This window comes from Myiozetetes cayanensis, unplaced genomic scaffold (assembly GCF_022539395.1).
Source record: "Myiozetetes cayanensis isolate MyiCay16 unplaced genomic scaffold, myiCay2020 scf2-11, whole genome shotgun sequence".
NCBI classification, from domain to species: Eukaryota; Metazoa; Chordata; class Aves; order Passeriformes; family Tyrannidae; genus Myiozetetes; species Myiozetetes cayanensis.
In genome coordinates this window covers 54,231,017-54,453,680 of record NW_026087411.1, presented here as the reverse complement: position 1 = coordinate 54,453,680, position 222,664 = coordinate 54,231,017, and the positions used below count along the sequence as shown (strand labels likewise).

Below are 222,664 nucleotides of genomic sequence, written 5' to 3'. Positions count from 1 at the left end.
AATTTAGATCCTCCCAAAATGTCATTGACTTAATGATTTATTTTATGTCTGGTTTCTGCTGTGCTCACCAAGAGAGCATTGCTTAGTCCAGCTGGTCTGAGGTTTTGATATCCATGTGACTCAGAGGCAGGGATTCAAACCACAGTGGCCAGTACAGAGACGTCAAAAGTTTCCATGGTGCGAAGGACACAGAAGTGAAAAGCATTTACTGGTTTGGAGGGATTAACACACAGAGGTCAATTAGCAGTTTGCAGCCACCCAGACCTAGGATTCTTAAATTATGCTCTTTCTTTTCCATCTGAGCTCATTTTTTTTCCGAAGATTTGAAGGATGAACTTGAGAAGCCAGCCCTGCTGCAGGTACTTTCCGTGCTTCTGAGCGAGCAGGCCAAGAAAAACAGCAAAGATAATTTTCCTACAGTGTTCTGCACCAACTAGAGAAGGATGATGAACTGCAGGAGAAGATTTGCTGACAGCGCAGCTCACCCTGCTGAAGGGGGGCCAGCATATGCTGCTTTCTTAGAGGCATTATCGCCATGTCCCCAGGTCACAATGTTGTGCATCCTGCAGCTTACCCAGAGCAGGTGTGGATGTTGTGTCTGGAAGACTGAAAAGTTTAGATTTCCCTGGTCAAAGAGCAGCTTTTACCTTGTGCTGCCAGAAGTTGTCCATGATCGTGATGCATCATCTGGGGTGTGACCATGAGAGCCATTCCTGAGCCGTGCTGTTTGCAGGCTGCCTGCCTCTAGGGACCACAGCATGATCTCTTTGCTTTCCCTACTGAAGCCGAGAATCACTTGCCCATCGCTGGAAGATCTCCTCAGCATTCACAGCCATAAGAAACCACAAGAGCTGGAGCAAAATGAGGTTAATTCAGAAAGAGGGTGTGAATCCAATTAGAGCAAAATAAATAGTCTGCGTGACACATTCCTTTTTCACCTCTGCAGTAGCTAATCTAACTAATCCCTTTGTGTTGTAACAGGAAAATAACCAATACCTTACAACTCCACAGCAAGTATTGGAGGACCCAGGCAGCAAACACCAGCTGTCTGGGCTTGCAGCCCATCCAGCTCTGCATTTGCTCCTGTCAGCCAGCAGCTGCCTCTGGTGTATCCTCAAGCTTTCTTCCACGATGCCTACAGGCAGGCACTGACTTGGGGCCATATCTAATTTTCTTATTCCCAAATAGGCATCCTGCTTTGCTGCTGTGATGCAAGTTTCCTAAATAAGATGCTCTGGGAAAGAGGTCTTCCTGTGTGCTCTTGAGAGGAGACAGTAATTTCTTTCTGCAGGCTTGGTGTTCTCACAGGCTGCACTGACATCCTGTGGCATGACTTCCCCGCCTGAAAAGAGTATGAAGGGGCAGTTTGGCCCCTGTCACCAGTCTGATCCATGTCCCCTCTCTGCTCACTGCGGGTCACTCATTCCTCATCTAAACCCTCTGGGAGGTGAAGGGGCACTGCCCCATTGCTGGATCCAGCACTGTCTCCTGCCCGCTGTGCAAGGCTGGCAGACACAAGGACCTGATGTCACCGCAGCCGCCACTTGTCCAGACACCACCAGACTGGGGAGTGAGTGACTATCCCTCCACCCCTTTTGGCATCTTCTGAATCACTGCCCACGGCATCAGGGCTGTGTGAAGATGAACTGTAGTGACCCATCAAGGGGTGAGGTGTTGCTGGATGGGTGGAGGCATTTTAAGGGAAAATTTATGAACATCCCTCACACACACACACACACCGGGCACCAAGCCCTGCCATGGTGTGCCCAGGACCTGCAGCAAGTTGCATCCTTCAGCCTGGACTCAGGCACTGTGCAAAATAGCACCCAGCCCCATAGGAAATCGAGTTTAATTTTACTCCCCCATGGGGAATAGCATTAAATCTGTAACTTTTTAGGCATCACTCGATCAGCTGAATTACAGCTATTAGCTTTGGACTCTAGGCATTTTTATGAGATATTAGTTCCAGGGCTTGTGGTTTGGCATAGAAAGCATATTATTCACACACAAAACAACTGCATTAAAATAACATTAGGAATCTGGCTGAAACTGACAAAACCTAGGAAACTCAGAATTAAGGCCTAAAGTATGTCCTTAACTCACCCACCGCGTGCCCGGTATGGCTGCTCGGACAGTATGTTGGTCCCTGCTGTCTCCAGCTGAGCCACACTCCCCTCCCTGCACCTCAACTGCAGTCCCACCACCCCCAGGGAACAACTACTCATCTTTGTGCCTTGGAGTCCTTGTCTGGTCAGACAAGGTTTAGAACTTAGGTGTAATACAGCTTTTTTTCTGTGCATCTCTACCTAGAGAGACAGGTTTTTTCCCCGTCACCAACATCACTGTGATCAGGGCAAAAAGTGCACTCAGCTGTGGAGGCTGGATGAAGGCAATGCCATCCCAAAGAGAAGCAGAATCCTTGGCCCAGAAAACACCTTCTAATATTCATTTTGTGGATCACCTTACTGCAAGGGAACTGAAGCCAAGAAGTAGTGTGGGGACACAGGTTGCTGTCACTGGAGCTGAGGGGGAGTGCAGAGAACTTTTGCAGAAGTTGTTCCAAAGGGTTTTTGGTCAGGGGAAGCCACACTGCACATCCAGAAATTTGTGTCATAGCATCCAGTGGATGAAAAATGAAGGAGGGTCCCCAAAATGGTAATGCAGCGGGTCAAAAAGCAGCAGTGATGGTTGGATTCCTGGTCCAAACATCTACTGTGCTCCAGTTTTTCTTCCAAAGCCCTACCCTTGGTCACAAGACACAAATATCAAAATGCTCATCTGGCCCCTGACTTTCCAGAAGGTGCATCTGAGCTTTGGAAAACGTGATCTCAGCTGCAGCATGTTTACTGCAAAAGGAAACAAACAAAAGCAGCAGCCTCAGCAGTTCACATCTTCCAAGAAAAGAATTACTGCAGGCCCCTAGAAAGGAATCAAAGGCAGGGAGGCCTCAACAGCTTGGAGGACTAGGCAATCACCAACCATATGAAGTTCAAGATAGGGAAGTGCCAGATTCTGCACCTGGGATGGGGTAACCCAGGATGTACATACAGACTGGGGAATGAGATGCTGGAAAGCAGTGCCATGGAAAGGGACTTGTGCGATCTGGTTGATGGCAAGTTGAATATGAGTCAGCAGTGCCCTGGCAGCCAGGAGGGCCAAACGTGTCCGGGGGGCATCAGGAAAAGCATCTCCAGCTGGCTGAGGGAGGGGATTGTCCTGCTCTGCTCTGCACTGGTGTGGCCTCACCTTGAATATTGGGTGCAGTTTTGGGCACCTCAGTATAAGAAAGATATAAAGCTATTATAGAGTGTCCAAAGGAGGGCAACAGGGGTGGTGAAGGGCCTTGAGGGGAAGTCATGTGAGGAGCAGCTGAGGTCACCTGGTCTGTTCATCCTGGAGAAGAGGAGACTGAGGGGAGCCCTCATTGCAGTCTACAACTTCCTCGTGAGGGAAAGAGGAGAGTTAGGCACTGATCTCTTCTCTGTGATGACCAGTGACAGGACCCAAGGGAATGCCCTGAAGTTGTGTCAGGGGAGGTTTAGTTTGGTTACCAGGAAAAAGTTCTTCACCCAAAGGGTGGTTGGGCACTGGAACAGGCTCCCCAGGGAAGTGGTCACAGCACCAAGCCTGACAGAGTTCAAGAAGCATTCGGACAACACTCATGGGCACGACTGTTGGTGTGACTGTTGGGAATGGTCCTGTGCAGGGCCAGGAGCTGGACTCAATGATCCTCGTGGGTCCCTTCCAGCTCTGCATATTCTGTGATTCTGTGACCAATTTGCCCACTCTGGAGCATGGCTCATTTTAAGATGTTTTTCCTTCATGGTCAAATACTTGCCTCCAGACTGCAGTAAAATCAGAGCCTCTAAAGGCATGTTTGAATCGAGCTTCACTTCTGCTCTACCCATTTCTTTTGTTTAGGAGCTGTGCTATTTTGTAGGAAACAACCCAAGATGTTCATGCATGAGGCATCTCTCGAGGATAAACCACAATACAGAGAAAAAAACCAGAAGGCAGCAGCTAAAAAAAAAAAAAAAAAAAATAATTGTGTTCAAGTTGCAAGGTTGTCATGTTGCTCAGTAAAAGGGGGTGCACCTTGACCATATTGGGTGTGATTTTTTCCTCTCAGTGAGGTGAGAAATACATTTGCTATTGCCATCTTGGAAGCAAAACAAATAGAATAATTATTTCCTTTCCCAGCAAAGGCAAATGCAGCTGAACTTAGCTTTGTGCCTTTTTACTTGTGTGCCTTAAATGAACATTCCCTTGTGGACTAGTTTTTGCAACAGACCACAAACACACTACACCTGGCACCAAATTTGTGTTTCAGGTCAGAATGGAGACATTCTGGTGATAAAGGAGGGATGCTTGTTCTGTGGACATCTTGTCCCAGAAACGCTGTAGCTAAATTTAGCATAGAACACTTACAGTTTAATTCTTCCTTAGGAGGTCTTTTAATGAAAAATAAATGCTTTGCTTGTTCTAGAACCATTCTCTAAACACAGTTTGGGACCTGAGTATCAGGCCTCCTTGGACTTCTTTTAAAGTTGCTGAGTTTCTCTGTGTCTCTCAGTACAGACAATGCCTCAGATACTCACTGTTTCTACATATATAGGGTCTGTGTCCCAATATGCAAGTGGCTGACCACGTATGAATAAACCCTAATCTGCTGCTGTGTTTCCTAAAGAAAAAAGTTGAGCCTGGAAATAGCAAAGAGCATAATCTCCTCCTTATTAGGCCCACTGTGTGCCATAGAGACGAAGTGACCTGTTACGGAGCAAACACGGGTGCCTCCAGCTTCTCACAGTTGCAAGGTGCTGTACGACATGGTGCCTTCCTAGCACGTGAGCACACTCTTGTCCTTTGGCTTTCATGAGACAGACACTCAGAGCTGTGCCAGTAGGTGTCTGCAGGATGCACAGTACACATATATGCAGTGCATTTACAGAAAATGGTAGAATATAGGCCAGGATGGGTTTTCAGGTGCCACTTGGAAGGATCTCTTATCTTGCCTGTGCACATATGCGATCCCCACAAATAATTTTTTACTAAAAAATGAATAAAGGTTGAGACTGCAGGTGTGTGCATCTTACTAAGCACACTGTGTCCCTTGCAAAAAGTGGTTGAAATGGCAGATGATTGTTTCCATATTAAGGAAGGCTCAAGAATGACTGACAAGATCTGCTTTTGCAGTTCTTACTTCTGCCAATCAAATTACTGAGGACAACAGTGAATAGTGCATATTTAGAAAATGTATTTTTAAAGTTGGGCTTTGACTGAACACTTACTTCATGAGAGAGTGAAACCTTCCCTTCCTAACTATCTGTGACTGAAATACAACAAGCAAAAGAGAGGCAAAAAAAGGGAGGAAAAAGGTATAATAAAGAAGCAAAACTATAGAACTAAAAGGGAGTCTTGCTAAATGGGCACCTGCACCCTATGCCCTTTTCTCAGTCTTGGAATCAAAGCTGGGTTCTCATGTCTGAGGGCACTGGTCAGAAGGAATAGGCAAGGAAGAAGAGGCAGTGGGGTACCAGTATATCTTAGGGAGTGTTTTGATTGTCTGAAGCTTAATGATGGTGACAATAGATTGAATGTTTATGGGTAAGAATCAGGGGAAAGACCAACAAAGCACTGGACTTTTGGAAGGCAGACTTTGTCCTTTCTAGGAGAGTGGTTGACAGAATCCCTTGGGAGTCAGTCCTGAAGGGCAAAGGAGTCCATGAAGGCTGGACATTCTTCAAGAAGCAAATCCTAAAGGCAGAGGAGTAGGCTGTCCCAGTGTGCTGAAAGATGAAAGGGGAGGGAAAGACCAGCCTGTCTGAACAGAGAGTTTTGGCTTGAAGTCAGAGATAAAAAGAGAGTTTATGACCTTTGGAAGAAGGGACAGAGGATTACAAGGGTGCTGTGAGATTATGCAGGGAGAAAATTAGAAGGACTAAAGCCCAAATAGGACTTACTCTGGGTACTGCCATAAAAGACAATAAAAAAATGTTTCTATAAATACACATCATCAACAACAGGAGGGGTAAGCAGAATCTCCATTCTTTATTGGTTGTTGGGGGAACATAGTGACAAAGGATGAAGAAAGGACTGAAGTACTTAATACCTCTTTTGCCTCAGCCTTTAATAGTAAGACCAGTTGTTCTTGAGATACCCAGTGCCCTGAACTGGAAGACAGGGATGGGGAGCAGAATGAAGCCCCATAATCCAAGGGGAAGTGGTCGGAGACCTGCAACACCACTTAGACACACACAGGTTTATGGGGCTGCATGGGGTGCACCAAGGGTGCTGAGGGAGCTGGTAAAACGACCCACCAAGCTACTGTCCATCATTTACAAGCAGTCCTGGCTCACTGAGGCAGTCCCAGTTGACTGAAGGTTACCAAATGTGACGCTCTGAAGGGAAGGGAAGAAAGGAGGATGTGGGGAACTAGAGGCCGGTAAGCCTGACCTTGGTACCGGAGAAGGTTATGGAGCAGATTATCTTGAGTGCCATCACATGGCACATACAGGACAACCGGGAAATCAGGCTGAGGCAGGGGCAGGTTTATGAAAGGCAGGTCCTACTTGGCCAACCTGATCTCCATCTATGATAAAGTGGCCTACTTAATGGATGAGGGAAAAGATGTGCATGTAGTCGACCTGGACATTGGAGAAGCCTTTGACACCATTTCCTACAGAATTGTCCTGGAGAAACTGGCTGCTCATGGCTTGGGCGGGTACCCTGTTCACTGGGTAAAAAAACTGGCTGGGTGGCTGGGCCCAGAGTGTGGCGGTGAATGGAATTACATCTAGCTGGCAGCTGTTCATGAGGGGTGTTCCTCAGGGATCAGTACTGTCACCAGTTTAATCAATAATCTGGATGAGGGGATTGAGACACCGAGCTGGGCAGGAGTATTGATCCGCTGAAGGGCAGTAAGGCTCTACAAAGGGATCTGGACAGGCTGGATGGATAAGCTGAGGCCAATTGTATAATGTTCAACAAGAACACATGCTGGGTCCTGCCCTTGGGTCACAACAACCCCATGCAGTGCTACAGGGGTTGGGAAAGAATGGCTGGAAAGCTGCTCAGTGGAAAAGGACCTGGGGGTGCTGGTCAACAGGGGCTGAACATGAGCCAGCAGTGTGCCCAGGTGGCCAAGAAGGCCAATGGCATCCTGGCCTATATCAACAGTAGTGTGGCCAGCAGGACCAGGGAAGTGACTGTCCCTCTGTGCACGGCACTGATGAGGCTGCACCTTGAATCCAGTGTTCAATTTTGGGCCCCTCACTACAAGAAAGACATTGAGGTACTGGAGTATGTCCAGAGAAGGGCAATGAATGGTCTGGAGCACAAGTCTTGTGAGGAGAGGCAGAGGGAGCTGGGGGTGTTCAGCCTGGAGAGAAGGAGGCTCAGAGGTGACCTCATCACTCTCCACAGCTACCTGAAAGGAAGTTGTAGCAAGGTGAGAGTTGTTTTCTTCTTTCAGGTAACAAGGGACAGGACAAGAGGACATAGCCTCAAGTTGTACCTGGAGAGGTTTAGGTTGGATATTAGGAAAAAATTCTTCACTAAAAGGGTTGTCAAGCATTGGAACAGGCTGCCCAGGGAAGTGATTGAATCTCCATCCCTGGGGGCATTTAAAAGACCTGTAGATGTGGCACTTGGGAACACGGTTCAGTGGTGGACTTGGCAGTGCTGTGTTAACCTGATGATCTCAGAGGTCTTTTCTAACATAAAGAATTCTATGATTCTAATTCTCTCCTCAAACCTGGCTGCCACCCACATCTCAACTCTTCATCAGTCCCCTCCCTCTTCATCTGCTTTTGCTGCCAGGTGGTCTGGCATTCTCTTATCACAGCCTCAAAGGACTCTGCAGTGTGGGGGATTGGAAAGACAAACCAAATTCTTCTCCTGAGACAGACAGGTAGGTCCCCAGGTGTTTGTCCTCATTACAGATATTGCTTTGGGAGCTGGATCCAGCTGGCAAAAGTTTCTCATTAAGATGGCAAGACTGAAAATGTGAACCTGGAGGGAAACTATGTAGTTGTGGAATAAAGGTGGCCTTGAGGTTAGGGTTAAAGAGGTGATAAGACAGTTTTTTATTCTATTTTTAGTTTAGCTTAGCATTGTGAAATTCTGTTAGTTATGGAACTGGCAGCATGTTTTGGGTGTGTTCAGGTTTATTTGGATTTCCCACCCCTACCTCCTCTGCTCTAAAGATGTTATGATCCTGCAAGTGTTAAATTTTGACTAGTTCTAGCATAGACTTGAGATGGGAAAAAGCCTGTTTTAGGATTGCTTGAGTCTGGATCTTGTGCAGTGTGTGGGAGTTGTGCTCCAGCTATTTTTCTGGTAAGTATTTCAGGAAAGGCAGTGAGAGTAGGCAGAGCTAACACTCTGCTTATTTTTGTGCTAGCAAACAGCATAGTTCTGGCAGAGGAAAAAAGATTTAAAGTGTTGATCTGACATGCTAAAGCCATGGGCAGCTCCTGACAGCATCTTCTGACATATGAGGCGATCAAGAACATGGGCTGCTACTGCAGCTTTTGACTGAAAAAGAGTAGATACCAACAGAATACAGATAGGAGAAAGAAATTAGAAGCAGGACAATTGTGGAAGCTTTAAGAGTCTCAAGTCCTTCTGTTTGAGATCTGCCAACCCTGCAGAAGCCCTGTCTCTTTTGATGTGCCTAGCCAGTCCCCTACCTGACAGCCCACCTGTGTGGCTGCTAAGAAGCTTTTACAAAACACATTTTGTGTGTCTGGTTATAAAATCTGCAGTGCTCCTACAGCAGTGCAGCACTTGCTTGTTGGATTTGTTGGGCCAGCCGAACCATTATGGATACAGCCACATGCCTTCCCAGAGGTGGGTAAGGCACGTGTTTGCATGTCCAAGGAAGCTTTGCTTGGACTGCAGCTCTACTGTGCTTGTTTCAGTGGCCTTTCTCCCCCTTGACTGTGCGTACAGAAGGAAAGGTGTTCCGAGTAACTCAGCCAAAATTCTCCAAACTCTGCTCTACATAAGTTTTGAAGGATCAGTGGTTCTAACAGCTGCACTTACTTAGTGATAAATGGTGATAAACACTAACTGAGGTAGATACTGTCTGTTAAGACAACTTCCCTGTATCTGTTGACTCCTGTTGGCTCTTATTCTGCTCTGCGCACTTATGGCATCTGCCACATCCAGTGTTGTCTGTGTGCCAGCTGACTGCATGACCCAGCCATCCAATTGCTTTTTAGTGATAAATTGCTACAGCTGCTGCTGGCTGCATATGGTGGTTCAGTAGCATTGCCTGGTTACATGCGGTGAATCTGCATTGTAGTTACTGTTTGCTAAGGAGTATACCTGAAAAGAGGAGATTTAAGAAAAAAGAGAGGGAGGATCCACAGACAAATGAAATAATATTAGGAGAAAACTAGAGGAGTCTTTCAGTCCTTAGCTCTGTAGCCTAGTTCAGCTAAGGGCATAGGAAAGCTGGACAAACACAAATGAACAGCCTAACTTAGAAATTAGCCCACCTCATCCATCCCTATTTCCTCCCATTGCAGGGAGGTTGAAAATCTCCATGAAGAAAAATTAAAACCATTGAGTCACTCCAATAGCAGTGATCTGGCTGTCTGCCCCTGCCAGCCTGCTACACAACTTGTGTGCTAATGTTTGGATTTTAGTGGTGGGAAACTAATGTCAGGCTGTACTCTCTTCGTGCACCATTGGGCTGTGCTTATGGTCGCTCTTGGCAGCACCAAATGATTAAACAGATAAAACCATCAGTCTTGTTATTTCCAAACATTAACCTAACTGCTAATAAAGCACAACCCGTGTCATCCTTATGGACTCTGCAGAGCTGAGTCACATTAAAAACAGGATCTGAATGCTGGAAAAAGCTTCATACTTCTTTCCTGTGCCGAGAGGCAATACCTCTCTGTGAGCAGAGCTTGCCTTGGAGAGCTTTGCTGAGGGGAAATTAGCTGAGCTGGACTGGGCTATGAGTGCCAAGGAAAGCAAGGAGGCTCTGACCTGTACACCTCAGTGTGGGGACAGTGGGCTACTGTGCTGGTGGGATGGATGGATGGATGGATGGATGGATGGATGGATGGATGGATAGCGGTGTCCCTGCCTCTTCTCCTCTCCCTTCCAGAGCTCTACAAGGATGTCCTCTCAGCCTCCAGGATGGATGTTGGTCAGGCCGTGAGGCAGAGGAAATGAAGTGATTCTCCCTCTCAGTAGACTTTGCCCTTAGTGTCTGAAGATATTTTTTCCCAAACATCCCCAGTAACATTGGAGGGCTTTTGTAAATTCATTATGTCACTGAGGAATCTGTTTAATCAGCTGCCTTTCCCTGGAGGCACTTTACACTTAATGAGAGACATGATGGAAGGAATCAAAATTGGTTTACGAGAGTTTAGCCTCAAACCCCTCAGTTGATGTATTACTGAGCATGTTGTAATTTAGAGGAGCAAATGAAGACACTGAGTAGCTCTCACCCTGTCCAAGAGGGTCTGTGGCAGAGGCAAAACATGGAGCCTTAAGCTCTGTATTGCATCATTCTTTTCCTAGGTGTTATCACAATGAATATCAAAAGCCTCCCTATTACCAGGAGCCTGATCCATGCTCCTGGTACACTCTTATTCCCCACTGTGTTTTCCCAGTTATACAGTAAGACATAGCCTAATTTAGCTTATTTATGTAAGAAAATACTAATTAAAAAAGCAGCCAAATGCATATATGTGAACTAGATAAATAGATAAATAGTGAGACTGTAGACATGGAATATGGAGTAGTTTCAACTTTAGTTTCAGAAACCATTTTGCAAATACACTTAACATGGAAAGGAAGGGCACTTACTCGTTTTCTCTGCTTCCTTGTTTTCCCCATTTGCCCATGCTGGGCCTAGTCTTTCAATTAACTTTTACCCTGCCTTCTTAGTGTGACGGGACAGGCTGATGGAGCAGCATCTTTCCCACTGTGAAGTTATGTGAACAGGTGCAAGGTCCTCAGGAAGTCTTGCTCTAGAAGATTCTCTGTGGACCTGTGTATAATGTTGCGCCCTTAGAAACATGGAAAATATTTTATTACTGTAAAATAATTCCCATGCCAGTATCTCATTAGCCTTCACCTTTTAGCTTTTATTTTTTTTTTGTTTTCTTCTGAGTAAATAATGACTAAATTATTTGGAATGAGATTTTCCTGCAGCATAATTGTTGTGCTAGCAACAGCCAAACCTTTTCCACAGAGGATGGGAGAAATATGCTTTACCAGGAGGGGAGGGTGGTTTCACAGAACCATAGAATGGTTTGGGTTGCAAGGGACCTTTCAAGATCATCTATTTCCAACTCCCCTGCCATGGGCAGGGGCACCTTCCACTACACCAGATTGCTCAGAGCTCCATCCAGCCTAGCCTTGAACAATTCCAGGGATGGGGCACCCAAAGCTTCTCTGGACAACTCGTTCCAGTGCCTCACCACCCTCACAGTAAAGAATTTCTTCCTAGTATTTGATCTATACCTACCCTAAGCCACTACTCATTGTCCAATAACTACATGATCTTTTAAAAAGTCCCTCTCCAGCAGTCTTATAAGCTCTCTTTAGGTACTGGAAGGCTGCTGTAAGGTCTCCCCAGAGCCTTCTCTTTCTTCTCCAGGCTGAACAACCCAAATTCTCTCACCCTGTTTTGATAGGAGAGGTGCCCAGCTCTCTGATGACCCCTCTCTTCGTGACCCTCTTCTGGAGTCACTCCAACAGGTCCATGTCCTTCTTATGTTGGGGATCCCTGGTGGGGTCTCGCAAGAGCACATCAGAGGTGGGGAATCACCTTCCTCAACATGCTGGCCATGCTCCTTTTGATGCAGCCCAGGACACGACTGACTTTCTGAGATGAGAGCGCACATTGCTGGCTCATGTTGAGCTTCTCATCCAGCAACACCTCCAAGTCCGTCTCCTCAGGGCTGCTCTCAATCCATTACCTGCTCAGCCTGTACTTGTGCTTGGGATTGCCCTGACCCAGGTGCAATACCTTGCACTTGGTTTTGTTGAACTTAATGAGGTTGGCACAAACCTACCTCTCAAGCTTGTTCAGGTCCCTCTGGATGGCATCCCTTCCCTCCAGCATGTTGACTGCACTGCTCAGCTTGGTGTCATCGGCAAACTTGCTGAGGGTGCACTTGATCCCATTCTCCGTGTTGCTGACAAATATTTTACACAGGTGTTTATTTGGTTCTCTCAAGCAATGGCTGCCAGAGCCAGCAGTTGCTCCAGAAGTGGGTTCTTTGTGATACCACCCCAGGAGCTGGAAGGGGCTGGCACCTTTTGCCCCTCAAGCAGTTATTGAAAAGATAGCCAAAAGTGAAAACCTTTGAACTGTCTGACTGGTTTTGTACCCACCCTGGGTCCCAGTGTTCTTAATGTTGAGCTGTCCTAGGTTATAAAACACACTGTCCAAAATCACACCCCAGAGACTCACCTCTATTGAAAGAAGTGCAATTTTGTGAGGATGAATCTACCACTTACCTGCCAAAGTACGATAAATAGAATTCCACTGAGAAAAGGCCTAAAACTAGTGGGTTTTACTCATTTATGTATAGGTTATAATACACTTATGTGTAATTGTGCGTGTTTTGGATGTAGGTATTTAGATTTTGATATGGCTAAAGCATTTAGTTTGTGTTAACTTTATAAGGTATATAGCTTGGAATAAGAAAGATGAAATGTAATGGATAGTAAAGTAGATGTACATTCATTACTTTTTTTGTACTTTCAGTTATTGTAATTGATAGTCTATACAATGTACACATATGAGAATTTGTAATATAAATAAGGGTTTATGAGAGCGCCACTTACCATCAGTCTGTAACACATTATTTAGAGATTATTTATGGGCTGTTGATATCCTTCCCACTTTTTTTTTGGTTGTTTGTTTTAAGAGAACTGAAGGGGAAAACAAAATTTGGCATGGAATTGATTTTACATCAGCTGGTTTTACATGAAATAATATTACAGTATTAAAGAATTGCATTATCATCTCTTGCTGTCAAGTTGCATTATGTTCTGTAGCCTTGGCTCACTTATTAATCCTTCAGTAGCACACACTTAATTGTTCAGCAAATGACACAACATGTGAAGAAATAATACCAACAATGTGATTTATATCTCTTCAGGCAAAGACGTTGCAAACCGGATCATCTGCCTTTGCTTATTATACTGCAACACAGGAACAGCCTGATCTGAAAACTGTGGCCAGGTAGGACACACTGAAAATATCTACCGTGGAAACAAAAGGTACTTCTGCTCTGTCAGTCAGGCACAAGTCTGAATTGCTCTTAAAACTAACCACATGCGTGGTGGTTAGAATCTTTGAGGCTCTCAGCTTGTTTATGCGGGGCAGAACAAGCCTAGCTTGAATGCTATGCAGTCACTAGAGGGAGCTGGGGGGTGCAACCAAATAAATACGTCTGACCCCAGTGGGATATAAATACATTGAGCCAGCAGGACTTCTTGGGGGAGAGAAAAGGGGAGGGTGGGCAGAAAGAAGTGATTTTTATAGCTAGTGGGGGTTCCTATTATGAGTCCACCTGGACTAGTGAAGCGACTTGCTGGCACAAACGTCAGTTCACCCTTTTCTAGGCAGTGGCTAGAGGTGGTGGAGAGCAGAGTCTACTTGAAATTGGTTTTTTAAAGCTAGCTCTCCCACAGCAAAAAATCACATCTAGTCCAATCCCAGGCTTTGGCATGCCAGACTTTGAGTCTCCCAAATAGAGTATGTTTTGAAGATCAAGTAAAAAGCCTGGCATATTTAGATTGTGTGGCTCACTGTGTTTGCATCTCCTTGTGTCTTGCTCTGTACCTTGAAGGACAAAGGGTGCAGATCTTCTGGTGCAACCAGCTATGAAGGGAAGAACTAGTTCAGTCCATTTGTTCTCCTTCAGCCTGCAGAACAGCTGAAGAGCAGAAACCCAGACTCCACCATGTTCTGTGGGTGCCTGGTTCATTTTTATTTTTTAGTATTTATTTTTCCTCCAATTCCACTGCACGTATTTCTCTTTCCTTTTCCCAAAGTAATTAATTTAAAAACAAACATGTTTTTAGTGAAAGGAAGTTAGAAAATAAATATATTGGAAATAGGACTGTTTTCTTTCCTTGTAAGTAAAACAAGCTCCCATGTGTGTCCTACACATTCCACAGGATCAAAGCTTCAGTGATGTTGTATATTAGCAGTTTGCATTTGTGGCACTCTGACTTGCTATAGCTTTTGTGTTTATTTGAATTTTTCCATTCAGTCTTTTTTTTTTTTTTTCTCTTATTCCTTCTATTTCTGATCTTTTTATTTTGTCAGGCAGAAGATAAACACACTCTACAGACCAAAAAGAAATATCACCTAGATTTTATGAAATCCCTGGAGGGCACTAATTGAAAAGAGTTAAGGCAGTGGTAGTCTAGTTCAGCCAAGCTGCTAAGAGGCAGAGTCCTCACACACAGTTCAGATCAGCTGTCTATCAGAGGGGTCTTGAGTGCATTAATGTTCAAATTTTGTGTGCCATCTGCACAGCTTATGGCACCTGCACTGCACCAAGGTCTCTCTGTTCTGGAGATCTCCAAAAGGAAATTCAGGCACACTTGCCACCATAGTGTGTGTTCAAGACTGTCTGGGTGAGTCAGGCACAGTCAGAGTATATTTCAACCCACTAGTAGGTGGAGCAAGTCCTGCTTTTCCTCTGAAGATGGATGGCCCAAAGTACCCAGAAGATACACAGTGAAGCTGGAAGATGGTGGTATAAATGGAAGGTTGGAGAGGTGGATCACAGAACTTTCACATCATGGTGCTTTCGAACTTAACAGTGCTTAAAAACCTTTCCAGGCTTCTTGCTTCAGTTTGGGAGAGTGTCTGAACCCCACTGAGAATCCTTTATGTTGCTGATTTTGTTGATTAATCTGCTCAGGTTCTAAAAGTTTCTGTTCTAAATTTTCAAACTGTGTGGTTATGAAGAAGCAATAGAATGAGGGTCTCTTGTGTATTGGGACTTATATCATTACTTACATTTCTATGGAAATCAAAAATGGAGAATCTTTTGCTTAGAAAACAGTGGAAAAACAGAAAATAAGAGCCATGAGGAAAGGTCTGTGAACTGCTGGCAGTACAGTTCATAAAGGAAAGCAAGCACAGTGTGTTATGTTATTCCTGTGATGGTCATCTGTCATACAAGCTACAACCACTGTGGGCTTTCAGGACATCTCTTTTGAGTTCTAAAATCCTTAACTAATCTGAGTCATTTGCACAGCTGAGCAAACTGAAGGTCTCTGAAGTAAACTGGAAATACCTATAATTCTGGAGGAAATTAGGGACCAGTTAGGTAGTCCCAAAGCAGAGGAAGAAATAAAAAGGAGTCATAAAACCTCTGTTCTCTGGGAAAACTCTGGGTGAAGATGACTTTCTAATAGAATTTTCTAAACTCTTTCAGTCTCACTTGGCTCCTGTCATATGGAAAATTTTTTGAAAGGCCAAAGTAAAAGGGTTCCACTGCAGCATTAATTTCAGTGTTGAGGTTTTTTAACTCTCTTTCCTGGGAAATAAGTCAGTGATGCACCATTTGCAATAATTAAATTACAGGCCCATTCTTTTGACTAATGTGACTCAGAAGACACACGTTAAATAGCATCTAGAAAATGTCTGAACAGCATACCTTATGGACAAGAACTTAGCATACAACTTGAGGCTCACATTAATCAGAAAGCTGCTACAGAGTCTTGTAGGCCTGTTATTATAATTTGCTATTTTTAAAATTCTCTGAAGTAATCAGAAAATCAACCAGCTCAACATCCCCAAAGAGAGCTGCTTCCCACCCACCAGTGGCTGACTTCACTGTTGACATAAAAACCATGAAGATCTCAGCCTAGTATTCTGCCATGTAATTGTATCCTTAATTTTGGCCTTGTTGAAAGTCTGCTGGAAAACTGAGCTTGTGTGTCCTCATTAGAAGCAATTCATATGTAAATCACTTAAGATTTTTTTTTTTTTTTAACTTAAAGAAAGAAAATGTTCCTGCGACTCAAAAATTCTGCAGGCTCTTGCTCCTCTTGTGGCTCCCGTGGGACTGTGCCTCCTGACAAATCTGTGCCTCCTGGCAAATCACAGTGAGAGGGTTGCTAGCCATACTTTCACCTTCTCTTACCTTAGCTGCTGGAGACAGCATCTGTCAAGAGACTTTACCATTTTCCAATGTCGGTTCAGTCACTGAAGGAACATGAGATGAAGCTATGCTATATTCTACGCTCTTGTTCCTGGCATACACCCATGGAAGGTGCTTCACCCTCTTCAGTCAAGTAGTAGCCATCTAGTTACCAGATTTTCTGCATATTGGAAGGCTTAATTCTTGCTCTTTTATGTGCAAAAATAAGTTGAAGTGGTAGTAGTGGAATGACATTCTAGTCTTAAAGTGGACTGATTTTGAAAACACATTAAATAGACCAGTCAGATGACTTCCCTGGGCCTTTATCAATAAAACTGATGAAGCAGCATATGAGGTAACAGCCAAGTACTTGTCTAAAAGTCCAACTTTGGTAAAGTTTAGGCACCTATTTCTTCTGATTATTTCTGGAGCTGGAAATGGAAGTTATCATGAAAGTGTTGACAGCAATTTGAAGGTGTAAAGGAATATTGCATCTTTACCATGATTTCTATGCTTTTGAGTTGGATGAGCTGAGTCCCTTCACACTCTTAACTGTTCCTAAAATATAATGTCTGAGGTATTTGTCTCCAAGAAAGATGAGTTTTTGTTGCTTATGAATAAATTTTGAACCATTGCTGAAGGTGTTTGGAACTTTCCTTTGGCACCTTGTTATTGTAGATAAATAAAAATGTAGATGAGTAGGACTAAGCAGCAGATGATGAAATTTCAGTTGATTAAAAACTGTTTGTCAAAACCCTGGTTTTTTTCTGAGCATAAGGAATTCCACATGAAAAAGTAGCAGGGGAAAAATAAAGGTAGTGTTCAAGGTGATCTGGGGAGCAGGTAATTCCTTGTTGTTCATGAATTGTCCAGTTCATTGCAAAAAAAATCTTATAGCTGCTAGGAATCTGACCTTGTGCCCAGAAATGTGTAAAAGCACAGCTGGCCCTGTCTGGGCTGCAAATCAGCTTTAACACTAATGGCAAAGACTTTATTTCAAGAGAGTATTTAGCTTCAAAAAATGAATAGGGGCTGCATGTTCCAAATGTCATCTGTCAATTTAACAAATGGCAACTATATACACATTTTATGCCAGATTGCTGTTTCATTAGTCTCCTTGTTGGTTATTCCTTCTTGGTAGCTGGCATTATTCTAGCTGGAGCAGCAGAAAGGCAGGAGAGCAGAGGTTTCTCACTGCTGCTGCTTCTCAGCTATGCAGTGCAGCTGCTGCTGCTTTTGGGGGCAGCAGGAGAGAAAAGAGGGTGCAAAATGAAAATGTGCTGGGTGAGATCAATAGGGAGGCACATTCCTCCGTACAGATGGGTTAATCTTGTCACAGGACTAGACTTGGAGTTGGGTCTATAACTACAGCCTCGGCACACAGGCAAGTGCTGATGGCTGCTGAGTAGCACTGCCTCAGGGTGGTCCGAAATCTGAAATGAACAGGCAGGTGGTTCCAAATCTGTCACAGAGCATGAAGGAAGATCAGAGGCTCACAGGAATGAACAGAATAAACTTTCAGTACAATATATTAAAGTGAGTGAGAGCTGAGGAAGCATCCATGGCAGAGTGTCAAGAGGGGCAAGAGTCTGAGCCATTCCACTTTGCCCAGCGCCAACCCACTGTAATGCCATTCCCTAACTGCCCTCTGTGGCACAGCAGCATTGCAAGGACTCTGTACATCTATAGGTAAATCCATAGGTTGAATCTTCCTGAGCTGCAGTTGCCCACACTGAAGTTGTCAGATTTTCCCTGTGGTGGAAATGCTTCTGAAGTGTCCTATGTCGTAAGTAATCAAGGTTTTGTGGCTACCATGGCTGAGAGCTTTCAGCCCTCCCCCTTGTCCCTAGCAGCTCGAGTATCCTGATGGAGCACCCTGACGGGATAAACACAGTCAGATATTTAAAAGTGCACTAAAGAGGTATAGTTTTGAATTATTAATTCGGGCTGCTGCCGGTACAAGTGCTGCACAGCATGACTGCAAAGAAGTTGCAGAGGGCAAGAAAATTAATTTCTTTAAAAAAGAAATATTTGCTTTCTCCAGGGACATATTTAGTAATATACAAGTGAGGCTGTAGCACAGCAGGGTAGCCAGGTAACTTTGTTCGCAGGATAAACTGACTCCATTTGCTTGTAGCATAGCACTCAGGATGGCTCCTCCTGGGATTCCTAAACCACAGGTAGCATGAACCACTCTCCCCATCCCATAGTACTCCCCATTAGGAACCTGCTTCTCCTTAGCAGAGTATCCCTGCTGGAGGGTTCGGGGGTCAGTAAATGAGCTGCTGCATTCAGCACCTTGCTGAGAAACTTTCGAGAAGGGAAAATTGTGTTGAGTCCTCACAAAGTTCTGGCATATGTGCTGGCACATCTGTGCAGAGGCAGTGGAGGGTTCAGCCAGGGAGTAAGAAGCAGAGTTTACCATGAGTCCAGTCTCCTAACAAACCTCTTTTCCTGCTCAAACCAGCTGATATTCATATCTGTCCTTTTTTTTCCTCCAAGAAAAGCAGGTTTTGCATGGAGATGGTACATAGTTACTCATCTTCCTTTTACTTTCATTAAGTGTGTGGAAAAAGCTGGTAAGCTTCTGAACTCGGTGTCCCTACAGCTGGTTGCTGAAAAGCTTGCCTGTGTTTTTCCAACTGTCATTTGGCTTAATTAGATATTGCCTCTCCCTACAAATCTTGTTTCTCTTGCGCAGTGTGGCTGCCCAGATAATGGCTGTTGTTTATATCCTCACAAATTAATATGACTGTGATGGCTACCTCTAAGACTTGAAAGGAGAAAGCAGGAATCAAAGTCACAGGAAGCAATAATTTTTATTGCACTGCCTCTTGCATGTAGAGGAAGCTCTGAAGGTTAGTGAAGTGCCACAGCAAACCTTCCTCCACAGGTCAATGTGAAATCCTGGCACCACAAAAATCAGTGCTTAAACAATTGCCCCTCCTAGAGCACTACATTGTGAGCTATATCTTAATTTCAGAAGCTGTCCCTGCTTTATCCAGCAAGACAAGCACCACAGCAACTGAGGCGGATGTGTGCGACTGTAGCTGAGGACAGTGCATCACTCTTCAGGTAGAAATCGGAGATGAGCCCAAGTCTCTGCCCCTGGCAGAGCCCTTCATTTTATTTTACCACCACCCACCTCCCCCCACACCCCCCTTTTCTTTTTTTAAATCACTTAAATTTTTAACAGACAAAAGGAAGGCACCATGTGAAAACATCACTATGGAAACATCACAGGCTCACTTGTACTTGCCTGCCAAGCAACTACCTAACTGAAGTTCTACATCCTATTGGATCACTCTTGGCCATCTGCTCTCCTTCAAACTTCTGTGAATTCCATATTTCCCTGAAAAGTTCATTTTTAGAAAGGAGGGAGGAGGAGGCAAAGGGAGAATCCAGTATTCTTGGCTAGTGCAACAGCTATTGTGAAAAAGGAAGACAAACTCACTTTGGGGGCAGCCCCTTAAAAAGACAAAGATCCATGTTTTGCAAAGTAATTTCATAGAAAATATCTTGTCTCTAGATGCACTTTAGTGATAAGAGTATATATTGGCAGTCACAGGGCAAAACAAACAAACAAACAGCTGCTTCAAGTACTCTTGCCACTAATTGTCTTCCTCTCCCCTTCTCTCATTTAGCCTCAAATGTATTTTCTTCTAAAATGTAACAGTCACTGCCTACACTGGAGTTGTTGGCTGCAGGCTCCCGAGCCTTGCTCCAAATAAAACACAGAAATAGATTTCCTGCCAAGCACCGAGGAAGTTTGAAGACTTTAGTTTTTAAAAATATAATCTTTTTATCAGTGCCCTGAGCCTGCCAAAGGTAATTATGGGCCATGGCGCATTTACATTAATGCATAGGACCTACAGACATTTCAAAAGCTTAATGGAGAAACTCCATAAATGTACATATCGAAAAACAAATTAATTAAATTAAACTGTCATGTAAAGAGATCACTTAATTTTGCAGAGCGGAAGGCGCTCTTAATGGGAATGGAATGGATCAGTGAGCATTTCAAAACCCAAAGCTATAATTTAAATTCAGGCTCTCCTCTAGTGTGCAAGTCACAAGACATATTTATTATAGCCTTGGATTGTCAATTGTAATTGGTTTAGCAGAGACAAAGCCGTGTTGTTTTGCTTCCTGCCCTCCTAGCTGGTTCAATATATTTTGATGTCAAGACTATTGACGAGCAAACTGAAGGCTGAAATAAAATCATGTTTACCTGTGATGAACTGGCAAAAATGCAGTCCAAGGTAAATGTAACCCTGAAGCCTAAGCATTTATTTATCAAGCAGCAAGGGAAAAACGGTGAAGCATTTGAACTTCTTTAAATAAACCAGTTGAATATATTTACTGCTGCTCTTGAGGCCTGCTATGTGGCAAGCTAGAAACAAATAGATAAAAATAGGTAAAAGCACTGTGAAATGAATAGCGCCATTTATAAGCTGCTGCCCTGACTTTTCCAGGTGTCAGGAACAATTAAAGTTGTTGCTCTTGACACTCTCCTAGAGCTAGAGCCAAAGCCTGACACTAGGTCCCCAGCAAACAGACAGCAACACTTCTTCCAGGCTGTGTAGCCCAGTTTGCTGCAGGATTTTACTTGGTAGCAGCAATTAAAAACCAAGCCTATGTTTCCACAGCCATGAGCAAGCATCTCCTCACTGAATAAGCTTCCAAGAATGGTTCAGTGCTTTTTCTGACATTCTTATTTCTATAGTCTCTAATTCTCCCCCATTTTTAAGTTCATTTTCTGACCTGGAGCACTGAAACCAGTCAGCCCATTAGGTTATAATTGTTGTGGCCGCCTCCTGTCTTCTTCCAGCCCATGCGTTGAGCTTAGCCATGGAGAGGTTTCTGTGAGACTGAATTTAGAATGTTGTACCCAGAATCCCTGTAATTTCTTGTGGAACACTCAGGTTTTTCAGTCTGACTCTTAAAAGAACACTGACAAACTCAAAACTCATGGTTAGGAAGAGCTGTGGCACATCAGACTGGGACACCTGCTTGAGGCACATGTCTGAGGGCAGTGGCACAAGACCAGCCTCCGTGGGCTCCTGCTGCCAGAGCTCCTGCTGCTACTGTGGTGGGAGGGCCATTTGCAGGCAGGGAGGAGAAGGGAGGAGAGCATGACTGGGGGGAGTGAGGAGGAGACAGCTGCACCCCTGATGTTGTCAGGACATCATACCATGGCTCTGATGAGCAGCTTGTGTTCACAAGAGTCCATTTGTTTCTGTTATAAAAATACCTGCATTTGTTCTTACTCACACACGTAATAGGGTTTTCAGGTGAATGGGTTACATTTTTGTTTTCAGGGTAATCTTTCAGCAGTTTGTTCCCTAAGCTAATTATTATACTCAAATAAACACCCCCACAAAACCTAAAAAACCCCAAATAAACAACCCTCCCAAAAACCCACCAAAACAACAAAAAACAAAAATAACCAACCAAACAACCAAAAAAAAACCCCAATCCCATACATCCAAATTTGCCTCTTAATATTAGACCATTGTGGTTTTTTGCTTACACACTACAGTAAACAGAAGTATCTTTTATAACCTTTCTGTAAAACAACAGCTTTTATCTTACTATGCTATTCATCTGTCATGTCTCTGTTCCAAGATGCACATTATTATCCTTGATCGCTCTTAGGAGAAATTTTTATTTTTGTCACCCTCTTCAGTCTCTTTTGGCTTTGTGCAAGACTTGAACTGGTTTTTTAAGTCACAGGTTACCACTGACTGCTATTACAAAAAAAAAAAATCTGTCCCAATTTAAGGGTTGAAAAATTGGACACAGCTTTTAAAGTGTGTTTTGTCGTACTACCAGCAATCTACTTATTCACATGGCTCCTATCCTGTCAACACTATCCAAATGCTAACAACATCCTTCTTTGAAAGAAGGCAGTGGGAAAAGAAAGTGTTCTTAGCCCCTCCGCAGAAGTGTTGAGATTTAGGTCCTAGTCTAAAACAGTATGAAGGCTCCAATTCCTACTGTCACTGATTGTCAGTAACAAGCCACAAGTCTAATGCCTTCCTTTAATTTGGACTTCAGTAACTTGAAGGTATAAGCAAATTAGGGTCCAGTTCAGAACTGAATGTATGTATCTGTATAGATAAACTGCTGTCTTCTATCACAGCCAAATACTGCAACCACAGGCGTGCCCACTTCTTTCCAACTATGCCATCACAGTCATTAAAAATGGTCTTTTCCTAAATAGTTTTTCCAGCTTAGCTGTCTGGTTCATGAGGCCTCGGAGTTCTGAAGCAGATGAAATCTACAAACGCACTCATAACTTATTTTGTTTATGGAAAGGGAAAGACTCAAAGAGAGCTGTAAGTAGTAGTCAGGAGAATAGGATAGGCCACCGAGGTCTGTTAAAGGGCTTAAGTTAAAGGAATATTATTTCTAAACTCTGGAAATAGCTACTATGGTAAAAACATTTCTTTCACCATGTCACTTTGTAAACAATAAGTAAATACACAAAATACAAATTTTAAGTTATTAGGAATAATAGTGACAAAGTAATGCTTTTGATACTTTTTTAAAAAAGCTTTTGAAAGTATTTATTTGAAATATTTAAAAGGTTTAATTGTATTCACTTTTTATAATAATAAAATTTTAGCCAGTCTTTTGCAAAAATAAACGCTAGGGCATTTCTCAAATTTCTGAATAACAGTCAAATAAACTACAAACAGTTTCATGCTTAATTATCCACTAAGAGGTATAAAATCAAGATTGATCTGTACTTGTATTCTTAATTCATTAGTGGAACTTGAAGGCCCTCTTCTGGATTATAAATTACTGCATTGCTAAGGAACGTACACGGAAATGACAAAGCCAACCAACACTACGAAAAGATAAACATCTTAAATATTTTTTATTCATGCTATTACCAGTTTCCTGGTTTTCATTGGTATCTGCCTGTCTCAGTTACTATAATTTAGTAGCTGACAACAGCTTCAACTTCTTAGTGGATAGTTAAAAATAAAGCATTTCTTCAACTAATATTCACAAGCAGAGTGGATAGTCTAAAGAGAGTTGTAGAGAGTTTCTCCACAACTTGGTATGAAGATGCTGTGCAGCCAAATGATGTTTGCTTACCCTTATTAAGCAGCAGCACACACAGAGACATGTGATCATCCATATATACCTGTCTACACAGGTATGTATGTGACTTACAGAAATTATGTCTGAAAATCTGGCTTGTGCTAGAGTGGGGGTAAAAAACAATGAAGAAACATTTACAATGGTCTTATCTCAAGTCTTTAAGGACTGTATAATTCCTTTATATGCCTTTTGATTCAATACACACACATGGACTGTAAAGGACTTACAAATATAACCTTCCAAGAGATTTACTTACTTGTCTAAACAAACGTTCTGTACAAAATGCCATCATTTTAATGGATCCATCTGTCTGTAAACAAGTCAACGTGAACCACAAATTTTCCTCTTTCTAAAAAACAGCCATTTATTCTTTTTCTCGATCATTATGATAACAAGAAATCACATACATAGAGACACAGGAACAAGTAGTAAGTATCCTATCAGTAAAAACTCTGTACAGAAAATCAGACATAGTTTGATTGAACTGTACATTTTAAACAAGGACGCTGAAGAAACCTTCATGTGTAATTTCTTGGTAAGTTTCTTTCTTCCTCCTGTGTATGGCTACTTACGACGATCCTTTTTCCGTACTTTTGATTTTGGTGCTGCCAAGAGGAAACAGAAAGGGAGAAAAATCATCAGAAGTGAATTACATTAATACCAGTGCCATCATCCTTTTTAAATTAGGTTGGGATCAAAATGGACACAAAATTAATGTAAAACCTACCATTGGGATTTTCCTGTCTGTAGAAAGCTCTTAACAACTCCACCGCTTCTTCGGCACGATAGCCAGAGGTGCACTGTTCAAATTAGAATGATGTTAGTGAGCGTATCTGAGAATAACATATTCCATACTTCACAATAATGCCTTAAGTACACAGTAATTTTAAGCAACTGTACTGTCAACTGATCCCAACAAAGGAGATCAAAAACCTCCTTTTCAGGTTAAATACCTAATATGTTTGAAAAATACTACGTTGAGGCTTAGTAAATAATTTCCCTAAAACAAACTTTCTTAGTAACTTATGTAAAATGGTTATGCAACCTACAATTTCTTTCTTATTAATGTATTTCAAACATACTTCCTATACTCCTCAAGCACTTGGAAATAAGAGACATACAGCTAGGTATTTGTAGATGAGATTCCTGCCAGAAAACATTTATCCACACACCTATTTTTCATTCCAAATAGTCATGTCTCAGTCCTTTTTGGTCCCTCCAAAATACTTTTCCAGGACATGAAGACTAATGACAACGCATTTAAATGTCATTCACACTAAACGAATCTTCACCCGCACAGAAAATAATTAGCTACTCCCGTACATTCCACTGCAGTTGCCTACAGAAACAAAGGAAGGATTCATAGCAGCAAGAACCTTCTCCTTTCTTTCTTCTGAACATATAAAAAAATTAAATACCACATGCCAATGAACACTCTTCCAGTACTGACTATACAAATTAACTCAGATGCTGGTCTCACTAACACCCTGACGTAAAGACGCCTAATATGTGTACACTGGAGTGCCAAACAGTATTGTCTGTCTGAATGAAATTCTTTTGAGTCCTGAGTCTTCAGTGCTTACTTAAAATGCTGAAATATGTTACTTGTTTTTGCATTTATTAAATTATAAATATGAAGTGTGGAAAAGAACTCCAAGAACCCTGGTCGGTATCATTGTATAAGGCAGGATCATCAACAACTGTAATAAAGATAATGCTATAAATACTCTCTATATGTATGTGTGGGTATGAAGGTATAGTACTACAATGCTGTAAAGCATCTAGACTTATGTATACTATATGTCCACTGAATGCGTGTCCAGCCTTTCTTACATGACAAAGATGCCTCCTTCTTCCCAGACTGTTCCAGTTCTCCAGTATACTTACTGTTCAGAAAGTTTCCTGATACCTAAACTAAATCTACTTCGCTTCTTATGCAGTCCAGATTTATTCTGGCATTTGAACTATATGAAGTAAGTCTAAGCTAATGCATTTTACCTCATATATAGACAAACTGTAAGCAAAAATACAATCACTTCCAGTGGCTCAGCTAAAAAACAGTAACTCGATAAGTTGCTGTTACTTGATCTTTATTGATTATGTGTTTATACATTCTGCACTTTAAAACAATTTTCCCTCATCTCTTCCTGCAGCCTACACTTACTGTTCTAAGTATTACACGTATTTTAGATTATTTAATTCTTACCTTGTTCCATGAATATAATTCCCTTTCCCTTTGATACATTCTTTTTAATGATTTAAGACTGTCATCAGGCTTTTCCTTGATTTTGTTTTACTTAGGGTCCTAATGTTTTTTACGTTATTTTCTTATTAAGTCAAGTTTACTTGACTCCGATCATCTTCCGTCTGAGTCCTCTTAAAGTGATGCATAACGTTCTCAAAGCCTGGTAACAAAGCCAGACACAGCAACCTAGTTGAAAAACAAAGGGAAACATTTCACAGCTTACTTCAAATGGCTCTCCTGTGTTCACCATATCGTCAGACGAGATGCTCAAAACTGAGCCACAGCCTCCAAATCGCTCATTTCGACAGCCATATACGACCCGTGGAATTTATGGGAATGAGTCAAGGTATTAAGTTAAAGTGAAAAGCAAGTAGGAAGTACAGTAGCCTGATTTAAGTAGTCATTAAATTTCACTAAGATGTGCTTGTACTTTTCAAACTAAATTAGTTTGAGTTGCAATTCCTCCCTCATAAAATCAGAACTTACTTCTGAGTAATGTAAGATGTATTGCTGAAGATGCACATCCAGCCTTCCCCAGAAAGGGGGAGAAGCATGAATCGCAAAGCAGAAGCATAAAAAGACATGGTTTACCGATCATTACATTAAAAACTGAACACTGAACTGACCTTAGCTCATTTTACCTACTAATAGATATCTCTAAAACGTATTTTTAATCTCCAAGAGAAGTAGTTGTTTGTCATAATTGCACCATTTTTCTTTCATTCCTGAGTCTCTCGCTACTCACCACGCAGTAAATGGAGGTGGGTGCAGACTCTCAGACCAGCCCTTTTGGCTTTCCCTGGCAGTGTCAAGCCCTTCTCTGTGGGCTCACTGCCAAAAGAGTAATGCCTTACATACGGTTTCCCAGCGTGAATAAGCATGAAAGGATACTCATCAAGCGCACAGCAGCTGCACACATGATACAGGGCTCCACAGTTACATACAGTACCAACTGTGGAAACACTTCCGTGTAATCTCTGTTGTGTTGCTTGCACCAGTCAAGGACCTGATCGATCGCTACCATTTCTGCATGTCGAGTAGCCTAGGAGATAAAAATAAAAATTTTCTTAAAGTTTGCATTTATTCACTTTTGTTATAGAAGCAATGAAATGCTCTTCGCTGATTCAAGTTGCACAAGACATTTCATGCTGCCCAAGCTGCAGAAGAAATACTCAGCTCAAGAAAGAACATATCCAACCTCAACCTCAATCTCTAGCGTCCAATAAGATCCACAAGTGCTAACCGGTTTTTTCTTCTACCTGTTCCTAGGCAGAGTAAGCTGCTCAGAAGTTCTCCTCTCCCAGTCATGTCAGCATAGTAAGGCAAGACGTGAAAGCTCTACTTGAAGCTTAAGGGACGCACAAAGCCCACTAGAACAACTGATCTAGCCCATAGCCACTGTGTTTCCAAGAGCAAAAATGCAGACTGGATTCCTTTCTCTGGAAATGTTAGAAAAGTGCTCCTAGCTGGTACCTTTTCCTCCCTCTGACAGTGTTACTGTGCCCTCATGGAATGAATGCACTGTGAACATGCAGTAACTTCAGCATGTTTCTGGAACTGCTTGGCATGCTGTGTAGACACAGCATTTTCAGTTTGCATCAGGTTTATTGCTGCCTGGGAATACATACCTGTGCAGGAAGTCCCTCAAGTAATAGAGAGGGATCGCAGCATATGCCTGATTGCAAAAGTGCAGAATAATATTAATTTCTCTTTTTTAATCCAAGATAACTGATTGATTAGTATCTCAGTACCTGTGGCACAAAAAAATAAACAGAAGTGTCGACTTTAATTGCAGAGAGACAAAAACAATTAGTAATGTCCCAGTATTGCTCTGGAATGTCTGCAGCACTGTGTTATGCCAATCAAATGTCACAGCAAAAATACCAAAAAGTAATAGTTATAAAGGGACTCTCCAGTTACAGAGTCTGATGCTTATTTGAATTAAGACTGATAGTATTTTCCTTATTTTTTTCTATCCTGAAAAAAAGGATGTTTTTGACACACGCAGTAGACTAATATTTAATCAATCCCAATTATACTTGTATCTCTGCTTCACCTTAGATAACTTCCCCTCAATACGTGAACTTGGGTTAATGTTTTAGCACTGTGAAGATCTGTGGTGATAACAGTGAGATGCTCTACAATAAATGGCAAAATACTTGTGACTTACTGCTAAGTTTAATACCATTTAAAAATGTCTTAAAACTCCTACAGAGATCTATGCTGCCTATGCCTATATTAGCAAATAGTGCAGTGCAAGAGGAGTGTATCTCTGCAGCAAAAGAGTGCTGAGGATTCAGCACCAATTCAGGGAAGTTCACCCTGGCCTAGATCCAGTTTAGTCCCACGGACAGTGTATTTGTGGCAACAGCTGGAGTGTATTAGGGATGCTCCCCCAGTGCATCTTTTCAGCATAATTTCATCTGCCAGGAAGGCAGCTTGCCATCTCGGAGACACAAACCAAAGCAGGAAGCACAAACAGTAAGCAGACACAAGAAATTTATTCTGGGAGTGCACTTGTAATTTGAACTAACATAGTAATGAACCCACTCAGAGTAAGAACACGGATCTGAATCAATACGCAGACATGATCCTTCCAGACCTACTAGTGAAATGTTGCCATGAAGGTTCCCTAGTTGAATAAATGAGATCACATCAGCTGAAATCTCGGTGTACACACTTTATGGAGACACAGAGCACAATGCCCTCCAGAAGATGCCTCAGAACTACCGCTGCTACTGTAACTCAAATGTGTAAGTGGTGGCTTATCTATTTTTGTGCCCGTCAGATCAAAAGAGACATGAACACCACATTGGCTTTTTGCCTCCTAAGCACCAGCTGAAAGTCTGTAAGCAATAAGCCTTCTTTACCAGAGGGAAACATGCCTCTGTCCTCATAGACTCTGTTTTATACTGCATACACCTAGCAGCTTTCAGGCCTCTGCTGATCTTGGGAGTACAAGTTAAGAAAAGCCATGCTGCAGGGCGTATCAGCTTCAGCAGAAATACAAGACAGCTCCACAAAAGAGATTACCCTAAGATAGAACATTATTACATCCCAGTGCACCCAGATTTTAAGTAATACACCCTGGTTTCGTCATCTCACATCACAAAGACATGGGAACACCAGGACAAATTTAACTCACAGTGCGAAAGGATTATCCAAGTTACAGAACAATCTCTGTTTAGAGACTAATTAGACTGTGGCTCTTAACTCACCAGATACAGTAATTAGTTTTGACAGTTAAGAGGATCACAATAGAGGTTTTTTTAAAAAAAAAAAAAAAATCAAGAAAAATGTGGAAAATCACAGTTATAATTGTGATGTATTACTTCTCATAACAAGCGGGCACCCAATGAAATTATCAGGCAGCAGATATAAAACAAACAAAAGGAAGTACTCTTTCACAAAGCACCTAATTAAATTGTGAAACTCGCTGCCACAGGAAGCTAGGGAAGCCAAAAACATAAATGAGTTCAAGAAAGGTTTAGACAAATTCATGGAGGATATGTGCACAGACAGCTATCAGAAACAATGATCCAGATACAGTCTTGGGCTCTGGAAGTCCCAAAGCTATTCACTTTCAGAAGGGGAAAGGATATGCAAGGGGAAGGTTTACACTACTCTCTTCTTGTTTCTTGAGCTCCTTCCTCACACATCTGTTGAAGATCCCCCTTAAAGACAAAATATGGGAAAAAAACACCTTCTAGATCTGTCTTAGGATTTTATTTTGTACTAAGCTATGACTAGATAGCCTTTTTTATTGGCTAAGGACCTAAAACAGAGAGCATTTTACTGGGAAGTGTTTGACTGCGTCACACATGGGAATAAAGATGCTAAAAAAACGTTTCTAGCTGGGAAGGGTCACATATGCTATGAGGAAGAAAATTTTCAGATTGGTCTGAGGCAAGACTGTGAACAAGCAAGTGTGGGAGCTGCCAGAGGGAACACAGTACTGGCACAAGCTTGTGAATGAATCGTCAGGCTGTTGAAAACCAACGTCTTACACAGGCATTTGTTGCACTATTGCCCAAGGAAGACAAGTAATGGCATGCCTAACTATTTTGAAATAGGCAAGGGCAGAATTGTAGGGAAGGACTGCAGAGCTAACTGGATAAATGATCATTTTTTAAAATCGGGAAGAAAGTTTTCAATAAGTTACAAAAAGTCAATACAAAAGCTACATTTTGGAGGTCAGAAAGAAAAGGCTAAAGGAAAAATCACTTGAGAGGAATAAAAATACCTCGACAGAAAACATGTCAAAAAGGAGTTAGCACTACTACACAGTGACCTTGAGATGAGACTCGAATACAATTATAGTAGTACTACAAAACAAAATGAATAATTTGCTTTTTCAATAAAAATGATGCAGAGAATGTGGTCAGAAGGCAAAATAAGAGTATGAAAGCACAAATTACAGTGTATGAGATACAGAATTAGGTGTTTAAAATTAAGCAATGGCCTAGGGCATGGAAGAAGGATGAGGAGCAAACCCCCAAGTTGATAAAGCACTGCCATCAAAAAATGCTCAGGAACTTGTGCATGAGGCTGCCAGTATCATAGCAATGCTTTAATACATCAAGGGAGAGTATTGCATGGCTGAAACCTGTCAAAGCAAACAGAGTCACTGTATTGAAAAATAAGAAGGATGCACAGTCCTGACACCTGGATATCCAGGAGAGACTCAACAGTAAAACAGGCAAGATAACAAACTTTTAACAAACTAATCCTTATAAAAGGCAAATGAAACAAACAAAAAAAAACCAGTAAGATAGCCTGACACTAAATTGATCTAGTTGGCAAGAGAAACACCAGTCTCCTCTCTCTGCACTTCTACAATGCATCTGGTACAACCTGTGAAATTACTGCGAGTTTGGAGAAAACAGCCTAGTGCAAGAAAGGTAAGGTGAGCAAGAAGAGATGTTGCATTGACAGGGAAAATATTTGTCCAGAGGGAACTAATTAGCAAAGACACTCAAAGATAGTTTTGCTTAAATGTTTTCAGCTGTGACATTGGCATTAACCGGAAAAACACCTACAGCTGACTATGTGACGTCTTTCAAATGATGAGAGACTTCACGAGAAGTGACAGGGTCAGATGTCACTCAAGAGCTGAATAGTCTTCTGGATAGGAGTAAAGAAAGATTCAAAGTAACAAATGAAGAATAACAAAACAGCAACATAACAGATCAAAGAAGCTCTGGAAAAGATGGGTGGACTTTCTTCCAGGGAGAATGGGAGGTATTATTCTCATCAAACAAAGCACAAGAGAAACTCCATCTGGAATAAAGTATAGAGTTCTGGTTAAGTGAATTCAAGAAAGATGAATCAAAGCTGGAATGGCTATATAAAAGAATTATTAGAATGAACACAGAAAGAAAGCCTGTCTTCTGAAAGGAAATTAAACAGTTGGCTTGGGAAAAACAAAAGCCAAAAGAGAATAAGACTTTAAATACATCCAAGCTATGTAAAATAATGGATGATGCTGGCACAAGAACAGAGAGCTATAAACAGAACATAAAAAGTTTAAAACTGGAAATCAGATGTTTTTTACCCATCTGAGGAATGATGTTCTGGAGAAGTCCTTCAATAAAAGGTGGGACAAGAAATTAGTTTTAAAACAAACCTTGACATTTATGATGTCTGCTGGAACTGCCTCAATGGTTCAAGAGGGTTGTTTTTTTCCCAAGGATTGTCCCTAAATAATGCCAGAAACCGTTAGGAGAAAACTGAAAACAATTTTCTGCATTCACATTTCCTAGCAAGTATTACTTTCAAGCTTACATTTTCTTTTAGACTATATGGAGCAATTAAGTATCTGATAAAAAATTTAGAAGCACTAAGTACCCAGCATTTCCAGTCACTATAATATAAGCATTTATGAAAATAAAGCCACAAAAGAACTGAAACTTGAGCTAAACAGCAGTTCAATAAAGGCTTGGCTTTCAAAGATATTAACAGACAACTGTTTCCAAAATGCAGCTGAGTCTTTTAAAATCAGGCTACTTGCATTTTAGTATGTATTCAATATGTATTCAGTATGTATTTAGTATGTATTCAGACCATCCTGATACCAAAAAAGCCTGAAAGTTTCCTGATGTTTTTAAGTTGATTATGATTTTGTTATCAGTCTTGTCAGTTACGTTCTGTCTATTAACATATGATTTTTAAACAGTATTAATATCTCAGGTATGATTTTTCCCACCAAGTGTCTGCTTCCCACAGCGTTTACAACGATGCAACACGAGAACCTACCTTCTCTGTCATCTGGCTTTCTTAAGAAGTATTAGAATCATCTTAATACAATTGGCCTGTATCACAAATTAGTATAATGATTCATCCTTACTGCTACTTTTTTGAGCTTCAAAGACTAATTTTCACTTTATATTTTCATATTTGAGACATCTAATATAAATTACAGCCAGATCCTGCAATCAGATTCATTTATACAAAACTTCCAGTTGTACAAAATCCCTGTTGGCTTTAATGGGTCTATCAGCATGGATGGGATCTAATTTGATGGTTACAGTTGCAACACATCTAAAATTTACAGGCAATATATTTTAGAAAGCAGAATTTTTTCAAAAGAAACAATTTTTGTAAACTGAATGTGACATTTGGCTACTCTACGTATTCTGTAAGTCTACACAACTTCCCAACTGCTTGTCTTCCTCTGCATCTTCATTACTTACTGCTTTATTTGTACGGAATTTTTCCTAGAAAAGCAAGAAAGGTGGATTTCCAATTTAGAGTTCGGTACTTTTCAAACAGCCGTACCACATCACATGAAAACACTAGTCCACTAACAAAATGAACTGCTTCTGGAGCGTCTACGGAAAGAAGTTCAGCAGAAAAGGCTGCACGGGTCACTCTTTTCTCACTCTTAACCCCCAGGTGACTTTAAAGGCCTCCGGAGAGCACGTCTGAGACTCAGTAACGGGACAAGGGAAGGGCAGGGCAGGGCAGGGCAGGGCAGGGCAGCACAGTGCCCAAGACGCGGCGTCCCCGGGGGGACCCCAACTCACGTTCTTCGTCTCGTTGACCTCGTTCCTACCCCTGCCTATGACCTCGCCGTCGTACACCAGCAGGCAGCCCACGGGAACCTCCCCTTTCTCCAGCGCCTCTTTAGCCTGCGGGACAGACAGACAGACAGACAGACATGCAGACAGACACACGGGGGGCACAGGACCGCGTTACCGCGGCGGGAGGCACGGACGGGCTTTCGCCGGACCCCCCTCTCCCGCCCCCTCCCCGCTGCCCGGACAGAGCGAGCCCCCCGCCGCACTGACCACGTCGAGAGCCTGGTCCATCCAGGCCAGCGTGGCCGCCTCTCCTGCCTCTCCTTGCCCCGTTCCCTGCTCCGCCATGCCGGGCCCGGGCGGTCTTTCCGGGGCACCGCGGGCGGTGCCGCCGCCGCCACCGCCCCTTCCGCCAGCGCCGCGGGAGCCGACGGGCGGCCGGGCCGGGCCGGGCGCGCAGGATGCTCCGGTCCCTCTGGAGTTTCCTGAAGCGGCACAAGAAGAAATGCCTCGTCCTCGGCACCTTCCTGGGCGGTGAGTGCCCGGCAGCCGGGCCGAGGGGCGGCGGCGATCGTGCGTGCGGGGGGGAGGCGGGCGCGGCGCTGGCCTTGGGGACGGGGGGGCCTCCCCGCTGAGCGCTCCCGGATCCCGCCGGGGAGGCCCGCTCGGAGCCAGCGCTGAGCCCGGCGAGCACCCCGTGGCCGGGCGGGTCCCCCGCTGGCTGGAAAGGCTCTGTGCCCCTGGGCCACGGGAGCAGGGAGCTCCGGGGGGCGCGGAGCGGCCCCTGAGCCCGGCTGTGACACGGAGACGCTCCCACCGAGCGCCACCGGGAAAGCCCGGCGGGCAGCAGGACTTTCCCCCCAGGCAGAGAGGGGAGTCTGCACGGCGTTCCTTAAGCCCTAAAAGACAGGGGTTCGGGCTGCCGGGGCGTTCTCACGGCGATCGCGTTGCTTTGAAACAGCGATTAACCACGCAAGCCTCAACTTTCATATGTGACTTGTGCGTTGAGGTGAATTGTTAAAATGTCACAGAGTCGCAGAATCGATTAGGTTGGAAAAGACCTCTTGACGCCACCGTGTCAACTAGACCATGACACTCAGTGCCACGTCCGGTTTTTTCTTAAACACCTCCAGTGACAGTGACTCCACCGCCTCCCTGGGCAGCCCATTCCAGTGTCAATTACTCTATCTGTGAAGAAATTCCTCCTAATGTCTAACCTAGACCTCCCGTGGCACAGCTTATGACCATGTCCTCTTGTCGTATCGCTGGTTGCCTGGGAGAAGAGGCCCATCTCCACCTGGCTACAACCTCCTTTCAGGTGGTTGTAGAGAGTGATAAGGTCTCCCATGAGCCTTCTCTTCTTAGGCTAAACAACCCCAACTCCCTCAACTGCTCCTTGTAGAACATACACTCTAAACCCTTCATCAGCTTTGTTGCCCCTCTCTGGACAAATGTAGACTGGTTGCAGACACAAAATTTTCATGGAGAGAATTTGTGTTAATTTTTCAAGCAGTTTTTTTCTCCTTTAAGGCTTTTGTCTAAACCACAGTGTGGTCATGGTCTAGTAAGGTCCACCTTTCCTTGGAGTTATTATGGGATTGGTTTTAGTTGGATTTAAAAGAGCACATTGGATCTTTCTGTTTAATGATAAAGTGCGTAGCTGTGCAGCTGGAGATTAGGTGCTTCTCAAAAGGTACAACCGTGTCTTTGCATACTCAGTCATCAGATGTACTTATATCTGATGTAAATGACAAAGAATTACATTTTACAGACATACTAAGGAAAGTTTTGTTTGTTTATACGCACTAGAACTTACCTGAACAGTTGAATATTCTGAGGGCTATGGCGTTTTTGTAATATATTCTGTCACATATTCAGGTGATGTCCCCTGTGAAGGTGAGTTGTATTTACTTCTGGTTTACCTTGGTTTTTGTGTCCTCCACATCCTTTCATCATTGATTCCTTCTGCGTTTTTCCAAAGAGTGCCAATTAATGCGTGATAATAGGTTAGATGATGGTTACTGCAGTACTGGTCAGACTGCTTCTCCAGTTCACCCCATCACCTGCAGGTTTTGTGACTCCACAACTGCAGCACAGTGTCGTGTTTACCACCACACTAACAGCCCGCCATGTTAATAAACAGATTTACTTTAATACGCCCAGCTGTCTTTTACTGTCTGTGTGAGAGTGGTGGGTGGACAAATGGGAATAGTAAAAACAGCAGTTGTCCCAGCTTCAATTAGTAAACATGGATCAGTGTCCAAGGGGGAAAGCAGGTACTGGGGACCTTGTGGCTCTTAGTAATCCTGAAAATAGTAGCCTGAAATTCTAAATTCCTCATGTATAAACAGCCTTCTGCCAGGCTGCAAAACAGCCTAAAATCCCTGAATTTGCAGCTTTTTCCTAATGTTGGGTGTTGTTTATGTACAATTCAGTGTCACTTTCACTAAAGTGCTGCTGATTGGATGAAGTGAGCTTAAAAAATAATAATCATGGACTAAATTAGAGTCATTTAAAGAATGACTAATCGCTAAACCCCCAAGATGCTCCTCCTCTAACAAGCGTTTCAACTTCTAGCTGAAAATATTGAACTATGCTGTCATTTTCTGCAGCACGGATCAAGTACAAGTTTTCTCAGGTCATGTAGTATTTGAGGACTCTGCAGAGAATTGCTTTTTTTGTATTTGAGACTGAAGTAAATCAGGGCTTCTGCAAGTGGGTGAACGTCATTAGCTGCCAGCAGCTGCAACTCGCACCACGGTATTTTAAGGCATCCTGGGAGATGGAGTGATGTCCTGCAGAGCCCTGCATTACAGTTGCTCAGCAGCTGAATCTGGAGTGCTTTGGCCATCTACCTATTAGTTATGGATCAGACCTTAAAATAACTCCAGGATCTATGGTAATGCCACCACCAATAATCAGAACTCTGAGATCTGCAGTGGACTCTCCTCCAGAAAATACTGCCAAATCTTGAAAGGTAGAATGCAACTTTACATGCTGCTTTGATTTGAGGACAGAATATTTGGAAGTGGCTCAATGGTTTAAGAAAAGCTTCCAGATCTGCTGATTTAATACCAGAGCCTGGAATCTACTGCTGTCTAGTGTTTGGGTTTTTTTAAGAGCTGCAGGTGCATCATCTGGGAAGGAGGATGTAACAAGGAAAATGGGACATCACAAGATTTAATGATCTTAAGTCTTTAGCTGGCACATGGTCTGAGATCAGTGTGAATATTTAATGATTCATTAGACACTACAGCAGAGTCTCTGTGTTATTACTGATATAGGGTTGTATCAGTGTTGTGTTGCTGAAGCATCAATACACCAAAGTTGAGTTGGTTTGAAGTTTTCCTCTTTTTTATCAAGGTGGATTCCTTATGTGTTATCAGTGGCTGTCATTCTTAGTGTAATTTCTATCAATCCCAAACACTACAACATACTTTTCTGCTTATGAAGGTGCAAACCTCACAAAATAAGAGCTCAAATTGAGGGGGAAAAGCAACTGAAAAATAGGTGTCACTTTCCCCTAATCATAGAGTGGGGTTGAAAAGATCTTCAACTTAGCAAAGACTCTGTGCAAACTCCTTTCTTCAGAAGTTGTTCTTTTAACAGTACAAAATAGATTGCACACTAAAAAGACATATCTCTTCAATCGAGCGAAATCTAGTGGTGTGGGATCAAACCCACTAGAAATAGGTGAAGTAGAGAGAGTGAGCTGGCATGATGGAGCCGCAAGGACACATTCGTTACATTAGTTCTTGCTGGATAGGTAGGTTAAAGTAGTTTTTATCTTAGTGCTCAGTGTTCAAGGTAGATTTCAGTGGATATAACAAAATGATTCACCACTGAAATTCTGTTGCTGCAGTAGAAGAACAAGTTCAGGGTGTGTCTGCAATGTATGGTTCAGATTTCAGTGGTGAATTAATTATTGCTGAATTTCATGTGTTGCAACCTTTGGCTTGCAGAAAGAGCATTTCAGTTCAGAAGTTTGTCTGCTTAGCAGAGAAAGTTGGCTTGGTTTGTGAGTGAGCACAGGGGCATCAAATATATTGGGACTCAGTGCTGTCAGGAGAATAGGGCTTTAGTGCCTATGGATTTTAAAGATGGTTTTCAACCATAAGAGGACAGTTGTATATCAGCTGATGCACAGCTTCCTTGGACATAAGGATGAACCACAACTTATAGAGCTGTCTGTGTCCTGGAAGGATGCAGGTTTATGTGTGTCAGCACAATTTCTACATAATAAAACTCTTAAAACTGAAAATTTCCCCTTTTTTTCTGAGGTAAGTATGGCGGTGAGGGCAAAGGTTACATAGGGTTGTAAATAGGTTTCCTTAACACTTGATACCTCCTAGTTACCTTCCCACCCTTCTGCTCACCCCTCCATTCCACCTGTGAAGAAAGGAAAGGGCTGAGGGAGAGGGAAGCCATAACTTAGGTGATGTGAGAAATATCCTACCTCTTTGAGGCTACTAGCAGAAACATGTAAGAGCCTGCAGATTTTGTAAACTACTTGTGTTACTTACATTTAGATGGGAAGAGACTATACAGTGCTACAGCCAAAGAGGGCTACAGAGTCAAATTAGCACACATTTATCTGAAATCAAAGTGTTGCTTCCACAGGATATGGGTACTGTAGACCCCAGGGTACTCCCTCTGTTGTAGGATTAACCCTAGCCAGCAGCTAAAGCATCACAGAGCCACTTGCTGACCGCCCTCACCCCCTCCACAACCTCTCCAGTGGGATGAGAGAGAGAATCAGAACTGAGTGATGCCCAACAGTCCCTGGGCAGTGCCTTCCCCCTTAGCCTTCATCCTTGTTTTATTGCTGAACAGGACATCCTGTGATGAAGGTATCCCTTTGCTCTGCTGGGGTCAGTTGTGTCCCCTCCCAACTCCTTGTGCCCGTGCAGCCTGCACCCTGGTGGGGCAGTGTGAGAGGCAGAAAAGGCCTGGACACTGTGCAAGCACTGCTCATCAGTAACAAAAACATCTCTCTATTACCAACACTGTTCCCAGCACCAACCCAAAACACAGCCCCGTACCAGCTACTATGAAGAAAATAACTCCATCCTAATCAAATCCAGCACAGGCAGCCAGTACAAATATAAATACATTTCATTTTGTAGATCAGTTTTAAAGCAGTATAAATTGTAGTTTGAGTTCCTTACTGAGGTTTCTGTACTTAACATCAGGTGATGTACTCCTAGTTTGTACCACTCATCTGTTTCTGAACTCTCCTAATCGGAAGCATTTGGACTATAGTCTTTTGTATAGTTCCCGTTTTGATGAAGGTAGAAAACAGTTTATGGAGGAATTATCTTTTGGGCAGTCTCGTGATTTCTGAATTTTCTTAATTCCTAGTTTTGTATGAAACATATGGGAAAGATTTAGTATGACGTTCCATGTATACAACAATTTAACTAATTATAAATCTTGTTGCTGCCTCTTTTTGCAGACCTCCTATCCCATACCAAGAGGTAAAACTGAGTTATTTTAGCTGTCATAAAAAGTTGGTGTTTGCTTTGCTTGTTTATAGCAAGAGAGACTTTCAAAATATCTGTTTAGTTTCTGACAGGTTTGTTAGCTGATTTGACATTATGGCAGTTCTTGGGATGTGGCTTTCTTTGGTCCTGCTTCCAACTCCAAGTGACAATGTTTTTCTGTGATGCATTCATTCTGGACTTCTTAGAAGTATGTGTTATTTTCAAGTCTTCTAAATTAATGCTACATGTATTAACATAGATACACATGGTTGTTTTAAAATAAATTGTGAACACACATGAGACCAACTCGCAGCTTGGCAGCTTCTTGAAATATCCCGTAAGTCAAATCTGCAGAGACTCCACTGCAGTCTTCAGGCACAAGTGACTAGTGAGCAGAAGTTCACTGTCATAACTGAGACTTGAATTTCCCAAGTGAGGTGCTGTGTCCTCCAGGCAACTTAGAGGCACCTACAAGCCATGCAGGTAACAGAGACTGTCACTCTGCTGCTGACAACCAAACTCCAAACTTATTACTGTTCATTGGTTTTGCTTCAGCTGTGTGGATGATGCAACTTTTACCTTGGTTAAACTCTAATGCATTGCATTCCCAAAGATGAGGACGATACCAGATAAGCAACATCTGTTAGCAGTAGGTTAAAGTTATGGCTTAGCTCAGGGAAGGAGAAATAAGATGATTAGTAGCTGGTGTTGCATTGGTTTAGACAAGTTGTTTTTATCTGGAAACTCCTTTAAACCTGGATGACTGCTACTGCAACTTTGGACCCTCACGAGGCGCAGCAGTTCTTAGTACAGAGAAGTCAATCAGCTTTAACAATGAAGTATTAAGAAATTAGCTGTCTCAATCTTAAGCTGCTGCTCCAGCATATCACTCAAGGGTATGCACATGAGTCTTCTTGACCTGTTTACATGTCTGCCTATGTCCTGTCTACATTCAGGAAGGGTCTTTTTTTATACTTCTGACTTTTCTGCCACAAAACCTGGAGTTAAAAGGATTTATTTTGGTGTGGGAGAAAGTAAACAAAAGTAGTCATTTAGACAAATGACTCTGTGTTAATGTAATGTGAAAAATGTGGGGGGTAAAATGATTGGAAAAAACCTTGTGTTAAAAAATCGTTTGCTAACGCTAAAACATTGTTTCTGTTTCATTATGTTAGCTGAAAAAAAAATCAGTACCCTGGCAGTTGTGTTCTAAATAGATATTCTTGGCAGGAATTGGTAATTTTTTAGAGAAAAATAATCTAATTGTTATTTATGAAGTCTCATTTTGGTTAACAATTTAGTGGTCAAATCACATTTTTTGTATATGGACCCATAATATTAAAGTTTGCATCTGATGGAGTGAATATTCCACATGGCAAATGGTCAGTCTGCCTAAACACTGAAGCAAGAGAGAGACTTATCAATTTCTATTTTATGAGGCTTTGGGGAAATAAATGGAAATGACTGTGGTTGTTCCAAACTGGTCTGTCTTGTAGTTGGCTATTAGGAAACGTAATGCTAGGTATGAATAGCTGGACTTTTTTGCAACCATGAACATGGGAGCACAAAGTTGAAAAACCTTTCGAAATACTGATGATAGTTTTGGAGAACATTTTGAAAGGTTTTAATTACCTAAAAAATGTAGCTGAATTCAAAAGCTTGGGGAGTTTGGGCTTGGGGTTTTCTGAATTATTTTTTAGTTTTTGTACATTTGGTTTATAAAATTAATTTTGAAACTTTTAGCATTCAACTGTTTGAACGTTCAAATATTAACTTCTAAATGTGAAAATTGAAGAAAAGTTTGGGACTGTGTGTTTAGAAAGTACTTTGTGGGAAAAAAATAAGTAAAGACTTGATTTGTTATTCAGGTTTCTTCTGTGTATCGTTATTGACCTAACAGATTTGGAGCTGACTCTGTGTAGAGGAGTTTCAGTAGTTAAGAGTATTGCTCCACAGCAGACAGAAGATGATAAACTTGTACAATAGTCTTTTCTCCTTGTGTTGGTTCCTCCCTTGTCTCTTGTCCCACCTCCAGTTCTCTCATGAGAGACCATGGGAGGCACTTTCTACACCTAAATAGGTCACTGCTGCTGCCAGTGCATACAGGAGGCAGCAGGTGAGCTGGACACACAGAAGGTGTTGTAAGAAGCCCCAGGTGGAGGGTGAGAAATCAATGCAAAGCAGCTTACAGTGGGCAAAGGTGCTGAGGATAAGCCTAGAAGATGTAGTGGTATCTGGAGAAATGGCTTGGAAAGTGGGGCAAAGATGAGGAAGGATGAGAAGAGGGCTGCAGGCAGCCTGGAGAGATCTCTGAACCTCTGGTGGTGTGGGACATGTAGTTGGAGGAAACTTCAAGGGGATGTATCGTTGGGAGAGGAGAAAATGCAGAGTGAAAAGTTTTGGTTGGTCTTTGCGGAAATGGAGATTTATAGTGAGAGGGATGAGGGATGGTCAGATCCTCAAGAGTGGAGCTGGAAACTAGGAACTTGGTGAAAAAGAAGAGCCACAGTCAAGCCCCACTGGAGCTAAGGTGCTTCCTATGGAAATTTCAGGACCGAATGAAGGAAGTGTTACTCTGTAGCATTTTTCTGCTACGTGATTCTTAAGACTTGAGTTTTATCTCTCCCTCGTGCTAATTTTTAATCTCCAGACCTGCATTCCTGTTTTTTTCTCTATTCTTTTTTTGTTACCCTACATTTCCTTTCTTTTTTGTTTCAGTCTCTTCAGTACTAGTTGTTCATGTTGCAGCAGTACCAAAAATGTCTTCTGTGAATGGCAAGATACCTCCTCTCGGCAAAGTTTCTTATACTGCTTCAAGTCATTACCCCTGAAATTTTAATTAATTTTGAAAACATTATTTCTGATATTACTTTGTCAATCGTTATTAAAATACCCAAGACCCACATATCCAAAAAAAACCCGCACTATGTACCCTTATGGCATAAAATCAAAATAAAAGGGTTGAAGGGACCTTTCTCACTTTTTTAAAGCAGCTTTTAATATGTGTATTTCTCTGTAGGAGTCTATTTACTGGGAAAATATGGGCAGAAGAAAATCCGAGAAATCCAAGAACGAGAGGCAGCTGAATACATTGCCCAAGCACGAAGGCAGTATCATTTTGAAAGTAATCAGAGGACGTGCAATATGACAGGTAAGAAAAGGAAATAGCTACTCTTCTTGATAGGTGGGATTAATTGGGGGTACATACTACATATTGTCAGGATGGAAGAAAAACAGAAACGTAGGTAAATTCAAAATCTGCAGTATTGGTGCAAAAATAGAGTTGTTTTGCATAATAAAAAGACTAAGAACAGAGGATTGAAGGGGTTTTAGGGAACATCTGAACCCTTTATCCATCTTTAATCATACAAGTATACATGCAGGTTACAATTTTTGGTCACTTTGAGACCCTTTTTCCTTAAACTGCATGTCATACTGAGGCATGAAGCAGCATCCAGATCCAAACAATACTGAATTTACAGCAGGATTATTGTATTCATTTTAGCACGTTGTAATAGCTCATGTATAGCTGCATGGAGAACTTGTGTGTAAATGGTATTTACAAATAAGAATCACATCAGTCCTACACAGTTAAAAGATACCTGACTAGGTGGGGAGCAAAAAGTGAAAGTATTTTTCTTACAGTACTGGGCTTAGGATTTTTGGAGACGAGGTGGCAGAGTAGAGTTTAACAAATTCCTTGTCGTTCTCGTAAATGCAGGCCATTTTTAGAAAACAAATTGGGCATCATTTTCTTTTTCTGTTGAAATTTTTAATGGCTTCTTGGGTGGCTGTAAGTGCTTTCTGTGCACTTTGTTTACCCTGACCAGTTGGTATTTCATTTTCATCTTTTCTATTTTGTACTGCTGAGATTGATTTTGCTGCAAGGACTAAGTTTTTCTATGCCCTTCTTTGTACAAAGTATCTTCTCTCTGGCAGCATGCATTCCTGACAAGATTTTTCATACTTTGTTCTTAGTATCTATTATGTTTTCTGTTTCCTGTTCCCATCATATAGCAGCAGATGGGACATCATTCTGAAAGTAAAGGATTTTTTCCACACCAGGTTTCTTTCATTTGAAACATACCTTTCCCTGGTTCTCTTGTTGGAAAAAAACAAACCTCAGATACTTTTCTTCTCACTTGGAGAAATGCAGCAGCGTAGGTGTTCACCAGATTTTCTTCTGGGGAGTTGAAGGCAGGATGATGTACGTGTAGGATTTGAGTGGACATTTGCAGCTAGGGACAATAAAAACATGTAGTGACAGTAAGGGCAGTATTGTCCCCAAGCTCGTAAGAGGCACACAGATTGTTATTGCACCTCTGAGTGCTCCCAGGTTTCCTCTTTTACTTGTCCTCCCAGCTTTGCCTGTTGAGCAATGGGACGTACATTGTGTAGCATCTATTGAGTGCGAGATGAGGATAGGTTTATGATGTTTGGAGGTGTTTTTATGTTGATGGATTTTGTTGTTTGTTTGCTTTTTTTTCTTTTAATAACAGTTCTGTCAATGCTTCCAACATTGAGGGATGCCTTAATGCATCAATTAAACTCTGAGAGTCTCACATCTCTTCTTAAAAATAGGTAAGACTATTTTAATTGTGTTAAACTGCACTTGTTTTGATCAAGAGTTTTTGTCAAATTATGTAGAGAGCATGCAGGATTTTGGTTCTCTGTCCCATGAAGTCCCTAGTCTTAAAGTATTTCAAAATCACTGTGTAAATATTGTGTCATGTTAGATGTGTTTTGATAGGCACGGCTGGAGTTTTCTAAACATTACAAGAAATTATTCTTCCTTTAAGGTGTTGCAGAGGGAGACATGTTTTTTGTTGGAATGCTTTTAAGATACATGGATAAAAGTACTTAGAGGATCTAGTCCTCTCTCAAACATGAGAGAGTATCTTGAGTGAGTTGTTGATGTTGTGTTTGTAAAGATGTTTATGTAATCTTAAGTTCAGACGTGAGTAGAAGTGGGAAGTATCCAAGATGAGATTGGAAATGGATGTAAGCAATGAGAAGTAATTTTCTTTCCCCCCCCCCCTTTTTTTTTTTTTTAAGTAGAACAAATGGGGGCATGTCATACATTAAGAGAAATGCTGCCCTATCAGAAAAAAACCCTGGATTTCCTTATTACTGCAGGAACACATTACCTATTTTTAAATACACGAAGTGCATAATAGTGTACGTTAAACGTAAACTGCTTGTCATCTGGCACAGAGTAAAAGTGTTATGTGGGCAGTTAACACAGGGCTTCTGACTCACTTGAGACTGTCTTTCTAGTTTACCTCCCACTAGTTTATTTATGTAGCTATAACTTCAGCTGTCCAGCATTTAATAGGTTACCAATTCAGTCACTTTTTGTCAGTCAAAGAACTCCCACAACAGAATGAGATATTTAAAGGGGGAGTTGCAGCATGAACAATGTTTTTATAATAAATTATCTGAGAATTTGGAACTGTAATTGAATATTATTTACTCCAAACAACAAGAAATTAGGAAAAGTTAATTTTAATGGAATAAATGTGTTTATCATAATAAGAGTCTTACTCAAGATAAAAATTAGAATGAACAAAAGAGCTTGTGGATCACCAGATATGTCATCTGGACTGTGTAGCAAAATAGTCAACAACAATTTGTAATCCTTTATTCAGTGGTGAAGAAATATAATGCCTTAGTTTGTTCTCTGTAGCAAGCATTCTTTTATCAAAATATACCTAACTTGTTTGACTAGCTGAAACAGTTTATGGGTACATTGACATATCTCTTAATTCCAACAATCACAGTGAAAATAGAGATTAGACTTTTTTGTTATTATGCATTTTTGAAAACAAATATTTTTTTTAAATGCTGGTTACATGAAATATTCTATAAGCATGAATGTTCATTTAGAGTGTATCTTAGAGTGGAGTTTGTGTCTCAGTGCTTCCAATTTTGACTCACACTTCTAGTTTTAACTAGATGCTTGAACTCCCCTGTGAAAACATAGGGAAGGGGTTGGGAAGGCACAGATGATAGAGTCAGCCATCAAGGCTCACTCTGCTCCAAAGCTTTTTGTTTCTGTAGCAAGCAATGGCTTTCCAAATCAATAAATGTGAAACGAAAGTTGAGTTTTGAGTAGCAGCTGAGTCTTAGCAAATTGCAGGAGATAAAGCCCGAAAAATTCATTTCCATTCTTAGGCTTGCAGACTTAAACTGTTACCAGGCTGCTGCCTTATGTTGCGAGGAGAAACTTTGTGAGCAAGAGCTCTGAAAAATGTTTTGATGTAATAGGTGCAAATGTAGTTGGCTGACATTGATGTATTGGCTTCTCTTTATCTCTTCAGTTGGCATGAAAAACTTACCCCTCATAAGAAACAGATATGTCTTTAAGTCCTGTTATGTGTTTTATCTATAGAAATATTATTATATTTTTTTAACAGTCCTTCCTTTGTTTTGCTTTAGGATAACTTTAAAAAAATTGCATATAATGGCTTGCAAAAAGAGAACCGTATAAGTTGTTTCTGTATGTGCTGTGGATCATTGTATCTCTTGCAGCTATCGTTTATATAACCCCTCTGGTTTTTTGAGTTGTAGACTCAACAGTTTATTATACCAGTTCATTTGCATTATTTGATAGCAGTGAACTTAAAAATACATTGTTTATGTAAGTGATATAGGGGTCAAACTGATACCAAAGTGCCTGTAAAGAGAAATTATTTCTGGTGAAAAGTGTATTTTTCTTTTTATAAACTATGTTACTGTAAAGTCTAGGTTAATTTGAACTCTCAGTCCTAAATATTTAAATGTTAATTCTGATCCTAAGAAATTACCAAATGTTTCCCTAAGTGACTTTTACAGTATATATCTTCCAGGATAGATACACAGTAGCCATTCTTTACTGACAGTGCTTAATAGGTGAGAATGGCTGATGAAAGTTTTGGATGGTTAGCTGGCTCTTATCCCTGCAACTGCTGCCTTGCTAAGATTACCTCTGGATAGTAGTTACAAATATGCCATGTACCTTAGGCAGTTCAGGTGTGTCTATGCAATCTACACTCTTGCTTTTTTGACCGCAGAATATATAAAATTTTAGGTATTGGTCAGGTCAAAAAAGTAAACCTCAACCAAAGATAAGAGATTAACATACATTTGTGTGGGTGGCACAAGATTTCTTTTCCACAGATGGTCGTAATCTCTTTGTTTTTTGATGATCAAATATAAACTTTAAACCCACGTCAGGCAACGGTAAATCTTACGAGGAAGTAGTGTGATCCTGCACTTACCACACACAGGCAGATAGGAAAAGTCCTGCTGAACTGAGTCTGCATTAAACATATAGAGAATCAAAGCCCCAGAAAAGACAACTTGGTGCCATCAGTGGGCTTTTTCTGACTGCTTAGTCTAGTAATTAAAAATTGATCATGTAAGTGTGTAATTGACATGACTAAGTGCTTCATTTATATGTTACGTTTTGGATATCTTTTTCTGTGTGTTGTTTATGTACTGTCTTCTTGAATGAGCCAAATGGATATAGACCTGAATCTGATCTGAATAATTATGATAGCTGAAATGAGCTCGCCTTAGAGCACTGTTATTTCATTTAACATATTTATTAATTTCCCAGGAAAATATACTTCTAAGTGTTTAATATTTCCATCTATTTTTCCCACAGGCCAGCAAACAAGTTAGAAATATGGGAGGATTTAAAGATAATAAGTAAGTGGAAATGAGAGATTACATCTGCATAATTATTTAGCTTAAATTTAAAATGTCTTTCACACCGTTTAAAAGGCACACTTTAAACTGGGTTGTTGTTTCAGTAGGTATGAAAACAGTGTAACACACTACATGGCAAACCTCCTCCATGCCCTTCCTCCCAAAGGCTTCTCATGAAGGAACTTTTCTTAGCCCCAAGGGAAGTTAGAAGCTTGGACACCAAGGTGAAGAATGTTATTGCCCTTCATGTTACTCTGCTCAAGAAAACTTTGTGAGACCTTTCTGTGTCATCACAGAAAAACCAAACTAGTTTTTCAGAAATTCTCCTCTGAACCTAATGGAAAATGTTAATCAGAAATGTAGGCCAGCCCTTACATGGTCAGCAGTTTCCTCCTTTTGAGCCTGTTGGAGAGAACCACCATAGCAGTGGTCATGAACCTCTTTGGGTCATCTTCTATTTTATTGTCTGATGGAAGCAGTGGAAGGGAAGAAAAATAGTGGAGTCAGATAATTATCTTGTGAAATATCACAGGTTTTCCTTCCTTTTGGTTTTGTTTCTCCTTTTCACAAGGCCTTTACAGATCCTACACATCCTACTTTTGATCTGACTCCTTTCTGTCTGCGGTTTTGCACTCATCCATATTTATTCATGTCACTTCTGCACATCCTCCTGGCCTCCTGGCTGGTGGCTGATGTTTATTTTAATTTTCTTTCATTAGATCCTAGCTGCTCCTGCCTTAGGTAACTTTTTTTTCAAGCTGCTGTTGTGCCTTCTGTGTCTTAATTGCATGATGAGGGCTGCCATAGACTGTGTATTTCCTGACCTAATGAAGAAAAATTATTTGGCAGTAAATATTTTTCTTCTGAAGCAAGTTGTATATTTTTTGTTTTTCTCAAAATAACTTGAGTAGTGTGCAAAATGATACAAGGCTTCAAATGGGAAGCTCTAGATGTAGCTCCAGCACATTAGACTCTTGACCATCTTGGGTATGTGTTGTGAAAATATGTGTTATGACAACCAGTGAGAGAAATGTGACTGTGTATTTAAAAATCATCAGCACTTCTTGAGTCTTGGAGAGCACTCTCTCTCCTTGGCTCACCCTTATTTCTTTGACTTTGAAGCTACTTTGTTTTCTCTTTTCAAGGTTTCACAAGGAGCATCGTAGCCGTCTATAGTACCTGTATGCTGGTAGTTCTCTTGCGAGTCCAGTTGAATATTATTGGTGGTTACATCTACCTAGATAATGCTGCACTCTGCAAAAACGGCACAGTGAGTTGCTTGGTTTGTTTCAAAGGTGTAACTTCTAGGAAGTGAAAGGATTATTTGGTGAGAGATAAAAAGGGGCATAGCTTAGGAGTATCAGAATGAAACCGAGTTCTTACAAGAGTGGGAAATATGGAAGCATTACTGCAAGTAAGATATATTGATGTCTTTTTTATACCCTCTAAATTTGGATTATTGGTGATACTGTTGCTTAACTAAATACTAGCAATATTGAAGAATGCCTTTTGTCTGCATTTCTCTTGCTTATTCATGTCCAACATGACATGGTTTCTTTGCTTTAATTTTTTTGTGGAACGGTAATACTGTGTGAATAATCCAAGATATGTATGCAAGTTTATATAAATGCTTAGGTCTTTCTAGCACATACATTTATTCCCTCAGTTTAATTTTTCTAGGATTAAAGAAAATGGATGTTGTCTTTGAAATTTTGACTATTTTGTTTACCCCCAAAAGGCCATCTAAGTGTCTGTTGGTGGGGCCAAGCAAGGTAGAAGACTTGCTTTTTGTTTATATATCTGTCACTGCTCAATAAAAATAGATTGATCCCACAGTAAGCAAGTACCCATTGCAGAGAGTGAGATCTGCAAATTGTTGGACAGCTCGTCTAAAAATAATGGATACAAACTTTGATTAGTTCTCATATGCTCCCCTGTGACAGCTCCTGCTGAGAGTCAAGGAACAGCACGTCAAGGCAGGTTTGAGAAAAACTTTCATTAGGGAGGCCAGGGTTGACTAAGGTCGTGCTTCGTTTTGTAAAACCTGAAAAGGCTTTTTTAGAAGGGCAAGATGAGTTTGGACTGGAAACACATTTCCCTTCTGTTATTTTTTTCTATACAGAAGTTGGTTGACAGGGCACTCCACTGGAGCAAATTGAGATCCTGTCTCTCAGTTCCTGAAAGCTTCTTTTTTGTAAGATAAGCTTTTGTTAGGTTTCAGCATAAATAACATACTCCACTAGTTTTGATTTCTGGGGTGGTGGAGTGTCTATTTACACCTACAATGCAGGTTTTTAAGAGACTTACCTTTATATGAATGAAAATGAAAGACTTTTCTGTGCCACTGAAGATCGAAGAGAGATCTGTGTAGGACTGAAGAAAATAATGCCAGAGGACTTATGAAAGATCCAGGGGTTGACAGCAGGAACAGTCAGAAGCTACAGAGTTGCACCAGAATGGGGAAATCCATCTGCTGCAGGGTATTATAAAGATTAAGCAAATTGGTTGCAGCTGGTTCAAAATGATTTCTGCATTGTTCTCTACTGTTGACATGTTACAGAACTGTTGTTTTTTCCCCACAGACACCACTAGCTCCCCCTGAAGTTCAGCAGCAATATTTATCGAGCATTCAGCACCTTTTAGGAGATGGTATGGTGCTTATTATGGGCTAACTACACTTAAAAAATTCTACTTTTTTCTAGACTTGAACAAATCATCAGAATAACTTCAACAATTTCTTCCCTCTAGGACTGACTGAGTTAATAACTATTGTTAAACAAGCTGTGCATAAAGTTTTTGGAAGGTAAGAGCCTGTGTTTCTCTGTGGTTAGCTTTTAAGTTTTATTGTGATGACTGTTCCCGAAGCAATGAGTTTTATGAGAATAAATATAAAATGGGGTATATCAACTTTTTCAAAACCATGTTTTTATTATAGTAGGCTGCGTGTGCCAATGCAAACCAAGGCAGTAGACTGGGGTCCTGTTACTTGTGAACATGTTATTGGTAGGAAGAGAAAGAATCATTATTCCTTTCGGAATCAACACTGTAGCCTTCTTCCTTTCCAGTATTTCCCTTAAGCACACCCTGTCTCTTCTGGACCTGGAACAAAAACTTAAAGATATCAGGAAAGTAGTGGAACATAAAGATTCAGATCAGATTGCATCTTACTCTCCCTTATGTCATTATCTGATGCCAGATGAAGAAAACCCCTTGGCTAGCCAGGTACTTGTTTCAGTTTCTTTCATCTACCTTTTTTCATTTGCATTTTTGTTTCTTTTAGGAGGTGAGGGAAGTCCTCTAGTGTGCCATGGTGTCCGTGTCTCTAATAAATGGTGGAGCCTCTTCCATCATAAATCAAGTGTCCTTATCTCTTTGTTTAGGCAAAGTTATATTTTCTTCAGATTTAGTTGAAAACAAGTGTCATGCTCAGAATGTCAGCTTTGTGCCCAGAAACACGGCCCACTTACTGTTTTTAGGCTGTGGCCGAAGCTGTGACAGGGCTCAGCTTAACTGAGCCCTAAGCTACATTGTATCCCTTGCACTGCTGTACCGGCAAGGTTCATGGAGCACTGTAGCATCTTGGCTGATGCTCGGGATGGCGATGTGCTGCCATCCTTTGGTGCTTTGGGCTGGAAAATGAACAGGAAGCCAAGAGAAGGGCGTATCTAACTGCAGCTGTAATATTAATTTCCTACATTTTGTGAAGGTGTTTGTCTCCACCCACACCACAGGTTGGAGAAAACTCACTCTTCACTTGGTTTTACACTCATGTAAAGATGAAACATGGGCTTCAGTGTGTGACTGCATGTACTTACCATTTTAGCTTAAGCTGATATTCTGGGTTTATTTCTATTTTGAAGGTCAAAAGTGGAAAAATGCCTTGCCCAATTAGTCTGATACTTCCTGCTAGTACTATTTTTAGTAAAAAAAAATCCTACAGTGACTATTTAAAACACAAATTACAACGAATCTGATTTATGACAATATTTTCTTTTAGATTTGACTTGTATATCTTTGACTTTATTCCATGATACACAACTTTTCTATTTCTACTCTTTATTCTCATGGTTGCCGATGAAACTAACTAATCAGTGTCTGTCTTTGCTTTTTCTAGGCTTGTGGACTCACAGAAAGAGATATTGCTACAATTAAATTACTGAATGAAACTAGAGATATGCTAGAAAGGTAGAGAGAAATAACCTGTATTCACATTAAACTCCTCACAACTATTGTTTATGTAAGACAATTACTTTCATATAAGAAGTTGTCAGCTTTTCATTTGTGAAATGTGAGCGTTTTGCATTAAATTTTTACATTCTAATGTAAAAGTTTAATTACTACATTACTAATTGTAGGCTGGGATTTTCAAAATTTGGGAGCTCTGAAACTTATTTAGAAGAAATAATCCTGCCTTAATGAGATAAACTAGGATGTTCTTCCCAGTCAGACCTCTTATCTCTTCCTCACCTGTTCTGTAGTCGTGCAGGAACAGAAGAGTACTTCTTTTCTGCCAAAGTAGGATAAATTGAGAGTAATTTTATTGAATTTACTTGATTTGATAAAGTGAACACTAGTATTGGCTTATTGGAATTTCTTTTTAGTGCGTGGTTTTGAGAGTGGTTGTATGTGTCCTTTTACCAGAGAGAGCTATCAAAGTGAGGTTTCTATAATAAACACAGGATATGAGGGAATTGAGACAAATGCCAAACTATTCTTACCATTTAGCTGCTAGGGATCTGGGGCATTTTAAGGGTAAATCCCTTCTATGTTATAACTCTGTAAGAAATAGAAGTGAGGAATGCTTTAGACTTATCTCGGTTTTAGGGTAGAGTTTGGGTTGTTGAAGGAGCTGGTCTTTGGTGAGGTGACAATACTAATGGCATTTGTCTGGGTCATACATTCTCCCTGAGGGGAGGCATATCTGAGTCACTGAATACTTGCAAGGTTTTTTAGTTGGAAAAAATAAAACCCAATAATTATTATTATTATTGTTATTATTATCATCATCATTATTATTCTTTATTTTTCAGTCCAGACTTCAGTACGGTTTTGGGCACATGTTTAAACAGAGGATTCAGTCGACTGCTGGACAATATGGCAGAATTTTTTAGACCTACTGAAAAGGACCTCTCTCAGAATGGCTCTGTAAATAGGTAAATATTTCCTTCTGTTGTGGTTCTCATGTCACTAGTGTTTTGTGTTCATAGTGAATTCCAGAAAGCCTATCAATTTTCCTGCCTTCTTGAAGCTCTCATGCTGAAAGTAATATTCTGCTTCTTGCTCTTCAAGAATCAGTGCATTCCCCATGTTTTGTTCAGGCAGACAGCTAGGAGGATTTCATGTGTGGAAAGAAACATGCAAGAGTATAGGTGAGGTATCTTTCCCACCATTACTTGCAGATCTAGAAGTAGAAATCAGATAACCTTACGTTCCACTTTTTGCCCGAACACTGTACTGGCAGACTGCCTTTGGGGTTAGGCAGGGTTTATCCCACTGGTGGCGACTACTGGCACATGTGCTGCTGTACCTCCCTGTGAGGCCAGGAGGAAGAGCCTTCCCCTGCAGCTCACGGGCCCTGTGTGTCCCAGCCTCTGTCACTTACTCTGGTTATCAAGGAAGCTGGGTGGGCATTGCCGTGACCCTCCAAATACAGGGAGCCAAAGCACCCACAGAGCTCTAAGTTCTTTGCTGGTATGCTGATAAAATATAGTAACACTCAGGATTTTCTACATATTCCCAGGCACCTCTATCAGCTGTCTGCATACACACACACGTAAAGACTCTGGCTAAACCATAATTCACTTGTGTGAGAAGAAAGTATGAAACTCTGTATAATAAGAAGACCAACTGAAATTAGCTTTGGTACTCCTCTATATTAAATGAAAGGCTTGACAGGGAAAAAAACCCCTTTCATCTGTACATTTTAGTTTGCGGTCTGGAAATTCTTACTTTTTAAGTAGTAATTACTTAGAATTCTAATAATCACAGTTTAGTGGTTTTACCAATGTCAGAGCAGGTCTAGGTCAATATTTTTTTTGTTTTTTCTAGTCTTTCCAGTGTCAGTCTTCCTTTAGCCAAGATAATTCCAATAGTAAATGGGCAGATCCATTCAGTATGCAGTGAAACACCCAGTCACTTTGTTCAGGTAAGAATCTTCCTTATTTACAATATTCCAAGTAAAATTTTGAAATTAATATTGTATATTTCTTTTTAATAAATGCATTCTCTTTACTTTCACTGGCTTTTAAAAAATCTGAAACAATTGGCATAAAAAAATTTTTGTACATTTATATCTTTGAAAAATTTGCTGTTTTTCTAGAACTTCTTCCTTCTGCTGAACTGTGTAGATGCACAGACAGGTCTCTTGACTTGGTTCAACTTGCAGTTCTGCCCAAAAACCTTTCTAAAGCAAGAAATTTGAGTAACGTCTCTGTGGAGGCATCAGGTGTTTTTCTCACGACAAATTCTGTACTGCAGCAAAACCAGAATGGCACTGGATGTGTTCAATTAAGCAAATTTATTTTTTACATTTCTTCCAGGACCTGTTGATGATGGAACAAGTGAAAGATTTTGCTGCTAATGTTTATGAAGCTTTTAGTACCCCTCAGCAACTGGAGAAATGACTCGCACACTTTTAGGAATAGACGGTGTATTTATAACAAATCCCTTGCAACTACTGATGAGACTTGGGTTAATTTTATAATGGTGTAGGAGTGGCAGACCAGCAGAAAGAACACTCCGAGGAAAGTGGGAGTAAGCCCACATTTGTTCTAATAGAATTATGTTTCAAGCGCCCATTAAAAATATTCTTGTTGAAAGAATCATTGTATGTAAAGACTTTTCTATTAAAAAAAGTGGTTAAATTCCTCCGTATTTAATTTGATTATTTTTATTGCATCTAAAAGGCAGCTGGTGGCAGTATTACAGCAGGTTACTAAAAAAAACATTTGTTTGCCCTGGAGTGTGTAAGTTTTGGAAAGAACTAATGATAGTGATCTAAGAATAGCACAGAGTAGCAGAATGAAGTAATGCTTTTTGCTTCTTCTCCCCTCAAATTTTTCTTTTTATGAAGAAAATCTTTTTCACTTAACTTTACAAACATTATTCCAAAGCCTCTTGTTCTTCAGAAGGCCTTGCCAACAGATGCACGCTCCTCTTGAATGAGCTGGGGGCATGCTCTCTGTTACTTAATGCTAAAGGAATGTGGGTTTTCAGATGTTCTCTTGTTTATGCTGTTCAAACAGCTACACTGTACACATTACCTTGTAAATATTTTATCTTAATTTGTATTAATTTTGAGCCCAATTGTCTGTATTGTAATAAAATATTTTAATGTAAAACTTGTGCGTGTATTAACATTACTAGCAAGAAAGGGAATAACCAAATTTGGCACACCACTCAAAATTCTGACATCGCTGAAAGAATAAATTTAACTTACACAGTAATAATTTTGCACTCAGCGACATTACTCAGGAAAAATAAACCTTCAATCTCTACACTGAAGCAGAAACAATTAATGCCTTTTGTTGTCCTTTATCTCCTCCTCTTTGCAAACTTCACATTGTGTGTCTATCCCTAGAAATTGACACATGGTGAGTTTGGCAGAAAGACAACATTTTAAGCAGAGGGTAGACTGCATCCAAATTGAAACATTTCCAAAGTTGAAGATCCCTAGCAACTCCTGATTATTTCTCTTTTTTTCAACAGTTAAATTGTTGAAGTATATGTTTTGTTTTACAGTCCACATAAGGCACCCTGGTAACTGTGTAAAAACAACGGCTGTAAACAAAAGTCAAGCTTTACCCATGTAAAATTATACAAAACGGAAAAAAAACCTTCCCAGTTTACCTATGTCCAAGTAATGGATAGAATTATCCACTCAAGTGTAGGAACATGTGAAATGAGTGACTTCCATGATGAGAAATGATGATGTACATATGCATTACCTCCATGCATGTGTGATGAATTCTGAACCCTTATGGACCTGTTCTTCCCAATGTTACCCTACTATGCTGAAACTACTGGCTACCAGTTGCTGTACACAGCTGGAAACAGTTTATCCTTTTCTCCAAAACTCACCTTTTACTGTGCAGTTTTGTGGAAGTTGGAGTTTTTGCATTAAAGAGGGTGTGCTTGAGCTTGGCCAGTACCTGACTAAAACAAGTAGAGAGGTCAAGGTAGCTGCTCAGTTTTTCACACTACTTCAGAGAAACAAAAATATATGCAGAGGATCAACTATCTCATGGTAGACTTCATGTGAAGTTTGTTCCATTCCTTAATAACAGCCTACCTTTTATTAAAAAAAAGTGAATTTATTGTTTTTACAGGTAATTAAGTTCAAAACCAGTGATGAGAAACAGCAAAGCATCCGCATTCCCTGCTAGCTGGGGCTCCAGCAGAGTATGGCTCATTTTATGGCAGTCAGTTGTAAAGTCCAGCCCCACTGGCATGGCAATTGCTTCGGAGTTAATTGAGGTAGAGCTATAATCAGTCCCTTTTCTCCCAGTGCAACCCATTTCAGCAGTTCCTTGTAGCCAGCCAGCTTTACCTAAGATAGAAACATACACTATAATTAGAACAATGCCTTTTCAAAGTGCATATAATTGCAATATTGACAAAATAAATATCGATCTATAGCTACCTTTCTAACCAATTACCTTTTAATGCCACTTACCAACCAAATGAGTGATAATTATTAAAGGTAATGGAAAAATACTAGCAAAGTAGATATGGAAGTGCAAGTAATAAAGCTAGTCATGTTGCGTCTTGAGAAGTACTTAGGGCTGTAGAAGGCAAACAAGCACCTTTCAGAAGTATTTGGGATGGGATTTAGGTCTAAGCAGGGATCTAGGTGCTACAGTACAGAGCTTTGTATCACCTATTTCTGAAATGCATGTTTCCCATAGTGGAACTTGTAGTCTCAAATGAGCATCACTGTTTCTTACAGGGTGCAGCCAGGTATCTCAGAAGAGCTGACCTGAATAACCCCCTCCCACTAAAATCACACAAATGGGTTTATGGTGACTCTTCTTCTTAGGCAGCTGGTGACACGCTGGAGCAGCTGAAGACCAGTCTCTGCCACTGAGCAACAGTACTCTCTTGTGCACATAGAGTCTAGCTGCCTCTCCAAAAGTCAAGATGCATTTCCATTACTTCTGAAATGACTTTTTCTTCCTTATCACAGAGTTATCTTGGCACCTATCACACTATTTTTATATGGAACTAGACCAGAAGCAGCCCTAATGCATTTCATCAGCTAATGGACATGAAGTGCATGAGACCAGAACAGAGCTAAGCCAAAGTGAATCTCCTCTTAAATGCACAGAGTTGATACCAACTTCTGCTTCCATTGGGCTACACTTCTTTCCAGAGTAGGTGTGGCATCAGTGTCCTCAATTTCTGACCTCCACTTGGTATAAGATGCACATCTAGAGTCACACTGACTTACTTTTTACCCTCCCTGGCCAACAAAAACCTCTGTCTGCATTCCCTTTGTGCAAGGCTAATTTAACTTGAAACAACTGCACCGTTACAGCAACTCCAATATCACCAAAGTCACCAAAGTGAGGACAGCTACTTATAAAGCGAAGTCTTGCCAAGTTAGAGTCTACATGTGAAACAGGAGAAGCAGTGCATTTTTTCCCTGCTACTTGGCCTCTTCATGATTCTCAGCTTGCAAGCTAAAACATATCCCAGCAACATCTCAGTCTAACTTTGTTAGTTGGAGAAGCAGCATCCCACTGGAAGCACTATGAGCAGGAGGTCTGAGAACTAAAACAAATATTCTGCTGGGTCTCTTCCAATGCACTCTGTGCTAAGAGCTATGCATTCCCAAAGATGCCAGAAATTAAATAAACATGATGGTACATGACAAATCCTAGAGGCAAGGGTACATATATGTGTGTGTGCTGTCTTTTACCTGTGTTTCTCCAAGCTTAGCCTGTGGCTCACCAAGTTCCAGAATCCCAGAAACTGGCCAGTTAAGGAAGACAGCATTGACTGTCCCTTCTTTAGGGCTGAAAGTGTACCTGGTTGGAAATGGGGAACAGAAATGCATGTCAGTTTTTCCATGTAAATTTTCTGAAGTGATACATAAGAGTGTTTCGAGATTGGAAAAATGGATTTGAAAAGTCAGCATTAGTTCCATTTTCACACACATAACCATCTTTTCAGATGATTTATATCCTTTAATAAAGTACTGCTCCTGTGTTCCAACAAACTAGAGGTAATGGAAACTATTAACTGAATTCAGAGGCAAACATCTGTAGTAACTTTAGTACACATGTAACTCTCTGCTGCTCAGCCATATAGGAAGGAGAAGGGGAATCCTTAACAGAGAATTTTAGGTTATATTCAGAAAAACATGCTAATTCACATCTATACAACAACATACAGACTAAAAAAATTTAACAAGTATGTACAACAATAGAGCTTCCACCTTGCTTAGCTAGTTTTTGAAAATATTTATTTTCAGCATATACTATCTGCACTATTTTCATTGGAAATCTTGTAGCATACTCTCAAAACATGCATCCCTCCTTTCTTCATTTAGTTACAACTTTCTATTGCTCTTGAAAATGATTTTACTAAACAGTCAGCAGTTCAGCATCTCCCGGCTAAAGCCAGATGGCCAAATTTTACTGGGAACAGGAGTAAAAATGCCCACTGAGACAGAGAAGAGGGACAAGACCAAAACCCTGATGGATCATTAAGGCATTACAGCAGCTACAAGTCACAAAGGCAGGGGGGAGTCCAGAGACTGGCTGTATTTAGTGACCAAGCAATTGCTATTATTTTCCCATGCGTTTTTTCCTTAAAAAAATGTAGAATATGCTAGACTGGTTTCTAGTTTCTTCCTCTCCCTTTTTTCTCTTTAAACATCAAGTGACATCAAGTATTCCTTTCTACAGATAAACACTTCATAGCAATTTTATATTTCCAGATTTGTATATTCTTTGTTTCTGTTGCCAACCATACTAAGAAGCACAAGATCACTAAAGAAATGTTTGCAGCCTTCCCTTCAGCCTCAGCATCATCCCAAAACTACAGTCTCTACCTACAGCTTTATACACGCTTCTGTGTGCAGTTACTTAAACTGACAGAGGGATTAATTTCTTCACCACATACAAACTAAGATGGTGACTTCTGTAGCACCAAGTCATTAAGAACTTCAAAGTTTCACATACATTGGTGCTGCTTTACACAGCTTACATTCTGATTCAGTACCCTTACCACACTTCTGGTGTGACCGAGTCGTTCTGTGCTCTCCATGGTTTCGTTCCATAGATGGCCTGTCCATTGACCTCCAGCCAAGCACCCATCTGCCTCAGGCGCTCCTCGAATATAACAGCGATGCGACCGTCGTGAGTGGGCCCGATATTCATCAAGAGATTTCCCCCACAGGACACTGTTTCGACGAGTTGCTGAAATGTTTTTCAACACACAGAGCATACGATTACGACTAATGAAATCACACATCTGAAGTACTTTCCAAAGTCTGCCATGCTGCTTCAGAACGATGAACCAAATGAGTTACGTTACTGCTGCATGTTGAGACTTACGGGGGTCATCCCAATAGTCTAAACAAAATTTAAGCTCCTGTAAAACAAAGCTCTGATGACAAGTGTTACATCAGAAAAAAAGCCCAAAATATGTTCTTGCCCCAGTATATCTGGCTGAATGTACATTAGAATCAGATCCTACACATTTTTAACATTTTGACTTCTGCAAGAATGTCATGAGGGTTTTACTGATAGAATGGACAGATGATTTCTCTGCACCAGAGGAGAATAAGGCTAATAGTTGCCACTTCATCTTTACTGAAGCTTAGAGAAGCAACTTCCTCTGTTCTTCCTCTGTTTGATGCTCTCCCTATTTTACAGAGACATCTGTAAAACACAAGGAAGCCTTCTACAGAGTCTTGTAAAATTTGTGTCCATGTCCACACTGCCCTCCAGAGATCATGGACTGAGATGCACAAGTCTGAGAAACACAGCTGGAAACAAGCTGCTGAATTAATTCAATAACTTCTGCCTCTGAAAAGTTACTTCAATTTGTAATTGTCTTTTTGCAAGGACAGTACTAGAAACAGATTTAGATTAAGCAACAATAACAATCAATCTCCCCCTCACTAGCTGAGTTTTGCAATTAAAAGCATTTTTCTGAAAGGCTGATCATCTTTCTTTCATTCAGTTTTCCTAAGCTTCAAATCTTTTTTAGTACCTTAGACTAGCAAAGGAAATCAGTATTGTACTAAGACCAGCTGTCTGCGTCTGCTAGTGTTTACCTGTGTGTCTACCGAAAGTTTCTTGCTACGAGGTAAAATGACTATTGAGTCATAAATTGTTTCTAGCTGTAACGGGGAAAAGATGTAGCCTTCAATCAGCCATTCCTAACCAGGAGCTGTGAAACTGCAACTGTTTGATTCTCATCAGCTTAGAGATGCAGTTACCAGAAAAACTCAGTGGAAAAGGTAATTATGAGACTGTCCAGATCAGTCCTTGGCCAGTTACTCACAGGGGAAACGGCTTCTAAGAAACTCACCAAATTTCTACTAGATAAACCTTTCCCTTAGTAACTTCTGTAAACTCCTCTGCCCCACTGTACCTTCACCAAGTCCTCGATGGTGAGGTAGTCACTGAGCTGCGCGTCCCTGCGGTACCCCCACGACCTCCTGTCAATGGTCATACAGTTCTCCCACTTGTGAGGCAGGAGGTGGCCGGGGTTGTACCGGTCACTGCAGGTGTAGAAGCCGCCGTGGGTACAGATGCTGCCAACTCCCCAGCGGTCATTGGTTACAACTGTGTCCCGGACTGGGCTGGAAACAGACAAATTTTATTATTTTTATTCTATAAAGTGCAGTCGCAGCAAGCGTAAACCCTTCCCACACACACCCCTCCCAGACACTAACATTTTGGATGACTTCTGTACTACTCATTTATAGATTAAGTGCGATGTCAGGAACCCTGTTCTCATCCTTTCCTAGTAAAAGGTCCAGATCAGCATTTCTTAAGGAAATATGCTTGACTTTTATAGGAGCTCTGCCAGAAAACAGCCTGCATTTCACATCCACTGCCAGATGTTCATTCTACAATGAAAACAATGTACCCATATTCTCAAATTGTCCATCTATTGTGCTTCTGTGCAGCAACAAATATATAGGGAAGGCTGTGATTAGGTAGAGTAGCCAACACCATCTTAATGGATTAATTTGCAAATGTGTTTCAAAAATATGAAACAGTTTTTTCCTAAAGCAAGCTTTGATAATTCTAGGGAGGATCTGGATTCTGTATTTCAGGAAAATGAATATTTTGTTAAGTCCTCTAAAGTAGAGGTAACAAGTTCCATAAAATAAACAGAAAGTGAAACAAAATAGACAGCAGAATTTTAGACAAGGTGCTAAGGCAGCATCATTAGGTACCTGTCATTATACAGCCAAGCCAAGAAACCAGTGCTGTTCCAGTAAGTATCTGGAGCATTTCCATTCCCATCAGACCAAATTATTTCTGGCTGGTACTTGGTCACAATTTCATAGAGTTCTGGTAATGATTTACTGGTTGGAAACTTTCTTGTCTTGAAGACATTGCTGGCATCCTCAAGGAAGAGAGGATTAAACCATTCAAACAGGGAATGGTATAACCCAAAATGCAAGTCAGTCCTGTTTCTAACAGATGCTGCTAGTTCAGCAACAAGATCCCGTTTCGGTCCCACATCAACAGCATTCCAGTTCCAAGAATATTTGGACCCCCACAAAGTAAAGCCTGAAAAGAGAAAATTGAAAGGATAAGAAAGAGAAGAAGAAGAGGGGAAGTTACAGTTCCTCTTTCTGGAAAGTGGTTTGGAAGTACATTGCAAAAAATAATAAAAATTATATTTGTAATAATATTGTTATTGTTATTGATATGAACTGTGCCTATCATTGTGCATAAACAGATTATAATAGTCATAACATCAGAATACCATGGTAGATATGTTTACGTATTTTTTTATACATACATATGTCCTAACCAGTTCTGTACTGCTTAGGATAATTATTCCCTCTCTTTAGTTATTGACTTCATTCCATTTACTAGATGATCTTTAAGGCCCCTTCCAACACAAACCATTCTATAATTCTATGAAATTAACCAAAAATACAGCAGCTTTTTAGGCATATACACTTTTGCAGAAAGTATCAATGTGAACTGTAAATACACAACAAATGGAAGACAAAACTCTTTCTCAGCTGCGGCAAGCACAAGCTATTATTTGCATTCAAAGGCTCTTCTCTCTTCTGTTTCTATCTTATGCAAATGTTCACTTTTCATTTGTCTCGGTATTTATAGCAGCTCAATCAACTACTCAGTGCATGTCTATAAGCAGAGTGCAAAAACTCCTGAAACAGATTTCAAAATATCAACATTAATATCATGAGTCAGGAGAGATTTGACATTTCAGACATCCAGCAATCCTAGCACAAGCACTTAAAATAACACTGCACTGCAGACTCAGACCAGTGCCAGACAAGCTCCACTCTCACCTTCAAACTGCTTTAGACTCACTGCCTAATAAATCTTGGGATATTTTTGTGAACTGAATATATGCAATTGTATCGACTAGACTGACAAGCTAAAAATTCATGCCCAAGGCTACAGGACAGACTAAATGAATCATGATTCTTTTGAAGATTCTTGGGAATTTCACCACGAGCATCATCAAGATAAAAATTTATGTGTATCAGAGCTGAGATAAAAATTTACAAGTCACAAGTTGCCAGTCTTGAACCCACATCTCCCCAAAGACCAAAAACATTCATTAGCTGTACTTGTCATATTGCATCTTAGTATTTTATACTTTATTTGATACTGTATTTCCTTCCAGCCACTTTCTTTTTCTTTACTTTTCTCTGCAAAGCATCTTACAACTACAGTGCTAAAAATCAGTTGTGCCTGTAAAGCTACAGACCCAGTTCAAGGTTTTCGTTTCTATGAGCTACATCAGGAAAAGCTATACCTTGTGAACCTTCCTAACTCTGAAGCTGACTCCCAAAACATACCCCTAAATTCCTTGCAGAAACCTACAGAGCTCATTAACTGCCTGCATACAGCAGCTCCCCATATGTTAAAGAGTGCAGAATTCACTTTTATGGTTCTTTCAGCAATAAATTGCACTATGGCTACTGCAGGAAGCTCAGCTGCCACCACCACTTCAGCCTGTCTTACCTACAGCAAGAAAACAGTGGCACAATTTATTGTTCCTCCTATGCAAGCTCCATGACCTCAGCTTCCGTGTAAGAGTCAGGAAAACAACTGCACATTTCTTGGGTGTTTTTTTTCCTCTTTGGCTGCAGTGGGACAGGTAAGCCTGCCTGGCTTTCTTTCCACATCTATCTTAGCAAGCAGGAAAGTCACCTGCTTTTTAATTCTGTTGACAGAAATGCAACAGTTACTAACATTCACAAAGCTTCCACTTACCTTCATGATGTTTTGAAGTTAAGACAACGTATTTTGCACCTGAAGCCTTCAGAATATCTGCCCACTGGTTGGGATCAAAGAATTCTGCTGTAAACAGTGGCCCAAAATCTTCATAACTGAAGCCAGGTGGGTAATTGGCCTCCATGAATTTCACATAGGGCTCTCTCTTTTCCTTCTGCCAGTACCACCTAAAAAATACAGGACAAAACACGTCTGCTAATGTATTTTCAGGCAAAGAGACTTGAAATCATCAGCTCCTATTTGAGTTAACACTGAGAGGCAGACGTACTGAAGTACACGACACTAGCAATGGGACAAAATTGCTCCAGAACAGTATTAATTACCAAAGATTTGCTTTTCTCTATCCTATTTGTTCATGCTCTACATCTTTGAAGCACTCCACTTTGGAAAGGTCCCAGGATTTCATTTGAAGCAATGAAAAAAGCAGCTACACTTTGAGAATGGAAAAATGACAGTCTTAGTATCCAAATCCCAAAACTATACTAGAGAGCACGTGCAGAAAGTCCGTGTAAGCAGCCCAGGTGACATGAGAAATGCCCTTTTTCTGAAAAAATATGACTCATCCTCCTCAAGTCTCACACCTCAGCCATCAGGCACCTCTGCTCTGCCACCCACATTGCAATTCCTGCCACCTACAAACATGTGGACCAGCAGCTTCACCTTTCTGACAGTCCCAAGTCTTTTAAACCAAATGCAGTTGATTGACCAGATGCCCACAGTCCCCGGGCAGGACAGAGCTGTGACCAGTACACTACAGCCACTGCACAGGTGAGGCTCTGAACAAAAGGCACCCTACTAGAAGCCATGTCCTACAACAAAAACCCGCCAATCACTTAAAAATGCACCTCTGTCACAGGCTCTAACATGCAGGCACACATCTACCTTCCAATGCACTTGGATTTAGCAACTAGAAGGTAAAATAAGCTGATATTGTCTCTATTCCAACTGGGCTAGTCCATAGCAGGGTTTGGAGCTCTGCTCTGTGTTCAACATTGGTCTCGCCCTCTTCATAAGCAGAGATGATAAATCACCAATAGAGCAATATTTATTTTCAACCTGATCCCTTCCCTACCGAGCAATGAAGGAGGAGCTTCGGAAACAGCACACAGCAGTCCTTACTGCATGAACAGCCTTATTGCTGGACGCCTTCTAACAGCAACATACCATGTGACTGCTAATATATACAGAGAAAAGGGTCTGGAAGCATTCACCTTTCTATGAATGAAACCAAGCAGCAAAGATCCTTTTCTAGCAAGAACATACATGAAAACAGATAGTTAAGGAATAACTGCAGAATCTAAAGGTCAGAATCTAAATGTTTGAAGAGGGGAGGGAATATGAGGAAAAGGCAAAATAACAAACCACAAACAAACAAACAACCCCCTCCAACCAAACAACCTCTGATTTCAAAGTATGTAATTGCATAAATAAACAGGGTAACATCCTTGCTTCTCTTCCTTTGTCACATGGTTTGCTAACATGAGCACTTCCACGCTGACATGATTAGATTCTAGAAACATCCTTTCCAAGGCCATGCAGCTGCTAACACAGGATCTCAGTCGTCTGACTGCACATGCTGCTAGAAGGCCTGAAGCAGCTCTACACCCACACATGCCTAAGGATGGGAGACTCCAGGAATATAGAAAGCAACTTCATCAACTACATTAGAGAGTTTTGGGATCTTTTTAGAACAAAAACGAAGATCAAACGCTTGATCCTGAATCTGTGCACCACTATCAGACGACAGCACTCAGATTAAAGCTTGAACCCAAACCTAGCTCTGTCATCCCCCACAAAAGTAATTTATTAGTAAATGGAGTCTACCTTAAAAAACTGCTGAAATCCTTGAATATAACTCTGAACAAAACAAATATTGTCAGAAAACAGTTGTTTGTTTAGATCTATGTTGGTTTGTTTTGTGAATATTGCATTTAAGGTTCACCACAGCTCTGCCACAGAGCTGCTGTTATCTTCATATTTTAAATGATAATGTGACTCACTTGAAGTCACACAGGAAGTACTTGGTAGAGTGTGGAAAGATGACAGCAGAAATCTGCTTACAGCCAAAAGGCCTGAAACAGTGAACACTCACAAAACAAAGGTTTTACTGAGCCTCTGAACTAAAATTACTTAAAGGATCAGAGCCTTGGACTCTCTTAAGTGGAAAGCAGTCTTGAATACAGTAATAATAAAAGAGAAGAAAACCATCAACAGCACAAAATATACACAAGAAAACAGCAGGCTGCTTGCTAAGCAAGGGCAGCAATGGGCACCTGCGCTCCCCACAGTGCTCCAGCAGCAATACCAGGCTGCTCCAGGGGCTGGGAGATCCTCAACGCCTGCTCCCACAGGGGAGAACCCCTTCATCCATCCCCTCAAGGTAGTCCTGCCGCTCAACCAACCACCTCTTTCACCAGCAGCAAATCACATCTCTCAGCTCCGCAAGATCTCTCCTTAATTTAGTGCCGTCAGTCAAGGTATTCCCAAGTTTTAGGTCTGAGCAAGCAGATAGTCAGACACACCCGAAGCACATCCAACTCTGCTTCCTTCCCAAAGGCGCCACGGAGTCCGTGGCCTTGGGTGGGCACACACCTCTTCCCACACACCTGAGCTTCAGGGTCAGCTTGCAGAGGAGCTCTAACCCAAACCTCCGCTGTACGAGGGGGACACACACGCATCCCCGCCTGCCCTAGGAGCTGCTTGCCGAGCAAACCCCTCGGACCGCCGGTACGGCCCGTCCGCGGCGGCTGTTCCGGTGCCACGGGACACCGCTCGCCGCAGCTCACCAGAACCACTCGCTGCCGAAGCTGGGCACCGAGAACACGCCCCAGTGGATGAAGACGCCGAACTTCGCCTCGTCAAACCAGGCGGGCAGCGGCCGGGCGTCCAGCGAGCCCCAGGTGGGCTCGTAGCGGGGCCGCGCCGGCAGGAGCGCGGGCAGCCCCAGCAGCAGCAGCAGCGGCAGCGGCAGCAGCGCGGCGCGCCCGGCCGGCCGCGACATGGCGGCGGCGCGGCCGCGGGACACAGGCGGCTCCGCGGGGCGGGGGGCTCGGAGCTGCTCGGCAGGGCCGGGCCGGGCCGGTGGAAGGGGGACACGGGCGGGGCTAGGCGGGCTGTCCCCGCCCCAGCGCCCGCCCCGCCGGGCCCGTGGCCTGCCGGCCGGAATGCGACCGGTCCGCACGGCCCCGGGTGTAGGGCTGGGGCTCTGCCACTGCGCTCAGCCGGCACCGCCGCCCTAGCGCGCCTCCCTCTCCCCGCCTGCCCACCGGGGTCTTGTCCCCATCGGTGCCGCTTTATCTGGCTGCCCGATCACAGATTGCCCCCTGGATTTTAAGGGTTTTAAGAAAATGAAGTAACTGGCTTCTGCCTCGGACGACATCCCGCCGTGTTCCCCTCGGGCCCCGGTGGCTCCTCCCCTGAGAGCACCGGCCTCCCCGCAGCACTCGCCCGAAAGCTCCTGCCAGGGTCTGCTGGATCTACAGCCGGACCCAGGGCTGAGCCTTGGATCTGCAGCCTGAGTCTGCTCCAAAGGCGGCCTCCCTCGGCAGCTTGCTGGTTTTGCCCTTCCAACTATAGGCTCAGCTTCCCTGCCCTTCCCGGGAAGGACGGCGTGTAGCATTTATCGTTCTGCAGCTCCTTGCAGCCTTCCAGCCAACTTGTACGTGGTGGCTTTCAGGGTAGAGAGGTGCCCCAAAGCCTGTCAAGGAGATATTTCTTTGATCGTCAGAATGGCCTGTGCTGAAGCTGTCTCGATTCGGTAGATGAAACTTGGCGTTTGTGCTGCGGATCACGGGTGGCAGGCACATGCTTTAAAAGATGCATCTTCCAGCAAATTTGTTGCCAAGGCTAATGTTTATCCAGTCTTTCCTGATGCCCGAATTCTATATTTTTGCTTCAGCTGCCAGACATCATGGGACAGCCTTTGTAAAATAATTTGGTTTAATCAGTAAATACGAGTGGAAATTTCTTTAGCAATGTCATCAGAACAGTTGAAAATGAATGACCAGACAACTGAATTAATCTCTCTTCAACTGGAAAGGATGTATACTTTACTGCTGTTCTGTGGAAACAGAGCTTCAGTTTACAGAGCTATTAACCACAGTTGTTATATCTAATTAAAAAAAATATTTAAAGGGCTGTGAAAATAGAATGTGCATGATTTTGTAATATTTTTATTTATATACCTTGATGAATATATTAAGTTACAGGCAGGTAAAAACCATTTTGACTTCCATGGTATTATTCTTTCTGACTGACTGCTCACATTTCTCTGATTTACAAAAGCACTTTGATATTACAATAGGAGCCTCTTCATATCTCTTTTACATTCAGTGTTGACCGACTTTATGTCTTCTTTTGCCTTCACCCCTTTAGATGTCCCTTTGCCCCTCGAAAGGAATCTTTAGATGCCTTGACCTCTTGCTATGGTATCTTTTCTAGTTTATCCTTCAGTTTCTTCATGTTCTCCTTTTTGATCACAGCAAAGGATTGCAGACACTGAGCATCTCCTTAATGTGGTAATTTTCAAGCATACATTCTGAACAGCACGACAAAGTTACAAACTGCTCTGTGGCTCAAAATGTTTGGAAGGAAAAATGATTTTAAAAAAAGCTCAGGTGTCTGTCCCAAAGCTCACTGACCTGCCAACAGTAAATAGCAGTCATGAGTACACTTCTAATTAAGGTTCAGAAGATGTCATTAGCCCACACATTCCCAGCTACTGAAATCTCCAGTGGGGGAAAGTCCTCAGTGTACAGTCACATCTGCAATGATGCAAGCTGCAAAGGGTAAATAATAAAAATAGCACATTGTAAGATTTAGTGAATAACACAAGACTGGTGTCAGCAGCTGCAAAAAGCTCTCTAAGCCTGGGTACAGTGTGCCTGCCTGTGTGACGCTGGAGCCTCTGGGCCCCCATGGGAGCATCTGTAAGCAGGGAGTTCACTGCTGTGCTCTACCAGGAGAAGTCCCTGCCTCTCCCTCTCCCTCTACCAGCACAGTCCCACTGGGAAAGTTCTGTGGCTAAGGAAGGAGCAAGCTGGTCTGTCAGCAGAGGGAAGGAGAGGGAATAATGAAGGCAATTCCCTGGCAGATGCTGAGCAGAAGAGACCTTTTGACCCGACTAATGGCTGACATATGAGACTCATGTACTGGATCGATTGCTTGGACAATGGGAAGGGTGCCTGCATAGTGTGGCTGCTGGGAAGACCGCAAAACCACTGTGCCTGGGGAGCTGTGTGCGACTCGGCATTGAGAGGAAGGCGCTTGCTTGCTTGGGTGGAAGCAGAAACCAGAAACTGAATTTCACATGGACAAGTCTCAAACTTGATAGGTTTTTATTCAGACTTGGGGATTGGTAGTTGGTAGTTGTGATAGTTGTTTTAATACATACTGAATGCAACTTTCATGTTAGATAGCTGGATAATGCAGCGCTGGATGCATTAAAAATATCGGGTGCAGTCCTGTCTGTCTTTGCCATTGTGACTTCAGGGCAGCGATGATTTTATTCAAGGTAGAATATAATATGATTTGCCTGTAAAAACCAGGATAAACATTAAATATCCTTTTAAAGATGCATCATGTTGTAAAAGTGTTTCTGTAAAACACCGGAAAATGAAAGCACGGAACTTGATTTTGCTTCTGCCTAAGTCTGTGTGACTGATTTGAAAGGCAGGAGAGTACCTTCCTCCAAGAGCTGAGTAAAGCCTCTTGCGTGCAACCCAAACTTTAAGAAAGATGGGAGGGGGGGGAGGTATTTGACTCATTGCCCTCCCTGCTCTTCTGCAAGGGTGAGATGCCTTGTAACCTCCTGGTTTTGCTGGGGGGGGAGGAGAGGGAGGGCACCCTGTAACACAAAACAGAAGTGGTACTGTGGTTTGCTTGGCTCTTTTTAACTGATTCTCTTTTTTTTTTTTTTTTTTTTTTTTTTTCCCCCCGAGAGTTGGAAATGACGGGAGCGAGGAGCATGAAGACACCCCGGGGGATGGGTGCATCCGCGCACCTACCCCTCCACTTTGCTTTGCTCCCGCGCAAACACAAATTTTATGTTCCCAGAGACCCAAAACGTCGACGGCGTCCCGGCGGGGCGGTCGGAGGAGGGAGGCGGCTCTTCGTCTACAAACTTTCCCTGTCCCCTCCCTCGCCGCCTCTCTCCCTCCTCTTCTCTCCTCCCTGCTGCTCTCGGCTCCCCGTCGGCGATGGCTGAGAGGCCGGGGAGCAACGGGGCAGCACTGCTGCCCTTCTGGTCCTTACCCGGTCCCCGCGGCCGCTCCCAAAGCGACATCTCCTCCTTCTCCTCCTCCCGGAGAACCTGTCTGCTGCGGTCCGCGGTGGGCGGCTCAGGTAAGGGGGAGGGAGGGAGGGAGGGAGAGAGAGACCTCCGAGCCGAGCTGAACTAAAGAAATTGGGAAAAAACGTCCTCCTCCACACCCTGCCCAGCTCTCCCAGACCCAGGACTCGGTGGCCAAAGTGTGCATCTCTGGTTTACGTGGTGCTTAATCTCCTCCTTGAGATGGTGTTCGGAAAGTTCCTGGCTTATTATACCCGTGTTCTCACACCTAAATGACTCCTGGTAACACCATGGGTACCCACCCGTTTGGCAAAGCTACTTTGACTGCAGGGGCAGAAAAGTCCCCGGAAAGCTTCAGGGTGTATTGCTGGGACATCAAAACTTCTCATCCTGCCGCTCCACACATTAGGCTTCAACTGCATGTTAGAATTTTAACCCATGCACTTTCATCTGTTTCTTGATTTTCATTAGTAGGTGAGGCAAAAAAAATGTGTGAGTCAGTATCCCACTGTCGTACTTCAGGAGGTAACTGTTGCAAGTGCACACGGGATGATTTGGGTGTGGAAGCTGGACCTTTGGGACAGAGTAGGCTTCCTGCAGGATTCAGAGTAGCTTTGGTGTGTTAAATGAGAGGAAGTGAGGGCCCTAGTTTACAGTGCAGATATTTGAAAGTGGCCAAAGTGCCTGGGCTGTGCTTTACTCAATCTGTTTCCTGAGGTAAGGCAGTAAGGAAAATGAAATTCTGGTCTCCATAGGGCTGAGTTCATTTTGAAAATGTGTGCTTGCCTGGTTGCAAATCAGTCCTGCTCTATTGACTAGAACAAGGTTGTAGGCATATACATCCCTGGTGATGTAGGTATGTTGGATGCACTCACACTACTGCACAGAACTACACCACCATCAGGGAAGCTCCAGAATGCACTGAGGGACCTCTGCTGCTGCAGCACAAGTAAGGCAATGCACTGCGTGTTTGAGTCTAAAATGGACCACGATGTCCTCTTATGTTTGCTCCTCAGGGAGTCTTAAGATGAAGCGGACCATGTGCTTGGGGAGGCTCCAGTATACAGGCTGTGCCTGCCTGATGAGGAGAGAGGGAATGAAAACTTGCTTAGTCACATAGGAGCAAGTAGATTCAACTTGTGGGGCCAGAGGCCGCAAGCAAAAACAACTCTATGAGCCAGTTTCTGTATCATTTTTTGCTTTACCTTTTTCTGTGTCTACTTAAAAGTTAGTGCAGTGAAGGACATTTGGGACAGGGAGGAGGGAGGAGATTCCAGTGGTTTGTCAAAATCAGAAAGAGCTGCTTTTAGGTATAAGGTGTATTTCAGCACTGCCTGGAATAATGTTGCATGAACAATGCCCTATAACTTTATCTGCACACCCCTGAATCCAGAGGGATTGACACAGGGGGATTGTCACAGAGGTTGACAGGACTGAGACCATGTCAATGTTAGACTATGTTCTTTGTTGGCTTAACTATAAAGACTGCTAACAGTGAGCTGGGTTCTTTATGAGAAACTGGCAAATCAAATTGAGGTAAAATGATGGTGTTTTCAAAGATGTGTTGTTATTTGCAGTTTCTTACACACAGCATTTAGGCCTCCCTATTGCTCTTCTTGGTTTTTGAGGATTTGTCACTTCCTGCCAGTAAGTGACAAATGCTGCTTTCTCTGGGTTTTATTTTTTTGACATATTTTCTTTCATTCTAGATTTTCTCCATTGCTGTTTCCTGTATCTTTTTCCAGCTGCTCACTGGATGCAGAAAAAACACTTACATGCTGCCACACAAGTGTTGATTCCCTCTTTAAAAAGGAAAGTATGCATTAAAGATGCAAAGCTGTTTAATTTTTAATGTGGTGGTTAGAGAATTGGTTTTATACTGAGGTGCCATTAAAATAACCTGCTTTTTCACTCCCCCATTAACCTAGAGAACAACTGTAATGGGGACAGAAATATGAAGCACTTAGAGAAACAGAGTCAGTACTTTTGCTTCTACCTTTTCTCTAGCCGTACCATTTGATTAAAGTAGATCTCTCATTTACATCAGATGTTACCTGTGCTCCAGCTGCTGCATTTATAGAAGAACAATTTGCATTTTAAATAACCTGCAAAATGTTTGCTTGCCGCCTGTTCCTGGGCTGAATCACTTGCAACTGTTGAAGTCACAAGTTGCAGTTTCTGTTGCATATTTGTCTTCATTTTCTAGATCCTGATCAGTTCTACCGAACAGATGTTGTTTCCTCTCATTCCATGAGTGATGGGTTGGTACCCCATAGATGGTTCACACTGTCATTTATTTTACCACCTCCTGATTCACCATCCTCAATGCAGTATCTGTGAAGAGGCAATATTTTTAGACACCTTTCTAGCTAATAGAAAAATAATAGATTTTTTAAAACAATTTTGGCAGTGGCTCATTAAATTTATCGGTTTTTATCCTAGTTCAGTACTATATGTATCTCTATAGTGCAGTGAGGCTGCTTGGGTGGTCCCCATCTTTATGGTGTCTGTGCTTTCTTACCATCAGTCCTTCTGCTATTCTTACACACTGATAGAAGCAACTTCCTGGTATCATTTTACAGCATCTCACTTCATTAGCTGCTGTCCAGTATGTTAGGACAATGTATTTTCATGATTTTACTCTTAAAGCTGGCCTCTTCTTTAGTGTTGATGGTAGAAGATTACTTAATTTCTCTCTCTGGGCTCTCACCTCACCCATTATTTTGTCCGAGCTTTACCTTCCAGCTCTTTTTTTATTTCTCGTAACCCCCAAGGAGGAATAAGATGATCCTCATCATGAGTAAAAGTGGTATGATCTAGAATTTTGATTTAGACCCTAAAAAGTGTAATGTCAGCAAAGTTCAGAGCCAGCATACCTCTAGTAGTTTGTTGTGGCAGGCATAGCCTGTGCATCACTTCAGCATCGTGGTACGCCCCACCTGACAACTGGCTGGTTTGCCAGAGCATCTAAAGGAGATTGGTGAAGGAAAACTTACTCTCCTAAATTTCAGAACAACACCAGAGCCACTTGAAAAAAGCTGCTTGAATTACACACCTTTAAGCAGCCTTCCATGTTTAGTGACTAGATTTAAACCCACCTTAAAGGTGGATCAAGCTAGTCGAGTTTTTTGATTTTCCCAGTATAGATGGGGACTGCAATTGAAACAAAGACCCTGCTAAGGTGCTCAGAGCTATTCCAAACTCTAGATTAGGTGGTTATGGGGCTGAAGGTAGCTCTCAGCATGAGTGGTGAGTCCTGGGGTGCAGGGTGGAGGAGGTGTGCTGTTTCATATCAACCACCTCTGTGCTCCAGTTGCAAAGCGGAGACGGTGGTTCTCTTTGTGACAGCCCTCAGGCAGCAACCTCAGCTGCTGCGGTGCCCGTTCTTTATCTTCATGTCCGCCTAGACAGTTTTCAGTTCGCTCTCTTTTTAGTGTTGTGGGTTTTGCTATACAGCCTTGCATTTTATTCCGAAGGCAGTGAGGTCTGTGGTGAGATACATCTTGGTGAAAAGGGAACTTTGCTACTCAGACCAGAAGTCAAAAAACCACCCATCTCTACTCTGGGATTGACACTGTCATATTGTTGCAGTTCCTCTTGAGGTCTTGCTCTTTAGCAAGAAGGAGAAGTTTCAGATAATTTTTTCCATTAGTAAGAAATGCATCTTTCAGATAGAGAGGTGAGCTTCTCACATATGTTTCCATTCCTTTCGTGGTTTTTTTTGTGAGCATTTCTGATGTCAGACAAAAAAAACCTACCTGAGAATTCAGACAGCAATTCATCAATACCTCAGGCTATACCCCAGATGCTGGGTTGCAGAAGAGAGTGAAAGCCTGAGTGCAAATGACAGTCCTGCCTCAAAATTTGTACATGCCAGGATTATTTGGGGAATTTTTGTGGGTTAATTTATTCCAAACGATAATGAGTAACAGCTACAATGCCATCTGCTGCTGACTCCAGAATAGGGTGAGCAAAAAGATGGCTTAAAATCCCCCAGTTAAGTGAAGAACTGGGGAAACTTTCATGCAGTGATCAGAGCATCAAAGTGGCTGATATTAGATGGGAAGAAAATTGATGATATTTGGACTTATTTTAGCTTTTCATTATTAGAGTGCTCCACTTTGCAAACTTAACAAATGTCAGATTCTCTTCTTAACGGACAAACTTTCTGGTTGATGAAAAGGAAACATTTTTGACAGCTGAGGGTATTTGACAATCTAGAAATTGTGAAATCCAAAATACTTGTAATCTAGACATTGGCCTGATTATCTGGGGGCATGGAATCTAGGGAAAAAAGTAAATTTTGTGTGGGTAGGTAGGTAGTTGTTAACCTTTGCCTGTATTTCCCACTGTACTTGTACTCATATTTCCCCAAAGGTCTACAGATTCCAATTTCCATATTCACCAAGTCCTACCAAGGCCTATGGGAGTTGAATTCAGCATTTGTGAAGAAGACATCAGATGTGCTTTGTGAGGGTAGTTAGAAAGATAGGGTTTCTCAGTTCTAAGATGGGGTTGATGAGGGAGAAGATTGATGCTGTGAGAGAACACCATTACTAAAGCAACTGATTTTGGTACATTGTATGAAAATATGGGAGTTATGGGAAACCATCATTCTCCATTGTATCAATCAAGAGTTGTTTACAATATAAATTGAAGTACAGAATTTTGCAAGAAGACTAAGGCAGATAGTTTGAGGTTGAAAACTATAATAGAAATTAAAACAAGTAATAATTTTGGGCGATGTAGAAACTAGACTCAGTGTGACTGTATAACGTCCAAGAGACTGTGCATCCTGTCTCTAAGTCCACTTTATTATCTTTCCATCAGTTTGCAAATCTGAAGTATCAGGAAGAGGCAGCAAGCATAACCGTATGAAATTTGACATATGCTTATGGATATGTCAACCTTATATGGAACTTCAGATTGATGTTGAGGAAAAATCCAGGAATCTTAGAACATTTTGTGCTGTACACATTGACAAAGTTTAAGTCTGCCTGAAAACCAGGTTAGTTTATAAGATAGATGTGCATGCAGGGAAGAAGTGTGTGTCAGAACATAGTCAGCCATTTCTAATATGAGTTTATACCATAATGCATGCCAAATAAGAAACTGCCTGTTTTATACTGGACTAAAAGATATTATTCCACACCATCTTTTGCAGAATAACTGGCGTAGGTTCTTATTATTAGATTACTAGCCTAAGTGTGAAAGGGGAAACCCTGGGAACACTATGGTTTACAAGTACAAACCATGTATTCTGTGTGTCATTTACACATGACCCAGTTTCTGAGACAAAAACTTTACAGTCATATATTCAGACTTGGGCTCAGGCTTGAAAAAAATTAATTTCTAAATGTGATGATAATCTTCATGGTTGGCTAAGTAGAAATTGGACTGCAAACATTTGCAGCATAGGCTTTAATGTGTGTTTTGCAGCAGCTAATCAGTAGCTGAATGGGGGGATCTGTTCAGTGTTTTGCTGCTCTGTGTGTTTTAGTTTCTCAAGGCCCTTTGGCATTTAGCACTTCCTGCTGCTGTGTGGCTTCTAGTAAGTAACCATTTTATATCAGACCACATGTCAAGTATGAAGGCTGAAGAATTGACCTCAAGAGTAGCTGAAGAAAAATTTTGCTCCTTCTCTTATTGAATGTAACCAACTTGTTAAAAAAAGAGCATTTGTTCTGGTTTTGAAACCTAAACATATCATTAGTCAAATCCATCATTAGCATAAATAATTTATCTTTCTTCTCTACCCCATTCCCCATGCTCTTCTCTTTTTGCCATTATTTCCTGAAAAAGCAGACACAATTTAAGGTCAAAAGACTGGGGACAGTTGGCAGATTTTTTAAAGGTTGGTGAAGAATTTAAATTTTTTTTTATTTTTGCTTTTTGAAGTCAGAATCTTTTCAGTGCCAGCAATCCTGTAGGATTTTAGTTTTCAATAACACCACTAATTAGTCTTGTTTCTGAATTTTTAGTAGTTCTTATAGAATATGCTTAAATCATAAGGCAAACATTTCTTCAGTGATAAACTTTTCATTTCTTTTTTTCCTAGCATTTCACCTGGCACGTTGCAGGTAAAATTAGTTTTTCTCAAGTACAAGTTAATTGGCACAAAAGGAAAAATATCTAGAAGAAAATAGAAAATCTTGACTTCGGTGTTCTGAGTTCAACTGCTTCTCACTTTATTTTTGAGACTGTCATTTTTAAATCCTACCACAACAAGGGTTGCTCTTGCTCTTCATTCATGTGAAAAGCACTGTGATCTTCCTGAAATGCAGGCAGAGTTTGTAGGCAGTCAACACTTCCCTTGGTGGTGAGCTGAGAAAACTTGTTCCCCATCATGCAGTTTTGATGCAGAACTGGGCTTTTAAGATGTTGTGTATAAATTCTCCAAGTGCCTCTGATGTTGTTACAGTTTTTGAATTACGAAAGGCTGAAGCAGTGAAATATTAGTAAATTTTATCCATATCAAGTAGTTACTATAAAGGGCTCAGAGGTGTTGGCACTACTTTAATACAGCCTGAAGCTTTAAAGCCACTGTGCTTTGCAAGTTGGCTGTGCTCTCAGGTGGAGGGAGTGCTTTGTAGAGCAGAGAAGCTAAAGAGCAGCTTGAACCACTGCACTCTTTGGAGATACTTTTCTACCCGCTCTCATTCCTCTCATGGGACTTTCTGCATTGCCCTTCCCCTTTCTCATGCTGTTGTTAAAACCACTTGGGCGTATTCAGAGAAACACAGGACCAAACAGTATGGGGCTGGGAAGGAAATATGGAAGAATAAGTATTTTACCAGAGATGGGCAACGTGGCAACACTTCACATGCTAAAATACTGTGTGTAAATGGCTTCTTTTGGAAATAATGTTAATATTTTTGCCAAATGACTTAATTTCTTTTCAGAAAATGTAGCATTTATTAGTTATTTTTAATTAAATATGTATTTTATAACTTCATCTAATTTTTTTAACATTTGCGTGATTTGCAGTGTCCAGGAGAAAAACTTGTTTAGAGAGAGTGGCTTTCTGTTAAAAGGAGCTGCTTTTGATTCCTTTCAACTTCAGATATGATTTCAGTCTCACACACAAACTGTGTTGGCCACTGCTTGGGGAATTTGCCCAGTTGCACAGTACCATACACTATTTCCATTAGCTGGATACATCAGTTGGTAGCTCAGTTTTGGCATCTTTACCCAAGTTGTTCCTATTCAAACTATATTGGAAATAAGAGGCAGTCATCTATCTCTTTCTTCCTTTCACCTTCTTCCCAGTCTTTCACTCCCCTCTTCCCTACTAGCTTATTTTCTGTATTCTCCATAGCTTCCAGTAAATGTGATTTATATTGTGTTGATAGCCTAGACTTTTGGTAATTCTCTGTGTAGGTCTGGTTGGGTGTCTGTCAGGTTTCATCCTGCCCATTCGAGTCTGATGCACTGAGATGTGAAGGGACTAGGAACTTCTAATTAATAACATTAAGTTTATAAACTAATAATGCAATTACCTGCAATTAATAACATCAAGTAAATAAAACATTATTTTCTGATTGTCACAGATAAAGGTCAGAATTTCTACAGTCTGAGCAGAGATTAATTCAATTTTAAGAATTCATTGCAAAAGGGTAATATATCTCCTAAAAATTCTAAAAGAAAGAGTTGCTAAACATTAGGAATGAAGGAGAAATGCTTCAGAGCCTTGCTAAGATAAAGCTTGACACAGTGGCAAGGATCAGGAAACAGATGAACTCTGTACAATCCTTACTTTATTTAAAGTTATCAAGTTATCTTCAGTTACTTTGAATACAAATTTTTCCTCATAAAATAAAAGTTTTGTGAAAATAATTTTTTTTGTAGAAACAATCTTGATTTCAGGCACATTTTTGCATTTGCAGGAGAAATAACTGACAGAATTTAAAAACAGTAAATTGTCACTTTAAAAAATTAATCTGATGTTTTTATAATTTTTCATGGTACAGAAATTTGGTATAGGAGGTTTTTTCTTCTAGTTTGGGGAGCAGGAACAGAAATAAAGGCAGCAGTGTCAGAATTTCCTTACCACAGAAATGTTATTATCCTAAGGGACCCTGTCCACCTATACAAGGCAAGTATAACCACTGACATTTTCCTTTCTTATGGCTCAATCAAAGGTTAAAATAGCTTCTTGAAAGAATAAGGGTGTTCAGTATATCATAGAACCAGACCACAAAGAGTATGTTGAGCAAATTTCTCCCTTCAGAGCATGCGTATTTGCTTTTCCCGTTTCTGGGGGGAGAATCACAGCTTTAAAGATGTATCTGTGACTAATATACACAGTTCTGAAGAAAATTATAGACACCAAGTAGAATTAGTATTGAGGTATTGTTTTGTGTCATCTACAAGCAGAGTAAAGAGGGGATTGTCGTACATTTGCAGTTGAATGTGTCCTAATTGCAGGCCTTCTTTGTGTTCAAACACAAGCAGCTATATTTAAACTTTATGAGTGAAAGGATAATTAGCAGTCATCTGCTTGCCACTTTGTAATTTAATTCCTCTGTTGCCCTGTGTCAGGGCTGCCAGTAAATGTTAGTGGTTTAAACCACCAATGAAACTGTGACCTTTTTATCTGAAAAAAAGATGAGTGCTCCCAAAGCGTAGCACAAAAAGGCGGCTTCTGCAAGACATATTTCTGAATTTTATTCTGATTTAAAGCAGTTTGTGCTGTCTCAGAATGGTTGGATTTGAAATAAGTTATTTCACTTACACAGACAGAGCCAGTGTAATTCATCAGGGATCAGGAGACGTCCCAAGTCATGATATGAACTGCACTAGCCCCAAGGATGAATCACGGCAATGCTGCCTTTATTAATTAGGCTTATAGGCACCTCTGTCTGTGTTTCTCTGAGTACACTCTTGACTCTGTGTCCTTAGAAGTGAGCCAAGAAGGGTGAGTTACACCTCCCCAGCAGCATGGTATCTTTCTTCTAGCCGTTTGACTTTTGAGCCCTTAACATTTAAAAAAATAATGATGTCTTCCTGTTATGCCTTCCTGCAAACAAAACTGAATGGCATATTTCACAACATGTTCATTTTAGTGAATAGCAAATTTAAAAAAAATAGGCTGCCACCCAGCCATTTAAGTATTTGTAGACACATCTGCTATGAATTTTGCCTTATTCTTTGGAAGTTGAGATAAATAATGGCTTTTGATCTACAAATAGCAAAAATAATTTTGGGGAAAGATTTCCAAAGAATCAATGCAGTAATTTTCAGAGCTTTCTCATATTTAGAAAGTCATCTTGGGATTTGTCTAATGGGGTCTTCCTATGGTAAATGGTGAATATATATGTAATTTTGTAGGTGACTGTGGCTCACAAGCCAAGACCTGCTCTGTGTTACAGATGTTTATCACTGCACACGTGCTAAATAGAGTGCATTGTACATGCTTGTGCATTTAGTGGTCTATCTGAAACAGCCTCTGAAAGCTGCACCCTTGCACTGCAGGACCTGCCAGAGCAGGAGGGAAACAGCAGAGCGAATAACTTTCTTTCAGCTACAGGGATGAAAGACTTTGGGAAGAGCTTCAGATGTGCTGCCTGCCTCTTTTTTGCCTCTGTGTCAAATAGCTCTCCTGATGATCACCAGACCCTGCAAGAAAGTTCCTCCCCTTGCAATTTCCATGGGGAAAAATAAAGCCTTCCAACTCAGTGCCTGCTGTGGAGGTGGTGCCAGGAAGCTTCACAGGCTCACCTATCCTTGGGTGAGGACAGGTGGCACACTGTCTCAAGCAGCAAGGTAATTGCCCAACAGCAACTTAGGCACTACTTTGAAATCCCTTTGAATTCAAGCTGGGTTACATAAAGTGAACAACAAAAGCACTTCTTTTTTATAATGTCTCAAATAACTCAGTTGCCAGTCTTTTAAAAAGAGAAAGAAAACATCACCAACAAAATGAGTGCTAGCAAGATATCTGTAACCAGTCTGCTGAACTCAGGCAGAGAAAGACTCATCAGACTTTGCCTTGGTGTCAGCAGTTTAAAGATTTCCTATGCTTGTAGGCTTCTTTTCTTATGTCTTCTATGAAGTTTGTAACAATATTGTCTGTTTTGGATGGCTTTGCACTTTGGTAGAGATATTGTAACGTATTAAAATTAGAAATTATGTATTTCGGACAACACAGAAGTTGTTATCACATAAATTCCTGGTGAGTGGAAGTAACTCAGCAGAGCACACAGCTTTTCCAAATTTCTTGCATTATTATGTTAACTCTGTGGGTAAAAAGATATTTGTTCCATTCATTCTAGGCCAAGATTGGAAAAGTGCTGCAAGCACGTGTAAAATAGGTTTCTTGGGAGTGGGATTTATTGGACTGGGGAATAGTCTATTCCACTATTACTATCACTTTCACTATTCCCAAGAGGAATAGTGAAAGCTTCTTTGCTTTAAGTGCTGGAAGCACTTAAAACCAGATCTGGAAATGCACTAAAATTGTGTCAAAAGAAACTTTTTTTGCAGCAATGAGCAAGGTCTTTTGCAGATGTGGGGCTTTTTGTTTTGGTTTGGGGTTTTTTTGCTTTAATTGCTCTGTGTTTGTATCAAGTCAAGAATGCCAGCAGGAAGACAGATGACTGAGCATGCAAGCCATCCACATGCACCAGACTCACTGTGCTAAGGAGACGAAGATGCATTTTGCTTTTTGACTCGGTTGGAAGAGCCACATCCATGACCCTCTATCTGTGGCAGGATGCCCTCTTTACCTCCTTCAAAACTAGAGGGAAGCAAAAGAGATGGGAAGGAATTCTCCCAAGCAGCAAATAAATAACTGACAATAGGATAAGTGAAATGAAAGGGTAAACCAGAATTCTCACTTAGTATCTTGAAGATGAGTTCTATTACACGCACTTTATTATCCTAGGCTTAATATAACTATATATTTGGATGATTTTAGGGGAATATTTATAATATATGACAGTGAGAAGTGCATCAAATAAGTAAGTTTTGTTTGCCTTCTAAGATGAACGCCTTTTAAAAAAATTGTATCAAGGAGATTTTAATTCAGGCACTAATTAGTGAAGCGAATTCTAGTATTTATTGGAACTCCATACTTCTGCTTCAGTGAACTTGTTTCAGTTATACATACCCCATAGAGAAAATAAATCTCAGAAAAGTAAACTTCATGCATATCACTTCTGAAGTAAATGAGAATTGTTCCAAATTGTTTTCATACAAACATTGATTAGCATAATAATGGAATAGAGGAAAAAAATCCAGAAAGACCTCTGCAAATGGCAGCATGCATCTCTCTCAGATTTAGGATTAGATGCCTCAAATTATGCACATTTGTAAGAAGAACCAGAGTTTTAAAAATACATTGAAAAGATTTCTGATTCTAATCCTTTTACGTGTCAATAAAAACTATCAAAATATGTGGCCTTTCCAGTAGCCCTAATCTCCATCTGTTAATGTGAACAGTGAAGGAGGGAACCAGTTGGTAGCTATTGGGTATCTCCAAGAGAAATGCTTAAGATTGAAGGCTGGGCATATGGATCGTTGCTCTGAACAGGGAAATAGACTTCAATCACTGCACTTTAAGATTGCCATGGAAGGAGAAAGAGCTGGGCAACCCATTTCTTTCCCCTTCCTGTCTGTGCTGTCATTTTTCCTCCCAGTTCGATGATTTGGGATAATACAGCTGTTATGATCTCTCAGCAAATGCATTGGCTTTAAGAAAAGGGAGCAGACCCAGCACTTCCAGTAGACCAAGCACTTTTCAGTGGAACAGGCCACTCAGGCTAAGCCAGTGTGGTCCAGCCAAGCCACTGCTGTGACTGCAGCCCACCAAAGTTTCACCTTCAGCTGCTGTGCAGCCCACTTCTTTGAAATGCAGCAGTACACTGCCATTTAAGTCTGCTGCAGCGTCTCTGGGATTGTGATTTCATTGTGACTTTCCACTGCTTAACATTGTTTTGGTTTGGCTCTTACAGTCACATTCTCAGCTGTGTTTTTTTCTTTTCAATCACTGCTGGAGACTTTGGTGTTGAAAACTTCTGAAAACACAATCCTGCCAAGCCCAGGCATTCAGAGGTTAGGAGAAAGAGGCAGAAAAATCTACTATTCTTTTTTTTTATTATTTCAAAGGAAGTTATAATATGCTCTCTGTGACATCCACATGTTTCTGGAGGCTTGATTCGTGACATTGGTCCACTTGTAGTTGGCAATGCTGCTATTGACTTCAAATGGCTTTGGCTTGTGCTGTAATACATTGCTGCAGCTTTTATCACGGGAAGGCCTCTTCACAACACTTAGCAAATATTAGGTGACCTGAAGTTCAATATCACAGTCCTGTAGAAGACAAAGACTCCTTTGGGAGTAGACTGGAATTTTTTCAGTTCCAGCCTCTTAATAAATTCCTGATGTAAGCAGGCATGAGATGCACTAACACATTTTGTGATTGCCCAGGGTCAGTAATGATCAAAATTAATGTGAGATTGTTTTCCTAAGGAAATTGAACAAAGAGCAAGTAGAAAGCATCTAGAACAATGCCATAGTAGGTAACATGATAGAGCAAATTCTACCTTTATCCTGTGAAAGCCCTATGTGGGTGTCTCCAGGCAGCCTACCTTCACAGAAGAGGATCTCCTTGTGGGATGAAAGCCTTGCCTGGGTTCCTTGTTACTTGGGTAAGGACAGGAAGAGGTGGGGATTGTCCATGAGTTCTTCCAACCTCTGCTGCCTATGAGTGGGAGTGAGGAGTGTGTTAGCTCTTCTTCTCTGATGTGAGGAATATTATCTCTCTCCACTAGTCCTTTTACTATAATATCAAAAGCCATAGGAGGGGCCAGCGTGGAGGAAGAAAATACTGACTTAGATAGCAAAGGAAAATGGAAATGGTTTAAAATGTGAAAGATCCCTGTCAAGAACAAAAGAAATTACTTAATTCCAATTTCTGATTCATTTTTTTTTTTTTGATTAGTCCGTCCACAAACAGAGCAAATGATTTTTTGTCTGAAAACATCCATCGATTCTGCTCTGCTCCTTTCAGTTTACATTCAGCAGACTATGTTTTGGCTCAGCACATTTTTGATTCCTGTTCAGTTTTATTCTCCAGATATTTTGTACTACGATGTTCACCAAGTGTGGGAAAAGTGGGGATGCTCTCCATCTAGTATCAATTACTGTAGGAGTCCATTTGCTTGTGGTGGCCAACAGAGCTCATGTGCTGGACTCTTACCAGCTTCAGGTCTGCTCTGCCATGGATATGAGGAGAACTGTCCACAGACCAAGATTTTCCAACAGGTCTGTGAAGGAGCCTAAAAACACTGACTATAAAGAAAAAAACAGCAAATAAGTAGGTTGGTAGCTTTAAACAATTTGTTTGCACTATAGTAATTGCTTGAAGAAAGCCTCACTAGTGAGCAATCTTTTTTTTTTTCCTCTATATAATGAATGTATAAGCTAATGGAGCTTTCTTTTGCCGTTCATGATATTTCCTGTCTACAAGGACAAACAGCTTCAATTATCTTCCTGCTGCAGGAGGAGGGAAATGGAAAAAAGTTGGAAAAAACAGATTTTTGGGTTTTGTGCGGGTGCTTAGGTTGAAATGGAAATGTATTGCCAAGTCATAAAGTAGGATTAGTCCTCTTGTAGCTCCCTTTTTGTTGCCTCTTTGATTATTTTTCATAGGACTTCAGAGCTAAGAGCATCCTTACAATTATTGTGGTCTCTGGCCTTGTCACCACCAAAACAGTTTTCCCTAAGCCCAGCTGTACACGTTCTATGCCTCAATACCATATTCTCACAACTGCCTCCTCCGTCTTCTGACCACTTTGCCACGCCTCCCATAATCTATCACCTCCATGCGCTTGTTTAGGTGTCTTAAACTCCCAGCTGCCCAGCTGGCTACCAGGAGACTGCTGGGGGAAAGCTCGTGTGGGTGAGAGGTTCTGTGTCTCAGGGAGATGCTGCCGTGTGAGGCTGGTACACTAGATGGGGCGGTTGTTATGCTGATCAGCAAACACCGTTTCTCTGGCGCTGGATTTCTGCTCCTGCTTGCAGGAGGAGAGGACGGGAAATAAAGGCTTGTTTAAAGGGAGTGATCAGCCCTCCTGCAGCAGAGTTGGTAGATTGTCCTGAGCTGGTTTCGCCCGGTTTCTTCACCTTCCCAGGTGAAGCCACAGCACGGTCGTCATGACGTTCTGTGCCTTAAATGCAAACTCAGCTGTGTTTAAAGGCACAAAGCTGCAGCGGGACGGGATGGTGTGTCAGCCTTTTAAATTTCCCGAAGATCGCCCCACCCCCTTTTTTCTAATCCATAAAATGTATATTTAATCAACACAAAATGTTATTATCAGCCATTGCTCTCCCCTCAGCCAAGGTAATGCTACAAGCTTGGCATTATCTGTTGTGCTAGTGAAATTGGATCTCCTTGTCATATTGATTCTGATGTACTTAGGTCGGGGTTTGTGGGTTTTGTATTGATCTGCCAAAGAAACTGCTGAGGAGTGGGTGAACAAGATCTGTCGTCTGTGTTGTTTGGGAACTAACAGAAGCTCTTATTATTTGCCGGCAGCCTGTAGCACACTTGGACATTGATCTGTTATGAGAGAAGCTGGCTTTAATTAGTACCAGGTTTTCCAGTCTTTGCACAGAGTGTTTTGACCCTGGTCCACAGCAAGTTCTCAAAGGCAGACTCTCAAGTTGAGCTGTACATTTATTAAGTTGTCTTCTGAGAAAGAAATCATTAAAATAATTGGACTAAAATTTTTGTATCTGCTGAACCCGAAGTAGTCTTTTCTAAAACAAAACTCAATTGGATCTATAAAATGTGTTCAGAAATACACATCTAGACCTCGACTGGCATTGTGCACTTAAGTAGTTGTGTTTACCCTGATGTTTTGCTGGCCTGCTAGAGATTTAGATTTGATGTATGCAGCTCTAATGGCAGATATACAATCCCTTGACTAGTCGGAACATGCCTGAAGACAGTAATTTCTTCTCCCAGCCTGATTATTCCAGCATTAGAAAGGCTTTCCCCAGAAGCCTGAAAGAGAGACATCACTCATTCACTCCAATTTGTAAACAATTTTATGGCAGGAAATAGCTTTTGTTTTCTCTTTTTTTTTTCCTTTTATTCTTGGAGGAGGAGGGCCTGGCTAGATTTTTGCTTTTAGACTGTATTTCATGAAAAAAACCTCACGGTAATGTTAAGTGGCTCATATGCAATTGATAAGTATCAATGATGTCACTGAAGTGGTCATGTATGCCAGTACGTATGCAACAGGAATTTTTTTCTACATGAAATAGTAAAATTATAGACACTAGATATATGACTAAAAGTAAGTTTAAGCACTTTTCTCATGACGTATCACCAAATGAAACATGAAAAGAACACTCTTACTAACTTATCAAAATATTTCTGTATTATTTATTCCATACTGCCTGAAACGATCATATAAAGTGACTCAGTGAAAAATGACTGTGTCATTTTATAGAATGTAATCCGTGTACAGGAAATTACATCTGTAAATTCTGGCCATCTCCCACATGTATGTGCAGATGAATAGGGGATGAGGGGGAGAAACTTAAAAAAAAAAAAAAAAAAAAGCCCCTTATTAGCCAGATCCTGGCCAAGTACAAGCCTCTAGCAGCTGCACTCTTCCAGCAGTGTCCAAGCAGCCATTGCAGCATCTGCAAGGCTAAGGAGCCAAAGCTCCCTCACTCCACAGCACCCACAAGAAATGTTCGGTGTGTTTCAGCTGTAGTGACTCAAGAATATCTAGGGCTGCTGCTGCAGGCTTTCTGAAAGCTTTGGATCAGGCTGTGTTGCTAGAGCAGGGTCATAGAAGATCTTCATGTCCTGAATTCTGGGAGAGGAAGCATGGTGTAGTTCCATCCAGGTCTTAAAATGTGTGATTGGTAATATCCTTATGTCAGGATGAAAAGCACAGTTGTTTGTTTGTTTGTGGGTTTTATTGTTGTTTTTGGTTGGTTGGTTGCTCTTGTTTTGGTTTCATTGCTTTTTATGAATTTGAAAATTATTCACTAACATATTTTGTTTGGATTCAGATACAACATTGACCCAAATATGCAATAAATAGGGTAGTTTACTTCATTGCTTGTTGAAGTCTTAGGACAATATAGTATCTAAATGCTTCCTTTCAGTTTAACTGTTTAGCTTTCTTCCAAAGGTATTTAATTTTTGATTTGGACTTAAAAACATGTGAGAGATATATAGTAGAGAATCTACGAGTTCTGGCTAAGCACATGAAAAAGTTACAGGATTTGTATAACTGTGCAGACAGTCAGTGGGCTGCATGGCTGATTTCTTGCACAGATAGGCATTGATAGGATTGTTCCTTTAATTTAATTGGGTTCACTGAAATGTGGGGCCAGCACAATCTTCTTTTTAGATCAACTTCATCTCCTTCATCTCATCTTGTAAACCATGTGTCAGCAGCTTGAGAGCAAGTACCTCCTTAACTGATTTATATTTGTGCTCTTTACAAACATTTCAGTGACATTGTTTTCTGCCCCTGTGCTTGTTGGGCCTCTCTCTGTATTTTTGAGCTTAGCTTGTGGAACTCCACCATCCCTGGCAGCCCTTGCTCAGCTGAACATCTGTCTTGGCCTGGATTGTCCTTGCTACACGTGGAAGAAGTTTTTCCTTTTGGTGTAGCAACACAACACCATGTTTGGAGGTCCCTCTCCCCAGGACTGGCTGGCAGGCGGTGGATGAGTGAGTGTACCATGCTGTTTCTTCTACCCCCATCCCTGAAAGCTGAACAGGAAAATTAATTACCTGGGTCTGTGTTACTATTTCCATGTATGGCTTCCCAGAGCAAACCACAGTCATGCTGTGTCTGTCATGCTGGCAGAGCTTCAGTGAAGCACCCTGCTACACTCTGGAGGAACCGAACTTGCTCCATGGCAGCTGACATGGGATCTTTGACAGAGGGCTTTGCAAATCACTGTTGCATGGCAGTGTCCTGATCTCAGTGTGGTGTTTTATATCAACAGCCAGAGACCAGTTAGACTAAAAATGATGCTAGGAAGGTTCCAGAATGAGCTATATTGAACAACTGGCAAGTACTTAGAAAGCAATTAAGTCAATAACTAAATGAGAGAAAATGTGTGGTAAATGCATTTGATTTTCTGCTTTGAAGAGCTAAGTTGCCTGGTGAAGGAAAACACTGGATGTGTCTTGATTTGGTACATCTTGACATCAAAAAGATTTTAAGACTGTTCCACAGGACTGTGTTTTACACATAAGCCATGGAAACATGACTAGGTGTAATCTCCATGAAGTAGGTGTACAACAGTTTGATAAATTGCTCTCAAGAATATTTATCAGCAGTTTTCTATCAGTCTAAAAGGGTATCTCATGCAGGATCTTGCACAGGGCAGTCCCTGACCCAGTTGTACTCAGTGCTTCAGTTTTGATTTGAATGTAGGATTACAGAATATCCTTGCAAATCTTGCCGCTATTACCAATCCAGGAAAGTTGCAAGCACTGGAGAGGGCAGCACTGGGAGTCAAAATGGTCTTCACAAATTCAAGCAAAGAGGTAATACAGCTTTCTGTCATTTTGCATACCTCTCCTTTGGGCTGATTTTCATATAACTGTGGCACACAAAGAAAGCATTATCATAATCGAGGTAAAATTCGAAAGGACTTGAGAGGTTAATCACTGTGAAGTAATTTATGCTCAATGCTAAGGTTTTGTAAGAATTTAAAGATATTTGAAAAACTGCTTTGGATAAATGCTGAAACTACCACAAGAAACACACCATTTCAAGACTTCTCCAAAATTCTTGGAGTCTGGGGGTTTGTCAGACTTGAAGACTGCAGCCTGAGAGGACAAGTAGAGAGCAGAAGGGTTGGGAGGTTAAGATGGCATATAATTGTGCCATTTACCCACACTGCTAGAGTAGAAACAAATTAGAGGAAGGAAATTATCAAAAGACAGCATGCCTGTGCTTCAAAGCCAAGATGGAAAATGGGAAATCCAAGAGGGAACAATCTTCATTGTAATCCCATTGTTCAGGCTGACCTCAGTGACAAAAGAGAAGGATACCAGCAGTAAAATAATTAGCTATTTCAAATTCATCACATTTTAATAATTCAAACACTATTAATAATGCAAATAAAGAGAATATTTCAAATATATTTTTGTCAGAGTCCTTCTATAATATTCTCTTTCTCATTGAAGGAAAGAAGCTTGTATTTCTCACCACCCTGCAATGTAAAGAGAAGAACAACATAGCTCTGAAATACCCAACCACCTTTTGTAACAGCTTTAATGAGTTTTTTAATATGGCTCTCAAGAGGGCACCATTCCCCGTGTATCTAAATATACTCTTCAGGCAAATTCAAGCAGCATGTTCTTGGCGAAATGTTGTTATTTTTAGAAATAAATGAAGCAGGATACATCATTTCCCCTCCTACACATTTGTTGATGCTTTAATAGAAAGACCTGTGTTCAAAAGTTAATTACAGCATCCTAGATTGTGCACCAAGTAGGCACTGGAACTGCAAGTGATTGCTATTGTAAGGGGAAAAGAAAAGGAACAATGTCATGTGCAAATGTTGCTTTGGAGTTCTTTTTGCGCTTGATTACCACCCCAGGAAAAGAGTGCTGACTTGTTTGCCACAAAAGGGATTAAACTGCCTCCCTGGGAATGGATGCCCAGGTGAAAGCCATGTTACAATAAACACCTTATTTTGAGTAAGAGCCAAGGAAGGAAAGAAATAGCACAAACCAGCTTGCCATCCGCATTTGGCCGCTTTTCGAACTTTCACACAACCTGATATGCCGTTTTACTTAGGAGGAGAAATTGACAGTAGAAGCAGAAATGTCGTTGATTTCTTCATCTGTTTGTACACTAAGTTCTGTTTCCCTGAAGACAGTGGGAGTCAAACAAAAGGGCACCATTTCACTGCTTGCTGCTCAGTCTTTTTCAGCAGGCATTTGCTCTTAGGTTTTCCTTAGGATGCCTTTCCAGGGTTTCCCTGGCTACCTTGTTGCCTCTTCAGTCAAATTCTCTGGTCTTTCTGCCCTTCTTCCCAAGATATGCATAATTCTGTGGAAAGTAACCAAGCAGTTTGAACCAGATTTATGACATGCTGTGGAGTTCATCATAATACACCTCTCTGCACTGGAACTTTTTATGTTGTATTAACAGTAGTTTACCCTCTGGCTCCATGCTGGAGTGGAGCACTGCTGGAGTTCTGACTCAGAAGAAAAAGTTTGGGCTGCTGAATTATTGGCATTATTACCTGAAATTACTCTGGGGTTTCATTCTTCTTCTGCTATACTGGCCAGCTGTGAAAGTATGCTCATGACAGTGTAGCCTATCACCATAGTTGACATGCAACACAGTTGCATCCTGAGCTGAAAAATATTTACCTTGTCTATTCATTCAGCAAAAGTAAAATCTTTCTAATGCATTTTTCCCAACACATGCATATGGCACATCTCCAGCTTGCCAATTTGTCTGATGTACTTTGATGATATCTGTTGGGCTCTGTGTTTGTCACATGCATTTTACAGTAATTTCTGGGCAAGCATATTAGCTAACAAATCGGAATAAAAATGCTGTTGTTAACAAGCCTCTGCAGGGAAAACGTATATTTTATAATAATTAAAATATACCTGTCCTTTCATTACCTTTGAACATCTGTTCTGTTGCCGTTGTTAGAATATCATCAAGCTGTGCAAGGTAAAGTGATGCTTTATGTGGTACCTGAAGCAGTAAGGGACAAGAGTTTAGCAGACATCAAAGTGAACAGACATTCCTGTGACTGACGAGGGTACAAAGAGTCAAATTACACATACACTAACAGACAGTCAATTCACCACACGTTCTGCGCTTAAATAAGTGAAGTCAGTCTTTGATTATTAGTCATTAAAAATAAATGTCCTTTTCTGGAAGTATGAAGCACCTTGTACTAACAGTACAGGGAGCTGAGACTCTAGTCTAGCTGGATCCCTTGAGCAGGTGATCATGAAGAGAAAGTTCTCACTCATAAATATCTCATTTTGGGTCAGGAAAGAGCAGGTGAAGTAGACACAGGGAAAAAAGATGAGTGTTTAATTTCAGGGGTCTCTACTGGCACAACACAGACAGACCCTGTTTAGGCTCACTGGACATACTTCACTGTTACACAGCCCATTCAACTTGAGATCCTGCCCAGGAAGGAGGAGAGTAATCCTTGCAACTCCACAGACACTCAGGGACTGAAGTAGTAGTAGCCCTGAGCTTGAAGAGATGAGTCATAGTTCCATCAGACCTCATAGAGATACCAGTTTTTCATATGGATAAAATAACTTGGACTATCGGTGCGTAAAGCAAATCCCTTCTATGTGGAACAGAAGCTGAATTAATTGAGAATTCGGTCTCAGTAGGGTAAATTAGGGAATAAATTTATAGATAAATAGATAAATAGTTTTAAAAGTCATTTGGGAGAACACACTCAAGCAGTGTTTTTAACTCTATTTTAGTTAGGCTTTCCTGCCATTCTCCTTTACAAATATGGCAGCATCTGAAAGTGCTTATTTATTTGATGGTCAGTTCTGGTTGACTGATTTTACTTTATTATGTGCACTATGGAGCTCAAAACCAATATAGGTTAGTGGAAAGATCTACATGGTAACAGTACCTAGCAGTACCTAAGGGGAAGTGACAGTAAGGTAGCAAGCTGAAGTTGCTCTTCTCTTTTGTGGATCTTGTCAGGTGTCTCCTCTGGTCATTTTCAGTTTATGTCTGGTCAGATTTCTGTTTCACGAATCAAGTTACAAAACAGTAACCTCTAAAGAGGTGGTAAAGTATGTCTGGCTAAGTGTACAGTGCTTCATGTATCGTGCATGACTTCACGCTAGCAGTTATGTTATTTGTCAGCCTTCAGAGTCTGAAAAACTGCTTTTGCCTTTTCAGTATTTATTTAATAATTTTTCTAAGGGTGGCATTTGTCATTTAAGTGAACATTATCTAGCTCTCACCTGTCTAAATTTTCCTTCAACTGAGAGAGAGGGTTAAGACAAATGCACTCTTCTGTTGCGTTGCTGAAGACTTTCTTCATGTATTTTCACTCATAGCACTTAAAACAAACTGAAGCACCCAGAATCTCCCCTATCTTTAACATAAGCCTGGCCACATGTTTTATGCTCAGAGATGAAGTCCTGGCCGGACTGAAGCAAAAGTTTTGCTGTTGGTTTCACCATAAACTGGGTATCGCCTCAGATCCTCAGACCAGGATATACTGTCTTTCCTTGTTTTTTCTTTGTTTATGCCTCTCAGTGAGGCTAAATTCCCTCTCTTTTTACTGTACATAAGATTGCAAGAGAGGAATCTGCAGAACACACAGAAAAGTGGTCAGCAGAAGGTAAGAATAAGGTCCCAAGATAAAGGAACAGGGTAAAATGTTCTATAAATCTATTATATGCAGTCATTTAGGTATGATAAAGGTCTGACATTTCCCTTCAGTAAGGATAATGAAGACTGGTCTTTTTACATAGATTCATGGCATTAATGCCAGAGGGGATGTTAGGTCTGACTTGTGTGATACAAGCCCTTAAATGATGCTCATTTACCCTTTTGTTGAGCTCAGTTAACTTCTGTTTTATTGTTGTAATCGAGAAAGACATCCAGTCCTGATGTGATGACCTCCAGAGACAGAAAATCCACTGATAGCCTTGGTAGCTTAATCACATTTGCTGTTGCAACAGATATGTTTTTACTTGAAAATACCTATTCTCAGTTTCCAACCACTGTTTCTTATTGTAACTTTCACTGACAGAGCAAAAGGCCTTTTGTGTCTTCTTGGTGCCTTGGTCCTATGACTTACAATGTGGGCTCACTTTTTATGTGTCAGTAGAAGTCCGAAGCATTTTTGCTTGTATTAGCCATCCTGATGGAGTCAAATACTGAGAGGGAGGTATTGCTGCAGTACAACTGAGCCAGAGATAAACTGAGATCCAAAACTGGCTGTCCTTTTATCCAGAGCTTTGATTTGGCCTCTTTATAGAAAATCTGTTCTAATACAAATACTGCATCTAGCCAAATATCATGATGGTTTCAGAATGTTCAAAGATGTTAATAGATTTTCAAAGCCAGAACATTTTATAACAGGCTTTGTAACTGTCTAGCTCAGGTGTGGGAAACGGGCAGCTCATAAAATGGGGTTTGAGTCTGGAACTTTATTTCAGTGTACACATGGATGCAAGCTTTCTATTCCTTGTTATTATCATATAATACTGAGGATTATAGGAGCTGGCTACCTTAAAATTACACTCAAAAGTCTTGTTTTGAACTGATTTTCTCTATTTCTTATATCTGATTTAGCCTGACAACCTGGGTAGCAAAGGCCATGCTCTGAGGTAAGGTTTTGGTTGGACCTCATCTGTTTCCATAGGAATAGTAACATGTTTCAAAGCACTTGTTTGTGATATTTAAAGAGAAAAGGAGAGAGATTATTTTAGTTTGCCTGACAAAATTCACTTATGTGAGCAATATATTCCATTAATGCAGAACACCCACGCCAGGGATTGTAAATGGCTGTTCAGGTCTTACAGCCTTTCTCCCAAAACATTTACCCATTTTCCTGGGACAGAGAGCAAATTATCTCTTTTGCGCTTTCCCAAATCATAGCCCTAATCCCTTTAGTAGCTTTTTGCTTTTCCAAGTAATTTCCAGTTTTGGGAGATTGTAAAGAGCAAACAGAAGGGCATGTTTTGTTTCTGGCAGCAAATACTCAGCAGTTCAGTGGAAGATGTGTGGCAATTTCTGATCTGTACACCTTCCTCCTCTTACAGCCCCTTGGCTCTGCAGAAGCTGGTCCATGACGGGGTCTGAGAGTTTGACTTCCAGGAATAGCTGAACACGGAGGACTAAGCACAGCCTAGTTTGTGTGTGCACGTGTCCTCATGAGAGAGCAAGAGGAGGGAAGAAATGGAAGCAACACAGAAGTAATGGCTGTATAAGAGGGAGGATGGAGCGCAGACATTGAGACTTACGGTGTTTTTACCAGCATGTTGATTAGACCTGACTCTGAGTAGATTTAATTGTTCTCTGAAGGCAGACAGCCTGCCAATTGTTCTGACTTGGTTTAAACAATAGTAAAAATTCCTTGAAACCATTAGATATCTTGTTTCTGAGGCTCCCATCACCAGCTGTGCAGCTGTGCTCATGGGGACACAAGCAGACTGTTAGTATATATTTACTTTTGGTCATGTCAGGGCAAGGCACAATTCATTCAAGCACATCCAAATCCAAGAAATCCTCTAAACATTTCCAGGGCTAGGAAAGCAGTTAGGCACATGCAAAACGTCCACAAAGGGATCAGTGGGAAAGCTAAAGAGGAAAACTTCGTGTTTATTTTTCCAGATACTTCAAACCAAACAATACGACGCCACTTTGTAGATATGAGTTCACTAAAAGCCGGGATTCAGAGAAAAAGTTACAATTTGCCTAAATAATCAAGCATTTAGAGATGTTTTTCTTGCCAATGCTTTTGTTTCCTGCTGAGCAACTCTCTTCATGATATGCTGAAACCTCTTTCTTGACCTCTCCCCATGCCCCTGCTCTCCTCTCCCACTTCCTCTGTCTCCTCCTCTCACTCAGCCCTGCCACACTTTTCTGCACTGAACTCAACATATGCCAAACCCCTTCCTGCTCCTTCTGAAAACCCATCTGTGCTGTGAAACTCCCAGCCTACAACGACCACATACTGCTGTCTGGATCCCACTCTCCTCTTGTTTTCTATCAGTTTAAATCTGTTGACTTCAGAGGTGTTGCTTCTCCCCTCGCAGCTTTTGGCAAGGAGTCAGATCCACTGCATCTGGCCAGGCTGTTCAAGGATAAAGTCTTCCCGGGGAACAAAAGGCTCTTGTTTGCTCAGCAAAATAAATCCTCTGCACTTGTAGCAGTGTATTAACAATATTTCCAGGTGGAACTGTAGCTTCTCCACAGGAACAGTGTATCCTTTTTACTGTCCTGCTCTCAAACTCTTCTGCTTCTGTAAGGTGGGGAAAGGATATTTGGCAAAACCTTCTCCCAGTGATGCTGAGATGATAGTTGCTGAGGTTTAGGGAAAGTGTCTGTTAGAGGTTGTTCCTGCATTGTGCTGAACCCTCTACCCTTACCCAGGAAAGCCTATCTAAGCATACTGCTCAGCACTTCCTCAGGAGGCTTTCCCTTTACCGAGCAATTTTCAAGAATGTGCCAGAGGAGAGATGGTTTTCATACACTTAAAGCCTGAAGAATGTGCATCTAACAACTCTGTATTTATAGAGATGTTACTAATCAAGGATTTTGGTGCAGTTTATTAAGCATCCTTTTGCAGTAACTGACAATCTTCATTACTGACTGAAAGATTGCTATTTGTCTGTGGCAGAGCCCAGATTTTTGCAGCCATTCCCACGCCTCCAGAGTGTCCTTCCTTCCCTCACTGTGAAACCACCCCACCACTGGTGGATGGAAGTGTGCTTCACATAAGGAAATACCTTTTGGAGGGGTACAGATCACTTGTACTCAGCATGGTCGTTGCCCTGGAACTTGGTGGATACTTAGAAGAATTGCATGAAGCTGTATATTTAGAGTGTTGACGTTAACTATTCAAACCCACAGCATCTAAAAACAAGTATAGCTTCTCCCAGAGACACCTGCACGATGATTTCTGTGTGGGAAGAAACAGACACAGTGAAAGGGAAGTGAAACATTTTGCCCGAAATGGCATCTTATGGAGTCAGATCTTTGCAGTGACAAATATGCACCGAGCAGAGCCAGATTTCACATTTTCTAAATGTGTTATTAGGCATCTTTGTCATGATCAGAAACACCACAGCTGAAGTTGTACATTGGTTCTGCGTTTGTCAGCTCAAAGTCTTTTTAGTGTCTGGGTGCTAAGGCCTCTGTTTACCCCAGTTTCTCTATTTGCTTCTTACCTGGCAGATTTCTGTGCCTCTGTGAATCCTCATTGGTTTTCATGAGAGTGAAGTGTCATTACTGCAGCAGGCAGTGTACATCAGGTACCTTGGAGAACGGGATCATTAGGGTTCTGTGTCATTAGCAGTGCTTCCTAATGTACCCCGTAACACTTTCTTCTCTGAGAGGTGGCACTGGTTATCTGAGTTAGCTACTTCATCTACTCTTAACATCACACAGCCTTCAGGGTGTTTATCCTCATACAACTGAGGTGTGGGAAGCAAGCATGGTACAAGTCGTTCCTAGGTCAGATGTTGGAGTAGCTTGCAAAAAATCGTTCAAGAAGTCTGTGGATGAACAAGGTATTGAGCCCAGGTCTTAAGTGCCTATGACCAAAATGGACTGTTAGACAGCATCATCTCAAAGCTAAAGAAAACTGGGATGCAGTTTGATTGAGTATGAGATTTTTGGAAAGTGGACCAGAGAGCTTTGGACCTGTGCAGATCTGGTCTTCTTAGTCCTTACTGCAAAATTTTCCTTAAAAAGACTGACACATTTTGGTCTCATGCAATTATGGATTGTGATGGAGTTGCTCTGTACTCATAGACTAAGTTTATGCCTGGAGTATATGTATATTTTACTTTTAAATAGCAATCACAGTCTGCTGTTGAACCCCACCTATTATCAGTATCTTTCTTTTCACATGTGTTCAGTCAGGGAGACATTGCTTTAATCCCGCTATAATGGCATCTGATCATACACATTTCTCGATTTCTATTAATTCTATTTACCTACAATTAAAAATAAAAACCCAAGTAGTGTATTTTGTAAAGCTTTCTCTTTTTTGGAAGGTTCCTGGTGAGATACTTTCTGTTCAAATGGTAGAGATTTACATCACGTATCATATGAAATTTCCATTTATAGTTAGCTTTCAAGAGTTAATAAATGTTTACCTGTCACACAGCCCTGATGAAGCATCCAAACTCAATGCTTATCAAGCTGCTGTAATTGGAACTTTTCATACACTACTTAGCATCTTAAAATCCTGATCGTCAGCTGACTTGAAGCTGTGACTATATCTGAATTGCATGTCACAGTGGGACCTGGGTACACATTACCATCTTCCAGGGCATCTTTGGAAAGAAGCTTCTGCACCTGGGTGTGGGCAGGAAGGGAGCTGTGTTATGCTCCTGTAGGTTGTCTCATCTGTGTGACTGGGGGACCAGCACCCTGAAGTACACCATGTTTACCTGTGTAATGATGGGCAGATGTGTAGCCCATCTGCCCTGCAGCTGAGGTTCAGCCATGGCATGCACACTAGGACTGCCCTGCCGCACAGAAATAGTCACTGCCTGGAGCTTTTCACTTCCCTGAGGTCTAAGTAGCTGTAGCTTTGCATCTTCCTTGGGCTCTCTGGCACAAGCTGTTGCCCACCTGTGTTCCCCAGCCTCAAGGGTCAGTACTGGTTCCCTACAGCTGCACCATTTCCTAGTGGCTTCTCAGGCACGGAGGTCCCCGTTCCTGGCCCCCAGTGAAACTCAAAGCAAACAAATTGGATTCAAAACCAATCTCTCTTAGTTTTAATCAGCACAAGATAATTGCATGCTTGCTAAGATTTAAAATATGCTTATATCCTTCTACCCTGTTCTGGCTTTGGCATCATCCCATTTGAGCTCAGGCACCTGTAGGCTTTGTCAGTTCTGCAGAGTCCCATCTCAAAACCGGGGAATCTCTTCCTTTCACACAGGCAGCTTGCTGCTCCCTTGGTTTGACTCCATAGTAGAACAATGGCATCTTAACACAAAGGCACAATCTCTGCCCTTCTCTCCCGAGCAGTCTGCCAGTGCAGCAATACAACCCCCAGCTCTCTCCAGGACATGTGAGGCTTTAAAGGCACATCAAGAGCCTGTGCTTTCCTTCCTTTTCTGCAGGAATCTAGCACTCTTCAGGCAGCTATCTCCCAAAGAGGAGGTGAAGAGAAATGGTGACCTTTATCAGGTGGCCATCTCACAACCTCCAGTTTAGTGCTCCTCTGCAGCTAGATTTCATCAAATGCACATTAACCACTTACCCAAATTGGCACATTAATCAATTTTCATTAACTGATACAGAATCTAGCAAATGAATAAGTTCCTTATTGGTCATATTTAACCCTTTGTATTAGTGTAGTTGGAGCTATCTGTGACATGTACTAATGCAACATGCTTATGCTAACTTCTATTTTTTATAAGCTCTTCATAAGCCACTTATAAATAGAAGCTTAATATGAAGTGTGACAGATCTCTAATCTTTAGTCTCTCCTTAGCCCTCCAAGCGCTTCCTTTCTGGAAATACAGAATATATCCAGTATGCCCTAGATATTCTCCATTCTTGCTGATGACTTTAGCTCTCAGCCATTGATGATTTCCACTTCTTAATCACTGTAAATAGATCAGTGCTGCAACTGTCTTTTTATTTAACATTTTAAAAAGACAAATAAGATGAAAGGAGCAGTAAAGAGGTGATGAATAGAAGATATATTTTGTTGCTCATGTGATGCTGTGAGGTGGAGGGGTTTTCATGACAGTATAATACAGACATAAAAATCTGTATTTCTTTTCCATTGCAAAAAAAAAGAGGATTTGAGTAGCTAAGTGAATTATCTAATAGAAGGGGAAAATATTGAGAAAACACTGTGTGGCATTTTTATGTAGTTTCAGTACTATATGACATTCTTTTCTACCAAAGGCCATGTGTGTAATGGTCTCCCTGGCACCACTGGGCAAACACTGTAACAGAAAATGCCCGGTTTAGTGTTACACAGCAAATCAGTGCCAAAATGGGGGATGGAACCCTAATATCCTGGTACCAGGAAATGTTTATTAGTGTATACTGGGTTTGTTTGTTTGTTTACTTCTGTGGGGAAAAGCCTGTGCATCAGAGATTCAGGTGGTATGGAAAATTCAGAAGTAATACCTGTTTATTTCAGCATATGTCATTCAGATTTTGTTGAGTCTAATCCCTCCAGCATCCAGTGTTTTTACTTTGACTTTAAAAGAAGTAAAGCCCTGTGGTTACTTTTCAGCCTTTCCTTACATTCAGGTATGAACAGTACAATAATGCCTGTCCCCAGGCAGTAAATGCATTGATATGCATTCACAGATAAGCACATCTACTGAGTTTCTCACGAACAGGAGAACACCTGATGTAGGGAACATCAGGTGCAGAACTTGTAGGATTTAAAGCACAGCCAGAGGTAATGGCTCCAAATTGTAACCTAACCTAACGTTTTCTCAGCCATAGATTCCTCCCCCTTTTTTTTCTCCTTAAAACTTTTGCTGCTGCGTCATTGATAAATAACAGCCCTTTGCTCTGTAATATATCCCTTTTTTATTTAAACTTTTGCCTTCTTACTCATTAAACCTCTCCTCATCAGCACTACTTTTACTTTTCAGAAACGTATATTCAATATTATAGGCTAGGAGTTCTTTTGTTTTCTCCCCGAGGATGTAAAACCCTGGGGGATTTAAGTATCTACTTGATAGGCTCACACAGTCTTAATCAGCCTATAATGGAGCTAATGGCTGTTTGTCATCCTTGGAGATATAAATTTCCTGGTGATGTCTACTGCAGTCAGTACATGAAGTATGCTCTGACTGCCAGCAAGGTCTAATAACCAGGAGAAGGGCAGCCAGCTTCATTAGTGAGAGCGAGACTGAGACCATACCGGCTGCTTTTCTGGGGAACTGTGCTTTTTTGAATACCGAGAGGGAATAATGGATAATACTGGTAAGTGAAATAAAACAGATCTTGATTCTTAGTGGAGCTACGGGGTTCGTTTGTATCCTGTCTCACTTGCTGCAGGAGATGTGTTTCTTTAGCTTGTGTGGCTTCTTCCTTTTAAATGTCCTTTATTAAAGAAAATTTTTATGTGTAAAACGTGACACACTTAAATTTTTAACCCCTTAGTAGTCTAGTTTTTTCTGGTTTAAGTCTTTTTCCTGGAAATGTGAACCTAAACTGCAATGTGGGATCTGCCTTTTTAAGATTTTCAGTGTTATTTTGGAAGCTATATGCAGGAAATGTGGTAGGAAGGGAAAATGCATATACTTTACTAGGGAAATATCTCTAACAGTTTGCAATAGGTGTGGATAGGTAACTAACAAAGCTAACGAAAAGTAGATAATGCTTAGCTCCCATTTGTCTTATTTCAAGCTGCCTCTATTTTCTCTATACAATGCCTTAATCTCTTATATTTAACACATAAAATACTGAATATATTTGCACTTTTCATTTTCTTTGATGTTCCAACTTTAGATCATTCATTTTCATCCAAAATAATGCACTTCACGGTTTCTAAGGAGGCACACACATCATTGCATCGGTGATGAAATGCATTATATTTGCATTACCTTATATCACAAGGCACAGCAAAAAAAGAGCTCTTTGGGATGGATATTTTGCATGCTGCTATGACTGCTATGATACTTGAACATGTCAGTGTCTCTCTGATTTATTAACACTAGTGCAATACATCTTAGGACACAGAATCTGCAGTAGATTCAGTACCCTTTGAAACCTGCTCAAATCTTCAGATTTGTCTAATGTTGACCTTAAAAGTGATGATCACCTCTACAATGTGGGAAAAGATTATTCTACAGTAGATTTCAGTCATGATACTATATGTAGTTTAAATTTGTGGGGGGGTGTTGGGTGTTTTGGGTTTTTAATAATAAAAGCAAAACTCTTGCTTACGTCTGCTAAGCTGTCCAGGTCATTCTCATTTCACCTGTATTGTTATCAACTTCTGCAAGAAACAGATAGAAGGATCTTGCTGCTTTTACTTCTATGAAGTCCAAGAGAAAAAAAAAGTTTTCCCTGAATTTAAAATGTAGGCACAGTGGAAAATTATATTGCCAGCACCTATGAACTTAAAAACTGACATAGTCCTAGTACAGTGTTCATTTTTGGAAATAATTAAGATTAGCAATACTCTTTGCACTTGGTGCTTTGGCTAGCTTTTAAGAAGCCTTAACATAATAAATGGTAGCAACTTGTGTGCGATATTGCATGACAAGGCAGAATTTTCTGCTGGAGGAGAAGGGTTCCTGCTCTCCAACACAGAATGCTTGTGGGCAAGAGATACCCTGGAAGGCAGAGCTGCTGATTCCTCCAGGTTTTTACACTCTTCAGCATCAACAACTAATACTATTGAAGTCTTGACAGAGATACCACTTTAATCCAACTATAAGAATCTGTTCTGGAATGAGTCACATTTATTTTAAAGGCCAGTATTTGCTTTTTTTTTTTTGGGGGGATGGGGGCCAAGGGGAAAGCTAGTATCTGAAAACCATAGAAACAGATATTCCTCTGTGTGGCATTTGGGGTTTTGTGGGCTTTTTGTTGGTTTTGTTGTGTTTTTTGTGGGTATTTTTGTTTGTTTTTGCCAAAGGAAGATTCCTGTTTGGTTCCTATCTGCAAAATTTGAAAGTTAAAATAAGTGAAGTTAGCTCTCTGCACAATTTACCAACTACTCTCAAAGCCTCTTAGAACACCAGTTTGCTGAATAGTTCCAGATATTTCTTTTTTCACGCAGAAACAGTGACTGATACTTTCCATTTTGTAGAAAACAAACTATATACACTGTTGAAATCGGTTAAAATAATAGTTTTGGTTGAGAATTAAAAACTAGTTATTAAAAAAAAAAAAGCCCCAAACCAACCCAACAACAGATGGAACCAAGCCTTATTGAAGATGTCATGGCAGATCCTGCTTCTACTGTTTTTACCAGCAATCTTCTCACTGCCTGTGTTCAGCTTGGTCAGAGAGTTTCAGCCCCACGTGTGGCATGAGCGTGCTCCCTTCTCCAGGCAGCTCTTCTATGAGTCCAGTCCGTACTTTGACCACTGCCGGAAATACATCCATTTCCAAGGAACCTACAGAGTGCTGAGTAAACACAGCCAAGGGCCAAGGTCTGTAGAGTTACTTTTAGATCTCATTATCTCTAATTGTAACCAAATGGAGTTGGGTGCCAACGTGGGGACTGTGCAGCTGAATACCTCTGTATATCTGGCCTGTGCCCTCTGAATCCTACAGGGATGTGAGTGCACCTTTGAAAGCCCATGAGATGTAATCTGGGCACTTACACGATCAAACAGACAGGAGGAGGATATTTGCAGCCATAAACATAACTGCCTGATTAATTTGTTCTTCAGCAGTTTGCCAATTGAAATGTAAACACGCTGATGTATACAGGCTGGATACCTGCCTGAATTCTTCCTAAAGAGATGCTATTTCTGGCAATAGAGAACTGCAGAATATTAGCAAAGCTGTGGGTTTGAGTGAGTGCTAGAAATAACAGTTTGGTATCAGTGTCAGTGAATCAGGCCTCTGTTATTAAACTCATCATGCTGCCAAAGAGACTTTCAAAGTCAGACCATGGATAATCGTTGGGCAAAACTCCATCTTCTGCTCTGCATAACAGAAATATCTCTGTAATTCGTCACTCTTCTTCTCTGCCATCATTAAAATAATTTTCTGGCCAAAGCTGTAATTTAAAAAGATCAGTGTTGCTAATAGGTCACCTATGTGCACTTTTTAGGTTATGGTCTGAGCTGTTTTATTGAGTTTTAGAAACAATGTTTTCATTAAGAAAGTCCTTTAAATGTTAGATTGTTTATATTTTTAATCCATGTACCAAGACAGCTCTGCATAATTGTTGTCTTGTGTGTTCTTTTAAAAGCCTTTCCCGGAATAACAATAAAATATTCATCCGTCTGTGTACAGCACATCAGGACAGTTCTAGTTGTATTTTTTGCCTATTTTGGCATCAGCTGTTTGTGATGGGCTGGCTGCAGGTATTCAGCTGCAAGGCTGCCTGCTGCTCTGGGCAGGAGAGGGCATCCAGCAGTCCTCGTCTTGCCTCCACTGGCAGGTCCTGGGATCCGGCTTTGCTGCACGAATGTACTTTGGGCCAGGCAGATCAAGCCTGGCAACAGCAATGATGTAATAAAACTCATTTTAAAAAACTCAGGAAGGTCTGGAAATAACTCATGGGGAAAAAAAGAAAATATGAAAGTAGCAAGAAACTTGCAGTAGCAGGAAGAGCAAAGCTGCGGAAACAGACAAGCTCCCAAGTGATGCTTTTCAAGGGGGATTTCCTGTAAGGAGTGAGATCAGCAACATCCCTTCACCCAGAGCTCCTAGTCAGCTGTGTCCTGTTCGAACAGGTGTCTCACCTTAAAACAGACAAGTCTTACACACTTATTCTTATCCAAGGAGCATGCCAATGTGATGTACCAAAATCTTAGGGAAAGATCTCATCAGGGTGAATGGCACCATAACAAGGTGCTGTGTCATACCAGTTGTGAACAAAACCAGGAGTCCTTGTTTCATGTTTCTTGGGGATTTATATGACTTCTTTGCACTTGGAATATTATTTTAGCAGTAATGAGCTAGCTGTGGTTAATTGTTACCCTGAATTATGTAGGCTCTGCAGCTCTGGCTGCAGGCTATACCTCCGAGTAAAAAACCTGTTTTAAAGGGACTGGAGGTCTTGTGTATTGAATATCCTATCTCTGAAGAATATCCAGTAGCAACATCAAACTTCATATTTGACCTGTTGTGAAACTTAGAGCTTTCCATTGAAGCAAGACTTTAACTTGAGGCCTGAAACACACGGAGAGGATAGCAAGTGTCAATTTAGCCTTCTTCTGCATGATATCATGTGTCACAGGAAGGGCAAGAGACACAGGAAGCTGTCTGTGGATGGAAATTCTCTTGCTTTTGAAGTAACCGGTCATTTTTGTGCTTCTGTAAGTCAATAGGACTTATTTAGCATTCTTTAAATATAAGAGTACTGAAATTGAGTGCTGGTTTAGGATTTGACCTTACAGATGCTTTTTAGTGTCTTACCTTATTTCAAGGCAAATAGGCTGCATCTTTCTAAAACATAGGGGAGAAAAAAATATCAGGTAGTTAGGTGAGTAAAACTGGGAGGTGGACTTCAGATTATGATCCTGGTTTCTCATCAGCTCATAGTGTTCAAAAGCCTCTAATATAGCCCAGCTGATCTGTGTGCAGATTTAGGCTAGATAACAATCTCAGTGTGTTGTAAGGTTCACTTGTTACGCATAAAGGGCTCTGAAATACTTTAAACGTCTAAGGCTTAAGCTTGTCTGAATTGTCCCTGTTGATCTGGAAAGCCATTGTGACACAAACACTTGCAATGGAGACAGTGACAGTGTAACTGCAGGTTTCTCAGCCCTTGAGACAACTCCAGACTCCAGCAGCAAAATCATGCCCAGTTGGCAGCTTCTGTTTTGATCTTCGATGGTACTTCGCCCATATTCTCCCAAAGTGGGAAGATGCTTTTAGAAAAGGAGAGCACCTCCTTTCTCTCTGTCCCACTCATGTATATGTAAATGGTGCTATCCATGACGCCATGTTGACTTTTATTGGGTTCTTTTGTCATGTTCTATTAGATCACAAAGTGGTCTGCACATGGACAATAAAATACAAAGCAATAATCAACTATTTTCTATTACATTGCTTATCTTAATTTGTCTCCTGTTTGCACCTATGCCCTCAGCTGAAGTGAACACTCTAGTGTATCACAGGTCACTGTCCGCTAGAAACTTGAATTTCTTCTTGTAATTTTAGAATAATATTTATGGCTTATGCCCCTTTACCCAGAACAGTGTGCTTATAAAGGCATGATCTTGGAAAACATTTCTGTGAGGATTAAACTTCCTTGTGATGCTGCTGCTCCCAATGTTATTTTCAAATTTCTCTTCATGTAGCCCAGAACAACCATATAGAAACTTGCACTAGAAGTAACCAAATACTGTGTAGTACTAAATGTAAAGATAGTCCACCCACACTACTTCAAATAGCTCTTATTAGCTAGAAGTGCTGTGGTCCCAGTGTGGGATCACACATTCATATTTTGAGCAACAGTTCCTGTTGCTGCAGTACTTCTTACAAAGAAGCACCATGAACTCCAGCTGTTTTGGAGACATAATACCAGTTTTATTTTCTAATAATTTCTGTTTCTTTTTTTCTTATAAAAACTAGTAAGCATCAAACCACCAGGTGCTGAGTTCATGCCTTATGTTTACATCTGCTGGTTGTGTGGCACTTTTTGGCAGCTGCCCTCAGACCCCTATTCTGCACTCTGGATTATCACTGCCACCTATGGTGAAAGAAGCAAATGTTGTATACAGAAGTAGTAATCCAAATTTGAGAGGCAGCACTTCCCTCTATACTTCTAGCAAGGGTGAGACCATAACTGCAGGAGCCAACCATTCTGAAAGTACAAGGAAAGCAGTCCAGATGAGGAAAGGTTGTATTGAGAGGCACAGGCACAAATCGTTCCAAGAAAAACTGCCTGCCTTCCAGGGGCTTTGAACACCCCAAACTGAGGAGGCTAGAAGTGAACTGGGAGGAGGAAAGCAAGATTGTATGACCAAAGAGCAGGTGGCTGATAATAAGGATCTAATCTGCTGCTTTTAGTCATCATTCATTGTCTCTAACTGAGTCCTTTAGGAAATCTGTTGCTTAATTATGGGGTGACTTGCAGAGGTATTGCTTTGGGCTCAGAAAGTAGACTGGATGGAATTTTCCAAAAAAAATCCTCCCTTTCTCTTTTTTTCCCCTCTGTCTCACTCTTTAACCATTTTTTATATTTTCACATAAAATGTTTATGAGATTTCTTCCTAAAGTATAATTGGAAAATATAAGTAGCTTAGGACTATAAGAATACCTAGCAATCTTCTCCCAGCAGACAGAAGTAAATCCTGAATAAAGCTGCTGAGTTTGTCTCTATTTGCTCTTTCTGGCAAGCGAGGCCTGGCAGCCCCAGGGTGAGTGGGGGGGACCCAGGGTCAACGTGAGTGTCCCCCACCAGTGCCCTGTAGAGATGCAGGATGTTGGGGGAGGTTGGTCACCTGGATTTGTTATCCCACACTCAAGGGAGGTATTTGTGCCTGGGCACAGCTCAACACTAGTAGGGATGTCCCATTTGCTGCTGGAGATGAAAGAATACAGAAGTAGCCATATTCATTTGAACAAAACTACCACTTTTTCTGCAGATACTGGGAGACAGAAGCTAATGTGGTTTGTACTGATACCTGTACAAAAGCATCCTCTCCAAGCACCTCGTGGGGGCAGTGGTAGCAGTGGAAGGACTTCTTGCAAGGAACAGAAGAAGGGATGATGTTTATGGCTGTCTGCTTTCCTCCCAGAGGAGACAAACTCGACTCAGACTTGTCAGCAATGAGGTATTGAGTTGCTGGGATCATAGGGCTCAAATAATGGACTTGAGTGAAGAATTAGTTAATACTGTTAATACTCAATTTTCAAATAAAGCAGAAGACACAGGAGAATATAAATGGGCCAGGGACAAATATTTGCTTAATCTTAGTTTGCTCAGTAGCACCTTTCCTGTAATGTAACTATCAAAGATTCCTTATTTCAGAATTTATTGTATGAGAAAATCCCCTTAAGTGTATTTTGGATGGCAACAGAATATTTCATAATGGCAAAGACAACCCTGTGTCTCTGTAGAAAGGCAGACATAGTGGGAGACGATCCAGAAACAATCTTTTCATCCATGGTTTGACCATTGCTAGGAGAAGCCTTGCACAATGTAATTCCAATACAAATATGACAGCAGCTGGTATTTCCACAGGAAACAAAGTTGTGATTGATTCGTCCTAGCTCCAGCTTCTGCTGACTCACAAGTCCCTTCTGTCTTTCTCACTGGGACTTGAGTCAGTCCAAAAAACAGGGAATATTTCATTATGAAGGCTTGCATTGAAATCATGTGAAGAGGTGAACTGAAAATATGGCGTTCTCAGACTGGCATAAAATTTGTGCTGCTGGGAGCTGGTTATTTAGACCATAATCCAGCAATAATTCGGTATGGACTTACTGTCAAGGGATATGGTTTGTTAATGGAGGAAGACTATGGAGGTTTGTGTGTGTAATTTTATCAGAGAAACAGGCTATATATTTTAGCTGCTTTGTTTGTAGTTGCAGTTGTTATATGTCTCCTTTTTCTTCTCTTCTCTGTTTCTGTTTTTATTGTTTAATATTATTAAAATAACTAACATGACGCATTACTCTGTTTTAATTTTAAGTGAAATTTGGCATCTTCTAGTGTTGGGATAAGGTTTAATTACTCTTGGCATTTTAAAAAGAAATGCAAGTGACAAAGATATTAAGCTAACAAATTATGACAGTTCGCATAACACTTTTTTCAATGGGTTTTTCCATGCATTTTTAATAGCCGGAAGAGTCAGCCTTAATACTATCATATTTACAAAAAATCATTATTCTAATGGAGACATTTTGCTTTGTCAGGCAACACACAATCAGCAGTTTTCAATAAGGAAGCTGAAAACTGTTTAACATTTATTCTGTGACACAAACTTATAAAAGCCAGACAATTTATAATTGGGGCCAATATGCTGCCCTTAAATTGGGATATTAAGAAATAATTAGAGCACAGTAAGGGCAGGTTGCCAAACATAACTTTTAAATTCCCTAGCTTGTATCACACAGCACAGTGATTGTAGTAATATATTATATGGCTTCTGTAAGGCATAAACTTGCATTTCCTACACAACAGCTTAAGGCTCTGAGCAGTGCCCGCAAAAGGTTGAAGTAGTTGTTTAGTTTGGCTTGAGTGCCTTCAAGAGGCATAAAATATCACAGAACTTAGAACTTAGGCTTTTGGGTTAAAAATGGAAATGGGATGTGCGCTTTTCTTACTTTTCCCACAAAATCCAGCAATGGGGGTTTTTGTTTGCTTGCTTTCTCCTTTCGTATCCCATGAATGCCTTGTCTGCTCTGTGCAACAAGGATCGTGCCAGAAGTCCTTGAGCGAGCTCTGAGCATGTTTATGTGGTGCAGTGCCTTTTGCCCAGCAGACATTAATCTGAACCGCTAAACAGCATAGTCACATCAGCACTGGTGGCTGCACCCAGACTGGTTAGTCAGCTGGGGTTAGATGTGATGCAGTGTCTTACGTCTGCATGACATCTAGTTCAGGACACAGCTTTTTCTAGTTCTAGCTGGAGGATCTTTGAACAGTGTGATATTAATTGATGCAAACAGGCCTCAGAGCCTAACCCTGCCTATGGTTTTGGAGATGCCACCCACCCTGATGAATTATCTGTCTTATTTAGAAGCTAAAGGTTACACAGTGCCACATGAGAGCATCTTGGCAATTCCCAAGGTTAGATAGTCTAGATAGTGGGGAAAAAATACTTTTTTTTTTTTTTAGTCTACATGTGGGAGGTTCTGGGACCAAATTAAATGATGAAGTCTTGATCAAGATTCTGGGGTCCTTCAAGGTGAACAATTTACTTTCAACATCTGAAAGTAATGAGCATTGCATTCTATTATTTTATTGTCCTCAAAATAATTTAATATCTTTTAATGATCATTTTTGATCATTAGTTGTGTGTTGATTCTTCAACATCAATACTGGAGAGGTGGAGTAGCTCTTCACATAACTCTTCATTTTCACGCAAGTTTCTCTCATGTTTGCAAAGTCTCAAGTTCTGTAGGTGTTGTGTATATTCTTTAATACTGTAGTTCAGAAAACTTGACTGCAAAGAGGAGTGGAAAATTATAATACTGGCAAGGTAGAAGTACTGCTCAGCACCATTTGGAGTCTTATTTTGAATTGCTGAAAGAGAAAGAACAGCCAGTGTTATTTCCCAGAAATGTTCTTTTCTCCCAGGGAGGAATAAGGATGATTGTGCGGTCCCCTTTCTCTCTCAGGTGGTAGCCTGCCTAACTGTTATTCTGCACTGCAGATGGAGAAGCTCACGATATGCCACTTGAGCAGGGGGCAGCTTGTACAGCTACAGTTTAAGAGCACTTTTCTGATAGTAGAGTTTTCACTTACTCTGAGATAAGTTTCCTTATCGCTGCTTGCAATCACAGCTAGATTTCTTCGGGGTTTTTTTAAGCAAAATTTGAAATTCTGGGGGCAGATTCAACTCTTTTTTCATCTTGCAGAGCAGATGGCTCCCAAGTGCTAAAGTCTGTATACATCTTCAGATTCAGATAGGTTGTGCAGCCATTTTAGAGGACTACCATCAGGGTGAACAAGGAGAAAGCAGGAGTTAGCATCCTTCCTAGATCAGCATTTAACCACACTTTTGTGGCATTGTTGCCTCTTGTGGTGATGTCCTCTTCCTCTGCTCTGCCTCTAAGCTTTTCCTCCAGACCAATAAGTGCTATCTCAAGCAGTAGATCAGATTGCTAATGGAAAAGAGGGTTGTCACTGCGTGAAAGGCAGCTAATATTTTCTTGCCTGAAAAATGACACAAATAAACATCTCAGAACATTGCTGATGGAGTGGGACCTCAGACCTTCCTTTTCTCTGCTTCTGGCACACCACACTTTTTTTGACAACTTTACCTTTTACAGTTTATCAGGAAGGACCTAAGTGTCCATAGGATGCAAAAGTGATGCTTCCCACAGCAAAGCATTTATTGCCTGCTACCATGTTGGATTGGTCTTAATAACTCCTGTGGTCCTCTTCATTTTCACATTCCCATACTACTCTGCATTCTCAGTATGAAACTTCATCACCAAGGTTTATTTTATTTTATTTTTTTCCCTCTGCCCATTTTCACGGTCACAGCATACTATGGGCAGAATGAAAAAGGAAAATAAGCATTTTGATGATATTAGTAACTTGGCAACCGTAAAGCTTTTCCGTGGCTTTGCAGAGGAATTTGGAGTACTTATGTTCTGTGCTTCCCTTGATCCTGCAATGCACTGTGCGCCAGAGCTCCAGTTCTGCAAGTGATGTCATGAAAGTAGGTTGCTGTGCTCAAATACAGGGTTTGTCTGAGTCTGCTCAGCACAGTTTTAGGCCTGGTAAGACAGCATTTGCATTGCTGGTTCAGACTGCTTCCACCATGGATCATCCATTAGCTGTCGCGTACTATTTGGAAGGAGGAGTAGGTGAGATCTTGACGGCAGCTTTGTTTCTAGAAAGAGAAACAAAATGATAAGAGAATACTTACCTGTGTCAAACTGGGCTTCCTCTCAGCTCAGAGAAAAAACAAAGAAGATTGTCACACGCCTCATGATTTCCCTCCTTGCCAACTCCCCGGTGACATTGGCTGGACCCAAATATCAGAAATTAGAGGTTCTTTAGAACTGGTATAAAAGGAATTCCCACAGATGAGAACTGGTCCCTAAGTTATTTCAACGTTTTCTCTGTCAAAGGTGACTAGTCCAAGATATTTACCATCCTTAAGCATATCGACACTTCCACTTTGCTCCCAATTTTTTCCTCCTATTTCATGACATTAAATCAAATTCCATTATGTGTTCATTTAAAGAACAAGTTATCTTCTCCTAGTATTTATGGACAGCTGCATCATGTGCCGTATGCAGTTCATGAGACATTGCAAACACAAAAGAACAGAAATGTTTTCCAAGCACAACAGCACACTCCTCTGCACATAGAGGACTGGCTTGATTCAGCCACTGCACAGACCCTGTGGAAAGTCTGAGAGTGCTTAGGGACACTGTTGGAGATGGAGTGCTGGGCTAGGTGGACCTTTGCTATATGTGTAGGAGGGATGCCTACACATATAGGAGGTAGGGTAGGGAAGTAGGGAGGTCCCAACCTGTTTCAACGTGTTAGTATATAGTAGTGGTAAGGTGAGCACTACAAAAGAGCCACAAATAGTTGGCCACACAAAGGCTCAGGGCTGCAGTTTGTTTTGTAGCCCAGAGATGGAACCGGCAGAGCTTTCTGGCCTTCTGTTTGTAGGCTGGGAAGGCAACGAGTTACCTGGGCTCAGAATCATTCCTCTTCTGAGGACAACCAGTTAGGGCACACAGTGTACCCCTTTGGTCTCCATTCTGAGAGAACTTCATGCTTTTGAAGGAATTAATCTGTGTTGCAGCAATTTTTAAAGGGAATAAATGAAATAGACTCATAAGCGTAGCTGGTGAAAATCACATCAGTCCCAGGCAAAAATGTGAAACAGGTGATACAGTGACTGAGCCAGAAAGAATTTAAGAGATTGAATACAAATAATTCCAATTAACATGGGTTGGTGAAAAACAGGTTTGAGGGAATCATTTCATCTATCTATCTGGCTGCATTAGAAGATGCTTGGCTTGATTCTGGTGTGTAGAACCTAAAATGATACAAACCCAATATGTTATGTATCAAATGGGTTATTCAGTGTCCAAACGCCAGGCTTCAAAATGCAAGTGTATTTAGGGAATCATTGTCGCACATCAGGTGTGATTCAGGAGGTATCCAGCAAGAACTGGTTCTTACTCCAGGCTGTATGTTGCTACTAGCACTAGACTGGCAAGAAAATATAAAACTATACACTAGCAAAGGAAAGGCCATATGACTGGGGGAAAACTAATTAGATCTTAGTTACAGATGGGGAGGCTCAGTATTGAGAAGCAGTGATTTTCAAAGATAGTTGCATAATAATAGCATTGTGCTGGAAGCACATGTTCAGCTGATGAGCTCTGTCTCAAAGAGCTTATGTACTCTTTAAATGTATTTGCAACATGGAAAGATGTTGTCTTGTTCTAGTTGGAGCACTAGAGTGACTGCTCATGGGATACTGAGTAATCTTTGGTTCCTTGAAACACAAAAATCTGAGAAGGATTCAGGAAAGCCTTGTAACTATGCACTCTGAGCTACAGTAAAAGCAGATTTCCCAATATTCTGAACCTACTTTGCATCCCAACCTAAAATCCATTTGCAGCTTTCTAACTATAATAATCCTACAAAGAAAACTGTCTTAATGTTTCTTACTGGAAAATGCTAGTTCAGACCTCTTTGTTCCCATCTATGACTAAATATCATCAACATCTATGTATAGAGGTACATTTTTTGGAACCATAATACATTTATATATTAACATGTGTGTATATATATTCTATTTAAATATTGGTAACGGGTGATTCTGAATATATTTCAGATTTGAAAAAGGAAGGTGACTATTAATTAGCACATGGGAAAAACGATACTGCACAACCTGCATCAGACAGGCTGCTAAAAAGGCTGGAAATGAGGGGTCCCAGGTGCTAGAAAGCCTCCAGCAGGATGCTAATCAGCAGTCAGAATTTCTCCTTCCAGTTTTAATAAAGGCTTTGTTTCCACTGGAGCTAGCTGCATCTGCCTTAATTGCCACCTGTCGGACACAACGGAACGGCATCGCTGACACGTACAAGTCTTGGCTACCCTGGCTTCTAGGTGGGAGAAAAGCATGTTGAAATAACGCCCATTATACTGTTTTTCAGTGCACATGTAGCTAAATGAAAAGTGTTCGGTTCTTTCTCATCACCCCAGAGTCAGCACCAGCCAGAGTTCCTGTACAAAGCATTAACTCGTGTTTCTTTTAGGTGGTAAAGTACTAGCGAGAGGGGCAGGTGGGAGTAAGCCAGAACCAATTAAGTAATCTATATCCACTTACACCGAGTGGAGGGCAGATTTTGGCACTATTCCAGCATCTCTGAAATTGGGCACCATTCTCATTCCTCAGTGTTGCTGTTAGCCTGACACTGTAGCTGGAACTCATACAGTGCTGCAGTGAAGACCATAGTTAAACACTGCCTTGGTATTATGCCTAAAAGGAAGGTTTCACTGGCTAAATCTGTCTATTTAGGAGGTAAATTACTGCTGCTCTTCATACTGCAAGGCAATACTTTATACAGTCTTATTGCTTTATGCAGGTGGTATGGCTTTCTCCTCTGTGCTCCAGTGTTTTCTTAAATTTTACTTTTTAAAAAATGATCAAGTCCTTTAAGTCCTATCCTTCAGTTTATTATGTCGTTCTTTGTGTGGCATCTAAGATTCTGCCAGAAGAGGCCTCCTGGGACAAAAGAGCTGGAGGCAGCAGATCGTGTTATGGTGAGGGTGAACATTGTTGTTGGAAGCATGCAGACAGTGTCTTCAAACTCTACAGTGTCTTAAATAACAAGTTCCTTAGACCTTAAATAGACTACATATATAATAATACAGCCTACTGATTAAGGCCTTCACCTACTACCTACTTAAAATGCAGAAGTACTTTCTTTTTCATGGAAGGAGGACTAGGAGGACTAGAAATAACAACCCAGCCCCATGCCAAAGTGCTACAGAGAGATGCCAAAGCATCACCAGTGTTTCCTCCCTGCAGCTGGCAGGACAAAAGTCCCCAAGTACTGGTATTATACCAGCAAACAGATCAGGTTATTTCCACTATTGGAAGGTCAGAGAAGCAGGAATTTATCCCTTCAGGCAGTAAAGAGTCAAGAACCCCCAAATTGTTCTGCATCCTGCCCAAGCTACTGTGAGGATGGACAGAAAGGGTCCTCTCCATCTAAATGGTGTTCCTGTATGGGATTTGGTCTGGAAATAGAGGTCCTGTAACACAGGTGAGAGGCAATCTCTCTACCCAGCATTGCATTGTCTAAGCTCATCTCTTGGGAATGGGAACCCTGAGGAGGGAGATTAAGCTGGTTCCCCAAACATGCCTTCTTTTGACAGCCCAATATCACTTGAAAAGGCTCCTCAAAATGCACAGCCTTCAGACTGCACTCCAGAATTCTTTAAAAGGGATTGGGCACCATTTCTCCAACAGTGTAAGTGCTAATAGGGCACTGCTATCAGTGCAGACAGCTGTGGTGGTAACCCTAAGTGGACATTTAGTTACTAAGGATGAAAACTCAATATACAGGTAATTGAGTGATTGTGTGGCTGGGCAGCAATGAAGGAGGGTGTTCAGGACTGTGGAACTCCAAGTTTGTGGATCCAAGCACATTTCAGTTAAAGGAAATAATTTCTCACAGAACCATCCTGTTACCCCCTAGATTAAGGCCGTAGCAGATCTGTTTGCTGGGTACGGTGGGGTACTCAAATCTTGCAATGATGAGGAGCCTAAGGTTCACTTTACACCATGGTTGGTCACCTCCCGTGGAACACACTGTTCCAGCTACTCAGTGTTTTCAGGATAAATGTGCTCCTGCTGTACCACGTTCTCTTCTGGGGTGCAACAAAAGGCAGAAAAGACCGAGCGTGATGGAAATAGCTACCACACACAACATGTGTAATCTTCACAGCAAAGGGAATGGGAGTCAAGGAGTCAGGTCTGGGTTCAGGTTGTTGTTGTAACCTTTTGCTCACATTCACAAACAATGCCCTATTGTGATGTTGATTCCTGTAGATTATCCTAATAACCAGTGAGCAGTGAAGCATGAACATGTGTTCAGGTTTCTTAGATTGAGTTCTAATGTAATAAAATAAGCCAGCTTTTCAAGGGCCAATCAAAACTGCACAAGAAAAAGAATTGGATAAGATAGAGCACATGGAATTTTGTTGTAACTCTCAACACTTGGAATCTTCCAGGAAGAAATGAATTTTATACCTAAGAACACATGATGTTTGCTTTCTTTTCTGCTATTTTATGACTTGGCAGCTATAATGATACATTTAATCTTTAATAGTCTGATGTCGGTAGTAGAGCTTTCATAAAGGCTTGATTGCAATTGTAATGGGGGTAGGATTTTTCATGTGTGTGAAAAACACACAGCCCAAGGCCTTGCATGGTATGTGAGATGATACAAATGGCGATCAAGTACCTTGCGAGGGAAAACAAGGAGTCTCGGAGCTCCTACCCAGCCACTTTGCTGCACGACCCATGACAGTGCTGAAGTGTTACAGGCATTTACTGCACCAGCAGATTTGTAATATACTAAGTATAAAACTGATTGTCAGTGAAGTATGTTTTAGTGACTTCAGTGAAACAGCACCAAAGAGGAGCTGAATGATGTCTCATTTTAGCAGTTCAGTACCAGGCTATTAACAGCAGACTAATGATGTATGCTCTTAAGTGTTCTGTCTGTGGAGAACAGACATATACTCCTCATATACCCGGTTGTCTTTTGTCCTTTAGACTGACTCAGCTTTTAGTGAGCTCAACCTGGGAGGCATGTAATGTTATGTCACTTGGAACAGCTTGCAGTCAGAAATGCCCTTCCAGTCAGACCAATTATGTTTGATGTAAAAATTAACACACCGACAAGCCTAAAATAACTTAAGAAAAGGTATGGATCTGTTTTTCATAGGTGATGTGATCCATTAGTTAACCAATGTTGCTAGACAACTTATACAAACAAAAAGTGCCTTGCATGAATTGTGGATCCAGTTATCTCATATTAGTTTAGTCAACTTGATGGGGCAAATTACATGTAAAACCAACTAATATTTGTCATAACATAAGGAAATGCCAGACGTGTATAGGTTGCTATGATCATAATTTTTCACCTACTTTTGTTTAATAACAAAATACCTTAAAATTCAGATAATTAATTTTCTTTCTATTAGGCTGGGAAATAGACCACTTCCTTTCCATACCTCTTACAGTCCATGGGTTTGAATTGCAGGAAGCCGCCCTGCTGGAACTCCTATTCAGACTTCTAAAAGTTTTGTAGGATTAATAGGATGGTTCAACACAAACATCTATGCACAAAGAAAGTTTTCAGTGGGGCTGGCCACACAAGGAAATTTGTAGCTTTTTCAACTGACTTGCATCAGTTTAACGTATCTATACATGGATATATCCATGATTATACATGCGTTCGCTTTATTAATGACTTTACTTAAACTGATCCAGCTCTTGTTCATAGACGTGACCTGCCTTGTGAGGCCAGGAGTTAGTACTGAGTGCTAAGCAAGGGTTAAGTCTCCATACCTTTAAAAAAAGTTAACTTTGATTAGCTTGAGCTGTGAGGATCTGAACCCTGACAATGTACTGTGATTTTAACCACACTTTGTCTTTAATTGAATGGAAGTCTCCCTGGATCCAGGTGCAATATCCCATGCTGGGACATTTGACTCTTGTGGAATTCAGCTGCACAAAATTAAATTGGTCTTATTTCATCCCTTAACCAAAAGGTGATCTTTCTTAAAGACTACTCCAGAAAGGAAGAAGTATTTTCTCTGTATACATTATAAAAAAAAAAAAAAAAAAAAGCCACTCTGTGCTTTCCTCACAGGTTAATTCTACGTACTGCGCTCTGATTTATGTTCAGTGTGTCAGGATAATGGGGATGGAAAGCACAGGACAGCACTTGGCCACATAAATATGTTGTAAAACATTCTGAAAGTTTTCAGTCTGTCTCCAGCAATGGATCATTAAATAAGAGGAATAAACAAAGAAAGGACCATCGACCTGACCTCCACATAATTTACTTAATGACTGCCAGCTACATTCATAAATTTACAGGCACTGGGTTTTATCACCATGTGTGAATCAAGGTTGTGGTCCATAGTTACTGTGCAGTTCATGGGAAAACGAAGACTCTGACATCTTCTGCTGTATTTTAGTAGCTTAAGTGAGTGGGATCTGTGCTTGAGAATGCTTAGAAGCACTCCTCATCCTGCTACATCACCTGAGTAGGTGAGACTTTATATAGACTTTTAATTACTCTTTTGGGGGAAAACAATTATTTATTGGGGCACACAACTAACGTAAATGGAAATGTCTCAGCTTTTCTGGAAAGGGTAACTGTTTAAATGAGAAATGGAGTGGGTGTGTCTTATGGAGGGTATCTTTTTTTTTTTTTTTTCACCACATAGCACAGTTCTCCAAGTGACTTTACAGAAAATATTGAAGCATAATGCCAAGCTGGATTTTATGGTTCATACCCCACAACCAAGGGCATTTGCCTTTCATCCAGAGAATCCACTGGATGATATTTGCAGTGCCCTTGAAGGCACTCCTGCATGGCATGGGGCTGTGCCTTGCACCCACACAGGGTTTTATGGGGAGCTTGACATTGCAGCCTGGCTCCCAGTGATGCCAGGGACAGTGAAGGAGGCAGTGAGGGTTCCCTGAGCAAGCAGTGTTTTTGGAAATGTGTATTTTCTTCCTTTGACAATAGCTCTTTTTGGGTTAATGTTTTCTACAGTCAAATACTTTACAAAAAGCACTATAAAATTAAGACCTTTTTCTCCTAGTAAGTGACATACCAGTAAAGGTCTTATTACTAGCTTTCGCACATGAGCTTTGCTGCTTCTATACAGGAATGTAATTCAGTGAGCCACAGAACCATGAAAATATCTGAAGTACTATTTCTTTTAAATGGATTTTTCTTACAGAGAAGCTGTCTTCCTGAGCATTTCTGTGAAAGCTTCTGTCGACTCAATTTATTTTGATTGTAACTGAAAACAATAATATTTCATTTACATTAGCTTTAAAAGTATCTGCATTTCCCCCCTGCAGCCCATCTGGCTTTAATGTTGCTGAATTGTAATTTAACGAAATTTATACATTTGAACTAACTAAATGTGCTGCATTAATGACCTGCTGTATTAAATAGGTAGTTAGAAAAAAATAGTATAATATTGATGTTTAGTCTTGGCGAAAGCACTTTTGGCATTCCTGTCTTACTTCATATAATTGTTTTAGTTTCCTTACGTGTGGGGTTTGCAACTGAATGAATCTGAGCTAAACATGACCTGGATCAGCACAAAAAAGATTAGTGTGCTTAAAGCATCCTGGTTTCTCTCATCACTGGCAAGTCAATGAACAACACACAAGAATTTAAAAAGCAAAATGAGACTCACAAATTGATACTTGATTTATGTAATTACCATATGAAGACCAAATGCCATGCATATGAGAGGAACTGTCAGCAAAGATGACCAGGCTTTCTGCCTTGTTAAAATGCTAGCAGGTTACTAGATCAGAATTCTGCTACAGCATGCTGGCAAGGATGCAAACCCCAAGCCTTTATAGCCCTCCCTGTGAGCCCTGCGGATCCCACTCTGGATTGACCCACCAGCCCTTACAAAGAGCCTTGTGGGCAGCTGGGGCCAGACCAGGCAGAGAAGAAGCAGCCTCAGTCAGTGCTCTGCTAGTGTTGGTGTGTCTCTGCAGCCAGCTGGACCCTGACAGAGCCAGCAGAGTGGGCTTTCCTGTTAAACTTCCATGAACTTGGAGGCGGCAAAAGGGCACGCTCCACCAGCCTCTCTCCTGGGAAAACTGTCAGTTGATGTTTACATGCTATTGTGAGATGAGAACTGTGAGCAAAAGCCTCAAGTATGTAGGAAAGACAGTCTGCACAAAAGCAGAAGATTCATTTTACACATTTGATTAGGACATTTATAGTTGGCTGTGGGCTTTCTTATGAATCAGCAAAGATGCGGGCCAAGCTGTAATTGTGGTAGGAACAAAAAGAATCACAGAATAGCTTGGGTTGGAAGGGAACTCTGAAAGGTTACTAGTCCAATCCCCCTGCAATGAGCAAGGCCATCATCAACCAGATCAGGTTGCTCAGAGCTCTGTCCAACCTTAAATATTTCCATGGATGGGACACCTACCAACTCTCTGGGCTGCCTGTTCAGTGTCTCACCACCATTACAGTGAAGGATTTCTTCCCGATATCTAGTCTAAAGCTACCCTCTTTCAGCTTAAAGCCATTCCCCCTTGTCCTATCTCCACATGCCCTTGGAAAAAGTCCCTCTCCACCTCTCTTCTAGGCGCCTTTTAGGTACTGGAAGGTGCTATAAGGTCTCCCCTGAGCTTTCTCTTCTCTAGGCTGAACAACCCCAGCTCTTTTAGCATGTCTTCATAGCAGAAGTGCTCCATCCCTCTAATCATCTGCATGGCCCTCCTCCGGATTTGCTCCAACAGGTCCATGTTTTTCATGTGCTGAGGACCCCAGAGTGAGTCATAGTACTGGAAACAGTACTCCCAGGTGGGTTCTCACCAGAGCAGAGTTTTCCATCATAGAAAACTGCCCAGGGCCAGGCTAACTGCATTGGAGCAGCTGGAAGAAGCAGACCAAAGGCAGAAGAAAGAGTCTGCCAAGGAGGAATGCAGCTGAGCAGGATGTCCTCACGCTTTTAGTAGCATGCTCCCTCCTCCCATCACTCCAAATGAAATGTGGAAATCGTACCTTGGGGATAATAACGCTTCCGTAGGACCAGTGAGAGGTGCTCACGTGCTGTAATAATAGATGCTGTATAAGTGCTGCAGATGGAAAGTGGTATTGGCTCAATATTTGCAAAACGGGAATAATAAGCTCCAGTCTTCCAGAAGACCATTCGGCAAATGTGGTGCAGGAAAGAACATTTGCCACCAGCCCTTTATTCTGTGTACTCTGCAGACACTGATGAATTGAGTGTATAGTATCTTGCTGTGAAGAATAAGCGGAACAGACACAGGGAGATGTCTGACATATATTTTGAGGTGTATTTAATATTGTAGTGCTTCCGGATTCCACTAGCATGGTAGGGGTTTTGGCTTCAAACCAATGTTTTCAGCAGTACCATGTGTCTCTGGAACAGCAGTTCTTACTTTAGAGCTGGCTATGAAAATAGTTTCCATTATAACCCCTTGTTTTTACATGCTTCTTTTATTTTATTTTGAAAATCCTCTTTTGAGTCAAAAATTTCCATCTGTATCTCTGCCAAAAGGTGAAGTTTTTCCCCCCTTCTTTTTCTTAAGCTTGGAGGGAGAATCTTTCAGATGTTTTTGAGTCATGGGAGAGTGGAAAAAATGCATTTTCCCAGTAGGATTAAAAAAAAGTCCACATTTTCATAATAGCAGAAACATGGAGGCAAATTAAACTGAAGGCTGAAACTTTTATTTTGGTCTAGATACTTCTGTAGTAAACCAGCTTCATAGGGAAGGACTTAGATTTGCCAGAGGCAGAGACTATTCTGATTTTTGGGAGTTAATCAGGCGGGGGTCCATGTTTGAAACTTTGCTGTTATTCAGGATATTGTTCAAGGTAGAGTCTTTGCAGCTGCCCATTTAAAAAGGAAAGAGCTGGTCCCCTGTGGGGGGGAGCTAATTATAGTCCAGCAATACATTTAAATTCATTCTAAAATCTGATTGAATGGAGAGGAACTAGATGAACAGTGGTGCCAAACATTTTCAAAACTTTTTCTCAAAACTTCTGAGAAAAAGTCTCACTCTAGTCAGCAAGAGCAAATGGATGTTGTTGAAGCTGTGACAGGCTCAGGCACTGAAAGGGCCAAAGTGCCTGGAAGGGTACGTACACACGACTGGCTTGAGCAACTGAGGAAGTTCATTCAGTGTGCCTGCCAAATTTTTTGTTGATGTCTTTTCCCCTTCACATAGGCTAGGAAGCATCAGTGTAAAAATCTGCTGTGCTATGTGGAGTTACACTGAATCAGTTATTGAACAGAAAAGAAAAACAGAAACAGAAAGGAAAGAAAAGAAAAGGGAGAGGGAAAGGAAAGGGGTAGGCATCTAACCATCATGCTGATGAGTGATTCTGCACCCCTATGCTGCTTTCTATTACTGTTTTTTTCCTGGTTAGGCTGTAGTTGACACACTACTATTAAGTCCCCTCTATGTGTTCCAAAAATTAGACAAGATCTGAACAGTTTTGGGGGCTAATGATACCGTTGTGATCTTCAGCTTCATATTTTCTGGCTCTTCTGCAACTTTTAGCTACACAGCCTGCACATTTCATTAAACCTTTTGCTTTCTATCATTCAAAACCTGTTCCAAGTGTACATACGTTTGGCAAAGGCATCCAAAATGATGTGTTTATTTTGCTTTGGTGCCAGAAAGCAGTGATTCATTAAGGAGCTTGGAAATGTAGAGGGAAGGCCACAGCCAGCAACTACCACACATGCCCTGAAGAGCAAAAAGCTGTCTTTTTCCAAGGAAAATGGTTAGTGCAGCTGGACCAGTATCATGGCAGACTTCTCTAAAGCGAGGAGGCACTGCTGGACAGGCTGGAGAGCACAGAATTCTCCTAGATAACTGGGCTTTGCTGCAGCAGCAGCCAGAAGCAGCCAGAGGCTGCTGTTAAGCCCAGACACGAGAGAGATAAAATGCCTAAGGGGAGCTAGTCTAGCCAGTAGGAGCCTTTCCTCAAAATGATGAATTAGGGAACTCCAGTACCATTACCATGATACAATGCAAGGTGCAAACGGCCTTGAGAGAAGAGGTGGAGGAGGAAAGGTGGTGTCCTGCAGTAAGAACAGGCCTCCAGATGTCTTAGGCTGCACTACTTCATTTTCTCTGCTGGGGACATGCCAGCTTATATCAGCAAAGGGGCACGTTCATGCTGTTTATTGTAGCTAGTGATACAAACTTGAAGCAGCTAAAGCCTTTGAAAACCTGGCAGAAACCTGACTGTTGAGGAACTCTACACTCCGGCATGTCATTGTTACACCATTGCTTTCTTCGTCCCCAGTGGCTTGAACTAGGACAGGCAGAACACTATTTATAATTTTTAATGTAGTCCGTTTTGTCTTTCATCATAAAACTGTAACCCTGGACAAAATTGATATCTGGTAACAAACACACACTGTTGATTGGAAAATGTCTGATGGTTATTTTCTGCCTGGAAAGGAAATGCTGTCCTGTGCTGTCAGAGAGTTGCCACTGCACAGTGAGACACCATGCAACAGGAGGTGCTGGGATCCAGTAGTCAGTATGAGGCACAAAGGAAATGATCATGTATGAACAACATTAGTATTGAGAGTTTTTGTTGTTAACAATCAGAAACGTGTAGAAGAGTTTTAGAAAATTTGAGGTTTAAATTTTAAACCAGGACTACGGTATTTAAATTACTAAGTATTAGGGTGAGACCTTACAGACTTTGGGGGTGTTCTTCATGTTGTTTTCAGGAATATCTGGTCTAGGATTAGGGACACAATGTGATCTGGTATGTCAGTTCCCCTCGGTGCTTTAAACAAAGACAGGAGGTAGATTTTTCCCACATAAACTGCACAATGCTTTTTGAAAGAAGACCAGATCCTTTCCCTGAATAACACACATTTCTTATAGCATATTAATTTTGAGTAAATTCAAATTAAAAACCCACAACACTTAGTGTCTGAATGGTCTGATTAATCAAGGTCTGAATCTCTCATTTGTTCACCTTTCGTAATATTGCACAAGATGTTCTCCAAAATCTGCATTACACCACTCTGCTGTTTACATCAGAAGTCTTCAGGCAGCTGATAACTTTTGAAACAGTAGATTTCAATATCTGTGAAATCAGATACCAGAGATTTTGAATCTCCAAATAATATTCCAAATAATTAGAGAAAACAACAAATAGTTAGTGAAATACTCCAAATAATTAGTGAAATTCTCTGGGTCTTTGAGAAAACAGAGGTTCCTGTATAGGCCAGGCTTGATGAAGTAAAGCAAGGGAACTGACTTCAGATCATCAGAAGCAAAGTAAACAAACATTAGCAGCAACCATGGGATGAAGAAAAAAGTAAAAAAACTCAGAAGATATAAAGTTTTAAAATTTCCTTTTAAGGAACATTAGGGAAAGAAAACATTTTTGAAAGATATTGTGGAATAGAAGTGGAATGGGGATGAAGCATGTAGAAATTGAAATGTAGAAAGAAAGTACAGAGGGGGTGTAGGGCAGCTTCTAAAGCTGAGGAGCATGCACAGGAGATGAACAGATCTGCTCTCCATGACTCCTAAAATGTTTGTGTTGGGACCATTTTCCTTCTATTTTCTGCCTTTCAACCACACGTTATGTAAATTACTTCAAAAGTTCAGTGCATACAGTACCACAAGAAACTGCAAACTATTATTAAAATGAAGATTTTTCAACACACTTGCAATGTTCAAGTCTGTAGAAGTCTTTCCTATAAAAATTTTCCAAGCAATTACTTAATATAGGCAAGAGCAATGTTAAGTTAAAGGGTACAACAGAATAAAGTCACGAATCAGACGATAAAACCACATGAGTAGATCCATAAGCATTCATTACTAACCATTTAAAATCATTTTGATGTGCTGTTGTGCAAATTTCTTCTAGGTACAGGTAAAACTCTGAACCAGAGAGCACAAAGAGAGGCCACAGTTGAGGATATCTAGCACACACCTAGATAATAAATTATTGAACTGCTGTTGCCATGAATTGTTTACCTGCTTTCCAGTGTCTAAAACTGACTTGCAAACTGTTATGGTGAATAATTTAGAGCAGCAAACAGGTTTGCAAGTGCAGAACCTATTCGCAGATGATTTGTGAGCAGAAAGAAAACCTGTCTATGCCAAATCACCAGGAATGAGTTTGCCCAGCTGTGCTGTTTTTCCTGCCTGTCATGGCAAAGAGCTGGTAAGGATGAATAAGAACAGGCATTGAAATAGGAGTCAAGATCACCTGAATACTAAAACAAGTCTGACCCTCTCAGGTCTTCCGTAGGTAAGGGCCTTGCACAAAGTATGAGGCACCCAGTGCAATCATAATATGAACAAGTATATCTCATCCAAGAAATCTCTGTTATCTGTTTTAATAAGAATAGCCCTCATTTGCATATTAACTCCTCTGATCCAAGGCTTTGAACCTCTAGCTTCCAAATTTAGAGACTGAACTACAGAAGCTCAACTCAGTGGGTTTTTATGAGGAAGGAAGACTGGTGATGATCACTGACAAAGACAAAAGCCTCTTTTTAAAAGAAGATTTCAAGTTCCTTTTTTTTTTTTGCCTAATACATGGGCATTGAAAATGGCAGGTGACACTGATAAGAACATAGCATTGCTAAGTAAAAGTAAAAAAAGGACACAGAAAAATATTTTAAAATATTTTCAAATGAGAGAATAATGTAGGGTTATTTAAAAATCCCTGGTTATTGAAAAGAAATGGCCTAAATTCCCAATGCAGTGCCAGCATAATCGATGAATATGGCCTGTTATTTTATTTTGACAGTACCAAATTGCATTCAGTTTCACAGAAAACAGAACTAGGTTTTTGCTCAGCCACAACTGTCTTGTGATGGTTTCTTGATGTTTCAGTCTTAAGCACATAAACTGATTTTGGTGGTACCCTTTCCAAACTCTTCCCTTTTGTATCTGCAGGTTTTCTACAGGTATGTACAAATTCAGTGTCATCATTATAAACCTTAGTGTGACCCATGACTAAAAAAATTACCTAGCTTCTTGCTTGTGTTTGCTCATGCCATAACCTTTGCTTTGTTCATTGAATCATACAGCTTTGCAGCTTGCTGGACACCGTGCTGCTCAGCTTCCAGCAGTTCTGCACACTGACAGGAGTTGTGGGTTGGAGGGGTGGGAGGACCACTTGTCTGCATCACTTTTGTTCTAGACTCAGTGCCATCCTCTTGGTTTATGTTGATAAGCACCCGGTTAAATTTTTTTCTTATTATAAGGCTGAATGTGTTTGCCAGTCCTGCATCACGAATCCTGGGATTAAATGTGATAGCCTGCCCTTGTAGCTTCTGCTATGTTTAGTGTCATAAATTAATCTCAGTAACTGAAAGAACAGTTACACAAATTCACCTTTCTAAAATGCCTCTTTACTTTATACAAGCCTACAGAACTTTAAAGACTGGGCAACAGCATCCTACAAGTTGTAGGTCATCTACTGCTATCTATCATCCCAGTATAGTAAACACACTGAAATGGAGCTGTCTTTGAAACTTTACTGATGGTAAAGAACTTGCTCTTTGATATGTGACACAGATTATTGCGTGTGTTATTTTATTCTAACTTTGGAACAATTTGGAAGTTTCACATCATCTTCCATGAAGAGGTCTCGTATCAGTCATTTAGACAAGTGCAAGATTCTTGTTTTGCAAAGACTTCTGAAATTCATGAAGAAGCTATTCTTCCTCTTTTGATGGAATATTTCAGTTCTTGAGGGTCAGCAGAGTGTCTGTTTATCAGTACTCAACACGATAACTTGTGACAAGAAGGGAAGGACTGTGTGTGTAGCATGAGACAATCAGGTAACTGCAGTATTATTACTGACACTGAAATTTCAAATCTGACTGGAACACTGGGTCCAGGAACCCCATTGATGCTGATGTGTCAGAACACTCTGGCATGACTTACTGGTAATTGTTGTACCCATAAGCTTCCCCACCTTCCTTAGGATGTTTCAGCATCTTGATTCAATATTTCCTTCAGTACAAGACTAGCCCTGGGTAAAAAGGTCATGGAAATTTTAATCCTGACATTCTCACTTTCATCTTCCCTGCCCATTTTTGCTTTGCTTGCCGTTGTGGATTTCCAGGAACTCCAGAAGACTACAATAGCTACAAAATGCTGGGCAGTCCATTTGTGTGTTTTATCCTCTTAGCTGTTTAAAAGGAAAAGTGGAATATACATGTTAACACATCATAGATAAAGTAATCTAAATCCTAAAAAAAAAAAAAAAAAAAAAAAAAAAAAAAATTATAGCAAATAAAGGTATATTTTACCTACATAGTTGTAATCTCAATTCTCTGCTAGAATCAGTTGTTATCGAACACTATTGTACCTTTAAACTTTTAACTGTCCTAAATGCCAACTGCCAACATGGCAAGAAATTTAATGCACAGATGAGAACACCTCTATCATACTGAAGAATAAAAGTCCACAGACAACTGAATATTAAATGTATGTATTTTGTGTGGATGCTCAAATGGGAATGTCAGTAGGGTGATAAAATCCCTTCTGTGTGGAGGCAATTACATAAATATAGCTCTGCATACAAGAAATGTTGTATCTTAGCTTTCAACAGCCCAATTTCTCTTATAGGTCACATTGGTAGACACCTTTTCATACAGTCTTGAGGATTCATGGTTTGCTCCCTCAAATCAGTGAGTCACAAGCTGAATTCTTTGATCAAATGGCTTAAAAGGCAGGATTTAAGCAGAAAAGTGCTGTTGTCTTTTCTAATTTGATCTTTAATGACTGTGAGTACTTGAGATGTATCCATTGCTTCTTTGCATCTTTAGGCAGGATTGTTGTATGCACCAGTACCATTTTATATATTCAACTAGTATTCCCAATTCAGGATCAAAATAAAGTATTTATTTTTGCCCACTTTAAAAAGCTGGATAAAGAATCTATGGTGCTGGTATTGGATGCTGGCAATTGTCTTGTCCATCATGAATAAAAATCCCCTTAATAAGAACTTTAAATTTTCTAATGCAAGTAAATAGTTTCTTGCTTATGGGTTGCTCTTTTGGGTAAACTTTTGTAAGCAGAAGTTACATTTTCTGATTCTATACAGTATGATGCCTATAATCTGTTAGTGCTCTAAATCAACACTGATGTTCCCTAGTAGAACTTTCATTCCTTACTTTCTAAAGTCATAACCATGTCTGGTTAGTTCTACAACATATCACTGAGCACTGCTGAGGTATGAAGACAGAACCCTTAAAAAGGAGGTGTCTGTAGGGAAAACATATAAAAGAAAGTCACTACTTTCAATTAACTTAGGAAGAAACAACCCCCAAAAAACAGAGTAACCAAACCAAAAGAAACTGGCAACTAATTCAACTACATGAAGGATGTGGTAACTAAACCCATTTTATCAGCTCATGAATCGACCTTGGGGAGTTTATTACTTCATGTGAATCATAGTAGACAGATGATATAGACTTTTGCATTGTAAACTGGGCTTTTACGCAGCAGGAGAACACAATTTCCTTTGATAAAATTAATGAGATTGACCAGAGGCAGACAGGAACACTTTTATGTTCCTGTTTACAAGTGACTCCAAAGAGGTAACCCGAGTTTCTCAAAACAAACCATTTAAAAATAATTTTTCAAGGTAAGAAAAATAAATGTGCCAAATTGCATGGAAAAAAAAAATCCAAGAAATAAATGACAGAAATTGTCTGTTCAACAAGCTGCCCTTCTGAAAACCTTTCCTTGGGTTGGACAAAGGCACCACTAAACCAGCCGTATCTCTGTAAGAGCAGCACTTAATTGTCTTCAATTACATGCTTTGTGTGGGGCCTGGAGTTGGAGGTGTCAGGCAAAGAGTCTTTCCTGCAGTGTTTGAACATCCAGGACTGTTGCAATGCTATTATCTCCTTGCAAAGGCACTGTTAGATTAAAACGCAGCACATCAGCCTTTCCTGAATGCTTTGGCACTAACTTTCTTCACACCTTTTGTTTGAGAGCGCTTTCTGCAATTTCCATCTCTTTCAAGCTGTCTCCCATCATTCAGCTGTTTTTTAAGGGGCAAATGACACTGAACATAGGACAGCACTTTTTGTCTGATAAAAAGCACAACTATCTAATGGGATTTCTACCTGCCCTTTTCCTATTTGCACATAGGTATGTGGATATCAGATCCCTTTTGTATCAGCAGTAGCTCACTAGCTACTAGTGCTGAATTTTGCCAAGCTCCTACATGGAGAAACTTTTAAAGATACTCTCCTTGGCCTTGTAGGTAGTGTTGCTCCACCCTGCAAGTCTGTCGTTTTTCTTTTTTTGATCCTATTAGAACGTACTTGTTTGAAAGAGCTGGATTTATTAAATAATCCAGATAACTCTGTGGCTGCTTTATCCTCATTATCACTCTGACAACATTTATTCTGTCTAAAATTACTGTTGGTGGTGATTTATGTAGTCTTTTAAAGCTGTTTGAAATAACACTTTTCTAGATTGGTGATGAAAACACTGACGAGCCTCCCCATAGCTCCCCAACAGAAACACCCTCATTAAATGCTACTGCTCCTTGAAAAATTGATCTGCTTTTCATTTAGTTCTTCATCTGTTTGTGCTTTATTAATTTTGTCTTGTCTTCACTTTTTTCTCTCTTACTAAATCAAGTACCTAGCGGAAGTCTATTCCAGTCAAGCCTCTGGCAATTTAACACATAATCATATAAAATGAGAAAATAAAAGGTCTGTTTACCAGGACCTATTTTCTATAAAAAACCCGTGAAGACTACCATTGGTTGTGTTCTTCTCTATTCACCATATATTAGCTGACAATCATGTCTTCTGCCTACTACACAAACCACAGCAACTTGTGGTGCTCCGTTTGTGTCCTTAGTGTGGGCCCCACACTAACACAATTCTCCATCTCCTGAAGCATCACCAGAGAGCCAACACATGCAAAGAACAGCAGGTCAGACACCTCTTTAACCCCTCTAGGATTTCCAGACCACTCAGAAATATAGCAGTTTCACTGTATGGCTTGCTGATAGGTGTTCTTTTGATGAGCCTTGAATGTCCTCCTGCTTGTTTGTAGATACTGCATAGTAGGACCTATTAAAGCACTCGAGATTTTTTGGGGGGTATTTTTTTTTTTTTGTCACTGGTAACAGTTATTAACTCTAGTTCTAGCATTAAGCTTGCTCTAGTGAGCTTAGCACTAAGCTTGTATAACTGCTTAGATTATGCTTATGCACTGAAGAAAACAAACTATTATTCCTTTTGCCCTAGTGCTATATGTACAATCTCTGTTTCATCCCCATCTTCTTCATAAATTTATCCAGTTGATTCTGACCCTTCTTGTTACTTGTTATGGCAGAGTTCTGTCTGGATGCTGCTGTCTTTGACTATCTTCTTTCTTTCAAAATTAACCGTAGTCCTGTCTTTGATTACTCACCTGTGGGTGAGATGAGAGGTCGGGCACTTTTCCAGGACTCCTTCACGGCCAAACGAGGGCTGGTGACGACCCCGTGCCCTGCCCAGCCACTCGTTTTCCACTCGTGACGGTAGCACAGCCCTGAAAACTGCCCCCAGCAGAGAAGCACCTCCGAGCAGGGCGATGGGGATCGCTCCCTGAGATTGCCTCAGGTTTCTCCTGTACCTTCAGAGGGGATAAGAAGGTGTGGGAATAACTGTGTGTCTGGACTAACTCTGTGGACAAGGGCGGGGGTAGGCAGACACCGGGACGCACTAGCAGCGCGGGAAGCCTCGCCAGTTACGCACCGTCTTTTCCCATCTCCGTGTATCTAAGGGTGGTGTTTCCTTCCTATTTATTTGTTTGTTTACATTTTATTTATTTATTTAATATTTATTTATTTAATTATTTGGTTGGGTGGTTGTTTACTAACAACTTCTGCGCTCCCCCCCGGGCGGGGACCCGGGCTGAGAGCGGCGCGGAGCGCAGCCCCCGGTCCGGGCGGGGCGGAGGCGGCGCCCCGGGGCGGAGCGGGGCGGGGGTGGAGGCGGAGGGTCCCGGGGCCGCGGCCGGCGGCGGGGCGGCGATGACAGGCAGCCGCCGGCCCGCAGCCACCGCCGCGGAGCAGCCGCCCCCCGCCCGCCGGCGGGGAGCGCGGCCCCGGCCAGCACTGGGATGGCCCCCCGGGAACAGCCGCGCTGGAGGCTGCGCGCCCGGCGGGCGGCGTGACCGCCTCCCGGCCCAGCCATGGGACAGACCTCGGTCTCCACGCTGCCCGAGCCGGCCGGCGGTGAGTACCGGGGAGCGCCCAGCGGGGAGGAACGGGGACCGCGGCCGTGGCGGCGGCGGGGGCAGCCCACGGTCCCGGGACGGGAGAGCGGTGCCCGCGGATCGCCGCCGCTCGCCCGCCCCTTCGAACCGCGGCGGGGACTCGAGGGGCGGCCGCTTTCCAGGCTGCCCTGCCCTGCTCGGCAGCCCCCAGGGGGTGAGAGGCTCCGCCGTGACTCCCCGCCTCCCCGGAGGTTCGGGGTTACTTTTTTCCGCCGTTATTAAATAAATAAGTACGAAGGCGAAAAAAAAAGAAAGGGGAAGGAAAGGAGTTCTGGCACCGCGCCCAGTAGCGCGGCTAGTAACCCGCCCAGCTGGTTGCTTTTGGCTCCAGAACATTTTGTGTGTAAGCAGACTGTTGAAAATAAATAAATACCTTGTAAGCAGAACTGTGGGGTTTTTTGTTTTGTTTTTCTTTTTTTCTCTTCAGTAAAGCAGTTCTAACTGTTTGCAACTTTTTGAAGATACTAAAGACCACTTGGGAATGCTGTTTGGAGGCATGTTAGGATAACCTGGTGTGTTTTAGTTACTGAAAAACAGAGTGTATCTCTTCCCACAATAATAGGATGTAGAATCTAAATTAACTCCAGCAAGGTTTGAAGTTTCCTGCAAAAATGTCACCGCATGCATGTTTTTCTTCAACGCCTGTTTCCTTTGCATCCATTTAAAAAAATAAGAAAATCCTGTTGTGGAATTTAATTCTGGAGTCTGAACTTCATCCTTGATTTCCTTATTGCTGTTAATGTGGGAATGTTTTGTCAAATAGGAGACAGTGCAACAAAGTTTCTTTTTCCCCCTTTTTTTTTTTCCTTCATTGACGTTTTCAAGGACAGTTTTAGTAATAACACATACATTTTCAGAATTATCATTCATTATCATTCCATTATATTCCTAGTCACACCATCCTAGTCAAAACCTTGGATTATTTCCTCACCTGTCAAACATTGCATGAAAGAGAAATTGGACCATTTCCAATAAATGTCACCATCCTGTTGAAGGTTTCACCCAGTAGCCAGCATGATAGGATTATTTCAAGGTAGGCACCGGGAAACAGATGGACTGGTTAAAAATTTTTGGTCACTTTTTTGTGCAGGAAGTTGAACAAATCCTTATGAACAAAAGTCTACTGTGAGAGTATTTTGCCCTAGGGGAGCCCATATCTTGACCAAGGATAGTTGTGATGTCTGTGTTCCCTTGGCTCAATGCTAATGAACCATACGTTTTATCTAAAAGAAAAATAGTCACCCTTGAATTCTTTCCTAACTGAAACCAAAATTTTCAACTAGGAGCAGTAAGAGACTGCTATCTGCAGATGTAGGTTTCGATGATGCTACCTCAGTATTGCCAAGTAAATTCTGGTGACCTGCATTTTAACAGCACATCACTTTATGTTGAGGCAGTGGTAGTGCTTTCCAGGAGGTTCCACAGAAGAGTAATCCTACTGCACTTTGAGCCCCACTGAAATTGTTGGGAGGGTATATCCTCAGCAAGAAGCCATAGGGGCAGGTGGGTTTCTGGGTGGCATGGATTCTTGGGGGTGTGATCATTTGTTTTCTCTAGTCTGTTTTGGTGTGGTGTGGACACTTGATACATTGCAAAATTTAGGAAGCCCTGTCCAGCTGTGATCAGGGCAGGAGAATGACTTCCATTGGTTTCTGTTTCACACGTTGCCCCTTCGGCAAGCAGGCCTAAAATCTTCGTTGATTTTGGCATGCCAGCCAGCCACAAGCCATCTAAGTCTTTGACAGCTGCTAGAGATTAGAGTTGAAGGAGATATCTGTCTTGCAGACGCAGGGACTACAAATCTGTTTTAGTGCTAAGGAATCAATAGTGCATTCAGATCCTCAGTGAGCCACACAAAAGCAGCTGTGAGAAGTTGCTTGCCTGTTCGCTCCCTTTTTTCCCCCAGCCATGCCAGCCTGCAAGGGCTCAGACCCTGCCCTGTGATCCCTGCAGACTTCACCTGGGTGCAGGGCAAGGCACTGCTAGTAAATCACCGTGGGCACTTTGGATGGACTGGTAAGGTGAACATGGTTTGATGTAGAAAACTAAAGTAAAAGATTTTTCCTGAAAGTCATAATGTGTTAGAAGAGATAAAATATCTGCATAATGCAATAGTCAGGATGGACCCCAGCCAGTGTCCTGCAGGGTTTTTATTAAGATTTCCTTTAAATGAAGTATTTTAGTCTTGGGAAGGGAAATATATACTGAAGTACTTCAACAGATCAAGGTCCTAGTGTCACTTTCCCATTGGGTTAAGGGCAGTCCTTCTCAACTGGGCAAACATGGACTCATACCTGATGGATTAGCATGTCTACAAAGAGAGGAAGAATCAGTTTTTCGTGCCCCACTGGAACTTTCTTTAGCAATGCTGTCTTGCTAGACTTTGCCATCAGTTGCATGGGAGTGGGTGCTGAAGTGTTTTGGACAGGAGGATCGGGGCTGTAATCATCTCCCATAACGGTGAGTGTTGAGATGGGCAGCAAAGCAGTTCTTGGATTGCCTGGTGGATGTCCAAAGGCAGCTTTTGCTCCTCTTCAGTTACAGCTTTTCAGTAATTTAGTTAAATTTTTAAAAGCTTGTTTGTTATTTGCCGTGGTTAGAAAATGTGAACAAACAGCAATTGCAAGAGGAGCTTGGCAAAGACAGTATAGATACATGGATAAGGAGGAGCACGTATTGTCCTTGTTCATTTTCCTTCCTCTTCTATGATTTTCCCATGCCTGGCTAGGACTTGATTAGTGTGCTCTCTCTCCATTCACTGACTGGAGTTCAGTGCTTTTGGGGGTTATCAGCCATCATGTGCAAAAGCTATCACTTCTGTTTTCTGATCTACAGTTTATCAAAGGACAGCAGAGCTATACACTTGTGTTTTTTTTCCTTTTGGATTTGCTCTTGGGTAGTTCAGTACCAGCCACACTACTGAGAAGCACCAAAGTCCTCAAGTAGAGGCATGACCAGTGTGTTGGGAAGGTAACATTTCAAAGAAAAACTAGTTAGGTAATGAAAGATTTTTGTTGCTTCTTGAATAGCGATGCTTGTCAAGAAAGAAATTTCCAGTAAAAACAGACCTATCAGTGTTCCTGGGAAGAGGTCAGGCAGCTCAGCATGAAGTGAGAAGCACAAGAAGAGGGGAAGGACAAGTTGCAAAGGGGGAAGGTCTCGGGAAACTCTTGCCCTGATGATCGGGATGCTCATCAGGGCCAGTTGAAGGCTGGGGTCAGATCCCTGTGCTGACCTCCTGTGCCAAGAACGTAATCTGTGGATGGGAGTTCGTTCTGTCGTATGCATTTTGCAGAAACAGAGTACAGACTGTCAGGCTTGTGTTTCATCCTTCTACAGACCCAAAGTTTTTTCGTGTGCATGAAAATGTACTTCAACAGGACAGAAAAACCATTTCCCACCCAGCTCCCCCCTTGAGATGAAAGCAGTCACTGGAAGGATCCTGTTGTTTGTTGACCTTGGCACTCGGTGAAATGATTCTCATAGGTCAGAAGTGAACATGTTTCTCAGACTGCTCCTTTTCATCTCTCTTGGCTTTATGGGATTTCCTGCTCATGGACAAGGAAATAGCAGCTTCACCTGTGTCTGTGCAGAGGAATTGTAATTTCCTTCACTGGGCAACTTTGTCCTAGTTCTGAAATGAAATGGAAAACTAATATTTGTTTCAGCAGTTTTAGGTGTTGGTAAACAAACTAATTGGTTAGCAGTTCAGCAATTCCAGGACTTGTCTAGTAAAGAGAAGTTATTCCATTCATTAGTAGCTACTTGTGAGCCTTATGAGGGTGCTGTTACGGGTGAGCCCCCTTGTACCTAAGGAGCTGGACATTGAGATACTCAGCCATAGATTTAAATCCTCATCTTAACTCAGTCCACTATGAATCTGAATGTGCAGAAAAGCCCTTACAGTAATAATTCTGAAGAGTTTTAAAAGGAAATCGATTTTTCTCCTCCAGCTAGTTTTACTTTCAAAGGTGGAGCAACTTTTATATCATTGTACTTTACAAGAGGACATTTCAAAGCATTTACAGGTGCAGTGAGCTACTCCCAACACCCCTTTCAGCTGGTCATTTCAGATTTTGGTGCACTTAAAAGAATGGAAAGCAGAACTGTTGAGCTGAAATGTCCCATTTGATGTGAAGCCCTAAATGACTTGTCCACAGCCACAAAGGACATTCTGGGCAGAGAGTCTCAACTTCTGTATTTTTTTCCCTAAGATTTAAATTGGTTGGGGTCTTTGAGGCTAAACCCTCATAATATTTCACGGGGAATCCTATTCCTTTTTTCTCCCGTTTTTTATGCTTTTGTAAGTTATGCAAGAGTTATAAGTACAATGTAAAGGTATATTGTTTTCATTTGCTACTAAATTTACATCCAAGGCTTTTCAGTTTTTGGGAAACACTTTCTTCACCCTACTAGTATTGTCAGATGGGGCTACAATTGTGACAGCTCCAGAATTTGGGTTAAGTATGCAGTTTGCCCCAGACTTCAGGCTGATAGAGTGTATATTTTGGATACCTAGTCAAAGACATAAAAAGCCCATGTTTTCAGACAGAATGGGTAACCACAGATTTGCCTGGTACTAGTGGGAATTGCAAGAGCTCTTTTAAAAGGTTGGTGCTTGTCTTTCTTGAGAAGTTTCTGTGAAAAGTAATGGCAACTGCTGAAGGTGTAGGTTTCAGCTCCCCACACCACCAATCTGCTTTGTGCTGTTGATGAGTGTTTGAGTGTGAGCGTGTGGAATGAATCACTGTTTATAGACAAAAAATTGTGCACGCTTTTAAGTATTAATGTTTATAAAATACAAAATGTGTGTGCTGCCGCATACTCTGTGATCTGCTAGAGCAGAGCGGGGCCCCCACGGCTGCAGCAGTTGCTGCTGGCCCGGCCAGAGCTCCTCAGCTGCGGCAATATCACTGTAGGGGAGGCTGCAACCTGAGCCTGCACCAGGCACGGCCCAGAATGCCGGTCTCATAAGGACACAGGGAACCAGCCACACCACCGGCACCACATGTGTGTGGAAATAAAGGCGTAGTGCTCAACAGGTTCCAGGTCGGTGTCTCACCTCTTCTCGCTCCAATGCCACTTCAAGGATGACCAGAAATTCTCCTAATTTAGCTGCCAGGGTATGTGCCCTTTCATGTCAGGCATGCCGACCAAGGTATCTTTATGTGCCGATGTTTGGTAGCTGTTAATCACCTGCTCCCAGTGTTAATCATCAGCTTCCTCGTCTGCCATGAGGAGAACGAGAGTTGGCTCTTAGGAAGTCATCATGGGCAGGGTGGCAGAGTCCTGCCAGCTGCCTGGGTTTGTGTGGGGGTTGTCTTCTCAGATGACCACCCTGATACTTCCCCCAGACGAAAAGCTTATGGAATATCTTGTTTCATGCTGAGCCTCGTGTGCTAAGCCCCACTGACAACTGATCCCACACCACTGGGTCTCAGCCACCCCTTGGATCAGTTGTCCTTCCTTTCTAGATCCTCTTTCTTGGCTTTCTTACTGTTCCTGAGTAATACGGTCTTGTTCTTAGGTGGTGTTTTCTGTTACATATTTCAAAATGCTTTCCAGTCCTTTTTATATTATTCCTTGTTTTAAATGGGAAAACTTATCACAAGGAGGCAGGACAGCAACCTAAGGCACAGCCAGGAGGAAACCAAAGAGCTCCCACATCCTCATCAGTGTTTGAGCCATATCAGAGTCCAGCCTGTTAAAAATAGAAAAGACTTAGACATTTATCTTTCTTTATATGTTTTTCCTTAAAGTTGTCCTTTATTCATTTTGGACACTGATGCTTTTTGAGATTTTAAAAAATACAACATTGCTGAAAAATACTTGTGAATCAGCGCTGGATTTCTTTTTCACTTCAGTTTATTGTTTTAAAACGGAACGACGAGTTCGCTTAATGTCTTGGGTCAATCACTGGTAGATTTTAAAAAATACTTCAGCAAATAGCCTGCTTCCAGAACTTATTTCTGCCCATTGTATTTAAATTTTAACAGTGGCTTGAAAAATATTTCTGATATACAGAAATACCCCAACCAGCTGCCGTTCAGTCCCATATGGAGAAGTAATTTCTGAAGTGTCCATTCATTGTCTTCTAGTTGGCACAAGGGGAATTCCTGATCCTGTTGTTCTTCTAATACAAACGGATTTTCATTCTAGTAGGGCCAGTGCTAGGCATAGGAATAAAGAGGGGAGTTAGTTTGCTGGTGATGATAAAATGTTTCTAGTAACAGGCTCTGATCTATTTTGCCCTCAGCAGATCCCAGAGAGTGAGGCTGGCTGCTCGTGCTGCTGCTGAGAGAGCACCCAGGATGTAGGTGTGTGTCAGGGAAGTAGGCAGTTTGGTTTTGTCTGTGTCCCTGAGCCGCCCATATTCAGTTTTGCCAGGGCTAATGGGAAGCTTTCAGTCAGGTCTGGGTACAAGCCACATGAAGATATTGATGTGTAAAATATGTGCAAAACTGAGAAAGATACTGTGAGTGCAAACCATGAGTAGGGAAAGTAGGCAGATAGTGAGGGTGTTAGTTTGTTATTTTATTTCATGCCCCCAAAATAAAATCAAAGGCGAAGCATGGCACTGAGTAACTTATATTGCCTTGTATGTGACCTCTACAACCCCTAGGCTGTCAAGTGTATTTTTGGACAAAGGTAAAATCACAGTGTGGTCCAGAGTGGGCCACTTCCTACAGTGTCTTATGATCAAAATGGTTCAGTAGGAACTAGGTAGGAAAGTCACTGTGAACATCCAGGTAATGCAGAGTGTGAAGATGGATTTTTTTTCTTCTCACTCTCTTTAACCAGAATCACATGGATGACAGTGCTGCATGTCCTCTCTTCTCAGTTTTGGGGTCTTTTCCCCATTTTTTTCTGGATTTAAGTATTGCAATACGTGAATCAATTTAACCTTGCCTGTTTGCAGTTCACAGAGTAATTTGGAATAGCAGTCAGCACAGACCATGCAATTACCTCTGTTAATCTTATAGTGGCTCATTATTAGGAAATTTGACTGAAGACTTGAGTTTCTTGCAAGGCTGGATACAAGGTCACTGCATAGGAATATGAATTTCTTCTGTCCTTGACTTGGTTTTTGGGCCCTTGGAAAGAAAGTCTCTGTCCAAAGGGGAAGTCTTATTTACCTTTGTGTTCTCTCACTGCTTTGTGCAGCTGTGATGATCAGTGCAAGTGGGGAAAAGCTAGGGAGAAATGAGGATCTATGGTTACTCCATCATTATATGGAAGTCTAGTATATGCTGTCAGGTTGCATGCAAGTAAAATGAGACTATACAATAATAATATTATTATAATACTATAAAACTGTGATAATACTTGTTAATTGACAGATCAGAGTGTTAATACCACACCTGTGTCAATGGTATCTTTGTGGAAATTAAGTTTTATATGAAAAGATAAGAGCTGTGTTGCCTTTTTCTTCTCTCATTCCTGCCCTGGTTTCATATGAATTGGAGTGATGTTTTGCCTAGTGGAGTTAGACAGTGATACAGCTGTCTTAACGTTTGAAACCGTGTGAGCAAAACCAGTTCTGTTTCCAAAGATCAGCCTGCATTCCTCACCCCTGAGGATGTGCTTTTTTTATTAGTGTTCCAAGATCTCTTCACTCTGACCATCTACCCAAACTGTCAGCAAATCCTCATCAGGTAGATGGACCATCATAATTTCAGTGTTATTTATTTCTTTTTCTATTTTCTGAATGTGAATGTTTTAATGTATTGCCCAGTAAAAGTCCAGGAATGGTGTAGAGGCCTTAGATGTTGATTGGGCTTTAAAGCCTGGGCTATTACTTATTGTGCAGACCAGTCACATAGTTTATAGTCTAGAGATAATTCCTGAAAAATAGAGACAATCTCTAATATTTATTGATTTAAGCTAACTGGGTGATTTGCACTATTAGAATAACTATGATACACCATGAAACTTCATCTTTTCACTGCTATAATATAATTTACATTTTCAGCTTAAAACATTGCTGACAAGACTTAGAGACCCACGGGGACTCTTTTTCAAGCTTAAGAATTTTTCTTTATTGCTTGAAGCCTTAGCTCAGAAAGTTAACTCTTGACCCCTGGTTTTATTTCTGGGGTTTGCAACACTGCCCACTAAAATTATTGTCATTTTACTTGACCTTTTCTGATGAGGAAGACAAGAGTCTTCTGCCTGCGTGGCTGTAGGGCAAGGACAGGCAACAGAAAGTAACAAGTTCTGTTTAGTAGTCAGATGAAATAAGTGAAATGGCACTTGTCATGAGTGAAATTTGGTCTGAATACCCAGGAAACTTCATGAGAGGACAGGCTGGCACTGGAGAGGATGATGTGTTGACAAAATAAACTACAGCAGGGGGAGCCTGGAAGCCAGAATTTGGAAGGTTCCCTGCCCATGGCAGAGGGGTTAGAACTAGATGATCCCTTCCAACCCAGGACTTTCTGTGATTGTAGGAGCCAGGCTTTGCAGTTCAGCACAGCCTGCTGCTGTCAGGTGCACCAATGATCTTCCTTCTCAAACCAGGAGCTGGGAAGCCAGCACCATGTGCCAGTGTCTGTGTCTACATCCTCAGCAGACCGCAGCCTCTGCTGGTGTATCCCAGTTACCAATATAAGTCTGTGTGTGTTGTTGCACGGATGCCTAAAGGAATAGCAGTCTGTGGAAGAGCCCCAGTGTTGTAGCCCCAGGCTACGTCTGTCTGTGCCCCAAGTCAGCTTTTGCAGACTGTAGGGAGTGAGATGCCCACATACTCCTGGCCAGTGTTTGCCCCTGAGGCCCTTGTGAGCCTCAGCATGGCTTTTAGATCTCTCACCTCTGCCATTCAAGGGACACACAGAGGTTTCAAGTTCACTCACACAGCAGCATCCTGAGTTAAAAATGTGGTTTCACTGTGAATAGCAAGGGAGGGTCCAGTTTGTGACTCTTCTCCCAATTGCTCTCCTTGCTTATAACTCCCAGAGATCAACTTACTTGAAGCATTTATGTCACAACAAGCAAGATAAAGTCACCCAGGCTGAAAAGTAATCTTCTGTGGGCTTTTTTTTTTGCTGTCTTTTTTCCCCCCAAGATCCTGGATGAGTCAACAAAGAAATGACACTCTCATTGCATGCTTATGGAACAGATTTAGTGGGATACAGTCAAGTAATTTGAGTCACGTTACAACCTAAAGTCACTGCAAGCTGGTGGGAAATGATTTTTAGATACTAGCAGTCTTATGAGAAGAAAAAAACCCAAACTGTTAATTGAAAAGAAATTGGATGTGCTTAAATTACACATTTATAATGTTTTATAATTTATTTCACTGTTAATAATTCAAAACTGTGCATTTCCTTCCCTGTAAATTCGTTCAATGTGTCTGAAGATTATTGGTTTGTTTCTTAGAGTTTTGTAGATTTATTACGTTTCTGAGGGGAAGGAAGTGTTGGTTTTGGCACAGATGCTAAGAATATTCTTGTTCTGAAAATGTGAAGTAGTGTTCTAGTGAACTGCTAATCTGGCCTCTTTCATGTTGATACAGAGATGGGTGTAGTGGTTTTCCTGCCCTACACATTGTACCACTGTGCATGATTCTCCTATTCTCATGAATTGTTCAAGTGATTGATAGAAGGGAAATATTAGTATTAATAATTGTTTAACAATCCATATGTGATTTAAAACAATTGCACTAATTGCAGACTAGTTCCTGTGCTTACATTCTTGAAGAAAAGTTTTAGAAGGCTAGTCTGACTCTCATAAGAAGACACCAAGTTTGATTTCTTGGAAAAATGGTGCTGTTATTGATTCTTACTTAAATACTGCTGCTTTTGACACATAAAAATAGGGTATGGAAGAAATATGTAAGGCTTGATGGTAAGACATGAAAGAGACTGTCTGTGCAAGGGAGTGAGCAATAAAGTAGGCAACTAAGACTGTGGATAAAGCCAGCTTCCCAAGAGCTGGACGAGGATCAAGCAGAAATAGTGTGTATCCTTTAGCTGGAGGAGAACGTAATGAACCAGCGGGAAAAAGAAAGAGATATTAACTACAAAGCATTGCAGAAATTACGTGACTATGACACTCTACTTTTAAAACCTTTTGTTGGACAATACTGTCATGTAACTGTGTCACGTTACAGAGAGAACATGATTCTGAAGCGAGGAAGAAAGTTTGTGTTGGAAAAGCACAGGGGAGTTCACAGAAACCTTAAACTGAAAACACAAGTATCTTGGACACTTAACAGCAACACCTCGCTCTTAACTCCCCCCCAGCACTTCTCCTGCTACCAGAGGCAAGGAGGGGAGAAGAGGAGGAGGGTGTATTTTAGCCAGATCCAGCAAGACAAATGATGTGTTTCTGAAACATTTAACACACCTGAAAACTCTGTAGCTTAATTTGAAATGTATGATAAAAAACGTGTTGAAGAAAAAAAGTATTTAATGTCAGTATTGAATCTCTAGGACTGTGTATTTTTGAAGGAGAAGAAGAGGAAAAAAAGAGTGTATCTTTGTAGTTGACATCTGTGAATGATGCAAAAAATGTGAGAATGCAGGTTTAGACCACTAGAAGGTATCCAAAAGCTAAGCATTATTTTCAATACATTTTAAACCATTAACAGAAGTTTGGGACTTCTCTAGTTAGGATGAGAAGCTGGACACAAAATTTGATGTCTAGCACTGCATGTTGTATCTGTTGCATAGATCAGTTATTAGTTTGGAAATGACTGCAGTGGCTGAAAATACACACCTTCCCTTGGACAGAAGTTACCCCACCTCAGCTCAGCCCTGCAGAGGTGTGAGCCTTTCCCAGCTGCTGCAGCACAAAATTGGCAAAATCTGTTGGCATGTAAGAATAAAGGCCACAGATAATCACACTGGCATGATCTGGAAGGGCTCGTGTCTCCTAAATGTGAATTATTCCATGAGCATTAATCAGCCCTGAAGATGGGTCTTTTGTGATAATTAACTATTGTTATTCCCCCACCTTGCTACAGATGGAGCATGTCAGACCTGAAAGCCATAGACCAAGAACATAAGGGAGCACAAATGATCTAAGTCAAACTGAGAATCTTTGTGCTTGTACCTTTCCACAAGCTGTCCTTAGAGGATCTCTTTGTAGAGAAAACCTCTCTCTGTGTTGCTCAGCCTGCAGTGCAGTGCGTTCAGGGTTTCCTCAACCACAGAAGAGAAACATCACCAGAAGATGAGATGAACCAAAAAAAAAATTAAAATGCTTTGTTAAGTGAGTTCATCATGGTGAAGGAATCAGCTGAAAACAGCTAGTGAGTTATCCCACTGCCACAGCAGTGTTTTTGGTTTTTGCAGGGCAGCAGCCTCCTCAGCCCCTGTCTGCCTGTGGTTTAGCAGATAACATCATTACACCCTGGCAGTCCCTGGATGGGTATGCTATTGGTTAGCATATTTGGCAACCTGTTTTTTTCCCTGAAGGCTTGTTTCGGGAATGTATACCAGCAGGGCAGAACTGAGACCAGTGTCCATTTGCCAGCAGGGAGTTGTCTGGTGGCACAGATGAGTTTTTTTTAATCCCTTAAGAATTTATACATCCTCTGTATATATGGGCCCAGAGGTTTCTTCCTTTCAGTTTTATTTTTTTATTCTTTATGCAGGAAATTCCATGTATGATTGAGGGGAGAGGAAAGGAAGAACAGATGCAGCACTGCTAATTAAATTAGGCATTTCCTAAAAGCAAAGACTAGGCAGTTCAATCTCATTAAAAAAATACCAGCATGGAGCCCATTCTTTCTGATTTGAGTGATTACTTGCACATCCAGATGTCAACACAGGGAAAACTATAAATGTAGAGAGGTTTATTTTGCAATAGTTTGTGTATTTCTTTATAATTCAACCTTTGCACCTACCATCTTTGGCTTTTTCTAATTTATTTTTTAACCTATGAAGTGGCAGAAGAAGTTTTGAGGCAAACCAAAAAATGTCTTTCTTGCAGGATGAGATAAAGGGTGAGGGAGAAGGAAGGGAAATTGGGGTAATGCTGACATTGTGCAAGAGATGACCCTTCAAGGAGATGGGTAACAAAATGAAGTCTTTTATGAGGACTTTCAGTAGCCTTCTCTAGCCCAGTAGCTTGCTATGAAGTTAAGTGAGAAAGCCAACCATTAGTTTATCTCAATGCAGTTATTGTTGGTATCATATTGGTGGCTTTTTTTCTGACAAATTTACAGGTATGTTTTTTTCCAAACCCAAGAATTATGGCTGAGATCCCAGTGAGACACACACATATGTGTGGAGTCACATATACTTGCAAAAGTCTTTAGCATCAGATCATGGGTTATGTTATATTTTGCTGTAAATTTCTGTAGCACAAGAAAACTGTGACAATTTTTCAAAATATTTGTTGTGTCAATTAAAATAGAGAAGCCAGAGCTCTGGTAGTAGCAACTATTTGCAGTTGGAGGATGAGAACATGAAGTCATTGGACATCAGAGAAGTTGAGAGGTGGATCAATGCCCCCAGAGCTCGCTGGTAGTAGAATAAGGTAGGTTTAGGGTCTGGGGTAGGTTGAGTTCCTTCAAGAGCAGGGAAATGCTCACAGGATCCTTCAGTTTTGTGGATATAGCCCTGCACTTCCTCCCATGTTTTGGTATTTGCCTGAAATGAGAGCCACCTGCATTCAAATGCATGTCAGTGAAATTATTGATGAGAACTTTTCCTTGCAGAAAAACATACATAATGTTTTTTAGTTATAGTCCTTCCAGCATTTTCACTAATTACTCACCTGTTCCTACCAACAGGTAGCTTTGTACTTACAAAAACAACATCCAGATACACCCAAACAAAGTACTATGACTCCATATAAAATCAAGGTTACATTTTTTTCAACAGCTTCACCAAAACACACCAAGGACAGTATTCTAGCACTGTACATTTAGCTCTGGGTTTTAAGCTCTGGCTTGTTTTAGTTGTGAAATAGGTGAGTTTATTAAAACATTATATGGAGTCAAAGGTCCTTTCTAAATCCAGTGTTAGGGATGTGTACTCCAGAGTATTACAATAATGAGGCACTTTCCTCTGCACAAATAACAAGAGCCACTTAATATTCTGTATTTGTGTTTTTCTGTGCTCATTTGCCTCCTTGGGGAGCAGATGCCCAGCCCAGGATGCTGCCACTGCTGTGGCAGGGAACTGTGCACCCAGGTGAACTCTACACCCCTGCCAGGGGACACTCCTAGCCACTGGCTCCTGTTCTTATGATGGCCCTTGCTCCAGCACTGGTCTTTGTAAAAGTGTGTAGTATTAATGATAAACCATGGTATTTCTAGCACATGAGCAAATTAAGATATAGTCTTGTTTTGCTTTGAAGCATGAAGAAAAGGTACGTGCTATACTAATCCTTTTTTTTTCTTTCTTTGTTATTCATTATTTTTTCTCCTTAGTTTTTCTCAAAGCTAAACTTCCCACAAAATTCAATTATAATTTAGAAGTCTATGTTGGGATGAAAGATAATTAAAAGTCCACTCAAACCTTTGCTTCCCTAGTGGTTTAAAAGAAGTTTAAAGTTAGCATAGAGGCTGACTGAAGTGAGAAGGCAGTTAGTGATGGAGCTGTTTGGATTGGAAGCTTTAAGGTGACATCAGAAGGTTCTTCATTCTCTTCAGAGCTGGTGTTACCAGAAATAGGATCACATTTCACCTGGGACTTTGACATAATCCATGGACCCTTCCCTCTAGTTGGCTGCTTCAGCATTGCCAAACTGCTTTGTCAAGGGCTAATTTGAAGTGGATCACCAGCTGGACACTTGGCCAGACTGCTCCTCCTCATGCTGATGCCCATCTGAATGCTATAAGGCAGCCTTTAAAATGCCAGGACTCCCTACAGCCCTGTTGATATGGGCTATATACATGTTCACAAACAGGAAACTGAAGAGTTTTGGTTTAAGTGAAAATTCTTATACAACTGGTTCCTAATGATCACTATTCATAAGTGCGTGAAATGTCATAAGGTTTATAAAAAGAACTGAGTTAGATACATCTTGCATACCTATGCTGTTCAAGTTTGGTATGTTATTCTTAATCCTATACAGGAGTTAAAAAAATAGCCAGTTAACACTTGATTTAGTTTAATTTTATTCCTTCTAGAACAAGAAAATTGTTCATTCCTTGTATTATGCTTTTGTATTGATATGCAGAAAATCTCCTACCAAATACGGAAATCTTCTGTTTTGCTTATTGTGTCTTCTATATGTTTCATCATGATTTCAGGTTTTTCCCTCATGTGAGCACAGCCTGTGAAAGGCAATGCCTGCCCAGGGCAAGGAGCTGTGTAGTGTAACGCACTGGTCCGTTTTTGGGTCTCTCCTGGGGTGAGAATTATTGCTCTCTCCCAGACTTCAGCTAGAGTGAAAAGTGAACATAGGGCCTAAAAATGTTGAATATGTGTGCCAAGTACTTGAATGTTAGCAAGAGTGGGAGGGAGGTTTAAGGGAAATTACAAACCTTTTTCAAGGCAAGAAAAATGACTGAACCCTTTATCACTTCTTTTCATTTACAAAATGTCAAAACCGCTCCCCTGAGCTTGGCAAAGTTGCCATCATTGTTTATGAGCTGCTTGAAGGCACTCTTTGAAAGAATAATTATTAACCTTTGCTCAGTATGACAAAGAGATTTTTCAGGAGGTATTTTCTGGGGGAGGCAAATTGCTGGGGATTGCAGGAGGGCACTTTGCTTCTTTGGTTGAGATTGGAGCTGAACGGGCTTCAAACCATGATGTCAGAGTAGCACTGGTATGTGCCTTGAAGAAGGGCACGGAGACTGAGTTTGACTCCTGTTTGCCAACCCAGGGCTCCAGTATTCCCTCTGCGCCCACCAGCATGCGGACAAGATCATCCATCATCTGTGAGATCTCCGCTTTCCTTTTCCTCCTTGGATCCCTGCAGTGATGCCATTTTGGGGGGCCCCTGAGCGGGAAGAGCAGGGACCCAAGCAAGCCCTGGCTGTCAGGATGGGCTGCCCACTTCTGGGCAAACCCTCAGAGAAAGACCCCTGTGAAATACCACCAGTGGAAGCAGTGTTTGCTCGTTACTTTGTGGGAGACTATGTCCACGCGTTGATTCATTATTAAATAAGCATATAAATAGCCCTTTGTCTCCCTTGTTGGGTGCATCAGTTGCTGTGCAAGTTGCAGAAAGCCCAGGATAAGAGGATGAGAAACAGTTGAGACAGGCAGAAACTGCCAGCAAGAATTTCTGAAGTATTCCTGTGGGCTTTCCTAAGAAGTGGCTCACTTTCCCAGGGACTGCTGGAAGCATGGGAGCACTCAGTCACATAATGTTCCCTCTCTAGGAGAACATTTGGTAGTAGTTTAAAAAAGAAAACTTTACAGAGCTTAAATAATGCCAAAGATGAATTTGGTGAAAACTGATGCTGTACACACTTTACTTAGGAGGATTTTGAATTTCCAGTGCTGCTTGGAGTTGCTAGCAATAGCTCCAGGGCTTGCCAGTCATATTCAGGTTTTCTGCGTCACCTTTTTTATTTAAATCAAGTTATTATGGCACTTCTAAGCACATGGCTGAATACTAAGCTTTTGTGTTCAGTTCACCTGTGTCAACAAGGTCATGGCACTCGTAAAAATACCACAGAATTTAGTAATCATAAAATTAATGAAATCCTAATAATTGCAAGAAAGGCTTCAATTTCATTCAGTTTTTAAAGTCGTTCATGTCAGTGTTTACATTTGTATGCTGGCTTGTAATTACTCAAGAGTCAAGTAGCCTGGTTTACCTCTAAAGTAATAAGGAATAATAAAAAGATTTTTTTAATGAAAACTAAATTTTTTAAGGGTTTAAAGACAGTCTTAAAGGAAACAAAAATGTAGTGAAGTGTGTCATTCCATACTATGGGACTGACCAATGTCAGCATTAATCTGGCTAAAATAGGCTAAATTATTCTTGTTGTCTGTGTTGGGTTTTGTAAAAAGTAAACAAATCAGTATATTGTCTGATTGACAATTATCCTGAAAGCATCTTAATGGTAACTGGAAGGCTTAAAATTTCTCACTGGGCTACAGTGACTGCTAACTCTTCACTGCACTTAGAACCACAATGGATGGCAGTGCAGTGGTGTGTGCTGGCATAGTTGGGTAGTCTTGGATTTTCCCCATCAGGTGAACAGGCATCTCCTCTCGCACCTTTAGAAACTCTTATTGTGTGTGAACTCTTACATGTGTGCTGAATAGAAGTACTGAATAGAAGTACTGAATGAATGTTGTTAGGCCCTGTGATAGTGTAGCACTGGAACGCATTGGTGGGGAGGAGATGGAGTCTGGTATTTTTTCTGTTGTTCATTGCTTTCCAGCTTAAGGGGTGTTCATCCAACTCCAGCTAAAACAATTCAGTTTAAACTGGCACATTAAAGTTCAAGTTGGTGCTTTATTTTAGCCTACAGACAACAAAGATATATTTTATGATTGCTTAATGTCAGTGTCTGAATGAGAGAGGAAGTTAGAAAGGGACATGCTGCAAACAAAATCACAGGGACGTGTGGATAGCTAAAAAATTTTAAAAATGCAACAGCTGAGCAGGTGGCAGTGAAAATCAGAAATCTGTTGTTCAAGCTGTTCTCTTTCATTTTATACTTAGAACTGAAGCAAGAATGGTCTTTCTGGGTTTTGTTGGTTCAGCTCTTGTTACAAAGAGGTCCTGATCTATGGCCAGCCCTCTTAAGCACCACGATAATACAGTCATTCATTATTAACAGAAAGCAAGGAGAAGTGGGAACCTCAAATAAAGCATGAAACAAGCAAATGGGGAAATGAAGGTATCAATTATGTACCTGATGTTGATGATGCTCTTACAGAGTAGTTGTTTTCCCCTCAGAAAAGAATCTGCTGGGAGAGCAGAGCATGTTCTCAGTGCCTTGTCTGACAACAAGATGACATCTCCCCATCTGAATCCTCAACAAGCCCCTTTGTTTAGCCCTTTTCCCTCCCAGGAGGACTTCATGCTTTGGTTAGTCCTGGGCTGGTGCCTGGACCTAAAAGGAGAGCACGGCTGGCTCTCCCACATGGAGGTGGGATCCTAGCTTCAAATCCTACCTCCACCAACATCTCCACCCTTGGGGTGCGCTGTGAACAGGGCAGGCTCCAACACGGCATCCCAGTGCAATGAGCTGAAGGGCAACAATTTTCGTTTGTAATTTATTCCAACTAAAGTTATTTGTTTAGCAGTGCATCGCTTCCATAAACACTGATTCCACAGAAAAATTGAAGTCCAAAATGTGTATGAATACAGCCTTCAAGCCTATATGAAGATGGTACTACAGTTCCACTGGGTTTTACTGTAGTGATTTATGGTGCCATCAGGCTTGCATGATGGAATTACTGTTTGTTGATTGTGTAGGAAAGGGACCACACTGGTTTTTAAAGTATAATCGAATCCCAGCACTTTGCACACAGACCTGTCCTTTTACTTGCCCCTGAGTGTCCAAGTTTAAATTGGGAAAGGAAGGGCAGCTGGGCTGACAAATATGTCAGCTTGTGCCTGATTTTCCCCACCTTGGCCCTAGTAAAGAACAAGATACAGAGAATAAAACAGCTGTTTGCAGTGTGGCTGGGGACGGAGAGGGCAATGAAATATGATGCGGAATAAAAGTCAGCTGCAACTTGGCAACTCCCATTTCTTTATAGCAAAGAAGATGACTTAGACTGTATTCAGAATTGTGATGTTATAGGCACAGAATGATATGAATGATTCTTACAGGCTGTGGTTTTAGAGTTGGCAAATTGGCTTTTTGACTGAGAGGAACTGTATTTAATCATTAATAGGTTCTTCTGAGCATTTTGGAGTTTTATTGTTACTGTTTATCCAAGCTGGTATCTAGCAACAAAGACAAACATTTTAAAGGCAGCTAAAAACTGAACTTTAAAATAAACAGTTTTCTCTACAAAGGCAGCAGAGCTAAAAGCCTGTACAAACATTTGCAATGACAGCAACAATCAGAAATTTGCTGGTTGAGTTTAAAAAGCCTTGACCTCCCTGGTGGGGTTCTGAGGCCAAGGAAGTCATAAAAAGAGACTGTTTGCTTTGGGTTTGACTTACACACATTTGGACAAGTGCAATATGCTGTTTCCTGTACTAGAAAAAAGGTGTTGAAGTGGTGCCAGTATAGAAGAAAATATTGCTCTTCAAAGGCAGCACAGTGAGCTCTGGGCTGTCCTGTCCCAGGGATTTAATTACATGACTGATCAAATTGCTCCTAAGGTTTTGTGTACATAAACATTCTGTTATTTATACGTCAGGAGCTCCTTGTCATAGTACTTAAGAGCAGGGAAGCATTGGGATGGGAGTTCACAAAACCAAACCTGCTTTCAGATATGTAAACATGTTAATTGTGAAAGATTTAGTTCAAGATAGTAATAATAAGGGTAAAAACACATGTAATGCTCATACAGAATTGTATTTAGCAAGGGTGCTGGGTAGTCTGGAATGAGATGGAGTGGGATAGGATGGGATGGGGAGATGTGTACCTCCTTCCCATCCTGTTGGAGGGGAAAATAGCTGATGATGTTAGCACTTCACGTGGTCATTGCTGTGGCACTGGATATAGTGAAGGGGTCGGAGCATCTCTTGCACCCACTGGTGGTGAGCTCAGGGAATCACTTCCTAGCTGAAATCTTTCCCTCTCTTCGGAGACTTCTCTCCCGTTCACTCCTGTTCTCTTCCTGCCCCAGCTCAATGGCACACTATCCAGCCCAGTCTGGTCAGCAAATTCATTTGTCTGACACTCCAATGTCAGTAGAAGGAACCAACTCAGTTTTAAAAGCCCAGGCAAGAGGCGTTTTTTCTTTTGCCTCGCTGCGGTGATAAGGTGCAGCCTTACAAATGGTTACCAGCATGGTTGGTGGTTCAGCTGATATTTCCACCATGGTGGTATGAAAACACAGGTTGAGATGGCTAGAAGCCCACTTGTGTGGGCAGCATCTCTATAAAACTATACCTGCATGCTGCCTCCGTCAGTAGTGGCAATGGCTTCTGGGGACATAGCCAGAGATCTGCAGGGAAATGCCTCCCAACTTTCCAGCTATTTTGGAGGGGTGTCTGAAGGGCATAGAGAAGGATCAGCAGCTGGGTCCTTTAGTCAGTGATTATATCAATACAGAACTTAATAAATGCATTCATGCAGCTTACTTTTAGGTGAAATTACAAAATTATTAAAAAAATAAATAAAAAAATTAAACTATAAATGGAAATACATACTATTGTACTCCAAGGAGATATATCCCTTAATATTACATTATCCCTTAATAACAGAGAAGCATTCATTTTCAGTGCTCAGCTGCACAAAGTAGTTTGGCTGCTCTTTTATTTATATTGCTTTTTGTTTTTTCTGTCCTTCCACATCTGTTACTGTGCCTGGATTTTTTTTTTGTCCCTGTTTTTGTGGAGGAGTTGCTTTGACCTTTGGCCTGATGTTTCATATATCTGGAAAATGTAACTGTCTGGAAACTTTCCATTTGCTGCCTTTTGCTCAAGTATTGGGGTTGAGAAAAAAATAAATAAGCAGCCTGCATTAAACCTATGATCCCTTTCCCTCTGGTTGGAACCAGCTGTGTTCAGGGTTAGAGAGGAGGTAGCAAGAAGATTTTTGGCCAGATCACTTTCAAAGCTCTATAACAGGATGGCTGAGCATTTGCTTACTTCTTCTATAGAAAGCTAAAAGGATGCAAGTGAAACGTTTCATCGAAGAGGAGGAAGTTGTGTAGGTGTTCTAATAAGGACCGCATGATGCCGAAATCTAAATAATTAATTTACAAACACATGCTTGTGGGCATATTGCAGACATAAGGTCATGCCCTTAATTTTATTCAGACCTGAAGCGAATCCTTAATGTGTTTTGACACAAAAAAGCAGATGAGAAGAGAGGTGGTATAACTGCAGTGCTTAATGCACTGTAGAACCCGCCCAGCTCGCATGCCAGTGTAGGTGTAGCAGAAAAGAGCTCTGCACAGGTTCCTACATGAGAAGTGTAATTTAGTAAGGCTGGATAGCCCTGACTGACTATATTGCCTGTGGCATTTCCATAGTCTCTACAGAGTACTCTAGAACCGTAACTTGCTTTTTAAAATTTTCTTTAGAATTAACCCAGTGGGAGTGAAAACTGTGAAGTAACAGTGAAGCTGCATGTTACAAGTGCGTTATCTGCGTTTGAGTTGCATTAGCAAGAGACAACATGTGGTAACTAATGGGATAGCCTGTAACTTGACAAAGCGCCCGACAGCACTTAAGTTGATGTGGTTATTGTAGTAGGGGAAAAAAAAAGAGAGCAACACTTAAGATAACTCTAAAGCAGAGAGGTTCTTTGTGTTTTACCCCAGTGATGCAGCAAGCATGTCTCAAGCCTAAAGTTAACACTGTTTTGGGTTCTGTGTCTTGTGTAAGGTAGTGGGAGGCCAAGGTAAGGTCTCCTGCTTGATTGCTGGAGATTAGTGTCCTGCAGGGCTAGGGCATCCTGCTTAAGAGACAGATAGCTAAATAAGCTTTTCCAGACCTTGAGCCTGTTAATCCCAGGTGTGCAGGTGAGAGAGTGAGAACTAGAATAAATGCATCATTGTTTGGGATTCTGGTCATAGTCCTTCTCTGCACACTGTGGAAGAGGACAGTGCGACTGAGCATCCCTCTGAGCCACGTGGCTTTTTGTCTGAAACGTGGACCCCTGGGCATCCATGCTATTGCTTTCAGGAGAAGCATAGGCTTCCCTCATTCCCTTGTAAGTACCTTTTTTTTTATTTTTTTTTTTAATGGAGTTTGGGTAGGTGCTCATCGCAGGGCAGAAAAGAATACGAGATGAATTTTTCACCCTTGCAGTGTTTGACTTTCTGCAGTGAGGTAACATTTTGCTTGTGGAGATATGGGAGTTACAGGGCTTGGGGTCCCAAAACCCTTTCTGGAATATTTGGCAGTGTTGATCCAAGTGTGACTCCAACAACCCAAAAGGCATTTGTGTGTGTATCCTTGTAGAAACCTGGAGGTATGCAGGCAGTCGTATCCACCCCTGCTGTAGTTTTTCCAGGAGGATTACCTCTGGCTGTTTCAGGGCAGCAGCCAGCATCCCTACAAAGTAGCCTCTATCCAGCCTGTTTAGCTCATTGCCAGCAGGAGGTCCAATTAACATTTTGCGATATTGTCAGTTCCATATGGAAACTACCATTCGGCCGCCTACATTTGAACTTCAGCTTTTTCCTTTCATTTAATTAAAACACAATCAAGTCAATTAGCTCATGACAGTTTCTCCAAAGTTAAACTCCAGATGTATGGCAAGGCACAAGCATGCAGATGCCAATTCCTTGTGCTGCTCAGAGGTAGATTATAGCTCTTCCATTTGCCAGTTTATCCACTGGGAATTAGCTGCAATTTTTCCCTTCCAAATGGATTTGAAAAAAACCAAACCAAAACACGAAATAAAAAAAACCAAAAAACAACCAAACTACAAAACAAAAATGGGAAAAACAAAAAGACCCATCTTTCCATTGTTCTGGTCAGGAAAAATAGATAGAACATTACAGAATTTGAGATCTGTACTGAAAATGTCATTTTTAGTGTCAGAATGACTTCTGATTTTTAATGACCACATCAAACATTTTACCATGCAGTATCTTGAATTTTGCCAGTAAGTTCTAAGAATAAGCAGCTTATCGTACTCTATAGCAAGCTGATGACTTATTGTTCTTGTTGCTAACTGGGGATAATATGCAGCTGCATAAACATGTTGATTTTGCTGGCATAAAAACCACGACTTCCAACTCTGAGCCCTTTGGCAAGACAGTATAGAATATCATAGCACTATAAGAAGAGGTTTTGAGGTCTCAGTAAACCAAGATGACTTTTGTAGTGTATCTCTGCAAGGCAGCAAGGTGCACTGAAAGGAATAGAAAAAAATTAACTGTACTAGCTAATTGGTAGTTAATAAGCACAGAAATCAGATGCAAATCCACACATAAGGTAGCCTTTAACTGGGGCCATGTAATCTTCTGTTGCATTTCTCAATTCATTTATGTGGCAATTCATAAATGTGGCAATACCTTGAGTCACCTGCATTCTGACAGGACAAAAAGGTTTCCCTCACGCACTTTAAGGGTGGTGTGGTGATACCATAGTAATACTGCAAGAGAACCAGTGAAAGTATTAGGTACCAGTGCTACCTTAGTGCTTTGATAAAGGTGGAGCACTTGACTCTGTGCCTTTTGCCCTCTTGGTTGTATTGTCCAGCAGTGGGGCGGAGAGGCTGGAGGCAGACCTTTCATTCATCTGGCCATTCTATACCTTGCTGTATGACAAGGATTCAGAGCGGAATTGCAGTGCAGGTGGGTGAGCCTTGGGAGATGTGGGTGGAAGAAGGAAATGCAGCATGAAAGGTGTGGTACAGAGGGGAAAGAGAACTTGTAGCTCTTCTAGTACTGTCTTGTACTTAGCAACCCTGATGTAAGAAAGAATCCCTTAAATGTATATCCCAGTGCTCCAGCAGGATTAGATCAGTTCTGTAGAAGGGTGCTGGTGAGAGGAGTGGAGAGACAGAAGAAAGGAAAAATACTTCTGAGTAGTTGTTCAGAAGGTTTAATAGCATTACAATCCTGTAATACTTTTTGTTTTTAGTATTCAGGTTCAAGTAAAGGGTAACATATTTCAATACTATTTATTCAGGAAGGGGGAAAACCCCAAATCTTCCACCCACCCTGTGAATGCTCTAGGGTAAAAGCATGCTTTATTTTGTGGGCTCATCCAGGTTCAAGCACATGCCAGGCTTTGCAGCACTGTTGGGTCCATGGCTGGAATGTCCTGCTACCCTGGTTGCGACAGCAGAGCTTCTTTAGGCTGTCTGCCCAGTCCAGTCCCCAGCTCCCACCCTGTGCCACAGCTCCTCGCCCAACCCTGACACTGCAAGTGTTTTTTGTAGGACTGTCCTGAAGACTTAATCACTGAAACAGCCCAGATTTAAAATAACCTTTTAAAAAAGGAAAGGGGGAGGTGGTTTTGGTCTTGATCATTCAGAGATTTACTTGCAATGAAGCCCAATGAACAGCTGTATTTTTACAACTGAAGGGACAGCATGTTTTTTTTAGGGTCAGGAAGGAAAGTGTGGAGGAAGAAACTTCCCAGGCTGCCTTCATCACCAAAACCACTCTGCTGTGAAATTTCGGTGTGGGATGCTGTTTGCATAGAGAGAGGCAGAGACTTCGGATAGTCTGAATGTCACCTGTACTTTCAGAGTCAGGGAGCATCTGATGAGAATTTCTCAGACTCCTAATAGCAAAACTTCTGACATACGCACCTAAATTCTGTCGTATTTCTTTTCTTCTATGTAGTCCTAAGTGTTTTTTACTCCAGGATCTCAAGAGTCTTTATGACAAGAATAATCTAATTAAACTAATCATCTAACTTGTGGGCCATGCAGCATGATTTGGCTTTGCAGTGTCTCCGTTACCATTGTTGTTGGTCTTTTACAACGAGATCTCCTCTTTGTGTGACATCAACATGCATGAGTCATGTACTTCTTCTTATCCTTATGTACACATTGTGTATCCTTCAGCTGTAAAATCTTCACTTAGGGTAAAGGACTGGATAAATGATGTAGGTAGTATAGTCAAAAGTCCTATTGTCTAACTTAATAATGAAGAATATTGAAGGCAATGAAGGACTCACTGGCTTTTTGGAGATGTGGGAAGAAGGCACTTCAAGACACTGTAGAAATAAAAGAATAACACAAGTGACCAGGCTTCTCTAAATCTTGGGAAGCTAAGATGTTTCTTTTCATATCAATGAGTATGTATAACATTTATAATGATTAATAGAATGTAGATAAACTCTCTGAGGTGAAAACTCTGAGGTGAAAAAATACACTGCTTTATTCTTAACTAGTACATGACCTATAAAGCAAATAGGGTAAATCTTAAACATCAATTTCCTGCTGAGTGTTTCAAAGAAGAGGAGCAATAGCTTTTGTAAAGATTTTTCCATAAATGCTCTGAAACTTTATTGCTGAAATTGTGGGGTTTTTTCTTAGTAGTTTATTAATTGGTAAAATGTGTTACCTTGTGAATACACTTGTAATACATGTAATATATGTGCTTTTGAATATAAACAAGTTCTTTTTCCTAGAAATGTTACTTTATCTTACATTATTTCTAAAATCAGACTGTGATACTTGGCTATGCTTATTCCTCCTTGCCAGATACATATTTGGGTCCTTTTTTCAAAAGAAAGAAATGGTAAAAGGTGCCAGTAGATCAGTAAATTCCCAGTTGTGAACATTTGTTGAACTTGGTTTATAAATCAACTCCTCATCTTTTATTGTCAGAAGGAGTTAATGTTGAAGTTTGTTTTCAAAAGTTTCAGTCTTCCTAAACAGAATTATTCCCCATGAGTTTCACATCTTAGCTCATTTGAAGCAGACAGATTTCTGTAGCTAGTATCATTATTTTGGAGTTATGTTTTCAGCAGAGGGCAGAACAGGGACTGATGCAAATCCATATCTCTCTGTGGGGAGCTATTGGAGCCCTAATCCTCCTCCATTTCTGTTGGTAGACACAGGAGGAAGAAATCTAGATGAGGCTTTTGTGACCTGCAGTACACTGCACTCCATGACTCAGAAGGATTTGAAAATATCAGTGTTACAGTGTTTGTAAGACTGTGCTGTCTGTCACCAGGATGCAGGCTCTTCACACCAGTAGCCCAGCCTTTTTAAGCTATTGGAGACAAGAACATGGGTTTTGTCCTGCTGCCTCAAGGAGTGGGTAGCCTCTCACTCTACTGAGCTGATGGACTGCTTCTGCCAGTGACATCATGCTTGGCTGCTGTCCCAGGACAGAACTCTACAGCCAGCAGATCCTAGTCTCTTTTCTTCACCACTTCACTTTTGATTGTTTGGATTTACTAGTGTGGATTTCACTGAGAAACCATGTCTGTCTGCATCCCTTAGCATCCACGGGAGGGACCTCAGGAGGTCACTTGGTCCAGGCCCTCACTCAGAGCAGGACTGTTCCTAAGAGTAGGTGAGGTCAGCCCCAGAAAGAGCTTTAGAGGCTTGCCTGGCTGAGCCTCCAAAGCCTCCCAGGACCTGTTCCAGTTCTGTACCACCCACCTCCTGGAAGTGTTTTTCTTACCTCTCACCTGACTTTTCCTAGTTGCAAGCTGTGGCCTCGCTCCTTGTTATGTCAACTGGAATTGCCAAGATAAATTTTACTCTCTTGTCTTTGTAAGTACCCTTCAAGTAAATGTACTTCTCCCTTAGATCCGCAGTTTCCAGCAGAGTTTCTGTATTCCACAGGGGACTGCACTCCAATAGACAGTGTCTGTAAGCCCAGACAAAAGTGCAATCCCCAATTTCAGGTAAGGCATCCCTGCAGGGCTCCTTCTGCTGTCTTTTGCGTCTCTCTTTCTACAGAGCTGCTCACTAGCTTTGGTGTTCTCCTCATCCCTCACCTCTTGCCTGGCCTCTCAGGGTGTGTAGAGGGGCATCTGGTTTATTTTAAGGGAGTTTTAGCTTACACCACCCTAAAGATTGACTTGTCGTCTAGGGCACACAAGTGAGGAAGCTGGGATTTTGTACTCCTACAAGGGGTAAACATAGCCGAGTTCTTAGCAAAATCTTAGTGGTTTACATTCAAAGTCCATCTGCGTGCCTTTCTTCTATCTGATCTCCATGTTATGGACCAGACAATACCCAAAGGAAACGAAGAAAAGCTTTAAACCATGTTGTATCTGACTAACAGTAATATGTCCTGGAGAAGTTTTCCATCTCTCAGGCAGCACAGAATTTATTAAATTTTATGGCATAACTTGTTCAGATTTATTGATTTAAATGCTATCGTTCTCATACAAATTTATCTCTGGTTTTTAACTTCATAGACTTCAGTGAAGTTATACAATGGATCTTTCTTCCCATACTTTGTTTCAAAACACTGGAAATAAAGTTCCTTGGACTCTGTTTGCATTACATCAGCTTTCTCACAGAAAAGATTTTTTTTTTTTTAGCATCCTGGATCAATCTAAAGCCTAGGACAAATATAGGACTCATTAAATGCCATTTCTCTGAGAAACAGAATGTGATTGTACCATGATGTTATGTGGCTGAATATATATCTTTTTAGCAGCTAGGACACAGGACCAGGATTCAGGAAGCCATTTGGCAAACACAGAATTAAGCACTTAACAATTCTGTGCCTCATAGTTTCCATCTGTAAAATGGGAACAGTGATACTTCTTTCTTTCAATAGAATTTCTGATTTAATGATCTATGATTATCATTACTACTGTTCAGAGTAGTATCAACTCTGTTCCGAATTGGCTATAATTAGAATGTTTAGATGAATGAAAGCAATTACAGTGCCTGTATGCCACAAACCGTTAAGCCCATTATTAATTTTATGTCTGTAAGTAATTGCACTTACTTCAGTGCTCACATGAGTAAAATTCAGGACATTTGAAGTCTTTGCAGGACTACAAATGGAACACTCTAAGAAATCTTAGTTCTTAAATAGAAATAAATGATAGTAGATGTCTCAGAAATTTCCAGGAAATTTATTTTAACTGTATGCTATGGCATATTGTGCAATGAGTCTTAGTTTGGTTCACAAAACTTGATGTTGCAGCCATTGATGATAAATATTGGCTTTCATATCAGTCAGTATGTTTTTGCAGAAAAGTAATCCTTCTTTAAATTCTGTCTACGGTTCAAAAGCTTATTGTTAAATACGTTTTGTTAATAAGAAGCCTGACTCATGGCAGGCTGCACTGTGAATGAGAGATTATCAGGGATATCGAACAGACCTGTTTCCATTCCACTACCAGAACAGCTAACTTTAGAGCTTGTTTAGGGAAGGAATCGTTTCACCAAAAAATAGTTTATGTTTTCACATTAAAAGGGTTTTGTTTTCTATATAATGACAGCTAGTTATTCAACTTTACCAGGGACAAGGAGAAAGTCACCCAAATACATGTTGAAAGAAATTCTCCAGTAGTGATGGAAAACCACAGGACTGTGCAAATGCGCCAGTTGTGCATCACGAGAAGCAAGTTCTGGACAGCTGCAGCTGAGATGCTGAGAAGCAGTGAAGCCCAGGGCAAGCTGGGGTGGGTGGGTGGAGACTGGCTGATGACTGCAGTCTGAGATCAGATGCCCCTTGGCTCACTTCCAGAACAGGAAAAAAGCCTTGCTGCAATCTGACAGTGGAGGTGTTTAGCTCTTGGGTACCATTTTGTTTTCCATCCTTCAGTTACCTTTACTTCTCTTCTTTATACAGTTGATGGTTTGGACAAGGCTTCAATTGCTAACTCGGAAGGACCAGCCCCAGGATCCCAAACTCCCCCCTTCAAGAGGAAGGGCAAACTCTCCAACATTGGCAAAATCTTTAAACCTTGGAAATGGCGGAAGAAGAAGACAAGTGACAAATTCAGAGAAACATCAGCAGGTATGTCTGTGGCCCTTTGGTGGCAAATAGTAGGAAACGTTATGATGATTTTGCAGAGCTCTTTTGAGCTTGTTAGATGGCAGGGATTATTTAGGCACGGTATTTTACATATAGAAGAACAGTTTGATCCTTGGCAGTCTTACAAGAATGACACATTCTTATAATACCAAGGCAAAATATGTGTTCCTATTTCTTTTACAGAAGGAGGAAATTAAGCACAAAGAAATTAAGATCAACATTTTCAAAAGTGCCTCCTTAGTTACTTGCTAGTACTTAATTTGTTGGTCTTGTTTATGATGGTGTGGTCCCTCAAGATAGTAATTTGCTTTTAAACCGTGTATGGGGTCACTTTTGTTTGTGTATGTGCTCCGTGTGAGGCTGGAATTTAAAATGCAAAGTAGTTTGGATTGCATTCATCCTGCCTCAGATGATAATTTCAGTGAGGAAAAAATTAGGTTTTCCTGTGTTTCTTGAGGAAATAGACCGAGGACCAGTGGAGGCTGAGATGACGCATTTACATGGCAAGTTGTCCCTTGCTGCGTGCTTACTGACACAGGAGAAGAAACTTGCTTATTTGACTTGAGAAAGAAATGGGAAGACATCCATACAAAATAAAAATTCTACAGGATATCCTCTTCCTCAGACTACTTGATCAGAGGTGTATTTACATTCCCAAAGGGGGACTGTGTGTATGTGTGTGCGCATCTTACATGCAGGAAGCCCATTTCCTGGCCTGAGACCATGGGAGAGAGCATGATGATCCTCATTTATTGCCTGTTCTCTTAACAGGGCTACAACTTGATAAATCTGTATGCAGCTGAAGAATGAGTTTTCTTCTAAGACAGAATGTGGGCTGTTGCAAAGAACTCTTACAGCTTTCTCTGGGGTTTTCAATAGGCTTTTTAAAATAGGTTCTTGCTACAGCCTTGCCAGGCCATGTACCATGGAGTGCTTTTTGTCTTATGAGCAACTGAAAGATGTTCATAAACAGCAAATACCACAAACATCAAAAAAGAATGGAGGTTAAGATGTTAGATGTTAGTATCTGTGCTGATGTGGGAATGATAGTTGGAATTTTTTCTTTTATCGACATATTTTCCATGCTTCATCTCAGAAAGTCTGTTATCTGGGTACTGGTTGTATGCTTTTTGCCTAGAGGGCTTCCAAAATTAAGTAAAACTAAACAGAAAATAGTATCATCTCAAGGGTTTCTCTTCTCTGCAATGTTTTGCTGTGAAGGAAAGGAAAGCAGCAGTTTGTGTCTTGGCACAAAGTAGATGTCACTTCAAAGCTTCACTGCAAGAGTATATGCAGACAGGGAGCAGAAGGCAATTTTAGCTCTTACTAGGTCAGAGAAAAATTAATAAGTGGAATTATCTCAAGCTTCTCTTAGAAGAACAAAATTAAATACTGGAAAATATCCAGAATCTCACAGCACTCTTTGAGTCAGAGAACAGGTTTTAAGACTGCCTGAGGTCTGTAGCTGCTGAACATCACTAAGCAGTCTCTTTTGAGGGGATGGGAAGGGAGGGAAGAAGATGTTTGAATGATGGTTGCTGGGTGTGCAGATGGTACAATACACTTGTCTGTGTAAATGTGAAATATATTGCCTAGTCTAAAGTCTGTAATCATCAATAAATTATAATGATGAGTCCATGCTGCCTAAATAGCACCCAGTATAAGTTCCGAAGTTGACAGGCTACTCATTCCTCTTATACAGTGGGACATACTTTTGGCCACTTTGATTTAAATTAAAATTCTGCCTTTTTCTTCATAGGAATTAAAATTATGATACTCATAGTGAATACTAGCATAATTTCTAGTGGTTTGTGGTTTTTTTTTCCATGGGCCAAATAGTATTTAAAATAAATTATCTTTTCAAGCTGAATTAATTGAGCTTAATCAGTTTTAATAAAAATACCACTCATGGCTAGCATTTTAGAGGATGGAGGGCTGGGGCTTAAGCTTCTTATCTGTTCACAAATTTTCTAATCTGTGAAATGGAGATAGTTATGTCTCAGGGATGTTAAGAAACCTACGCAATTTATAAAGTGCTTTGAGGTCTTTCAGTAAAAGTATAAGGAGTTCATGTCTTTTAATGCCGATTGACATTTTCCTTGATAATTAATTCAATACAGTTGTTAATTGAGTTTTATAGAACCAAAAAAAAATCCTGAAAACTAGAGAGACACATTGATGGTGGGGGGTGTCTGATTCGATATTCTTAAGCTTCATGAAAGAAGAATTATTGTTTTCAAGAGTCTTTGGACTGTCCCACAGATATATGAGAGATCATTTCATTTCATTGTCACCAAGACAACAGTTCTAAAAAAGAAGCAGAGAGAAAAAATGGTAGTAATTAAATTATACTTGTAATGCTGAAATAATAATAAAAGATTTTTTTATATTGCCAGCAAGAAAATAAGTATAAAATATATGCATAAAGTGTTCATTGCTGGGGTCTCTGTCAAAGGAGATTTCACTCTGCTTGTGAATACATCTGCCTTCTAGAAAGACTAAGACACTCCATCCATGCCTGCCCATGTAGTCATCTGTCTTCATGACTCTCAATCTCTTCTAAAAGAGACTTTGTGGGACTGAGTGTTTCCCTACATGAAAAAAACTCTTTGCAAGACTAGGGCACGCTCCTGTACCAATGCGTGACACAGTTGCAAAGCATATACCTTAAAAAATAGTGGGGAAAAACTGGAAGAGCTTGTGAGTAATTTAGGTTTGGGACCCAAGGCAGTCTAACCTGATGAGAATTGCTGCTACCACACTCTCACCAAGTAGGCTGGCTTATACTGAGAGTCTGTAGCCACACTCAAGGGTTCCTTTATATTGTCAAATGCAGTTTGAGTGCCACGGAGGTTTGACCTTTAATGGACAGACCCCACAAAGTACTTGAGCATATAGACACAGACTTAATGCCAACTTACATGTTCTTGAGCCAGTACTGTTTGCATTTGTGAGCTCTTGATCTCACAGGCATGAGTAGCTTGAACTGGGCTGGTCAAAACGTTTACTGCCTCCAGCTCTTCTGCCAGGAATTGGTGCTATTTTGACATGGAAATGCATCCTGTGTTTAGCAGTTGCTGTATTCCTTAACCTCGTAGTGTGAGAAATAAACCTGGTGCTATAAATTTTGGGAAGTGCAGAATCTGAGAAGCTTTTTACAGGTGTGTGTGATGGTAGGACAAGGGGTAACGTATTTAAAATGAAAGAGGGCAGATTTAGATTAGATATTAGGAAGAAAATCTTTACTGTGAGGGTGGTGAGGTGCTGAAACAGGTTGCCCGAAGAAGTTGTGGATGCCCCATCCTTGTAGCTGTTCAAGGCAAGGTTGGATGTGGCTTTGAGCAGTCTCGTCTAGTGGAAGGTGGCCTTGCCTATGGCAGGAGGATTGGAACTAGGTCCTTTCCAACCCAAACCATTCTATGATTCTGTTTAACCATCCCCTTCCCTGGCAGAGAAGGGGAGTGGGAAGATGCAAGCAGTGATGCCTTCAGGTATCTGAGGTCAGCCAGCCTGGTTGTGTCAGCAGCTGGAGTTACCTGCTGCTGGGAGAGATGTTTTGCCATGCATGGAGCGTAGCTTTCTGAGAAGAGCTGAACTGCCCTCTCCTTGCTTTCTCAGGAGCTGTCACTTCACTGTGTTCACTCCAAATGGGCTGGTAAAAATGAGATTGATAATACTTCTTGCAGTATTTAATCTGCATAAAAGCAATTAGACTGACCCTAGAGAGTGTTTGAATTAGTTGATGAGATAAATAACCCTATCCCATAGCATTAATAGGATGAAGTCCAGCACGGCTGAAGCTTCACCACATGCCCTCAGCTTGAGCTGCAAACATCACTTGGATTTTGATGTCCAAATGTACACAGAATCAGGATGGGAGGCTAGCTTTTCCTAACATTGAAGATGAGATTTTACAAGTGATGCTCACATTCTGTGGGCCATGCACCATGGTCCCATGGATCGTTACAGTGATCTCCCAGATCACTGTATTGGTTTGGGGCTGGGCTGCAGTGTGGAGCTATTCTGTTTTGACATCTGTAAATTCTTTTCCCTGTAAAACTATTTAGCATTTTTTCCCATGGGAAATAAACATAATAATTAAAATGCTTCATGTCACAGTCTTTTGTGTGTGTGTATGTGTTGTATGCTGCTTTTTTTTTTTTTTTTAACCTAAAAACAGGATGCTGCATTTTTTTCCATGAAAGCCAACCAGCATTGATGAGGATGTTATTTCCTTTTAGAACACAACTTTCTGGCTTCTGTTGAAGATTGTTTTTGTTGGGGTTTTTTCTCCTTTGAAACAGTTTGCATGTCACAAAGGCTTCTCTGTGAGCTGCTTGCTCTGAGCAGGATTTGTCTCTCCCAACTCAACACTTCTACAAAGCAGATGGAGGTATCTCTAGCTGAGCTAGTCTGCCCAGTCAGTGGGAAAGAGGTGATTTTACATGCTAAATGACTATTCTAGGATGAGTTCAATATCACTCTGGAAGTACCTTTTTCCACTGACTGTAAAAGAAGCTTCAAGGAGCCTTGCTCAGTTGAAGATATCCGATCATACAAGTCCCCACTTTCTGTGCCTGAAACTGTGGGATGATATTTTCAGAGACTGTTCATGAAAACCCGGACCACTTCTCCTGCAGAATCAGAGGAATCAGATTTCTCAGGGTTTCTATAAAATAAAAATATTTTTCTAATTTTCTTTTTCACAAGCATCAACAGTATGAGAATAAATCTATTCTTAACTGTGCTTTTTCTTTAGTGTTGGAAAGGAAGATTTCGACAAGACAAAGCAGAGAGGAGCTGATAAGAAGGGGAGTGCTGAAGGAAATGCCTGAGCAAGGTGATATGATAACACATTAACTAGAATTTAGCTACTAAGCACTAAACACATATGATAAAGCCACTATTGCCTTGTTTCCATGTAGTATAAATAGGTATGAGGAGACAAACTGAGGAGTGGGAGAGGTAATTTGGGCCAGCTGACAAAGAGCTACACCAGCTGACTTCTGTCATATCCTGAAGTATTTTAATAGTCCCTGTGAATAATGTGACTTTTGTGATTCCTAGTTTGCCAGAATTTTTTTGAAGTAATAATAAACCTATTTTTTGAGTCAAGGTCTGCTGTCTAAAGCGACTGAAGTATAAAATGAGAAATTTTGACTGAAAAATTAGAGGTTTTGGAACCCCAAACAAATCAATATAATTAATTTTAATCCATTTCAGGTATCAAAAAGTACCAGTATGGATCCCACTACTATCACACAGACCACATTCACAAATGGCACAAGCATAAAACATCACTTGTTTCAAAATGGTTTGAGTTTAGTAACTGGTATTAGACAGAATTTGTATTTTGAAAAACATGAGTAAGCCAAGGTTAATACCTCTGTGCTACATCTGATTATGTTTCTAGTGCTATTCTTTCTAATATTCTTCATCTTCTATAAATCTAGATTAAATAAAAGTCAAGTGAGTAAAATAATCTTCTGTAGCTTAAAATTTAAACCGTTTGTCATTTTATCAAGCAGTCCAAGAACTCCATGTTTTCCCAAAATATTTTTCTCCTAGAAATTCTATTATTCTTTCTGATCTGAAGAATCAGAAAAGTATCAGTGTGTATGCTTTGTATCGTACACATAAATATTCAGAAGTAAAGGGCTTGTTTGTTGGAATGTGGCATCACTTGCCTGTACAGTGTTTTGCTAATTACCAGGCTATGACATTCAGCATAGCTGGATTCTGCACTTGTCTCTGCTGTCTTTGTCTTAAAGCAAGACATGTAAACTCTCCATACCTCAATTTGTCCATCTGGGAATTTGTTGTGGGTTTTGCCACATGCTTTACTGGGGAGCTGTGTGACTTTGTCCATTGAGGGTTGTAAATTGCATTTATTGGGAATAAATTGCAAGGTTGTAAATTGCGTTTCACTTAGTGAAATGTGTTAATTTCTCATGTTGGTTACAGTCTGAACATAAATCTATCATTTGTACCAAAAGTATGAGTACTTTGGTCACAGGTGTCCTTGGCCCTCTCTTCCATCCTTAAAAGGGCATGGGACTCTGGATTTTCTTACAGAGATTGAGAAAGAGAGAAAAGGATGTAAAGATGAACAACCTCTTCATCCTGTATCAATCTGATCTGTGTTACCTTCATTACATTGTGCTTCACGTCTGATGAAAATAATAATTTTTAAGGACCGTTTTGAAAGAATATGGGATTGGTTTGAAGGTGCTAAAAATGGAGAGGTAGGAAAGAAGGTGATTGAGGAGTGTGAAGGTAGTTAGAAGTAATGACTGTGAAGGTGAAAACTAAATGAGGAAATTATATGGAGTCTTGGAATGTGAGAGGTAAGAAGTGTGAAAAAGTGACAGTGTTTCACGTGGGATGAGAAAGAACGAAGTGGAAAGTGGCAAGTGCCACTTGGAGGCAGGAGGTGTTTGCAGAACCAAAACATGAATAAGAGGTGGCACTGTCACATATGGAGACAGGAGAGAGTGGATTTAAGAATATTTGGAAGAGAGAAGCTGAAGAAACTGAATGTTGCAGTAAGGTAAGTGCAACTGTCAGATATAGTGAAAGAGATCAGGTTAGGAAGGAAGAACTTACTTTTTACACATCAGGTGGCTGTTAGTGTGTGGATTACAGTGAAACAATCATCTTAACCCATGGAGCGCCCAAGGTAGAAGGAAAGAGGCTGCATAATTTTGTTGAAACCAGGGAAGTGCAAACATCCAGGTTTGGTAACACACAGCAAGGAAGAGGAGTGGAATCGCCACAGTGGAATCACCACAGTTAGTGAAGAATCCATGGAGAAGAGATGCCCTGTAGATTTGCATAATTTTTGGATTGACAGTAAGAGGATCCTGTAGAAAGAAATTACCAGAGAAGAAAATCAGCAGCAACTTTAAAATGCATGGAACAGAGAAAGCTGTAAGTGAGCAAGAGTATGTATGTAGCACTTTTCAGGAATATAAAGACAAATAGGGAATAGAAAGAAGTTTTTTTCAGGATTAAAAAAACCCCTCAAGCTGAGGTAGTCTGCGTAAGTGAGTAAAGTATCATCAGGGAAAGAATTTAATTTTCAGAATTTAATAATGGTATGATATATGATACAGAAAGACTTCACCTTGATTTTTAAGACTGGATAATGTTTTTGTGAACTATTTTGTTAATTAACTGGGCACATACGTTCTGAGAACTTCTGTCTGAATTCCTGGCTGATTTACCTACTGGGATGCACCATGGTAGTCCTGCAAATCTGCCCCCTAATTGTCCATTTTTGGCACATATTGGGAGGGAGAGAACAGGATACTTATGTGTACAGCCACAAAGCTGTACCTGAAAACCAATATGGATTTCCAAGACCATTACTGCAGAGATGTCCACCCAAAGAATATGGAAGCTTATAGAGTTTCTTTACAGTTACTTTTCAGAGCAGATCTGCAGCCTTTTACATTTCAGAAAGTCTTTCTACTTTACTTCCACGGGATCTTGAAAGCAGAGGGGTGCCACGTGTTGTCAGTGGGTGCTAAGTAAGCAGTTAGGCAATAGCTTTTTAATTTTCATTTCAGATGGTGATGTAACAGTAAATTTTGAAACTTCAAATGGACACACCATAGCCATTGGTGAAGAAACCATACAGGAAGAAAATGTGGTAAAAGCTAGTGGAAATAATGGTACTTTATCAGAGAAAGCATCAGCATCGGAAGGAAAAAAAGAAGATCAAAAAGGTAAATTAATGCATTCTTCACAAATCAGGGGTTTTTTTGCTACTTTAAATATTAACGTGTTCTTCCATTAGCACCAATACATGCTGTGAGTTCTGTACTGCCACAAGGATGCCAGCAGAATCCACTGAGAGAATAAGACTTGCGAAACAACAGTATTTCATCACTGGTAGGCATGCCTTTTACTGTGCCTATAGTAAGGTCATAAAGAGAAGCATGGTCTGAGCATGAAAATGCGTGCAGGGATGTTTGATTTCTAAATTCAGTGTCCTTGTAGCCTTGGGCAAGCTTTGGTTTCAGATTTTCCTCTTACGAAAGAACACACTGAGTGCATAAGCATCACCTTGCAATAGCATTGTAGAAGTGGCTCATGGGTTGAACGTTCAAAAGCGTTTAACCCATTTGAAAACCATGTATAATTTTGAAAGTAACTTCAGCAACTCATTCCTGTTGGTTTTCATTGAATCTTAAACACCTGCAGTCTAGCAGAAACATTCAAGGGGCTATATCACTCCCTCAAACTGAACCTAGGCTATTTATGGAAAATGTATTTTATAACTACAGGGTTTTCTATGGATGAATTGTAGTAAATACTGCTAAATATTTAGCAGTCCCAGGGTCCATGTTAATTCTGTTACCTTTTCTCAGATCTACTTTGGTAACAGGAGTTTGACTCATAAAGGAAATGTAAAGATAAGTGTGGAAGTATACAGTTTCAAAGACATGTAGGATCTGCATTTAAATGCAAAGACTGCAGTAGCCTGATGTAATACCTCTCCCTTACTGCTACTACCTGGCTACTGTTTTAGCCAGCTGTTAAATCAGTTGTGTGACAATTCAAGTTGGCAAGAAAAAGAACAGTGGAAAGCTAGTAGGTGCAAGATAGTATTTGTGCTTTTGAAAAGCTCCCTGCAGTATTTGGACCACTTTTATTTTCTTGACCATCTTGAATAATGCACCACTTATTTTGCCTGTCAAAAAGTGTTTTTAAATACTATTCCATTTATTGGATTTTCCTCGAGGAAAGAGCAAGGATGCAAAAAGTCAAGACCTTCTTGGCTGGCTGTTAGATTGAGCAGCCTTTTCAATGTCTTCTGTTAAACTCTACCTAGTGATGAATGAGCCTCTGGAGGTTGAGAGGGTCAGTTTGGCTAACACAAAAATTTGAATTCTTCTCTGAGCTACGTAAATCACTTGACTGTAAAAAGTGGCTAGATGTCCAAGGAGAACAGCCTTTCTTATGAGATTTCTAGTACTTCCTGTCTCCCAAAAAGACAGAAATACAAGATTAGCTTTTGTCATGACATTTAAATACATCTCTTTTGGTGCCAACTAGAACCAGATGTGTATTGGGTCAGGGGAAAAGAGTTATAAAAGTCATGGAAAACGCCTTTAAAATGGTTCAATTTAACTTTTAGGTTAGATCAGACCACTTATTATTTTATGCACCATTAAATACAGCCTTTTGGAAATGTTAGGTTTTTGGAACTTTTTCTAAGGTACAGTTTATTTGAGAAATACACACTTTTGACTATGTTGAAATCCCCTCTAGCTGACTTTGCAGAATGTAGAACTCCAGTGAAGCAGGAAAGGTTCAATATCTATTTCAAATTAGACTCTGCACTCCTTATACATTGTGTTGACCTTACAGAGAGAAATTAAAAATTATTGCTGTACAGGAGTACACTCAATACAGAAGAATGTGTAGCAATCACTCCAGTCCCTCTCAGAAAATGAAGAATATATGGAGGAGGGAGAAGGAAAACAAAAAATGAGCAAACCTGGTATTCTAGGCTTCATAGAATGTCAGTCTGAGCATACAGAAGATGCAAAACACTTTCCTGTTTAAGGAGCAATTCCACACATCAGAAACCATGTTACACTGTGGAGACCCAATACAGCTCAGCAGGTAGTCATTGTGAATATACTTCAGTTATTCTTTATAGCACATTAAGCAAGAAGGTGAGCCAACCTGTTAAACTCAGTTGTAAGAGTAAGGCCCACTCCATCTCACAGATATGTCTCACCTGCAGATTAGTCCTTGGTGATTTTTTTATGGCAGATGCAGTAGGTAAGCATTATACACACACCCACTGGCAGGAAGAGGTTTGCTTATGCTCACAGAGCATCAAAATCAGAGCTGAAGCACACACATACCTAACTCAGTGTCTTCTGCTAAGACCATAAAACATGCTGGTGCTTCAGATCACAACCCTCCATCATGAGAACTGAGACAGGAGTGAATAATAGCTGACAATCAGGAGTAATGGCTGCAAGGAGTTCATCTCTAGTAAGGCTAATGTTAGGCTTCCTAAAGTCATCAACTCTTATGTGTAAATCTTGAAGGAAGAGATATACCAAGACATATTTCCATGTTTGGAAGACCTGAAAACAGATTAATTCCTGCTGCTTAGTAGCACACTGTGCTGCAGTTCCAACTCCGACTGAATCAAAGTGTTCCAAAAATGCATCTCAGCCCCTGAAACTTAGGAAGTTATTTTATAATGCTCTTATGAAATGATGGTGGTCTTTACTTGCTCTGTTGTTCAAGCAGGTCTTGAAAATGGCCTTCTCATATCTATGATGACTGCTGGAACCAGAATCTTAAAAAAAAACAAGCAATATAGGCAAATTGTGATAATATGGTGAGAATTGGCAGCAACATGCTGTGTGGAATGTGGAATATTGTAAACTGTGTACCCATCTGCTGCCTGTCAGCTCACAGGTGCCTTTTGTATTTGGTGAAAAGTTCCCTTTGCCAATTTAATAGTGTAAGTGTTACTATTTGTAGTAATGATGACAGTCATCCAAGCAGGGTGTTTAAAAGGAATTTTTTCCTTTATGGCAGAATGATAAGAAATTAGTGACAGTTTTACATAAAACAGGTAATTGATGGATAAAGCTTTGTTGTTGAGAAACCGGAGAATTTATTTTCTGAGATAATTTATTCACACATTATGTTTGTACTGGGCTGACTTCTGAATTCTTTTGTTTTGACTAAGAAAAATTGCTAGCATCTTTTGCAGAAAATAAAGAGCTAAACTGTAGCTATTATCTGTGAGTCTTGCAAGGGATACAGAGCAGCAAGTAGACAGGTAGCATATCAAAGAACACCGTGGTTGTCTGGGCAGCAGACTGAACTGTACCACTGTGTCAGGGCTCCTGACCCATGGCACCAGTCTGCAGCACCCCCAGAAGTCCCCAGAGCTCCAGGTTCCAGGTGTGGTATAAGCATCACAAAGGGGATCCAAGGAGTCTCTTTGCCTCCTACTCCCTACAGCAGTGTTGGAGAAGACCGAAAGCCACATCAGTAGAACAGGAGTCCAAATATTCACTGTTTGCCTCCCTAGGTATTGGGGCATAGCACGGTGATGCAGCATGCGTGCTGCACATTGTAAAGCCTCCTGGTACTATGTCAGAGCTGCTTTTCTGCTTTCTGCCCTCCCAAGATGTCTCTGGAACACAGATGTAGTAGAGAACCCTGAATTTGTATCTGAGTTCAGTTTTTAAACTTGGGTCTTACTCATTTTATCACAGCAAGCTAAATCTTTTAACGATTCTGGTAGATGCTGCCACATTTCATTGTTAGCTTGGGCTTGAAGAAGTGAAACGTTCAGTAACCATTAGCAAGATGGTTGGAAAAAAGTAGTAAGTTTTGTTTTGCATACCATCAGTCAGGTGTATTAGGTGCTGCTTTGCTAAATAATTGCATTTCAGGAAGCCAGAGCTGTGCTGCAGGTCTTGTGGGTGACATGCAGCGTAAGCTTCTGGAATGTTCCGGACTGTTTATAGCAGATTGATCCTCTCAGGTTTCCTCATGTCTTTAAGCGAAGGAAACAGTTTGTAGTCCTGTTTCCAAATAAATTAATGGGCTACCTGTGCATAATTTTTTTGCCCCACAGGATAACTCTCATATGAGAGCTGGCAAAGGTTCCAGGTCTTAGTATGTTGGGCTCAGAGGTTCCTTTCTCTACATTTTTGTCCCCTCTCCTTAAATCTTAAACTTTTCTTTTTCTTATGGGTAACCAAAAAAGAAGGTTAGAGGTACAAACTCTGGTCTTATGAGCATGCATCGTTGCTGACTAACACTTTAGTTTGTCCACCAAGGAATGGTCTTCAAAGTCAAATTTTTTAGATTCCTGTTCTCAGAGGTCTATTTTTTTTCCCCAAAGGAGAACAAAACTTGTTGAATTTAAGACAGTAACCCTTATCTCCCAGGGTCTCAGACAAGAGCCTGCTTTGTCTCAGAGGATTAATCCTGCAAACCAATCACTGTGAGAGATGAGGCAGGCTTTGCTCCCTCTTGTGTGCCTCAGCTGGCTTCCTACACTCCTGAGCTCTGCAGATCATTGATATGAGCAGCATACATAAAAGGTTTTGGGTTTTTTTGCCTGACTCCCTAAGAATCTCTCACTCCAGCAGAGTTATTTGCTGGCTAAAATCAGTTCCTCTAAGAATAGTATATCTTTGATTCATCACCTGAACTATGTAAATGAGGTTGCATCCAAGTCTTCTTAAAAGGAAAACTACTCTATATAAAGCTGTATTTGGGCTGAGCCTGTCCATTATATCAGCTGGGCTGGCTCATGCCATTAGGCTGACTTGAGAGGCATGGGCCTTCACCCACAAAAGTTGAGTGCCAGAGGAAGCTCCTGACTTGTAAAGCAGGTGGGTTTGTTTTTGTTTGGTTTGGGTTTTTTTGTGTTTTGTTTTTGGTTTTGGTTTTTTTGTTTTGTTTTTGTTTGGTTGGTTGGTTTTGGTTTTGTTTTTTTAAATAAGAAAGATATCCTTATGTGGCTCCAGAATTAAGATTGTATACATTATTTTAATGAATGAACTGTTCAATTATTTGGACATATCTTTACAGAAAGTATAAGGGAATATAGAATAAGGTAATATATACATACCTCTCACCTTCCAAGTCTCTCATAGATCAAGAAATGGTAAAAGTATGCTGCTGACAGTGAATACATTCTAGATGTTCTCTCTTTTTTGAACAGCTTACTTCTAACACATAGGTTGGGTAGTTAACAATGTAAAATGACAGTCAGTTGGGTTTTTTCCCTTTTTATTTTGAAACCAATGCAGAATACCTGAACATGGTGGCTTTAGGTCAGATGTTATATCTGTCCCTTTCTCCCCTCTCTGGTTTTCTACCCTGTCTCTGTTACAAGACCTCTTGTGCACGAGTGCTGTTGAAAACAGTCAGTAAGATCTGGAAGTTTGTAGACGTGCAGATCTGCTCATCCATCTTCAAGAAAGATGAATTCAAAACTGCAGAGAGAACTGCAAACAGCATCATGAGACAGCTGTTCTTGTTCAGTCTAGCAAAACGGAGCCTGAGAGAACCTGAGTGCACTTGATGAATGTAGCAAGCTGGTGTATAGCCAGGAGAGAACATGGCTAAAGGACAATGCTGGCACAAGTAGAAAGGAATAAACTGTGGCTTGAAATACAGTTAGACTGGAAATTAAAGGAAGCTTTCTAACAATTAGAATGGGTCTTTTCTTGAACATAACTTTAATAACAGTAACAGGAACAAAAAATGGAGCTGGTTGAATCTGAGTTTATGAAAAGATTTGTCTGAGTTGACTACCTGCATCAGCACAATCAGTGAGTCCAAAAAGTGACAAAAGACACCTTGTCTTGCTCTGTGTCCCATGTTTCTGAATGACAGCTTCCTGGGTTTTGGTTAATCAAAACACAGCTCTCTGCATAGTCTGGAAAGAAAAATCATGATTTGCAAAACTCTTACTGAGTTTCATTGTGCAGGGAGTCATCCTGCAAAAGACAACAAATCATACATTATTTTCCAACTTCCATTTTACATAGCTTTGCTCCACTGAGTTCAGTTCATCTTCCAGGAGAAGGGTGCTTTGCAGTTGATGTAGATCAGATGCTTGTGCTTCAGCACTCCAGGTTTTCTGTGAGGTAGCTTCATGACGCTGCTCTAGCTGGAGAAACAAAAATACCAGTACTGTATGACAAAACCCTCAGGTAGAAAACCTTTGGCCTTCTGTTCCTTAGAAGTTTACAAAAGTAAAGAAAAAAAGTCTTGTGTTTTACCACTAGCTTCTGCAACTATGCCCAGGATCTTCATAGGTCCACTTGGTCCAGAGTTTGCAGAAGTCCCACTTCTAGTTTGCAAAATAAGTAGTCTGATTTTCCAGTGCATGTGGCATCTCCCTGAAAGTCACTGAGACTTGGTGAGTCCCCCACAAGAGCTGTTATATACTGACAATTTTTTAACTCTGGCCATCACTTAAGTGTTCACGTGAGAACAGAGCTTTCTTAAGAGTCTGGCCCAAATCACAATTTCTGAGATCAGAAAATCTGGTCTCAAAGTGTGTATCTTGAAAATCTGGCCTTTGGAAAATTTATTCTAAACATAAACATTCTATTGATCCAAATGTTTAATGAGGTGAAACTAACATTTGCTTTGCTTTCCTGATAAAAGAGTAAAAATTATAGGCAGGTTGCTTTTACAGCAGATGTCTTGATCAAGGCAGCAGTGGAGAAATCCTCCCTGATGTGTTTTGGAGACCTTTTGTTAAAAGGTCAGCTCTTGTGGAGCAGATGTCTACACTGAGAAACAAAACAACAATAAAAACACGTTGCAGCTGGTACTGAGGTACCTTGGGGATTGGATTGAAAAAATAGAGGGGTCTGAACTGATTCAGATGCCTCCTTGTTTTGGCAAAAGAAAGAGCCAGGCATGAAGACCAAGGGTCCATATTCAAGCAGAATCATGTTAGGGAGGTACAATTACAACATAATTGTATCTGGAGGCATTTACAGACATCAGACCATCCCTGTCACTGTTCAAGATCAAGCCACTGTTGTTGTTATTAGTTATTTGTATTACTACAGTGTTTCTGTATATACCAGAAAATTATTATAGTGTCTTACATAGATGCAGGAAACCACAGAAACTTCCAATGGACTTGCAGTAAAAGAAAGGACACTATGGTTAGACACTGAAAAACCAGAGGACACCAGACCAGGATAACAAGCACAATACTGGCAGCCTAAACATTGTCAGCTTTGGCATCCCTGTAGAGGGGAGTTTGAGGGAGGAGAGTCAGTGAATATTCACAAAAGCCTGAGGGGCAACAGAAGAAAAAGAGTGAAAACTGGTTTCACTTCAAAACTTGGCTTGTCATTGGCAAAAGCTGGTATAATGGACTGGGCAGGTAGGAACTGGAAATCTGTATCTCAAGTGAACAAGAAACTGTAGTTTGGGCAAGATCAGAATGACGCTGAGAAAAAAAGATGAGGCTAACAAAGATAAAAATAATAAAGCTAATAAGATGCCAAGAAAAACGATACGGTCAAAGGCAATCATCTTCACCACAGCTTTCATCCTGGCTGTAAGCAAAAGTAATATTCACTGGTCAAGGCCAAAAACAGGGCATTAGTTAATCAAGGGGCAGACAAGACTCATGAGAGCTGTAACTATCTGAGGAGACAGGATGCTGCTTTGCCAGAGTCTGCCAGTCTTTGATACAATGTACATAACAGTATGAAAAGAACTGTCCTAGATAAAGATGATATCTCAGTGATGGCAAGGCATTTCTGTTAAAATCAATGTTGTATAAATCACCGGTTTTAATCACAACTGACATCTGAAAGCAAGATCTTTGATGGGAATGAACGGCTCTAATTTTTGTTATAGTTATACTTCATTTATAGTTCTTAGTTATTTCTCTAAAGAAAAATCCAAAATTATCAGATGATTGTCACTAAGATGTGTTTATTTGCAACTAAGTAAAGCTTTAGCCTTATATTTCATTATATTTTTGTACTTTTTTCCTGAATCAGAAGATAAATTCTGATATACGTTATTTAATCACTTATACAGTTTAGTGTAGATTGACTGTATTACTTTAGAATATGGTGCGTAGTGTCTTACTTTTTACTAGGTTATAATTCTGTTTTTAATATTTTTTCTACTACTGTGACTGGCAACAAAACATGGTAATGGTGTAGAAGTACACAAGTTTTAAATTTTTTCTTACTAGTAAGTATAATTACAGCATTCTGGATCCATAAGTAAAAGGTGTATCAAAGAATTGTTTACACTTAAAATTATTTTGGATTGTCATGTCCTTCAAGATCTTCAAAATACAAAAGTATATCTTCTCTTGGCATGTTTGTTATTAATGGAATTCAAATTTTAAAATGTCCTGCTTTTTCAGAATTAAATCAGCTTTCCAACTTCAAATGAAGGTAGGTAGAATTTCACAAGGAGACATTTTTGTTATAAAAGAGGAGACCAAAATGTAACAAATAAACATATTTCTTTCTCCATTCAGAGTCGTTCTCTGGAAAACGAAGAGACAGTATAGGAATCTGTGCTTGAAAGAATTTATTTGAAAACTGTAAAAGGTTGCTGTGAAATGGTTTTTTCCAAACTTTATATTTATATTAGTCTATAATAGGCTGGAAATAAAGGAGGAAGACACTGGACAGTTAATGTTCATTCCTTCGGTTCATGAAGAGATGTGTGCAAGTTGCTGCTAGTAATGCGGGTGATGCACTGAGTTTGTGTTAACAAGCCTTAAGCCAGAGGTTGGAAAAGCTTTGCTTCTGAGATGAGGAAATGTCTTTGTTGTCCAACACATTATCTGCTTTTCATCTACTAATCTTAAAATTAAAATGTGCTGCTTATCTCTTGGGAATCTTTTACACAGGAAGGAAGAGAGATGGGAGTGTCCATTTATTTTGTCTCCTTTCTTCCCCAACCATTTTAGGTTTTAGTAACATACAAATAAATCCTATATGATTCTGATGGTATGTTCTTGCTTTCATAACATACATACCTTTTCAGAAAGGTTTGGGAAGGCTATTTTGAGACTGAATGGGCACAGAATTGGGGTAATTGAATAGATAAAGATTCCCATGTGGGGACATCTAGTCTTACAACCACAGTGATTATGTTGCAAAATTTTATGTTTGACTCTAAATGGCTCACCTACATTAACATTACAGCTGGCACTGGGCATGCATTTTGAAGTGAATTTCCCGGTCATCCCCAGTTACCCTTCTTTGGTTTGCAGGACACATAAGCCAGGTTTCTTTTGGATGAAACTAAGCCCAAAGATGCAGTCAGGAACTTTTGCTCCCACCACCACCAGTCATGCAATTTCCTGAACTGGCCTGAAGCCAGTACAAGGATCAAGTCTCCTGGAATGCACACTGTGGACACTGGGTCCTCAGTGCTACCTCTTTCATTCTGCAGAGCCATTCCTATTGCACAACACAACCTAGATAAAGTCCAAATTCCTGTTGACTGATGAACTGTTGGTTCTTGAAAGTGCAGTCGTGTAACAGTACCCAAAGAACTTGCAGGAGAGAAGAGCATTCCCATGCCAAATGATACCCTGTCTGATATAGCTTCATCTGTTTCTGAAGAGTAGAAATACTCTGAGGAAGTTACCCAGAGTAAGTTGCTAACAGCAAGCAATCTGCAACTTAGGAGAATGGGTTGACTCAGGGCAAAATTTCAGCTGTGTAACCATATTTGAACCCGTGGCTGACAGAATGGCCCTGTTCACATTCAGATTCACAGGAATCTGAGTTTTATAGCCTGTTGATCTTGGGTTGGGTAGGGTTGAAAAGAAGCCAAGGAAATTTGTTGGAGAAGTAAATGGCATTTCCCATGTTTAGTTTGCAGCCAGCAGTCTGGTTTAGGATAATGGACATAAAGATGATCCTTGTAGGTCTAGAATAAATGAGATGGAGAGAAGTTCCAGGTAAATGTCTTCTGTGAGAAGGACTTGAACTGAGACAGGAAGTATTTTTTTTTTCTGAGGTAATATTTCTTTAAGAGGCAGAAGATTAAGTCTCTCCTGATTCCCAAGAGCTCAAACAGCAAAAGGAGTCACTGTTGTGGGGCTTGCTGTTAAATTTCCATGGTGTATGTCTATGTCAGTTGGCTTCTGTTCACTTTCTTATCCATAGAGAGCACTACTGGTCACTGCCCAGAAATACCGACATCCCATGCTCCACCACTACCCAAGCCTAAGCCTAAACCTAAAAAAGCTCCACTGCCACCAAAAAATGCCATTGCTGCTTCCACCACCACCAGCCATAAGGGTAATGAAGCACCTCATGCTAAAAAAAAGGGAAAGGGTCCTGCTAAGCAGCCTCCTCTCCCACCGCCCAAGCCGACAGGTCACAGTGCTAATCAAGAAGCTGGTGAGTACTGCCCATGCAGCGCCAGTTACGGGGGGTGCATGTGCATGAGGGTGCTTGGCTTGGTCTTGTGACAACTCCTGCCTTTGTACATAGCAGTGTTACTAAAGAGCATGCCATGGATGCTTTTAGCTGGCTTCCCACTGAGCTCTGGTTCTCCTGTCCACAAACACCCCAGACAACCCCAGACAGATCACTGTGCTTTTCAATGAATATGTGCACAACACCAAGCATATCAGGGACAATACTGAATTTTCAGTTCAAGTGTGAAAGCTGGCAATGAAATGACCCAGAGAACTGCTAAAGAGCAAGCAGGAAAAAAGGTGGCTTCTTTGTCACATGAGTTGCTCCAAAGTAAAATGACTTTGTTATTGCTATAACTTTCTGCTGGACATATCACCTATTCCAATTAATTTGACAGTATTACAAGATCACAAAGAGGTAAAGGACAAAACCATTAAGACATCTTAAAAGACTGTTGAGTAGCAGTTGGTTTAGCTCAAAAAAAAAAAAAAAAAAAAAGGAAAAAAGTAAAGACTTACAACCATTAGAAATGAGCAGGTCTCCCTGAGCTAGTTGATGGCTTGCTGTGATTCTAAGTACACACTGGAAATGGAAAATGTCAGTCATCAGGTACATCCCACATGTATTTACCATCACACTTCTAAACTAAACGTCGGCAGTGATGCTAGATTAAAGATTAAAGGTAGGTGTTCTTAAGGTATTGATCTCGAGTTTGAATGGTTCCAATGTAGACAGTGACCAAAATTAAAAAATCCAGATATGACTTGAGCACAAGTGGTATTGTGATGAATGGACTCCATATATGCATTGGCAAACTTAAACAAGCCTTGTGTTTTCAATCCTCTGTCTATCTTTGAAAGTCCTTCTGTCCCTCCAGTTTTCTCTGCAAATATGCTGCTTCGTAGCTTGTGCATTTTGGCACGTTTTGTATTTGAAGCATACAGAAGAGGAGTGTTTGAAAACATTGCAAGACTTCTAGAGTTACAATAATAACTTTTCCATAAAATACCCATTAACTTGGTATTAACTGTCCCTTCTACATCAGATGACTACAAGAATAAACATTTTGGAAATCCAGAACTTGCTGCTTTTATTTCACATGCAGCAGCAAAACCCAGTTCTTCCTAAGTGAATGAACAGCAGACCTTTAAGAAATAAAACAACCCATCGCATAAAGCAGTGTTTATGCAATTGGGTGGTAACAAGCTGTCAGGTATATGACTTTTTAAATTAAAATACATTCAGATTCCAGATTTGTCTTTTAGTAGCCCTGCTGAAATGTCATGCAGTGCTTGAGACCATACAGATATAAAATATATCCACATATCCCTTATTTTACTGGTAATTTCTTCCAGCGTTAAAAATATTTGTGTTCATTAAAAATGGGGTAATACTTAATAAGTATACCTGATTTGGAACAGTATTAGTAGAATAGGTTTGTCAGATCCATGTGAAAGTGACCACATGATGCAGCCAGTGATCCAGTCCTGTGAAGGAGAGGAGGAGTATGAGTAACAACCTGAGCCATGGCTCTCCTGAGGGCAACACAGTAGGTTTCCAAACTGAAATAGTGGAGTTGGGAGAATGGGACTTAAATGTAGGCATGGATGTGTGCCAAAAGGCAAATAAAAGGCATGAATTTTTCATTTAATCAAAATTCAAATCTTCTACTTAAAAAGAAGCATGACAGAAAATTGTCAGCCAGCCCAGTCAAAAGCAACAACAGCAATAGCACTTTTGACCCATGTGGAGGCGTAGGGGGGTTTTCCATGGGAGAAATCTTTCAAGTTTCTGTTTCTAATTGCAGGTCCAGAAAGGTTCTGAGAATAATGTAAGGATTTTTACAATGGAAACATCTTTTGACATTTTCCCAGCAACAATTGTGCGGCTGTATATTTGTATTATGCTGCAGATTTTAAGTGTAAGCATGTAAATGGTTCTGTTGACCTCCAGCCTGCACTGAAGTGCTTTGCTGGATCAGAACCAGAGCCTTTTCTTGCTACCATCCACTTTCTCAGTAAGGTTTCTGCTAAATAATATGCAGGTTGGAACCAACACCTCTTTCCACTGCAATTATGAACTGCTGCCTATACAATTTCTCTGCTTCATTTTGTTTTGCTTGTATGTTAAATCAGTGATTTATTCCCGATGTGGAAGATTAGTGCAGTATCAGTAGGTTCAGGATGCTGCCCTTTACAGTCAACCTTGCAGCAGGAAAAGGAACAGTGATTTGCCCGAAGTTTCTATGGATTTTTCCAGATGTACTGAAAGCCTTAAGGCTCTCAAAGTGTTTATAAACCATAACACTCAGCTACAAAAGAGAATGGTATAGTGTGTCTTTTGAATTACTTTTCATCTTGGAGATTGAGAACAGTCTCCCCGTGAAAGCTATTTTTATATCATGAACTTACTATAGCCAGTATCTGTATTTTGATTCTCTCCTAATCTGCCAGGGTTTTGTTTTTATTTAAATGCTTATAAGTAAAGTAGGCCTTTCAGCAGATTTCTATTACAGCTTTCTGTTTTACTCGGTAAGCTTAGCTGCAAGGCTGCTGTGTAGCTTTACAATGCTTTCATTTGTTCTCTGGAGGTTAATGCAATTTTACTGCTGCAGAAGTGTTTGAGTTGGATGCATTTTGATGAAAAGGACTGAACTGTAAGATGTTTGTCATTTTTATTGCTTTTTAAATGAAAGTCAGAAGTTTGAAGCTCCCAGCTCAGAGGATGGAATGCACATGAGCAAGCAGGCTAGCTGAAATCTCTTGTGAACTTGGGCATTATACATATATGCTTCAGTAGGGTGAGTATCACAGGATTAAACAGCAGCATCACTGACCAGCTTGTACAGCTAGTGTCAAAACCTTGTTTCTCTACATTTTCAATACTGCCCAAGTTGGTCTGTGGTAAGACAAAGACCTCCAGTACCTACAGGAGGCCTTCAGTGCCTCCTGCCTTCTGATGGTCATCTGTGCAGAGTCAGATTAGTGGTTTCTGCCTCTGTTTTTTGGATATATCCAGCTGGACTTGAAAGTACATCTTGTTTTGCTGTCTGTCTGCTGTTTGCCATGAAGTAGGAGCACACCAGTTGCAATAACTTTGTGAATTGATTGATACCTGTAACAGTCCTCAGATGTTCACTGAAAAGCGTAAGGAAAATCATAGCATTTTGCCACTGTTCAGACCAAAAATTCATGTGCTAGAAAAGGTCAGGCAGTTTTCTCTGTCAGGGAGCATTTTTTTTTACATAGGACACTACATGCATTTGGAGTAGGTAGTGGACTTTTTAGATGATGTCCAGGCAAGTTGTAGTGGGCCCATGCAGACTGCTCGAAACAAAGTCTCACCAGTTTGTAAGGCCGATCCTTTCCACTGTTCTTTAGCAAGTATTCATCATTTCCGTTTTTACCACTGCAAAGGTGAAATTGGAATTGCAACATTTACTCATCTCAAGCATTTAGATGAAGGACCGTAGAAGTATCAAGTGTAATTTTTTTCCTTTCTTTAAATATCGAGTCAACCCATGCAGAAAATACAATGCAAAAATCATACAATTTAAAGACTGTAAAATCCTTTTTTCTTTTCTTCTTTTAGCTGGTTCCTCTCATGCAAAAAAAACACCAGCCTCCAAGTCTTCTTCATCACCATCTCCTTCATCCACATCATCTCATCCCAAAGCCTCTAAGGAGACTTCCAGCAAACTGGGCACATCAGGGACTCCCAGGGGCAAGAAAAAACCTGGGAAACAGTCGACCCCACGAACAGCACCAGATGGGGCTGCCTCTTCCCCCTCAGGTGCCACAGCCAACAGTTTGGAAGTGAAGACAGAAAAACCCAAGGCTGAACAACCTTCCACAGTAGCTTTTGAAACAGAAGATGCAGACCAATCGAGCAAGCTTGTTGTACCCCCTCCTCCCACCGCTGCCCCTCCTCCACCTCCACTTCCACCTCCTTTCCCTGCTGCAGCTGGTCAGCCTGCTGTCTCCTCAGATGCCCAAGATGTGTCAGACAGCTGTGTGGCACGGCCATGCAGCCCTGGATCAGATCCTAAACCCCTTCTCCAGACTGAGCATGGCACAGATGAGAGTCTGAGCAGTCCAGCCCTAGGCAGCAGTCCAGATGCTAGTGGAGAAAACGCAGAAAGGTAAGGCGGTATTGCTGTCCTGGGTGAATGGTAAGACCCACTTGATAAGGCCAAGGAAGCCACATTTCTTTGCAAGGGACACTGTAGGCACACAGGGATCTCTTCTGTTTCTTCTGCTGACTGGTAATAGTTTGTGTTGCATCACAGCACAATTTGTTCCTTTCCATCGCCTTTGAGCCATTCACCTGCAGTACCTCATGTTTCCCCAGAAGGTCATTGCTCATAACCTGCCTCTTATATCATTATTTGGCTGACACTGCTGTCAGCAGTTCAGCTTGCAGCTGGTGACACTTCTATTTCTCTCTCATAAAGGCAAACAAGAAATGATGCTGAATTATAAGGCGGTTTACTTTTTTTTGTGGATCTCATTAACTATCTCAGTGCTAAAGCTCTCAGTTCAATGGCTGAATTTACTTGCACACTTGAAAATGAAAGTCTCACACTCCAATTAGTGGGTGTTTGGTCTGTCACTGCCTAGTAGCTTGTCTAAATCTCAGGTACTGTAAAAACTAGTCAAGAGAAAGGGCGTAATTACACTTTTTAAGCAATATGGTTGGCAGCAAAGTGAAACTGGCTTAATGATTTATCTTTTCCCTGCCACAAGAAACAGCATCTTTTATATAAACCTAAGAGAGTTTAGTCTAGATGCCAGTAGCCTAGAGACCTTCCTTTAAATTCTTGCTGGTACATCTTTGCCAGCATTACATTCCTGTGCTGCATCTCCCCTTGCTCTACTCTTCTTTTACACAAAGATTTTCCCAAGGCAAAGGGCAGTCTGCTGCTGATTTCCATGTTTGTCAGTGATGGTCATGAACATTTTGGACTCAACTTCAGTGAAACTGTATTTACAATAAATGGGGTTAGGCTTCCAGAAAAGAAAGCTTTGCACTCCCGTCTGCTCTCCAACTTGCTCCTTTCACCCCCAACTTTATGAACTTTTTTCTCTCTTTTTTATGTGCTGTTGGTCCCATCCCAAAAGAAATAAAAAACAACTAGGATTTGTCTTTATACAGTCTTTGCAGCATTTCACTTCAGCATGTTTGAATCCTTTTTCCTAACATACATACATAAGTACATATACACATCTGCATATGTTATAGATGTTTTACATATGTACATTTTTTAGAAAGGTATTAGTTTGAATAACAGAACTTTACATGCTTGCTTATACAACCTGTCTCCCATTTGTGTTCTGTTCTGCTTGCATTAATGCATCACCATGTCTGCTTACAAATTAACAGCTTGGCTACGAAAGAGGACCGAGAAGTGGAGGCTCCAGACCGGGCACACTCTGAACCAGTGGAGGAGGCTGCTGACACTGCTGCCCCTCCTGAGAGTGAAAGTAGCAGAGAGAGCCATGGCAGTGACTCAGACTCAGACGGGCCGATCCTGTACACAGATGATGATGATGACGACGATGATGAGAATGCAAGTGCTGAAAGTAAGCATCCTGCTTAGCTCCTCAGCTGCAGGCTACCTTTTTGCAGATTGTGTTATGTGAGCACGCATCATGTAACCAATGCTAGTGTGAACCAAAGAGAGAGATGGCTGCAGGGGATGGTTTTAGGGGATTTAGTATTCTGCCACTACTGAGAAATGAGTGTCCTGCTTCTCACGGACAGTTGTGATCAGAAACCTGCTGGGGCCTGTGCGTGGAAGAGAGCAGTGCATGGATGGGAGTGGAGGTGGAAGAAGCAGGTTCAGAAGAACATGAGGGTGGAACAAGGCCTCAGAAGCCATTGATTTGGCTCGCCTCTGTCACACAAGTTCCTTGTGTGAGTTACAGGTGTGGTGGATGACAGAGGAAGCCCATCAGTTGGCAGCTTGACTGTCTGAAAGTCATTTGTTCCTCTTTGATCAGGATGTTTTAAGCATTGGAGCAACCTTAGCAGACAGAGCAGATCACAGTAGTTTACATCTGAGTTTTACAGCTTTGAAATTTCGTCTGGGGTCATGACTATCATCACCCTAATTGGGCAGAAGCCCTGCAGCTGCTGAAGGGCTTGTCCTACCCCCATTCTCACCAATCCCTGCTCCCAGCTGTTCGCTCTCCCCTTAGGCCAGCACTCAAGTTCATTTTTGCAGCAGTGGCTGTTGTTGAGCTGATTTTCAATAGAACTGGTGGCTCCCTGATCCAGCTCACCCAGTGGCTGCTCCTTTGCTTGGGCAAAGAGGTGGCAGGAGCAGGCTGTTGGGGCGGAGAGGAAGGCAGCCCTACCTCTACCCCCTGCAGGATGGCCATATGTCAGTATAAAATCACCAGTGAACCATAGCTTGAGAGCCTTGCTCACAGCTGTTCCAGAGAAGGTGCTTCTCTGTGCTCAGCGAAGAAGTCCTGAACACCGAAGTGCTGTGTACCAAAGTGGGGTGAGCAAAACTGAACATGTGTTTTTTAACTTGGCCTCTGGAGCAGCAGAAGGTGAAGTGCCAGGTAGCTCAAGAGGCTGAAGTCTTCTGCATTTCTGTGTTGAGTTTGAATACAATCCAGTGTGATAGAAACCAGAAATTCATGTATTCAGGTAGCAGCATGATGTCTTATGAGAAGTGAGCTGAGAGCCTGTGGTCTTACCAAACTGCCTTACATGATGAAAATCTACCAGCCTAGGACATATGTAGCCCACCTTGGTCAGAATGTCAAGACACAAGAGAAAGACTACAGAGAGTGTGAAAATACCCTTTCTTCCACAGCTGGCTGGAGCTAGTGCTGACAAAGCTGCAAGGCCCTTGTCCCTACTGTGTCAGTTTTATGGATAAACAGATTGCTTCAGTGTGTTGGGGTTCCTGCCTAGGTTACTTTACAAGCACTCAGAACACTTTTCTAAGCTGTATTTTTTGTTTTAATTTACAAATAAGTTTAAGATGAAAAGCACTATAAAAGAACGAAGTAGTAATTGATTGGAAAAAAAATTGAAAGAATGAGGGAAATGATGATAGAATGAGACTAAACCATTTAAGACTGAAGAAAAAGAGCAGCAGGTTGCTAAATATACTAAGTAGACAAATAAGCCATCTGTAATGTATTAGACTTCAAAGACACTTAAGTGTAGATTTGTCATTTTTATCCTATCACTTCACAGATGACAAGTGATGTTTGTATCAGTTTGGCTGGTAGCTTTTTCCTCCAAGCCTTTTAGCTTTTTATTTTTGTGAACTGAGCTAAAATTTTTCTTTTGATGTTAATTAAAATTCCTCTGTGCATGTGGGAACAAGGTTGCTTTGGGGAGGTATTAAAGTTCTTACTCAGAGTTTGTGTCTGTAACCTAAGTATGACTGAACTAAATCTACCCTACTCCTTCTTTCCTCAGGCTCTTTGGCAAGTAAAATCCGTCGTAGGGATACTCTTGCTATCAAACTTGGCAACAGACCATCTAAGAAAGAATTAGAGGACAAAAACATCTTGCAGCGTACATCTGAAGAGGAGAGGCAGGAAATCAGACATCAGATTGGAACGAAGCTAGTGAGGTATCAGTCGCAGGGTAAATGTGGTTTTACTGGGTGGAGGTGGAGGAAGAGAATTGAGAACAGTGGGTTCATGTTTTAAATGCAGCCCAATATGCACTGCAGAATCTTTGTGGTATAACTGTCTGGAAAACAGTAGTTTTATTTCTCACAAAACTTTAAAATGTCAATAATGCATTTTTTGTCCTGCAAGGAGCAAATCTGAGAGGTTCTGGGTTTTTGGGTTGTTGGGTTAGGAAAGGAAAGAAGAAGAGGGTAACAATGAGTCCACAATAATCAGTGCTATGGTTCAGGTTTTTTCTCAAATTGGTTGGCAGGAACTTTCACTTGTATGTACACTCATCTCAGACAGAGTCGTAGTTCCTGACATACAGAGCATGCCTGTGCATGTTTGTCCCTTCTGACCCTCCCCATCCTCCTCCTGCTCTCTAATTCCTTCATTATTCATGTGTTGGTTCCAGCAAAAGAAGTGGAAGGAGGCTGACTTTGCAGGTCAGTGTCTCGTTTTACTGTGCCCAACTCTGAGGCATGCCTTTCTCATGCTGTTAAACTGCTATGGGATATATGTTACTTTCTCTTTCTGGACCTGAGAACATTGCATGAAAATATTTCACTTACCTTTTTACAAACTTATTTTTAAAAAATCCTTATGTTTAATTTTGGCTTTTGTGGTCTCTGAGAATAGACTACAGCATGTCTGTATTTTGCCAGACCTGTCCTTGTTTCTCTTGGGCTCAGGAATCATGTCCAGACAGATCTGGAGGATGTCTTGTGTTTGTTGGACATTTACAGATATAGGATAGTCCAGTTGGTACTGCTCCAGTACAAAGTAAAGCAGCTCTGCATCCACATGTAGAAGCTGAGTTTGTGAACTGGGAGGCTGGCTAAGGCACCTATTTAATTACTTAACAGTAAGAGTGATACGTCTATTGTGTAGAGCCCAAAGGTCACTGTTCTTTTACTAATAAAGTGGTGTGGTTGTTATTACCACTTTCCTAACCAAATCCCAGCTCCAGTGATCATATCCTGCTTGTCAGTGATCCCTTAGGGGCTGGAACTGCAGAAGCTTCTTTGGTTCCCGCCCTGAGCGGTCCCTGCAGAGGGACATTGTGGGTTCTGCTGGAGAGCTGACATGCTCCCCACACAGCTCTGCTTTGGTGGCTGGAGTCAATGTCTGTGTGTGTCAGGGCTGTGCTCATACCCAAAATCACAACCAAGTTTTACACCAGTTCCTTAAAAATTCTCAGTGTGGTGATCAACACTTGGCAGCATCTAGGTCTGGTAGGAAACTCTTTCTACAGCTCAGCCAGGATTGGGGTCTGCCATTACTTTGGGACACATCTGGAAGTCCAGGCATGATTTGAATTGGATGAGTTTCGCAAGGCTGAAGACGGTTCATAGTGAACTGTGTGAGTGTTGCTGGACAGAGAAGCACCTATCTTTGACAAATCTGCACAATAAGTTTTACTGCTGGAATTTTTCATGCTCCTTTTCTCAAGTGAACAAGTGAACTTGTTTAGTAAACACAACGACAACATCAACCATGTTCTCTACTATACAAACCAGAAAATTAAAATCTCAATTTGTTTTTTTGTAAGGGCAGTTGTTATAGATAACTAAATAAAATTAAGTTTCAGTTGAAGCTCCCAGTTGTATTGTACATACAATTCAGTGACAAATGAACAGCTTATGGGTTTTGTTGTTGTTTTTTCCTTTTAAAAATTATAAGGTTTGCATTCAAAATATCTGATAATAATCTTAGAATTGCACTACTTATCATAATGATGGTGCTTGGGAACAAAAGAAGACTTATGAATTCTTTCATAAAATTACACCTGCAAGGAATTTTTTATTTGTGGTGCAATTTCTGTAATATTATTCAATTATCAGTTATTTATGTGTTCAAGTGTCAGCAGTACATCCTTTAAAACAAACAGCCACTCACCACTATGGTTACATGTGCAGTTATTTTAACTGTCTAGAAATGACCTGTGCTGGCAAAGAACAGCACAGCCATATGAGAAATACCTTTTAACATTACAAAATGTATTCTGTATTACAAATTGGAATTTATTACTTGGATCTGGTTTTAAATCAGTCACTTACTTTGTTCTCACAGGAGACTTAGCCAGAGGCCTACAACTGAAGAGCTAGAGCAAAGAAATATCCTGAAGCGTAAGTATTTTATTCAGGCTTCAGCTAGTATTTACTTAGGAAATAAGCATATTTTGAATTCATATGGAAGCCCATAATTGTTGCTGCAGTACTAGATCCATAACTGGAGAGAAATTATGTTCTAGAAAATAATGTGTCAACACTAGATCTATATACTAACCTGTAACTGTGGCTGTGAAAAGAGCGTATATTCAATATGCCTGATTTTGCTTGTCACAATCCCACTTATTGAAGATGGTCCCAAAAGACCAGGAATGACTTAGATACCCCTCAGAAGTAGTTCTAAGCTGGTTGACTTTCCACCTAATTTTTATGAGAAGGAGGAGGAGGAGGGAATATCCGTAGGAGACAAAGGTGGGATGTAAGGGCAGAGGTTGGAAGGAGGAGTAGAAAGAGGTAAGGCAAAGTGTTCAGGAAAAAGACAATAGGTGTATGCCAACTATTTCAGCATGCTGGCCTTCATATTCACTTCTGACATGAATGTCTTCTGTACTGAAACCTTCATGAAACATTCTCACCAAATATCTTCCCATTTATTAAATCCTTCTTCAGTATCCCTGCTGGAAAAAAAGTCTGTAATTCACATAGTCAAGGGCAGAGGAATGAAGTACATTGGGTGTTTACCTTGTATACCTATTCTCCCATTTACTTGTGTTGGTTTTGTTCTTAGGCTGGCAAACTCTTCAGAACAGGAAGTTTTTGTCTTCCTTTACGAATCTTTCCATAATATGAGTGTTACCTAAACACATAGTGTAGCAGTTGCCATGCCCAGCTCCATCTAGCCCTGTATTCATTCTGCAGGGGTAAGCTAGTATTTGATGGTTAAGTAGAAGAAATAAATGAAGAAAACACACATGCAAGTCTTTCACACATACCAAAAAATCAAAAGATTCATCTGTTCTTAGGACATGAGACCTTTTCACACCTCATGAAAGAGAAGGAATAATGCTGTTATTTCCAACAATCATTCAGAAGAGCTGTGCAACCCTGGTGTGCAGCATGGTAATGGAGGGAAAGAAAATGGGCTGTTTGCCTGACAACGTCCATGGACTGATGACTCTGTCACTTTTTCAGGCCAGCAAATCAGGGGAGTCAGCAATTATTGGCTTTCAGGCAACCATCCTTGCTAATAAAATCTTACTGCTATTGTACAAGCTCTCAGATGCCAAATAGCACCATGTCTTATGGAAGAGGGAAGGTCCAGTTCACATGTGCACAAAAAAGGGGTCATAGGACTTCTATCCAGCACATAATGTGAACATACTTCCTAAAACTATAATTTCTGAACCTGCATAGATAAATAAAGGTAAAATTTGAAATATGAATAATTTTTTATATGACAAACTGCTCATGCTGGACTATGTGAGAGAGGTAATTCCAAAACATCTTCGATGGGCCAAGATACGGCCACTGAGCTGGGAGCACCAGCTGGGCTCCCTTACTGCCCTTTCGGTCTCGCTTATCTTGAGATAGCTAACCTAGCAGCGAACCTGCAAGGTATTTAATATCCCTTTTGCCAATGTTTATTCTATTCACTGATTTTGCAATAAGTAGCTCAAGACTGGAAAGCGGTTAATAGATTTCTTCTCCTGTTTCGGCTTGTTTACTTTAAGCTTTTGGCAGCATACCAAGCTTTGCACTCAGTGCCTCCCGCTGTCCTCCCCTGCTGCTGCCGGGGGGCTGTCTTAAAGAGGCAAGGGAGAGCAAAAAATACAGGCTGGGGAGCAGAATGGTAAATCACAAGAAGTCACGGAGTCCTTAGAGAGCACATGGAGAATCCAAAACTGCTTTTTGCTCATCACTGAGATACAAAATATTTCAAGTTGAAAGTGATTTGTAAAAAGCAAAGTGAACGAAAGCAAGCCAGGGTTTGTGGTGACAGTCTGACTCAGAGTCCTTTCGGGGTGCAAGTTCTCTCTCAGCCCTAAGGCACTCATATTTTAAATCAAAATTATTGCATTCCCTTCCTGTGGATCATTTGAAAATGTTTACATGTCTTAAATGCCTTTGTTGGTGTAGTCAGCTTTTGTGAGTAAGTTGGGATTTCTTTCATAAAGTTTCCTTCCTCCTATTTTTAAGCAGTGGAGGGGGAGAGGGGGTTATATTATTGCATGCATATAAATTGCAGCTAAGGGGAAGTATTGTTTTAAGTAATACTTATCATAGACTTTGAGGTTACATTAAGTGGTAAAGGTCCAAATGTTTACTTCAGGATTAAGTTCAGCCCAAATCCGCTAAGAGGTAAAAAAAAAAAAAAAACAAAAACATATTTTTTTCTTTTGTTGTGTGTTTCCAGTTAGTGAGGAAGTCTGTTTTGGAAGAAGTTTTGTTTTGATAATATTTCCAGATAAACCAGTTACTGAAAATCCCGTTTCCAAGTATGATCGCAAGGCATTGCAGGCAGATTTCTTTAAAAACTGTTTGAAAAAACTATCCAGACTTCTGAGACTTCCCATACTAAAACAAAGTTATGATAACTCAAGAGTCCACTTGAAGGAATACATAAAGCCCTGTGTTTTTTATAAAGACGGGTTTCTTGTGTACTGGCTTTGAACCAGCAGTATTTATAGTATTGCAATATGGCAAAGAAACTTTCTAGTCTTCCAAGAATTTCAGATTAAGATAACTGTATTTTTTTCCTGTATTGGTAAAGGACAGTGAACTTCATGTACAGTGCACCTGCATGCCTGCCAGTAATGGTTTTGTAGAAGATAGGGTTTGGCTTTGTAGAAAACTGGCTTTAGCTCTGAGTGCTAGTTAAGGAATATTAATGTAAAATCAGGAAAGAGAAACCGCTTTGTGTGTTTCAGAGCACTGCAAGGAGCAAGTGCTTTGTTTGTCTTTTCTTTCTCTTTCCCTAGCAAGCCCACAGAGAAGTCTAAACATAGCTAATCCCATAGGGACACAATGGAAAGTTCAGTTTTATGCTCCAGGAGTACTTTCTCGTCAAGAACAGAGCAGTCCTGAGGCAGGAAAAATTATTTTTTCTCTTTTCCCCTTCTGTTGCAAAACAAATGTCCCAAAAAACAGAAGGTGACCAAATTTAATATGGCAAAAGTTGGAGGAGCAGTAATGTATAGATGCCGGGGAAGCTGCTGGTTTGACTTTGGAGAGTGGATTGTTTAACTTGATGGAAACAAAAAGTGATGATAAACAAAATTGTTTCAGTTAGGAGTCAGAACCCAGTCTGACCTCTTAGGAGCTGCAGGCAGGGAAGGAGGGAAGCCATAGTTTTGCTGGGATCTAACCCGAGACTTCTAGAAGCAAAGGCGCTTGCTGGGCTGGTCCTTCGCCAATAAGGCAGCAGCGGGACATCTGAGGAGGGGACTTGCAGCTGGGAATGCTGTGTTTATATTTTCTTTGTCCACACCACACAGATTAGGTCTGCTTTTAAGGTGGAAAGCAGAAGTGTGTTTCTTTGCATTAATGTGTTCCTGTTTGGGCAAGTGAGTCACCTGCAGCCAGATCTTGGCCCTCTGGCTGGAATTTTCCACAATACCTGAAGGAACCAGGAGCACTAGACCCATTATTTTTAGCACCACATATCTTCTTAACTCATTACATCAATTTTCAAAACTTTTACCTTAAAAGACCAAAAATACACTGTAGGTTTTACTGTTTGTAGGAATTTGTATCCAGGCAGTGGTTCCGTAGCACCAGGCTTAAAGCAATGCTCTGCCCAGCGGGCTGGAGGTGGGAAATTGGTGCTTTAGGTTTGAGATAGGTTTGATATGCTTTAGGTATGCCAGAGACAGAGGCCTGTTTGCCAAACAACAGATTCAGTAGATTAGCAGCAACCACCAGATTTCAGTCTATTTCCTTTAGCTCTTGAGTTTTATTCCTAGAAGTAAACCAACTTGAATGTATAAAACACATCCTGTCCCCTGACCTCACACAGGGTTTTGATCCCTCCTGCTTTGCCTCAGGAGTGAAGGAAGGTCCTGGTGCCTCCTGCTGGTATTGTCCTCCAAAAGATGGGCTGCCAGCTCTCCTCGACAGCCTGTTCCAGGACCTGCCTGGACCTCTTCCCAGCAACTATTATGATGGCCTTTCATGTTGCCTATTTTTGGGTGTTTTCCCTTGTCCAGGTGTCCCTTTGTGCAGTCATCTGGTACCTGCAGTGAGGTAGCTTTACAGCTTGGGATAGGCAGCTAACCTTCAACCTTCCTAAATGTCCGGATTAACTCTTTTAAGGTATTGTATCCTCCCTCAAAATATAGAGAAACAGTATTTCAGGTGACCATGCTGTTGGTAGTTCCTTAAAATATGCATTAAGCAGCCTGAGCCCCTATTTCTTACATGAAGCATCTTATTGCTGCTTCTTAGGAGACACTGTGGTTTAGATAGCAAAGAAATGCCAAGATATGAATAATTCACAACTTATTTTACAATTAAATTAAGGAAAGGATAGTACAGTGACATGTATATTCAGCTGCTTTTTTTTTTTTTTTCTGCTGTGTCTGCTACTGGAGAGCTTCCGAGGGACACCATTCATGAAGGGACAAAATTTTTTATGTCAGATGATTCCCAGGTGAATGGAACCCCAAATTAATAGTTTATGTTTAATTACCTCAGCTACAATGTCTACTGATTGCAAAGACAGGATGTTTAAACAAAAGATTGCAGATGATTATCTGTCCTAAAAGAGCTAGAGAGCTTTTGATTTTTTTAGGTGAGGATTTTATGAAAAGAGTTCTCATTTAAAGTCCGAAGTCCTTAAATACACCCAACTTGTTTATTGATAGATATATTAATTAAAAAATTAAAATGTAGATTAATCTATAACTCTTCTTTCTTCAGTTTTAGTCCATTTACAGTTCCTCTATGGAAACAGGCCATCCATTTCTTTTCCATTGAAGAGAAAAGCTATTAATAAACCATAAATTTCATCCACGTTTCAGTATCTCAGTAAAATCACCACCGATATGAGATCCAACCTAATCCTGGCAGCAAGCCTGTGAGATTGTATCTTGCTCTTGGAAACCTGGGGACACTTGTGTGTGTTGGACACTTCTCACAGAGCCGATCTTGGGCTGCCTTTTTCCTGCTGTATCTTTCTTCTTTTTCATTTTAATAATTTGTCCTCTTCTCCTTTCTCTTGTATTCTTCTATGAAAGCTTTTGAGTTAGCAAAGGAAATCTGTGAGTACCACAAGGTATTCTGTCATAGCATTGCCTCCAGTGTGTAAGTAAGTCATGATACACAAAATCTTCTGTAGCCAGGTTACCTATACTAACACAGCAAGCTGGCCATAGGAAACAGGGCAAATACAACTATACCAGGATTTAAAACTGCCTTTTCATCTATACAGGTTGGCTGTATCCAGAGCAAATTAATTCCTTTCAATTTATAGTTACCCTTGAACTGTAATGTAGTGTCTGTAATCCTAAACCATGAATAAAATAGGATCAAAATGTTATGGATATCTCTAGATGGGATATTTCAGAATATAACCATCAGAAGTGGACTGAAAGGGCAAATAATGTTCTTCAAACTGTACATCAATCTAGAAACATGCTGAGCCCATATGAACATGTCTTTGTAAGTGTGCTTTTCACTGACACTCAAGAAATCAAGTTTGGTTAGCACAGAAATTTGTTAAAACCACATTTTAGTCACATGCCCAAATACATTCCAAAAATGCATGTGTATATTTGTGCTCATTCATTTGGTACAGCCAGTGGCCCTTAACCAAGAGGGCTTGAGTGCTGAATCTTATGCCCCCATTATAAAAACCCCCAAAAATATTTAAGTAATAAAACCAATTTGCACTAACAAATGACAGTGAAACAAATCTCATTGATTCATTGTGTCCTGTAGCAGTAGAAGACACTTGTCTGATTAAAAGACTCAGAGCAAACTTTTTTCTTGACATTTATGAATAACTAGACTCTCACTCTAAAGTCAAGAGGTGGCATGTTGGAAGTAAAAGCAACAGTGAGTTTTTTTGTTAGAATAAGTAATTGAAACATTAGGCAGCTTTTTCAGGGTACGTGCTTGCTGATGCACAGAAATGAAATGACAGGCGCCTCCTCTTTGCTGTGCTTGTGACCCACAGTTGACTTGAGCTGTCTACACAATCAGGGGAAATGCGGATAGGGAAAAAAATGAGAGCAAAGAAAAGTCAAAAAGCAGACAGCACATGCAGCACCATCCAGAAATATGAGGAAACATGAGCCAGGACTTGAAGTTCTGAAGCTTTCAGCCAACAGAAATACAGTATGTGCAGTTATAATACTTAAATATTCACTCCTTTTTATCTCTTCTGAAAACAGAGAAGAATGAAGAAGAGGAACAGGAAGCCAAAAGAGAAATAAAACGTAGACTCAGTAGAAAGGTGATGATGTGTTTTTTGTATTGTGTATTTGTGTACATAGAATTATGTTTTATAAGAGTCTGAAAATCAGTCTGTTGACATTACTGCAAATGTCCATCAGTCATGTCCCCAGATTACAAATCTGCTTAAAAAGCAGTACAAGCCAAATCCATGTTGGGGAAAACTCCATCCTGTCCAGTTTCCCACACCTGGAAAAGCATACAGAGTCTGGCCATACTTAATATTTCTCTGTATAAGCAGGGGAGATAAAGGACACATTTCCTCTGTGAGCTATCACGTGTGTTTGAGGGCAGTGGAGGGAGCAGCAAAGCAATGTAAGCCCTACAAAATCCCTTCACCACTCTTCTAACCACATCGGTGGTCCTAGTTTCTGCAGGTGGGATCATGCTCATTGTCCCTGGAAATGGAGCAGTTATGGGTCTGCTGTTCTGGGAGAGGATGTGGCGAGTTTTCATAAGTATCCCTAGTCTGCTCTTCTCTGCAAAAATACAGTTTCCTTAATATATGATCATCCTTAGTTAATTAAAGTGAATATTTTTTGAGGTGAGTGTAACAATTTGGCATCATAATGACCCCCAGATGGTCAAGACCAGTTTTTTTTTTTAGTTAGGCAGGTACTTCCAAATCCTGCTTATTTCAGTATTACAGTTTAATGCAGCAGACTGTATAATCATTGATGCAAACGGCCTAGTGGAGTAAATGCTGTGACAGTTGCAAAGTTGCAATTAATATTCCAGGGATAACTGTCATGATTCTCTGTGACCTGCCTGACAAAGACTATTTTTGTAATTGAAGAAATTAGGTTGTGCTGCCTCCCCATTCCTGTGCAGCACTCCCAGGATGATGCCTTTTTATAGACACCTGAAAGTGACCCTATTTAGAAATACCATTAAAGTTCTCTTGAGATTACATCATACCCTCAGCTTTTATTTTACTTTATTTCATCTTATTAAGCGTACCATTTTCTGCCTCCTGCTTACAGCTCAGTCTGAGGCCCACAGTGGCTGAACTTCAAGCAAGAAGAATCCTTCGATTTAACGAGTATGTGGAAGTCACGGATTCTCCAGATTATGACCGTCGTGCTGACAAGCCTTGGGCCAGGTTAACTCCTGCAGACAAGGCAAGGGACAAATGTAGATTATAAGAAAATGCTTTCATCTGTTACTTTTGTGGAGCTTTCCTCTGGTTTACATTCTCTTGATGCCAGCATCACAAATGACATCTGCTGGAGACAGCGAGATTGTCATGGTACTACTGTGCATCTGTTGCTTGCAGACAAGAAAACCCACTCAGATACCCATGGAGAGCTATTTGCCACATCTATTATGACAGTTCAGCCCAGAATTTCTGATCTTTTTTCCTAATTTTTTAAATTTTTAAATCCCTGCTAAACCAGATAAATGGTTAGCAAAGGTGGCCCCAACCTGTGGAATTCAGGTGAATTCTGCCACTGAGAGTTACTTTTGCAACTCATTTGAGTGAAAAAAGGTAGAAGCTGCCTCATCCTCCTCAGGGATCTTGGCATCAACAGCAGTGCAGGAGCTGACTGGGTGCATGCAGTGCAACTTCTTGGAAGTTTGCACCTAAAATGTACAGCTTATAGTTCCTCTACCTAACTACAAAGGATGAGACAAAAGATTCTGTGACTCTCATTTGAAAAACCGATCAAAGATTACCATAAAATACTCTTCCATTTCCATCCTCTACCACTTAATAAAAGGAAAGCTGTAGGATTTAAGTAGCAAAAAGTACTGACCTTTTAACAATGGGTCTGAACCTATTTTTATGGAAGTCCAATGAGATATGCTTGACATGAAAAGTGATATGTGCAAGCACCCACTGTCTTTTAGCTAAACATGGTGAAGCACTGATTTTATTTTAGCTTGCATTTTTTTAATATTAATATTAAAAAACTGCCAGCTCATCTGACAATCAGATGAGAATCTCATATCAAGTCGAGGTGGAGACATTAAAAATGTAGCCAGAAGTGTTTGTAGATGTTGTTTCTGGGAGGTGCTGAGCACTGTTTAATCCTCACGTAGTGTGTGGGAGATTAGAGCATCCAGCTCCTCCACTTTGACCTGCACTTTGTACCAGCCAGGGTACACTGAACTATTAAAAACTATGGAGTTTTCTACCTACTTCAGTATAGCAGTTTTTAATTTCAGTTGACTTTGTAATGAACAGGTGCCCAGAGCTGTTTCTGTGAGCCCTGTGTTTGTTGGCCTTAGCAGAAAGGCATACCCAGGGCTGCCTGGAAACTCCCTCACCCTTTTTTTTTTCCCAGGGAAGTCATTCTTCTAGTTCCAGTGGGAGCAGAAAATTGTACTGTAACTAAATTAGGGAGCTGGAGCTCTGGTGTCTTTGCTGCTGATTTGGTGCTCAGGAATTGGTGCCCCTTTCCTAGCTATAACAGCAGTTTCGTGTAAGCATGCTGTTGTGGCTAAACAGAACCATCCCCTGCTTAAAATGAAGTTTCTCATTTATGAGACTGCAGTCTGGTGATGCTATAATTTTATCATGCTGCTTGCCTGTTCTGCATTGAAAAGCATACACACCAGATGACATTTCTTTAGGGCTTAATGAAATGATACTGTCTTTATTTAAACTAGGGAAAGAAAAGAGTAAGAATAAACTGCCATTTCCTTTCACAGTGAAGGTAGGAACGCGTGTGACATAGAAATAAAACCCCTTGTAGTATATTAGAATATTTTAGAAATTATTACTTGATGAACTAAATTGCTTATCAGTCTCTTAATATAAGCAACAAAGCATTTACAAATGCACTGAATTTCTGCTGTTCCTCAGTATCTGCCAGTTGAAAACACAAGCCTGAAATGTCCAAATATTTCATGTCATTTTACATAAAACTAATCAAACCAAATGACTAATTCCACTTAAAAAAAATTGCTGTTCATCTTGCATTCCTGAAGACCTGTCTCCATTGGGGAGATAGAGACAAGGCCCCTGCTGTGTGCACGGTACCTGTGCAGGCAGAGTGACTCACCAGCTCCTCAGGGGCTGTGCCTGGAGATACAACCCCTGCTGGCTGCATATTCATCAAGTGATTGCAAAATAACCCAATCCCTTGCCCATTTCTGTCTGCAGGAAGTGGTGTATTTCATATTTCAGTGGGGGCTTGGTTCACTCCACTGAAGTAGATTTGGTGTTTCTTTGTTTATTGTTGGTGCTTGATGCTTTGGGTTTCTTTGTAATGTAAGACTGCTTCAAACAGTTGTAATTTAAAAAAGTAATTCATGCTGATGATCAGAAATGTGTGAGAACTGTGGATTATAGTAAGGGAGACTTGAAATGGGAACTGTAAGGAAACTGCAAGAGTAGGCCAGGTTCCTTTCCTATTCATTACTTTCCTTAAAATTCATATTTCTTAAAGTTGCATATATCATTATTGTTTATTAGGCAGCAATACGGAAAGAACTGAATGAATTTAAAAGCACAGAAATGGAAGTACATGAGGAAAGTCGGCAATTTACCAGGTGGGTGAATCCCTCTTCTTGCATAAGTGTGAGACATGGGTATGACAGCAAACCCTCTGCCTTTCTGCAAGTCCTCTGCAGTTGTGTCATGATTTGTATGGATTCCTACTGGGTCCCCTTGAATCTCACCAGTGATTCTGTTAGAATTCCCAGTATTGCTGATGCCATCTCTAGTTGATACAGCAGTGAAGGTGACTGCAATGGATTGGTTGCTACACAGAAAAAGATTGTTTGGGGCATCTGAAAAATAGTCTGAAAGAACTCGATGGTTCTCAGAGCTAAAGTTAGTAGTCCTAAAATGCACAAAAATAAAGGGATTTCCTTCTCTGGCAGCACTCCCTTGCTCATGAAAGCATACATTTTTGTAGATACATTTGCTAAGTGAAAACTAGATTACGTGTTGAACTTCAGAAAAGCCAGTGTTTTGGCGAGCTTTCTAAGGGTGGGCTCCTGGCAGCAGTTTCTGGGGAACAAGATAGATTCCCTTTTTGCCACTTCTAATCTATTAATCTGGATTTGTTTTGTTCTCTGCTTTGGATAACATGAAGATGTTGTCTGAAGCATTATTGTTTTCAAGAGCTCTGAAGTGTCCATAGTTTTTAGCAGGCCTTAAAATTTGGCAGTTATTCCTAGGGGGAGGGAGACGCTTCCTGTCATCCCCATGGCATGTGTTCATGTTTCTTGGAAGTTACAAAGGCTGAAAATGGACACCAGCAAGCAAAACTTGATGTTAGGATCGGCCAACATTGTGTACATAGCATTTTTGTCTTTGCTTCTACAGAGAATTAAGTCAAATAAAACTAATTGCCTAAGACTGGGTCCTTTCTGTTTCCTGCTACCGTTGCAACCAAACTCAGGATCCAAGCTAGTGAGTGAGAATCTTCTAATTTAAGAGTGTATAACAGGAAAATTCAAAATGGGATATAGGTGTTTCTTGCATCTCCTGCTTTATTGCCTGATTTCACAACTTTAGTGATTTCTTTCTCACCAAAACATGGTGGGGTTTTTTTTAATAATAATGTAAAGTCACTTCTGTGTAGATACAACATGAACAAATTCATTTTAAAAAAGTCAAACCGGTTTTACAGGCAGCAAACCTAAGCCAGGAGATGAACCAGAGGCAAGGTTTTAATTTAGTGTCACATTCTGACCATTAGAAAATGTTCTTTTCAAACATGGAGATGTATATTTTCATTTGGCTTCTGATGTCATTGTCTCTTCAGCTACTAGGTAGTATATCTTTTCAGAATATATAAAAATACTGGTTTTAAAAAAAAGGACATCCCAAGGTAGAGAATAAAAACAGCAGTTATGGAAACCAACCCCCTGCTTACATTGTTGTGTTTCCTGAGTTGCACTACAATGTCAAAGCATAAGTACCGATAGGCATGAGTCATACAAAAAGAACTGGACATTTTTTCATGAGATTAAAAACCAGTTAAGACTTATTACAGTTGGATTCTTGAAAGCTGAACCAGGAATCCAGGGGAGTGACAAATCAGTTAAAAAGTGAATTATTTTTTTCGAGGAGGGCCTTAGAAAATGGAGTAAAAAATAGGCACAGCCAAATAATGGTAAATATAGGCAATGGTTCCATAGGGTCCCCAAAGAATTTCAATGTGAGAGAAATCAGGTTCTCTCTGTTCCTTCTCCACCCTCTTTTGTTGCAATGATCATGTTGTGGAGTCACTGCACCGAAGTCAGAAGAGTAACACTAGAAGAAGCTAATTAAGAGCAAAATAAGATGCAGATGTTTTAATTTAATTGCAATTTTGAAAATAAAAAGAGATCCCATTTCCTCTGGGACCTCTCATTAAAAATTATGTAGTTTCTGCTACATTTGGATTGATTAAAAAAAGTGATTTAAGAAAACCATAGACAGAAGTCTCGAGCTAGAGAGATTGATTCTTTCCAAGGAGATCACTGAAATAATGCTAACTAAAAGGCACTTGCATTGGCAGCTCGTTAACAAAGCCTTATTCATCAAGTTCTGTGATAGAATGAGACAACAAAGCTACTTACTAACCAAAAAATAGTTTATAGGATATGGTTTCCTATATTATTACAGATTAAATATAAGATGCTTTAATATTATAATCAGTACTTACAACATTTGAATTGTTAAAATTTTATATTAAACGTGAGAAGTTAAAATTGTTCATCATATACAGTAATGACTGTCAGTTTAACTGGTTTTCTACTCCTAGTAATTTGGACTGATTCTTTCTGTTATTTCATAAGAGAATCCAAGAAACCAAGTTTTTAAAAATAGAGAAATAAATAGAAGTTTGGAAAGAGGTTATTAGTAGATGTTTATTAAGTGTTTCCAATGGAAATGCTATATATAGTCCACTATATCGTTCCACACAAATACAAAAACCCTGTGTCTTTTTTGCAATCCACTATACCCTCACTTAGCAGATGAGCTGCATACTTGTGAATGTCAGCTTTTGTGTACACCTCCTTTATTTGAGAAATGCATCCCTGTATTGTACTGAATCAGCTTGTAATGTGGGGTAGCATGTGGCTTGTTTTCTCTTCTCTGGAGCTGTTAAGAGAGAATGTGTCAAACAAAAACTTAGATAAATCCGTTGCATTACATGCCTTTTTTCAAGCTGTTGCATCTTTTACTACTTCATGGACAGATACATTTTATAAGCCATTTAAAGAGATGTTTATGTCTGGTGATAGATACATTGAGAACCTGATACTGGTGCCCTTCTTACCCTTTTGCTTGGATACATTACATTTAAGATGAGTTAGAATTTCAATTGCTGTAGGTTCCTAACTTATTGTAGAAAAGGTTGGTGACACCTTTTGGAGCAATCCACCTCTCTAGGCATCATACAGGCATTCTGGAGCAATGTATATGCTCTACCTAAAAGCCTAAAAAACAGTGAGGTATATTTGGGCCTTCATGTGCCTCAGCTGTTATTAGGAAGAAAGCATCTGCACTGCTATAAAATTTGTTGCTTACTTTAAAAAAATACAACATTTTTGTTAGCTTCATTTTGCACAAGGATTAAAACCCAGAAATTTAAATCTTATGGTTTAGCAAAGCTTTTTACATAGTAGCTACTGTCATCCAAATAGTGGATGCAATTATGGGTAAATCTATATTGGCAAACAGAACAGACTGGACGTTGTTCTCTGGCCCTGAGGCAGGCTTGGCATAGCTTGCATTCATACAATTAACCTATTCCTCTTCCCCCAAAAGAGGGCAACGTCCCCCGATACCCAGCTTGCCTGTTGTCCTCTGCTAATCCCAAACATGCCCAGGCAGTACCTGAAGGAGTTGGTTGACCCAAGCCAAACCATGCCAGGGAGCACAGTGATAGGTTAATGGTATGGGCAGACAGTGATACATCAGTGCTTGAGCCACACCAAATCCCTGTTTGGTTTTATAAGTAGAGAGAGATGGACAGCGAGGGATAATAGGTGTGCCTCTAAACCCACACAGACCAGGAAAATCAGAAATAATTCTGTTTGGGCCAAAAAAGTAAACAGCTATGAGAGCAGGATTAGGATCAGGTTCGTTGTCAGTTGAAATAATATAATTCCAAGTTTTTTAATTTATCTTTTCAGGTTTCATCGTCCATAACTGTTTGACCACATCCCGTATTTCATGTAACAATTTTCTTTGGGGAAATCATTGCATCCTGAAGACCTGAGATTGCACTGGAACTTGAGTATGAGTGTGTGCTACAGCTTTCCCTGACGTTAATGAAGAAAGTGGCCCTTGTCTTTATCAATGGACAAATGATTTGTCTAGGAGGAGAACCCACGTGAAGCATTTGTCCGTGTTCAGACAGACCACGGTTCTGTGGCTACTCCACACAGACAAGTCAGTGGACTTCTTCATCAGAGCTCCACAAGTCAGGAAGTGCTGAAGACAATCGCTTGAGAGCCTCCTACCAGGAACTCATCAGATTTCATAGGGTTGTGACTGAGGGTAACTGAGAGGGAGGGGTTGTGTGAAAAGGACTGAGAGCTGGGGCAAGAGAGTCTTCGCTTGTCAGTCCACAGAGAAAAGTGGAATGGATGGAACTGCCTAATGATGCACAGTGGGGAGAATTATTTAAAGAGGAAAAAAAAAAAGAGTGTGTGAGCAACTGTGCATGTTTTGTTTGTTTTGTGTTGTTTTTTTTTAATGGCTGCAGCCTGTCTTAAAAAGATGGCAAGCCATAAGTCCTCATGTCATCAGTACTTTAGTGAAGAACTGTCATTTTCTTTGGTGCCAGTAAATACAGTTGCCAGAAATTAGTCCTAGTATAACTCATCTGTCTTTTTTAAAATCCCAGTGTGCATGCTTCAGGAAAATACATTGAACATTCATACAGAACAAGCCACATGTTTTTTGGTTTTTAATGTTGACATACTCTGGATCCTCAGAAAGACATAAACAGGATTTGAAGAAAAAACTACATTCAGTGAAATGCTTCATGTTTAGAAACACTCCTTGCTGTCTGTCACTTGCCATTCAAACCAGAGGGATCATTATCTTTCTCATCGTGGCAGGCAGTGGTGACTTCGACATCATGCCAGTGTGAATAAAATTAGGCACAGAAGTCTTTGCTAGTATGCTTGAGCAGTGACTAATGTGACTTTTTACATTTAAGGACTCTTGCATTGCCTTGAGGAAGAACTCCCGGATGAATCAGTATGTCTTCAGCCAGTGGTCCTGTAAAAGTGAAAGGGAAATCCTTGGAGTGTCTGCAGCCTGCTTTTGTTCAGTGTGAAGAATGCTTCTTAGATTCATAATTTTTTATACTATCTTGAAATTGTATATGTGAATACAGTACTATTAAAATTAAGTGGTATGGAGTGTGAAAGGCAATACATGATTTTTCTAAGTTGGCCCAAAGGCCCATTAAAAAGCCTGTGGCATTGTTTACACTAAGAAATTATCTGTCTTATATTAGCACTTATTTATCCTTTGATTAATGTACACAAAATTTGGGGGGTGGGTCTGGAATTCACATACGCATACTTTTAATGCAGTATTACAGTATATTTGCTATTTATCCTTTCTAATGTGTGTACATATTACAATTTATTTTTGTCTTTTATGTGCCCTGTTCAGTTTTTAATTATGAAGTGTAAGTATTTCTTTTTCTGGCAATAAAAGGTCTGTGTAGATGTGATTTTTACCTCAGTAAATCTGCAATAGATTCTTGTGGAATGTTTTTAGTTTATAAAATTGAAGGTTGTTGTTTTAGATGTCAGCCTAAAGGCAAAAAGGCGATTTGGTGGCTAAAATTAGATATCCCTCTTCAGTGCTATTTTACAACAAGACCAGGTTTGCATAAATGGGGTGGATTATTTTAGCAAAGAGCACTTCTAATAAGAGGAGAATGCATTCCAACAGTGGTCACTCTATTATTTTTAAAGAGATTGGCAAACCTTTTTTAAAGAAGATTTTTATGACATTAGGATCCCTTACTATATTAGTAAAAAAATCTAATGAGGTACAAGGCCCGAAATATCAATAACCAAATAAAATAATCATCTACATGCTTGTAGCAAAGAAAAGCAAGCAGCACCTTCCTTTTTTAATGGAATCAATAAGAACCACTAGGATTCCATTTGCAGAAAACAATTTAGCTTCTGGGAGGTCCATCATTTTATAAATATAGAAGCACCACTTTGACATCAAGGAAGCAGTGAAAATGTATTCTTTGGCACTACATCATGCAGGAATTATCAAGCCATTAGAGTTAAGGTTTGTCAGCAATTCTTGTACAATGCTAATTTTTATTTTTAGAATTTGATGAGTATAAACTTAAAACTTACACTAGAATAGTTCTGCTTAAACTTTTTTTTTTTTTTGGCTGATGTTGCCAAATTTAGAAATGTGTGTCTAAAACCATATAAAGGTCTACTATGCTGACTTTGAAGTATAAAACACATTATTTCACTTCAAAGGAAATGAGTGAGGCAATTAAATAGACCTCAGTGTTGCCTTAATCATATCGAAACACTTGAAAGCAGCCAAGATACTAAAGGCAGAAAGATAGCTGTTGCACAGGCAGAATAACTTGGACAAAGGTAAGGTTGGACTATATATGATTTATATAAGACAGTAGCTCCACTCACATGCCAGGGTGCATAGGGGTTACACAAGCAAAGTAAAACTTGCTAAACTCTTAGGACGAAGTGAAATATTTGACTCTGGAAGAAGATATTCCTCTGTTCTAGGCCTGCAGTGTGAATGGAAAGTCATGTGCTGCCTTTTCACTTTATTAGTTAAAACACAAAGGTGAGGATACAACTTCTGGTTTAGACTTCTTCAAGCTGCACTATGTCATAAGAAATTAGGATACTTAGGTGAGGTGTCACTTAGACTTTTCCTATCCTCCTTCTGGGGTTGGAGGGTTTTTTACAGTATTCACTACAAGCCATTGCTAGAGGCGGAAAACTAGCCTCAATGGAGATGCTGAGTTAATTTTTAATGTCTTATTATTTTGATGATAATCAGATACATTCTTTGACCCACAATTCAGCAAACTAATTAAGCAAATTTATGTAACTGGACAAAAAGATTTGCCTTTATTGAAACTTATGTAAAAATGTAGTATAGTTGTAGAATTAGAACTATAAACTATCCATAGTGTATTATACCCACACACAGACATAGAATTATATATACTATTTTTATATTCTAAAGATCAACTGGCAGAAAAACAACAGCTGGAAAGTGCAATAAAAAATGAGAATTTGGTATGTCACTATGTGAAATGAAGCGAGTTTGCTTTACCTTATTGAGCTGCCTGAAGTCTGTTTCTGCTGCATCTCCTAGCACTCTGTATTGATGATTTCAAATGTCATCAAGTTGCATCAACAGCCCATTGGAAAAATAATACGCCATATACTTGTCTGTGGGGTCGCATGCCTGTTAGAAGATAAAAATCAGGATAAGTCCTGGGAAATTAATGAGTAATCCTTGAGGAAAAAATAAAAATAATGTTGAAAAGGCGAAGAAAAAATAACACTTTCTATGCAACATATAGTACAGTCCAGCTGGCTAATAGGGAGCAGTATGTTAATTTTTATCAAACTGGACAAATCATTTAAATGCCATCCACTACATATGACAAACCTTACACATACCTAATGTTACATGAGCTCAGATGTCTACAGCCACACAATGAGAAAATGAGTAGCTTGAAGTAGTGGTTTCTGAAATGACCTCATATATCTACATTTATCAGTAGAATCATGCATCAAACCATGTTGCTGTGGGGGCAAAAGAATGGATGCTTAATCAAATCCTAATTTCTTCTTCATATAAAAAATTTAAATGGTTCTGCAATGTCTCTTGTCTCTCTCCTTTCAGGTAATACATATTAGTCTTTTTAACTGAAATTCAGTCTATATGAATTTTCTTAAATTGCGATATATATGTTGACTCAACAAGTACAAAAAAAATAAACTAAATGCTAATGATTGCTGAAGCTAAATACCATTTCAACCAGTGATTTGAAACATGTTAGGACCAGGAGCACCATCTCTTCAAAATCACTGAAAGTATTCATGGTCATTTGTAGCTCTACAAGACTGCATTTATCTGTTGGATTTATCATTTACCTACAGTTGTCCATGTCCCTTGCTGTGGTGGCCTTTCCTGACCTCTGACGTGGTGTCAGAGCAGTCCCACCACCTGCTCTGGCCACACTGAGTACCTCTTAGAGAAGCGCCGCAGTCTCAGTGTTGATATGTAAAAGCCATATCAGGTAACCACTTCTTATTTTTAACTTGAAACGAAAACTGTGAAACAAAGGCATTAAAGTATCCCTGATATTAAAAAATTAGACCACTTCTTCCAGGTGAGATTAGTGCTTTGTTTCTTGCAGAAATGCTTCAAACTCAAGAGCTGTAACAAGTACTACCACAGCTACACCAGAGAATTTGTTTCAAAACAGCAGTCATTTAACCTGACTATAAATTTAATCTGGGCCCTAATTTTGTACATCATAAAGTGGGAGGAAGATCCATTCAACACAGACTGAAAAGGTCTAATCTAATCTGGCAGCCTGGGAATCAGCTGAAATCCCCTCATCGTCTGCAGCTGGCAGGGGTTGGAGTCAGGATAGGCAGAGCCACGCTGTCACCTGGCTACCTGGCAGGACAGGTCTGTGTGAGCACTGCTAGCATCCTAAGCAGGGACTAGAATCTCCACCCATGTCTTAATGTCTGTTAATGCTTTAATGATAAAGCAAACCAAGCTAAAAGCCTATGTTTGCATGAAACTGTCAGGCACACCTGAATTGCGCCTTTTAATGCTTTCACATCATCTCTTTTCAGTCATATCTTGAGGAGTTAAGACCTGTGCCACTGCTGCAAGCTGAAATAAAAACATACTCAGGGTGAAAAAAAAAAAAGGATAAACTTGCCTCCTGCCTTTAGTGGCCACATTTAGTTCCATTATTGTTTCTATCTGTACTCTTACTGTACAAAGCTCAGTGAGATGCTCACTGCTGGGACCTAGATTTGAATAGAAAAAGCAATTCTGAAAGCTTTTATTAGATTGATACAAAAATATTTTGAGGATCAAATTTAAAAAAAAAAAAAAGTTCCCCAGAATAGCTGAAAGCTTCAATTTAACAGAAATCTGGAAAAAAAAAACACCACCAAAACTTTTGGAAGTATATCTCCAGAGAGACAGGGAGAAATGGAGTGAAATGAACATATTCTGCTGTAATGTTTCTATTTATTAACTTTAATAATTAATTAGTTCTTGTTTCACTTTTTCAGTTCCCACCTTGTTTCAGGTTTTTAATGAAAATAGAGCTCATATGAACTAGATACAGCATATCACCAGTATTTTTTTGGAGGTAAATATTGCATTGAATAGAATTGAAGAAAGTAATGGTATTCCCTGTATCTCCTTGTTCAATCATTAATTCTTTATATTAAAAGTCTTGCAATACTATGTCAAATTTAACAATATTTGAACATTGTTATGATATAGTAAAATGTTGCTGAACAAATCTTCTCTTTCTTTCACGACTGTGTGGTGGTTTATTGATTTGTAAACTTGCATAAATTTTGGAATTAAAGAAATACTGTGTTTTGGATTATTATTTTAGCTGTTGTGATTTCAAACAAAAATATATCAATGACTTATTTGAATGTGCATCTGACTGTGTGGTCACGTGAGAAGGGTGTGGAGATGCCACATGCTTAATTGCCTGTGACCATTTAAATAGCTTTCAAGACTTCCCCCCCCGCTCCCCCCCAAAAGAGAAAGAGAATTCCATTTACAACCAAACTGTAAATCTGATAGAGGCACAAGAATGCTGTAGATCACATTGCTGTATGCTCAGGAGCTAATAAATTGTGTCCCTTCCCAGCATTTTACAGAATAGCTCAAACAGTAAATCAAGACATTACCAGTATGCCATGCTTTGTAGACCCAACTGTACCTTAAACACGGAGCACTCAAGAACACGCACGCCTTTGGTAGAGCTGCAATTTGCCAGGGCAAGGTACTACATTTTACACAGGTGTATTGATATCTGAGAATATAAGTAACTGGAATTATTACAAATTAATGATAGGTGCTTCTTGAGGTTTTATCTGTAATGTAGTTTATATATATATATACATGCACACAAATATATTCCAATATCATCTGAAAAATATAAAATATGTATTGGGATTTTTATACAGTATATACATTAGGCTTGGTTTATGTTGTTTTTATTAACAAGAAAAAAAAAGCATGCTGCTCAGTTGTACACTACTATAGGACACTCTGCTTGTGCACAGTTCCAAGTGCCTTAGACAACTGTTTAGCTCTTTGAATTATAGATATATATGAATTAATATATACAAATAGAAATTTAAGAAAATTGCCTCAATAAAATTTTTCAGAAAATCTTTACAGAAAATATTTTGTTCTTGAATCTTTAGCATGTACGTGGGCATATATAACAGAGTTAAATTCAGAGACCAAAATGAAAACCGCTCTTCATGGAATTGAGATGGAAGAAAGGTTCCTAAAATCTTCCTTTGAATTTCCGAGGTCCTTCAAACATATCTGGTAGCTCCCTTGTGAGTAGTGTATTGTGTAGTGATGTGTTCAATTAAGTGACATTTGGTATAAAAATAAAAAGTTAAAGTTGTGGCTCAGTGGTTCAGAAGCCTAATCCATGCTCCAAGTTTCCCTTTTTTTTTTTTTAATCATCACAAAGTGGTTTTCACTAGTTTCAGTTTCATTGACAGTAGATTTGCAGCAGAATTGCACCTACTGCACATGGACAAAACTGATCTGCATAGCTGAGGGATCAACCTAGTCTGCAGTGTCTGCCAATTTTTTAACATTACAAAGTGAATGACAATAACTTTTGGTTTTTAATCACTTTGCAATAATTTCTGCTTTGCAAGAACTAAGACAAAAAATATTATCATAAATTTCCTCACACAGAAGGCAAGTTAATGATTATGTTAAGGGTCTGCTTCCAGCAAATTATTTTTTAAGTGTCTGCCTTGACAGACCATTTCCATATTGACCATTCTTCTCCTGCAAGCATAAAAGAAATGGTTAGTAACCTGAGCACTTTTCCCCTTAATCTCTGTAGATGTTCTTTGCTGAGTTTCAACTGTGAAGAGTCTCTGCAAAGAAGCCAGTGAGAGTACAGTGGGATGGATGGCCTTGTAAGACTTAGATGAAATGAGAAGCTTAAGCAGAGTCTCCAAGAGATTCTTTCATATATGTTTCAAATACATGTGATACTATATTTGGAATTTTTGATGTATCATAGATCAGTTGGAAGTAGACAACTCACCCTTAGGTATCAACAAAGGAGGCAACATGATGCTAATTATTGTTAATCCTTAATCTTAAAACTAATTTCCAGATGTATTACTGTTTGTATACATTATCACTCTTCTGTGATGTGGGAGGGAGCTGTTGTTTTATTCTCTGTGTGAACATATAATGCATATCCTTTCCCCTAAATGCTTAGAATCTAACCAGGAAATTCAGGGTAGGGATGTGAATTAAAGCAAGACAGAAAACCCTGAGACTTAACCAAACAGGTAGACTTAACTTACACACATGAAAGAGCTGATTAGCCACACAGTTGAGACCAAAAACTAATTTTTCCCCACTTCCAAACTGATACGATGCTCCTAGACCAGATCTGGTGTATACGGAATGACAGTTCTGCCACTATTAGATAGGGAGGTCGCCAGATTTATGGGATTGTGAAGTGTAATCCTGTCACCAAGTCTATGTACAAGTATTTTGCACTTCTGTGTATGCCAGAGCTGTATCAGGGACCTGGAAGCAATAAGCAGTAATCTAATCTACATCATTACCCCACAGATAAATGCTAAGCACCATATTTTCAACAGCTGAGTGATTCTGCTCTTAATTACCCTGTGAGAAGCCAGCTTTGCTATTTACTTGTCACTGGGTTTACAGTACAGACACACTATAAGGAGGAGTTTCTGCTGTGAGGTACAGTCCTGAAAAACCCATTTGCAGCATGCAGTCAAGGGCTACCTTTTTGTATCTTGAGTGTCTAACTACAATGTTCAGATGGCAACAAGATGCTCACAATGTCCTTTTTGCAAGAGGAAAGTCTAGCCTTTGTGCTGATATATCCAGGGCTAATCTGAATCCTCTGAGTACAGGAGTAATTTCAACTGATGGAACTGATCAGATTAGTTTGTGCACTTCCATAAAAGTGATGTGATGAAACTTGATGGTAAAGATGCAAGACTTCAGAAAATAACAGCCAGAACAGTGAAAATCTGGGTTCTTTTGGAGCTTTAGTGACACCTACCGAAACCCAGTGAAATCCACTCAAATATGACTGAAGCTAATATTTTAAGGTACGCATATGCATATGTATTTGGTTGCATACGTATACACACATAATGCGGATAATTAATCTGAATTTTCAGTAACAACCTCTTCTTAGCTGTTGTTATTTGCTCGTACGAACCTAGAAAAAACCCTGTTCCGTGTTTTGCACTTTCTTTTTGAAATGTAACAAAACAGGTTTACATCATATTCCTAAAACACCAAGTATACTTTTCTCTTTCTTAGCAAGGAGCCCGTACGCGTGTGCCTGTCTGCGCACAGCACTGTCTGTGCACTGCGCAGTACACACAAAATTTCTACAGCTAATGTGTCGCATCACAGAACTACAAAACAGGTCAGGTTGGAAGGGACCGCAGCGGGTCGCCTGGCCCAACCTCCCTGCTCAGGCAGTCACCCTGGAGCACATGGCACAGGAGCGCGTCCAGACGGTTCTCGAGTATCTCCAGTGCGGGAGACTCCACCACCTCTCTGGACAATCTGTTTCAGTGCTCAGTCACCCACACAGTAAGGAGGTTCTTCCTCACGCTCAGGTGGAAATTCCCGTGCATCAGTTTCTGCCCATTGCCTCGTGTCCTATTGCTCGGCACCACCGGGAAGCGCCTCAGTCCATCCTCCCAGCACCTTCCCTTCAGATTCTTATAGACATTGATGAGCTCCCCTCTGGGTCGTCTCTTCCCTGAACAGGCCCAGCTCCCTCAGCCTTTGCTCGTAAGAAATAAGAACTCAAACACGGCCAAACACTCTCTCTATGACTACGTGTTATTTATTTTTCACCCTTCGAATCCAACTCCCGTATCCCGCGACTCCCCCTCACGCAGCCCCGCCCTTGCCCCTTGGCCCCTGCACCACGCTCTGCCGGAGAGGCCGCTGGGGGGCGGAACCACTAGCTCGGCGGAGGGGGGGGAGAAGTGGGAAAATGTGTCTCTGGCAGGCAGGAGGAAGAAACCTCCCTTGCGTTCACAGAGCCTCTCTTTTGCTAAAATCCTAATTCAGTCTGAGTTGGTTTTTTCTGTTTTTACTGTGAAGAAGGAAAACCACCAGACCTGCCCGGAGTGGCTGCCCGTGGCGTTCTCCCCGTTTGCGAGTGGTCCATCCCAAGATGGCGGCCGCGGCCCGACGGCTCTGAGGCCCGGCCGGCGTGGAGCGAGCGGGGTTGGGGGCACCGGGAGCGGCGGGAGCGGCCGGGCGGCAGCGCCATGGTGAGTGGGTCGTGTCGTGTGCTCGGGGCTGCTGGGTGCAGAAGGCAGGTTAGAGCCATAGAGTAGCCCCCAGGTTGCATATATCTGCTTATAGCGCGTTTTGGTGGGTAAGTAAAGCCAGAAACCTTCATGAAAGCGTTTTCCCGAGTCAGGTGTGCTGGCCTGTAGAAAAGGCTTATGTTTTCGATGTTAGAGCCGTGTCTGGTGCGGCTCGTAGTCCTCCCGGCTGATGTTGAATTGCTGGCGTAGGAACAGCCATCCAGACAGTTTTCCAGATGCTAGGTGTGTCTCGATGAGTTTCCTCGCGTCAATTTCCTGTGTTTCCTGGATGAAGTTTGTTGTAGTTACTTAAGAATTCCCTTCTAGGGTTATATGTTAAACTGTATAAGGTATTATCAAATGTTTATTGTACCGATGTGTTGCTTTTTTGGCAGCTGGTGTGCTGATGGAACGTGTGAAATGTCTGTTGAGCATGTGGTGAGATGAGTTAAGCCACCGCTAGTCTCTTTTGCTTTGTCTCCAAACGTATGTTTGTAAAGTACTGTTTTAAAGTGCATACGCTACCACACGGTAGACAGAACATTTTTTTGCAGGTGCATTTAATTTTTCATTGTGTATTAATGGTTAACCAAAAGCCCTTTTGCAGCCTCACAAGAAAAAGAAACCCTTCATAGAGAAGAAGAAGGCGGTAACGTTTCACTTAGTGCACAGAAGTCAGAGGGATCCACTTGCTGCTGATGATACTGCTCCCCAGAGAGTTCTGCTGCCTACACAGAAAGTAAATACTGACTTTCAGTTTTGTGGTTCATTCAGATAAGAAATGCTGTGGAGAAAAAAGTTGGTTTGCAGTCTTACAGTATAAAAACATACCCTGAGAGAAGGTAGTATTTAGTCCAGCTTATTAGAAAGAAGGGGATTCTGTAGGGAATTTGATAGTTGCGACGTTACTACATGGTGGTTGAAGGATAACTAACTGGCATTAGGGATATAAATACATTTTATAAAAGCAAAACTTGCCTGACCCACTGTGATAAACCAGGCTTTGTAAGTTATGTTGCTATTAGAAAAAGTTCTTTAAGATCCTGCTGAGACAGCACACAAACACTGAACCATCTGATTATAATGTTCTGATTAGTTTTTGTTAGGGTAAGGCATGGAGAGAGGACTACCAGGCATTCTCAACTGATGTGGTACTTTTCTTTTTGCTAATAAGTTTTAAATGGACTTAAGTAGTATATTTGTTTTATTATTTTTATACATTTATTAATTATACATTAACTAAACGTATTTCTTTTTACTATTTTCTTTTTGCTCCCCTTTCAAGGGGTGTGAGGAGCAAAGAAGGGAAGAACAGCGGAAGTACGGCGTCTTCTTTGATGATGACTATGACTATTTGCAGCATCTGAAAGAAGCCTCTGGTCCCTCTGAGCTGGTCCCTTCTGTACGTGGACAGCAAAGCAGAATTGTTGTTACAAATGAGGGGCACATAGAAGATGAAATTCAGAGAATTTCAGTAAGTAGTATTTTTGTTAATGATTACGCTGTTCTTTGGAGAATTTAGCCTCCTGTAGACATAATAACCATATTCAGCAAATGTTACTGTGACTGTGATCTCTCCCTATACAAGGATCCTTTTGACCCACAGTCAAGATTGTCCTACAAGTAAAATCAAAAGTTGGCAAGCCAGAGTTTATTGATGAACATTATTTTGCTAACGCAGTGTTAAAACACTTGATGTATCCATGACAAACATTTCTTTACAGAGATGGTTTACAAAGGTATTTGTTTGAAAAAGTCACGTGTTTTTTTGGGGTGGGTGTTTGTTTTTAAGGTTTTTAGAACTTTTGAATGCTCTGGAAGTTATGAATATGCCAGGTTGTATTACCAGCACACCATTTTTTTAAAGTGGAATGCAGCAAAACCCAGAGGGAATAAAACCAAACTTTTCAGTTGCTGGGATAACTTGTAGAATTCCATGATGCTGGATCATATTGGAATGGAAAATCAGTAATTACTTTGAAGCAATGATCTATGCCATTGCCAGTTTAGTTGAGGGAGTTTGATTTAACCAAATACCATAATTTTAGTCAAAACCAATGTTCTTAGTCAGGAATATCTTTCAGGTACAGTTTGGTGATACTATATAAGATTTAAAGTTAGATTAGATGGACACGTTATGAAGCTTTCAATAAGCCTTTCAATAAAGGGGTGATTTAAAATGTTTATTAGTATTCTCCAAAACAGAAAAAAAATGCAAACTTTAATGTACCTGATGTACAACCATTCTCTAAAAAGCTTCAGAGGTGAAAAAAATTCTGTCTCTATACCTGGAGAATATTGACATGAGAATTAAAGCTACCAACACTTTACCTAGCTTTCATTGTATAACTTTAAAAATTTGCCACTGATCAAGTAATGCTTGTCTTAGTATTTAAGTTGTACTCACAGACTTTCTTTGGGTCACATGAGTATCCGAAGCTTTTTTAAAGATGAGCTCAAAGGAGAAGCTGAGAGCAAATATATTGTGATGATGGTTTTTTGTTTCCTTTTCTAAGGCTCCATCTATTAAGTTGCCTTCCTCAGTATTTGCCACAGAGTTTGAAGAGGATGTGGGCTTGTTAAATAAAGCTGCTCCTGTTTCAGGTATCTTTTCACTTTTTGTTTTGTGAGTTGCCATGCAGGACCTAGATGATAATTATGGCTTTGATTGTGGTGTCATATCTGTTGGTTTAGAACAAGCTGAATAGCAGACATAAAGAATGATCTACGAGAGACCCGTGCTACAATTTGAGACTATTTCTGTGATTCACTAGTACGAACTTTTTAGCTTTGCTTGGAGGGGGCAGAATCTGTGAGCACTTTCTATTGTGTAGCAAAATATGAGCTAATAATAGGGGAAAACTGTAGATAACACTATTAATTTATTACTCCATCTGTTTGAATCCAAGTCTGGAACTGGATATTGATTACATTCCTTCATTAGTATTATTTCAGTTAACAGATTGTGAATACACTTTTGTAGTCTACAGGTATATTCACATTTTATAACAAGAAGGAGTTGTGGCAGATCTCTCTGTCCTGTCAGAAGGGTGCTAAAGACACATCTGTTCTGTGCAGTAGAGAAACACTTTCTAACCTTTTGTAATGAAGAGAATTTTAGGGCTGGGAGTTAGGGTTGCTAATTGATCGTGTGGTACTTTAACTTGGATATTTTTTCTTCTACAATATTCTATATTTAAATGCATTTATGGAAGCGTAAGACCTCTGAGGAATGTTTTTTCTGAATGACAAAAATTGACCAGAGGATGGTGACTTGCCCTGGCTTGTATCAAATCTACAAATATTCTTGAGGAATTTTGTGATTCTTTGATTTGAGCTTTCCTTACTGCAAATTAACAGTCTAGCTGGGTTGGTTTTGTAATGTCAGAAAAACTTACATATTTATGTATTGTTTTGGTTTTTTAACTCTCTAGGACCACGACTAGATTTTGACCCAGATATTGTTGCAGCTCTTGATGATGATTTTGACTTTGACAATCCAGAAAATATCCTGGAAGATGATTTTGTTCTACAAGCAAATGAACCACAGAAACGGTAGATAGAACTTTGTTGAACTGTTTGTCATATGGAAATAGGAAAGATGCTATTTGCTATTTCATGTGGTGGTGTAGCAAGCCAGAATTGGTTTCAGATTTCAAATTTTAATACTTTGGTGCATTAAAAGAGTAAAAACATTACCTTGTGTTATGTGAATGGTAGCTTAAAAAATCAAATTTTCTTGTGTAATCCAGGAGATGAGTTTCATTTGTTACTTTGAGCTCATTGTTTACATGCAATGTTTGTAATAATAGTATTCTTAAACTACTTAAACTATTTGTCATCTAGCACGTGTAATAGTATGGATAAAGGCCAGTGGTTGTTCCTGGAACCTTTACAAATTTTGCATTTTATTTATTTAGATTTAGGTATTGTTCTCATAATGTTCATAAACATTATGAGAAGTTTTTCTCATTTTAGTATTCAAGAACGCAGCTAGTATTATTCTGCTTCGACATGTACAGCTGAATGTAAACGTAACTTCACTCTTGGTGCACAAATCTGTGATCCAACAGTTACTAGAAAAGTCTTCAGCTCTCAGATAAAAGTAGTATAATGCTGACTTTAGCAACACAGTTTCTGCTAAACTTGTTTTTCTTTTACTGGCTTAAAGATAATCACATTTTATCTTTCTCTCTCAACATTTGAATTTGTTATTGCTAAATTGTTTCAAGTAATCCAACATCAGTCAGAGCTATGGAAAGGTCCATGTATGGTTCTAAAACTGTTTTATACTTTTGTTCAAGGGGATCAGATGCTGAGGATGAAGATGAATGGGAAGATATGGAGGATGATAGTGATGAGAAGGATAGTTGCAGCAGTGATAAAGACTATGATTCAGAAGGTCCTTTATCAGATGATGGGGTTAATGGACAGAAAAAAGAATTTCTTTTTATGCAAGAAGAAACCAGGAGTCGTTTCACAGAATATTCTATGACATCTTCAGTAATAAGACGGAATGAGCAGTTAACCCTTTTGGATGACAGATTTGAGAAGGTGAGGTGGCTCAAGAGTGTAACTCTTAAGGGTGTTAAATGCTTCTTTGTTAATTCACTCCATCAGGTGGTGTCCTGCATACCCATGAAAATTTTTAGGGCCTTCAGTAGTCAGGGCATCAAACAGCTGTTCTTTGCATGTATTATGCATTTAATACTGTGTATATTGAGGCTTGTGTTACCTAGGGTATTGCTCTTGAAAGGTCTAACACGATGAAATTAAACAAAATTACTCCAATGGCTATATGAGCATTCACAGTTTGTGTTACACTTTGTCTGAGAGGCTCAGTTCATAAAATTACAGAATATTCTAAGTTGGAAGGGACCCACAAGGATCAGCAGGTCCAGCTCTTAAGTGTATGGCCTGTAGGGGGATCAAGCCCACAACCTTGGTGTTATTAGCACCGTGCTCTAACCAGCTGAGCTAATCTCAGGGCTCAACACGGCAAGTCATGTACAGGTGCCTGGTAAAGTATACATTCATGAACTGAGCAGTGACAGGCTTCTTAAGGTACAGATTGAAATAATAGATCAGAATAAGAACCATTTCCAGAAGCTGATTTATAAATTATTATCATAAGATAACTTTGTGACTCCCATGCTTAAAGAATACTGACAGTAAGGAGGGAATCCTACTGCAGATGGGTGTGGCAGTTGTTCAGCAAATGAGAGGGGAGAGGAAAAGGGGCAAATAAAAAGAAATAAGTGGATCTTATTTAACTGTCAAGAAGTTGCACGACAGATGTGATCTAATTACAGATATCCACTTCTTTATTTTAGTTTTATGAACAGTTTGATGAAGATGAAATTGGAGCCTTAGATAATGTGGAGTTAGAAGGCTATATTCACACAGACAATGCTCGGTTGCAAGAAGTCCTGAATGATTACTACAAAGAGAAAGCAAAGAAGTATGTATTCCCAGAAGTACTGCTTCACATAAGTTGTTAAGTAATCCTGTGTTTATATTGAAATTTTGGGTATGTTGTTTCCAGTTCATGTACTCAAAGATTACATCCCACAACTGAAGCAGCTGCATATGAGTATTATCCATTTTTGTGATAAAATTAAGCGGAGGAATTTTGTTTGTTTTAGTGAGTTTATGCTTTTTTTTTTGGTATAATTGTATTGAACTTAGTGTAAGTGGTATCTAGAGGCATTCTTCCTTTCCCTTTTTAGTGTAACTTATTTTTCTCCTTATACCTTTACTTTTGTTTGTAACAGACTCTTTAGCCAAATATATTCTGTCCTTCTTGTATGCAGCTGATTATTCTCTATGCTTAGTTACATGATAATAAACTCACCAGCAACTATCACATGGGTACCAGTGTTTGTAGTCCTGCAAAAGTCAGTGCTTATAAAACAGCCCTGTGTCAATGTAAGACTGCATTTCTATGGTGTGTTCTCTTTGTCTTAAAGCAGGTGATATTATCCCACAGATAAATGTCTAAATGTTCTCACATTAGTCTTGTATTTCCTGCTTGGAAGACATGGTGATCCCTCCTGCTGCCTTGCTTACAAACTCTTCTCTTTCTGCACTCATGTCCCAAGTATTGTGTGCCACATACTTTTGAAAAATGCAGAAATATTTCTTTTGTTGACTGTGTCTGTTGTCCTAATGTTTTTAGTTTATTTTGAGGCGACTTACTTAGGAAACCCAATTTTTCCTGCCAGTTTCTTTGGGAATAGCTTTCTTGGGTTTGGAGTTTTACTGTGAAGGGAGTCTGGGTTTACATAATTGCACATTTTTCAAGAAAAGATAAGCTGTAATTTTTTCTTCTCTGAACTTCTTTGAAGTTGTGTGAAATTGGATGCTCTTGAACCTTATGAAGATTTGGACTCTCCTGCAAATGAAGAGAGTGAGGAAGAAAAGGAAGAAATAGTATCTGTAGTTATTGAGGAACCAAAAGAGAAGTGGGATTGTGAATCCATCTTGAGTAAGTATTTTGGAGTTTACTTATTTGTTCCTAGGACTTCAAAGTAAATGATAGGTGATCTCAGAACTTTTCTAGCAGTGGTTTAGGTAAAACAGTTTATGCTCTGAGCACAACAGCAGGAATTTCCAAAGCCAAAGTAGTAGTACAACTCATAATAAACTTACCTCATTTCTCTTTGCAAGCCCTTCTTCACTGCCTTCTTTTTCCTTTGTGCCCTAGGTACATATTCAAACCTGTATAATCATCCGACCCTTATTAAGGAGCCATCAAAGGTAAATTATTGAACTTATTCAAATGAATAACACTGGGAAAACTTGACACAAATGTCCATTCTTTTCTCCATGAATATCGGTTTTTAAAAGAAGGAACAGAAAAGAGGGTTAGAGAGGGTGTTAGCCTCTGGTATTTCTTCTTCTAAGGGAATACTAAGTAAGTGCCTACTGAAGTTCTTTTTTTTTTTTTTTCTTTTTTTCAGTAATATTTAAGTAAAAGGGGAAAAATGTTTTTCTTGTTCTGGGAGGCCAGATTCGGTTCACAGATGTGTTTGATTTCTTACTTTGGGACTAATGTGCATTTTTCTTGAGGAGGAAAAGAGTATGGGCAACTTACATGTTTATTACTCTCAGATCTGAATCTAATGTTTTTATACTGCTAACGCAGTGCAATGTGCACCTCTTGTAGAGAAAAGCAGGGACCATTAATGCATATGCACTCTCTATTTTAGCCCAAGCCAATAAAAATTTCTCAGAAGACTGGAATTCCTCTACATGTCTTGCCTCAGAAAGGTCTAACTGCTAAGCAGGTTGAACGCATGCAAATGATTAATGGCAGTGACCTGCCAAAAGCATCAACACAGCCGCGTTCCAAAGATGAGAGCAAAGAGGATCGCAAGGCTAGAAAACAGGCAATAAAAGAGGAGCGAAAGGTACTTATTATTTTAAGTAAGACTTTCCAAAACCATGTTGTATTATCTGTCTTATGAACTTTATTTATAGCTTACTTGTTTTCATGTCTCGAAGCAATGGGAAAAAGTTGCTGTTCTCAAAGGACTAATTATTGTTCCTTCAAAAAAAAAATCTACTAGAAAGAAAGTTAAGATAACTTTGTCATCCTGGTTTCCAATGTCAAAACTTTGGGTTTGTTATTGTGGCCAGTACTGCAGATAAAACTTCAAAAGGAACTTCAGATTTCCTTATAATCTAGAGTAGCAAAGCAAACATTTATGATGTTTCAGATCACATAAAGTGAAAAGTATATGAAAGAAACGTGGAAAATCTAATTGGCCACAATTAAATACTGACTGTTTTACTTAGGAACAGAAATAGCGTTATTAGAAGCTTCAGGTAACAAGATGTTAATCGTGGTGGTACAGATATTAATTTGACTTCTGCTAATTAGTGCCATAAATGATAATATTGTTCAGATTGCTCTTGTTCTCGTGATCTAGAACAGTTAATTAGAATTGTTTGATTTTGCATGTTAATTCCTATTTTGTAAATTTCTAATTATTCATCTGCATAGGAACGCAGAATGGAGAAGAAAGCCAACAAGCTTGCCTTCAAATTGGAGAAGACAAGGCAAGAGAAAGAGTTGCTCAATCTGAAACAAAACGTTCAAGGACTGAAGCTGTCTTGATGAAACTGAGAAGCTTATTGTGGAAACATCTTTAAGTTCTCATTTGTATCGAGAAGGGAACTGCCAACTGGAGAACTTTGCCAGTCCTGCTCAAAGGGGATTGTTCAGATCTCACTGCAACAAGACAGAGTAATTTGTTATTCTTTCTGAAATTAAATTCTACATCAAACAATGTGTTAGTGATGTTTATTCTGTCGTGAATGACAAGGTAACTGTTGCAAAGTTTCATTACAGTATAAATGTATTAAAATTATAAAAACTATTTTTGTTACACACTGAACAGAGTTTTTTATATATATATTTGAATGTATTCAGCAAATCAGCAGAATCCTACACATTTGATCTGATTAAATTCTTCTATTAAATTATTTCATTTTACATAGCAATATTTTCATTTATGTCTTCTTTCCCTTATACTGGTGGTTGAATATAGTGCCTTGATATAGCACAGTTTTGTAAGTCAAGGAGTTTTCACCCACTTCTCCTTGGTTCTTTTCTGGGTAAGTTATTTATTGTTTTGGTACTATTACAAAAGCTGTAGAATAAGCTTTTGTAAGCAGAGGTGTCTAAAAAGCTGTTGTGTAGCTGGACATCCCTGTTACCTAACCTGACTTTTATGTTTCATGGGAAATAAGATCTATTTCAACAAATGTTGCAGTTACAGTAGTTAATGGCCCCTTACCGTTGCTATTGGAATTGGCTTTGCTGAAAGTATTCACTCTGAGTAGTGTGGCAAACAAAACAGGAGATAATTAGAAAAATGTTGCAGATAATTAGAAAATGTAGTAGATAGTCATGGCCTTGATTTTCCTGAAATATTCCTTCTCAGGTCTTGCATTCTGTTTCGTTTCATTGAAATACAAGCTTAAGACCCAACACAAATTTTTGAAGATGAGCAGAGGGCCAGAATCTAGGCTTGGTATGATCTTAAATGTTTATGCTGTATATGTGAGTTATTTTGATAGTAACCAGTCCATTACATGTGAATGAAATGAATAGTATTTGTAGCCAATCATAAATCCTTCTGTATTAATAAGAATCCCTCATGTTTAGGTCTTTAGGCTACGGACTGAGCAGTCTTCTGTCTTTAGGTGAAAAGTTAACCAGTTTACTGTAAGGAACACAGTAACCAACACATGAGTGGAGTGGCCTAACTACTGTTGAATTCAAAGCATCTGAATTATTCCTGAAATAGTTTTTTGAATATTAAGTGAATACAGGCTAGCAGAGGGACTGATGAGGCTGTTTAATGTACAGAAACAATTCAAAGTACTTGGTTTTACTGGAGGGAGGCTTTTATAATATATTCTGGTAAAGTAAGATGATTTTGGAGAAGGGAATAAAGAGGTATTTGAGTCAACAAGTCTCTTGATCACTGCTCAGAAAACTAAAGTGTCAATGCAGTATACACATCTAGATTAAGCCTTTGTTTTCTAAAATGGTCTGTTAACTGAATCAGTAGAAATCATCTGTAAGATTAGGAAAAAGTTTCAGAGTTTTCCTTTAGCTAGTTTCCTTTACCTGTACTAGTTTTCATGTGTTTCACAAGCTTGAGCAGGATCTGCCTGTGTCATAATTGCTAATGTAATCACTGGTAGTGTGGTAACTTGGATGGTGAGCTTTTGAGTAATGAATACTGACCACCTAGTACTTGTGACTCCTAACAACAACATAGAAAAGGAAATCTGAGAAGCAGTTCTGTTGAGATGAGTCAGATACCAGGAAAGAAGTTAAATGGAACAAGTGAGTAACAGACGCTGCTCAGTTGTTTGTGTGGAATTTGATTTTGTGATTTACCAAAAAGGACGGTTGTACTGCTAGATTTCTCATTGCTGATTCAATGATACTGTGCTTGTAGCTAAAGTCCTTTTTCTTTAAAAAAAAAAAAAAAAAAAGAAAGCTCGGATAAAGAGGTGGGGGAGGCAGAGGAAGACTCTTGAAATGAAGAGTATAGTCCAGCCTCAGGACAGACACAGCTGTTGATTGGGAACAAAAGAGAAAAGACATTTTTGACTCTTTTTTTCTATTGCCTTTGTTTAAAAGTTACGGAATTGCTTAGTTCCACTTGTAATTAATGAAACACTGTAGTAATGTTAACTCTGTGCCTTGGAGTATGTTAAAAGTCCTAAGGAAAAGGTAAGAAACAAAAGCAGTCACTCATCTGCTTAGCAAGATAAAGATTTCTTTTGTTTTAGCAAGAGCAGGTGAAGAACAGTTAAATGAGAAGTCCTTAGAGAAGTTAATTCAGAGAAGTACCTCTGTAGGGTTACCAGTCTAATGAAAAGGACTGTGTTATTCAAGTTTTCCTAAGGGCTGTTTTTGTTTAATGAAAATCATGTCCCTGCTCTGAAATGAGTGAGTGCATGTGACTGCGTTTGGTGTCAGAAGGGCCTAAAACTACTTTCATGTAACTTTTACACCTATTTTTTTCCAAAAAATTACTGATTTAAAAAGAAACATCCCCAAAAATTGACATCTACAAAGTAAGATCATCTTGGAATGCTGTTTAGCATATCATGGAAATGTTCTGTTTTAATAATGATCATGTTACACTTTGCATGGCACTTTCTACTTTCTGAAATAACGGTGGTTTAGCCTGAGCCATTACAGGGTGTCATTAGCTCCTGCTGACTTCCAAACAAAATAGAATAAATCTGGGTGCAGATCACCTGCCCTTGCTTCCCAGCCCCCCTCCCTGAATTTAGAGAGCGACGAACTTTAGCGTTCCATCATCTCCTCAGCCAACCGTGATGTCATTGTGAAAGCACATACCTAAGCAGTCATGTGCAAAACAGAATGCTGCCTGCTGTAGCAAAGGAGAGCTTGTGCTTAGTAGGAACAGGGTAAATAAGGAGGGAGTTCTGCAAAAGGGAACTCTGGCATGGAACTGGTGAGTTGGATTCTATAATCCTTGTGAGTCCTTTCCAATTCAGGATATTCTTTGATTCTATGGAGATGTCCCTTTCTGACAATGAAGTACTGTTTCAGCAAGGGCTCAGTCCAAGTGCCGACTCTGCTGTAGTCAAGCTGTCCTGTACTGTGTAACAGACTCTTGCATGGTTTGCATTTTACACAGCTGCCTGAAGTCAAGATCCGGCTCCTTCTACAACCTGTGGAAAACATTCTGTACAAGAAGTTCTGGTAAAACAAAAATCTTTTTTTTTTTTAATGGGAATGCCAATGTATTTAGCTGAAAGGGGAAGGAGGAGGTGACTGCTAGTAGAAAAGAGGGTTGAACACATCTAAAACAGCAAATTATCTAGTAACTGCTTTCATTAGTGAACTTGATTGGAGAATTAATCAATGTGTACAGAAATATTGTGACTTCATTTTCAGTCTTGCACTATCTTAATTTACCTTCTTGTTCAAAAGCATGTCCAAAATTTTCCTTTATATTGAATTTAAAATAACGTATTTTCTCTTGGTGAGGCATAAATTACTAACCTGAAGCTTCCTTTTTGTTCCAGGTTTTTAGGCTGAATTTGTTTTTTGAGGCTTCTTGGGAAAAATAGACTAATAAACCATCTGATAAGTAGTCCCTTTGACAGCATAATGTGGACACCAGGCTCTGTTCCAAAGCCTGCTGAAGTGAATGAAAAGATTCCCCTTGACCTCCCTGATCCCTGGATTACAAACTGAATGGGTGGCTGCACAGTTTGCCTGGCACAACCCAACTGCACGTTTTTTCTGCAAGGGGTGGGGCTCTGCATGCACCCCTCTGCTCCTCAGTTTGTGTTACTGATCCTGTGTCTCTGTGGTAGATCAGACCATCCCTGCAACAGAACTGAAAACTGACTTAGGAAAAAAAAACCCAAGAACAATACACGTGAATCTGAGTGACCATGGAGCAACAAGACAAAGGTGCAACTACTCTGCGTTGGTAGTTTCATGTCTGGTATCTCAGATCAGGTGCAGGAAGAACACAATGGTTTAATTTAGCAAAACAGTTTGGGAGAGGTGAGAAGTTTCGTGTCACTTGTGAAATACAAGTCTTATAATGGCTCTCTGTGCCCCAGTGTGGGGTATGCTCCTCAGTGGGCAAGGCATAGGTATTTGCTGCTCTTTTGGTCCTGCAGAGGAGTATTCTTCTTGAGTTTGCTATCAAAAATGTCTAGAAACAGAGGATAAGGGCCTGAAGCGCATGAGTAAAAGGTTCAAAGCGAAATGAGAATTTCAAAATGTGTTGGAGTAGAATGAGTTGCTTTTTGGTCCAGCTGAGCTGCAACCAAAATGCCTTGCTCAGGCAGCTACTTAATAAGTAAAAAAAATAAGAAAAGTGAAGTTGATGCTAAAATTTGGCACTAGATATCTATCTACCTAAAATTTTTCTGTGCTTCCAGCTGCACATGCTATCTGTAGTTTTCCTTCTGTGCTGGTAGGCAGCTGCTCCAATTCCATCTGGGGCTGTGGCTATTTCAGTGGTGTTGGTAGGAAGGACAGCACTGCTGTTTGTTGGAGGAGGCCCCACTCTGAAATACTTATCTAAACTCAGAGAACTAAGAATGTAAATATTGGCCCCTTGGACAGGGTCAGACTGTTCTCCTTCTTAAACAAGAAAAAAAGGAAAGAAAACCAGGTGTGGTGGAGGAGTCCAATGGGACAGCTCCTGTTCACAGACCCAGTTTGTTCTTTTCTGCAAGTCATTATTTGTACTGGCTTCCAGCATGTCCCTGAGCAGAACTAACTGGAAATGGTTTCTATTTCTTATTTGTGCTGAACTGCAGCTGTACTTGGACAGCTTCTTAAAGTTTTGATGAACTCATTCAGGAGTTAAACTGAACCCAAAATAAATACTTCTGCAGCTCCCTGCTCCTGAATATAAGTAATTTTAAAGCCTGAACAAGGAAGCATCATTAACAAAGCATGACTCCAACCCATAAAAAAATGTTTTTCTTTGGATCCCAGCTGATACATGATCCAGTGTGCAAGAAAGCCCTCAATGGAAAGTGAAACAGAGACTGCAGGGAAATCACCACTGTGAAGAAGCAGCCCCCACAAAAGATGTAGTTAAAATTGAAGTGTGTGTGTGTGTTATCTCCATATGAAGTCTTTCATTCAGTAACACTATTGTTTCCTCCAAGGACAAAGCCTGGATGTTATGGATGAGTCTCACATATGTGCTTGACCGGGTGCCAAATTCTTTCCTCCCCCTCCCTGTGCTGCTAGTGTTTGGGAATATTTCTCTGTTGAGAAGCCAAATCAGTAGGTGTCATGACTACCCTGGGTATGTCAGTGTCTCTGTTCTTCTGGGAAATGTCAAAATATGCATTTTAAAGACAATATGAGAGTCTAACAGCTTCATCTTCACCTAAATCTGAAAGAGAGCGTGATCCAAGATGGTTGGTACATGAATGTCCCAGGTTGAACCTGAGAGCTGTCAGTGCCCCTTAAGTTAAGAGACTCACTGCTGTCGAACTGAAGGGTTTAAAAATGTATTTAAATTGAACTTATTTACAGAGATGGAGGAAAAGATGCTTAAGCTTTTACTGGAACAAGTATATTTGTTGAGGAGGAGGGGAATACACATGGATATGCATATGTATTATTTTACTCAGAGATGCCAAACCATTGCTGATTTGGTATCCATGCAGTCTGCTGTTGTAGAATGTCCTTTAAAATCAGTTTTGCAAAGAAACAGAAGTGCACAAAGGTTTAAAGGAAGAAAAATGTGAGAAGTGGAGAAGGGAAGGTGTTGGTCATAGTGTCTTTTCTATTCCCTCTTAAGCACTCTTTGGTCTGCCACGACCAGGGTGTTCTGCTGGAGTGCATTGTTCTTTTAGCCATCTTCCAGTGCTGTCAATAGACAGTGAAGGTCTAAATCAGCTTTCCCATTCCTTCCAAAAAAAGCAAATTTCTTTTGTTTGTAATGCTTTTTTTTTTCCCTCAGAAAGGAAGAACCCTTGCTCGGGAGAAGTATAGTTTGTGTCTTCTCTTATTTCCATTACAGAGACAGCTAAGGAAGAAATCTAACTTGAAGCATAGGATTTTGTTAATACTTTTCAATCAGCCAAGCAAGTCACAAAAGCTCTGAAGGAGTGTCACCCTCTTCTACTTCCTCCCCCGTCAAGCATGAATCCAGGTTTGTGGTCCACTTTATATTGTTGCTGTTCTTGGACTGATCTTTGGTAAAGCAGTGAGCTGTTATTAACCACAGGTGGGCTTCAGTTTTGCACCCTTGGCACAACACAATGGGAACATTAATTCCCTCCATGATTGCGTAGGAGCGCAAAGCAGAGGCAGTGAAGAGGAAGAGAAAACTTACTGTACCTCTTAAGTTTAAAGGCAGCAAGCTTGGGATCTGACATTAACACTTTGGGCAGAGAGTCAGGATAGCTGTACTATAATATAACAGAGGGTGACATACATCCTCTTGCTATTCAAAACAACTGTACTGCACATAGGCACACCACTCCCACGTGGTGGCTTTTCCACTGTCCCCTTCCCCACCCAGCTGTGCAGTCAGGGGAAGTCATTTAGCAAAAGACAGGTCTGGTTTACTACAAATACCAGATTTGGTCTCTGCACAGAGCTCACTGTATTACAAGTTACAGATCCAAAATGATGCACATACAGCCAATATCTTATGATAATGTGATTTATAAAATGTGGGAGCAATCTTGGAAAGGATTTCAGTGGAGTCCTGCCTGCATTAGGAAGGTGGAGAGCAGGAGGGGGATGGGGGGCTCTCTGGGCTCACTTCCAGAGTAGAAATTCATGACTGATAGCAAAAGCATCTGCCATAATTCCAGCCTCTCTCCTCTCCTCTCCTAGATGATGGTGATGCAGTATAAGCAGCAGGACACCTCTTCCTTCCTTGATTGGGATCAAACTTCTCTCCGAATTTCCACTGCTGAATTCTTTAATGATTCTGTTATTTCTTGTCTAACTTCACCAACTTTAAGAGCAGACCCTCCCTTTCCTTCTCCCTATTGGAGGAAACCAAGTTCTGCAAGAGGAGGAGGAGTTGTGGAGAAAGTTGTGAAGTAAATGACTGCTTTTTAGGGAGGAAAAATTGCTGAGTGGCCTAGTGAGTGTATATATCCTATACTACAGGGCTATATATTCCCATACTATGGGACTGGAGAGAAAGTACATGGATTTTGGAAAGGAGAGAGATGTTCCTTTATCCTCTCATCCTTCTTCAAACAGAGCCCAAAACCTCCCCGTTCTCCCCTGAAGTTCCAGATGCCCTGAAGCCAGGCATCTGCCCTATCTTGTCCTCCCCTCCTCTGTGTTCAGAACCACTATGCCCATGCTGCTGGTCTGGAGCTGGCTTTTGATGGCTGCTTGCACCATTTTTTCTGTGTTGTTACAGAGAGAAATGGTTTGTAAAAATGCTATATCCTTAGTATTTGGGATAAGAACACTTGGGCATCTTTTGTAAAAGGCACTGGGCAGAGAAAAAGGGTCTGGGAATGACAAGGGCGGTGTGATGGCTGAATTGTGACTGCACTGACCCTGAACACTGCTCATTGAAATGAGTCGAACTGCACCAGCCATGTGTCACTGAATAGCTTTTAATAGAACCAGGACTGTGCTCTTCACCATGCTACTTCACACCCAGAAACCTGGCTCTTAGATGTGCCTCGACTGGTGGGGCACAACTTCTTCAGCAGTGTTTTGCTAAATCACAGAATCCCAGAATGAATTGGGTTGTAAAAGACCTCTGAGATCAGAGTCCAACCTGTGACCCAACACCACCATGTCAATTAGGCCATGGCATTAAGTGCCACATCCAGTTAAACACCTCCAGGTGACTCCACCACCTCCTTGGGCAGTCCACTCCAATAACTATTCACCCTTCCTGTGAAGAAATTCTTCCTAATGTCCAACCTAAACCTCCCCTGGCACAGCTTAACACAGTGTCCTCTTGTCCTGTCCTTCATTGCCTGGGAGAAGAGGCCGACCCCACCTGGCTACAATCTCGTTTCAGCTAGTTTTAGAGAGTGATGAGGTCTCCCCTGAACCTCCTTTTCTTCAGGCTAAACAAACCCCACACCCTCAGCTGCTCCTCACAGGACTTGTGCTCCATTCCGTTCACCAGCTCTGTTGCCCTTCTCTGGACACGCTCCAGCACCTCAATGACCTTCCTGAAGTGAGAGGCCCAAAACTAAACACAGGATTTGAGGTGTGGCATCACCAGTGTTGAGTACAGGGGAAGAATCACATTAGCCAACCTCCAGTTTTCTGGGACCTCCCTGCTTAGCCAGGACTGATGATAAATGACAGAGTGTGCTTCTGCCAGCTCCCTCACCCTGGGATGAATCTCATCTGGTCCCATAGGCTCACGAGCATCTAAGTGGCTCAGAAGGTAACAAATTACTTCCTCCTGAATTATAGGGTGTCCATTCTGCTCCTCGTCCCTGTTTACCAGCAGGAGGCCAGGGAATAAGCGGTCTTAGTATTGAAGACTGAGGCGAAGAAGGTGTTAAGTACCTCAGCCTGTTCCTCATCATTCGTGGCTATATTCCCATGCAGCTCCAATAAAGAATGGAAGTTTTTCTTGGCCCTCCTTTTGTTATTAATGTATTTATAAAAACACAAGTGGCCAGGTTAAGTTCTAACTGAGCTTTTGCCTTTGTAATCTCTCTACATGACCTAATGACCCTTCCTGAGTTGCTTGCCCCTTTTTCCAAAGGTAATACACCCTCTTTTTTTCCCCGAGCTCCTGAGAAAGCTCTGTGCTCAGCCAGACTGATCTACCCTGCTGGCTTGCCTTTCGGCACATAGGGACAGCCTGCTCCTGCACCTTCAAGATTTCTTTCTTCAAGCATGTCCAGCCTTCCTGGAGGACCCTTTGTTTTTAATGGTCGCTTCTCCAGAGACTCTCTGAACCAGTGTCCTGAATAGGCTAATGTCTGCCCTCCAGAAGTCCTGCACAGAGGTTTTGTTGACACCCCTCCTTATTTCACCAATTTTTGATAACTATCACATCGTGATTGCTGTGCCCAAGACAACCTCTGACCACCACAGCTCACACTCTAGCAGGGCCCCACCCCCAGAAGATTCACTTAACCAGCTGCAACTGGAAGTTGTCTTCCACACACTCCAGGAACCTCCTAGGCTGCTTCCTCTCTGTTATGCTGAGTTTCCAGCAGGTTAAAGTCTCCCACAAGAACAAGGGCTGGTGATTGTGAAACATCAGCCAGCTGTTTATACAACAGTTCATGCACCTCCTCATACTGTTTATAACAGACTCCCACCAGGATATCTGCCTTGCTAGCCTTCCCCCTGATTCTCACCTATAGGAATTCAACCTCATTCTCCTTTCCTCAAGCTCTATGCAGTCAAACCACCTCCTAAGGTACAGAGCCACCCCACAGCCTCTTCTCCTTCTCCTGTCTCTTGTGAAGAGCTTATAACCATCCATTGCAGCACTCTACTCATGTGAGTCATCCCACCACATTTCCATGACGGCAACTATGTCATATCTCTCCTGCTGCACAATGGCTACCAGTTCCTTCTGTTTGTTACCCATACTGCATTGATTCCTTTTCCCCCTTTTAGACAGGTGAATCCCACCTGTCTCCAGCAGGCCTGATGCTGTATAAACAGCCCACAACAAGAAAAAACAAAATTCCACAGATGGCACCACTCTTTAAGCTACTTGTTGATCATATGGGTCTTCCTGTTCCTTTCAGCATTCATCCTTGCTACCTAAGAAACTGAGAAGAACGCCACCTGTGTCCCTGTCCCTTCAACCAGGCAACCCAGTGCCTTGAAGTCCTTTTTGATTACCCTGGTACCTTTCTTATTGACCTTGTTGCTGCCAGCCTGGACAACCAGTAAAGATAGTCATCAGAGGGCTGAATTAGTCCAGCGAGTCTCCTGGTAATATCCCTTCTCTGGGCCGCAGGGAAGCAGCAGACCTCCCTGTGGGATGGGTCTGGTCAGCATACAGGACCCACAGTTCTCCTCAGAAGTGAGTCACCCACTACGACTACCCTTCTTTTTTTCTTAATGCCTATAGCTGCAGTCTGTCTGGTTGACTACACTGATCTAGGAGGCTCTGCTAGAAAGACGTTCTACTTCACTGTTATCTGCCTGACCCTCAAATTCCAGGGCCTCATAACTTTTCTGTAAGGGCTCCTGGAAAGGTGAGGGAGGCCAGGAAAGGATTTTTCTACCTCTGCAGGCAGTTTCCCTCCCCTTCTTTTATGTCTTCTGCCTGATGGCAAGAGGGCAGGGCTCCTCTGACTTGCTGGGCTTCCATCCGCTGCATTTCTCTCAGGGATGGAAGGATGCAACTCCACCAGTCTATTTTTCTTTCACGCTCCCTGATACTCCTCAGCCTCTCCACCTCCTCTTTAAAGCTCTGCCACCAGGCTGAGCAGATCATCCATGAGTTCACACTGCATGCAGAGGTGTCTTTTCCGCTGTCTTCTGGCACTTAACAGCAGGCTCAAACATTCCGTGCAGCCAGAGACCTGTACAGCTGTGTGCTTCTTGGGGAGCTCTGGCTGGGTTGCCATGCTCCTACTAGCAATGGCTTTTGACATGATGTGTACACCATTTCTGGGTCTATACCAGTTGGGCAGGTGATGAACCATCAGGTGAGGTGGGCTCACCTCAGGAGCTGGGAGGGCGGCTGTGCCCTCCTACAGGCCCTGCCTGCGCCAACTGCTGCACCACGCTCTCTGGAGCCTTTAAACCTCCTGGCAATGCCCCCTCCTTGCCTGATGAGCTTCTAAGGGCTTCTATGTCCTGACAGGGCTCTGGCCTGATGCTCAGGTGTCCCTGGGCTCAGGAACCCTCTGTACAGGTCTATCTAACCCTCACTGCTGCTGCCACCTCAACAAAATAGCAACCTTAATGATTAGTCTTCAAAAGCAGTCTTAAAATCATTGGGTTTGTCTATGCTAGGAATTTTTAAATAATGCTTTTCCTGCAGACTTGTTAATTATGAGGTTGGGGGTGGCCAGGAATAGGACAAAGATAAT

At 40.8% G+C, this 222,664-nt stretch overlaps 5 protein-coding genes across 11 annotated transcripts; 3 read left to right on the top strand and 2 right to left on the bottom strand.

The window, feature by feature from the left end:
• Positions 1 to 22,748: 22,748 nt before the first annotated feature.
• ADAT2 (adenosine deaminase tRNA specific 2) lies at positions 22,749 to 32,926 on the bottom strand. Its single transcript, XM_050316873.1, has 6 exons — positions 32,796 to 32,926; positions 32,532 to 32,636; positions 26,398 to 26,548; positions 25,730 to 25,836; positions 23,989 to 24,061; positions 22,749 to 23,866 (listed from the first exon to the last, which is right to left on the bottom strand). Exons 1-6 carry the CDS (start codon positions 32,871 to 32,873, stop codon positions 23,826 to 23,828), a joined length of 555 nt encoding a protein of 184 aa, XP_050172830.1. The 5' UTR covers positions 32,874 to 32,926; the 3' UTR covers positions 22,749 to 23,825.
• Positions 32,927 to 32,942: 16 nt separating this feature from the next.
• On the top strand, positions 32,943 to 53,040 carry PEX3 (peroxisomal biogenesis factor 3). Its single transcript, XM_050316864.1, has 12 exons — positions 32,943 to 33,059; positions 41,028 to 41,159; positions 42,508 to 42,589; positions 45,657 to 45,700; positions 46,846 to 46,970; positions 48,283 to 48,349; positions 48,449 to 48,503; positions 48,766 to 48,922; positions 49,815 to 49,885; positions 50,731 to 50,853; positions 51,749 to 51,845; positions 52,240 to 53,040. Exons 1-12 carry the CDS (start codon positions 32,987 to 32,989, stop codon positions 52,321 to 52,323), a joined length of 1,110 nt encoding a protein of 369 aa, XP_050172821.1. The 5' UTR covers positions 32,943 to 32,986; the 3' UTR covers positions 52,324 to 53,040.
• On the bottom strand, positions 52,237 to 64,174 carry FUCA2 (alpha-L-fucosidase 2). Of its 3 annotated transcripts, none has more exons than XM_050316860.1 (7): positions 63,960 to 64,174; positions 61,153 to 61,340; positions 59,121 to 59,460; positions 58,307 to 58,517; positions 56,933 to 57,123; positions 55,620 to 55,728; positions 52,237 to 54,248 (listed from the first exon to the last, which is right to left on the bottom strand). In XM_050316860.1, the coding sequence occupies exons 1-7, from the start codon at positions 64,172 to 64,174 to the stop codon at positions 54,108 to 54,110; spliced, it is 1,395 nt and encodes a 464-aa protein (XP_050172817.1). In that variant the 3' UTR covers positions 52,237 to 54,107. The 3 variants fall into 3 exon arrangements, with proteins under 3 accessions (XP_050172817.1, XP_050172819.1, XP_050172818.1); XM_050316862.1 differs by lacking the exon at positions 63,960 to 64,174 and adding an exon at positions 63,780 to 63,925; XM_050316861.1 differs by lacking the exon at positions 63,960 to 64,174 and adding an exon at positions 62,385 to 63,330.
• Positions 64,175 to 67,355: 3,181 nt separating this feature from the next.
• PHACTR2 (phosphatase and actin regulator 2) lies at positions 67,356 to 196,521 on the top strand. Of its 5 annotated transcripts, none has more exons than XM_050316852.1 (13): positions 67,356 to 67,515; positions 152,786 to 152,953; positions 157,731 to 157,811; positions 160,543 to 160,701; positions 170,662 to 170,898; positions 174,511 to 175,060; positions 176,302 to 176,501; positions 178,366 to 178,522; positions 180,639 to 180,694; positions 186,970 to 187,031; positions 188,014 to 188,151; positions 190,452 to 190,528; positions 194,114 to 196,521. In XM_050316852.1, exons 1-13 carry the CDS (start codon positions 67,371 to 67,373, stop codon positions 194,127 to 194,129), a joined length of 2,046 nt encoding a protein of 681 aa, XP_050172809.1. In that variant the 5' UTR covers positions 67,356 to 67,370; the 3' UTR covers positions 194,130 to 196,521. The 5 variants fall into 5 exon arrangements, with proteins under 5 accessions (XP_050172809.1, XP_050172811.1, XP_050172814.1 ...); XM_050316856.1 differs by lacking the exon at positions 67,356 to 67,515 and adding an exon at positions 95,688 to 96,120; XM_050316855.1 differs by lacking the exon at positions 67,356 to 67,515 and adding an exon at positions 125,302 to 125,502.
• Positions 196,522 to 203,452: 6,931 nt separating this feature from the next.
• Positions 203,453 to 212,110, top strand: LTV1 (LTV1 ribosome biogenesis factor). Its single transcript, XM_050316330.1, has 11 exons — positions 203,453 to 203,563; positions 204,210 to 204,341; positions 204,888 to 205,076; positions 206,119 to 206,206; positions 207,037 to 207,157; positions 207,907 to 208,156; positions 208,936 to 209,063; positions 209,950 to 210,089; positions 210,309 to 210,361; positions 210,814 to 211,014; positions 211,611 to 212,110. The coding sequence occupies exons 1-11, from the start codon at positions 203,561 to 203,563 to the stop codon at positions 211,722 to 211,724; spliced, it is 1,419 nt and encodes a 472-aa protein (XP_050172287.1). The 5' UTR covers positions 203,453 to 203,560; the 3' UTR covers positions 211,725 to 212,110.
• Positions 212,111 to 222,664: the final 10,554 nt, after the last annotated feature.

What these genes read in the sequence shown, in the direction of transcription:
- ADAT2 (XM_050316873.1), bottom strand. Translation starts at nt 32,873, where the DNA reads ATGGCGGAGCAGGGAACGGGGCAAGGAGAGGCAGGAGAGGCGGCCACG. An exon ending in TGGACCAGGCTCTCGACGTG is followed by an intron (nt 32,637 to 32,795) that starts GTCAGTGCGGCG and finishes TCTGTCCCGCAG; the next exon opens with GCTAAAGAGGCGCTGGAGAA. An exon ending in AGCTGCTGTGCGCTTGATGA is followed by an intron (nt 25,837 to 26,397) that starts GTATCCTTTCAT and finishes ACTCATTCCCAT; the next exon opens with AAATTCCACGGGTCGTATAT.
- PEX3 (XM_050316864.1), top strand. Translation starts at nt 32,987, where the DNA reads ATGCTCCGGTCCCTCTGGAGTTTCCTGAAGCGGCACAAGAAGAAATGC. An exon ending in CCTCGGCACCTTCCTGGGCG is followed by an intron (nt 33,060 to 41,027) that starts GTGAGTGCCCGG and finishes ATTTCTCTGTAG; the next exon opens with GAGTCTATTTACTGGGAAAA. An exon ending in CACTCTGCAAAAACGGCACA is followed by an intron (nt 46,971 to 48,282) that starts GTGAGTTGCTTG and finishes TTTTCCCCACAG; the next exon opens with ACACCACTAGCTCCCCCTGA.
- FUCA2 (XM_050316860.1), bottom strand. Translation starts at nt 64,174, where the DNA reads ATGTCGCGGCCGGCCGGGCGCGCCGCGCTGCTGCCGCTGCCGCTGCTG. An exon ending in AACTTCAAAACATCATGAAG is followed by an intron (nt 59,461 to 61,152) that starts GTAAGTGGAAGC and finishes TTCTCTTTTCAG; the next exon opens with GCTTTACTTTGTGGGGGTCC. An exon ending in GCTTGGCTGTATAATGACAG is followed by an intron (nt 58,518 to 59,120) that starts GTACCTAATGAT and finishes GTCTGTTTCCAG; the next exon opens with CCCAGTCCGGGACACAGTTG.
- PHACTR2 (XM_050316852.1), top strand. Translation starts at nt 67,371, where the DNA reads ATGGCTGAGAGGCCGGGGAGCAACGGGGCAGCACTGCTGCCCTTCTGG. An exon ending in GTCCGCGGTGGGCGGCTCAG is followed by an intron (nt 67,516 to 152,785) that starts GTAAGGGGGAGG and finishes TTCTTTATACAG; the next exon opens with TTGATGGTTTGGACAAGGCT. An exon ending in ATTGGAACGAAGCTAGTGAG is followed by an intron (nt 178,523 to 180,638) that starts GTATCAGTCGCA and finishes TTGTTCTCACAG; the next exon opens with GAGACTTAGCCAGAGGCCTA.
- LTV1 (XM_050316330.1), top strand. An exon ending in TACAAAGAGAAAGCAAAGAA is followed by an intron (nt 209,064 to 209,949) that starts GTATGTATTCCC and finishes ACTTCTTTGAAG; the next exon opens with TTGTGTGAAATTGGATGCTC. An exon ending in CAATAAAAGAGGAGCGAAAG is followed by an intron (nt 211,015 to 211,610) that starts GTACTTATTATT and finishes TCATCTGCATAG; the next exon opens with GAACGCAGAATGGAGAAGAA.